Source organism: Caenorhabditis remanei, chromosome I (genome assembly GCF_010183535.1).
Source record: "Caenorhabditis remanei strain PX506 chromosome I, whole genome shotgun sequence".
NCBI lineage: Eukaryota > Metazoa > Nematoda > Chromadorea > Rhabditida > Rhabditidae > Caenorhabditis > Caenorhabditis remanei.
The window spans coordinates 16,169,516-16,413,343 of NC_071328.1; the positions used below are offsets into that span (position 1 = coordinate 16,169,516).

A 243,828-nucleotide genomic window follows, 5' to 3' on the forward strand; every position below is an offset into this window, starting at 1 on the left:
AAAACTTTTTTGTAGTTTGTAGTCTTCTCAGAAGATTGCGTGTTGTCTCTTTTAAACACTTCCGACTAGGGGTTTCGAGTAAACAAAAAACAACCAAAAAAAGAGAGAGAAACTCTCGAAAATTGAATTGTCAATTCTTCTCTTTTCGGGGTAAAAGGGGACACAGAACTTGTTCTTTTTCTCTTTTTTTCTTTTTTTTGTCATTTTTCGATCGAAATTAAAAGTGACAGGTTTGTGTCTCTCTCTCTCTTTGAATAGGTTCGTTTTCTGATGTCTTCAAAAGAAAAAAAAAGATTTTTGTTCCCCTTTTCATATAAGTTCACATTCACTTCTCAAAAATTATTTTCTTTTCTTTTTTTTTGAAGAAATTTTTTCTTCAAAAAAAATTCTGATCGTGTCAGGAAAAATGATGCAAAAAAGGTGGGTGTGGATTAGTTTTTTTTTTGGATTATTTTTTGCAAGAAAACGTCAGTTGTATGGTGTTTTGGACTACAGGAAATTTTTAGGAGCCTGACCCAATTTTTTTCTACAGAAACCGTCTTAGAATAAAAATTCATAAAATTTCCCGGTTTTTGAGCTTAAAATCACAAAAATCCGTCAAAAACCGACCAAATTAGAGCGTTTTGAAATTTTGCTGAGGCTAACTCGTTTTTGTAGTTTGTAGTCAGTTAGCCTCAGCAAAAATTTGAAAAGGTGTATTTCTACGGGTTTTTGACATTTTCTGTAATTTTTTTAGAGATAGTAGAGAATTTCTCAAGCTCTCTGAAAATATCTTTTAAAAAATAAATATTTGATACTATTCGGTTCAGGTTAATGTCTTCTACGACCCCCTAAAACTGGGCATCTGGATAGACAGATGTTAGTCGGAAATGCAGGAAAAAAATTAACATAAAATTGGATTGTTATCTTGGAAAGACATCAGGAAATTACATGGTTTTAGTTGGCAAAGTCCATCGACAGTAAGAGTAGTTTGCTGAGGCTAACGGCTACAAACTACAAATCTCAGTTAGCCTCAGTAAAACTTCAAATCACTGTAACTCAGTCAGTTTTTGACTGATTTAACATAAATGTTTTGATGAAAAAGTAGAATTTTAATAGTATTTTTAGATATTGCTTTATTCACATCTATTTAAAAAATAAAAGTATTGACTTTTTTTTGTTAAAATTGTCACAAATTTTTAAATTTTTTGAACGTTACTTATTCTCAAAGCCCTTCAAATTTTAAACATTTCTGTCTAAAAATTATCAAAATCCGACAAAAATTCACTGAGTTACAGTCATTTCAAGTTTTGTTGAGGCGAAGACTACAAACTACAAATCTCAGTTAGCCTCAGCAAAATTTAAAAATCGTTCTAATTCGGTCGATTTTCAATGGATTTTTCTCATTTTTTCATAGAATAGTAGGATTTTGTTTATATTTTTTATTTAGATTTAGTTTTTGGTGCGCAAGCACCAAAAACATGTTTGTTGCCCTTTTTTAGTCATGAAGCCCCTGAACCCATCCGGACGGCTTCTTCTTCTTCTGGTAGAAGGGGGATACTGGCAACACTTTGTGACAATGTTTCTCTCTTTCTCTAACCACTCTCCTCAATTCACACACTCTCTCTCACTCTCTGGTTCCAACAGAGAGAGAGAAGGGGGGACATATGCATTCTAATTGCATTCGTGTCCCCTCTCTCTCTCTCTAATTCTCTGCGTCCCTCTCTCTCTCTTCTCGAGAGAGCCCCGAGGCTTCACCCATTCTGCCATTCGGACCTCATTTTGTTGTGTATGTGCCGCCCCTCCCGACGGAGCCCCGCCGGAGCTCCACGGAGCTCTTGTTTGTTGCACTTTTTTGGATTCGAAGGAAGCTGTTTTGGGTTCTTTTGTAGTTTGTAGTTGTTAAGCCTCGGCATAATTTCGGGGAATAGTAGAATGAGTTATGGGAGCTAAACAGTTGGAAAATTTTCCGTTTTTGACAATTTTCCCCCTCTTTCCTCTTGATTCACTGTCTCTAGATCTGGTTTCCCCAATTTTTTTCATATTTTCTATTTTAATTTTACATGGAAAATTACATTTTCTGATAGCCCATTCAATTTTTTATATTCTCCAACAAAAAATTTAGAAAAATATCAAAAACTGACCGAATTAGAGAACTTTGAAATTTTGCTGAGGCTAACTCGTTTTTGTAGTTTGTAGTCAGTTAGCCTCAGCAAAATTTGAAATGGGTGTAACTCTGCAGGTTTTGGGTGGATTTTTGTGGTTTTTGGTGGGAAATGTGTGGAATCAGAAGATGTTTGTTATCAGTTCAAAAATTTAAAAAATTTATTGAAAATTCAAAAATGTTTTTTTTTAACCAAATAACAATAAACAATATTTTCATACGTTTTGTGCCTTATTCAATTCTCCTTTAAATTCCCAAAATTTCTGTACAAAAACCATCAAAATCCATCAAAAACCCGCTGAGTTACATCCATTTCAAGTTTTGCTGAGGCTAAGACTACAAACTACAAAAACGAGTTAGCCTCAGTAAAATTTCAAAATGCTCTAATTCTCTCATTTTTTGACGAATTTTTGTGATTTTTGCACCAAAATGTAGGATTTATATCGGAAAATCGTGTTTTTTTGTTTTCTGGACTCTATAGTTTTAGTGAAGTGAAGAAGAGGCTTTAGCCTCTTCAAAATCTTCCTCTTCTTCTCAAAAAAAAGACGGAGAAGAAGAAGTCGTTCAAACTAATCCCAGAATGAGAAGAAGAAGAAGGGGAAGAAGAGACTTAGTCCTCCCATCTTCCCTCCTCTTTTTGTCCATTTTATATTTTGGAGAAGGGCCAGCTTTGTCTTCCCCCCGATTGGGTTGTCGCCATCCCTTTACTGACCAATACCAAATTGAAGTAATTTAATTAATAGTGCATTGGGAGGGCCGGCGGCGGGGAAGAGGGGGAGGACACAAATGTACAACATATGTGTCACTCCCTGAGACTTATTATATGTAGATCAAAAACCTAGAAACTAGAGAGAAAAACGGGAAAAATCTTCTCTTTTACCGGAAAAATCAAAGAATTTGAGCAAAAAATAAGCGAATTACAAAGATTTCAAGTTTTGCTGAGGCTAACTGAGATTTGTAGTTTGTAGTCAGTTAGCCTCAGCAAAACTTGAAATGGGTGTAACTCAAGGATTTTTCGTCGGATTTTTGTGGTTTTTGAAGGGAAATGTTTAGAATGTGAGACTCTATCATATTACTGGTAAAAATTCTGAAAATTTTTTTCCATTTTTTGATTAAAATGATTATTTTATGTTTGTACTCAAAAATTCCTATTTCTCTGTACGAAAATCATCAAAATTGAGTGAAAACTGACCGAATTAGAGCATTTTAAAATTTTACTGAGGCTAACTGAGATTTGTAGTTTGTAGTCTTAGCCTCAGCAAAACTTGAAATGGGTGTAACTCGATGCGTTTTTGATGGATTTTAATGGTTTTTAGACAAAAATGTTCAGAATCTTACTAGCTTTCAGAAAATATAAAATAATTTTAGTTTTATTTTAAAAAATCTGTTCAAAATTTCCTAAATCTTAGCCTCATTTACTTACTCAATCCATCATTTTTGAAACATGCACTGTTTCCTCCTCTTCCCCTTCTCCCTAAAAGTGATCATTCATGTGTGCACAATGAGCACAAACAGAGAGCAAAGAGCACACCTGTCCCCTTTCTACAACAATTATCTATCCAAATCGGAAGTCATAAAAGGGGGAAAAGATTGAAAACCTGCACAAGGGACCTTTCTGAGAAGCAAAAATCGGTGGTTTTTGACTAAGACCCCGTCCCGTTTGACCAGATTTTTTTAAACTAAAATTTACACTAGTTTTGTAGATCAAAACTAGCACTACATTTTTGTAGTTGACAATTTTTCGATCTCTCGCTCCGTCCACTTTTGAGATATCCGTCTTCAAAACGAGAGGAGACGCAGAGAAACGAACCTCGCTTTAAAGCACTATATCTCAAAAGTGGGCGGAGCTATCAAAAAGTTGTCAACTAGAAAAATATAGAGCTGGATTTGATCTACAAAACCAATATAAGTTTTTTAAATTTTGAGCTGAATTAAAGTACATGGGAGGGTGTTAAGAAGACCAATTTTCAGTAAAAATGTTTTTTTCACAATTTTTTTTCTAGGTCATTCTTTTGTAGTTTATAGTCTATATATGGTCTTTTTGCCCCATTAAGCCTCTCTTTCTTTTAATTGACCTTTTTCTCTCCAATAAGCGCCCCCCTCATAAAAGGGACACCCCCAATTACCCCCTTTCTAAAACCATCTGCTTCTCCCCCCATTCCATTTTCTTTTCCATTCATTTTGTACACATTATGTGTCCAATAAACTGGTCACACTGAAGATGTTCACATTTAAACCGCTTTTATTCGGTTTTTAGGCTAAATTTTTGCGAAAAAAAGAGAAAATTCGGTGAATATTGATCATCTTTGACCCTTTGTATCTCTGCCCTTTTTTGCACAACTTTGAATTTTTTAAATGCTTCTTGTAGATCGAATCTTGCTCTATATTTTTGTAGTTGACAACTTTTTGATAGCTTTGCCCACTTTTGAGATAAGCGCCATTGAAGATGCAAAGCAGAGAGTGAGACGCGGAGAAGCTAGCGCGCTCTCATTATTCTGCGCCTCCTCTTGCTTTGAAGCGCTTTATCTCAAAAGTGGGCGGAGCTATCAAAAAGTTGTCAACTACAAAAATTTAGAGCAAGATTTGATCTACCAGAAAAATATAAATTTGAAAATTTTAGACTTATAGGGAAGTCGGGACGGGCCTTCAAAATACACAAATGTTTGAATTAAACTTTGTTCTTTATCAATTTTTTAGGGTTTTGGTCAATTTTTTTTAGGTTTGCGGTAGTAATTTAGTATATTATATAACGGAAAATTAATAATAAACCCGTTGAAACTCTCAAAAATTCCCAAAAAAGCCTAAAAAACTTCAAAAAACTTTTTTTTCAAATTTTCTCAATTCCCTCGCTCCAAATTCTTCATAATTTCATCTTCTATTCATTTCAGCCCAGACGCTCCAGTGAGTCGAGTGGTCGTCACATCGGAGACTGTTGTTCCAGAAGCTCCGTCCCCAATTCCACCGCCAGCACAGTTCGAAGAGGTCAGACGAGTCGCCGTTTCGCCTCCACTTCCTTCAAAGTGAGTGTGTCTGTCTGTCCGGATGTCTGTGTGTCCAGATGTCCATTCAAAAAATATATATTTGTCCAGATGTCCGAAACCCTTGAGAATAAGCTTTGACCGAAAAACTCTTCACTTTTCTTCTCTTCACTAAAACTACAAAGTGGAAATAAAACAAAAGTTTGAGCAAAAACTTGCTTAATACGATTTTCCGCTAAAAATCCTACATTTTGATGCAAAAATCACAAAAGTCCGTCAAAAACTGAGAGAATTAGAGCATTTTTAAATTTTTCTGAGGCTAAATCGTTTTTGTAGTTTGTATTCTTAGCCTCAGCAAAACTTGAAAGCGCTGTAACTCAGCGAATTTCAAACGGATTTGAATGGTTTTTAAACAGAAATGCTCAAAATTTAAAGGGCTTTCAGATTATGCAATAATATAAACAAATTATTTAAAAATTATTGTTACTTTCAAAGGAAAGGAAAAAGTCAAAATCTATACTAAACCAAAAAATATAGAAACATAACAAAAACGCTACATTTTGGTGCAAAAATCACAAAAATCCGTCAAAAAATGAGCGATTTAAAGCAGTTTGAAATTTTGCTGAGGCTAACTGAGAATTGTAGTTTGTAGTCAGTTAGCCTCAGCAAAATTTGAAATAGCTGTAACTCGATGAGTTTTTGATGAATTTTGATGGTTTTTGTATAGAATTTTTGGGAATTCAAAGAATAATTAAATACGACACAAAAAAAATAATTTAATATTTTGTTTTTCGGTTAAACAAGCTTAGGCTGGGACGCCTTGGACACGTTTTTATTAGAAAAAAATTGTCTGTCCGGATGTCTGTTAGTCCGGTTGTCTACTTCTTTTTAAAATCCTCTGTCTGTAGTTCTGTCTGTCTAGATGTCCTTAAAGGAGAAGTCGAGCGAATTTTTTTTTCAAAACCTTTTTTTTCTGATTGCTCGGTGAGACTTAGCACACTACAAACTACATTCTTCTAAGTCTCTATCTATCAATTTCAGACCAATGGATCTTCATTTCCGGTTTGTTTTCTCATTATCTCTTAGTGCTTCTCTTTTTTTGTGTGTGTAGTGTTGAAATCACTCGAGTGGGCGTGGCCTAAGTTGTGTCAGAGCAAAAAAAAATTATTTGTGAAGTTTTTCTTGGTTTAGGTCTTATTTTGATAAGAAAATTGTTTTTTTTTTGAAGAACAAAAAATTTTCCAATAAATTTTTTTTTCAGAAAAATGACTGACGCTGAAAATCCGTTCCGACCGGAGGAGATACTGTACCATGAGGTGGATCCGATTGTCGAGCAGTACCTCCATAAGCCATTCCCGCCAAGCAGACCCGGCTCTGCTCAGAATACGCCCACCAAACAGCAACACTTTTCACAGGCGTGAGTTTTTAGACTACAAAGACTACAAAGACTACAAAGACCACAAACTACAAATAACACATAATACAAGTCAATTAGCCAATCGAATTAACGCCCGATGATTTTCAGAAAATTATCGATTTTCACCTTAAAACCTCAAAAATCAAACAAAAAAAATTTGACTACAAACTACAATTTTTCTGAATTTTCCAGAAGCACTCCACCACCAACTACCAACGAGTCCCCATTGTACCTCCAAAACGGACTGAGCAAAGAACAGTTGGTACAGAACGAGAAAAACGAGGCGAACCATTCGGAGCCACTACTTGCCGAGCATAATCGGTTGGTTTTTGCAACAAAAAAAATTATTTAGAAAAAACTTAAAGGATAATATGAAAGTGCAAAAAATTCTGCGTTTTTCAATAAATAAATCATAAAAATCGGTTAAAAACTCGCTGAGTTACAAAGGTTTGAAGTTTTGCTGAGGCTAACTAGGAAGAGACTACAAACTACAAAACATAGTTAGCCTCAGCAAAAATTCAAATCGCTGTAACTCAGCGAGTTTTAATCGGATTTTTGAGATTTTTGGACTAAAATGTAGGATTTTTGCTGAATTTTTTGATTTTATGCAATTTTCGGAACGTTTTTGTTCATGTTTATAAAAATCAGGGTTCTCAAATGTGGGCAAGAGACGAAGTAAATGAAAAAGAGTACATAAATAGAAAAAATACACAATTTAGACATTTTTGTGCAAAAAACGAAGAAAATCCGTCAAAAACCGACCAAAATACAGCGTTTTAAAATTTTGCTGAGGCTAACTGAGAATTGTAGTTTGAAGTCAGTTAGCCTCAACAAAACTTGAAAAGACTGTAACTCATTGAATTTTTGTCGAATTTTGGTGGTTTTTTTGACAGAAATATGCAGAATTTAAAAGTCTTCTTTGTAGACTAAAAAATTTTCAGAGGAAATGTTTTTGAGAGTTGTAAAAAAAGTTTTTAAAAACAGATTTCTGAATTGTTGATAAAGAATGAAAATCTACGAAAAACTCTACATTTTTGTTTAAAAATCATAAAAATCGGTCCAAAACTCACTGAGTTACACCCATTCAAAGTTTTACTGAGGCTAACTGACTACAAACTACAAATCTCAGTTAGCCTCAGCAAAACTTCAAAGTGCTCTAAATCATTCAGTTTTTGACGGATTTTTGTGATTTTTACACCAAAATGGAGGATTTTTGGCGGAAAATCAGAATTATAGTTTGTAGTTTTTCGATAACTTATTTTTCTATTTCAGCACCGAAGAATACGTCGAAGAGTTGCCACCAGCAGGAAAAGTCGAGTTAATACACGTGAAGAAGAAGAAGTGCGGATGTTGCTCAGTACAGTAATCCCCTCCTACAGTACTCCACCCAATTATTTTTCGCCCCCCGCTAGCCCCGCCCCTTTCTCTCTTCTAGCCCCGCCCACTTTTGTGTTCCCGAGATGATCAAAGAAACCAACGAATTTAAAATCAATATTCTTCTTCCTTCTTTCCCCCATTTATACTTTCGTGACTCCGCCCCCTTCTCTAAGCCCCGCCCCCCTTCATATTTTTTTCATACTGTACCGGTGTCCCACTACAGTAATCCGACACTTTTTATCGCTTTTTGCTTCCGTTTTTTTTTGTAGTTTGTACCCACCAATTGACTCCGCCCCCCAACACTTTTCAACTGAGCTTTTTTCATTAATTAAAAAAAATACATTTGACCTACAAACATTTGAAATCTAAGTCCATGTTACCTAAGCCTCCCACCCCACCCCCCAAAAAAACTTTGTGTCGATTTTTTCTGTTTTTTTTTCTCTCTGAAAGTAACATTTTCAAAATATTGAGTACGGACTACAAACTACAAACTACAAACTACACACTGCAAAGGACAGATGTCATTGGTGTGTCACACTGTGAAGAAAAAATCTATAAGTTATTGATTTTTTTTTTGATTTTTGTATTTTATTTGGTTTTTCGTAGGTTTTTTAGGATTTTAAAAAGTTTAATTTATCAAAAACGATTTTATCAATTATTTCTATAGCAAAAATCTTGAAAATTCAGAAAAAAACTCTAAAAAATCAATTTAAAAAATTAAATTTTAGTCCAAAAAAAGTGAGTATGTTTGAGACCTCGTCATGGCTACGCTTCTTTTCAAAATTTTTTTAATTTATATTTTTCATGTAGATCAAATTTCGTACTTTACTTTTGTAGTTAAAAACTTTTTGATAGCTCCGCCCATTTTTGAGATATGCGTCTTTAAAGATACAGTGACCAAAGTACACTGACCAGAACATGTTACACTGACAAAAATGGTCAGTGTAATTTCAAAAGTCTTTCATGATACTTTGTACGGACCGGTTTTGCACAAATTGAAATAATATTGTAGATCAAAACTAGGGCTACATTTTTGTAGTTAATAACTTTTCGATAGCTCCGCCCACTTTTGAGATACAGCGCTTTTAAAGATGGGTAACTTTGCGTCTCCTTTTATCAGCTTTAAAGGCGCATATCTCAAAAGTGGGCGGAGCTATCAAAAAGGTGTTAACTACAAAAATGAAGATCTTCATTTGATCTACAAGTCAATACCAAAAAATTTGGAATTTGACCTACTCAACCTACATAGTGATCTATGGTATTACCGTTCGTCATCCATCTGCTCTTTTTTTTCGCAGAACTATAATTTTTCATATATTTTTCAGGAAAATGGAGCTCACGGTACAAATTAGAATCAGAAGGCATTCTGGAGATTCCTGGTAAGTAGGCGTTCGAAAAAAAGGAAAAATTTTTTTTTTTGAAAATTTTTTCGAAATTTTTTTTTTGCTGAAAATTTTTCCTTTTTTTTTGAAAATCGTCGCTTTAACTTAAGCCCCCCTCTGACGACGTGAGAATCGATCGGAAATCGCATTTCCGTCGAGTCGAGTAGTCGAGTAGAGGGACTCCTTTCGCACCTCCATTTATTACTACTCAATGCCATTTTTATTTTTGGAAAAAAAGAGATTTCGTGTTGTTGTTGAGGCTTGGCAGAGTGAAAGACTACAAACTACAAACTTTTAGTTGAACCTTTTTTCCTCGAGCAACCTACAAACTACAAAATACTCATATTTCGAAGTGAGGAAGGCCACTATAGGTGTCTGTCCTACCGTAGCAGCAATTGTGATATTGTAGTTTGTAGTTTAGAGACTACAAACTACAAAATGAGTTAGCCTCAGCAAAAATGGAAATTGTTGTAACTCTCACCGAACAGTTAGAAAAAAAAAGATTTTTGAACAAAATTTTTTTTTTGAATTTTTTTTTTGAAAAAGCTCGATTTCTGCTTGAAGGCTAATCTGGACATTTGGACAGACAGAACTACAAACAGATGTTTTCTTTTGAAAAAACGCGTCCAAGGCGCCCCAGCCTAAGCTTCTTTAACCAAAAAAACAAAATATTAAATAATTTTTTTTTGTGTCGTATTTAATTATCCTTTGAATTCCTAAAATTTCTATACAAAAACCATCGAAATCCATGAAAAACTCATAGAGTTACAGAAATTTCAAGTTTTGCTGAGGCTAAGACTACAAACTACAAAAAGGAGTTAGCCTCAGCAAAATTTCAAAATGCTCTAAATCAGACGGTTTTCGACGGATTTATGTGATTTTTGCACCGAAATCTATGATTTTTGGCGGAAAATCGTGTTAAGCAAGTTTTTCTCTAATTTTTGTTTTCCGACAGAACTGTGGTGCTAATACCAGTCGATAGCCTTTTCAATTTACAACATCCATTCTCAATAACCATACGATTCCGTGTGAAACTCACTGAGTTACACCCATTTCAAGTTTTGCTGAGGCTAACTGACTACAAACTACAATTCTCAGTTAACCTCAGCAAAATTTGAAATCCCACTTACGCGATGAGTTCTCAATGGATTTTTGTGATTTTTGGCTTAAAATTCAGGTTTTTTCGCTCTATTTTCCGATTAGAGACAATTTTCTATCGAGTGCCGTGAACAAGTCACCATTTATCTAATGATTCATCATAACATAGATACTGATGTTACGCTTAGAAAAGTATATAAAGTTTCCGTTTCACTAGTCAATTGAAAGAGATTTCTGGTGATGGAAATGTGTCTATTTGAGTGTATAAAGAATGCACGTCTGATTAGTGGTGTATTCAATGAGAAGTAGTGTAACCTCTTCAACTGATCAACTATATATTGTTAGTTAGATGGAGAAATGTCGGTGACTTGGAAACTCATAACTAACATCAGTGCCTTCGAACCGCTTTTATTCGGTTTTTAAGGAAAATTTTGCGAATATTGACCATATTTGACCCTACGTGGCTCCGCCTCGTTTTGCACAACGTCAAAGTTTTTTTTAATTTTTCTGGTAGATCAATTTGTGATCTCCATTTTTGTAGCTGACAACTTTTTGATAGCTCCGCCCACTTTTGACATGCAGGCGCTGGAAATGAAGAGACGCAGAGAAGCTCCGATTGCGCCTTTGATTTTAATTTGTTTTTCGCGGTGCCCTGAGTGAGGCGCTGCACTCGCATTGCGTATTTTTATAAAGAACAATCCGGCACACAAGTACTTGCACACCAGTGTTGTTGGGAATTCCGACTTCCGACTTCCGACTTCCGACTTCCAGATAAGAAATTTCACTTCCGACTTCCGTCATTCCATAACTGTGGAATTTTCGAAAAGTACATGGAAAAATGGTCTAAAAGGACAGAAAATAGGCTTTTCTTCAACCAAAAACTAATTTCCCACTGATTTTCCGCAATTTTATGAACTTTTTCTCTTGGAGTTTTTGAATCTTTGCGAAAAAATCTAATTCCGACTTCCGACTTCCGGATAAGGAAATTCACTTCCAACTTCCGACTTCCGACTTCCGGATAAGAAAATTTTCACTTCCCAACATCTCTGTTGCACACCAAGTCATAGCATCAGCGAGAGCCTGAAATTTCGATTTGACAAGGTGCTAGAAGCCTACCGTAATCCTATGACTTGTATTTAAAACATGTTAGTTCAAAGGCATTGGTTAATTTGCAGGATAGCGTTTGGTAGATATGCGCCTTCGAAGATACACTGTCTAAAGTTACACTGACCAAAAAATCTTACACTGACAAAAAATGGTCAGTGTAACAACTTTAGAAACCCCTCTCGAGATATTCTGTTTGAATTTTTGGCATTTTTGTTATATGGTCTCCACAATCTACTAAGGAATCCCATTTTTAGTCGTTTGAACTCACTTAGGAGCCTACTACACCACTTGGACATGTTACTAGGCTGTCCTTTCCCCCAATCTCTATGGTTTCAGTACTTGACATATCGGCCAAACTTTTTTGTGAGCTTCTCCCCAGCCACTTCAAAAATTTTTTTTCACTTTTTCACCTTCTAGATTCCCCAATCAATATGTAGTTTTACCACTGTTTTGAGAATACAGTAAGCGGCACCCTGATAAGCGCAATAAACGCGTCAGAGGCGCGCCAGTCTTGCTGACCAATCGAACACCGTCTAGACACCGCTGTCAGGTTTCCAGAGTTTCAAGGGATTTAATGTATGAAAAACGTTTTTAACTATTGAAATACTATATTCATATCAAATTTTTTTAATCCAAAAAACAGTATAAAATGGAACAAAAATAAATAAAAATTCAGACGAAAAATGACAATGTTTGAGACATCCCGCTTTGCCTTTGCTCCTCGCTAAAACTTGTTTAATTTATATTTTTCTTGTAGATCAAATTCTGCTCTTTACTTTTGTAGTTCAAAATTTTCCTCTAGCTCCTCCCACTTTTGAGATATGCGGGTTTAAAGATACACTAACCAAAGTACACTGACCAAACCATGTTACACTGACAAAAAAATGGTCACTGTAACTTCAAAAACCTGTCATGAAACTCTGTGCCCAAAACGCGCCGAAGGTGCGCCCGATTTCTTTTTTCCAATGTTTATGAAGTGTAGCTCATCAAGCACACTGCACTTTTTTTGTACTTGGATAAAGCCCGTTAAATGCGCGCCCTAAACGCGCCGACGGCACCCCAGACAGTGGATACTCATAGATCACTGATTGAGAACATGGATGTGTAATTGTGGTTGTTATCGTCATCAGGCGGTCCGCCCCAACCTTTTCTCGACCGGATAAACATGAAATGTACTAGAAATGATACTTAATTTCCGGTCACTTGCCCTCCTCCTCTTCCTCCTCCGCCATCCTTTATCCAGGCATTGTTAGTCATGGACGTTATACATTTTGAAATTCTTTTTGGATTTTTCACTTTTTATGAGACAGGTTTTCCAATTTTCAACACTTCTATTCAAGAACCATGCGAATTCGTCAAAAACGTGCTGAGTTACAGTCATTGGAAGTTTTGTTGAGGCTAACTGACTACAAACTACAATTTTGAGTTAGCCTCAGCAAAATTTCAAATACCTCTTACGCGATGAGTTTACAGAGCTGAAATTGAAATGCTAAGAGACTACAAACTACAAAAGTTGCTTAGCTTAGATACATTACAAACTGCACGTTTCCCCTAGCCTCACCAAACCTAAGTTGCAGCACCCGAAAACGTGAGAGTAGCTGACTTTGAGTAATCTGATCTGGTCTAGGAGAGACGACTACAAACTACAAATATTTTTAAATGAAAATGTAGATCAAGGAATTCTAAAGGTTTCAGCCAAAAAACCAACAAAATCCGTCAATCCGTTATATATTTTCCGATTATAACCAATTTTTGAGCGACAACACTTTCTTTCTAAAAACCATCAAAATCCGTCTGAATTCTACTGAATTACATCAATTTTAAGTTTTTCTGAGGCTAAGAGGCTACAAACTACAAATCTCAGTTAGCCTCAGTAAAAACTTCAAAGTGGCCTAAAATGGTCGGTTTTTGACCGAATTTCTTGATTTCTGCTTTCAAAAAAACAGTTTTTCTTTTCTAGTTTTCCGAACGGAAACTTTTTTAAATCTGTAGTTTGTAGTCTGGTAAGCTGCTTTGCGTGTAAATTGCAGGATGCTTAATTAATTACGGATTACAACTTCATACTGTAAAATTAATATTCCAAAATGATTGGTTTTTTGTAGTTTGTAGTTACTTACCTCTTCTTCCAAAGTGATGTACACCTAGTATGGGGGTATTTTCAAAAAAATGTATTTTTTGTCTTTTAGGTGTCAAATAACATTGAGAAAACACGGAAAACGTCTTCTAGTTGATACACCAATGATCATTTCCGTTTTCGTTATTTGATGGGTAGACTGGAAATTCAAGAAGTCGACCTTTTTTATCCGTTTCAGACATCTAATATAAAATTTGGACAGTTATTGACCGATTTTTTGATTTTTTTTTCAAAAAGACAAGAATTTTTATATCATTTGATAGCGTTTTGAATTTTCAACATTTCTATTCAAAAACCATGTGAATCCGTCAAAAACCCGTTGAGTTACACTCATTTCAAGTTTTACTGAGGCTAACTGACTACAAACTACAAATCTCAGTTAGCCTCAGCAAAATTTCAAAACCCTTTTACGATGTGAGTTCTTATCGGATTTTAGTGATTTTTGGCTGAAAATGTAGGATTTTTTCTGCACTTTTTGATTAGAGACAATTTTTAAATTATTTTCAAGAAAAAATCAATAATTTCTCCCAAAATTATTTATTATCAATTTTTATATCAATCGATAGCTTTTCCAATTTTGGTAATTTTTGTACAAAAACCATGCGAATCCGTCAAAAGCCCGCTAAGTTATCCCCGTTCTAAGTTTTGCTGAGGCTAACTGACTACACACTACAAAGATGAGTTAGCCTCAGCAAAACTTCAAAGTGCTCGAATTCGGTCATTTTTCGTCGAATTTTTGTGATTTTTTCATAAAAATGTAGGGTTTTTGACGGAAAATCGTATTTACCAATGTTTTTTCGCAAACTTTTGCTCTAGTTTTAAGAAAAAAAAACGTTATACATTTTGAAATTCTTTTTGGATTTTTCACTTTTTGACAATTTTTATACCAGTCGACAGCCTTTCTAATTCTCTACATTTTTTTCTCAAAAATCGTTCAAATCCGTCAAAAACCAACTGTGTTACACCCATTTCAAGTTTTGCTGAGGCTAACTGACTACAAACTACAAAAGTGAGTTAGCCTCAGCAAAAACTTCAAAGGGGTCTAAAATGATCGGTTTTTGACCAAATTTTTTGATTTCTGTTTTAAAAAGACTGATTTTTATCTAGTTTTTCTATAGCAAACACTAAAACTGCAAAAATCTCTGTAGACCATTGATCACTCCCGCCTAAATTAGCCGTGGAGCACACTTGCTAAATGTCAAAATAATATTTTTCTTCGTTTTTCGTCATCATTTGTTATTTTTGATAAGAATCTTCTCATTTTTTTTTGGAGCATCATCATCCCCCTCCTCTTCTTCATTTTCATTCGCAAGAAGACTCATCAGGTTGAAAAAGCCAATTTCTCTCTTCTCATCAAGAGAGAGAGAGTCACACCTCTTTCTTATTTCACACTCTTTCCCTTTTTCCCTTAAAATTGGTTTAGTTAGGCAAACATTCTTGAAGAAGAAAAAGAAGAAGGGGGAGGAGAGAGATGTGCTCACTGAAGTCAGAAAAAAGAGTCATTTTCGAAAAGAAGAGAGACTCATCGATGTGTTAACAGATTCCTCTTGTTTCTGACTCTTTCGTTGTTTTTTCGAAACCAAAATCTCTTCTAAATTATTTGTATATCACTTGATAGCGCTTCAAGAGCCTAACTGAGATTTGTAGTTTGTAGCCAGTTAGCCTCAGCAAAAACTTGAAATGGGTGTAACTCGGTGAGTTTCAGGCGGATTTGAATGGTTTTTTAACCAAGTTATGTTTTTTTTCAAATTTAAAAAATCTTTGGGCTTTTTCTTTGCTCTGATTTTTTGATTTTATACTATTTGATGTTTCCAATTCATAGAAAAGCAACCTCCATCAAACTATCATATACAGTACCGCTCAAAAATATATTAAGTTTTGCATTTTTCAGTTGAAATTGGTCAACTTTGAGAGTGTTTCATGGTAATACTGATTGTTCCATCAAGCAGATTTTTAATGGATCATACAAATCAAAGGTAGAACTCCATTTGCGTAGTTGACAACTTTTTTGTACGGACACTCCCTAGAGAGTTTTGGTCATTTTAAGGGGACAGCTCAAAAATCGCACTATTTCGCACTAAAAAGAGTCGATTTGAGGGAGAAAATACTTTGTCGATATGTATTTTTTTAGGGAGTGTCCGTACAAAAAAGTTGTCAACTACGCAAATGGAGTTCTACCTTTGATTTGTATGATCCATTAAAAATCTGCTTGATGGAACAATCAGTATTACCATGAAACACTCTCAAAGTTGACCAATTTCAACTGAAAAAGGCAAAACTTAATATACTTTTGAGCGGTACTGTATTAGATTTTAAAACCGTTCTTGCGCTCTAGTTAACCATAGTAACTACACTAAAATCTTACTGCGAACCCCTTCCAGTACCATGTTTGCAAGATTCCAGTTTGTATTCCTTTCCGAATTTCTATTCTTCTTGCTCTCCAGAATACTAATTTTCATTGGTGTTGTTTGTCGGTCTTTCTCATTTTTTTCTCGTAACTTTTTGACTAGAAATCCATTCACTTCTTGATTGTATTCTGTTAAAGTCCAAGAGGTCAAAAGAACCTGCTGATGCATTCAATCAAACAATTATTTTACTTAGAAATTATGCACACATATTTTCAGCTGCACCTTTTCCCCCTTATTCCTCAAGATATAGTAGATCACACAAATTTCTTTTCCATCGAGTCAGAATTCATATTGTTTTTCACCTATTCTTTCCACTTTTTCGATTCAGGTCAGAAGTCAGAACAATATACTATAGACAAGTACGAAATATGATTGATTCTATACAATTTCACTTTTTTCTATATAAATCACAAAAAGAATTTTGAATATCCGACAAAAAATGAGCGATTTAGAGCACTTTGAATTTTTGCTGAGGCTACCTCAAAATTGTAGTTTGTAGTCAGTTAGCCTCAGCAAACCTTGAAATCGCTGTAACTCAGCGGGTTTTTGACGGATTTTTATACTTTTTTGACAGAAATGTAGAAAATCTAGAGGACTATCGACTAGTATAAAAATTGCGAATAAACAATGTTGAAAGATTTTTTTTGGTTTTTAAGAAAAAGTTTAAAATTGCTTATAATCAAAAAATATAGCAAAAATCCTACTATGTGGTACAAAAATTTTCAAAATCTGCCGAAAAATGAGTGATTTAGAACATTTTCATTGTTTGCTGAGGCTAACTCATTTTTGTAGTTTGTAGTCTTAGCCTCAGCAAAAACTTGAATTCGCCGTAACTCAGTGAATTTTTGACGGATTTTGTTGGTTTTTTGACTCAAGGTTTCAGAATTCACAGATCTATTTGTCTATCAAAAATATTTGTAGTTTGTAGTCTTAAAAAAACATTTTTTTTGGGTTTTCCCATCTTTTTTTCCTACTTTTTCGTTTTTATTTTGTCACTCCGGACCTCCCAACCTAATCCGTAATCTCATTTTAAGTCAGTTTTTCCAACAAAAAAGAAGGAAATTCCTGAAAAAAAGTTACTCGTGTTCTCTTTTTCCTGCTTACTTCTGTCCCAAAAAAAGAAAAAAAAAAGAAATTTTTTTGCCCGATAATCCAATGTTTTCGTCGCCTCATTTTAAAATCTTCCGTCGGCGGGGGGACACCCGAAAATAGGTGGGCGGAGCTTAGAGAAGGCTCCTTTAGGCTCCGCCCACTTTTTGGCGCCTCGGATATTTCTCTGCTCCGGAGAGCAGCATTTCCGGTTTCAGTTTTTTCTTGTTTTTTAGGTTACAACTTTTTGTAGTTTGTAGTCGCGCCGACTGCGCGCCAGTCTTGATTTTTTGGAGTTCTGGACATCCGGACACACAGACATACCTTTTGACTAGAAAACGCGTCAAAGGTGCGCCAGACTGGATTTTTCTGATTTTGGACATCTGGACGCACAGAGCTTGAAAAAAAAAACGCGCCCAAGGCGCACCAGTTTTATGTTTTTGGACATCCGGAGAAACAGATAACCTTTTCGAACTAGAAAAGCGCCAAAGGCGCGCCAGATTCTCGATTTCCTTCAATTTTTTCCCCAAAAAATCAATTTTTTTCAAATTTTTTTTTCAGGAATGCAACATTGAGGACACACAAACACATCAACTAAACAATGTCCTCCGACAATTCGTCCTCCTTATCTTTGGCTCCGCCCACTTCAATGACGTCATCTTCTGGAGAGGTGATTGATGAGTACGATACGAGTGATATAATTGGATTACAAGTGAAAACTCACGAAGAGTACGAGGATATCATTGCTATCGCCTTGTGGCCGAATGCTGTTGAGCAGGGGTAAGCAGACTGGCGTGACGTTCGGCGCGTTTTTTGTCGAATAAAAATTTGGAGAGAAACGGATGAAATTGAGCGATTTTATGCGGTTTTTGAGAAAGCTGGCGTTCCTTTGACGCGTTTCGATGGTAGTTTGTAGTTTGTAGTCTACAAAGTCTTTGTCTCAAAGTTTTGATGAGACAGGCTGGGGTGGCGCTGACGCGTTTCTGAAAAAATAGAACAATCTGAAATTTTTGAGACTTTTCCTGTATTAATGGACAACCGGACACACAGATGGACATCTGGATGCACAGATACACAGATGGACATTTGAGAATTTTTATTTTTTGTTTTGTAGATCAAAAATAGTTTTTGTAGATCAAAATTTTTCGATCTCCGATCCTAGGGTGCCCTACAGTACCCCCTAAGAACAATTTTCCGGCTCAAAAAATGCCGAAAAATCTGATTTTCCACATGAAAACTCTTCTAGAATCCTTGAATTTTCAAAAAACCGACAATTTTCTCGTTTGCGTCGCGAAATTAGATGGTGTGGGTGTGTGACATGTGTCAAGTGACGAAAAGTTTTTTTTTGCGAGAAAAATTTTCCTTCGGGGGATCCAGGATCCAAGGGGGTACTGTAGTTCCTGTTTGATCTACAACATTTGATTCCAGATTCGTGCTCGTTCTTGGCGCAATGATGGTGATCGGAGTGGTGGGAAACACGTTGGTCGTCGTTGTGGTGGCGACGAACAAGTCGATGGTAGGTGGAGAGGTTCGTAGATGCTTACAGAGACTACAAACTACAATTTGGAAAAAGAGATTTGAAAAAATCATGGAAAATGAGAGAGTTAGAGCGTTTTGAAATTTTGCTGAGGCTAACTCACTTTTGTAGTTTGTAGTCTTAGCCTCAGCAAAACTTGAAAGAGGTGTAACTCAGCGGGTTTTCAACCAATTTTGATGCTTTTTTTAAAGAAATGTAGGGAATCCAAAGGGCTATCGTATGGTATAAAAATTGCATTTAAAAAATTTTGAACGATTTTTTTTCGGTTTTTCGGGAAAATGCTTCTAAAAATTGCTTATATTCAAAAAATATAGTAAAAATCCGAGTATCTGGTACAAAAATATTCAAAATCTGTCGAAAAATGAGTGATTTAGAGTACTTTGAATTTTTGCTGAGGCTAACTGAGATTTGTAGTTTGTAGTCAGTTAGCCTCAGCAAAACTTTGAATGACCGGAACTCAGTGAGTTTTTTACCAATTTTAATGGTGTTTTGTCTCAACCCTCTAGAATTCCTCGATCTACATTTCCATCCAGAAATATTTGTAGTTTGTAGTCGGCTAGCCTCTCCTCTAGACCAGATCAGATTACCCTTCTACCAAAAAGTCACCGTTTTTCTTAAGAAGAAGGATTAAGAGGAGATATTAGGCTTAGGATTAATTTCCAGAAATAGAAAAGTTGTTTCTCTAAACTTCTATTAGCCTTTCCATGTCATGTGATGACGTGGCACCAGACACATCAACTCGCTCTCTTTTTAGGCTGAAAATGAGATGCTAAGGGACTACAAACTACAAAAATTGCTTAGCTCCGATACATTACAAACTGCACGTTTCCCCTAGCCTCACCAAACCTAAGTTGCATCACCCGAAAACGTGAGAGTAGCTGACTTTGAGTAATCTGATCTGGTCTAGGAGAGACGACTTCAAACTACAAATATTTTTAAATGAAAATGTAGATCAAGGAATTTTAAACGTTTCAACCAAAAAACCAACAAAATCCGTCAAAAACTCACCGAGTTACACTCATTTCAAGTTTTGCTGAGGCTAAGAGGCTACAAACTACAATTCTCAGTTAGCCTCAGCAAAATTTATAAAGGCTCTAACTCGGTCAAATTTCCACCGATTTTGAATATTTTTGGACCAGATTGTTGGATTTTTTGCTATATTTTCAGATTAGAAGCAATTTTTTAAAACATATTCCCTAAAACCAAAAAAACAATTTTTCAACATTTTTATACGCAATTTTATACCATTCGATAGCTCATTAGATTTTCTACATTTATCTCAAAAAACTTTCAAAATTGGTAGAAAACCCGCTGAGTTAGATTAATTTCATGTTTTGCTGAGGCTAACTGACTACAAACTACAAAACGGAGTTAGCCTCAGCAAAAACTTGAATCCGCTCTAAATTGGTTAGTTTTTGACGGATTTTCTCGGTTTTTGGCTCAAAACGTATATAATTTTTGTAGTTTTCAGTCTGCCTCTCCTAGTCTTGTTATCATTTAAAAAACTGTGCGCCCCCTTTTGCAAAAAGTGGGCGGAGCCTCTTGGCTGTAAGCTCATCCGTTCGATATGTTCTCTGAAATTGTGTGCTCAATGAGGTGTCATGTTCAATGCTCAAAGCTCTTATCTCCTCTCTCCGATTTTTTCATTTAAGGAAGAGGGGAGAAATGTAAACTTTTTTCATTAGACACCCCGCCTAACTTTTTCCCCTGAATAAACGGGCGGGACGATTGGTGTGACGCGCCGAAAACATTCAGAGAGACGGGGGACACGAGTGTTTTCATTAAAAATGTTTATCTCCCTCTCTTTTTTTGACGAGAATTGGGTGATGACGAGGGATATATGTGCGGAGCACATATGGGGGACCGGGGAACATTTAGGGAACACTACAAACTACAAAAAATTGGGAAAATCGATGTTACTCAAAAAAGTAGAATTTTGAAAATTTAAGCAACTTTGAGAGTCCGAAAATGTTTTGTCTTATAATCATATTGTAGATCAAATCGTGATCTTCATTTTTGTAGTAGACAACTTTTTAATAGCTCCGCCCACTTTTGAGATATCCGTCTTGAAAGTTACACTAACCAGTTTTGTCAGTGTAAAATTTTTTGTCAGTGTAACTTTAAAGGCGCATATCTCAAAAGTGGGCGGAGCTATCAAAAAGTTGTCAACTACAAAAATGTAGCACAAGTTTTGATCTACACAATTATGTTAATTCAAAAAATATCGGCAAATATCTCAAGAGGGTTTTTCAAGTTACACTGACCAGTTTTGTCAGTGTATCATTGTTTGGTCAGTGTATTTGGTCAGTGTATCTTTAAAGGCGCAAAGTGGGCGGAGCTATCAAAAAGTTGCCAACTGCAAAAATGTAGCACGATTTTTGATCTACAAAAGCAATTAAAAATGTTGAAAATTGGACGAAAACTTGATTTCGAGACAGGTTCTTGAATCAAAAACTTATTTTTTTCCATTTTTCGCAAAAAGTCTAAGATCTTTTACCAAAAACCACTACTTTAGAAAATCTTGACTTATTTATTGAGTCAGTCAGGAGAATAAGCCGATTTGAAATAAAAAACGACGCTCAGCCGAAGGATTTTAGGATAAGAGTTCAAATTTGTCTTTTGAGATGGAAAGAGTCAAAAATCAACTATAGTAGAGACCAAGAGGAGACTAGAAACTACAAATATTATTGGATGAGAGTGTAGATCAAAGAATTTCAAAGGATTGATCCAAAAAAACAGTAAAATCCGTCCAAAACTCACTGAGTTACACCCATTTCAAGTTTTGTTGAGGCTAACTGACTACAAACTACAATTCACAGTTAGCCTGAGCAAAATTTCGAAGTGCTCTAATTCGGCCGATTTACGTCGGATTTTGAATATTTTTGTACCAGATAGTGGGATTTTCGCTATATTTTCCGATTATGAGCAATTTTTGAACGTTTTCCCAAAAACCTGAAAAAATTTTTCAATATTTTTATACGCAATTTTTATACCATTCGATAGCCCTTTTGATTTCCTACATTTCTATTCAAAAACCGTGCAACTCCGTTGAAAACTCGCTGAGTTACACCTGTTGCAAGTTTTGTTGAGGCAAAGACTACAAACTACAAAAATGAGTTAGCCTCAGCAAAATTTCAAAACGCTGTAATTCGGTCGGTTTTTGACGGATTTTTTGTGATTTTTGCCCGGGAGTCTTCAGAATCAGCTTTTTCCTCTCCAAAAATAATATATATTTTTTTGCAAAAAAACTCTTGATGACGCAATTCCTCATATGAATACGTCCCTGATTAGCCCAACCTTCTGAGAGAAAAAAAATCTAAAAGAAGAAGAAATTTTTGATGATCATTACTAGATGATAGATCATTCTAGAAAGAAGCAGAAAAAATAGAAATTCTTGATAGAAAATGAGTTAATTATTGATGAAATGCAAGAAAAACAAGAATGTGTTGAGATTTTGGAAATAAGGGGGGAAATGACGAATTTGAATTTGAATTCAAAAAAGTTGTTTACTATAAAATTAATCTACATAAAATTTTACACATTTTTGTAGTTAGTAACTTTTTGGTAGCTTCGCCCACTTTTAAGATATGCGCCTTTAAAGATACACTGACCAAATAATGTTACACTGACAAAAATTGTCAGTGTAACTTGAAAAGCCCGTCGTAATGTTCTGTCAGAGCCAATTTTGTTCAAATTCAAATGATTTTATAGAACAAAAATAGGGCTCCATTTTTGTAGTTGACAACTTTTCGATAGCTCCGCCCACTTTTGAGCTATACGCCTTTAAAGATGATAGCTTTATAGTCACTGTATTTGGTCAGTGTATCTTTAAAGGCGCATATCTCAAAAGTGGGTGGAGCTATCAAAAAGTTGTCAACTACAAAAATGAAGAACTGGTTTTGATCTACAAGATAATTTTAATTTCAAAAATTTTGCTCTCCAAATTGGACTACAATTTCCCACTAAAAATTCCAAATTCGAGAACATTCTATATCAAGTCCTAAAAGTGCATAATATTCGTCTCTTGTTGTCTTCTCTTCCTAATTTATGTCCACTATTTTAAGAGAGGGGAGTCAACATCATCATTAGTCTATTTTACTATTCCTCCACACATCATTAACATGTTTAGGCGGCTCGCGGAGCCCCCGGGAGCAACAATTTTAAGGAATAGTGCAAAATTTCTTGGCAGGGGGACCAAAATGTTATGGAAAAGGATTAAAATCGGCAGAAAATTAAAAAAAAATATCGTTTTTAAAACGTGTTACCGGCGCACCAGTCTTTTCCAGACATTTTAAACTAAAAACCATAAAAATCGGTAAAAAACTAACTGAGTTACGCCCATTTCAAGTTTTGTTGAGGCTAACTGACTACAAACTACAAATTTCAGTTAGCCTCAGCAAAAACTTGAAACCGCTCTTAATTGGGTAGTTTTTGACGGATTTTATTGATGTTTGCACCAAATCGTAGGATTTTTGCTATATTTTTTGATTATAATAAATTTTTTAACATTTTCCCAGAAAAGGCAAAAGAATAGTTTCAATATTTTCCACACGCAATTTTAATACCATTCGATAGCCCTTCTGATTTCTACATTTCTCTCTAAAAACCGTAAAAATTGGTCGAAAACCCGCTGAGTTATACCCTCTCGAAGTTTTGCTGAGGCTAAGACTACAAACTACAATTCTCAGTTAGCCTCAGCCAAAATTTCAAGTTGCTCTAAATCACTCGTTTTTTGACGGTTTTTGAATATTTTTGTACCAGACAATCTTATTTTTGCTATATTTCTGATTATAAGCAATTTTAAATTTTTTCATAAAAACCAAAAAAAAATCTTTCAACATTTTTTAATGCAATTTTTATACCGTTCGATAGCCCTCCTGATTTTCTACATTTTTCTTGAGAAATGAAGAAAATCCGTCAGAAACTCGCTGAGTTACACCCATTTGTATTTTTACTGAGGCTAACTGACTACAAACTACAATTCTCAGTTAGCCTCAGCAAAATTTCAAATTGCTCTAAATCGCTCATTTTTTGACGGATTTTCTCGGGTTTTGGCTCAAAACGTATATAATTTTTGTAGTTTGTAGTCTGTCTTCATTTCAATATATTTCCAGCGTAACGCCCTCAACCTTGTCCTAATGAATCTTGCCATCGCTGATCTCCTAATTCTTCTCTTCTGTCTTCCACTTACCGTAGTCAATGACGTCACGAAGACGTTCTGGTTCTCTGCGGTTTTCTGTAAAAGTGTCAATTTTATTAATGTGAGTTTAGAGAGATTAAAAGTATAAATATATAAATTTGATCTACAGAACACGTCCGTCTACGTCAGTATCATGTCACTGGTATTCATCACTTGTGAGAGGTGGAGAGCTATCACTTATCCACTGAAAAGTCCCTTTGTCAGGACGAGAAGTGTTATTGCTGGTGAGTGACTACAAACTACAATACTTTTCCTTGATAGTTTATTAAATTCTGAATTTTTTGAAACTAAAATCGACAAAATTGGTCGAAATCTAAAAAAGTTATAGATTTTCGAAAATTTTCGAAAAATTGGAAATTTTCAAATTGGCCTAACTTTGTCAAATTTGGTCCAAATTATAAAATTGTTCTATTTTCGAAATCAGCGTGAAAATATGGTTTGAATGAGTATAATCTTGACATGTTTTGAATTTTTCAAAAAAAAATTTTTTTTTTTTAATTTTGGAATTTATCGATTTTTCAAGTTACCGTAACTTTGTTAGTTTTGCTCCAAACTCAAAAATTAGTACAGTTTTTCAATCAGCGTGAAAAGACGGTTTGAATGAGTATAATCTTGGCATCTTTCAAAATTTTTAGAAAAATTGATTTTTTTTTAAATTTAAATTTTTTTTCAAATTTTTTCGAAATTTCAAAAATTAAAAAAGAATCATATTTTCCAGGAATCTGGCTACTTGCAATGTTCCTTTCCTCTCCGGAGCCAGTCACTCTTCATCTCCAAGGCGCTCCATTCGTTCGCCCGAATTTCACCACTCAGGTAGGTCAAACCCCTATTTTTTAAATGTTTAAAATTGTAACAATACAGTAACCCCAATTTCGATACATGCTGAAAATTTCAGATCATTAGAATCAAAAACCGCCGAGTTACATCGCTTTAAACTTTTTTGATGCTACGCGTCGCGGTCGCGTAGCGTGTGCAAACTTTGAAGCGTTGTAACTCGGCGTCCAGGTGTCTTAGCGATCTGAAATTTTGTAGGAAGATCAAACTAAAAATTCTCTATCCGGTGACACCAAGAATTATTTAAAAATATTAAAAAATTTAAAATTGCAGTGGGGAACCCGTTGCAAGGAGTCATGGTCTGAGGAGTTTCAAATGAATTATCAGTTGGTTCAAACTATTTTTTCATTTGTTTTACCCCTTCTCGTCATTTCTGTACTATGTCTGCATATGGTACGGACACTACATTTTTCGTCGACTAACCTTACGTAAGTTTTTTTTTTTTTGAAAAAAAAATTGTCAGTGGAGCAAAGTTACACTGACCAAAATTGTCAGTGTAACTTTACAATGACAATTTTGTAAATTATCAATGGAGCACACTTACATCATATTTTCAGCGTGGCCAGCCGTCAAATCAGTATACGTAAAAAGGCGGTCCGTATGCTCTGTGCCGTCGTATTTCTATTCGCCATTTCCAATCTACCGGTTCATTTGTATAACATTGCATTGTAAGTTTCCCGCCAAAAAATTTTTTTTGATCCACAATTAGTTTATTTCAGAAACTACGGGTTACTATCCACCGACGTTAGCACGAATACGATAGCGGTGCGGAAGTTGTTGCCACGTGTCTTCTCCTATTCATCGTCATGTTTGAATCCGATTTTGTATAGTTTTTTAAGCGGTAGGTCAAATTTGAGGGACTAATTTTTGCACTGGCGGCCTAGAATTCTATGAGACGAGTTATCTGACAAAATTTTAGGTTTCTAGGACTAATAGCCTATGTTTTGTTGGTTTTTTGGGAAAACGTTCAAAAATTTATTATAATCAGAAAATATAGCAAAAATCCGACTATTTGGCACAAAAATTATCAAAAACGGCCAAAAACTGATTGAATTACAGAGTTTTGAAATTTTGCTGAGGCTAACAGAAAATTGTAGTTTGTAGTCAGTTAGCTTCAGTAAAACTTGAAACGTGTGTAACTCAGCGGGTTTTCGACCAATTTTAATGGTTTTTTGATAGAAATGCAGAAAATCTAAAGGGCTATCGAATGGTGTCAAAATTTAGTATAAAAATGTTGAAAGAATTTTTTTCGGTTTTTTGGGAAAATGCTAAAAAAAAATTGATTATAATCAAAAAATATAGCAAAAATCCTACATATTGATACAAAAATCACAAACATTCGTCAAAAATTGATCGAATTAGAGAAATTTTAAATTTTGCTGAGGCTAACTGAGATTTGTAGTTTGTAGTCTCTTTCCAGTTAGCCTCAGCAAAACTTTGAAGGGCTGCCACTCGACGCCCAAATGGTTTCAGGATTTGAAATTTTGTAATCATATTCGGTGTGATTTTGGCTATCTATTGAAATCACTTTCACCCGTGCTCCGCGGTCGCGTAGCGGCTTGTAGATCAAAACTTTGAAGCTTCATAACTCAGTCCTCTGGTGTCCTATAATCCTGAAATTTTACACACTAACTAAACTTTTTATGATCTACACAACTGTACAACTTCCAGGTCGCTTCCGTGAAGAATTCGGACGTGTCGTGTGCTGTCTTCGAGACGAAAAGTCATCCCGTGAGTTCCGACGGAAGCAAGCTTCACTGTACGCCTCGAGTCAACGTGTCCGAACGAATAGTTGCTCGACGATGCTTCTCGAAAGGGAAATGAGATCTTCATTGATTATTCGACGACCCCAGGCTCCGCCCACTTCTGAACAGTCCCCGCCCCTTCCGGTATTCTCGTTAGAAGATGTCAGAGAGGAGGCGACGGATTCTGAAGCATTTGTACTTCAGGATTGCTGATCATTTCGATTAGAAATAATATATTTATTTGGGTTTTTGGGTTTCTTCTTTTTTGAAATTGTGATACTTTTTTGATCTCAATAAATTATTAATTAGAGTTTTTTGGAGCGGACCTTGAAAATTTGTGTTTTTGAAACGCGCTACAGGCGCATCAGCCTCTTCCAAACATTTTAAACCAAAAACCATAAAAATCGGTTGAAAACTCACTGAGTTACACGCATTTAAATTTTTGCTGAGGCTAAGACTACAAACTACAATTCTCAGTTAGCCTCAGCAAAATTTCCAAGTGCTCTAATTCGGTTGATTTCGGATGAATTTTGAAAATTTTTGTACCAGATGGTAGGATTTTCGCTATATTTTTTAATTATAACTCATTTTTGAAAGTTTTCCCAAAAACCGAAAAAATTATTTCAACATTTTTTATACACAATTTTATACCATTTGATAGCCCTTTAGATTTCCTGCATTTCTCTCAAAAAAGCATTCAAAACCGTCTGAAACTCACTGAGTTACACCCATTTAAATTTTTGCTGAGGCTAACTGACTACAAACTACAAAATGCAGTTAGCCTCAGCAAAATCTTGAAACCGCTCTAAATTGGTTAGTTTTTGACGGATTTTGACTATTTTTGTATAAGATAGTCTGATTTTCTCTATATTTTCTGATTATGCACCGCCTTTTCAAAAGTCCGCATTCTAACGTGACGGTGTTTGCGGACAGTACACCAGACCTGACGACTTCCACCACCTTCTTTCCCAATGGGTAGTAGGTATGGCTGGGCCAAAAAAAGTGGGCGGGGCTTAAAAATGTGTCCAAAAAATTTTTTCTGCTTTGGCCAGTGTAACTTTGTTCAAACTTTATATTTTTCAATAATTTTTTTAAAGCTTTTTCGCTAATAACTTTTTCTTGCTTTTTGCCAAATTCCATTTTCCTGGAGTCGAAAAGAGCAGAGTTGTGCTCAAAATTCGGCGAAAAAAACGAAAAAAAATGTCTCAATTTTGTCCCCCCTTTTGAAGCATTCATAACTTTTCCGATTCTCGATGAAATTTTGATTTTATTTTTTTAATCGATAGAAATTTTCAGGGCAATTTTTTTATTAAGAACCCCCTTTTTGAGATTCCATACTTCTAAACGAGTTATAATCGATTGAATGAAGGCTACTTTTTATTTTGAGAAAATTTTCTGTTTTTTCATTTTTCGGTTTTTTTGCTTCACCTCGATTATCTCGAGTTCTACCCGATATTTTTAAATATAAATTGGTAACTAGACGTAAAATTAGACGAGAAATCACTTTTTTACGTCAAATTTTTAATTTGAAGCACCCCCCGCCCGGTACGGCCGGTGGACTGCAGAAAAACAGAAAAAAACGCCTTGCTGTTGTCGGCCTCCACCGGACTATTTTTGCTGTCCTGAAAAATTTTTGTACTAAAGTTGTTCTGATTTTTTGATATGTTGGTCAAATCGGAATTATCTAATGGAATATATAAGTTTCAGCCAAAACGGTCCAGTGGGAACTGAGCTGTGGAGAAAACGGGTTTTTCGCTTATATCGCTTAGCTCTGGAGTGTCATCTGTCCAGCTAATATGGATTTTTGATATGTGTTAGCCAAGAAAATTATCTAGAGGGAGAAAAAAACAGATTTAAAAAATATTGATTTTGACTCGAGTTATTGGGTCCCAAACTTTGAAGAACATTTTTGAAAGGAGACAACTGGTCGAGTCGAAGCAAGCGTGCCTCTTCCCACCACTTAAACGCCATCTGGGTGGCTACACACCGGCGAATGTGTGGCTCAGTGGCAGTGTTGTGGTGTGTCGCGCGGGTTTTTGGTTCGAGTTTCTGGCTGGTCTAATTTTTTTGTTTTTTTCTAACTTGGCTCGAAATTGTCGTAGAACCTTCATCTTACTACCATTCGAAAGCTAATGAAATTCTGTTTGCTTGGGTCACATAAATTAGAAAAATGCTCATAACTTGCTTCAAAATGGTCGTAGGACAAAAATTCAAAGCTTGCTGAGCACTGCGCAAGGGGCGAAGCCCCTTCTAGCGGAGCCCGCCGGGAGGCGGGGGACGCTAGTCTCACAGTCAATTCAATTTTATTTCACAGGAATCGAGAAGGATGTTGTGCGCGGGACGAGAGAGAGGGAGAGATGTGTCTTTTGTAGGTCAAAAAAAGTGAAAAGGGATAAATGAAACAAGAAATCCTAAGATCAATAGAGGGGAAGGGAAAAATCAATAAATAAATAAATTATTTTTCAAAAAAAAAACTAAAACTCAATAAATAAAGTCATCTGAAGTGAAATATCCCGTATTTTTCAAATAATTTTTAAATTTCTTAAATCAACATTTTTCGCGGCTAAAAATCTACATAGATCAAAAAGGAAAACAGGCAAAAAAAGGAAATTAAATTCCGCTAACAGAGAGAGGATCGTGATTGAGTGATTTCGATCGGAGGCGGAAATATTTGCGTGTTTCGTTGAATATGAACACGGACGACGTGATTGTTGTCAGGAAGATGAGATCTGAAAAAAATCAATTTTAAAATTTAAAAAAAAACTTACAAACTACAAATCTCAGTTAGCCTCAGTAAACACCGAAAAATTGCTAAGATTTATCGATTTTTTGCGATTTCTGTTGCAAAATGTAAAATTTTTCTTATTTTTAACTATGAAAACCATCGAAAACGGATAAAAATGCCCAGTTTTTCTGAGACTACAAACTACAAATCTCAATTAGCCTCAGCAAAAGTTGAAACCTCTTTAGTTCGGTCAATTTTCGTCGTTTTTCACGATTTTCAAGTCGAAATAATCACGAAAAACCAATTTTTATGAAATTTTAGACGAAAAACTGGTAATTTTCCAAGAAAACGCATAAAAATTACATTCCAGACGAACTCTCAAAATTTCAGAGTTTCAGCATGAAATTTTTTTATCTACATATAACTTTTGCTTCAATTTGCCACATATTGAGCGAAAAATCACAAAAATTCGTCAGAAACTGCCAAAGTTACGCTCATTTCAATTTTTGCTGAGGCTAACTGACTACAAACTACAAATCTCAATTAGCCTCAGCAAAAAGTTCAAATTGCTTTATTTCTGACTGAAAATATTGCGTTTTAGTTCGAAAATTAATGAAACGTTCCGAAAAATGAAATATTGCAACTACAAACTACAATTCTCAGTTAGCCTCAGCAAAAAATCGGGTTTCTCTAAAAATTCTCTAGAAATGTCATTTTCCACTCATTTTCTATCATTTTTGGGTAGAAAATCGGTAATTTCTCTCTATTTTCATAATATATTGGTCGAAAAACCCCGGATTTTCTGAGTTCTTACCAAAAAGAGAGAGTGCCTCCGTCTGAAAGATGTGTTGAAGTGGTGACCAGTAGATGACGAGTAGTTGACAGATCAGAGAGGCGGAGACAGCGAGAGAGAACATTCGATTCCGTCGCAAACCGATTTGCCATATCATCTTTCGAGACGATCGACACGAGAGAGCATTCCACATATCGAAGAGAACGAAGCATGTGAATGTCATTGTTGTGTCACGGGGTGTCACTTTGTTGTCAGCCGACATCTGAAAGAAATGAGAAAATCAGTTAAAAATTGCTCATAATCAAAAAAATATAGCGAAAATCCAACTATCTGGTACAAAAATATTCAAAATCCGTCAAAAACTGGGTGATTTAGAGCACTTTGAAATTTTGCTGAGGCTAACTCCTTTTTGTAGTTTGTAGTCAGTTAGCCTCAGCAAAACTTTGAATCGGTGTAACTTAGTCAGTTTTTGACGGATTTTGTTGGTTTTTGGACTCTTGGTTTCAGAATTCAGAGATCTATTTGTCTATCAAAAATTTTGGATAGGTAGACAGCGAAGCCGCGCCAGACAATCTAAGTTAGCCCATTTGAAGCTTTCTAATGCCACCTGGAGCATCTGAAACCTCTTCAGACGACTACAAACTACAAATATTTCTGATTGGAAATGTAGATCAAGGAATTCTAAAGGTTTCAGCCAAAAAGCCATTAACATCCGTCCGGCACACACAAAATTACGATCATTTCAAGTTTTGCTGAGGCTAACTGACTACAAACTACAATTCTCAGTTAGCCTCAGCAAAATTTCAAAGTGCTCTAAATCATTCATTTTTCGTCGCTTTTCCCGATTTCCAAGTCGAACTAATCACGAAAACCTAGTTTTTTAAATGAAATTTTAGACAAAAAATGATATTTTCCATAGAAAACGCATAAGATTACCTTCAAGACGAATGAAAAAATTCGGCTTATCGAATTTTCGAAATTTCAGATTTTCAGCTTGAAATATTTCTTCTAGATATAACTCTGAGTATCCTCTCTCAATTCGCCACATATTGAACCAAAAATTACAAAAATCCGTCAAAATTTGTCAAAGTTACACTCATTCCATTGTTTGTTGAGGCTAACTGACTACAAACTACAATTCTCAGTTAGCCTCAGCAAAATTTCAAATTGTTCTAAATCACTCATTTTTTGACGGATTTTGAATATTTTTGTACCAGATCAACGGATTTTTGTCTATTTCTTCAGCCTTACCTCCTTATAAAAGACACTCAACGTGCCGACGACAATAATCGCCGCCGACGCAAGGATATCCATGATGAGTTTCCCAGTGAGCATCGGCTGTTTCGTATTTCTCGGTCTCTGTCGAATAATATCATCGTCGACTGGTTCGACACCCAAAGATTGGGCCGGTGGACCGTCCATTATGATATTTATCCAAAGAATTTGCATCGCATTCAGTGGATTGTCGAATTTGAACATTGTCGATGCGGCGATCAGCGAGAGAGCCGCCACTGATCTGAAAATGGAAAAATGAATGATTTTATTCGATTTTAGAAGAGAGACTACAAACTACACATCGGACTATATTTTGGGTATTTTGAGCGAACTGGAAGTAGCGGACTACAAACTACAGAAGTTGCTCAGTCCATTTTCAAACCACGCCCACTTTTCGTATAAACTTTTCTCGGAATTGAGGCTAAGCAACTACAAACTACAAATCTCAGTTAGCCTCAGTAAAAATCGGAAAAATCCTGCAGAAAATGGCTTTTTCAGCCAATTTTTTAGCAATTTTTGACTGTTTTTTCTCCAAAAACCTAAAAAGTGGCGTTTTTTTTTCGGTTTTTTAGGAAAAAATTGGAGAAAAACATCTTAAAAATTGGCTAAAATTGCAATTTTCTGCATAATCTCTCTGATTTTTACTGAGGCTAAGCTCATTTTTGTAGTTTGTAGTCGCTTAGCCTCAGTAAAAATTTGAAAAATTTTGTAGAAAATTGCATTTTCAGCGAATTTTTAGCATTTTCTGGCTGTTTTTTTTTCAGATTTTCTCCAAAAAGCCTAATTTTCACGAGTTTTGGTCAAAAGTCTTCAAATTTTCGTCAGCAAACTCACGTTGACAACTGGAATCTGACGAAATTGGTGATATTATGATAGATTGCTTTTCCCTCTTCAATGGCGGCAGTCATTGTTGAGAAGTCATCATCACAGAGTATCATATCGGCCGCCTCTTTACACACATCCGTTCCACACACTCCCATCGCCACTCCGATATCCGCTTTCTTCAGGGCGACAGCGTCATTCACACCGTCTCCAGTCATTGCGACGACCTCTCCGAGTGCCTGTAACGCCTTCACGATTTTCAGTTTGTGACGTGGCGAGGCTCGATAGAAGACGGTGACTTGACGAATGACTAGTTCCAGATCTTGATCCGACATTTGATCTACTTGTTGACCAGAGAGACACGAATCCGTTGAGGAGAGGATACCCAGGGAGGCGCCTGCAACGAGAAATGTTGAAGTTGAGAGGAAAAGAACTGGAAATTTCAGCCAAAAGTTTTAGCATTTGATTAGGATCGGTTTAAGAATGGTTAAAATTGTTAAAGATCGCTTAAAATTGCTCAAATTTGATCAAAATCTATCAAAATCTATCAAAAATGGTCGAAAATCGCCATAGATCGCTGAAAATCGTGCTTCAAAATTGTTCAAAACTGCTTGAAGTCGTAATCTGGCGCGCTTTAGACGCGTTCTATGTCGCTTGAATTGGTAAGGGATACAAATGATCGGAGTTCGGGTTCCAATCGCACCGAAATCGATCAAATTTTCAGTAAAATACCTCAGAATCTCTCTATTCATCTGAAATCGCTGAGGATCAATTTCAGTCAAAAGTTGTGCGTCAAAATCGACTTCCTAATGGTTACAATTGTTGAAGGTCGCTTAAAATCGCTCAAAATCTACACAAATTCTATCAAAAACTCTCAAACACAGGTCAAGATTGCCTGGATTCACTTCAAAATTATTCAAAACTGCTTGAAGTTGTAATCTAGCGCGCTTTAGACGCGTTCTATGTCGCTTGAAATTGCTCAAATTTGCTCTGGGGCGCCTTCAGCGCATTTTTACAAACCTACGTTGGCTGGCGCGCCTTTGGCGCGTTTTCAGCTCGGCAGATTCAAAATAAGGAGTATTTGGAACTCACTCTAAGAGTTTGAAAGTTGAAGAGCTAGAAAACGGAATCTGGCGCGCCTTATACGCGTATTGTTGTTATAGACGATTTCAGACCGATTTTGGCCAAATTTGGGGCGGTTTTCGCCAATTCTGAGCAATTTCGGAACGATTTCAGCATATTTCAAGCAATTTCGAGTAGTTCATGTCTATTTCGAGCAATTTCTAGTGGAAATAAAATACGAGTCTGCGGCGCGCCAGATTAAGACTTCAAGCAAGCTTTGAATCAAATTCGAACGATTTTCAGCGATCTAAAGCAATTTCAGTCAATCTCGACCATTTTTGATAGATTTTGACCCATTTTGAGCGCATTTTAAGCGATTTTAAGGTGGATTCATATTTTTCAGCTAGCATAAAGTGTTTAGTCGTAATAGTAAGAGTTTTGGTATGGTAGGAAATAGTTTGTTGGACTAAAAACTAGGAAAAGTTATTCGATAAGAAGTTTATTAAAAGGAATTATTGATAGGTAAACACAGGAATAGAACATAAAGAAGAAACCGATGAGGATAAGTCAAGACACAAGTTGAAATGTTGAAACTGCGAATCCTGATTGATTACTGTGGAGACTTATTGACGGGCATAGTTGGGCATGTAGAATGGATTCGGGACCAGACGAAAGGTCCGAAGAAGAAGTCGATTTAGAGACATAATCTGGATCGTAGAACGGATTGGCAATCAACTTGACTGGAATTCCAGATCCTGACGACTCTGCTGGTGTAGAAGTGGCCATGGATGAATTGGAGCGTCCGTATGATGGATCGTAGAACGGATTGGCGATCAGCTTAACTGCACGAGGAGATTCTGACGCCGAAGTAGACAAAGTTGTGACCTTGGATCTGTATGACGGATCATAGAAAGGGTTGACCACCAATGGAACTCCAGAGGTAGATAGCGGTGTTGACCTAGATGAAGTTGAAGATCCATCAGATGACACAGGTCTATGTGGAGAGGTAGATGACCTAGACGACGTCGTTGTTCCAGATGATCCAGATCCAGATGACACAGATCTTGACACTGCACGATTCACCATAAAAGGAGGGATTATGGATGGCGAGGAGGATTCAGAAGAACCCCTTCTAAGAGCATGAAACTCCTCTTGCGTCGAGATCATAATCCGAGCCATTTGGCGGGAGTGATCGTCAAGACAACGCTTCTCAAGTGGAGTGAGACGACGATTTTTTGGGTAGAAGAAGAACGAAGAAGAAGACATTCTTTTAGAATGGAATAAGAGACAGAGAACTGAATGAGTGAATGAATGAGTGAGAGTGGTCTGTTGGGTCCTATTGGGTAAGACAAGAGACCACGCCCCCATTTTCCCAGGAGCACTTTCTCAGTCGATTGTAAACGGATGTTCCAACCTTGGGGTCATCTGATATGCACATTGTAAGAGAGACTATATGTGAAGATGGATGGCAGTCAATAAATCATTATAATTGAAGGAAATAGTGTGATTTTGTGTGTTATAGAAATAATACAGTTACATACAGAATGAAATACATCGAATATTGAAAAAAAAAAACAAAAAAAGAGAGTGAATACTGAAAATAGACGAAAATAGATCCTATTTCCGGCTATTTCTAACGATTTTCAGACAATTTCTGAGCGATTCATCAATTCGATTCCATTCGGTATTGATTCGAAAAAGATATTGAGAAATCGAGAGGAAAATTTCAGTTTTTCAGTCTATGTCAGCTTTGACAGACTCTCTGAAATCGACTGGCGCGCCTACGGCACATTTTTACAACCCTCTATCGGCTGGGGTGACTTAGGCGCGTTTTTAGCTCTGCAGATTTAAAACAAGGAGTGTTTGGAAGTGAATCAATGAGTTTGCTAGTTGAAGCGCTCGAATTGAGGAAAACTGAATCTGGCGCGCCTTATACGCGTTTTGTTATTATGGACACTTTCAGTTTTGAGCTATTTTAATGAAAATTGATTGATTTTCGCCAATTTCAGCAAATTTCAGTAATATTTGGCAGTTTCAGACGATGAGAGAGTTTAAATAACGACAGGAGCGATCAATTTCAAGACGCGTCTAAGGCGCGCCAGATCGAGATTTCAAGCTTTTAAAAACCATTTTGAAGCAAATCTAACCGATTTTCGACCATTTTTAATCGATTTTGAGCAATTCTAGCCGATTTTGAAGCAAATTCGAGCGATTCTAAGCTATCTTATGCAATTTTGAGTGATTTTTCGAGCCATTTTACGCTATTTTAAAGCAAATATAACCGATTTTCAGCGATCTAAACCGATTTTTGACCATTTTTGAGCAATTTTGATCCAATTTGTGCGGATTTTAAGCGATCTTGAAAGATCTCGAATCATGTTAACCAATCTTAAGCCGATCCGAATCAAATGTGTCCGATTTTGGAGCGAGAGATTTTAAACAATTTTAATCAATCTTTCGCAATTTTGAACGATTTCAAACAAATTTTGAAATTTCAAGCCATTTTGAGCTATTTTGATGCAGTTTTGATCGATTTTAATTGATCGACGCCAATTTCGAATCCGAGGGATTTTCAGCGATCTAAAGCGATTTTCGACTATTTTCGATGGATTTTGGACCAATTTGTGCAGATTTTAAGCGATTTCAAGCGTTTTTCCTTACCAATACTCTGCGCCGTTTCCATGGCGTCTCCAGTAATCAATTTCACATCGACTCCACTCGCTTTCACAATACTAATCGCATCGGCAGCTCCTGGTCGTGGTGGATCCATCATTCCAATCATTCCCAGGAACATCAATGATTGCATACTCTCTCCCCGTGCCAGACCGAGTACTCGCAATCCTTTTTGTCCCAATTCTTTGCCTATTTCCAGGATATGTTGACGAGAATATTGATCACATTGTTTCCTCTGATTATCCGCCGAATAATACGTTCCACATTGGTCGAGCACACGGTCCAGGGCTCCTGAAATGAAAATGTAGTTTTTGTAGTTTTTGTAGTCATCTCCCAATTTTTTTTAAGCTTCTCTCTTTTCAAGCTCGTGAAATGAAGAAAGATTGTAGTTTGTAGTTTTTGGAGTCTTTGTAGTCTCATGTAAATGTGACCAAGGGAAGTTGAAACAGACTCCGCCCACTTTTAAGCCACGCCTCTTTCTGGGTACTTTCACGGTGAATATTCCATACTTTTTGGTTTAATTTTGTCAGAAATGTAGAGTTTTTTCTCCAAACAGGCTCCGCCCATTTTCTGGTTCAACAGGAAAGTGGGCGAAGCCTAAACACAAAATTTCCGAAATTTAGTCGAATATGTGCTGTCCGTAGCCTTCCTAAGCTCCCCCCCCTTTTCGTCCTATTATTTTGTTTTAAGCTCCGCCCCTTTTTTCATCTATCCTAATCTTCCAAGGCTCCGCCCCTTTTTTCATCCCCAAATCTTTCTAAGCTCCGCCCCTTTTCGTTCTATCCCCTTCTGTTAAGCTCAGCCCACATGTCTCTTGTTCCTAATTTTTCTAAGCTCCGCCCCTTTTCATCCTATCTCGTTGCTTTTAAGCTCCGCCCCGTTTTTTCATCTTTTCTAACATTCATAAGTTCCGCCCTTTTCTTAATCTCCTAATATTCTTAAGCTCCGCCCCTTTTCATCCTATCCCGTTGCTTTTAAGCTCCGCCTTTTTTCCATACTACACCGTTTCGAGGCTCCCCCTTCCTTTCAAGCTCCGCCTCATTAAGCTCCACCCCCTGAAGCTCCGCCCTCTCTCTCTCTCTCAATACCTTTAATAAAATAGACATTCTGTCCCTGAGCATCAGCACACTGTACCCCCATCCATTTGGTATCCGAAGTGAATGGCATCTCTCTCAATCGTTTATACTGTGCCCTGATTCCTTCCAACTGTGCCTTCTTCGCCAGTACAACTATTGCGCCCTCAGTGGGTTGTCCGATGAGTTTATCCGCTTCAATCGACGCATTATTACACACAATTCCAGCTTCGATAATCCGTGCGAATTCGGGATGACTCCATTGTTGGACGAGTTCTCCTTGATACTGTACGACACCTCCATCCGCAGAATATCCGATTCCAGTGATCTCGGCGAGTTTTCCCTCAGGCGTCGCTATGGATTGAGCTGTCATTTCGTTTTTCGTAAGGGTACCCGTTTTATCTGAACAGATTACTGTAACACATCCAAGTGTCTCCACTGCAGGCATCTTCTTCACAACTGCTCGCCGTTTCGCCATTCTCATCACTCCGATTGCCAATGTGACTGCCACAACGATGGGAAGTCCTTCTGGAATCGCTGCAACTGCTAGGGAGACACCGATTGTGAACATATCCACAACGTTTCGACCCTGCAAATATTAAATTGTTGAAAAAAAATTGATGGATTCTAAAAAGGGGCGGGGCTAACACCACGAAACTCTGAAAAATTGGACTGAAATCGGGTCGAAATTCACTAATTTACACAGATTTTCAATTTTTGCTGAGGCTAACTGAGGTTTGTAGTTTGTAGTCAGTTAGCCTCAGCAAAACTTTAAAAACACTTTTTCCGTTGGTTTTTGATCGGATTTTGGATATTTCGGGTTCAAAATTTTAATTTTCACTCGAATTTTGTGAATTTTGAACCAAAAATGATGACAATCCGTCAAAAATCACAAAAAAGGTTTTGCTGAGGCTAACTGACTACAAACTAAAATTTTCAGTTAGCCTCAGTAAAATTTCAAAATGCTCTGAATCAATAAACATTTGACCAATTTTTGTGATCTTTATACCAAATTGTTTCGCTTAGGCTAATTAAGTGGGCGTGGCCTAGAACTGAAAATTTCGAAATTCGAAGAAATTAGGCTCCGCCCCTTTTGGAATCCATTTCCCCGAGTATTCTGGAAAAGTGGGTGTGGCCTAAAAACAGAAATTTTAGAAAATTAGGCTCCGCCCACTTTCCCAGGTCTTCTAGTCTGGCGCACCTTCAGCGCGTTCTAGAGACTCAAAAAATGCATATTTTCCGATCACTCAGAGACCAGCTGGCGCTCCTTGCACGCGTTTTTGCTTTTAGAGTTTGTGGGCTCTAACTGGTGCGCCTACGGCGCGTTTTCCGCAAATTCAAAGCTCAACAATTTGTAGTTTGTAGTCTCTCTCTCTCCAATCACCTGAAACATTCCAATCAAGAAAATGACAGCAATGACTGCAAACGAGTAGATTGAAAGTTGCTTTCCCAAATCGTCCATCGACTTCTGGAGGGGCGTTTTCGGCGATTCCTCGCCCATCATCATCTTCACCACTTCTCCGAATTGCGAGTTGGCGGCCGTCGAAATGACGATTCCTCGGCCACGGCCAGCACACACCAGGGTTCCCATGAAGGCAATACAAGTGAGGTGTTCGACGTCGGCGCCGGTGCCGATGGTGGCTTGGGGAACGGCACGGGTTTCCTGGAATTCTAGTTTGTAGTCTTTGTAGTTTGTGTTCAAAAATCACATTTTCACTCGAATTCTGTCAAAAAATTTGCTAAAATCCGTCAGAAACTGCCAAAGTTACACCCATTCTATTGTTTGCTGAGGCTAACTGACTACAAACTACAAAAATGAGTTAGCCTCAGCAAAATTTCAAATAGCTTTAATTGCCGATGGTGGCTTGCGGTACTGCACGGGTTTCTTGGAACAGATTGTAGTTTGTAGTCTGTAGTTTTTGTAGTTTGTAGTCGTTGTAGTATTTGCAGTTTGTAGTTTTTGCAGTCTTTGTAGTCTTTGTAGTTTGTGTTGATTTTTGTGTTCAAAAATCATATTTTCACTTGAATTCTGTGAATTTTGAATCAAAAACAATGAGAATCCGTCAAAATCCAACATTTGTTGAGGCTAACTGGCTACAAACTACAATTTTCAGTTAGCCTCAGTAAAAATTCAAATTGCTTTAATTGCCTTGGGGAACGGCGCGGGTTTCCTGGACCAGATTGTAGTCTGTAGTCTTTGTAGTATGCATTCTTTATAGTTTGTAGTATTTATAGTTTGTAGTCTTTGCAGTTTGTAGTTTGTAGTCTTTGTAGTCTTTGTAGCCTGTCACTTACCTTATGCTTCGGTTCGGTCTCTCCGGTCAGTGAACTCTCATCAATCTGAAGTGAGAAACTCTCGGCAATCCGGAGATCCGACGGTATTCTGTCTCCCGTATTGAGCATTACAATATCTCCAGGGACTAATTCTCTTGCCAACATCATTGATTCCTTTCCATCTCTCAACACGTGACACGTGGGAGGGACTAGTTTCGTCAGCTGTTCCAGTGTCTTCTCCGACCGGTATTCCTGCAAAATTATTGGTGAAAATGGGCAGAGTGTAATAGTGAATTTAGGATATTTTGGGTTCAAAAATCTAATTTTCACCCGAATTCTGTGAAGTTTGAGCCAAAATGGATGAAAATTCGTCAAAAATCACAGAAAAAAAAGTTTTGCTGAGGCTATTAGGTTGGCAAGAAAGTTTTTGACCATGATTTGTTTTGAATGCTGTCAGACAAATGACGAGAATCAAAACCAATTATGCATGGTCTATGTTAGATAAACTCTATGGAATTCTGATAGTATACAGCATTTCCCTCCGACGCTTCCCTTCTGGGAGAGCCCTGCCTATTTTCATTCTTGACCAACAATTCTTAAAGCAATATTTTCGATTTCCCTTTACATGTTATACTAAAGTTACTATAATTGCTCAACCGATAGGAGAACTTAGCAAGGGTGAAATCTTCTATCGACACACTAAAAGTAATTTAGTTCACAACTTTGACAAATGCCATTTTTTAATGATCAAAGTATCACGTACTAAAAGACTATATGAACAGGATTTGTACATGCTGTGAGTTATAGAGGAAGAGTATCCATCCAAGTATTTTTGTGAATTATCAATGACAGTTCACACTGTTTACTACCACAGTTAAAAACTTTTTGAAACGTGTTGGCAAGAATAAAAATTGAGACATGTGTTCGACATCTTTTAGTCGATTTTAACTTTTAGCGAAGGGTAGTCCTACGACTTCAATTCCTCTCTTCTCCTCCAAATTTCAATTGATTGAACCGTTTCTTAGTTTTAACAGGGCGGTGGTCTTGGACAGTAATTATTACAGAAAAGTCAAGTGACTTGGCGTTGATAGAACGCCAGCAGACATCGTCGAACGAGAACGATTCCAAATGAAAGTCATGCCCTCCCTACACAACGTATATAACTGGAATCTTCTAGACAAGTGCAAAACCATAATCTTACACTACTGCTCTTTCACTGTGCAAAAAATTAAAGCTCTACGCAAGTCCTCAGTTTCACGCGGTCAGAAACTCCACCGCCTCCATGATGTTGCGCATCCGCATGTTACATAATCGACGACGTACATTCTCACCTACTTTTGCAAAATACGTTTTGCTTACACAAATTACAGCTGTAACCTTCCTCTAACAAAATATCATATATTCGGGGTAATACAGCGTGCTACAGCTGGACAGGAATTCGAAACTTGAAGTCAAGTCGAGAAATGGGTCCAAGTTTGTTTTAGCATAAAACAACCGGAGTTTTGGCAGGAGGATATCCGGAACGTACCCAATAAACAGCAGACTGTCGTGTACCAATATAGTCACTACGTATGCTATCGGGCATGTTTTCTGTCCGAGTAGGAATGACTTGAGTTATGGTCAAAAACTTTCTTGCCAACCTAATAATTACAAACAAACTGAGCCCAACTACAAACTACAATTTTCAGTTAGCCTCAGTAAAACTTAAAATTGCTCTATTTCGCTCATTTTTTGACGGGTTTTTATAATTTTAGCACCGAAATGTTGCGTTTTAGTCTCAAAATTTGATGAAATGTTCAAAAATGAAATAAAAACATCAATTTTTCACATTTTTCATTCCAAAACCGTCGCTATCTGCGCTAAAACAGACTATAACCCCAATTAGAGATTTCTATTCAAATTAACCCAATTTCAGCCATTTTAAGGGGATTTTCAATGAAAAAAACAGCACTTTTTTCCTATTTTTCACTACTATTGCCCACGAACCTGCACAAATCCGACAGTAACCACAATAACGACAGCTACGGTAATCGAAATTGCATCATCATATTGTTTCATAATAATCGAAACGAATGCAGATGCCAATAACAATAAGATCAAAGGATTCTGGAATTGTTCTAGATATTTCTTATATATTGGCTCCTCCTCTCCGACGTCGAATTCATTGTATCCGTGATATTGACGTCTTCTCGTAGCTTCTGCCGTCGTCAATCCCTCATCGAGATTCGTTCGAAGTTGATGAGTGCATGGGACGACTTCATGTGATGCCGCCTGCTCTGAACTCAGTGTTTCTATCATTATATCGTCTTTTCCAAGAGATTTCCTCTTTTCTCGTGATATGTGATTCGTCGAGACCTCTGATTTCACCAGTGGTGTCGTCGATTGCTGAAATTGTTGATAGATATTTGAAATTATATTTAAACATCACTTTTTCCATCGATTTTGGGATCGAAAATCTCATTTTTCGCTCGAATTCTGTGAATTTTGAGTCAAAAACCAATAAAATCCGTCGGAAACCGATCGAATTGAAATTTTTGCTGAGGCTAACTGAGAATTGTAGTTTGTAGTCAGTTAGCCTCAGCAAAACTTGAAACGCGTGTAACTCAGCGGGTTTTTGACGGATTTTTATAATTTTTAGTGCAAAATTCACAGCATTCAAGCGAAAATGAGACTTTCGAACCCAAAATATTCAAAATCCGATCAAAATCCAACAGGAAAAGTGAATTTAAAGATTTGCTGAGGCTAACTGACTACAAACTACAAAAGTGAGTTAGCCTCCGCAAAACTTTATTCATTTCAATTTTTTGATATATTTTGTAGTTTGTAGTCATTGTTTTCCTCCTAAAACTCACATGTTTCTGAGCAACAGTACTACTATTAGCACTGCTTGTTGTTACCGTATTCCCCTGAACACGGAATATTGCAGCTGTCGCTTGTGGTGCCTCTTTATCGTGCTGCAAATATGGGGAATTATGATTTTAAAAAAAGACATTTTTGGGTAGACTACAAACTACAATTGACTAGCCTCAGTCAAAAATCTGAACAATTCTGCAGAAAATTGCAATTTCAACCAATTTTTAGCATTTTTTAGTCTGTTTTTCTTCAATTTTCTATCAAAAAATCACTAATTTACACAATTTTTTTTACCTTCCCCGAGCCATTCGCAGCTGCTGCCGTCGCTGCTGATCCATTCATTTTATCTTCTTCCAGATTCTTCCAGACGACTTATATGGCTTATATACCTACAGATTTAAAGTTTTTTGAAAAAAGAGCTTATTCATATTTATTTTTGAACGGGTGAGAGAGAGATGAAGAGAAATAGAGAAAGAGAGAAAACAAAAAAAGGAAACCAACGCACCGCCGATTGTATATTGCCACATAAAAATGAAACAAAAAGGGGGAAGCAAACAGGAAAAAGTTCATAAACTCGGAGGGGTCGGGAGGGGGGTCAGATTTTCAGTAGAATTTTTACATTTTTGAACATTTCATCACTTTTTGGAACTAAAACGCAATATTTTGGTCCAGAAACGATTGAAAAATAACAAAAACTGACCAAAATAGAGCAATTTGAAATTTTGAAATTTGTAGTTTGTAGTCAGTTAGCCTCAGCATAAACTTTTTCTGTGAGTTTTGACGAATTTTCATTATTTTTAGCTAAAAATTCACTGAATTCGAGCGTAAATAAGACTTTCGAACCCAAAATCAACCTTTTTGTTCTGTTTTTACGGGGTTTTATCATTTCTGGTTCAAAATTCTCAGAATTCGAGCGAAAATGAGAATTTTGAACATAAAATATCCTTAATTCAGCCCAAAATCAATTGAAAAAGTGATTTTCAACAACATTTTGGTTCAGAAACGATTGAAAAATACCAACAAATGATCGAAATATAGCATTTTGAAATTTCGCTGAGGCTAACTCACTTTTGTAGTTTGTAGTCAGTTAGCCTCAGCCAAACTGAAAACGAGTGTAACTCAGTTGGTGTTTGACGGATTTTCGTAATTTTTGGTGATTTCTCTACACGTAGACTATTGTATCTGCAGCTGTGTTCACAAAAGTGATAATGACACCAGATATCAATGAGATTCTGTTGAGAACAATGAGAAGATGATATCGAGATTATCTAGATGGAGATAACTTAGCCTACGCTTATAGGCTGAAAAAGAGATCTGAGATGATCCCGATCATCCAACTGAACTATTTCAGAATGCACTTCTAGCATGGTTAGTTAGGAAGTTGGAATATTCAGAATCTGTTTTCAGAAGACAAATTGACATTGAATCATGTCAGAATGTAGATTTTGAGCGATTTTTATACTCAAAAAGGGCTGAAAACCTTCTGACTCGTTAATCGAAAAGAACGACGACTAACTGAAGATGGACACTAAGGAATCACGAGAATCCCGTCGGCAAGATCGTTTTCAGAGATTAGATGAGTGTAGATAATTAAGGAAAACATGATGAAACGAGAAATGTAAACTTTGAAGAGGAGGAGGAGTAAATGGTACTTTGATCAGTGAGAACAGCCATTTAGTGAAATCGCAAAAAAAACTCGCCGAAGGCGCGCCAGATGGAGTCCACAAACCCTAAAAGAGACCAAAAACGCGTCGAAACCACGCCAGCCATAGTCCCGAAACGCGTACAAGGAGCGCCAGCTGCGGGATAGGAACTGCGGAAACGACCACTTTATGAGTATTTAGAAAACGCTGAAGGTGCGCCAGACTAGAAATTGATTCATCGATTAGATCACGGACGTGGTCTGGAAAAGTGGCGGAGCCTACTTCAGAAATTGGAGAATCACGATAAGTCTTCAGAATTCCAGAAAATCCCGACTAGATCATAGAATTTCGAAAAATTGAGCTCAGATGTAACTTCACAAACTCTAGAATCTATTCCTCATGTCATCTGACATTTAATCAGAGTGCGTCTAGAATATTCAGAATAGAATGTAGAATCTGATCAAATACGTTCAGAATCACGGAAAGGGTTGTCTGAACTCCCCAAATCGGTATCCAGAAGTCACGAAATCTGTTCTAGATGCCGTGAAGTTCAGAATTCAAAAAAAACTGTTTTCAGATGATACATTCGTCGAAAATGATCAGAATTGGCATAGATTCTTCCAAAAGTCAAATTTGACGGGGAATCCTTCCCTCACAATCTCTGTTTTGAGATGATATATGGGCTATCAGAATGTCAAAAAGAGATTCTGATCTAGATCTGGAACCTTCTCAGAGATTCTAATCTAGATTTTAGAATCTTGGAAGGAAATTTAACTGGAAACATCTAGGAGATTCTTCTCAGAAGTTCCATCTGGAGAATCAGAATTTCAGATTCCCAAAATCTTCTAGTTTAGATTCAGAATCTCTGATGACGTGGCAGTCGTCAGAATCTTCCAATTTTTCACATCGATTCCAGAGAAGCCAAAGTCTGTTTCAGATCATCTGAATCAGATGACGTGGTGGCTGTGTCTCCAGAGAAAGAGAGAGAGAAAAGCGGAACTAAGCAATATAAAGAAGCACGTCAGTGTGTCTCTAGGAGTAAAAAAAAAGAGAGAAATGGGCAGCAATTTGTAACACTTGCTCTTTTCCTCTCTCTCCATGCAGAGCCAATCTCTCTCAAAATATATCGAGGTGCTAATCTATTCAAATTACATTCGGATGTCGTCAACGTGTCTTCTTCTTCTAAACGCACGTCTTCTTTGAAATGAGAAGCAGCTTTGGAAAAGAGGAGGCAATTGATATAGCCGAGAGACGGACGGATTAGCTCTCTCTCTCTTTTTCTGACTGAAAATGGAGAGAGAGAGAGAGACGCAGAGAATGTCGAACGGAAATTGGAAAGATAAAAGTGGTGTCTATATGGAGATGGCTGAAAATATCAAGTTATATCATATAACTTTTTTGCGCCAAAACAAGATTAATAGGTCTGGAGAACGTTCAGATGGCGTCAGCGAGCTTCAGAATCTGTTTGGAGAGATCTCGTCAAATTCAGAAGATTCTGAAGATTCTGAAGACGTCAAGCTTCTGGAGCCATTGAAAACCGTCAAAATTTCCAGAACAGGTCTGGAAGAACGTTCAGATGGATGGAGTCAGGGAGCGTCAGAATCTGTTTGGAAAGACTTCTGCTTCAGAATCTTCAGAAGACTCGAAATCGAGATCTTTCGGATTCAGAAGATTCTGAAGACGTCGAGCTTCAGGAGCCACTGAAAACCGTCAAAATTTCCAGAATCTTTAGAATCTTTAAGAAGACGTCTGACATATTTTCTGACTGGAATTCCAGAATTTCAGATGGAATTTGTATTTGAGATCAGAAAGATACATATATCAAATTGCACCTGTTTTGCAACAGGAAACAACTGAGTCATTCATTATCCATTCGACTAGAAACTGATCAAACTGGATTCAATATTCTCTTGAAATGACTCGTCTCAAGAAGTTCTTAGTTTCAGACATCTTTTGAGAAACATTCCAGCACGGCACACTTCTTACAACCGCGCTCTATCGAAACCAAAGAAAATCGTGAGCGAGATTGAGAGACTCAGAGAAAACGAGAGGGGGTTTTGGTGGAGCGAAGTTGTAAGAGCTACGCCGAGCCAATAGTCCTCCGTCGGATGCTCCAGACGTCCGGATGTCCAGAAAACCATTCTGAGATCGGAAAGACGAGTTCAGATTCATCTGAATCTTCAGAATCTTGCTGAGAAGCCTTCAAAGTGGCTTCTGTACGTCCAGATTTCCATATTTCTCAAGATCTATCTAAAGAATCTGGATAATCTACATAGGAAGCCATTTTCTGGGAGTTCGGGTCTAAAATCGTGCTAAAACTACAACTTTTCACCCTAAAACCTGAAAATTTCAGCTTAAAACTTATCAACTTGCTCCATTACCTCTAGCCACCAATTTTCAGTTCACTATTTCAAATTGTCGTGAAACTTGGTGTACTGTTTGTGTACAATACATCAAAATTCCTGAATTTCAACATAAAATCAATGATTCTACGACTCATCCGTCTGGAATCGTCATAGCTCTTGAAACTTTCAGATCAGTAACAGTCTGAGTGTCCTGAAGTCCATCTTGAGCTCTAAGCCTCAGGAGTCTCCGGATCAAAAACAGCAAGTGTCCGGATGTCCGTTTTCTCAGCTATTTCAGCCACCAAAACAGCTCTTTCTAGCCTAATCCAATCTTCCATATCCACCTGCTTCATTCAATAATGACGTCACCAGGGGCGGCTCCAGGAGCCAAAGAAAAAAGTGGACAAAAAAGGACATCATAATCCACACATAGGAGGGTAATTTTGATGAATTTCAAATGTCTCTCGATCTCTTCATCTCTCCATCTCTATATGTATAGAAAAAGGAGGAGAAGGATGTTGCCTTTTTCAAGGAGAGCAAAATGAGAGAGAGAGCACAATTATAATCAGAAGGCGTCGAGCAGCTTCTACTAGTAGCCGTAGGCAATATATTCAGAATCCGAAAGTAGTTTTCTTATTGTTCACATCTCTGCATGCTGACAAGAAAAACATAAGAGAGCATTTTTCCGGTTGGATGACACTGAAACACAGGGGAGCGGCTAAAAGCCTTTTCCGGTGCCATAAAGTGGTTTGCATCGGAAGAGGGGGACTAGTTTTCCGGGGGGGGGTTCTAGGCCACCATGGAAAAAATGAAAATTCGGGCATAGCTTCCGCGTTAAAGTGGCAAGTGCGCTCTATTGATAATCTGGTGAAAGAGGAACACCGGATTAGCAAAAGAGCGCACTTGTCAAGCCACCAATAGTTCTGCTTTGGAGCTCCTAGACTTGTAGTTTGTAGTCTAGCGGAGAAGACGTTTTTGGATCCGTTTCGACGGAATCTTGAGTCCTATCTTCTGGATTTCCGAACGCCCATGTCGATTTACGGTGGAGATTTACGATCTTACTGTAGCCATAAGTCTGTGACTCACTTTCCGACTTAAACCTATCAAACTTGTAGTTTGTAGCCTCTAAGCCTCAGCAAAACCTTTTTTTGTGATTTTTGACGGATTTTCATCATTTTTAGTTCAAAATTCACAGAATTCGCGGGAAAAATGACATTTTCAAACTCAAAATTTGAAATTTTCGTCAATTTCAAGCAGAAAAGTCGACAGAGCAAATCCTTCTAGTTTACACAGCCGTCCATTGCAAGTGCGCTCCACATTTCTGAGCTCAAATTGGTGCAATTCGAGTGTAACATCTCATTTCAGACAACATTGTGGATTATCTTGAAAATTTCTAGTACTAATCCGTCTGACATTATCTAACTCCCCCCACGTCTTCACATATTCTGACACCTAAACGTCTTGAAGGAGGAAGACATGTTGACACATAAGGAAGTGGATCATTTAGTACACTAGGAAGTCAAGAAGTGCAATGAAGTCAAATAGTTGATTGAGCAAATACGCTCTATAGATAGCTTTACTCATCTTGAAGCTATTAGCACGGTATGCTTCTTACAACTGCGCCCTAACGCAAACGAGAGAGTATCGGCAAGAGAGACGCAGAGTTTTTATCGCATTTTTTTAAAGTATTTTTTGTAAATTGTTATGAAAAAAGGCGAGAATATGTCAAAAACTGAAGAAATCTGTGTTGGCTCGAGAAAAAAAAACTCTGCGTCTCTCTCGCCGATACTCTCTCGTTTAAGCATTATTATATGTGGTGCAGGTGCAAAATCGAATAAAAGAACAGACACGGCTAATCACTTTTTTTCTGGATAATAAATCGAGGAAACTGCAAAAAAAAAGAGAGGGCGGACACAACTACAACAATAAATGAATTTGAATTCATGAAATACACTACTTCCAGACGACTAATTTCAGAATGAGCTGAACGATCCCATTGTTGAGAAATTTGAGTCTGGCAATGATGAGGAAATGAATTTCAGATGCCCTCGACAGTTAACGAAGACCAAAATGACAAGATGAAACAAAAAAATATCGAAAAAGTCGCACATTTTCATCTCAAAAAGAAACAGAGAAATGAGTTTAGGTGCACTTTCCACATGAGTTCACCAGTCGTCTCAATGTCAATGACCTCATGAAAAAAGAAAAAAAAGGTGGGGGTCTGGAGAGATCAGATGGAGACGTCAGTCTCAAAATAATTCACAAATCGTCGAAAATCGTTGAAAACGTTCTGAGGACCCGGAAAACATAAAGCTCAGATCATGGAGCTTAAAAACGCCAAAAATTTCGATTTTCAGCCCAAAAAATCCTCAAAAAGTCAAAAAAGCTGCTCAGAAGACGCAGAATTCAGAAAGCCGGCTCCAGAAGTATCGTTGACGAAGGAAAGCCGAGTCGGGATTCAAATGAATCAGAAGACGTCAGGATTCAAATGCTAGTGCCTACAAAACTTTGAAAATCAAGAATTCTTTCTCGACAAGGTCAGAACTTCGTGTTCACAATCAGACTCAGAAGAAGATGAAAATCTGAGGAATCTGAATTCTAGAAAACCCCTAAAAAAGCTATTTTCAGGTTAAAAAACGCTCAAAAACACCCAAATTTTCAATTTTCACGCCAAAAACCCCTCAGAAAATGCCCTTTCCACATGAAATGACTTCTCCATTGGTCTGAAAAGGTGTGTGCTCAATGAGCAACTACATATAAAAAAGAAAAAGTCAAAAAAGGGAGGAGAAAAAAGAGAAATTCGAAATGCAAAACCCAATACCTTTTGTGTCTGTTGCTACCTACGTCTTCTTGTGTTTCGGAGGCGGGATTTCATATAAAAAGGCGGAAATTGTTGAGTCAAAAAGAGTCACACAAAGAGGTTGGAAGAGAGCACTTTTCTATTCAAAAAATGAGTGAATTTGGTGTCTCAAATGGGGGAAAAATGTAAAGATTTTCGAGATTCTGGAGGTCCGGATGTCCAATTTTTTCAAGAAATCCTTGGTTTTTAATGTCAATGAGCTCCCTGAGATTGTCAGTTTATCCGGATGTCCAGAATGCCTAGAATAGAAAAATCGTGGAAATCTGTGGAAAATTGGGGAAAAATAAGAGATTAGGAGCAAGATAAAAACAATGAGATTTTTCGGGATTTTTGAGTGAAATTTGGCTGAAAATTTTAGATTTTCAGGCTAAAATTAAAGAAAATTGGCATGAAATCACTGAAAATCACAAAGGTAACAGAAAAATGAGGATATGTTGACTAAAAACCACTGAAAACCCCGCAAAAATCATGGAAAATTATGGAAAAGTGATGATTTTTGGGCTGAAATTGCTAAAAACTCATAGAGAAGCAGTTAGTCCAGACACACAGACAGACACCAGAGTTCTGTTAAACTGCAGTTTCAATTTCTCTATATTCAAATAACTTCCTGTTTATCCGAGAAGCCATTCGTCTGGATTCTGGAGGAACACAGACTTGCAAAATATCGGCCCGGCCCGGCTCGGCCCGGCCGGGAGCCAAAAAATGGGCACTATTTTTTCCCAAAATTTTTCGAAATTTTTTAAATTTTAATAAAAAATGGTCAAAAATCCTATATAAGCTTGTGTTTTATCGATATGTAAAAACACAGTCGAAAAATCAACTTTTTTGCAGGAAAATCGAAAAAAAATTTCAAAAAATTCAAATTTTTGTACTGTGATCCGGGCCAGTGAAAGTTGCAAGTCTGGAGGTCCAGAAGACACGAATTCAGAAGAAATCTAGCAAAATGTTCTTGGAGCGCAGTGCACAAAATGACAGAGGGGTGTCCTATGTCCCTCTCTCTTTTCACACCTGCGTCTGTGTTCAATTAATCAAAAAGGGTCCCCCCCAAAAGAACTGAAAAGGAGAGAAATTCGAGAGGAGGCGGGCGGAAACTAGAGAAGTCTTCATTTTTTAGAGTCAAAAACTAGTGAAAAATAGATTTTAAAATGAATTTTTGGGGCATTTACACACGAAACACTTAAGAAAACAAGTTTGAATGATTTTCATGACTCGGAGAGAGGTTTTTTTCAAAATAAGCTTCTAAAATTGAGTAAAACTACCTATAATGTCATTCTTTCATGACTTTGGATGGTTGGCATACTCAAAAAATCCGATTTCTACATAGTTTTAGTGACTTTCTTCAAGCATTTCACTTAGAAAACCTTATTTATGTGTTTTTCGGATCTAAACCAGTGAGAAATGTACTAAAAAATAGTGGAAAATGGGGAAAACTCTCTGAAAACTATCGGATTTTACACGGATTTTTCAAATTTTCCACAGAAATTTGCCAATTTTGTTAAAATTATAAGATTTTTTTTTTTAAAGTGCACGTACTCTTGTCGGTTTTCAGCTAGTTTCTGTCCGTTTTCCATTGAAATTCATCATTTTTGGAGGGTTTTTTCCTGTTTTTGGCAAGAAAACATTAATTTTCTCCCTTTTTTTCGAAGTTTAAAGTCGATTACTACCGTTTTTGGAATGCAAAATGACAGATTTCCACCTTTTTCGAGAATTAAAAAAAAAACATTTCTGCTTTTTGTAGTTTGTAGTCTTTTTGCCTCTAAACACTGAAATAAAACTGGCTTATCGAATACAAACTCCAATTTTTCTAATTTTTGTTGAGGCTAACCACTTGTTTTGTAGTTTGTAGTTGTAACCGTAAACTTTGAAATATGCATTATTCTTTTTAACATTTCCTTAGTTTTTTAGTCCAAAAACGATTGAAAAATACCAGAAACTAATTGAATTTAAGAAAGTTGAAATTTTGCTGAGGCTAACTGAGAATTGTAGTTTGTAGTCTCTTCCCAGTTAGCCTCAGCAAAACTTTGAAATGGGTGTAACTCAGCGAGTTTTCGGCGGATTTTCTTCACTTTTGGCTCAAATTCATTCCATTTTTGTTGAGGCTAACCAATTTTTGTAGTTTGTAGTTTGTAGTTTGTAGTCTCTCCTCACTCTGACACTCACCACCAATAGAATGCAATTTGATAGTAGTTGAAGAAGAACCCGTTTTCTTGTTGATTTTTGTTCCCTATTTTCTGGAAATTTCAAATTTAATTAATCAATAAATGTGTAGTTTGTAGTGTGACTGTGACTACAAACTACAAAAAGAGTCAAAAGGAGGGATAAATTGGATGAAAACCACAAGAAAAACAAAAACGGAATTTACCTCGAAAGAAATAAGTGATTAATCGAGAAATAAGTTAATTTATTTTTTTGGGGGAAAATGTTTCAGAGAAATCGTGGAAATTCGTGGAAAATTGGGGGGAGATCAGAAAACAAGATAAAAACAATCAGAAATGAGGATTTTTGAGTGAAAATCGACTGAAAATTGACTGAAAATCACAAAAAATAACAGGAAAATAAGGATTTTCAAGATAAAATTGAGGAAAATTGGCATAAAACCATTGAAAAATCACAAAAGTAACAGAAAAATCGCTAAAAATCCGCTGAAAATCATGGAAAAATGATGATTTTTGGGCTAAAAACGTGCTGAAAATCAGAAAAATAGAAAGAAATCATTCAAAATCGCTTAAAAAACTGTAATTTTAGAGAAAAATTATGCTGAAAATCTCAAACAATTGTGATTTTTGACCAAAAGTGCAAATAATTATTGAAAAAATACTCGAAATTTTGGTGAAATTTACTAATAAGCGGGAAAACTGGTTTTTTTTTCAAATTTTATGCAGTTCCAGCCGATTTTAAGTTCAAAATTTCAGCAAAATCACCGATTTTAAGTTCAAAATTTCAGCAAAATCACAAAAAAAAACTACAGAAAAATGATGATTTTCGAGTTAAAAACCCCGAAAAAGACTGCATTAAAATGAAATTTTTTAGTGGAAAATTACGTTTTTCAGCCCTTCTTTGGGTTTTTGCTCTTAAAATTGCAAGAAAAAATCATAAATAATTGGAATAAATTGAATTAAAAATGCGATTAATCAGTCCATAATTTCAAATGTCCATCCTCTGCGTAGGTGGCAATTAGATTTTGATGTGGATGGTGGATGAGTCCGATTGGAAGACGTTCGGTGACCTGAAAATAAAGAAAATTCATATAGAAAATATTGAAAAGAGAGAAAATGGAGGACTTTAGGCTGAAAATTGTTCAATTTTTAAACAGAATTATGATAAATTATCTGGGAGTGAAAAAATCCCAGGAAAGCACGGGCAGACCTGGTTTCAAGATACGGAAAATATTAAAAACTGGAAAATAATGGATTTCTAACTTCAAATTAACAGAAAAATCAGGATTTTCAGGCTAAAATTGAGGAAAATTGACATAAAATCACTGAAAATCACAAAAAGTAACAGAGAAAAAAGGTTTTTTTAACTGAAAATCCGCTGAAAATCATGGAAAATTATAGAGAAGTGGTAATATTTGGGCTGAAATTTCTGAAAATAGCATAGAATTGGCTAAACAACATGATGAAAATCCGAAAAAGTAGAAAGGAATCAATGAGAATTGCTTGAAAAATGGTAATTTTAGTGAGAAATAGATCGAGATCCGCTGAAAATCTTGAAAAATCATATAAAAATGGTAATTTTTGGACCGAAATTTCAGATAATTTTTGGACAAATGATCAAAATTCAGTGAAAATCACTAATAAGCGGGAAATAAATGGTTTTTTTTTTTCAAATTTCATGCATATCCAGCCGATTTTCAGTCCGAAATTCTAGAGAATTCTCAGAAAACTACAGAAAACTATGATTTTCAAGTCGAAATTACCAGAAAATTAGCTCAAAACAGCAAGTTATATTAGAAAATTACGATTTTCAGTTTTTTTTGGGTAATTGAAAAAAAAATATGTTGGAAAATTCATTCAGTTTCTCTGAAAATTGGAATTCAGAAAAATATTTTTTGATCGAAAGATTCAGTTCAAATCTCTCGTAAATTTCAGTTTTGGAACATTCTATAAGTCTAAACGCGTCGAAATCTAGCTGAGAGATTCGCCTGCAAACTAAAAATCTGAAGGGAATCTCGCTAATTTCACCGAAAACTCTCCAAAAATTCACAAAAATCCACCAATTTTCCATATTCTAAGCCTTAAAATGACTCTCAGGTTGCCATAGAACTTCCGAAGAAGAAGATGAGGAGCAGTGAAAAAGAAGAAGAAAGTGGTGGACATGCGATTCCATTTAGTATTCTTTCTTCTGTTTTCCGTGTTTTTTCGTGAAAAAAGGATGAAGAACGAAGAGAGAGAGATGAAGAGACAGAAATGTATACATTTGAAGAGCAGAGAGAGAGAGAGGTCAGGGGGTGATGAGGGGGGAAAAGAACAGACTTGCAACATTCCGGGCCGGCCCGCCGGCCCGGCCCGGTCGGCCCGGATTTGAATTTTTGAACTTTTTTCACTACAATTTTTTGTCCAAAAATTTATTTTTTGAACATTTTCCATATTTTTCCTCAATTATTATCGGAATAAAAAAGTTCCGACATTTTTTAGCGACGCGCAAGAGTCGCGGCACTGGTAGATCAGAAACGCCCACTCATCATAAACATTTCTTCTGCAAGATCAGGGCACGGTTTCATTGAATTCGCGGGTGAAGTTTTGTTTAAAAATACCACATTTTAAATAAAATTTGACCTATTTCCTTTAAAATTTGATCTTTTTTCCTCAAATTTCATGGTGGAAATGAAATTTTAAAGGAAATAGGTCAAATTTTATTTAAAAAGTGGTATTTTTAAACAAAACTTCACCCGCGAATTCAATGAAACCGTGCCCTGATCTTGCAGAAGAAATGTTTATGATGAGTGGGCGTTTCTGATCTACCAGTGCCGCGATTCTTGCGCGTCGCTAAAAAATGTCGGAACTTTTTTATTCCGATAATATATTCCTCAAAAACATTCGAAACATGCAAAAAAATTATTTTAATTAGTTTTTTGTTAGTTGTTTTGTGTTTTTTATTCGCTTTATTTGTTCCTATCAATAAAATTTTTATTTTTTATTTTCAAATATATGTTCCGGGCAGACCGGGCCGGGCCCTAGAAATTTTAATTCCGGCCCGGCCCGTTGCAAGTCTGGAAAAGAATGATGAGCCGCCAATCTAGTGGGGTAGATCAAATCAGGAATTGATGATTTTCAGCTTAAAAACTGGAATTTTTGGCTTACAAAGTGACTGATATAGCAAAATCTCGGTTTATTTAAAAAAAAAGGTTGTTCCCGGAAAATCTGAATTTTGATCTTACTTTCAGTTTTTAGACTTAAACTGCTTTCACAATGTTTAACCGATTTTCAGCACCCTAGTTTTCGGTCTAAAAATTGAAAAATTCGAAACGCCATTCCGTGATCTACGTCCTTCTCAAAAAGTGTAAGGAAACAAGAAAAAACGGAGGAAGAAGAACACGTCACACACACACAAATACGTACGTGTGTCCGTAAAGGAGGAGTGAAAGAATGGACGAACTGTTATCTATTTGTGAAGATCTGTCTGTTTCTGGGGAGATGTATTAGGAGGAGGCAATGAAACGTTCCAGAGATCGATTCATTTAGATTACAGTAATTGTTAGGTGGAAATCATGAGAGCTACTTTCAGCTTTTGGGGGATTTACAGACGAAGGAACGCGTCCAAGACGCCCTTGACTTGGAAATTGCATGAAAATCGGCTAAAAATTGCAGAAAACGCGCCAAAGACACCCCAGACTTTCCCTAGAGTCTACTTCTGTCTCTTGAACGCGTCAAAGGTACGCCCGACTCGTTAAAGTTAAATTAAGAATTGAAGTCGTCTGGCGTGCCTTTGACACCTTTTTTAGAAAAATATGAGAAGATGATTGCAAACTAACCAAATCAAAGCACTTTAAAGTTTTGCTGAGGCTAAGTGAGATTTGTAGTTTGTAGTCAGTTAGCCTCAGCAAAACTTTGAATCGGTGTTGTTTTCGATAGATTTTTTTTTGTAGAAAACTTAGATTTGAATGCAAAGTTGTAAATGTGAGATTTTCACTTTGAATTCATGGAAAACATCCAAAAATAATGAATAATGATGACTACAAACTACAAACTGCTGAATATAGATTCATGGATTCAGAATTTCAGAATCCCCACGTCGTCTACTTTTCAGAAATACGGAAACCAAGTGAAATGTGATGACTAATGTAACGAAACGTGTAAAACGCCCCTCTCTCTCACCGTCTAATTCTCTCCATCTCTTGTCTTCTCACACCTCATAAACCCATCATCGCTTTTTTTTATCAGTTTCTCGTTAAAACAGACAAAAATGCCCTTTTCTATCGAAAAATTTTCGTATTTTTTGTTAAAAAATGTAGAAAACCGTGGTTTTGTTTTGTTTTAAACCAAATTTTACTCCGATTTTCGATAAAAAATGCGTTTCGATTGCAATTTTCAGAGGAAACTGATATTTTTCCTTCGAATTTTGCTATTTTCAGGTCGTAATCCTAATTTTTACTATAAATTTTCAACAATTTCTGAAATCCTGCTGAAATCCTTCAAAAACTCACGGGAAGAGTTGTCTCAAGTGTGGCCGATAGCACCATGAAACAATACATGACACCGTCTTCAGCAATAGCATATGCCCATTCTCCTTTCGGTGACAGAATACAACTGATGAAGTCTCCTTTCTCACGTTTTCCAGACGTCATCGTACGGACGACCTGAAAATGACTATTACTTGATGATATTGAACTGATGCTTAGAAACTACTTCAAAAAGCGTCCAACGGCACCCCTGTCAGATCTTTTGATCTGATACCCTCTGCAAACCTTGTTCTTTGGTGTCCCCCAATAAAACCCCTTCTCTGCAAAACCCCCGCTTTTCCCGATAAACCCGCATGATCCATAACCTTTTATGGATCATGAAAACTTGTGATTGTATTGTAACCGTATATAAGCTCGCTTTGCGGTATAATAAAGGCTCTTAAAACGATATTCGTTATTTCTTCTATTCTGACTGTTTCTGTTATTTCTACTGTTCTGGAATACTGATATTCCGCAACAATTGGTGACCCAGTGGTTATCGTAACCTGCCATGAGTGGAACTTTCCGTTCTCAAATTGGTTTGTGTCGATCACGACTGGCTGCAATCGTTGAGGAAGCTAACAATGTGGATGCCGATGTGACGAGTAGTTCTGCCGAGGAGGTTTTCGCGGACTTGTTGGCGGTTGTCGATATCTCAGATCGACTTCGCACGGAAACAACAAGATTGGAAAGCTACATCAAGCAATGGGATACGCTCATCTCTACGGATCCGACCGAAAAAGCTACTCAAGACGATTTCAAGACGAGAACTGGAGATTATACGAAGGATCTAACTCTTGCTAAGGCCGCTCTTATCACCATGGAGAAGTGTTATAGTGAGTTCATTGTTGTTCACAAAAAGAAGTGTTTGAAGCCGACCGTCTACCCTCCGTTTGTCTCGGTTCATACCACTCCATCTCCTGCACCACCTGTGACTCAACAACCTCCGATATTCCACACTCCACCGATCACGATTCATGTTCCTCACACATCGTCGGGAACTCCAACTGTCATTGATGCCAATCTGTCCATTCCATCGATTCCTCAACAACAGTCCGTCACCCACCCGTCTGCTGTCACACCTTCGGTGACCAGCATACCGTCAACGATTTCCGAATCACCAGGACCGTCTATTCCACCGATGTCGCTGGTCCCGTCAAATGTTCAGCAACTTCCTGTGCAACCGATGTCGTCGATTTTCCCAGTATCGGCACAATTGCAACCCGTTTCGTCCCACTCTCAACCTGTTCCGCAAGGATATGCCTTGCCCGTACCGACTCAAGTGCAACCCGTTTCGTCCAACTCGCAGCCTGTTCCGCAAGGATATGCCTTGCCCGTACCAACCGTTCAATCTTCTCAACCGTTTTCAATTCAACTACCTTCAATCAACCTTCCCAAGTTCACTGGAGATGCAATTTCTTATCGACCGTTCATCGAATTATTTTCTTCCTTGGTTGACACTCACAACGTCAACGACATCTGCAGATTCCACTATTTGCAATCATCGCTACAAGGAGATGCCCAACGACTCATTCAACATCTTCCATTGAGTGCATCGAGTTATTCTGCCGCTAGAAGAATCCTCAATGACTGCTATGGCGATGATACGCGTGTGAAACATCTTCTCGTTCGCAATCTTCAAAACTTGCCGTCAGTTGCTCACTCCACGGATCCTTCCCGAATTCTCGATTTCTGGTCTGATGCTTGCTCCCTTTTCTACCGTCTCCAAAGCATTGACGCATCCTGTGACAACGCCGTGACTGCTGATATCATCATGCAGCAACTTCCTAAGTCATACATCTGTTCTATGTATACTGGTTCGAACAAACATCGAGTGTACATCGCTTCTGAATTTCTGCACGTTCTCAATGGATTCATTCGTGAAAACTCTCTTGTTGACACGATCTACAATGACAACCATTCCACTGAAAAACGAGTAACGACAATGAGTGTTCAACAAACCCAAAGAGGAGCTTCTCCCCATCGATCTGCTCGCAACAATGACACCCGTGCTTCTTCCCGCTCCAACACTTTCGTTCCAAACACGCCCTGTGCATTCTGCTCGGACACCTCCAACTTTCATCGTCATTCGGAGTGCCCCGTCTACAAAACAGTTGCGGGACGGAAGAAAATCGCTCAAAACAAGCAACTCTGCTTTCAATGCCTCAAGACCGGACATCGCAGTAACCAGTGTAAACGTGCTCGAGCATGTTATCTTTGCCGTGGTCCTCATCACCAAGCTTTGTGCAGTTTGAGGGACAAGGACTCTCTCCCTGCTTCGCCGTCATCCCACAACCATCATCGTTACTCCAATTCGCGTTCACCAACTCCGAGAAGACAACCAGATTCGAGGTCTGCATCGAACCGCGCTCCTTCCCCAAGAGGAGATAATTCAAGAGATCAACCTCGCCGTGTTCAATTCGCCAACACCAACTCTGTCACCAGTGCTGAAGGATACCAGACGACTGACCATTCTGCTGTATCTTTCACGACATTCTCCCAACCATTGCCTACACCTTTGCCACCTTTGGATTCCAGCACTCTTCCTTCTGATGTTGATGTTGTTGCTGTTTTTCCAAAAATTGAAGGAACTCGTCGTCCGATTGCAATGATGACGTCTCAAATGTGGGTTGACAACAAAGATGGAGTACCAATCCAAGTCAATGTCTTCTTCGACGGAGGCAGTGATCGTTCTTGGATTTGCAATTCCGTTTGTGAGCAACTACTTGGTCTGGAAGCTTTGGATGAACAACAACTTCTGGTTCAGTCTTTTGGAGGCTCAGCTGCAACAGCCGTTGATTCCAAGATCTACGAAGTTGTTTTCAACGTCAAGGAGGAGAAGGTTCCTATCGTTCTCAGTTCTATCAACGAAATTGCCACTTCTCTCACATCTGGTCGCCTGGATGAACCAACCATTCGAAGACTTCTTCATGATGCTCATGCTGTTCTGCCTCGTTCAACTGATAAACCTGGAATTCTCATTGGTTTGGACTATATGAGTATTCTTCTTGGAGACACTTCTTCGAAACGACTACCCAATGGTACCACTCTTCATTGGACCGATTGTGGGATTATGGTCACTGGAACTGAAAAGGAATTCCCAACTGCAGAACAAACGCTCGTTTCATCATCTTCATTTGCCCAAGAACCGTACTATTCTTCGACTGTTCAGACAACTCCATCACCTGCTGGAATTCTTGACTTCGACCCGGAAGCGGAACATTCGGCTTTGCGTGAAGTCATTCAAAAGTTCTGGAATTTGGATTCCGTTGGAATATTCGATCATCCGAAGACGACAGATGAAGAGCTTGCTGCTAAGTTTTTCGCTCAAACTACAACCCGAGATGCTGACGGCCGATATGTTTGTCGCTGGCCATACAAAGATCCTTTTCTTTTGAACATCCCGGACAATCGTGCACTTGCTTATCATCGGCTCCAATCTACTCTTCGCCGACTCAGAAAGGATCCGACGCTGTATGCTCAATATGGAGAGATCATTCGTGATCAACTCAGAAGAGGATTTATCGAGGTCGTTCCGGATGAGCATCAATCGGATGGCCGCGTGCACTACCTTTCCCATCACCCTGTCGTCAAACAATCGTCACAGACAACCAAAGTTCGAATTGTCTACGATGCTTCTGCACGAAGCCACCGAGGAGGGCAATCGTTGAACGACCTACTTCACACTGGTGAATCACTTCTGCCCCAACTTCATGGAATTCTTATGAGATGTCGTTTACCACAAATTCTCATCAGTGGTGATATTGAAAAAGCTTTCCTGATGCTTGGACTTCACAAATTGGATCGAGATGTCACCCGATTCTTGTGGCAACCTCCTGATGAGCATGAATCGATTTGCTACCGGTTTTGTCGTGTTCCGTTCGGAATCAAAACCAGTCCCTACTTGCTCAATGCTGCTATCCACCTTCACCTTACCAGCATTGGACAACCGCTTTCTCAATCAATACTCAAAAACACTTATGTCGATAATGTGTTTTATGGAGTAGACAACGTGGAAGAAGGACTGCATTTCTATCACATGGCCAAAGAGTTCTTCTCCAGTGCTCAGATGAATTTGACTCAATTCTTCTCCAATTCATCGACTCTCGACAAGCAGCTTGCTGTCTTAGAACAGAAACCGTTCGCCGACATTCATCGTCAGAAGCTTCTGGGAGTTCTCTGGAATACCAACACCGATCAATTGGCTGTGCCTATTCCACCACGTCTTCGTCAACCGCCTACCAAAAGGAAGATTCTTCAACATGTTGCTTCGACTTACGATCCCGTTGGTTTCGTTGCTCCTGTCGTTCTGAAGGGTAAATTGTTTTTCCAAAAGCTTTGGACTCATTCAACGGATTGGGATGCTTCACTGACCGACGATGAAAACGAAGAATGGAACTTGATTGAAAATGCTATTTGTGGAGATCCAATCACTGTTCACCGAAAGTATTTCTCTACACCGACAACCTTGGAACACAAGTTCGAACTGCATGTTTTTGGAGATGCAAGTGACTTGGCATATGGAGCTGTTGCCTATCTTCGTCGCGTTGGACCTTCAACTGTGGACGTTGCTTTTCTGTCAGCCAAAGTTCGAGTTTCGCCGTTGCGGAAGGCTCTCACCATTCCACAAGCCGAACTTCTGGCTCTTGAAAGATGTGCTCAACTTTCCAAGACTCTTCATCAAGAATTGAATCTGCCTATTCAGTCCATCGTCATTTGGAGTGATTCAATGTGTTCCCTCGACCAGATTGCCGCAAATCGTGCACCTACTGTTTATGGACGAAATCGACTTCGCACCATCAATCAACTGGCGCCTCATGCTATCTTTTCTCATGTTCCTGGAAAGCAAAATCCAGCTGATGTTCTTAGTCGAGGATGTTCATTGGAAGAACTACGACATCATCCACTCTGGTGGACTGGACCTTCCTTCTTGAAATCCCGAGATGTACCGATCAGAACATCTAGTGTTGTACCAACCGTCACGTCTATGGCTGTCACCGCAGTCATCGAACCATTGAATTTGGACTCTCGACGATTCAGCACGTTTGGACGCATGTTCAATGTGGTCTGTCTCCTTGTCTCCCTCTTCAGCAAGGACAACGGAGCAGCTGTTGTCAAATCGAAAGCAACTGCAGCTATCATCAAACTCGCTCAATCGCTAAATCCACCTGATGAATCAACTATCCAGAATCTCAAGCTCGTTTCTGACAATGGGATATGGTTCTATCAAGGACGAATTCCGGAACGTCGTGTGTACTTCCTACCACCTCATCACATCGCTACTTTGTTTGTACAACACATCCATCGATTGCACAAACATAGCAGCATTTTGTACACTCTGGCAAAAGTTCGGAATGAGGTCTGGATTCCTAAAGGACATTCGTTTGTGAAGAAAGCTGTCAAAGACTGCCACTTCTGCAAGGTTCTTCATGCTCGACCAACGTATCAACCAGATTTTCCAATCCTTCCTTCTTCTCGAACTCAATGGTATCCACCATTCACTTACTGTGGAATGGACTATGGAGGCCCGATCTACGCCAAAAACAAGGAGGAAACTCGGAAGTACTGGTTCATTCTGTTCACTTGTCTGACAACTCGGTACACTGTGGTGGAATTGGTCGTTTCACTCTCTGCGGATGCACTTCTTGGAGTTTTGCGTCGATTCTGCAGTCAGTTTGGATGCCCGAAAGAGATTCGGACGGATAATGCTGCCCAAATCACCATGCTGTCTGCAGTAATGAAGGAAGCCAAACATCAATCATCCACTCAACATGCTCTACCTTCCTTTCGTTTCATTCCTGCTCTCTCCCCGTGGAGCGGGGGCATGTACGAAAGAATGGTAGGACTCGTGAAGCGATGTCTTGTCCGCTCAGGATCGACAAGGACTCTCCTCTCCGAAGAAGATCTCCGGACTCTGTTGAAAGAGGCCGAGGGTGTCATCAATGCTCGACCGCTCACTTATGTCAACAATTCCGATATCAATCCGCTTCGACCAGTGGATCTCGTGTTCCCCAACAAACGACATCCAACCGTACTGGCAATTGAGGAAACTCTCGACTCGTCTCCACTTTCCTCGTCTCATCAAGCTCTTCTGGAAAATTGGATGAAAACGAGTTCTCTCATTGAACACTTCATTCAGCGTTGGAATGAGGAATATGTTCAAGTGCTTCAGTCTCGGACTCAAACGGAACATCGTCAAGACAAGCTTGCGAATACGACCCCACTCGCTGTTGGATCTGTCGTCATGGTGGAAAGTGATGGCAACAAAAGTAACTGGCCACTGGCACGGATCGAATCACTCGGACCACGAGCTGCGAAATTGTTTGTTCCTCGCACAGGGAAAGTCATCGAACGTCCGTTCAAAAAGATCTATCAACTGGAAGGAGACGTTGTTCCTGAACCCTCAACTCATTCGGATGCACCCCACACATCTTCAGGACCAATCACACGAAGCCGTTCGCTTTCACTGTCAACGGTCTTTCCTTCCAACACGTTGCTCACGCTGATGGTAATGTCTTTGTTGCTACCAGCAACAATGGCTATGGATGCTACAGTTTCTTCCACCGGACCAACACCTTCTCTCGTCTCTCTCATTACGATGTTCAGTGAAGTTGTAGTCATCGGAAGCATCATTGCACTTCTCACCACCGGAATTCATCTTCTTCTCACAATTCTCAAGTGCAGTCGTCAATTGTTCTATTGTGTTCGGTTCATGCTCAGTCTCTTCGAAAGTTTATTTCGATGCATTTGCTCTTCTTCGTGTCTGAAGAAGAGAATGAACCAACCAAGGATCTTGATACTCTCAATGTTCTTGTTGCTGCCCTGTCGCACCTTGTCATGCAACGATGTCGCACACATTGCAGCACAGGAACGAGCGTGTTACGACCACATCAATGTCACCCGATGCCATGTGAACTCTGTATCTCTTGTCAACGTTCGAGCAAACGGATCAACATCTTGCTTGGAAATACAACATGAGAACAATGCTCCGCTGGCCACTCTGAAGATCACTGCTGAGGCTCTTGTGAGTTACTGTGAAAAACGGAATCTTTTCTATTCACGCGATTTTCGTCTCCAACATGAATACGTGAAAAGATGCGATTCCGCTGGATCGTGTTCCATCGACATGTGTTCCAACATCAAACCCGATGAAGATTTGCCCGAATTGTCTCCTGCTGCTAAACGTCGACCTGGGTTTACGAACTGTGCACCGGGATGTGGAGGATGGCACTGCAGTTGTTGGTACTACGACCCCGCTTGTCTGTTCTACAGATACTTCGCCGAACCAACTTCCAATGACATCTACGAACTCTTTCATTGCCCCATTTGGTCAACTCGACTACGATTGAAAGTTGAATTAGGCGCTCTGAAGCTGACGCTGGATGTTGCACCTGGTATCAAGTACTCGATTGTGGACTCCAACATATCAATTACTGCCGTGGGTATTCACACACCTCCATTGCAAGCACACTCCGCAACGTTCATTTCCGCCTATGGACTTGGTGCAAAGACCGCCCGCTGGACTTCCTTCACATTCACTCCTACTTCCTCTCCCGGAGCGCCAGCAAAGGGATTTGCTGGAGAACTACAATGCAAGGACAAACAATCTGCTGAAGACTTCAACTGCGTGTTTGATCCAACACTATGCAAATGTGTGGGATTCGCTACGAAGGTCAACTGCCGATGTTTCCATGAAAAAATGACTGAGTATAGGAAAAAACACAAACTCCCTACCCGAGGCATTAATCATCAAGTTCTAATGATTAACAACCGGGTGACAACGCTCACCGTCCAGGAAACAATGGTATCGCTGCAAGTGGAGATTGAGAATGCAACCCTCAGTCGATGGACGACGTTCCAAACATGTAATGCCACACAAGAAGGAAAAATTGAAGGCTGTTTCTCGTGTCTAGAAGGAGGGAGAGTGCCCATCAGTTGCATTTCCACAAAGATCGTCAAAGCACAGATGAGGTGCGGAGTGATTGAAGTCGCCATCGAATGTGGACCCTATGGCCAATCAAATCTGGTAGTGCTCGGATTCAATACGAAAGAAGTGAGTTTGAATTGCACTATCGAGTGCGGACACTCCTCATATCTCTTCATACAAGGAGAGCTCCAAGCTCTTCAAGCTTTCACCAGCAACACAACGTTTTATGCCTCCCCCTACCAAAGGATGACTGAGAACTCGATAGCGATCGGAAGATTTCTTCAAGACGTGGCTACCGTGGTTATCGAAGCGATGATACCCTCGATGTGGTTCTTCATTATTGTGGCTTTCATGTGTTTTTCACCATTCGTCGTGCGAAGGATGCTATCAAGGAGAATGGCTAATCAAACGAGGATCCGAAGACAAAAATACATGCAATGAACACATGCAACACATGCAACGACGCCTATCTATTCTTTCTTTCCCTCTTTTCCTTGTTCTTTTTTTCCTGGGAGTGTCAGATCTTTTGATCTGATACCCTCTGCAAACCTTGTTCTTTGGTGTCCCCCAATAAAACCCCTTCTCTGCAAAACCCCCGCTTTTCCCGATAAACCCGCATGATCCATAACCTTTTATGGATCATGAAAACTTGTGATTGTATTGTAACCGTATATAAGCTCGCTTTGCGGTATAATAAAGGCTCTTAAAACGATATTCGTTATTTCTTCTATTCTGACTGTTTCTGTTATTTCTACTGTTCTGGAATACTGATATTCCGCAACAACCCCAGCGATCACATTTTTCAAATTTAAACGCGCTTTAGGCACGCCAGACACTTATTATACTGGGAAACAGCCAAAAATCGGCAGAAAACTATGAAAAATAGGGATTTTCCGCATAAAATAAGTTGAAAATTAGATTTTTATTGCAAAAGTTGAGAAAATTTGTCTGAAAACCGACTGAAGCTTTCAATAGTGAAAAAAGGTTCACTCGGAGAAAAAACGCGTCGAAGACGCCCCAGACTGGTGGAAATCTATCATAAACAATGAAAATGGATACTTCTAAGGATACGGAAATGCGTCAGAGGTGCCCCAGCCAGCTACTTTAACTCGAACCGTTATAGTCTCCAATTCAGAGATTTAAGGCGGAGTTTTTGCTGAAAATTTCAGAAAAATTGGTTTTAAGCGGAAAAGTTCAAAAAAATGTTAAAAATTGAGAGTTTTGAGCGAAAAATGTCATTTTAGCAAGAATTTGGTCGATTTATGTGTTAAATCTCCTCATTTTGTGTGATATCTAAATATTTTGAGACAGCGTTTTTTTGCCGAAAATCTCAGAAAAAAAATTCGATAGGGAAAAACTCGAAAAAATTTGCAATTCTTCAATTTTAACTGTGTCAAACGCGCCGCAAGTGCGCCAGATCCAACATAGTTTTCCAAGTTTCCTACAAAAGGCGTCCACGTCGCCCCAGCCTGTCTTTTACCTACGGTACTTTTGAGAATACCGAAAGCGTCAGAGGTGCCCCAGTCTGCTACTTTAATTGGAAAACGCGCCGTAAGTGCGCCATTAATCGCGCCTTCGTCGCCCCATCCCCTATCACGTACCTGTCCAGAAATATTGACGACATAAAGAGTATTTGATCGATTACAAACGACCATTTGAGGTGGATCACTCTTCGGAATTGGGAGAACATTCAGAATCGGATGATCATCGGAACCAACACGGAACGTCGACAGACACTCCCCGGATTTCGCATGCCACACACGGATTGAGCCGTCCGATGAGCATGAGATCTGGAAATTGAAGGGGAAATTGGGTATATGGAGCAAAAATACGGATTCAAAAGAATGTTTTGCATTAAAGTAATATAAGATATTGAAAATCATGAAAAGCGGCTGAAAACTCACAGAGTTACACTCATTTCAGGTTTTGTTGAGGCTAACAGACTACAAACTACAAAAATAAGTGGTTAAAATGGATTTTACATAAATCAGATTTATGTCAATATTTCTGTATTAGGAAGACCTCAATTCGATACTTTGAAGTTTTTCAGCATAATTGGACTATAAACTACATAAAAGCAAATATTTATGTGATTCATCGAGACCTAATAATAGAAGTATATTCGAAATTCTAGTTAGAAACACTCTATTGGTTTAAAAACCTGTTAAAAGTCACTTTTTTTCGTTGATTTTGAGTTCAACAATCTTATTTTCACGCGAATTCAGTGAGTTTTTAATCAAAAATGGTGAAAATCCGTCAAAAATCATGAAAAAAGAGTTTTGCTGAGGCTAACTGACTACAAACTACAAAAGTGAGTTAGCCTCAGTGAAAATCGAAATCGACGTAATTTGATCATTTTTTGGTATTTTTCAATCAATGCTTCTGGGCCAAAATGTTGCGTTTTTGTTCTAAAATTGATGAAAGTATACTGATGGCTACAAACTACAAAAATGAGTGTTTAAAATGGATTTTTGCAATTTTCTAACAAGAAACTACAGAAAAATCAATTCAAAACGTGGCTTTTCCTACTGTTTTGATACAAAACGGGAGCAAGAATCAATCGGAAAAGAGAAACAGAGGAGGAAAAGTGCACAGATTTGTGCAAACAATAAAGAGAACAGAGATGAGACATGCGTTTGCACTATCCATGCAGATACACAGGATAAGACACAAATGATTGAAAAATATCTGCAATTTCAGGGAAAAAAAATGGGAAAAATCAGTGAAAAATGAGTTTTGCTGAAGCTAACGACTACAAACTACACTTTTCAGTTAGCCTCAGCAAAAGTTTACTGAGGCTAACTGAGATTTGTAGTTTGTAGTCAGTTAGCCTCAGCTAAACTTAAAATGTGTGTAACTTTGTCGATTTCTGGTGTTTTTGAGTAGTTTTTGAACTAAAATATTTCATTTTTGAATATTAAATTTTTTTAAAAACTCACAATATGATTTCCCTCGTCAGAATATCGGACATCTGTGACGTAGCTGGTGTGTCCACGCATCTCTTTCAGACATTTTCCACTCTTCATTCCGTGGACTCTGAAAAAATTCTCAAATCTGGCGTGCCGCTGACGCTTTTTCAACATTTTCAGTATCCTGGCGCACTTTTGACACACTTTCCAATCGAAAATCAAATTTTTTTCAAAAATAACCGAAAAATTGAATCATTCGAAAATTCTCGGAGTCTGGAGCACCTTTGGCGCATTTCCTATGAATGAGAAGGGCTGGGGCACTTCAGACGCGTTTTTGGCCTTCACAACAGTAGTTTTTTTAATCTTTGCGAGTCTGGCGTGCCGCTGACGCGTTTTTAACTGAAGAATCTTTGGTTTTGCCTTGTTTTTATCGGTCAGGCGTGCCTCTGACGCGTTCCTAACTTCCGAATCCTTGCTGCATTTTCAGTATCCTGATGAGCAATTCGTTATAAAGCAATCTGGCGCACCTTGGACGCGCTTTCCGATCGAAAATCTAAATTTTATTTCGAAATAACGGGATTTTTCAAAATTTCAAGAAATTGAAGCAAAAAATCGAGGTCTGGGGCACCTTTGGCGCTTGTTTTTAGAAATGAGAAGATCTGGGGCACTTCAGACGCGTTTTTGGCCTTCTCAGCAGGTTTTTTTTAATCTTTGCGAGTCTGGCGTGCCGCTGACGCGTTTTTAACTGAAGAATCTTTGATTTTGCCTTGTTTTTTTCGGTCAGGCGTGCCTCTGACGCGCTTTCCAATCGCAAAATATAAATTTAACCGGATTTTTTGAAATTTCAAGTATCCATCAGGACAAAAATTGAATCGCTTCAAAAATTTTCTCGGGTCTGGGGCACCTTTGACGCGCTTTTCAATTTGAAACCGGCATTTTTCCAATATTTACAAGTCTGGCGTGCCTTTGACGCGTTTCTAAGTGGAGAATCTTTGATTTTGCTGTTTTTTCATCAATCTCGGACGCTTTCCTAGGCCATTTCTTCCGGATTTTCACAAATTTCCAGCCCTCTCTCACCTCACAATATGATCATTTCCACCTGAGAGAACATGTGAGTTATCTTTTGAGAATCTCACAGCACACACTCCATTCGTATGAGCTCTATCGAATCGTCGAAGACAGTCACCCGTCTCAATCTTCCAAACTTTGATTTTTCCGTCGACGGATCCGGTGGCGAGCATCTCAGAATCACGACTGAATGACATACAACGGACTGCGGCGTCCATCATCATTAGGTTGTCTTGAGCCTGGAATTATAGACTATAAACTACAAACTACAATTCTCTGATACCTGATACTTCAAATCCTTTCTCAATTTTCCATTCATATAATTCCAGACCTCAATGAAACCGTCTTTCGATCCGGATACCAGATAATTGGCATCTGGTGAAAAAGCGGCCGATTCTGGGTAGGATTCTGGAAAAAGAGTTAAAGTTTTTAATTTTCAACTGAAAATTTGGTATTTTGACTCGAAAATCATCGAAATAGCACAATTTCCTCTCACTTTTACCTCGAAAATCAAGAATTATGATGCTAAAACTCAAAAAATTCGGTAATATGGAAGGATTCCACTTGAAATAACCCAATTATCAATTTTTTTAGTTTTAGCATCAGAATTCTGGATTTTCAAGGGGGGGGAAATCGAGTTATTTCAATAAGTCGGAAAATGTACTGAAAAGTTGAATTTTCGGCTCAAAAATCCACGATTTTCAGATGTTTTCAGTCATTTCTAGCTGAAAATCACTCAAAACCACTCAAAAATGAACAAATTACAACGATTTTGAATTTTCGCTGAGGCTAACTGAGTTTTGTAGTTTGTAGTCTGTTAGCTTCAGCAAAACTAAAACTGAGCAATTTTCTGGGTTTTTCCCCGTCAAAATTCGCCGTTTTGGCGATTTCAAAAGCGCGTTTGCCTCTTCCGATAGTTGTCCGCTTTACTGCGGCTAACGACTACAAACTACACTTTTCAGTTAGCCTCAGCAAAAGTTTACTGAGGCTAACGGAGATTTGTAGTTTGTAGTATAACCTTGTTTGTTTTTGGCGGTTTTGAGTGGTTTTTGAACTAAAATATAGCGTTTTTCACGATATTCATAATATAGCCACGAAAAACAGAAAAAATCACGAGAATCATCTGAACAACTAAAAATAATTGACCATTTGGAGCTATTTTCCAGGTTTTTCCGTCGTTTTCCTACAGAATTCGCTGATTTTTGTCTTTTTCCACAGAAAAACTATTGAAAGTTTCCGGCTCAAAAATCGGCAATTTTTGAGATGTTTTTCTCTAGTTTTTAAAATATTTTGAGTTTTTGACTGTTTTTAATGTAAATTTTCTGTTTTTCCGTGGTTTTTGCCAAGAAATCTCTCTAAAGCTACACGTACTAGTGGAGAATTTGATGGTTCTTGCCATCATCGTCGGATATCTCTCCTCAATTTGTTCTTTCTGTGCCGCTTTCCCCCTAAATAGATCAATAGCTGTTCCAGGTGGAAGTAGTCCCTGATGCAATTGCCATTTCAACGATTGTCCCAAAAGTGATAGAAGACGTGACGGTGCGACGACGTGAACTTCAGAAGACAATGTCTGTGAGATGACATTTCTTCTCTTCTCTCTACTTATATCTCCATAAACTTCTTGACTATCAAAATACGGGCGGTTGATTAGGGATTCGAGACGGGCATATCTATCTGGATCCACTTGTTTCAATAAGATCATTGGATCCGTTTGACGGGCGACGAGACGGGCGGTCGCTAGTTCACGCATCTCTACTAACTCGATGATTACCTGTAAATTATTGAATAAAATTGAGTTTTTTGAGCGGAAATTTTTCATTTTTCGCATTTAAAAAATGTATTTTCGGTTTGGATAACCTCGATATTGAAGTTTTACTGAGGCTAACTTGCATTTTGTAGTTTGTAGTCAGTTAGCCTCAGCAAAATTTGAAATGGCATTACCTTTATCAGGTTTTGGTGTTTTTGAGTGGTTTTTGAACTGAAATATTGAATTTTTTCCCAATTTTTTGATAATGTCAAGATAAATAGAAAAAATTAGAAGAATCACTTGAATTTTTCTTAAAATTAAAGAATTCTCAAAATATTCAGATCTTTTCAGTCATTTCTAGCTAAAAACCACACAAAAATGAATGAATTACAACGATTTTGAATTTTTGCTGAGGCTAACTGAGATTTGTATTTTGTAGTCAGTTAGCCTCAACAAAACTTGAAATGAGTCTAACTCTGTGAGTTTTCAGCCGATTTTCATGATTTTTAAGTGGAATTGTTCGAAATTCAATAATGCACCAATGTATTTTCAGAGCGAAAAACTTCAAACCTCTTAATTTTGGCATTATTTTGAGCGTTTTGGATAAATTTTGACAGGTTTAATGACTGAAAATCGAATTTTTTGAGACTTTTGAGGCGATTTCTATTGTCTGGCGCGCCTGTGGCGCGTTCGGGCACGATTTTGAATGTTTTCATTCAGAAAACGGAATTTTTAACGCCAGAAATCGCTAATTTCAAGAAATTTTAAAGGTTTTCTAACTATAAGGAAAAACGTGGGAATTCAATAGTTTTTTGCTGGAATTTTTCTGTTTCTGGAAAATTGATCACTTTTTAAAGCTGAAAAGAGCTTTTTCAATAAAAATTTAAGTTGTTCAGAAGAAAAAAAGCTCAAAATTCTCAATTTTTTGCCCAAAAATGCATTTTGCGCCAGAAACCTCTATTTTGAAGTTTTTACGAGTTCTAGTGCAAAAAATCAGATTTTTGGCGATTTTTGGGAATTTTCAGGCAAGTTTTAGTCCTGAACTTTGTTATTTTCCATTTTCCGACCCAAATTTCTCACTTTTTCAGTCTTTTTGCAAAACTTACATGCTCATACAAATCAATCAACTTCTTCGCCGGCAACTTCAACGATTGCACAATTTTGAGCACATTATCCCAATTTCCAGACGTAATTTCATTACAGAACGCGTCAATTGAGTCGACTGTGTTCAATGAGACATTCGTTTCTTCCTTAAAATGTGGTTTTATTTATTTTTAGGCCAAAAATTTGGTTTTTTCATCAAAAACTACCTGTAAAACGGCCAAAGTTCTGTGTAAATTGGATTCTTTCAGGAATTGTTCGATAAGTCGGATTACACTGAAAAAGTGATTTTTAGGCGGTTTTTAGGGAATTTTTTAGTGATTTCATGCGTTTTTCATGAAGAAAAAGACATTTTTCAACTTACTCTGAAGATTCGATTTCGATAGATGCCATTTTCAGCTGAAATTCAGCGTCTGAAAACGAAGAAAATTCGAATTTCCTCGGGCACCGAAAGCGCGCCAGCAAATTTGGCAGTGATCGGCGAACGCGTCAGTAAGATGGCTGGCGTGTTTGAGGTTTTTAGCGGGAAGTTCAAATAAAGATTTTTGTCTTAATTTTCGGTTTTAAGTCGAAAAATCATGAAAATAAGTGGTTTTTATGCGATTTTTTGGTAAAAACGCTGAAAATATCAAAGAGAAAAAACAGGACGACAAGATTTATTTTCTCTCACACGCACACCGGTACTTGTGTTTGCATATTTAAAATTAAACGGAAAATTTGAGGGCGAAAATGCATTAAAATAGTGTGGGGGACGTCGTCGAAACATGGCGTTCGTTGGGAGAATTGAATGAGGCTACCTGAAATAAAAAATCAATAATTTGGCATCAATAGATCAAAAAATTTTACCTCAAAAAAATGGAAAAATATGTGCTTGATTTATTGTTGTCGATGAAGGTTTTCGGAGAAGGAATTTCACAATTTGAAGTCGTCGAAGCCGGATGTACTCTGAAAATACAGAAAAAATGAGAAAAATCAGTGAAAAATGAGTTTTGCTGAGGGTAACTGGCTACAAACTACACTTTTCAGTTAGCCTCAGCAAAAGTTTACTGAGGCTAACTGAGATTTGTAGTTTGTAGTCAGTTAGCCTCAGCAAAACTTAAAATGGTTCTAACTTTGTCAATTTTTTGTGTTTTTGAGTGGTTTTTGAACTGAAATATTACATTTTTCCCGATTTTTTTTTTGGCAAAGTCAAGAAATATAGAAAAAAATCACGAGAATCCTTAGAAAAAATGATCGAACTTGTAATTTTTCTTAAAGTTCAGTTATTTTCAAAATATTCAGATCTTTTCAGTCATTTCCAGCTAAAAATCACTAAAAACCACACAAAAATGAATAAATTACAATGATTTTGAATTTTTGCTGAGGCTAACTGAGATTTGTAGTTTGTAGTCTTAGCCTCAGCAAAAGCTGAAAGTACTGTATCTCAATGAGTTTTCAACCGATTTTCATGATTTTTAAGTGGAATTGCTTGAAATTCAACGCACTTTGTTTTTGAGCAAAAAATCTGATCAAAAACTAAATTCTACCAATTTTTGTTGAAGCTAACTCCGTCTCCTATTCCTCACCACAGTATCAAATGCTCGTTTCTCGAATGCTCCGAATCCTTGTCCTGCCAACGAGTCGAATGCTCTCTTATCGAATCCACTGAATCCACTTCCAGCCAATGAGTCGAATGCTCGTTTGTTGAATGCTCCGAATCCAGAACCGGCCTGAAATTTAGTAAATTTATTTTAGAAAACATGAAAAACTGGTTTATTTGCAGATTTTGGTAGTCGGTAGTCAGTTTTTTCAAGTTTTCTTACAAAAACTTTTTTTTCAAAAAGAAAAAACATTTTCCCAACTTTGAGATCCCGTCACGCCCCCAACAGAATTAGGATTATTTTGAATTTAGGCTAGTTTTATAGATCAAAACTAGATCTCTATTTTTGTAGTTGACAACTTTTTGATAGCTCCGCCCACTTTTGAGATATGCGTCTTTAAAGATGACTGCCAAAATTGAAGGGTGAACGAGGCAGCTTTATTTACAGGCGTTTATCTCAAGAGTGGGCGGAGTTAGCAAAAAATTGTCAACTAGAAAAATGTAGAGCTAGGATTGATCTACAAAACTATGTCAATTTAAACAATATCGGCTCAGACAGAAAATCTCGATGAGCTTTCTAAAGTTACACTAACCATTTTTGTCAGTGTAGCATTATTTGGTCAGTGTATCTTTAAAGGCGCGTATCTCAAAAGTGGGCGGAGCTACCAAAAAGTTACTAATTGCACAAACGAAGCCCAAAAGCAAGGCTACATTTTTGTAGTTGACAAAATTTTGATAGCTCCGCCCACTTTTGAGATTTAAACGTTTAAAGATAACAGCTTCAAATTAAGGATTAAGGAGCGTTATCTTTAAAGACGCGTATCTCAAAAGTGGGCGGAGCTATCAAAAAGTTGTCAACTACAAAAATGTAGCCCTGTTTTTGATCTACACAACCATATAAATTTCACTCACCAAACTATCGAATGCCCTCTTGTTGAATGCACCAAAACCGCTTCCAGCCAACGAGTCGAACGCCCGCTTATCGAATCCACTGAATCCGTGACCGCCCATCGTGTCGAATGCTCTTTTGTTGAATGCTCCGAATCCCGAGCCGGCTAACGAATCGAATGCTCTCTTCTCATTCGGACGGCTCAGAAAGAATAGGGAACCGACTGGTCGCAGACGGACTGCCGCACTTTCTGTCCGCGTTGACATCTGAAATTGAATCAATTTATTTATTTATAGAATTGGAAGAGCTGGGGTGTCTTTGACGCGTTTTTGCATCAAAAATTCGAAAAATTGGTCAATTTTTGACTAAGTCACATCCATTTTAATTTTTACTGAGGCTAACTGAAAATTGTAGTTTGTAGTCAGTTAGCCTCAGTAAAACTTAAAACCACTGTAACTCAACGAGTTTCGGGAATTTTTGAGTTATTTTTGGATAGAAATGTAGACAATTTTTGTGGCTAAGATTCATACCAGTTTTTGAGATTTCGAATTTTTAGACAAATTTTTCGTCTATACCTAACTATGCTGAAACTCGGAAAATGTGTCTATAAAGAAATTCAGAGATTCAAAGCATTTCTAGCCAAACATCTCAAAATTTGCTCAAAAACCTGCAGAGTGACACCCATTTCAAATTTTGCTGAGGCTAACTGACTACAAACTACAATTCTCAGTTAGCCTCAGCAAAATTTCAGACCTTTGTAACTTTGCGTTTTTACAGTTCAATATAATGATTTTCGGTATCGAAAGGATTTCGGAGGCTGGGGCACCTCTGGCGCGTTTTCACTGTTCAAATTGATGTGTTCTGAGAGACTTGGGCGCATTTCAGTTAGTTTTTTTTAATTTGGACATGGCTGGAGTGTCGTCGGCGCGCTTTTAGATATATTTGGTTTTGAAGACTGGCGCACTTTTGGCGCATTCTGACAGGTCAAATGAGTTATTGAAAAACTTTGACAAAAAATGTAGATCTGGCGCGCTTTTGGCGCGTTTCTCAGTTCAAAATAACGCGGATTTTGAATCTGGGGCGCCTTTGACGCGTTTCATAAATTGCAGGGTTTTTGGAAGAATCTGGCGTATCGTTGACGCGTTTTTCTCTTTTGATGATGCTTAGTTAAACCCGTTGCCTCAACAAAAAACCCGACTGGCGCGCCTTCGGCGCGTTTTGTGGTACTAATTCCCTCCGTCAATCACTCTTAACTTTTTGACTATTTTTCTCTATATAATCCCTCCAAAAAAAAACAAAAATTTCTTGGGTTTAGGGACCCTCTCTCTCTTTTTTCCGCGTGTTTGAATCCGATGACGCCGTCGAAAAAAGAGAAGAAGAAGAAGTGCGTCAAACGAAATTTTCCAATTACAAAGTGCCAACAAACTCTCTCTGTGATGACAAGATGCGTGTGCAACACTTTTATTTTACTTTTTTTGGCGGGAATTTGAAAAAAAAAACTATAAAAATTTTAGAGTGCGTCAGAGTCTCTCTCAGAGAGAAAACGCGTCAACGGTGCGCCAGATATTCAAGATGTGATCTGGCGTGCCTTGAGCGCGTTTTTGGAAGCTATCAGCTCGAGGTGTGTGCCTGTGGACACCTTCCTCCTGTTTTGGAAACGTCTGGGGCACCTTAGGCGCGTTTCCAATACGGTATCAGTTAGTGATAGCTGAATATCCTGAGGCTCTGTGAGGCATGCTTAGAGAGGATTTGTAGTTTGTAGTCTCTTATTTTATCTCGTGTCATAACTATGACACATTCCCCTATTTATGTTCTTCCTTTGCAAAATCAGTGTCTAGCATTTTGCAACGAGAGAAATGTCATCTATAGTTAGAATAGTCACACATAGCTCCGTGGCTAATGGTGTGTTTTCTTTTCTGCTTCCGTGTTTACTTTTTTTTCGAAAAAAGTGTTCTCTTGGCTGATAACATATTTGGGAGAAAACTGAGGAAGATGAAATATTATGTCTAACTATAAGTTAGGAAGAAAAAAAACATTAATATGTATGAGACAGATCAAGGAAAATCGACAATGTCTATAGTTTTGTTGTAAATTTTTTAAGTTATCGTAAAACCTGGTGTACAGTACTGGCCATAAAGAATGCGGCACTTGTAGCAGTTTTTAGTTGAAAATGGTCAACTTTGTGAGTGTCATACAGGTTCCCTGATAATCTCACAATATTAATTCTTAATGGACTATACAGATCACGAGTAGAGCTTCATTTTTGTAATTGACAACTTTTTTGTACGGGCACTCCCTAGCATATTACAGGCAGTCAATGTAAAAAACTCATAAATCTCTCCTTTTAGCATTGAAACAGGGCAATAATTGCAAGGAAATACTTTGCGGATTGATAACTTCTTAGGATGTGTGTGTGCAAAAAAGTTGGCAACCACCAAAAATGAAGCTCTATATGTGATCTATTCACTCCATAAACAATCAATATTGGGAGACTATCAGGGAGGCCGTGTCACACTCACTAAGTTGACCATTTTCAACTAAAAACTGCTACAAGTGTTGCATTCTTTATAGCCAGTACTGTATCTCGGTTTCTAAAGGAAATATCAACTCACAAAATGTAGTTTAATAATTCTGGTATACTTCTTCAGTTGAAAAAATTTTCAAGTATTTAAAGACAGCCGAAATAGAACGCTACAAACTCTTGCTAGCGGGTAGGCCTCTGGATTTACGGTATTTGATTTGTTCATCTATCAGTTCAATTAATGTAGATCATTATTATTATTATTATTACCCCTTATGTATAACACAACACATATAACGATATGTGAGAACCAGATAAATATTCTAGTAAATTAACGATGAACCCCCGCTTAAATAGAAGAAGTGGGATGAGTTGAAGAGTTGGCGGTATAGCTATTCTTTGAAACGGCAGCAAAAAGTGTTCATAGATAAAATAGCCGCATAAATTTGTCTATCGATTCGAAAAAAACGGGTCCTAAATATATCAAAAACTAAAAGATTTGCAGTCCTTTAAGCTACGTATTTTACCAAATGGTCTCAGGACTATTCTACTAATGCACTGGTCCTTACGCATCCAAATGACCCAAGGCATTGCTGACGCTTTAGCAGTGCAAATTCTTACTGTAGGCGCATAGCAAAAAAGTTTTACAAAAGTTACAAAAATGACTAAATCAGCCGTTTTCTACCGAATTCAGTGAAGTTTTGGTGTTTTATAGCAATAAAATTACGAAAATTCCCCTAAACTTATTTTTAATCTCCGAAAAGTTGGTTTTTTCCGATGAAAACATTTTCAAAACATTTTTATCGCGTTATGCGCACAGTAGACTTCTGGCGCTTTTCCCGTTTCGCTGACGCATTAAAAGTAGATTTTGGAGTGATAGGGTGCTGTGTAATGTAACGATTTCTCACGACAACTCTACTGCTCATCTCTGCTCTAGGCTGTTTCAAGTTTAAGAATAAATATAATTTTTTATAACATTGCAGACGAAACACATCTAATATGCTGAAAATATGTAATGTGCTGAAAAACTATAGTACCCTACAAAACTAAATTGTCGAAAATAACAGTAATATTATTGTGTATCTTGTTGTACCTTTGGAGTATGTCCCCCCTTCTCTCAATTCTAGAAATTTGTCTCTCTCTGAAATTCCAACGTATCCCCCTATCTGTGACTACTACTACTACTCATTAATAATTTATTTAAATTCGTTCGTTTTTCCCCTGCTCTTTTTCAAAAAAAGACTAATGGGTTTCGGTGTTTGTGATTAACATTTCAAAAGAAACCGAGCAAAAAATTGTTTTTTTTTCGAAAGTATTCATTTTATGAGTGACTAATGAATATGAGTAGGCGGAGGAGAATAGAAAAAATTGTAGTTTGTAGTCTAGATAAAAATTTTCTAGTTGACAACTTTTTGATAGCTCCGCCCACATTTGAGATATGAGGATTTAAATATGACAGTCTCAATTGAAGGGTGAACGAGGCAACTAAATTTACAGGCGCTTATCTCAAAAGTGGGCGGAGCTATCGGGAAATTGTCAACTGGAAAAATGTAGCCCTATTTTTGATCTACACAACCATATTAGTTTCAAACGTGTTTGACTACAAAAAAGTACCGTAGTACCCTGACAAAGTTGAGCAATTTATTTTCGAGAAAAAAAGGTTTTGCAAAAAAATTTTTTGGCTTCTATACCCTCAGGCGGTGTCCTCTTTTATTGTAATAGTTTTTTCTTGTCTATCCATCTAAGTATAGAAAAAAAAGTGGAGAGATACCCATAAATCTAATAAATGCCCTCCTCAATAAGTATACGTATTTCCTGATTCCAGGAATAGCGATTTAAAGGAGAAACGCGTCAGAGGCGCGCCAAACTCTGCCTAAATACTTATTGGGATGTTATTCCAATGTCTCCAAACGCGTCGATGGCGCGCCAGATTTTTCATTTAGGGGTCTCATAGGAAGGATCACTACTTCCTCGTTACCCAGATAACGAAAAACGCGCCAAAAGCGCGCCAGCGGTGTTCTGAAGTGTTCTGAAGCCAAAAAACGCACGCATCCAAGGTGCGCCATATTGAAAGAATTTTGAAAATCGGACAAAAACTAACGGAGTTACATCGATTTCAAATTTTGCTGAGGCTAACTGAGAATTGTAGTTTGTAGTCTTAGCCTCAGCAAAACTTAAAACCACTGTAACTCAACGAGTTCTGAACATTTTTGAATAATTTTTGAACTAAAATGCTTGAAATTCAGAAGGCTTTCTTTCCATTTAACCTGTTTCGTGATTTTGAATTTTAATTTTTCAGCCAAATTTTTTGTCTATACCTAATTTTTTATAGTTTTCATCCATCTTGTAGATTTCGATATTCTGAGGATTTCTAAACAAAACCCACAAAAATTGGTTCAAAACCCGCAGAGTGACAGGCATTTCAAGTTTTGCTGAGGCTAAGACTACAAAAATCAGTTAACTACAAAAAACTACAAAAATCAGTTAGCCTCAGCAAAATTTCAAAGTGCTGTAATTTGGTTAGTTTTCAACCAAATTTTCTGATTTTTTTGTAGAAATATAGAGGATTTCATGAGTTTTTTACTTTTTGAGTTAAATTTTGAGCCTCAGCACGTATTCTTGTTGTTCCCTCGTCTCTGTTTCTAATCCTTCGTGAGGAAGACTAATGATGTGGTGTCTGTGTGGGTGACTATACTAGAACAACTGACTTAATGAGAAGAAGACGACACCTCTTCTGAACCCTCTCCATCCGCCGAAATCTGATTCCGAGCTCAAAGAAAACCGGCGGAGAAACAAAAAATCATTTGTCATATCCCTAATTCTATATTTATTGTTAAAACCGCCCGTTTTTTAGAGTGACGTATATCCTTGGGACCCCCTAGATATGAAGAAAACGTGACCACGGTGGCCACACAAAAACAGAGAAAAATCAAATTAGGAGAGAATGACGAGAGGAACATCATTCTCTATCTTTATTTCCTGTAGGGGAACTTTTACAAAGAAATATGGAGATCCGAAATCCGTTCTCAAAGTCTGCTTACGAGACATCTGACATATTAAAACTTTAGGTAAAAGGCCGAAATCCTCAAAATTTTGGTTCAAAGAGTGAAATTCCGACACAAGTTCGTGAACCGATAATATCAAGAGCTTGCTATATGTCTAAATCAATTTTAAAACAGTTAGAAACCGCTGGTGCGCCTTCGGCGCGTGTACACAACTAGCTGTCAAAGGGGATTCCCAGAAGAAGACACCAACCAACAAAAAACAACTTTTTTTTCTTTGTCTCTGTGTGCCACTAATTTCTTAACAACCCATTAGAACTCTTCCTCCTAATTAATTTTCTGTTCTGTTTCCTACAAAGTGATTAGCACGTCTACTCTGTTGGGAAACAGAAAACCTTTTTTCTAGCAAGACAAGCTTTTAGAAAGTTTTAGAGGATTCGAGCGCCTCTACCGTAGAGATCAAAAGTGCTTATTAGCTCAGTACAGTTCTTACAAGTGCGCTCCACCGAAACCACTCTCTCCGTTCTCAAAGAAACATCTGACATAATAAAATTTCAGTAGACAGTAAATTTTCGATTGTTTTTAAAAACGTTCAAATGTTTTCCGCTTCGAGACCATTTTGAACAAGTTAGATACGCCTTAAGCTGCATTTCAGCTTTTGTTACTTTTGTAGTTTGTAGTCTTTCCCTCTCAGACAAAAAAACAGAAAAAGATGACCTCATAAGGGAAAAAATCTAATAAAAATCTTTGCATTCCCCCCCTAAAAATATATATTTGGAGACGGGCGGTCTGAGGGGAAAATAAGAAAAAAAACAAGGAAGTTTCCCTTGCTTTTTGGTGGTTGATGAGAAAAACGAAGGCAAAAACAAAGAAAGTGGTTTTTGTGAAATGGCTGGCGTGTCGGTGGCGCGTTTTTTTTGCATAGGGACATCTGAAAATGGGTTCGAGACTAGAAAATGAGAAAACATTCAAAAAATTTGGTCAAAATTTGACTGAATTGCACCACTTTGAAGTTTTTACTGAGGCTAACAGAAATTTGTAGTTTGTAGTCGTTAGCCTCAGCAAAACTTTGAATGACTGTAGCTCAACGGGTTTTTGAAATTTTTGAATCATTTTTGGATAGAAATGTAGAACATTTTTGTGGCTAACAAGATTGTAAAATATAGAACAGATTTTTAGATTTTGTTAATCATTTCAAGCCAAAAACCATCAAAATAGGTCAAAAGCTAACTGAGATACACGCATTTCAATTTTTTTTGCTGAGGCGAAGACTACAAACTACAAATCTCAGTTAGCCTCAGCAAAATTTCAAATCGCTGTAACTTTGTCATTCTTGAGTGTTTTTGAGTGGTTTTTGGACCATCACGTATGGAAAAGACTGATGCGTCGTCGGCGCGTTATAGAAAATGTCAGGAAATAAAAATTTTGCCTGACTAGACAGATTTTCTAGCTGGAATTTCAACTTTTGAGAGACTGGTATACCATTTCCGTGTTTCTTTTGAAATCTTTAGTTGTTGGCCTCTAGTTTCTTGTTTATCTAGACTTTGAATCTTTCATTCTTCTCTCTTTTTGATCTACACCCATGGGAATTCATTCAATAGAAAAAAGGTTAGAAGAGAGTACAATATTAATTGTTTTTTTTCTTCTTTCACTTGTTGTTGCGCTTTTCTTCTCTCTCATTGTTTATTGACCCACTATATATCTGATTTTTGGAATTTTCTTTGAACAAAGAATGACGTGAAGCGGAAAAAATTAAACGCGGCGAGAAAATAGGGACCTAAATAACAAAATAAGGCTTTTTCACACCAATTGGTCAAAAAATTATCGAAAAAAACAGTTTAAAAAAACCATCAAAATAGAGCACTTTGAAATTTTGCTGAGGCTAACTGAGAGTTGTAGTTTGTAGTCAGTTAGCCTCAGCAAAAACTTGAAATGGGTGTAACTCTGCAGGGTTTGAAACAATTTTTGTGGTTTTTGTTTAGACATGCTCAGAATATCGAAATCTGCAAGATGGATGTAATGTTAAAATTTCAGAAAATTTCAGAAAAGTTAGGTATAGACAAACAATTTTGGCTGAAAACTCAAAACTATAATAGAAAGGAAGTCTTTTGAATTTTAAGCATTTTGGTTCAAGAATTATTCAAAAATGTTCAGAACTCGCTGAGTTACAGTGATTGTAAGTTTTGTTGAGGCTAAGACTACAAACTACAATTTTCACTTAGCCTCAGCAACACTTGAAATTGCTGTAACTTTGTTAGTTTTTGTCCGATTTCAAAAATTTTTAGGTCAAAATGTTCAGGATCATTAGAACCATCTAATGAGTATGCTTTCAGAGTTTCAGCCAAGTTAGGTATAGACGAAAAATTGGCTGAAAATCTGAAATCGAAAAAGAAAATTTCTTTTCAATATTTTTGAAAATTCATGGTATAGAAGCCTAAGCCAGTAAAAGTTTCTTTTCTTCTCAATTTTCTTAAAAGTTTATGGTATAGAAGCCATCTCATCAATAACCGCATAATACATATTTCCCCGATATACTCACCATGACGATGACAACGAAGAACATGAGAATAAGCGGAGTCGTTGACGAAGACATCTCTCTCGGGGGGAATGGGGTGTCCTCCGGTGTCTGAAGGAAAAGAAAATGAAAGGGAAGAGAAGAAGACGGGCGGCTCACGGAGCACAGGCTCCGCCCACTTTTGGAGGAGCAGAAGGAGAAGGGGGCGGGGCTTAGAGAGAGGGGGGATGGAAATGGAGGAGGAGAGGGAGTAATTGGGATAGTTACGAGAAGAATCAGAAGAACTGAATGAATCCATTGATGACGTTGAAATGGGAGAGAAGATTCTAGCAGATATTATTCAAAAGTTTCGAAATTATATTATTTTTTCCAATATTTTTATTCTTGTTTTTTAAAATGTGAAGCTTTTTCAATTTTATTCACTTTTCTCGCAAAAATCAACAAAATACATTAAAAACTAACCGAATTAGAGCACTTTGAACTTTTGCTGAGGCTAACTGAGAATTGTAGTTTGTAGTCAGTTAGACTCAGCAAAATTTGAAATGGGTGTAACTTGGTGAGGTTTTGGTGTTTTTGAATGGTTTTTTGACACAAAAACTTGGATTTGAGTTATCAAGTTGTTATGGTTAAAAAAATTTCAGAGAGGATTTTTCAGACAATTTTTTCTATATAAAAAAGTCTGAAAATCTTGAAAACTGTGCCCATCATATAGATTTTGTGATAGTCTACATTTCTAAAGAAAAACCTTTTAAAAATACTTTAAACTAGCCAAGTTACACCCCTTTCGAGTTTTGTTGAGGCTAAGACTACAAACTACAAAAATCAGTTAGCCTCAGCAAAATTTGAAGTGACTGCAATTCCGTCAATTTTTGTAGTTTTCGATGGATTTTTTGTCATCAAAATGTAGTAAAATTCAAGGACTGTAAGTGTGACTGCAGTTATCAAATTTCCAGACTGAATATATAGATAAAAAGTCGGGCTGAAATTTTTTGTCCCAAGAAAATTTTTCAACATGTGGCAAATGATAAGGGTATGTGGTCTAGACCACGTTTTGAATATTTATTTATTTGCTACCTCTCAAAATGTGATAAATTTGTTGCCTTCGAGTTGTGAACTTTTCAAAAATTCTGAAATTTCAGTAATTTTTTTGGAATTAGTTTCCGATGATGGGTTCGAGGAGAAAAATGGATTCTGACGGAACAAACAAATTCTGATGCATGATTTTTGAAGTCTACTTATGGAAAGTGTGGGTTCTTGAGTTCCATTCGGGGGGAAGGCATGTGGTATGATTTATGACCCACTTTCGAACTTTGAGACTTTTTTGACGAATAGCCAAATTTTCCGTTCAAATCTAAGTTTTCTACAAAAAAAATCCATCGAAAACTACAAAAATTGACGGAATTACAGTCATTTCAAATTTTGCTGAGGCTAACTGAGATTTGTAGTTTGTAGTCTTAGCCTCAACAAAAACTTGAAATGGGTGAAACTTGATGAGTTTTCGTTCAAATTATGTGATTTTTAGCTTAAACGGTGAGAGATGAAATGATCTATATCGTGGGAGCAAGTTTTGAAATTTTCAGATTTTCAGACAAAAAAATTTTGTCTAGATATAACTATTGGGAAAATTTATGTCACAAACATAGCCTTTTTGGTTCTGAACATTTCTGTTTAAAAATTATCAGAATTCGTCGAAAACTCACTGAGTTACAGCCATTTCAAGTTTTTGCTGAGGCTAACTGACTACAAACTACAAAACTCAGTTAGCCTCAGCAAAATTTCAAATTGCTCTATTTTGGTTAGTTTTTCATCAAATTTTTTGAATTTTTTGTAGAAATATGGAGGATTTTATGAATTCTTCATTTTAACTTAAGCATTAATCATAAAAACAATTCCTAATCAAAATTTCCAGAATTTTGGAATTCTGATTAAAACAACTTAGTTTCTCAGTATCCGAATAGCCAGACTTCTCTTTTTCCCCTAATTTGATTTTCCTGAGAAACTTGTCTATGGTGTCTGTTCCAGAACCTAAAAAGAAAAGAATCCTTGGAATTTCTTTAATTTCTAAATCCCTCTCAGATAACATGTATATAGTAGCACAAATAACAGAAAATGAAGTTAATGTGATCTCAGGCAGACAGAATACTCAGAAAAGAAGGAAAAGGGAGAAAAAGAACACACAACCAACAAATATATATTTCTCCGGTGGGTGGGGGGAGGAGGTACAAAAATTATAAGATCAGCTGATTTCTTAAAGGGTGGATACGTTTTTTGTTGAGGATTAGAGGACTACAAACTACAAAATTTAGAGCTTATTCTTTTTGAAACTTCCGAAAACATGAAAATTGACCAAAAATCGACAATATTTCTACAAAAATCAAAAAATTTGGTTGAAAACTAACCAAATTAGAGCACTTTGAAATTTTGCTGAGGCTAACTCATTTTTGTAGTTTGTAGTCTTAGCCTCAACAAAACTTGAAATGCCTGTAACTCTGCGGGTTTTATTTATTTATTTATTCAGGTTAGAAAATTATCAAAATACACGGCAAGAGGCTAAGAATAAGTCCCTCACGAGACCATTCCAAGGGAGGGTGGGTTGAGGTGAATAATGCGGGAAATAATAAGAAAGACCGGTAAGAGGGGAATGGCACAGTAAAAAAAATAGGTATACTAACATAGAGGACATTTAAATCAAAAAGGAAAGAATGCCAGGAAGGGCGGTTTTAGAAATAAAAGGTAAGCTCTAATAGCGGGTAATACTAGACATGATTAGGATACGGAATTCAGCAGGGGGGAGAAAATAAGAGGTTTGGGCGGTTATGGCGTTCCAGAAGGGAACGGTGTGGGAAAAAAAGTCAGAACAATTAGGTTTAATACAAACTAAATTCATGGGGCGACGGGTGGAAGAAGAGAACCGGACGTACGAATCGAAAAAAGTTTGGGTAGTATGAGGTACCGCTTAGAAATTTATACAGGAGAAGGAGTTGGGCTTTGAGTCTGCGATGACGGATAGAGAAGAGATTAAGTTGGGCTAGGCGATCGGAATAGGAGGAATAAGTTAGATTGCAGCGTTGGAAGATTTTCCTGGTGAAGAAACGGAGAGGAGTTTCTAGCGATAACGATAATTTAGAAGCAGGAGGGGGTGAGTATACTACAGAGCAATATTCAATAATGGGTAAAACATAGCAATTGAAAAGGAAAATGTAGAACTGTGGAGAGGTTGATTTGAAGGATTTCAGAAGTTGTTTAGTACGTAGGAGGGCGGAAGCGATAGTCTTGTTGATGTGGGATTTAAATTTCAAGGCTGAATCTGTGATGAGACCGAGATCCCGAACAGATTTGGAAGTTTCGATAGGTTGACCAGCAATGAAATAGGGGAACGAAATGTTTTTTGAACCGAGTCGCAGGAGAGATGTTTTAGTGTGGGCAAGAGGAAGAGAGTTAGACGATGCCCAGTTTACAATAAGATCTATACCATTTTGGATCGCAACAGGATTCGACGAGAAAATTTTTATGTCGTCAGCAAATGCGGAGACATGGAGGGAAGGGATGCGTGCGAGATCAAGAAGTAAATCATTTATAAATATGAGGAAAAGGAGAGGGCCAGAGACTGAGCCCTGAGGGACGGTTTTGAACCAATTTTTGGGGTTTTTGGGTAGAAATGCTCAGAATAACGAAATCTACAAAATGGATGTAATGTTAAAATTTCAGAAAATTTCAGAAAAGTTAGGTATCGACAAAACATTTGGCGAAAACTCAGAATCATAGTAGAAAGGAAGCCGGTTGAATTTTAAGCATTTTGGTTCAAAAATAATTAAAAAATGTTCAGAACTCGTTGAGTTACAGTGGTTTCAAGTTTTGCTGATGCTAACGACTACAAACTACAATTCTCAGTTAGCCTCAGTAAAAACTTGCAATGTTTGTAACTTGGCGGGTTTTTGATGGATTTTTGTGATTTTTTGATAGAAATGATGAGAATTCGCAGAGCTTTTACGCTTTTACAAGATATTATAAGCATTTCAAAAAAATTAATTCTGTGCTTCTATCGATCCGGATGTCCTCCTTTTGATGGAGTCTAGACCCATTTTTGGGGCACCAAATGCACTTTTTTTATTTCGTTGATCACGGGTGCCCTTTTCCCCAAAAGTAGAAGATAATAAAACTTTCTCTTTTTTTCAATTCGTTTTTCTCACAAACAGAGTGAAAGTGGGTGTAAAAATAGTGGTCCCATGGGAGGACAGGACGGGGATTATTCCCCCCGTCCGAAGAAGAGAAGACACTTCTTCTGAATTCGTTTCTCCAACTGACACGTCATCTGAAGAGTAGGCGTCAGTAGAAAAAGAAGACGTGGAGAGAAACATCACAAAGAGGTTTCTAGTGATTTTTTGTGTTTAGGAATGAGTTATGGGTCACCGAGATGGCAAATTCCTTGCAAACACTTATATGGTAAGTTTTCTAAGGCTAACTGACTACAAACTACAAAATTGAGTTAGCCTCAACAAAAATTCAACATTCTACAAAAATTATGATTTATAAGCCACTTTTGAGTTTAGGATAGCTCCTAGCCGTATTGTCCGTTCAAATATAAGTTTTCTACAAGAAAAATCCGTCGAAAATAACAAAAATCGACGGAATTACAGTCATTTCAATTTTTGCTGAGGCTAACTCATTTTTGTAGTTTGTAGTCAGTTAGCCTCAGCAAAACTTCAAATGAGTGTAACTCAATGAGTTGTGGACGGATTTTTGTGCTTTTTAGTTTAGAAGGTGAGGGATGGAATGATCTATATCGTGGGAGCAAGTTTTGAAATTTTCAGATTTTCAGACAAAAAATTTCGTCTGGATATAACTCTTGCGAAACGTTATGTCGAAACATAGCTTTGTTGATTCAGAACATCTCTATATAAAAATCACTAGAATTCGTCAAAAACCCACTGAGTTACACCCATTTCATTTTTTGCTGAGGATTCCATGAATTTTACATTTTGAGTTGAACAATAATCATTAAACATTTTTTTATCACAATTTCTAGTAGCTCAAGTATTTCTAGACTTTCCAAGAGGGTGACATCCGGATAGAAAGACACACAGATAGATAGACTGGGGTGTCTGAGACGTGTTGTTAAACTGAAAAACGATCTGGCGCACCTTCGCCGCCTCTCCAAAAATTAATCGCTTGTGAAGAATGCCAACCGCGCTCTACCGAAACTAACAACAATTTTTAGCGGGAAATGTTTTTAAGATGACGTAGATCACAATTCTGCAAAATCAATATATTTGCAAAAAAGAAAAAACAACAAAAATCTCGTTTCCCATGCCATTTTCATATCCAAAACGAAAATTGCTATTCCGAAGAAAAAAGAGAAAAAGGAACATTTAATTGGCTCCCACAAATCAAAAAATGGATATTCGTTTCGTTTCGAAAAAAGAAAATTTCGGCTTTTCGTCTTTCCACGTCATCCAGGGACAAAAAACTGAAGAAAGCAGAGGGAACTAACATACAAATCACATCAAGATACAGTAATCCAAGCCTACAGTAACCTGTCAGAAAGCTACAGTACCCTAGAAGACGTATTCTTAATAGTAATAATGAGAAGATTTTGGAGCAAATTTCTTATCCGGAAGTCGAAAATCGGAAGCAGTTACACTGAGCACTTACATCACTACAGTATCCTGCTCTGTGTATCTAATGGCTTTGCAGTATATTAAATGCTACAGTACCCTTGGATCCTACAGGTACAGTATCCTGATCCTAAAATACAATATCCCTCCAACGAATAGTGAGCCGTCGGAACAAATGTATTCAATGCAACGGGTACAGTAACACAATCTTACCACTACAGTACTTCTCTGAAACTACAGTAGGACAGTGTACCTTTTATCCTATTACCCATCCGCCGGTGGCTGACCACTCGCTCAAAGTTCGGCCCGGGGTCGCGGAGTGGGCCTCGTCGCGACTACCGTAGTATAGAACTTTTTCATGGCGAAACTACGGTCAAGACCCGCCGTAAATCGAAATTCCGCAACGAGACCCACTCCGCGTCCCCGGGCCGAACTTTGAGCGAGTGGTCAGCTACCGGCGGTTGGGAAAAAGATCCAACAAGTACAGTGTCTCTAAATGACTACAGTATCCATTCGGACATACGGACAGATCGATTGAATATGGAGTAGAGCACATCCATTCGAAGATAGTTAGGTAGACGGGCGCACCTTTGGCGTTTCTGAAAACCTTTAAACACTGTGTATCCCTTGAGAATGAACTAGGAGGTCATCCGGATGGAAAGACGCACAGATAGATAGGTTGGGGTGTCTGGGACCCGCGTTTTGTTCTAAAAACTACAGTACCCCTGTCTGTTTGTCTGAAAATGTGAACTTTTCTCCCACTCAAAACTACAAACGGATTATAAATGTTACCCTTTTCCAGATATTTCTCTGACTATAAATTTTTTATTACGAAATACCACCGAGGGGAGATAAATATCACATTTTGTATTCTTAAAGACTACAAACTACAAAATGAAGAAAATGCGAGTGCGCAAACCGCCTACTCTCTTTCTAATGAAATCGTGTGAAATGGCAAGAGAAGGGGAAAATCGGTCAAAACTGGCAAAGTTACGACCATTTTAAGTATTTGCTGAGGCTAAGTGACTACAAACTACAAAAATGAGTTAGCCTCAGCAAATTTTCAAAACGCTATAGAAATGCCTAAATTTCTGTATGAAAACCGTTCGAAATCAAAAAAACTGATCGGTTTTGGGTTACTGTACCTACAGTAATCCCGATCCTTGGCGAAAAGATCTAGGATTCTGCTTGTAGACTACAAACTACAACTTTTTTCATCTAACAAGTGTTCCTGCTTGTAACTACGCTAATTACTATATATTTCTTCTATTATTGTTGTTCACTTGTTTTCAAAATGAACGGAGAGGCTTAAACTACAAACTACAAAATTTGATTTAAATTCAAAATTCAAAAATCATAAATATAAGTTTCAACACGTCACATACATACGTATGCCTCAATTAATTATCCTCAAGAGGCGCCGCCAAAAACTAAAAATATATCCTCTAGATCTTATGGTAGATCAAATTTCAGAGAAAAATAGAAATATATGCTTTTTTTCACGTCATTTTTAGAAAGAAGGGTACTTGAAAAAAGCGTAGATCAAAAAATATTCCTTTTAGCTAGGATCAGGATTACTGTAGGTACAGTAACCCAACTTTGATTTCGGAAGGTTTTCCTACTCCTGAACTGTAGATATCGAGAAAAATAAGGCATTACTAAAGCATTTTGAGCTTTTGCTGAGGTTAACTCAATTTTGTAGTTTGTAGTCTTAGCTTCAGGAAAAATTAAAATGAGTGTAACTTAGCCAGTTTTCGACCGATTTTTGTGATTTTTAGTTTAGAAGGTAAAGGATGGAAATACCTATATCGTGGAAGCAAATGTTGAAATTTTCCAGATTTTCAGACAAAATGTTTCGTCTAGATATAACTCTTGCGAAAAGTTATTGAAAAACATAGCCTGTTTGATTCTGAACATTTCTGTCTAAAAATTATCGAAATCCATCAAAAACTCACTAAGTTACAGCCATTTCAATTTTTGCAAAGGCTAACTGACTACAAACTACAAAAACGAGTTAGCCTCAACAAAATTTAAAAGTGCTCTAATTTGGTTAGTTTTCAACCAAATTTTGTGATTCAAAAACTGAAATGCTAGTTTTCGACCGATTTCTGGGATTTTTGGAAACAAAAAACTTCGAATTCACAGCAGCTAAACCAGTGTAATGTCATTTCGTCCGGGATTCAGAAGTTCCAAGAACTCCATACACGGGATCAGTGGACAAAATGCCATTACACTGATTAAGCTGGGAATTCTGAACATTTCTAGCCAAAAATCACAAAAATCGGTCAAAAACTGGCCAAGTTACGATCAATTTTACTTTTGCTGAGGCTAAGACTACAAACTACAAGTTTCAGTTAGCCTCAGCAAAATTTCAAACTGCTCTAACTTGGTCAGTTTTCAATATTTTTTCATGATTTTTTTGTCAAAATGTAGAGAAATTCAGGGACTGTGAGTGTGATATCAAATTTCCAGACTAAATATATATAGACAATCTGAAAATCGGGTTTGAGATTGAGTTAGCCTCAGTACTCACTCCCAGAGATGTTTCTCAACATATGCTCCGTTAGACCCCCAGTTTCAGACCTAAGTGAATAAGTAGCGGTGCCACGTCATCATCCTAGGATTCAGGATTCAGAAGAGACCATCTGAATCACCGTGCTTCTAGAAATGACGTCTTCTCTCTCTTTTCCAAACACAAAAAGATACAAATTTGGCTCCTTCTTCTTTTTTTCCAAAGTAAGCTAAAGGGTTCTTGAGAAAGAAAACACGTTTTTCTCTCCCTCTTATCCAAATGAAACCAATTTTCTCCCTGAGAAGATCCCCCTAGAGAAACAGGGGGGAGCTCCGTAAAATGAAGGTATTTTGGCGGGAAGATGATCAAAAAACTTGGGAGGGAGGATGCGTCATTCCATTAGTAGGTAACATTTGGAGAAGAGACACAATTTAGTTGAGTGGGGAGAGGGGGAAATTATGGGGGGTCGTTAGGAAGGTTGTTGTTTTTGGTGGGAAACTTTACAAAACTAAAAACAAAATAACTGATTTCCCTGATTTTAGGCTTAAAAAGGGACAGAAACTTTCAAAAACCAAATAAAAATCTTGAAAATCCACTAAAACCCTTGGAAAATTGAGATAATAATGTAAAATGGGCGAAAATTCTAATTTTGGAAAAACACACTTAACACGTGATTTTCAGCCCAAGAAAGGAAAGTACTGAGAAATCTGTCTTCACTCTGAAAATGTTGCCGTTGTCATTCTGAACATTTCTAGCCAAAAATCACAAAAATCGGTCAGAAACTAACCAGATTACGATCATTTTAAGTTTTGCTGAGGCTTATTGACTACAAACTACAAAATTGAGTTAGCCTCAGCAAAATCAAAATTTTTAGTTTTTGAGCGGTTTTTTTTCCAATTTTTCATAATTTCTACATTTTCAGATGTCTACAGAAAAGACTTCCAAATTCTATTCACTGAGTTACACCAGTCCATGTTTTGTTGAGGCTAACGACTACAAACTACAATTCTCAATTAGCCTCAGCAAAATTTCAAAACGCTCTAATTCTATTAGTTTTTGACGGAATTTTTTGGGTTTCACGCTGAAATTATAAGAAATACCCTGAAAATAGGCTGAAATCAGTGGTGAACCTATTCTAGAGCACTACTAGAGTTACACTGACCAAAAATGGTGAACATCTTGATGAGAGCCCGTCTATCCCAAAAAAGGAAAATTTTGAATTATTGAGCTCAAAACTCCTAGATTATGCTCAAAATTTAGAGGAAAACGCTAGACGTCGTGGAAATGGAATTAATAATGTGAAAACTGCGAAAATCCAAGTTTTAGGGAAATACCCTGACCCAACACAAAAAAACTACCAACTCTGACATCGCATCATGGTGTTATCTCTCGCTACACTATCCCAAATCTAGCCTCACTGTATAGATCAAATCCTGATCTACATTTTTGTAGTTAACAACTTTCTGCTAGCTCCGCCCACTTTTAAAATGCGAGCCTTTAAAGATGGTAGCCTATAGAACTGGTCTAAATAGAAAAAAGAAACTGACCCTGAAAATCAGAAAAAATCGATCGAGAAAAAAAAGCGACTAAAAATTCGCGCGGACTATTGTAGGTCAACAACACAGCGACACTTAGAAGTAGGTCTAGAAACTCATGTAACACAGGATTTTTTTGCTGAGGCTAACTCGCTTATTATGTAGTTTGTAGTCAGTTAGCCCCAACAAACATCACATCTAATTTCTGCAAGGCGCGTTCCGCCAGTATGAATTCAATTAAAGTGCGTCTGGGGGGAAGAAAGAGAAACATGGAAAAGTGCAATCTAATATTATCAGTTTTTCTTTTCGAAAAAGGCAACAGAAAAATAGAAGAAAAATGAGGAAAACTGGGGGAAAATACAATGAAAATCCTAAAGCCTCAAAAATTGAAAATAAAATTTATTGAGACGATCGCCAATTATCGGACAAGAAGTTCTTCCAACTCTTCACTTCGATATTGTACCCTTGATCGGTCACTTCGTATGAAACGATCTGCAAAAAAATCAAATTTTAACAAAAAAATCGGGCACAAATGGAAAAAAATCAAATTTTTTCATTTTTATTGAGGCTAACTCATATTTGTAGTTTGTAGTCTTAGCCTCAGCAAAACTTGAAATGCCTGTAACTCTGCGGGTTTGGAACCAATTTTTGTGGTTATTGGTTAGAAATGCTCAAAATATCAAAATCCAAAAGATGGATGTAATGTTAAAAAGTCAGCAAAATTAAATATAGACTAAAAATTTGGCTGAAAATTTAAAATTTAGAAACATGTCAAATAGAAAGGAAGCTTTTTGAATTTCAAGCATTTTGGTTCAAGAATAATTCAAAAATGTTCAGAACTCACTGAGTTACAGTGGTTTTGAGTTTTGCTGAGGCTAACTGACTACAAACTACAATTCTCAGTTAGCCTCACTAGGGAATGGTCTAAACTGACCGTGGAGTTCAGAAACGAGACCTAGCACAATCGATAGACAATCAAATTTTAATGGGAAATCAGTTTTCAAAAATTGCTGAATGGCCTCCAGAATCCAGATATTCTAGTCTGAAAATGCAAACTTAATACATGTGATTTACTCGATTTTTCACCCAAATTTAGCTGTGTTTCGCCCCAAATATCACGACACCTGAACATCCCTCTTGGCCAGCGATCCGTGGTCGAGTGGTGAGTGCGTCTGTCTATGAAGCAAGCTATGCAGGTTCGACCCCCGCTTTTTCAAACTTTTTTTTGTTTTTCCTATTCTTCCTTATTTTTTACTTTTTGAGCCGTTTTTCTATTACATCTAACCAGAACTGCGCCGTGAGTATTTTATATCCGTCTTGTCGTAGATAATATCGTTGACGGTACTTCTGATTCGCTTAACTTTCAAATTACTTCATGTGATTCAGAACCGTTCGCAGTTTTGGTTAGATGTAATAGAAAAACGGCTCAAAAAGTAAAAAATAAGGAAGAATAGGAAAAACAAAAAAAGTTTGAAAAAGCGGGAGTCGAACCTGCATAGCGTGCTTCATAGACAGACGCACTCACCACTCGACCACGGATCGCTGGCCAAGAGGGATGTTCAGGTGTCGTGATATTTGGGGCGAAACACAGCTAAATTTGGGTGAAAAATCAAGCAAATCACATGTATTAAGTTTGGATTTTCAGACTAGAATATCTGGATTCTGGAGGCCATTCAGCAATTTTTGAAAACTGATTTCCCATTAAAATTTGATTGTCTATCGATTGTGCTTGGTCTCTTTTCTGAACTCCACGGTCAGTTTAGACCATTCCCTAGTCAGCAAAAATTGATATGAGCGTAGCTTGGTCAGTTTTTCTCGATTTTTCAGAGTTTTTGCATAGAAATGTCACATTTTTGTCCGATTTTTGCATTTATTTTCATTAAAAACAATGAAAATTCGCCCAAAACTCGTTGCAACGCGTTTCTTTGCTGAGGCTAACGACTACAAACTACAAATATCATTTAGCCTCAGCAAAAATTGAAACTGGTGTAATTTGGACAGTTTTAATCGGTTTTTCAGAGTGTTTGCATAGAAATGTCACACGTTTGTGCAATATTTGCATTTTGGAGCGGCTTACGACATTTTTCATAAAAAATGATAAAAAGTTCGCTGAAATACGTTTCTTTGCTGAGGCTAACGACTACAAACTACGAACCTCCGTTCTCTCGACATTCGCCAACGAGTTATTATCTGCAAATGGTGATTTCCACACCTCGATGACGTCATCTTGGCAAATCTGTGAAAAAAATTAATTATCGTTTTTTCCCAAAAAATTTCAGACTCACGTTATACGCTTTTTTCGTGTAGACCTCCTCGTTGACACGTACTTTTCCTTGCATAATCAGTTTGACGACTTCACTGAAACACATTGTAGTTTGTAGTTTGTAGTCTTCGCCCTCCTAAGCCTCACCTACTGCTCTGTCCGGTCGCCCGATTGACAAACGTGTCTAATCGACGACTTCCGGCACGTAACGTCTTCAGTTTGTAGTCTTTTGGAAGACCGTCGTCACCGAATTCCACGTTGGCTGTTGACGTGGATTTCTTCTCTTTCAGAAGTGCTGACGTCATCGATAGAGTACGGGCGGTGCATTGGGAGAGGCGGGGGATGGCGAGCATTTTGGAGGTTTCTAAAATAGTGGGCGTGGCTTAGAAGGGGGAGGAGCCAAAATTTACAGAAATTTTTAAAACTCAAAATAGTGACAATATTGGGAAAAAGAAACCAATTTTCAAAAAAAAAATCGAAAAAAACGAAAAAAATTATTTTATTCAACAATTTGTACAGTATCATCTGGAATATAACTGACAAGTCGATTATCACTATGATATTTCTTCATAAAAAGTAAAATTTCCTCTTTTTCCTTCACGATTCCATCGATATTCTCTCGGAAAACGACACGGAATTTTCCAGATTTTCCGAAAGCGCCTTCGATGGTTCCACGTGGACCCGATGAGGTGAGAATCTGGAAAAATGATGTAGTTTTTAGTCTATTTATGCGAAAAAAACTCGAAAAATCTGTCAAAATTCGGCTTTTGCTGAGGCTAACTGACTACAAACTACAATCGTCAGTTAGCCTTAACAAAACATCAAAACCCTCTCTTTTGGCCATTTTTCAAAATTTTTGTTTAACTTTTTGTCTTAAATATCACATTTTCTGGCTTTTTCACATGATTTACTAAAAAAAAATAAAAAAATAAACAGTTTCAAATCAAATTACAGCACTTTAAAATATTGCTGAGGCTAACTGAGATTTGTAGTTTGTAGTCTTAGCCTCAGTAAAATTGAAACGGGGCTAACTCAGCGGGTTTCGCACGGTTTTAAACGATTTTTCGAAAGAAATGTATTAAGAATACGGTATAAAATGGAAAAGAAACAAAATCGGGTATTTCTAGACAAAAAATGTATTTAAAAAAAAGGAATTCTGAGCTTTTTGGAATTTTGCTGAGGCTAACTCAATTTTGTAGTTTGTAGTCTTAGCCTCAGTGAAATTCTCCAAAGACCAAATTTCGCGAATTTTCCTGTTAAACCAACCTGAAAATTCCGAAAAACATCGAAATTCGTCTCCGCCTTGAACATTCCTGTACAAATCGCCGATTGTCCGTCTTTCTCAATTCTCTCCACCACTCCTTTCCGACATTTTCTACTGAATATTTTCAGATTTTCCGTGTTATTACTCGTCTCCAACACCCCACTAAACGCAAATCGACACCCACTTCCCGGCTGCTGTTCCAGACGGGCGGCCATATAAGGCATTTCGAAATTTTCTGGTAGAAATATCGATTTTTCGAATTTCAGCAGCACCCGACACGGTGGTTGAAGACTCGAAAGCAATTCCATCTCCCCATTCTCTGCGTCTCTCAAAAATTGGCACTCTGCCATCACTGTCTCGAACGCTACCGCCACGTGGATTTTACTTTTCGAATTTATCGATTTCCGGAAGAATTGAATGGGTTCCACTGTTGCTAAAACAGTTTTCGTGGATTTCAGCGTGCCGGGCGGTCCAGAAATACATCGGGAAAATCGATTCTCGTCGAATGAAGGCGTCACTAAGAAGGCCGCCCGTTCTCCGGATGCCACGTGGGCGACACGTTGTTTCCATGATTCGAGAGTCTTCACACGACGACGTTCCGAGAGAGAGGAGAACTCGATTTCCGAGTTTAGTCTGAAAAATTACCGGATTTTCAGCGAAAATATCGAAAAAAAACGGTCAAAATTGAGTGATTTGAGGTTTAATTGAGGTTAACTCAAAATTGTAGTTTGTAGTCAGTTAGCCTCAGCAAAATCCCGAAAATTGTATTTTGACGGGTTTATGATAATTTTTACCGATTTTCGGGAGAAGAATCATGAAAGTTCTGGTCTTAATGCGTTTTTCTATTTCTATGTATTTGACCCGAAAAAACTGGAAAAATTACTGAAATATCGAAAAAAAACTATAACTTTACTGAGGCTAATTCACAATTGTAGTTTGTAGTCAGTTAGCCTCAGTAAAAACTTTAAAATTGTATTTTTACTATTTTTAATGATTTTCTACTTATTTTCGAGAGTAAAATTATGAAAATTCGAGTTTTTCTGACATAAATGCGATTTACTATGTTTTTAACCCGAAAAAGATGGAAAAAAACTGAAATTTCGAAAAATATAACTTTACTGAGGCTAACTCACAATTGTAGTTTGTAGTCTAGTTACTAACCTCAACACTCCTCGAATAACCGTCCCCGTCAACACAGTTCCCTGTCCTTTGATAGCGAAACAGTGATCGATGGCGATGAGAAATCTGAAAGCAATTTTAAAACAATTATATTGAAAAATATAAAATTGCAAACGCGCTCCACCGGAACTTTGAACAAAATCGTTTAATTTTCACTAATTTTTTGGATTTTTTCATTTTTTGGTGAGTCTATTGGAGCGCAATTTCATCGCGACCACTTACGAGCCATCCGTATCTCGTCTCGGCTCAAAAATCCTCGATTCTATGGCATTTTTCAAATTTTCCAGCATTTCCTCTTTGAAAAATCCCTCCGCTAAACTCATCTCCACCACCGGTGAGCTCTCATCAACACCCATCGATTTCAGACCTTTTCTCACTTTTTTCGTCGTATCTTTTATCTGTAAATCGTAGACTACAACCTACAAACTACAAAATACAAAACCTTCGTCTGGTCTGCTAAATCACATTTATTCAGGACGATAATTACTCGATTGGGGCAGAATTTCGAGGCGAGGAGAAGGTGTTCGGCGGTTTGTGCTTGGATTCCAGACAAGGCATCGATCACCTGAAAATAGAGACTACAAACTACAATTGCGAGTTAGCCTCAGTGAAATTTACTCCACAAAAAGTTGGCGTGGTCTCTACCTTGAATTTGATTCAGGGAGGTGAGAAATAAGCTGAAAATTCATAAAAATCGCACCACGTGAAATTTTGTTGAGGCTAACTCAAACTTGTAGTTTGTAGTCAGTTAGCCTCAGAAAATCTTCGAAACGGTGTATTTCAGCAGGTTTTTTTGATGATTTTGAGCTAATTTGAGCTCGAAAATGTTAAAAAATCAAAAATTCAGCAATTTTTCTATATTTCGAGTCAAAATCGCTTGATTTGAACCAAAGTTGAGTTTTACTGAGGCTAACAACTACAAACTACAACTCAGAGTTAGCCTCAGTGAAATTTGCTCCGCAAAAAGTGGGCGTGGTCTCTAGCTGGAATTTGATTCAGGGAGGTGAGAAATGAGCTGAAATTTCGGGAAAATCGCACTGCAAATTACGTGAAATTTGACTGAGGCTAACTCAAACTTGTAGTTTGTAGTCAGTTAGCCTCAGCAAATCTTCGAAACGGTGTATTTCAGCAGGTTTTTTTGATGATTTTGAGCTAATTTGAGCTCGAAAATGTTTTAAAAAAAACGGAAAAATCAATTTTTATTTTTTATTTTTCGAGTCAAAATCGCTTGATTTGAGCCAAAGTTGAGTTTTACTGAGGCTAACAGACTACAAACTACAAAAATCAGTTAGCCTCGGTGAAAATTGTTTCTCAAATAGTGGGCGTGGTCTCTATGAAATAAGCTCCGCCTCCTCACCACAAGAGCCATATCAAAAACAGTGCTAGCCGCTAGCACCGCCCGTATTAATCCAGCGTGTCCTGGACAATCGATAAGTGCCAATCGGCGTCCAGATGATGACGTCATCGTTGAGAATCCCAAATCCAGCGTGTTTCTTCTCACTTCTGACGACGTGGTGGCTCCAGATGACGTGGCATGGGCGTCAAACGCTGACGTCGATCCCATCTCGGCGATTCTTCGTGTTAATGTTGTTTTTCCTGAATCCACATGGCCAAGGATTCCGATATTGAGGGCGGAACCTGAAGTGGAAGGTGCTGACGTCATCTGGTAAAAGCTACTATAAAAAGAGGAAGTGCGCTCCAATGCAAATATTTTGAAAATAGCGATTAACCTATGAAAATTTGAGAAAAATAGCGAAAAATAAGTCCCGAGCATAAAAAATTTACAGAAACAATTCGATGGTACATAGATAAATTGATACAGAACAAAAAGGGGCGTGGCCTAGAATTTCTATGTTACAGAATAAATGAGGGGAATGTATTATGTGGCATTAAATGGAATAAATAATTTTTTTTTAAAAATCAATCGATAAATAATAATTATGCTGAAAATCCTTGTGGATTCTTTGTCTGCCAATTCCAGAGATCCGCACACATCTCTTCGAGACCGTTCTCGGCACGCCAGCCGAGTTTTTCGTGGGCGAGTGATGGGTCACAGTAGACGGAGGCCACGTCACCAGGACGGGGGACACCGATCTGAAAATAATGGATTTCAGTTGTGAAGAAGATTGGGAGAGGCTGAGTGACTACAAACTACAAAAAATGTTTGAAAATTTGGTGCTTTTGTCCAGAATTGGTTTTTACTGAGGCTAACTGATATTTGTAGTTTGTAGTCAGTTAGCCTCAGTAAAACATGAAAGTGGTGTGTTTTGAACCGTTTTTTTGGATTTAGAGCAATTTTTCATGCGAATTTTGACTTTCCGGTGAAAAATGTGGTCTTTTTTAGGTTTCGCTTCAAAAAATCTGTGAAAACCATTCAAAATTGTCCGAAATACTCGATTTTCCTGCATTTGCTGAGGCTAACTGAGATTTGTAGTTTGTAGTAAGTTAGCCTCAAAATTTTCCGATTTTCTAAATTTTCGAGCCTAAATTAGCTCAAAATCTCCAAAATACCTGCTGAAATACAACGTCTCAAAGATTCGCTGAGGATAGCTCACTACAAACTACAATTTTGAGTTAGCCTCAGTAAAAGTTAACTGAGGCTAACTTAAAATCGTAGTTTGTAGTCAGTTAGTCTCAGTAAAACGGAAAAGTCTAATTTTTCTTGATTTTTTCAAATTTTCTAGTTTCCCAATGCACACCTTGACCGGAATATCTCTTCCGCTGACTTTTTTGAGAGCATCGACCATTTGTCTGACAGAATATCCAACTCCAGTTCCCAAGTTGTAGATCTCGGTTCCAACGTTTCCGACGGTCTAGAATACTCAAATTTTTCAATTTTTCTTTCATTTTGCCTACCTTAATACGATCGAAAGCCTTAACATGTCCCTTGGCGAGGTCTACGACATGAATATAATCCCGTACACCAGTTCCATCGATAGTATCAAATTTATCTCCATAGATAGTCAATACCGGTAGTTTCCCAATAGCCACCTGACTGACATATGGCATTAAATTATTCGGAACACCCTTTGGATCCTCTCCAATTAATCCTGACTTGTGGGCTCCCACTGGATTAAAATAACGGAGAAGAACTACATTCCAGTCTGGATTCGCTTTTCCGACGTCAATCAATATCTGCTCCATCATGTATTTCGTCTGTCCGTATGGGTTGGTGATTCCTTGTCCTGTTTGAGACTTCTCAGTGATTGGAAGCTCTGATGGTGGACCATAGACTGTGGCCGAGGAGGAGAACACAAAGTTCTTCACGTTGTATTTTAGGCACATCTGGAAATGTGGAAATTGAGAAAAATCGGAAAAAAATTGGAAAAAATCGCTCAAAAACTAAAAATTTTGATTTTGCTGAGGCTAACTCAATTTTGTAGTTTGTAGTTGTTAGCCTCAGTAAAACTCAACTTTGGTTCAAATCAAGCGAATTTTGGCTCGAATAATAGAAAAAAAAAAGTTCTTCGATTTTTCAACGTTTTTCAGCTTTAAAAATGTAGAAATTATGAAAAATCGATTGAAATCGCACAAAACTAAAAATTTTGATTTTGCTGAGGCTAACTGATTTTTGTAGTTTGTAGTCTTAGCCCCCGGAAAAGTGTCTTCCAGCTCAAAATTTGGCGATTTTTCAGAATTTTCAGCTCATTTCTCACCTACCTGAATCAAATTCAAGCTAGCAACTAAATTATTGGAATAATATTGAAGTGGCTTGGCCACAGACTCTCCGACAGCCTTCAGAGCTGCCAAATGGATGACTCCGTCGAATTTATTCTCGGCGAAGATCTTCTCCAACGCTTTCTCATCACACACGTCAACATTCTGGAATGGAACTTCCTTTCCAGTAATCTCGGCGACTCTCTTCAATGAAATCGCGTTTCCGTGTTCGTCTGTAACTGCACAATTTCAGGAGGCGGGGCTTAGCACAAAAGTGGGCGGAGCGTGGGGGTTTTTGAAGCGGAAGCAAGGGATCATACCGGAAATCGCGTTGGCGAAATTATCGATGCATAGAACGGTGTAGCCGGAATTCAGAAGTTCCAAGACGGTGTGACTGCCGATAAATCCGGCGGCACCGGTGACGAGAAGATGCATTTCGGGATGGGGAGGGTGAGAAGGGGCGGAGTCTGGAAAAGGGAATTTGGGAACAGAAGTTCATTGAAAAGAGAGGAATTCTGAAGTTGGAGACGCAGAGATTTTTTTCTGATTTTTAAATTTTTAAACAATTTTTATCAATTGTCAACATCAGAACAAGAAAACGCTGCTAATTATACACATTTTGAGCTCAAAATCACTGAAAAACCACAAATAATAACCAAAAAACGATAATTTTGGGATTTGCTGAGGCTAACTCGGTATTGTAGTTTGTAGTCAGTTAGCCTCAGCAAAATCAAATTTTTGTGAATTTTCCTTTTTTTTTGCCGTTTTGAGCGATTTTTACCATGAATAACTTGAAATTCTTTGAAAATTTTAAGATTTTGAGCTAAAAATGTTCAAAACAATCAAAAATTGACTGATCAAGACTAATTTTGTGACTTTTGCTGAGGCTAACTGAGGTAAGTGGCTACAAACTACAAAAGTTAGTTAGCCTCAGCAGCAGTTTGAAAAACCGTAACTTTCCCATTTTTGGGTGATTTTTTAGCTTAAAATTTTTTTGAAAATTTTCAGACCTTGAGCAGAAAATGTTAAAATCGACTGATCGAGATCGATTTCTTGACTTTTGCTGAGGCTAACTGAGATAAGTGGCTACAGACTACAAAAGTTAGTTAGCCTCCGCAAAGGTGTGATTTCGTCGTTTTTGACATTTTCGAGCAATTTTGAGCGTAAAAAATTGAAATTTCTCGGAAAATCCTGATGTTTTAGTCGGAAACTCTTTGAAAAATTCAAACAATTCCAGAAAATTCGAAAACAAAATCATTGCCAACAAAAAGTGACAAAACATTACTATGACCACTAACGCCACGCGTTTTTATATCGTTCCTCTTTCCCGTATCAACGCCCTTTTCTCTCTTTATCTATTGGTATTCGTCATTTAATTTCTACACAATACTAGCAGAAGTAGACATCAACGAACCCAATGAACTTTTGATTCTGATTAATTCTGGGACGTTGTGTCTGATATCAATTAGTAGAGATGATATCGACAGAGAACAGAAAGACTTTGCAAAGTGAGATCAAAAGTTTGGGTTCAAAGTAACAGGGGAAAGGCTAGCCAACTACGAAAAATAAATTGTTGAAGGGCGGAGCTTAAAGAAGAGAACAAAAATTGTGTCTGATCTTTCTGGAGACCAATAAAATCGGGGTAAGATAGTGGATATGATCACTTTTTACAAAAAAATTGCTCGAAAATGTCAAAAACGACGAAATCACAGATTTGCTGAGGCTAACTAACTTTTGTAGTTTGTAGCCACTTACCTCAGTTAGCCTCAGCAAAAGTCACAAATTGATCTCGATCAGTCAATTTTTGATTGTTTTGAACATTTTTAGCTCAAAATCTTAAAATTTTCAAAGAATTTCAAGTTATTCATGGTAAAAATCGCTCAAAACGGCAAAAAAAAGGAAAATTCACAAAAATTTGATTTTGCTGAGGCTAACTGACTACAAACTACAATACCGAGTTAGCCTCAGCAAATCCCAAAATTATCGTTTTTTGGTTATTATTTGTGGTTTTTCAGTGATTTTGAGCTCAAAATGTGTGTAATTGGAAGCTGGAAGTCAACCTGACATCACTATTATACCTACACATTATCAGAAAAAGATAAAGGAACAAAGAAAAACGAAGAGAAAGTATATCGTCTTTCTGCACCCACAATCCATCTTTTATATAGGCCACACGGCAGGAGAGAATAGAGAAAAGAGACGCAGACACGTGTATTGTTGCCACGTTCTGTTGACTTCTCTGCTTCTCTGTGCTCTCTTATCTCTGTCTTTTTACTGTTTTTTGTTTTATTTTTCAGACTAAAAGCCTACGCCTTCTCCCACTCAAATGATCCTGATCACCACCATCAGAATCATCCATTAGACGCATTTTTTTAATAGAATTGATAAGAACAATGATTTATTTAATTGATAACAAAGTGAGAAGACCCGGAGATGACAATGAAACGGAAAAAATTGGAAAAAAAAACTTTTTTCAAAAAAGTGGAGAGACAAAGAACAAAAAAAGTTTCTAAGACAGAAGGAAATGGCTTCAAAGCTACCGTACTTTGAAATACATAAAGAAGGAAAATGCAATAGAATTGGAGTTTCTGAAATTAAGCCACGCCCATTTTTAGCAGATTTGCCGCGTAGAGAAATTTTGACTTCATTGAAGTCAGTTAGGACAGCTATATAGTATCTGATGACTAGAGGTGTTTAAGCTCCGCCCACTTTTTGCAAAGTTGCCGCGTGGTTAATTGTTTTCCGATCAGAAATTCAGTTTTTTCAAATTTTGGATGAAAATCTAGAATTTCCGGTGGATTCGAAAACTTTGCAAAACTCTATATTGACTCAACTGAGATCTAGTTTCATTTTTTTTTTTGCAAAAAAGGGTATATTTTTGAAAAAAAACTAGAGGGATGTAGTAAATGCGCTCTACTGGGACTCAATCTCATAAAATTGTAGTGATTTCGGTAGAGTGTAGATGCCAGAGCGCGCTTACTGAAGTCTACAGACTACAAACTACATTCTCCAATCAGAGTTGAGCGGAATTCCGCCTTCCGCCACTTTTTTCTTTCCGCCTTCCGCTTTCCGCTTTCCGCCGAAATTTTTTTTATTCCGCCTTCCGCCTTCCGCTTTCCGCCAAAAATTTTCCTATTTCCGCTTTCCGCCTTCCGCCTTCCGCTATTTTATGATTTTTTCCGCCTCCCGCCTAGAGAATATCAGATTGAAAAATATTTTTGCCTACTCCAATTTACTGATATTTTTTACGTTTTTTCGCAGCAAGACTATCAGTTTTTACCGAAAAAAACAAAATTTAACCATTTCAAGTGCTTTTTACAACAAAATAAGGCCAAAATAGTCTTCTTAAAAACGAAATTGTATTCCGCCTTCCGCCATTTGGCCTTTTTTTCATTCCGCTTTCCGCCTTCCGCCTTCCGCCAAAAAATTTTCGCTTCCGCTTTCCGCCGAATTTTTTTAGAATTCCGTCTTCCGCTTTCCGCCTTCCGCCCAAAAATTTCTTATTCCGCTTTCCGCCTTCCGCCTTCCGCAATTTCAAAAATCGCATTCCGCTCAACTCTGTCTCCAATTCTATCACTTTTCCTTAATTACCAACTAATTACCATAACTTATAAAATCCAATAATGGAAGCCAACAGTGAGAACGTGGCACTCTGCCGCATTGACAGCTTTCCAGCCCACAATATTTTATGGGGAAGACTATTCAATCCACTGATAAAATCAGATGACAATCCGACCAATGTCAGAATATCCTCCTGACTCTTCTCGATTCCTTTCCGATAAATTATTCGAAGTTGTCGAATGATTCCATTAATCAGAGCGGATAGCCAAAGATATAGACACCATTTGTAGAGTCTTGCCGAGTCGAATGAGAGCAGTTTGGCATCGGAAAGCCACGCCAACAACTCGACAACACCGTATACCGTGTAGATTCCAGTGACTGCGGCGCCCGTGAAGAATTCCATTGGGTCTCCGATTCTTCCTGAATTGAAGGCTTGAAGGATTTGACGACAGGATTTCAGCATTGAGGCATGATTGAATTGACGGGAGACGAGACGGGCGGCACTTAGTTGCTTCGCCAACGCCAGAATTTCTTTTGAGGAATCTGGAGACGTTGTGCTTCGTAATTGGAGATAGAAGGCCAGAGAACGGATGGCTTTGTCTCTTCCGGCATATGAAGAGAGTACTGTGGAGAGGTGGTCCATATTCGTGTTGAGATGCGCCAGGGTGGTGGAATTGACCATTTTGCAGAGCGTAACTGGAGAAAATCAATCAAAATTGATTAAAATCGGCGAAAAATCTAGAAGTAACGAGAAAAATTGAGTAAAAACGAGAATTTTCGAGATTACTGAGGCTAACTCAACTTTGTAGTTTGTAGCCAGTTAGCCTCAGTAAAATTTGCTGAGGCTAAGACTACGAACTACATAATCGAGTTAGCCTCAGCAAACTTCGAAAAGTGGGAATTTAATGGATTTCTGGGCAAAAAAGCTCGAAAATCTTAATTTTCAACGAACTTTCAGTTATTCTGAGAAATTATCACAAGAAAAATGGGAAAGAATGAAGAAATTTGAGCTTTTTTGGTTTTGCTGAGGCTAAGACTACAAACTATAAATTCTAGTTAGCCTCAGCAAACTTCAAAAAGTGCAAAACTAGCTTGTTTTACTTAAAAATACTGCCATTTTCTAACTTTTTAAGCGAGAAAAAGGTCAAAAAAGCAATGAAAAAGAGAATAAAAACCAGAAAAAATGTTGAAACGGAATTAAAATCGAAACGAAAAAAACCCTCCTCTCAATGGGGGTGTAAAGGGTGTTAGTGATAAAAGAATCGTGCGCCTTATCACTAGATTGTAGCCGTCTTCTCTTTTAGAAGACAATTTGATCATAAGGGCGGTTTCTCTCTGCGTCTCCAACTGTCTCCTCGACTACAGTGGACCTGAATCGTAGCTTTACCTGATTTAGTGGAGGGAGGCGGCTGAAAATCGAGTAATTCGGTGGATATTTATGTATTTTTAGAGCGAAAAATAGGTAGAAAAGAGGTTTTGACATCCTTATTAGCTATAGAATAGGAATTTTCGGGGGGTTTTTCATTGAAAAAAGAGAGGAAACAAGAACAGAGACAACAACAAAATAGAGGGAAACAGAGTAGATCAAGAAAAGTTCGGGCGGTAAAAAGTGAGGAATCGATCGGAAAAAATTAGAGCATACTCTCGATGAGAGTGTCTCTGAGTTGATTGCTGATGCTGGTCGGTGCTCCTTGCTCGCCGAGCTTGAAAATCGATTCGACAACCGACAGCTCTGTGGAAGTCGAGTCCAGACCACAGAACGCGACCCAATCGTTGACGACCATACCGGCTCCGATGAGCTCTGAACCTCTGTTGACTGTACCGGCGACGACTGGAATCTGAAGAAGAGCGGCGAGCTCTCTCTGGGTCTCTGGTGGAGTACGAGCAGCTACGAGGCATCCGTTAGAGCTGAGAGCACAATAGCTGCCGACGAGAGAGTTCTGAGCGAGAGACACACGGAATACCTCCACTTTCAGCACTTCTACGAGAGCCTGAAACAAGGAAAATCAGTAAAAATTGGGGATTTTCAGGTGAAATTACCTGCTCGGTCTCTGCGCTGATCTCTGCATGAACAATTGCGACGTGATCATTACACGCGATGACGTTTCCCAAAGCGGAGAGACGCTCGTCGACTCGACGAATGGCGACCTCGTCTGGAAGCGAATTTCGGAGATGTTGGAGCTCCTGATCGGTGGTGGCGTTTGGCACGAGAAGTCCGTGACGATTTCCTGGAAAAATTAGATATAAAACAGGGGTTTTGGTTAACTTTAGGGTGAAAAACTGAAAAGAAACCGGTTTTTCGCACAAACTCACCAACTGTAAGTCTTCCAACAATTCTTGTCGAGTTAATCGATGTGTGAACAACTGGAATCAGATCGCTAAGCTCCGCCTCCAAAATACTGTAGAAATTCTGTGTGCCACCGACGCCGACGAGACAATAGCTGTTGGTGAGTGTGCAGAACACACCGACGTCGTTGGATCCTTCGTAATCGACGCGAAGAGCCATGATTTAGCAGGAAACTGAAAGAAATTAGGATGAAAGTGAGGAAAATCGATAGAAATTGAGGAAAACGGGGAGAAAATCGATAGAAATTGAAGAAAACGGGAAGAAAATCGATAGAAATTGAGGAAAACGGGAAGAAAATCGTCAGAAATAAGAGTAGAACTCAATTTAAAAACACTATCTTTACTTGGAGAGGGAAAAGAAATAGAGACCATACTTCGAAATGTTGTGCAATATTGAACAACCAAGATATACCATATTTTGGCCTGTTTTTCACTCTAAAGACTCAAAAATTGATGAAAAAATCAATATTCTTAACGAAAACCCTTGAGAATGGATGAGAATCTACGAAAACTGACTTTTAGGCAGACTGAATATTGAGTGTGTCTAAAAATGTGTGGAAATGCAAACGCGCTCCATTGCACCCACTGAAAACGCGGAATTTCGGAGTGTCGTTGCAGATGACTTTGAATACATTTTGTCAGCATTTCTCGCATTTTCTTCGGATTTCCTTGATTTTCACCGTTTTTCTTTAATTTTTTCTTAAAATTATGATTGAAAATCACATTTTTATCAATTTTCACTATAGAATGGCTGCCACCGATGTCAAAAACACCGTCCCACACATGGATATGGACCGCGGAGGCGCGTTCGACTTCTCCAACTGTATTCGCAATCAAGCGATGTGTAAAATGGGCGCCAAGGCTCCACGATTGACGAGTACTGGTACCACTATTGTTGCCGCAGCTTATAAAGTAGGTTTTCCGAAAAAAAAACGAGAAAATTCAAGTTTTTCGTGGTTTTTAGGGAGGACTTGTGATGGGAGCCGATTCTCGTGCCACCGCCGGAAACATTATTGCCGATAAGCATTGTGAGAAGGTGCACAAGCTCACCGAGTCAATTTACGCTTGTGGAGCCGGAACAGCCGCCGATCTCGATCAAGTCACCAAAATGCTGTCCGGAAACTTGAGATTGATGGAGCTGAACACTGGAAGAAAGGCTCGTGTGATCACAGCTCTCCGTCAGGCTAAACAGCATCTTTTCAACTATCAAGGATACATCGGAGCGTACTTGTTGATCGGAGGAGTCGACCCAACCGGACCACATCTCTACATGTGCTCCGCCAACGGAACCACCATGGCTTTCCCGTTCACAGCTCAAGGATCTGGATCATACGCTGCTATTACCATTTTGGAGCGTGATTTCAAGCCAGATATGACGGTAATTTGTTGAAATTTTGAACTGTTTTGACTAAAATGAGTTTTTTTAAGAAAGAAGAAGCCGAGAGCCTCGTACAGCGCGCTCTCCAAGCCGGTATGCACGGAGACAATGCCTCTGGAAACAGCTTGAATCTGGTGATCATCGAGCCAAACGAGACTGTGTTCAAGGGACCTATTGTGCCAGACTTCTGCAAACGGCCAGAGCCAAACGATCTCACTTACAAGTTCCAGGCGGGCGCCACAAAGGTGTTGAAGCATAAGACCTACAAGTATGATGTCGTCGAGTCGATGGATGTTAGCCACTAATTCTTTCGATATCTTTTTGTGTGTATTTCTTCTCCCCATATTTATTTATTTTCATTTTTTTTCCCTGTCGTCGGTGATTACTATTTTCGGTCGTGTTTACGCATCCCCACCGCGCTTCATCCACTTGTTTTATAATTTTCAAATATAAAATATCGATTCTTCAATCAATTTTGTAAAGGCAGCAGATTTTCGTTACATTTCAGACTTAGAATTCGTAGAAATCGCGGAAAACGCGAAAAAAAACTATAAATTTGAATTCCCGCGCAGGGTTTGATGTGCAGGACACATAGCAAATAAGCTCCGCCCACTCTCCGCTGGCGGGAACATACAATTTTTAGCGCGTATTTCGCCGGTTTTGATGACTCAAATTTCAGCAAACAAACATTCTTATCACAACGGAATTCCAAAATTTCAGTTCTCTTATCAAATTTGCCATCATTTTCGCTGGAATTAGCCCTTTTTTGACGTGTTCCAATCAATTTTTGCAGTTTTTTACCCCAGTTTATTGTAGAAACCGGTTTTTTAATCATTCAAACTTTTCCAAGCGAAAATTTGCTTTTTCTGCCCTCAAACTATTTAGTAAGTTGCACCCTGGGCTCTCCCATGAACATGTCAGTTGCACCCATCAATCAGAACCGAAAATTGCGAAATACCACTTATATCTCTGGGTCTCTGTCTCTGTTCCACATCGGTGGCTTCCTCCTCTTGGGCCACAATAGCTTCTGCATTCATTTCAATCCTCACATACTCTCCCCCTGGCGCAGCGCTATTTCATCACTTTTTTCCGACCCTTTGCAATCGATGAGTTGGCCGCCGTCGCCGCTTGCTGGGGCGCTGACCGCTGTTGTCCTTCCATTCCACTCTCTACTCCTCGCCGTCGCCTCGTACATACATACACCACACAGCCCATTTTTTCTGTCCTTTTCCTCCTCAATTGCGTCGCGTTCCGCTCTTCTCTTGGTATTACTTCTCTCTTTTCTTGCTAAGCCCTTTTAGGCGCATTCTTCTCCTCCCTTCTTCTCTCTTTGCATCAATTTCTCGCCTCAATTCGCCTATTTTTTCCAATTTCCCTGTTTTCAGTGAGTAGAATGCGTGAGGTTATCTCCATCCACGTCGGACAAGCCGGAGTCCAAATCGGAAACGCGTGCTGGGAGCTCTACTGCCTCGAGCACGGAATCCAGCCCGATGGAACCATGCCAACACAGTCCACCAACGAGGGCGAGTCCTTCACCACCTTCTTCTCCGACACCGGATCCGGCCGTTACGTGCCAAGATCGATCTTCGTCGATCTCGAGCCAACCGTCGTTGACGAGATCCGCACTGGAACCTACAAGAAGTTGTTCCATCCAGAGCAGATGATCACCGGAAAGGAAGATGCCGCCAACAACTACGCCCGTGGACACTACACCGTCGGAAAGGAGCTCATCGACACCGTTCTTGACAGAATCCGTCGTTTGGCTGATAACTGCAGTGGACTTCAAGGATTCTTCGTCTTCCACTCGTTCGGAGGAGGTACCGGATCCGGATTCACCTCTCTTCTTATGGAGCGTCTTTCCGTCGACTACGGAAAGAAGTCCAAGTTGGAGTTCTCCATCTACCCAGCTCCACAGGTCTCAACCGCCGTCGTTGAGCCATACAACTCTATTCTCACCACTCACACCACTTTGGAGCACTCTGACTGCGCTTTCATGGTTGATAACGAGGCTATTTATGATATCTGCCGCAGAAACTTGGATGTCGAGCGCCCAAGCTACACCAACCTCAACAGAATTATCTCCCAGGTTTGTATTTTGACTGAAATCCTATAATTTATATTTCTGTTCCAGGTTGTCTCTTCTATCACCGCCTCCTTGAGATTCGATGGAGCCCTCAACGTAGATCTCAACGAGTTCCAGACCAACTTGGTGCCATACCCAAGAATTCACTTCCCATTGGCTGCCTACACTCCACTTATCTCTGCTGAGAAGGCGTACCACGAGGCTCTTTCGGTCAGCGACATCACCAACAGCTGCTTCGAGCCAGCCAACCAGATGGTCAAGTGCGATCCAAGACACGGAAAGTACATGGCTGTTTGCCTCTTGTACCGTGGAGATGTTGTGCCAAAGGACGTCAACACCGCCATCGCCGCCATCAAGACCAAGCGTACGATCCAATTCGTCGACTGGTGCCCAACCGGATTCAAGGTCGGAATCAACTACCAGCCACCAACCGTTGTGCCAGGAGGAGATCTTGCCAAGGTGCCACGCGCCGTATGCATGCTCTCCAACACCACCGCCATCGCTGAGGCCTGGTCTCGTTTGGACTACAAGTTCGACTTGATGTACGCCAAGCGCGCCTTCGTTCACTGGTAAGTTGCTCATATACATGTTCTAGATTCTGAATTCTGAATAATTTCTTTCCAGGTACGTCGGAGAAGGAATGGAGGAGGGAGAGTTCACCGAGGCTCGTGAGGACTTGGCCGCTCTCGAGAAGGACTACGAGGAGGTCGGAGCCGACTCTAACGAGGGAGGCGAGGAGGAGGGAGAGGAGTACTAAGCGATTTCCTCAACGATCGACACAAGATCCCCAACCCCTACCACCACCATCACAAAAACCGTCCCGTATTTATTTTCGCAGTTTAATCACCATAAACTCTTGTAATATAAAGTTTTTGCGATCTTTATCATCTGTAAAATGAACGAAAGTCGAAACACTTTACACATGTATATCGAGTAACAGGTGCACTTTCTATCGAGAGCCGCTCGGTAAACAGTTTTGGCCAAGAAAAGAACAAATTTGAACAGCTATATGAGCGGTGGTTTTCGAGACGTTTAAACGATCGGAAAACGAGAAATGTTGTTTCTAGGTGTAATGGCTGGGCATATTATTAACGGAAATTCTGCGACGATTCCACGTGTCGGTGATGAGGAAGAAGGCGTCGGACAGTTGGTTTTGGATCTACAAGAGAAGGGAACGAACTTTGTGTTGTTGAAGAAGACACCACAGATATTGGAATTGCAGACGATTTTGAAGGATAGGTAAGGCTCTGGAAATAGGAAATATCGATTGAAATGATGGGAAATATCTGAAAAATTGAATAAAACACTGAAAATTCGCCTAAAATCGACAATTGCGATGTGAGAAGCAAAGTTGTCGGCCGAAAATCGATAATTCAGCTAGACAGGTGCTGAAAATTGAGTTTGTGACTGAAAAATAAAAGAAAAACGCTTGTTTCAATGTTTTTTTCAGGGCAAATTTAAATTTTCTGTTGAAAATCCGGAAAAAAACGAAGAAAATCATCATTTTAAGCCAAAAAATCATTAAAAACGGCCGATTAATCACTGTGTTGATTTTTACTGAGGCTAACTGACTACAAACTACAATTTTGAGTTAGCCTCAGCAAAACTGAAAAAAAGTCAATTATGACAGTTTTTGATGATTTTTCGGCGCTTTTCAACTCGAATTCAGTGTATTTTATACGAATTTCTAGCTGAAAATCGCATTTCCAGAACCACAAATCACTCTGATTTCGTGTTCAACGCCGACCGTCTAATGCGTCTCGTCATCGAGGAGGGACTGAATCATCTACCATTCACGGAGCACACGGTGACCACGCCCACCGGATTCAGATACGAAGGAATACAATTTAATCGTGGCAATTGTGGAGTCTCGTTGTGTCGAAGTGGAGAGGCGATGGAGGTCTCACTGCGACAATGTTGTCGGTGTATTCGTATTGGAAAGATTTTGATTGGTACGGGAATAAATTCAAGATTTTCATGAATTTTAAGCTGAAAATTGGATTTTTCTACTATTTTCCACTCAAATACATCCAAAAAATGAGCAAAATGAGCTAATTTCACATGCTGATTCAGTTTTGTTGTCTGTTAGCCGCAGGAAACGGAATTGCTGAGGCTAAGACTACAAACTACAAAGTTGAGTTAGCCTCAGCAAACTTCTAAAAGTAAGAATTTATTGGATTTCTGGGCAAAAAAAAGCTCGAAAATCTTAAATTTTAACGAATTTTTAGTTATTCTCAGAAATTATCAATAGAAAAATGAGAAAAAAAGATAAATTTGAGTTTTTTGGTTTACTGAGGCTAAGACTACAAACTACAAAGTTGAGTTAGCCTCAGCAAAAACAAAAATCCACATTTTCGTTGGAATTGCTTGATTTTTAATAATTTCCGCTCATAATTCAGCCTGTTTGCCCGATTTTTTTCGAATTAATAGCCGATTTTCTTTCAAAAAACTGCTATTTCCACGCAAAATCGATAAAAATTCCAATTTCCCCTCATTTCCAGGTGACGAGCAGAAGGTGTTGTACGCCAGACTTCTTCCAGACATCAATTCGAGACGTGTCCTGTTATTGTACCCGACGATAGGGTAAGACTACAAACTACAACCGGAGCATGAGAAGAAAACCATGAATTTTGAGCCAAAAATCGTTAAAAACGGCCGATTATGCACTATTTTGAGTTTTACTGAGGCTTGATGGTTTTTGATGATTTTTCGGCGGTTTTTCACACAAATGTAGTGTAATTTATCGATTTCAAGAGGAAAACTCACAATTTTCAGCTCGGGAACCACCGTATGCAAAGCGATCGAAGTGCTCAAAGAGGCTCGTGTGCCGGATGAGAACATCTACCTCGTCGCTCTCTTCATCTCACCGACCGGACTCAAAAATATAACCCGAAAGTATCCATATATCACTGTCGTCGCCTCCGACATCACCTCTCTCTACCCGAATCATTTCTCCACTTCCTATTTTGGAGCCGTCTAATTTCTCTTCTTCTGCTCGTTGAGGCTAACCTGGTTTTTGTAGTTTGTAGTCTGAAATTAATTTGTTGATTTTCTCTCTTTCTGTCAGTATTTTTATTCACTTTTTTCCCACTTCAGATCTTCTCCCTTCTCCCTTCACCTAGTTTCTTCCTGAATTTGGCATCATATTCAAATCCCGAAAAAATTGCATTTTTGTAGTTTGTAGTCTCTTCTTTTTTCATGTTTCTCTGTTGCTCTTGTTTTTCCTCATTTTTCTCGTATTCTGAAATAAAATCCCTGTCAAGTTTTCAGATTTTTCAGATTTATTAGAACGCCACGCCCCCACCGAATGGATATAGTTTAGACACCTTTTGAGACTAAATATTAATAATTTATGGACCACTTTGGTGCCAAAATGTTTTGAAACAAAAAATTTTGGTTCCTTTTTGAAATTTTAGAATTTGCTGAGGCTAAAAAGTTTATAGTTTGTAGTCAGTTAGCCTCAGCAAACCCTTCTCGACTGAAAAACATGTGTTTCCGGTTTTTTTAAACTTTAGAATTCAAAAAAATCCAAGAAAAAAGTATATAGAGGTTGACACCGGAAATTCTACGACAATTTTCTTCTTTTTTGAAAAAAAATTGTTGAGGCTAAGCGACTACAAACTACAATTATTACTTTTAGCCTCAGTAAAAATGAGTAATTTTTAATTGAATTATTATGAAACAAGGAATGTTTTATTACTAAACTAATTAGGAAATGGAGATTTTATTATAAGAATTTTTTGCAAAAAAACATTTTTTTCGTTGGAGCGCGCTATCTTTAGAGGAGTATATCTCAAAAGTGGGCGGAGCTAACAAAAAGTTGTCAACTACAAAAATGTAGAGCTTGTTTTGATCTACAAGATAAATATAAATTCGAAACAAAAAAGTGCTGACTGAAGTCGTTACGGGCTCTCAAAGTCTTAAGTCATCTCATATATTTATTATCAACAAAAAAAATTTCAGACAACTTTTTTTCCCCGTTCAATTTTTCAATTTTTTAAGTGTTTATTTGGTGTGATGTATTCAATAACCAAAAATACAACAGTATTTCTATACAAATAAATCCTTTTTTTCTCTATTGAAATGTAGATTTTTCGAAATGACGGGAAATATGACAATCGGAACAAGGGGGGAAGAGTCTATTTGATTCAAAAGTTGAATATTGGAATTTTGTTTTTTTTTCGTATTTTTTCTATTCAAATACTTGTATTTAGATACATAGCTGAGACTGTTAAATGGCACATTTTGTAAAAAAAAGTTTTTTTTAAAATTTCTCTACTTTGAAAACCTTTTACAATTTTCCGTAATATTGAATACTTTTCAATTTATGTTAGTTTTGTAGATCAAAACTAGGGCTACATTTTTGTAGTTGACAACTTTTTGTTAGCTCCACCCACCTTTGAGATACAGACGCTCAAACACATACAATACTCTCTCGTCTCAAATGCTACCATCTTTAAACGCTTGTATCTCAAAAGTGGGCGGAGCTAGAAAAAAGTTGTCAACTAGAAAAATAGAGAGCTAGTTTTGATCTACCAAACTATCTCAAATTCAAAGTTGTGGGACAAAATGAAATCCACTAACGAGCTTTCAAAGTTATCCAATTTCTCCCTGTTCCTCTACTAGCCATAACATCTACATCTACTTCACATAGCCCACGCTTGCGCCGAAGGCGCGCCAGTTTCAATTTATAGAACATTCTAGCGCCGAAGGCGCCCCAGCTATGTTCTTACAACAGTTTTTGGTCAGTGTAACTTGTGTTACAATGACCAAAATTTTGGTTAGTGTAAAAAATTTTTTGCATTTTTCGTGGATCAACCTATATTCAAATTTTATATATGATTATAAACAGGAATTAATAGTCCATTTTGATATATTTTGTCGACAAAGAATGAATGAGGAATTGAAATTATCTCTTCACTTTCGCTGCTTCACTATCATCAATGAGATATCTTGTAAGATGAGAAATCAATTGAACATAGTGAAAAGAAGGGGAAAAAGAGAAAGAAGAAGTCTCTTAGGGAATCCAAATTGATAAGAGATGGATCGGAATGGGCTGATGATCCAAGAAAAGGAAAGAAGGTGTTTCTTCCTTTTACACAAAAGATCATGTACTTTTTAAAGTCTATTATCCATTGATTCATTTGATTTACCTTCTATTTGTCTCAAAATTAAGATCGCTTGAGATAGCATTATTTGAGATCCCATCATGGAGTTTCTTGCCGACCAAGTTTTTTAAAATTTATATTAGTTTTGTAGATCAAAACGAGGGCTACATTTTTGTAGTTGACAACTTTTTGTTAGCTCCACCCACCTTTGAGATACAGCCGGTTGAAGTTACTGTAAAAATTTAGTCAGCGTAAATAAAATTGAGTGGGATTGAGAGCCTGTCCTGGCTCTATATTTTGCTCACTTTTTTTGAATTTATGTTAGTTATGTAGATCACATCTTGCTCTACATTTTTGTAGTTGACCACTTTTGCCTAGCTCCCCCCACTTTTGAGATATAAGCCTTTGAAGATGGTAGTTTTTGTTATGGAGCGAGCGCACTGAGGAAGGGAGAGAGAGAATGAGGAGAGACGCAGAGAAGCGAGGAAACGCTCGGTAGCTTAACTTCAAACGCTTATATCTCAAAAGTGGGCGGAGCTATCAAAAAGTTATAATTTACAAAAATGTAGAGCTAGTTTTGATCTACAAAACTAACATAAATGAAATATTTTTGAATAAAGAAAAATAGTGTAACGGACTTTCAAAGTTGGTCTATTTTAAACTGATCATCAAGCGGCGTATTATGACTAATGTCAAACAATTTTTAAATTTAATTATTTTTCTTTGTTGTTGCAAGCCGTTCAGTCACCACATTGTAAATTTTTTTTGTTTCCGTCTTCTTTTTCAAAAAAATTCCTTTTGAAAAACTAATAATTTTTGTCAGTGTACTGAGCCCCGACTGGGTCTGAGGTCCCTCCGCTACAGTTTTAACTATACAAATGTATACTCATTGTGTAGATCAAATCTCGCTCTACATTTTCTTAGTTGACAACTTTTTGATAGCTCCGCCCACTTTTGAGATATGCGCCTTTAAAGATAGCCGATGTTGAAGGCGCGCTCTCTACACTCTATTCTTTAAAGGCGAATATCTCAAAAGTGGGCGGAGCTATCAAAAAGTTGTCAACTACAAAAATGTAGGGTTGGTTTTGATCTACACAACTAACATAAATTCAGTAGACTTTGATGAATACGGGAAGTCGTGACGGGGTCTCAAAGTCAACCCCGATTTTTACAATGACTAAGTACACTGACAATTTTTGTCAGTGTAGACTCGAAAATTTCCAATTTTTTTTGAAAAACTGATTTTTCGCTCTATTCTACCCTAATTTAAGCGCATAAATTAAATTCTCTGGGGGAGGTGTGTGTATTCTGGAACACTATGAGCACATCCCCCCTGTAAACAACATCTCGATCACATTTTATTCAATTTTTTCCCTTTTTTTACTCCATTTATTCATAAAACATTCCATATATATTTATACTACATCATCTGTTTTTTCCAGCTAATCAAACAATTGCTCATCCGTCCCTCCCCCTCCCTCAGAGAGCTCCCAGTACCCCGTCCCAAAATTAACGGGCGGTGCACAATCCCCAATTGTCAATACTAATTCGGATACATTCTCTATTCTATATATTCTATATCTATATATTTATATATTCCTGAAATTTTCAAAAAAAACATTTTTCAAAAAAAAAATTTCTTCGAAAATTCTCAAACCCCAAGAAATGCGTGTCAATCATTATGTTATGGTATCGTGTTTGGTGTTTGGTGAGTTAAAGAAAATGCGCCGAAGGCGCGCCAGCTTCGAAATTGTGCGATGGCCTAGTTTTTCACTTTATTGGTTTCCTGGCTACCACTGGAATTGAATGAAAACGCGTCAAAGGCACGCCAGCCTAAATTTTTTGCTTTCTCTAGTTCACTGACACAAATTTTGAGAAAAACGCGTCAACAGCGCGCCAGATTGGTAAAATTTTAATAGCGGCCGAGTTTTCAAGAAATTTGGATTCCTAGGCCATCACTTCAAATTTTTAGGAAAACGCGTCAAAGGTGCGCCAGTACGTCCAACGTGTCCTTGTGGCCTAACTTTCCTGATTTCGGATTTTCAGGTAATCGCGCCCACGGCGCGCCAGACGGTTTTTAGTATGAAAAATGCGGCTAACGCGCGCCAGCTCCTTGAGGGCCTAACTTTCCAAATCTGTGAATTTCTAGGCCACCCTTTCTATTTCCAGGAATCCTGGTGAATATCTATGTGATAATCCGTCTGAATATCGGTGTCAACATTTTTGAATATTTACAAAAAATTCAAAATTTGAATCACGTGCCAAAATGTGAAATCGACATGGATAATCTGCTGAATTTTATCGATAATCGACACTTTTTGGAGTTGGAAGAGAAGGAGATGAGAAAAGAGACGGTGGTGCACGAGAAGACGATTCAAACTATGCTTTTCGCGTTCCCCGGAGCCGGATTAGGTGAGTATCCGGAAATGCGTCAAGGCACGGGAAGTGCGCAAACTAGTCAAAAGTGGGTCAGAAATCTCCAAAATCATCTTAGAACTGAAAAACCGCAAACGCGCCAATGCACCGAAAATGCGCCAACTCACCAAAACTGCGTCAACAACCAATTTTTGCAGGAAACAAGCTTTTCGAAGTGATTTCACTCCTTGGAATCGCTGAAACTCTTCAGAGAAGTCCTGTCATCAATGCGACCAATCCGGATTACGTTAGCACTTTGTCGAAAAATATTCAGCCGATTTTTCCGAAGCTAGTGGAGCAATTTCAGTTGAAAATCATACCGGTAAGTCTTAAAAAGTTAGAATCCGATAAAAAAAGCAAGATCGAAAAATGCGCTAACAAGTCTGACACTGACGCGTTTTCGGTGCAACTTGACGCGTTTCTCGATACTAAAATATTTTCAGTTCACCGCCATAGCTCATGAGCACACCAATTGGGGAGCATGTTGTAAATTTGACAATCCTGCGAAGTTCATAAATCGATCGGAGCAACACATGATGCTGGATGGACACTATTTTCAGGTATGACACGAGAAACGCGCCAGCAAAATGTTAGCTGACGCATTTTCAGAGCTACAAATATTTCCATCATATGCGACCGAAAATCCGGGAATGGTTGGCGCCAAGCAAGTTGACTGCTGTGAGAGCTGAAATTTTACTTCCAGCAAAGTTTAGAAATGATTTGATGTGAGTATCAAGAAATGCGTCAGCGGATCTTGCACGAGAAACGCGTCAGCACACCCATTGTTGACGCATTTCTCGATTCTTTCAGAATTTGCACCCACGTGCGTCGTGGCGACTTCCAATACGATGGAGTTCATCAGCCATCGGATGCCACCTTCACACGGGCGGCCACCGATTTTTTAGTGGAATTCTGTAAGTGGGCGGAGTTTCGAAGATTGTAGATCAATTTCTGATTGTAGATCAAAAATCAAGTCCGAAAGTAACTGTGGTAGTGTTGGGAAATGATATCGAATTCGCGCACACTGTATTCGAAGGTGGGTCGAGAAATGCGCCAACTAAATGTTTGCTAGCGCATTTCCGGATACTTTCCAGATCGCACAGACAACTACAAATTCCTTCAAGAAACAAATGGCACACGGTACAACTATACTCTTCCTACAGTATCCCCACTCTATACGGTATGTGTGCACGGGAAACGCGCCAGCACCTTCACTGACCCAATTTCAGGCAATCTTGACACCAACTTTAACGCCAGAGATTGATTTGGGATTTTCAAGATTATTTTGTGATGTCACGTTGATCACAGGTACAGTAATCCGGGGAAGAAAAATGTGTAGATAAAAAAAAACATTCCAGCACCGTCATCGACATTTGGCTGGTGGCTCTCATACCTGTCGAAGAGCAAGTCTACTACATATTATCGGGATATCACGGAGTCGAAAGATGGGGTAAGATCGAGAAATGCGTCAAGGAGGTGGCTGCTGGCGCATTTTTGGTGCAGATAGCATGTTGTTGCACGAAAAATGCGTCAGTGACCGTCACCTTGGCGTGGTTTTGGATCTCAATGATTTTCAGGTAATCGGAGAGATGCGAGAAGAAGATTTCTACCCACCGGAATGGGTAAAACTGAAAACAGACCAATTCGGAAGGATTAGCTCGTTTTGATATTTTGATCTACAATTTTTTTCCAAATGCTTCTACCAAACGTAACGGGTTAATAAATTATTTATTATTTTCTTTTTTTTTTGCAACGTGAAATTTTTTTTGTGAAATTTTCATTTTTTAAAATTCATTCCCAATTTTTTCTACACAAATCCAATGAGTTCGAATACGAAAAGTACGAAGGTAGTACAGGAGGAGAGCGCGTTCGAATCGGTAGGCACAGGAAATGCGTCAGTGAAGGTTGGGTTGGCGCGTTTTTGGATCTCACCGGATCTCACCGAAAACGCGTCAGCAAATGTTTTCTGGCGCCTTTTTCGATCTGATACCTCCAACTAACCTGTTTTCCGCACAGACATCCATCATCTTCTCCTCCGTAATGATATTTCTATCGTTGCTCATCATATTGCTCAACTGGCGTCTTTCCCGTCGAGTCCTCGCGAGAAAAAAGCATCCGACAGTCCGAAAACTTCGAAAAATGTTGATAAAAGGGCGGTCGGCGGTGAAGACGGGCATTCTGACACCCATTGAGACGGTTATTCTGGCACTGGAGGCGGGAATGACACTGGAAGATGTACGGTTGGAATATGTGAATGCGAATGGGACGAGAGAGGAGATTTTGGAGTGAGTTGGGAAACGCGTTAGCACGAAATATGCGCCAGGTCACTAAGAATGCGTCCACACCAAAAGAACGCTTCAAGAAAGGTTGAAAAGCTTCTAATAATATCAGCACAGAAAACGCGCCAACTCACCGAAAACACGTCAGTGAAGGCTGGGTTGGCGCATTTTGGGATCTCACCAAAAACGCGCCAGCACTCATCAGAAACACGTCAACACTCGTTTCAGAAGTGTGTTCGGGAAGCTGGCGGACAACAAATTCTTCGCCCGCCTCATCTCGAATAGTCGTTTCATGGAAACCGGCTACGCGAACGAGAAGATTTTTCTGGATTTGTGGAAGAGTGAGAGCTATCGGGAACTCGTACTGACGGTAGGTCAAAATACGGGCGGGTAGATCAAAACGTTTTTTGACCACAATTTGATTGCTGACGGGGACATAAGTGGGGTCATGTTTAAAGCCGCATATCTCAAAAGTGGGCGGAGCTAGAAGAAAGCTGTCAACTACAAAAATGTAGCCCTTGTTTTGATCTACAAAACCAAATAGATCAAAAACAGAAAAAATAAAAAATTCAAAAAAATTGACCCCAAGCGGGATCGAACCCGGGTACACCCATCTCATAGTGGTGTACCTTGACCAAAAGACCTTCGTGACCAAATTTTTGCTAAAAATGTGGTTTCCGTCATGGAAAATTGGGTTTTGGGTAGTTTTTAATGTTAGAAGTAAAATTTTCCGGTTATTTTGATGTAAAAATCACGTTTTGGCGTTATAATTGGGAATTATTCAATTTTTTCAAATAATTTCAAATAATTTCTCACTTTAAAGGCGCATATCTCAAAAGTGGGCGGAGCGAGGAAAAAATTTTCAACTACAAAAATGTAGCCTTTCTTTTGATCTACAAAACAATATAAAAATTGAAATTCTTTGGCAACACCTGAAATAGTGACGTGATCTCAAACAATTTCCAACTTACACTGACAATTTACACTGACAAAATTGTCACTGTAAGTTAGATTGCGTGTATCTCAAAAGTGGACGGAGCTATCAAAAAGTTGTCAACTACAAAAATGTAGATAATGATTTGATCTACAAGAGCCATATTATTTCAAAAAATATTTTCCAGACCCAACGCCCGGAATGCCCGACTCAAACTTTCCAGCCATCCGCCCTAGTGGATCCTCTGATCTCCCAAAGTAAAAACCCGCCAAGTACCACTGAAATCGACACCAAAGCAACCAACACCACTTCACAAGCCCCGCCCCCTCCCGCGGACCCAAAACCGAAAACTCAAAGAAAATCGATAATCGACAAGACTGCGGCGGCGTTGCTGCACGAGGGAAAACCACTGTTGTGTTCGGGCGGTGCAGATGATGCGATTTGATCTACCGCCGGTAGAGGTAGATCAAATTTACTTGTGTGTAGATCAAAACAAAGAATTTGAATTATTGATTGATTTTTATTGAATAAAACAAATAAAACATGCGATTTGTACACGTCAAATAGATGGGATATCATTTTTTGAGAGAGAGAAAGAGACCATTTTTTGGGGAGACAGGGGGATGGGGTGCCTAAAGTAGAATTGATAATAACCGGGCGTCACACACACAAAAAAACGAAAAAAATAAAAGAAAAATAATAAAAATGTCAAAACGGGTGTCAAAAATAAACATAAAACTTTAAGAACCCGTGAGACATGATGGTGGCCTAACTTTTTCAATTAGTGGCCTAGAATTTTTTCATGATTTTTTTGTTGGGAAATGTTAAGAAAGGTCTATTTGATATCTGTGCAAAATTTCAAGGGTCTACGACGACATTGCGCTAAGTTACGAGGCGAGAAAGTTTTGTAGATCAAAAGTTGTAGATCAAAACTTTGAAGGGATGTAACTCGGGGAATAAAGGTACCAGAAAGTTGAAAATTGGCGAGAAGACTAAATCTGACATGGGCTATCGAATGGATATACTTTTAGCTAAATACTCAGAATTTTGATTTTTTGAATTTTTTCAGATTTTGAAAATTTTAACGTCATTTGATAGCCCATGTCAACTTTAGTGTCCTTACAAGATTTCAGTTTTCCAGGATCACTTTTCATCGAGTTATACGAATTCAAAGTTTTGATCTACGTAGATCAAAACTTTGAAACGGTGTAACTTGGCGCCAATATGTCATATAAAGCTGAAATTTTGCACAGATACTAAATTTGACCTAGGAATTCCGAAAATGTAAAAGTTAGGCCATCATTTTATATTTTATGGAAGAAAACTAATCTAAGTCAATATATTTCCAAGTCTTTGATTACTCCTGTTTGATCTGCACCTCCTCATCCACTTCCATCTCTTCAACCTTCATCTGATGACGTGAAAGTGAAAGATTCAATGGTTCCTGTGGTCCCGAACTGATCCTCCGCGGTCTTTCCAGAAGAGAAGCAATCGATTGATGACGTTCGATGAATTCTGATTTCTGTGATGTGGCACTTGATGACGTGGCAGATGGGGGCGGAGACAGGAAGGCGGGTGGAAGGTAGACTGGTTGAGGGATTCCCAGGAGTTGGTTGGGTGAGAAATTCTGGAAAATGGGGACATATTTTTGTTCAGAATGTCAAGTTTGGTGTATGCGCCAAATTTCAGGTTCCTTGGATAAAATAGAGCTGAGTTATAGGACTTCAAAGTTTTTGACGGAGCCGCGACGCGACCGCAACGCATCGTCGAAACTTTGAAGCTTCATAACTCATCATTAGAGTGATCTAAAAAGTTAAAACTTGGTGAGAGATCTGAAACAGGAACGGGCTTCCTGATAAAACCAAAACCTGATAAAAAACTAGCTAAAATTCCAATTTTCAATTTTTGATCTACATCGAAAATTTGCGATATTGACTACGTGACCTATTTGGTTCGATTCAGTGTGTTTTATTTGGTATCTACACAAAATTTCAAAAAAAATTTTTTTTTTTTGGACCACATAAAGCTAAGTTACACCGCTTCAAAATTTCCAGCGACCGGTCGAAATTTTGAGTGGGTGTAACATAGTGATGTGATAACTTATGAAGTTGAAATTTTGCGAGGGTACTAAATATAAGAATCTCTAAAAGATAATATAAAAATGACCAACCTGTGAAACATGTCTGAGCCTGTCATTGTGCCACTGTCTCAACGATCGGACATCCTTGAATAGTGAGGGACCGACGAGTAGTGGTTGGACACCGCCGACCTTTCCAAGTACTGACCATAGCTGGTCGGATAGTAGGAGAGGTTGCTGACAGTCTGGCATAATATCCGCTTGACAGACAGCGATCGCCGTGAGAATCGGAATGGATTGAGGCGGGAGTTGACGGATTCTCTCGGATATCGATTGGATGATTTGTGGAATCATTGGGTTCGACGAGTTCTGATCGTAGGCTATACCTCCTGGTGGGAACGAGAGCGAAGAGGTCGACGAGGCGGCGGACGCCAGGAGCATCACGTCGAATACACTGTTCTGAAAATTAAGAAAATTTTGAAATAATTTTTAGTTGAGTAGACAGAGAAAGATATCACAAGTAATCTGTCGAAATTTCAAGCCGTTTGAACTAACCGCCGCTGAGTTATGACGCTTCAAAGTTTTGAGCGCGCGACGCGTGCTGCGTCGCGGCCGAGATCAAAACTTTGAACGCTTATAACTCAGTGGCTATTGGCCCTAGAGTCATGAAATTTTGTGAATAGACTAAATCTGATACGCTTTATCGAATGAATGTAAATTCATGTAGATCAAAACTCGGAAAATGCGATTTACCTGCAACAAATGCACCCGATGTGCTTGAGTGATTGATAAGAATGCTGGGATAGAGTTGGCAAAGTCGATGGCAGCTTTCAGTGGGATCACGATGAAGTTGGAGGAGATGGGACATCTGTCGGTGTAGATTGGTCCCGTGCACTTTTCGAGCTGTAAATAGTAGATCAAATTTAGGTTCGTTGGAATGGTAGTGTCTATATCAGGGTTCTTGCAAAATTTCAGGTCTTTTGAGCTATTCAGAGCTAAGTTACACCGCTTCAAAGTTTTGACAATGCGTCGCGTGCTGCGTCGCGGTCAATTGAAACTTGAAGTGGTGTAACTTTGCTCAACAAAGAGCTGGAAACTTGAAATTTTGGTAGCAAACTGTCTAAGACCTGCTCCACATCTTGGACCAAAAAATTCTGGAATTTTTTTGACCTACCGTATTCTGCAAGACTGCAAATGCGTGATTCATCTTATGCATGACTTCTGACAAGTTCTCATATTGAATGGCGATTTGATCTCTCTGTGATTGGACATTCGTCTTCTGCATCTCTTCGAACATACGTGCTTTCTCACGTTTTGGGACACGACCGAATCGGACGGCTGGAATAGTGAGTATGAAATTTTTGACACAAGAACAGGAGAAAAAGTCTTGTAACTGAAAATCCCAGAAATTACAAGGAATTTGAGCCAAAAATCAGAAAAATCCGTCAAAAACCGATCAAGTTACACTCATTCTAAAAATTTGCTGAGGCTAACTGGGAAGAGACTACAAACTACAATTTTCAGTTAGCCTCAGTAAAAACTGAAAGTCGTTGTAACTCAGTGAGTTTTCAAGATTTTTGAGTGGTTTTTTGTGTAGAATTCATAGAATTTTAAAATCTTCTATTTTGGCACAAATAATTGAAAAAGTTGATTTTTGCATTTTTTTTTGGAACTATTCCAGATTTTTGCATATTTTCTTAGACAATCAAGTAGTCCAACTCATTTCACACATTTTAAGACAAAAATCACAAAAATTCTCAAAAAACTGACCAAGTTACACCCGTTTTAAGTTTTGCTGAGGCTAAGACTACAAACTACAAATTTTAGTTAGCCTCAACAAAATTTCAAAGTGCTCTAAATCGGTCAGTTTTTGACGGATTTTGATAATTTTTGTACCAGATTGTCGGATTTTTGCTATATTTTCAGATTTGAAGCCATTTTTGTTTCCCAGAACCGTTTCCTAAAACCCAGTCTCTTATCTATCAAATAGGTATGTTCGTGTCAAAAATTGGAAATTTTTTATTTGTCTAATTTTTCCTAATTTTCAAGAAAATCTTATTCGAAATTGAAAAATTCAAGATTTTCAGTCCCTACACAGTCTCCTTCCCTTTGATATTTTTTCTTCCCCTTCGCTCCACCGAAATAAATCTTCATCTAAAAAAATGCCTTCCTCTCCGAATAAAAAATTCAAGAGAAGACAAAGAGAATTTTCATTGTAAAGACAAAGACCCATTAAAATCAATTCCCTTCGCTCTCAGCCACCTGGAGGCAGAATGTTGCACTTTTTCCCTGATGTTGACCTCTTCCGATTCCCTTACACACATGTCTCTTTTTCGCGCGCAAAACAGACATTTTTGAGTCATTTGCACTTTGTGAGAACAAGAAACAGATGTCGGAAGACATGGAGGGTAACATGTGTGTTGTTTTAATTCAAAAGAAGTTGAGAAATGCTTGAATTTAAAAGTTTTGACACAAAAAAACATGCGAAAAATGATGAAAACTAAAAATCCCAGAAATTACAAAGATTTTGAGTCAAAAATCAAAAAAATCCATCAAAAACTGACCCTTCAAAGTTTTTGCTGAGGCTAACTGGGTAGAGACTACAAACTACAATTCTCAGTTAGCCTCAGCAAAACCTGAAATGCCGTTTTTTGACTGTTTTAAGCGGTTTTTTTGTGGAAAATAATTGGTAAAACATGAAATTCAGAAATTCGCCAATATTTGAACTAAAAATCAGAAAAATCGTCGAATTACAGACACTTCTAGTTTTGCTGAGGCTAACTCATTTTTGTAGTTTGTAGTCAGTTAGCCTCAGCAAAACTTAACATTTTGCTGAGTTTTCTACCAATTTTTCTCGTTTTTAGTGCAAAATGAGCAGAATTTTTTGTTCTAGCATTTATAGCTACACCGCATCAATATTTTTTGACAGAATTGATTTCTGAACATCCCGAAAATCAAAAAACCATAAAATTTAAGCCATCACCAACATTTCTAGCCAAAAACTACTTGAAACGGTCTAGAACTCGCTGAATTACACCATTTTCAATTTTTACTAAGGCTAACTCATTTTTGTAGTTTGTAGTCGCTTAGCCTCAATAAAAACTAGAAACCATCGTATCTCACCGAGTTTTCAACCGATTTTCTCCGTTCTTGGCTCAAAATGCTCCAAATTCAATTCCCCATATTTCTACTCACCATCCCTAGACATTCCAACCGCCAAACACTTCTTCAGCCGACAGCATTGACATCTATTCCTGTTGTTTCTCAAGATAAGGCAGTCCTCGACTCGAGTGCATGCTCTGTATTGGATTTTTTGTTGAATGGAACGGCGGAAGAAGCCCTGCAAGATGATTTGATCTACCGGATGATTTATTTCCCGCGCCCGTTCCGTTTTTTCGTTTCGAATTCTCTCCCCCTCTCTCTGCACCTAATTACCCAATTTCCCCCCTGTCGGAATTCAATGCCATTCACATCAGACAAAAAACGGACGGTCTGAGAATTGATTGACAACTTCTTACCTTGCATCCCTCGCATGCGAAAACACCGTAATGAAAACCGCTGGCCTTGTCCGAACACACTTGACACAGAATTGTGCCTGCGGATGTGGAGGCGTTCTCGTCTTTTGTGATGGAGGTGGTGCCTGGAATAAAAAATTAAGATAGATTTTGTACAGTTGGAAAACGACTGAAATTCTGCGTATTTAGAGCCAAAAATCCAAAAAATCCATCAAAAATTGACCAAGTTACACTTATTCCAAGTTTTGCTGAGGCTAACTGGGTAGAGACTACAAACTACAATTTTCAGTTAGCCTCAGTAAAAACTGAAAATCGTTGTATCTTAGCGAGTTTTATAGATTTTTGAGTGGTTTTTTGTATAGAATGCATAGAATTTGAAAATGTTCTATTTTGGAACAAATAATTGAAAATGTTGACTTTTGCCTTTTCTTTTGGAACTATTCCAGATTTTTGCATATTTTCTTAGACAATCTAGTAGTACAACTCATTTAACACATTTTAAGACAAAAATCACAGAAATTCGTCAAAAACTCGCAAACTTACGCTCATTTAAAGTTTTGCAAAAAAAATGAAAAATTGATTTTTTTTTTGGAACTATTCCAGATTTTTTGCATATTTTTTTCAACAATCAAGTAGTCCAACTTATTTCACACATTTTAAGACAAAAATCACAGAAATTCGTCAAAAACTCGCAAACTTACGCTCATTTAAAGTTTTGCTGAGGCTAACTGACTACAAACTACAATTTTCAGTTAGCCTCAGTAAAAACTGAAAATCGTTGTATCTTAGCGAGTTTTATAGATTTTTGAGTGGTTTTTTGTATAGAATGCATAGAATTTGAAAATGTTCTATTTTGGAACAAATAATTGAAAATGTTGACTTTTGCCTTTTCTTTTGGAACTATTCCAGATTTTTGCATATTTTCTTAGACAATCTAGTAGTACAACTCATTTAACACATTTTAAGACAAAAATCACAGAAATTCGTCAAAAACTCGCAAACTTACGCTCATTTAAAGTTTTGCAAAAAAAATGAAAAATTGATTTTTTTTTTGGAACTATTCCAGATTTTTTGCATATTTTTTTCAACAATCAAGTAGTCCAACTTATTTCACACATTTTAAGACAAAAATCACAGAAATTCGTCAAAAACTCGCAAACTTACGCTCATTTAAAGTTTTGCTGAGGCTAACTGACTACAAACTACAATTTTCAGTTAGCCTCAGCAAAAACTGAAAATCGTTGTAACTCAGCAAGTTTTTGAGATTTTTGAGTGGTTTTTTGTGTAGAATTCATAGAATTTGAAAATCTTCTGTTTTGGTAAAAATAATTGAAAATGTTGACTTTTGCCTTTTCTTTTGGAACTATTCCAGATTTTTGCATATTTTCTTAGACAATCTAGTAGTACAACTCATTTAACACATTTTAAGACAAAAATCACAGAAATTCGTCAAAAACTCGCAAACTTACGCTCATTTAAAGTTTTGCTGAGACTAATGACTACAAACTACAAATCTCAGTTAGCTTCAGCAAAACTAAAACTTTGTGTAATTTGGCTTGTTTTTATCCAATTTTTCTGATTTTTGTCTCAAAATGTTTAGAATTTCATAGGCTTCTAGTCAAAATAGCATTTCCATAGTTTTTATTCCAGCAAGTTATCAGAAAGCCTCTGTGACTTTGGTCAGTGTATTTTGTCAGTGTATTGTTGGAATTTTTAGTTGCAGGAGTTCAGTAGGTCAAAACTGATCACTCTCTTTCTGTTTGAAGACAGAATTTGAAAGTTTTCTTTATCAAACTTTCATTTCATTCAGCCTTGAACTGAAAGATAGTCTCTAGAAGAAATTTCGAAAATTTTCCTTTTCAATTCTGCAAATTCCCACCTGCGGCCCCCCGCCAAAAAAGAAAATGAGATAAGGGAAGAATGGAGGTGGTGACCTTCATTTAGAGGAAAGAGAAATCGGAAAAAAGGAAAAAAAAGGACCAAAATGGGGCCATTTCGAGATATGCTGAGGCTAAGCGACTACAAACTACAAAAATGAGTTAGCCTCAGTAAAAATAGAAAGTGGTGTAACTCGGCTAGTTTTTGACGGATTTTTGTGATTTTTAGCTCAAAATGTGCAAAATTTCACTGGCTATTTAGTTATCAAAAAATTCTTAGAATTTTATTTTGGTCAGTGTATTTTGTCATTGTACTTTGTCATTGTAATTGTGTCAGTGTAACTCCACATATGGAATATTGGTGTCAAGGCTAGAACTACAAACTACAAAAACCCCTAAACGCTCTTCTAGATCTGACCTACTTTTGAACCCCTTCTTTTCCATTTTTTTGTTCTATTTCGAATAAAAAACCAGTCTGTGTCCTTTTCCAATCGGTTGGGTCGGGAGGGAGGGAGACCATCGGAATTGCGCAATTTCAAAATTCTGGCGCGCTTGCGTCGTCGAGTCGCGACCTCTAACCATGAATCACCTCAGCCTCCTGCCGACCGGACGAAAAATGGAGAACAAAAAACGACGGAAGAAGAAGAGGTCAGACAGTATAAGGGTGTCACATGAGTGTGTCAGATGACGTGGATTGGCAGATTGAGAGAGAGACGGAATTCGTGGAAATTCTGTTTTTTTTTGTTGGGAGAGGATCAATGATCAGAGGAATAAACAGTTTAACGTACTAACACATTTGAATTGGAAAATGTTTTTGGCGCGCTGAAGAATTTAAATTTGGTTGAGAGAAACTAGTTCAGTGTGCCAAGGACAGAGGCTATTTTGGGTTACAGTGACCAAGTTAGAACAGAGGTTATGACAACAAAATAAATTGAATATTAAAGAATGAAACAAAACTACACTGACAAATATACACTGACAAAACTACACTGACCAAATACACTGACCAAAGTCACAGAGGCTTTCAGATAACTTTTTGAATTAAAATTTATGGAAATGCTACTTTAACGAGAAGCCCTTGAAATTCTAAACATTTTGAGTTAAAAATCAGAAAAATCCGTCAAAATCTGACTGAATTACAGCAATTTCATTTTTTGCTGAGGCTAACTCATTTTTGTAGTTTGTAGTCTTAGCCTCAGCAAAAATGAAACCGACTGTATCTTGGCGAGTTTTATTCCTAATTTTGTGATTTTTGTTGTCAAATACGCGGATTTTTACGGGCTCTTAAATAGATGAAAAAAATTAAAGGATTTTTTTTGTTTTTGAAAAAAAATTTTGTCGCTTTTTGTGAAAGAATGATCATTCCTGAGTCATTCGAAAAACAAAACGGTCTATAACTCATTGTTACACCTTTTTACTATTTAAGCGGTGTTTAAGACAATTCCCAACATTTCTAGGAAGAAATTACTCAAATCAAACAAGAACTCGCCAAGCTACCCCATTTTCAATTTTTACTGAGGCTAAATCCTTTTGTAGTTTGTAGTCAGTTAGTCTCAACAAAACTTCCCCCATTCCTCATTTTCTCGTCTATTTTTTTATTATTTGGTTCAAAATCTCGCATGACGTGGCACTGATCATTTCAATCTATACACTGACCAAAAAGTAGGTCACAAAAACAGTGTGCGCAGCGCCCCCCGCGCCTCAATCGGTTATACTAGTAAACAGAAGAGAGAGAGGAATAGTGTGTGGGATGGAGAGACGCAGAGAAAGAGAGGATGACGTGAAGAAGAAGATGGCATAAAAAAACGAAGAAGAGATCGTCTTCTTTCTCAAATCGAGGTCATCTTTATTTTAGGTTGATGAGTGGAATAGGGGGACACGTGGAGAAAAAACGAGAGAGCTATGGGTGTACAGTAACCCTGATTGGAAATCGGAAAAAGAATTTTGAGCCAAAGAGAGGAAACCGGATAAAAAATACACTGACAAAAATACACTGACAAAATACACTGACAAAATTACACTGACCAAAGTCGCAGAGGCTTTCAGATAACGGTCTGTGTTAAAATCTATAGAAGTGTTAATTTAATGCAAAGCCCTCAAAATTCTGAACATTTTGAGACAAAAATCAGAAAAATCCGTCTAAAAATGACCGAATTACATCGTTTTGAAGTTTTACTGAGGCTAACTGAGATTTGTAGTTTGTAGTCTCTTCCCAGTTAGCCTCAGCAAAACTTGAAGTTGATGTATCTCAGTTGATTTTTGACGGATTTTTATGATTTTTGTCTTAAAATTTGTGAAATGAGATGGACTACTTGCTTGTTTAAGACAATGTTCAAAAAATCTGGAATATTTTTCCAAAATACCAAAAGTCAACTTTTTCAATCATTTGTGCCAGAAATAAAAGATTTCAAAAGTCTATACATTCTACACGAAAAACCGCTCAAAAATCTTTAAAACTCGCTGAATTACACCGGTTTTTAGTTTTGCTGAGGCTAACTGAGAATTGTAGTTTGTAGTCCCTTAGCCTCAGCAAAACTTGAAACCTTCGTAACTCCGCTAGTTTCCAAGATTTTTCAATAATTTTTTCTGGATTCTATACATAATTTTATCCTTTATAACATACCTTCCAGCGGTCCCAACTCGCTATACTGGTCATCACTGGTGGTGGAGACCACCAGCGACTGGATAGCCGTCATATAGAATGTGTCGATTGCAGGTGTCGGTATTTGGACTGTGGCACGTGGAATGACTGGACGGAAGGCAGAAGATGGAGATGGACTCAGAAGAGATGAGGCAGGTGGAGATGAGAATGAAGAAGATGAAGCAGTCGGAGAGGACTGGAGATTTGTGAGGAGTGAGAGAGGAAGATGGCATGGAAGATGACTTCCAGTTGATGAGAGGTCCATGGTGTTGGTTGTTCTGGAATTAATAATAGAGGTGTGGTAGATCACAAAAAAACTTTAAAATGGAAGAAAACGATGATTCTAGCGATTTCGAGTTGAGGCTAAGACACTACAAACTACAAAAATTCGTTAGCCTCAGTAAAATAGCTCTTTTTCGTTGATGGAGTTTAGATACGGTGAGGAAGGAATTTTTGGGTGGTTTTTGATGGAAAAACAAAACTCGAAAAGTTAGAAAGTTTAAAAAATGGTTTTAAAAAATCCGGAATATTCAAAAGTCCTGACTATCAAACCTTTGTCAAGAACACAAAAATTAATAAAACATAAAATAGTTTTAAGTTTTTTAAAAGCCCATGTTTTAAGCTTTATTTTGGTATAAAAATTACAAAAATTCATCAAGGAATTAAAAAGTTACAAAAGTTTGAAAATTGGTTAAAAAAAATTATTTTTGGGAAAACTGATTTTTTTCCGATTTTTCAAAACACCGTATTTATACCAGTTGTTTGATATTATTTAAAATTATAAAAAATATCATAAAGCTTAATTTTTGGGCTTTATTTTAATGTTAAAACCATTAGTATACCTAAAAAAACAAAAAAGTTACACAAGTTTGAAAATTTTCAAAATTAAAAAAATACTTTAAATTTTATCTATTTTCAAAACACTATAACTTAACTCAATCTCAACCAAATTGTAAAATTTAAATTGTTAATTAAAGCCCTAATTTTCAGCTTCATTTTGAACAATGATTCATTATTTTAACGTAAAAACTCACAAAGCTGTATACATTTGAAAAGTGGTAACTAAAAATTTTTCTCAGATTTTCAAAATTTCACAACACCCTAACTTTCTCAAATTCCACTCAATTTTTAAAATCTAAAAACCAAATTAAAGCTCTGTTTATTGACTTTATTAAAATAAACTCAAAATATAAAATATCCTATCCGAATACTACTGTACCCTCTAATCTCCACTTCCCCATCTCAACCTAGCCTACTTACTTGAATTCTCCCACAAAAAGATAGCCTACTCGAGATAAAATGAGTAAAGAGAGTAAAGAAAACGGAGAAAACAAATGTGGGCGAAGAAGAGAAGAAGACAAAAACGAAAAAAGGGGCGGAGCCTCGTGTCTCTGCCAAGGACACTGTGGTAGTAGGACGACCCACCGACCGAAAATTCTTTTCGGTCATTTCTCTATAAGGGGGGCGGAGTCAGAGAGAAAGTGACACCTATTGAAATGTGTGTGTCTGCACTCTCTCACTTCCCCATACTATTTCTCTTTTTCCAGAGAAGAGGGAAAACTTGAAACGGGGGCAGGTGGCAGTATCTTCTGAAAGGGAGAAAGTTTTGGGTAGATCAAAAAAGTTTTTGAACGTGAGGAGGGCGGAAAAACTTGTTGGGGGTAGGTCAAAAATGGGAAAAGTGGGGGTACAGATAGAGATGATAGAGCCTCAGGTAGATAGGATGCGCTCCCTTAATTTTAAGGAAAATCAAAAAATGTTGAGAGCCCGCCACGTTTTTCCCCTGGCACCACAAATTTTTGTAACAAAATTCACAACAGTTGTATAGATCAAAAGGAGAGCTACATTTTTGTAGTTGACAAATGTTTAGTAGGTACGCCCACTTTTGAGATATAAGCGTTCGCACCACAACTCGGCCGCTCTTCTTATCGCATTGCCTTCTTTAAAGGCGCATATCTCAAAGATGGGCGGAGCTAAGGAAAAGTGGTCAACTAGAAAAATGTAGAGCAAGGTGGGATCTACTTTGAAAATATAAAATAAAAGTGTTTTGGGACGCCCGTGACGGGATGTTAAGTCTAAAAAATTACGGTAGCAATTTATGCCGCTGAATTTTGTCAGTGTATTTTGTCAGTGTACTTTGTCAGTGTAAGGTGTCAGTGTAAATCTTGCTCTCCAGGCGCAAAATTTCGGGTTTCTGACCGTTAGGAGCCGAGATAAAAGGATAAAAGCTTCAGAAGCTTAGAGGAAGGCAGAAATCGAAATTCTTCAACTTTCAACCAAAAATTCAGAGAGATCGCACTAAGTGCTTATGCTAAACCTATTAAGACAGTCAAGACCTCTTGAATAATATCAATTTCTAACAAATCCACCCATTCTAAGGATAGTTACGGGATGTTGAAGTTCATAAAGAGTTGGCACTGTGCCAGAAGACATTTGTTGGGTACGGTATTTAATAAGTACTTAAAATTATAGAAAAAATTTGTTAAACTATTCAAAACCTACCAATTGATGCTAAAATCATGTTTTCCCAATTATCTAGAGTGTATTTATTGGACTATAATGCTTAAAATTAGTAGATTGGAAACTTTTTTTCGGTCAAAGGTGGAGACCCTGATTTAGAACATCGATTCTGGCATTTTATGTAGATATTTATATTAAAATGTTAAGCAATTCAAGACCTTTCAAATGGTACCAAAATGATGTCTCTCCGACTATCAGGGGCGGAGTTACAAGGGTTCAAAGTATAGAGAGTCAAGAGACACATTTGGGTACATCCCGAGTGCCACGTGTCTCCTCCCTCCCTGGTAGATCAAAACAGATCCGTTGTTTACATCCTTATTCAAGTAGGTCACTTTTCTAAACAATGCTCTCACGTGAAAGAATCGGCGCCCAGAAATCAAGGATCAATTTCAAAAAGATTTGTCATCATCCCGAAACTATTCTCTGATCGCCTAAATGCTTTTAGGTCAAAACGACAACACATGAGACTACAGTACTCCCTCCGTATAGGTAACCATATCGGATGACGTGGCAAATTGCCACGAACATATTCGGGAATCCGACGTCTTCGTCTTCTTGTCTGTTTTCGTTTTGTTCCAAATTTTTTGGCGCGTGGAGAGAGAGAGAGAGACGCAGAGAGGAATAGAAATAGGTAGGCGATGACCTAGATTACGTAATAGTCTGTCGCGTAAGAGATGAGGACTGGTTTCCGCTAGGAACACAACGAATAGCATAGCGATGGTGATGGTTATGAACGGGTGGGGGATTTGAAACTGCAAAAACTGCAAAAAACTAAAAATGTTGAGGCTAAAACTGACCAAACTACGCACAATTTTTTTTGGTCAGTGTAACTTTGTCAGTGTACTTACCTACACTGACAAAAATGTTCCGAATTTTTCAAAATATAAATGTTTATTTTAGTTAAAATCCCAACAATCCGTTAAGAACGGACCACATTATAATACCACACTACTAAGGTTTCCTCAGGTTAACTGACTTTTGTAGTTTGTAGTCGCTTGGCTTTATTAAAAAAAGCAAACCTTAAAATCCTAAACTTTCAAAAAATTGCGGCCAGAAACCGCTAAACAACGATGACTCACATTTTTGTAGTTTGTAGTGTGTAAGCCTCAGCAAAAACTAAACTTACACTGACCAATTTTTTGGTCAGTGTAACTTTGTCAGTGCACTTACCTACACTGACAAAAATTGATGTTCACCTTTTGAGTGCTGACGACCCAGAATAGGGATCCCATTGTAGGTACATTGGCTACTGTAGCCAACAATCTGGCTTTCCTTATCACCTCCCACTATCTATACATCTCTATATCCCATTACGTAATCATCATTCTTTGGCGCCGCGGCTAACGTTCTAACTGATCAAATCGACGACGAAAAAATCGTGAAAAATGAGAAAATTTGGGTCAAAATAACAAGTTAACGTGGAAAATAACAGAAAACCATTTTGCAAAATGGCAACAACAAGTTAGAGATAAGGCATATTGAGACACTTCAGTTCCGCCTAGAATATTGGGAACACGTCACTAAGATAACTCCGCCCACAATACAGTGTCAAAACATTTAGATCCCGTTGACACCGAATTTGTATGCAAATTGTAGATAAAAACTAGGCTACAATACTCCAGGCTCCAACAGCAATCCTGGACTAGGGTACCTCTCTTCATGACACCCCGACCTAAACTTACCGTAATTCTGTAGAGACCACAGTACTCCAGATCTGGACCCTTTAGATCCAAACATGTAAACAACAGTTACCCAAAACTACAGTAACCTGGGTCCTGAGCCCCGATCGTCTATAGAATTGAAAGAATCTCATCTACAGTACTATCCTTTGGTCGCCATAGCCTACAGTACCCCGGATCCTAAGCTCCCATCCTAGAGAGTACCGTAACCATGCTAAGCATACAGTACCCCGGATCCAGAGCTCCAATCCTAGAGAGTACCTCCAAGTCACAGTCTCTACAGTATGCCTTCTAAAACTACAGTAACCTGGATTCTTAGAGATACAGATCCCATCGAAAGTTTTACTAAATCCTAAAGTACACACCCTTCAAGTGGTGCCCTACAGTATGCCATTCTCTACAGTAGCCTTGGATAGCCTAAGGGTGTTCCCGCCGTCGTTTTCCTTGTCCCGAAAAGAAATAGGCCAATGCCACACAGCCACACAAACAAGGTAATGAAAACTATGCGAAGCGGAAGATGAATCCAATTGGCCACTAGCCAGGGAGAGAAAATGACCTTGCTTTCGCCAGAGGCGCCCGCTCCCCTAGTCCCCACACAGGTAGATCAAATCTTCCTTTGCCTCTTCAAACCGTTCTTACGTCTCCTCTTCACCCTTCTACACACACACACACTATCTATTCCGTCGCCCGATTTTCTTTTCGAAATTCCGATTGGAGGTCATTTGGGCATCCTCTCTCTCAATGCCACAAATTTTCCTTCAAAAAATGGAAGTTTTCGCGCGCGCGCAAGGAGGAGAAGAAGATTCAGATTCTATAGGGGGAAGGAGAAAGTTATATGGGATGGAATGGAATGGAACCGAGATGACTGTATAGAATACGAGGGAATGGCAAGAGATGGGAGGAATTCGGGATGAAAATGGGGAAAGACTATTGTGAATATGTACACTGACAAAGTTACAGCGACAAAAAATGCACTGACAAAAACTACATTTCAGGCCTGAAAAGTTGCTTAAAATAGTATTGTCCCCCGACTACCTTTGGACAGCTTCGTTTAAGATGTCGACAAACTCCGGCTAAAAATACGGGGATAACTATTGAGAACATCTACACTGACAAACAAGTTACAATGACAAAAAAATGAACTGATAAAAACTACATTTTCGGCCTAGAAAGCTGCTTACTAGAATGGTTAGAATGGTACTTTCTCCCGACCACCTAAGATTTGGCATAACTTATGTAGGTCAGCTTAATAGCTAGGCGGTCAGAACATTTCACACTGACCAAACTTTACACTGACCACCATAGCAAGAACTTTAAGAATTTTCGGTCAGTGTAGAAGATACAGTGACATTACACTTACCGTAAGCCGAGAATTTGTAGTCCGCATTCAAAAAAATCCTCGTTTGACAGATGCTAGAATCCTGTTGTACGTAAGCTGAAATATCTTTTAGATAAAAGCGTCAAAGGCACCCCAGCTTGCGTAGTACTTGTCATCCAGCAACTGTTCAGTTGTGTATTTACAGGATACTGGACTCAGTGGAATCTTGATAGCCATATGCGCTCCTTGCATATCTTGAGCCTCCGTTCGATACAAGAAAAATATTACGGTAATTGACCACCAGCGACACTGAATCGATTGATCATCCATGTACTGAACAACGAAGCACCAAGGGTCTCCATGACAGTACCACATACACTCATCCCATGACGATGCCTTAGCATACATATATTCTGAGCCTCTGTTTGATCCAGGAACCAGATTTGATATATTTGTCACCAGCGACATCCGACGGTTGGGTCGAAATAGATAGCAAAAAACCTCCTGTTTAATCACAAAAATATAGAGAAAGGTTTGATGTATTACCCAATTGAATTAAATCTTACAAGAATTGAGAAGAGAAACAAAGTTTATTCCATCAAAATCAAACACTCTTTTTAATATCAGTACCATTATAATATAGATATTGCCAAAATCCACGTTCCTTCTCCACGTATGTGAAATTTCGGCCTCCGTATCCATATTCGTCAGCAATCTTTTGGAACGGTGGAATTCCTTTTTTCGCTTGAGTTTCGTGTCCGCAAGCGAAGATATCGGCAACGTCGTCGCATCTGGAAAATTTCAGACTTACTGTGTAGATCACAACTTCATTTTTCTGGTTAAACAGTTTCCTCTGACTTTTCAAGTTTTCTTGGTCAGTTACACTGACAATTTTTGTCAGTGTACTTTTGTCAGTGTATTTAGTTTATCCCCTTACCTCGCTGTTTTCAGACTGTATCCTGGGTATGGAGATTGATATTTATAGTGCATATATCCGCAGTCTCTGTAAAACGAAAAAGTTTTTAAAGGATTTGCCAACCATGAATCGACTCACAGTCCACTAGCCATCTTTGGTTGACCAGGTCCCCATGTGAACTGTACTTTATTTATAGTTTCATTCACATAAGTGTTCCAGGGCATTCCCGAAGAGCACATTTTATAGGTCTGTCTATTAACTATCGACCACTCGGGTGCCTGCCATTTGAAAGATTGACTATATTTGGTCTTCTCCAATCCAAACCATATCTTGTAACCTTCTGGATTTTTGTAACCACTTAAGAACTTAGTTCCATAATCCGGATACATCAGTGTATTTAACATAATGCTCGAGAATGACCCTCCACAATTGCCTCCATCATTAATAAATCCTGCATGTCTTTCGGTCATCAGTTTTCCATCCATCTCATGACACAACTCGTTCGCAGCGACTTGTGTAATATTTGGAGCATTTACTAGACCAACACACATCAGTGTCTCTTCGTTAGTCACTGATGTCCCCGTTTGCTTATTATGGGTCTGGGTCGCTGATGCAAGTGTGCCGAACTCACATCCAGTAAAGGTGAATTTGTAATCGAACTTTTCATCCACTGCAAATTATAGTTGTCATGCGAATAGCACATTTCTACCCTCAAAATCTGAATCCCACGTCAGATCATTCCCTAGAAAGGGTTTCTGGTTACTGTAAACTTACCGTAAGCCGAGAATTTGTAGTATTTCGGTGTCGTCCTCATTCGGAAAAATCCTCGTTTGACAGATGCTAGAATCCTGTTGTACGGAAGCTGAAAACCTTTTTGATAAACGCGTCAACGGCACCCCAGCTTACATAGTACTTATCATCCAGCAACTGTTCAGTGGTGTATTTACAGGAGACTGGACTCAGGGGAATCTTGATAGCCATGTGGGCTCCTTGCATATTCTGAGCCTCTGTTCTATTAAAGAACCAGATTTTGTAGATATTCCACCAGCGACATCCCACGGTTGGGTTGAAATAGGTAGCAAAACACGCAAGATTCCCATGACAAGCGTACATGCAATCATTCCAGTTTTTGGCGTCTTGATTGTTGTATTCTGTTGACAGTGGTCCGGGTATCGCGTTGACTTGGACCATTGTAACGTCACATTCCGGATTGCAACCGTCTGGATAGGGACGATTGTCGGTGAAGTTTCCACAGGTGCCTGGAAAAGTTGAGTTGGTTACACTGACAAGAATACACTGACAAAGTTACAATGACCAAAACTGTCACTGTGTCCTTACCTAATTTTGAGAGTCCGTTGACAACTCCATTGACAATTCCAAACAAAAGAAGAAGATACTTCATCTCGACTCGAAATGAGTGGATTCAAGAGGAGGGTGACGAGTTTTATAGAAGGCAGATGGGTCACATTGGTTATTAGAGAGACATGGTTTATGAGTTGAGGGGAAGGATGACAATCAGAGTTCAGCTGAATGCGGTTTTTGAGATGGCAGATGGAGGAAAGCAAAATGCTGCTCAACCCTGATGACAATGAACTGAAGTGTGGTACTGAACAGAATGCACAACTTACAGTTCTAACACTCGCTTTGAGTTAAAGTAACTAATGAAATTGACAGTTTTTCAAATCTATTTTCTCAAACTAAACATGACCATCACAAAATTGACCCGGATTTACGCAACCGAATTTGTGGGTAGAAGATTACTGTTACCAACTTCTATTTTTGGTCATAAAGATAACAGCTTCCGAAGCTGGCTTGATGGAAAATACACCGCGGAAACTTCAAACTCTGCCCCTTCTTGGAAAATCAAAAATATTTTGAACAACCGTGAATGAAAAAAAACTCGAAATAAGAGAACGAACTCAAATAATAAAAATTTCAGCAGAGAAATTTGATAAGAGAGGTGCAATTTTTAGTCCCCCAAACCTTAGCCATGGGATCCTTATGCGATTCCGTATACCGTCCGCGTAAACTGCATCGCCGTATTCGTGGATATATGATGTTTACACCGTCAAGTGATTCATATGTCAACTATGGATTTCCACATTATATGGATGGGAACGAAATAAAGCTATGGATGGGAGCGGATAAGGATAACACGACGCAATCGTTCAAATGGCAGGCGCCAGAGTGGGCGGTGGGAAATGTAGATTATTCAATATGCGATGCTGTCAAACCAAAAGTGGAGAATCGAGTGTTCGTTAAAGGCCAGATCACTTGGGCAAACGGACAACCCGATATGACTCCTGGAAAGTGAGTTGACAATCTGGAGTACTGTAATAAAAATATCATTTCCAGGGACTGTACATACTTAACATACAAATATAAATTGGAGTTTCCTTCATATGGCTTTTACACCGCAAGGTAAGACTCTCTGTTAAGTCTTAATTTACAACTGTAAGCTAGTTTTGTGGGTCGCTTATTTTTAGGTACAGATCTGGCTAAAATCCCTCAAAATTTTACAGTGACAATAATGTTGGTTAGTGAATTTTGTCACTGTTAGTCAACAATTAACAACAATTTTGAATAATTAACCTTTTGTATAAGCTATTTTAAATTTCTGTGTTCCAGATGTGACAACGAAGTTGCTGATGGTTTCGCGTGTGGAAACCTGCAAACAAATTTAAGAGGAATTCCGTTATTCCAGAAAACTGCCGACGAGTATGGCATAAACCCTCCAGATAGACCTACGCGACAGGGTTTTCTAATGTAAAAATAAAGAAGTTTATGATTCGCTTTATCTCACAATTATTATTTGAGGAAATTTAACAGGATTCTTTATTTTGTAGTTGACAGCTTTTTTACACACATTTGAAAGGACTCCCCAATAAAGACTATGTTACTGTTACAACAGTGACAATCAAAAAAGCTGTGGGCCATTCTTGTATTGAATTTTGCAATCAAAGAAAGTTTTTGCTGTTTCATGCGGTTTCTTCGAGCGGGTGCACAAAAAACTTGTTGATTTTCCAAAATTGAGTTCATTTAGTTGAACCGCCGCTACCGTTTCGACTGCCATAATTTGTTTGAACCCTCGTGGAACAAGAAAAGAAAAATAACAAGGTAACCAAGTGAACATTTACAGTTACACTGACAAATTCAGTTTCAATGACAATTTGCTAGCCAAATTCAAGAACAGTGTCATGGGGAAAAGATCTAGACGACACGTTCCCCCATGTCGTTACTTCACACACAAAATACCCAACATCTCTATCTCCTCTCTATATCAGTTAGCTCCCGTCGACCCCCATCATACCGCCACAACACAATAAAGATTGACTCATGGATATTCACACTACAGAACATAGTGCTCTCGCTGACGAGGTTTAAGAGAACGTCTTAAGCCTTTTCGTTAGCAACTTAGTTTCCTATTTCCTATTATTTCTTGCTCGAGTGAGGCCCATTCCTTCCAACATCTCGTCACTGTCACACACGTTGCACCAGGGTCCAATTCCTTGCGTTGTTTGGAGAATGTATTAAATACACTGACAAAAATTGTCAGTTCATTCTGTCACTGTCGGACAGAATGGGTGTTTTCTACAAGAACTGCAAGTTTGACAGTGCCGCACTTCCGCCTAGCTCTTTCTCCCCACACTCAACAACTCATAAACCATGTCTCTCTAATAACCCATGTGACCCATGTGCCTCTCTATAAAACTCGTCCGCCTCCTCTTGAATTCATTCAGTTTGAATCGAGATGATTCTCTTGCTCTTTCTCTTTCTAACCACTCCTCTGACGTGTTTGGACTCTGAAAACAACCAGCCAATATATAAATTCGCAATAGTCTCTGGAGTTGTCGACGTGGCGAATGCAACGACTACTCTTCCGAGTGTTGAGAGTGAGGATGCGTGTGTCGACAAGTGTGAAACTGATGCCAATTGTGTACTGGCATTTGTATCCACCTCGTTGACCTGTTATCTCTTTGACTATGGATCTATCACTGCGGTCTCAAAAAATGGAACAAATGGAACTGGAGACGCTGGAACTGTTGCTTTCAAGGTAAGAAGATCGTTTCACGGTGACAAACATTATTGTCAGTGTATTTTCGGACAATAGTCAATATAAGCACTTTAAAGTTTTCTGGGGAGCCCCAAGCGCATTTTCAGGTTCTGTCAATTCAAGATTCACATTTCTCTGTCATTTTTCAGGTATATACCAACCAACCTGCTTGCGATCTGAATCTCCAATTCTTGCTCAATGGAAAAAATTATGTGAGCTCTAAATTCTAGTAATAAGAATCCTTCTTTATTATTTCAGCCACTGAATGCAAATGATACAACCAAGGACTTGTGGAAAATTGATACCGATGAAAATGGATGGATTATCAGTTACGGTAAGTGAAGTGAATTCTGGTCAGCTTAACCAACTCAGCTTTTCTAGGCACTCCGCCTCCTCTCATCTGTGGAAACTTCACCTACAACCGTCCCTACCCAGACGGTTGCAATCCGGAATGTGATGTCACAATGGTTCAAGTCAACGCAATACCCGGACCACTGTCAACAGAATACAACAATCAAGACGCCAATAACTGGAATGATTGCATGTACGCTTGTCATGGGAATCTTGCGTGTTTCGCTACCTATTTCGACTCAACCGTCGGATGTCGCTGGTGGAATATCTACAAAATCTGGTTCTTTAATAGAACAGAGGCTCAGGATATGCAAGGAGCCCATATGGCTATCAAGATTCCCCTGAGTCCAGTATCCTGTAAATACACAACTGAACAATTGTTGGATGACAAGTACTACGTAAGCTGGGGTGCCTTTGACGCGTTTATCTAAAAGGGGTTTCAGCTTCCATACAACAGGATTCTAGCATCTGTCAGACGAGGATTTTTCCGAATGAGGACGACACCGAAGTACTACAAATTCTCGGCTTACGGTAGGTGTAATGTCAGTGTATCTTCTACACTGACCAGCAACTTTTACTAGGGAATGGTCTGACTGGAGGGTTAAGGTTTCGGGTAGATATGGGTTCTCCTGTATGATATTTCACGCTGACTTCGAGTGTGTTATCAATTTTCTCAGCGGAGGTCTGTCAGAAAAGTTACTCCGTTTGTTGTGGCCAGACAAACTCTCATTTCTGCCCGTCTGCTCACAAAATGTGAATAAAGTTTTTCACACACTTCCTGTGTACAAACTGGTGACAGATTCGGAATCACCAAAAAATGTGATAAAAGAGGAGTTAGGTAAAACACGTGACAACCATTAATTTGCAGTGGATGAAAAGTTCGATTACAAATTCACCTTTACTGGATGTGAGTTCGGCACACGTGCATCAGCGACCCAGACCTATAACAAGCAATCAGGGACATTCACGACTAACGAAGAGACACTGATGTGTGTTGGTCTAGTAAATACTCCGAATATCACACAAGTCGCTGCGAACGAGTTGTGTCATGAGATGGATGGAAAACTGATGACCGAAAGACATGCAGCATTTATCAATGATGGAAATAATTGTCCAGGGTCATACTCGAGAATTGAGTTGTATACGCTGATGTATCCGGATTATGGGACAAAGGTCGGATTTAATTACCAAAATCAACAAGGTTTCAAGATATGGTTTGGATTGGAGAAGGAATCTAGTCAATCTTTCAAATGGCAAGCACCCGAGTGGTCAATCGTTAATGGAGAGACGTATAAAATGTGCTCTTCGGGATTGCCTTGGAACACTTATGTGAATGAAACTATAAATCAAGTACAGTTCACATGGGGACCTGGTGAACCAGCGGCGGGTGATGGACTGTGAGTAGATTCATGGTTGACAAATCCTTTAAAAACTTCTTCGTTTAACAGGGACTGCGGATATATGTACTACAAATATAACACTTCATACCCAGGATACAGTCTCAAAGCAGCGAGGTGAGGGGGTGTACACTGACAAAACTACACTGACCCAAAGTTGTCAGTGTAATTTTCCCTAAAGTTAAGATATCCTCACAGCAAGACTGAAATTTTCCAGATGCGACGACGTTGCCGATATCTTCGCTTGCGGACACGAAACCCAAGCAAAAAAAGGAATTCCACCGTTCCAACAGATTGCTGACGAATACGGTCGAAGTCTTAAAACTCATGAGAAAGACCCGGCATATTGGCAATATCAATATTATAATGAAAGCGCCACATCATAAAATAATGACTAATTATGCTGAAATAAAAGTTATTTCTTTTCTCTTTGATTTTCATATTTTCAAACAGGAAGTCTTGATAGCTCCGCCTATGTTTGAGATATGAGAGCTCCAACCTCAGATACCCGGATAAGATTCGCAGAGAGAAGATAGTTACTCTGTAGCGGGATGCCTTAACTTCAACCGCTTGTATCTTGAAAGGTAAAAGAGATAGAAAAAAAAACCTCTCAACTGAAAAAATGAAGATCTAGACTTGATCTACCAGAATATATAAAAATCATTTATAGAAAACTAAAACAGGGTGTGTGGTGTTCATTCAAACGAAACTTAAGCAGTTTTCAATCATTTTTTTGAATGAAATTTCCAGAAAACCTTTCTATCATTTCTCTACATCATTCGAAAGCTGAAAATCTGAAAATTTTCAACCTGGGTTTTCCAAAAACATAATAACTCGTGCCTCCCCCTCCATCATCTGTGGGAAGCTTTAAACTCAATAAATTCTAGGAAAAAAGTTTATTCGTGTGAAAAAAATAAGTTCGAAAGAAAGAAGAAACAATATCTTATGTACAACACGGGAAAACAACTTTGTTCAAGGGGTCTCAGGTGTCCCCCTAAAATAGTCGTATATCCTATGGCAGTTCATCAGGAGTAGTGGGAGGAAGACCAGGGCGTGGGTGGTACCTGGAAGAGGAATGGTGGCCTAGGGAACCAAATGGGTGGACTAGATTTCTAAAGTTGCACTAACAAAGATTAGGTCGATACCTAGAAGAAATATGGTGGCCTAGGAATCCGATTTGGTGATCGTGTAGATTAGAAGTTACAGTGACCAAATTTTTGAGGGATAAGTTTACCATAGTCTTTATCAGATCTCACTTATTTTACTCATTTACAACCTCGCTCCGTCGCAAACGTGGTGCATCCCGTCGTGTACTCCTCTCGGACAAACCAACATAACGTTTTTCCGGGTGATAAATAGTGAACTTTCTTTACTGTCAGTGAACAATAAACACAAATTCTAAACAAAAAACATAAAAAACATAAAAACAAATAAAACTGAAAAAGAACTGAAAAAAACTTGTGACTTGTCCGAGAGGAGTGCACACCTGTATGCTCACCAGTTGGTGCTGGGGCGTCAGTTGTAAAGATAACTAGGTGCAGTGCAGAGATTGAATTGGTCAGTGTAAGTTTGAAATAACATTGACCAAAAATTTGATGGCCTATGTCTCTGATAGGCTAACTGTTTCAAAATTTCAAAAAACTCATAACAATTATGTCGCTGTCTTAAAGTGTCTAAAATCATCCTAAAGGTTTCTTTCAGTGTCAAACGTAATTCGTAAACTGAAAAATGAACTAAAAAGTGCTTTGGATATGTCCGAGAGGAGTACACGCCTGGATGAACAATAAACTGGGGCTCAAGTTGTAAAAGTGATTAGGTAATAATGCGAGTGGTAAGGTGATAATACTAGGTAATAATGGTCTAACGCTTGGAGTGCCGAAATTGAGTTGGTCAGTGTAAGTGACAAAAAATTTTGATGGTCTATGTCTCTGATGGCCTAACTTTCCTACTAAAACTTACGAACCACTACTACTCAAATTCACTGTCTCAAACAGCCTAGAAATTCCAACTTTCACAATGTAAAAACTATTTTGGTCAGCAAAAGTCAGAAGTTACTTTGTTACACTGACCGAAATTTTGATGACCTACCTAGGTTTCTGATCGTCTAACTTTTCTGGCAAAGCTCACAGTACATTTAGATCAACTTAACTGTTTCCTAGGTCCCAACGGTGGCCTCACTTCTTTTTGCAGTGTCAAAATAGATTTGGCCAGAGTAAGTGACCTCCCAAAGACTCACCAAACAGTATAACCAACACGACTGTCCTAAAACACGTCTGCACCACATAACTATCCACCAGATACAACGACGACACGCCCAACAACACCGACACAGAAGCTTGTGTCACTGGCCATCCGACTGTGCCCAACGTGTGACAGAATCTGGAGAAAATTGGGGACGCTCCAGGCTTAGCCGGCTTGGATTCCGTCATGTAGGCATAGGACACATGGGCGGCGAAGTCTGTAAGTGCGTCTGTGTATCTGGTGTGTCCGGATGTCCCAACAACTTACCAACTGAAAATCCAACACTCATCGCTACGGTAATCATCGACGTGGCATCCAGAGAGACTCCCAAAAACGACATTGTGCCGATGACACCGAAAGCAATTGAGGCAATGTTGAGACCTGTAATTGTAGTTTGTAGTTTGTAGTTTGTAGTTTGTAGTCTACCCTTACCAATGATCACAGAGCATAGAGGTTGTGGGATGAAGAGAAGAGCGACTGGAATCATGACAGCTATAGAGATATAGATGTCTTGGATAGTTTGTGGCCACATGATATCATATTCGTCGGCGATATTCCAGAGAGGGGAATAGGTGGTTAGGTTGTATTTTGGGTGTAAGGAGGTGAGAGTTCTGGAACAAAAAATTGGAAAAATGAAAATTTTTAGTTCAAAATTAGTCAACTTTGACAGCCCGTCAGGCTCTTCATTTTTGTCCAATTTTAACAAAAATTATATATTCTTGTAGATCAAATCTAGCTCTACATTTTTGTAGTTGAAAGTTTTTTGGTAGCTCTCCCCACTTTCGAGATGCACGCCTTCTAAGATCGACTCCCCCACGCCACCGCGCCACCCCCAGATGAGAGACGCAGAGAAACGAGAGCGCTCTCGTTTCTCTGCGTCTCTCCTCTGGCTTGCAGAGCTTAGAACGCTTGTATCTCAAAAGTGGGCGGAGCTAGAGAAAAACTTCTAATTGCAAAAATGTAGCCCTGGTTTTGATCTACAAGACAAGTATAAATTTGGTGAGCTTGGTTCAGCGAGAATACTGTTACAGGATGTTAAAAATCACTAATTTTTCACCAATTTTTTGATTTTTTTCCGTTTTTTTCAGATTTTTTCAGATTTCCATACCTCATAGTCCGCGCACAATTTGATATTTGCTCATCATTATCCACATTCCTGAGCCTCGTGGACAGCCTAAATTCTTGCTCCGTGAGCACATCATACCCGAATTTTTCATGGGACATTAGGAATGTCTTCTTTGATTGGGATAGCTTCTGAAAATGAAAATTTGTAGTTTGTAGTATGAGGGATCACTTTAAAAAGTGGAAGCGCAGAGAAGTCAGAGCACTCTCGTTTCTCTGCGTCTCTCCTCTCATTCTCGTTTCGCGTTGGCTATCGTTAAAGACGCCTAACTCAAAAGTGGGCGGAGCTATCGAAAAACTGTCAACTACAAAAATGTAGCTCGTGTTTTGATCTACAAGCGTAATACAAAAACTTTGAAATTTGATCTACCCCAACGCCTCTTACCTTCTCACTATTCAACGTCCTATTCAAATCGCCACCAAATCCCAATTGACTCAAATATTTCTGCATTTCGAAAAACCAAAATTGCGTCGAGTTCCGTCCCTCCGAACACCACGTTGACTGAAATTTATTTATTTATTTTAAAGCCACGCCCACAATAGGCCACGCCCCTCTCACCTCAAATTCACTAAGCACCTCTAGAAACTCGAATCGCTCTTCGGAATTTGTAAAGTTGGGGGAATTCATGATGGCGATGTCCATGATCTGTAATTTGTAGTTTGTAGTTTGTAGTTTGTAGATTGTATTCTATACCTTTGTGTCCTCTGGGAATAGTTTCTGCCGGACTTCTAGGAACACTCTGGAGGCGGAGCTTTCTTGCACAATATTGATGAGCTGAATTTTAAAAAGTTTTTGTAGTTTGTAGTCTATCGAACTCACATCAAACCCAATTTTAAGATTTTGCATTCCGTAAAATGCCGCGGAGAGATATCCCAGGTAGATCAAAAAACTGAGAATCGAAATTTTCCAATTGGAAATAAATGGAGCGTATCGGTCCTCGAAAAACTTCTGATACCACATTCGAACATCTTTTTCAGAGTTTTCATTTAATTTTTCGTTATTATTATTATTGTTTTCCTCATCGGCTTTCACTGTGATTCGACTCCCCATTTTCACTAAAAGTTGTCGGGAGGTGGCAGATTCTGAAATTGGTGGAGTTGGTGTGTTCTCAGATAGTGTTTAGAAATGTTGAATTTACTATCAATATGTAGATCAAAACCAGGGCTACATTTTTGTAGTTGGCAATTTTTTGATAGCTCCGCCCACTTTTGAGATACAAGCGTTAGAAGTTGGCAAAGCAAGCACGGCCACCTGTTTAAAGGCGCATATCTCAAAAGTGGGCGGAGCTATCAAAAAACTGTCAACTACAAAAATGTAGCCCTGGTTTTGATCTACTTAACACTATAAACTTTAAACGCCCCAAACCTCACCAAAATCATCCAAATCCAGCGTCTTCCCTCCAGTCACCGAATGTCTCAACTCTTGTTCTCTCTTCCCTTGTAACGCCAAAACAGCCACAAACATTGTCAGACAATACAAAAATATAAATAAAATGGCGGCGGATGAGTAGTAGCAAAAGTACATGACTGCTGGTAGAGGTGCTATGGACCCGATGAGGAATGCCAACGCATCGGTGAGAGATGTGATGGAGATGGACACTGCCGCGTGGCGCATCGATTTTTCGATACGTTTCTGAAGAAAAATTGGGTTTGAATAATGCAAAATGTACTGTCGTTGCGTAGATCAAACCTAGAGCTACATTTTTGCAATTGGAATTTTTTCTCTAGCTCCACCCACTTTCGAGATACACGCGTTCTAAAGTCAGCTAGCCAGAGAAGAGACGCAGAGAAACGAGAGCGCTCTCGTTTCTCTGCGTCTCTCTCGCAAGTGTCGGATGAGAAAAAACGCTTGTATCTCGAGATTGGGCGGAGCTAGAGAAAAATTTCCAATTGCAAAAATGTAGCTCTGGATTTGATCTACACGATTATATAAATTTTGTGACAATTGACCGAAAATGGGGAAAGATAGAAGCTCTCAAAAATTACCAATTTTTCAAGAAAATTTTTTTTGTGAGAAAAACATTTCTTACCTCATAAGGAAGATTTCTATCAGTTTCGTGCCAAGCAGCCAACATAAGGAAGGTGTCATCGATACCGATAGCTGGATAAAATTTTTGTAGTTTGTAGTTTGTAGCCCATAAACTCACTCAACGACAGGAACGGCATAACAGTGCACATATCAACAAAAGTGACATTGAATAGCATCAACATTCCAGTGGAAGAAATAATTGCACAAAGAGTCACCAGTACTCCACATATTCCGAGTAGAGGCTTACTCAGAACCCAATCGATAACCGGATACTGTGAAGTGCCGTTTTCAGTTTTAAATGTGAGAAATTTGATGGTAAAAGTGGAGAGGATGGCGAAGACAATGAGAACGGAGAAGGTTATGGAGAATCTGGAAATTGTTAAAGTTTGAGATCCCGTTTGAGGTCTAAATTTTAAAATTGTTATATAGTTTTGTAGAACAAAACTAGATCTACATTTTTCTAGTTGACAACTTTTTGATAGCTCCGCCCAGTTTTGAGATACGTGGCTTCAAAGATAGTGGCGTCTTCACTTGGTGGCTGCGACTGCTTTCCCAACTTCAAACGCTTGTATCTCAAAAGTGGGCGGAGCTATCAAAAAGCTGTCAACTACAAAAATATAGAGCTGATTCAGATCTACAAAATTATTTAACAGTTTTCAAAGTTGGACCACAGATCAGGTCATATATAAGTTAGGAAAGTTACAATGACAAACTTACAATGACAGTTTTTGGTCAGTGTGACTTTTTTTCAAACTAAAAAAGGGCTCACTTTGGTGTCAATCTCCTGTTCTCTTTCTCCAACTCCTCATCAAAAGTAGCCGAATGGAAATAATACAAATTGAGGAGCTCCGACGGTGTCTCCCCTTTCTGAATCTTCTCCGCCAACCCATCCTCAAAATCTTTTGATAATTGTCCTTTCCCAGGACCAAAAGCCTTCAATTGATAGAGTATCATCCATGCAGATGCACTCATCACATTCCCATTCTCATCAGTTGTCACATTTCCCAATACTTTTGAAATATCGATTGGTTCGGTGGCATAAGTACTACGGTAGATGGGGTAGGTGATGTTGAACATTGAGTTCTGGTGGTTTTTCGAGTAGATATCGGCGAGCAGTTTTGCATGGGTATTGGAGAAACAGTCGTTCTGGAAATTGATGGGGTTAGGAGGTATTGGTTTGGTAACTCAGGGCTCTGACTGATATTGAGTAAATACAAAATGTTGTTTTATAGCAAATTTCACGCTGATTCTGAATCTGTAATCAGTTTCTGGAACAGAGGTCTGTGAGAAAAGTTACTTACGTTTTTGTGAAATGCCGGAACAAAAGTGAGTAAGAGCCTCAACATTGACTTTTCATACAGTGTATTCTGTTATGTTAGGGAATGTTAGGGAATAAAACAGATTTTGACAAAGTTTTTCAAAGAAAAAACTTTTTTAAGTCGTTGTCACTTTGCACTCGATCCTTAGAAAGGCGTAAATACTTTTTTACACAGATACTCGTTGCAAAAACTGAAGACAGATTCAAAAGCAGCGTAAAATTTCCACAGTACAGTAATTGTTTTTTGAACAGTGGTGGACAAAGTTGAAAACTTTGAAGCCAAAAAAAACCTTTGTCTCAAAAAGCATCATTCAAAAATTCTAGAAATAATTGTGGCCTAATATATTAGAAATAGGGTTTTCTATAATGCTGAAGTCCAATACTCTAACTAGGGAAAGTCATGGACTCGGTCTGGAGTTATAGGGCGTGACGTATATCATTTGAAAGCTGAGAAAACGCTGATTCCTAATATATATTCAGTTTTTTCCCTCGAGGCCTCGTATTTAAGAAAAACAAGGTCAAAGTTCGGAAAATGACAAATTATTGCCTTTTTAACGCGCAAAAATCGCTAGAAAGCTTCAAAACATTTTTCGCGTGCCAGAAAGGCAATAATTTGTCATTTTCCCAAACGTTGACCTTCTTTTTCTTGAATACCAGACCTCGAGGGCAAAAACTGAATATATATTAGGAATCAGCATTTTCTCAGCTTTCAAATGATATAGGTAACGACCCATAACTCCAGACCGAGTCCATGACCTTCCTTAGTAAGCATTATATGAATTTTACATGAACATTGGATCCTCCCTGGGCTAATACCCCATTGCCTGAACCCTTTCCCCTTCCACCAACCTGAAAATGCAGACAAACATCCTTATACGTGAATATCCTCCCTGCCGATGATATCAACTTGACACTACTTATCCATTCCAAAACCCCCAGAAAATCCTTGGCATGGTCTTGTCTCAAAATATCTCCTCCGTCCTTGGAATTCACTATCAGATAGATTCCTTGTCTTCGGAGAATGTCTTTTCCTGAAATCATAATAGATGTTTGAAGACTACAAACTACAAACTACAAACCTGGATAAAAATGCTCATCGTCCTTTGCCCAATTCTCTCCGAAAACCGCCTCTTCCGACTTCCACGTGGCATTTAAAGGCGCGTAGAGGTAGTTGACGCCTCGGACTATTTTGAAGTTGAGAATTATTCCCATTGAGAGACAAATTGTGAGGATGAAGGGGACTATGATGAATGGCCAGGGGTATCTGGAATACGTAGAGCTATATTTTTGTAGTTTGGAGTTTTTGGATAGCTCCGCCCATTTTTGAGAGCTGTCAGTGGCCAATATTCTCGTTGTAAAATTGTACAAACTTTGAAAGCCCGTCACAGTATGAGTTAGAATCCAATATTTTCAAATTTAATATAATCGTGCAGATCAAAACCAGGGCTATATTTTTGTAGTTGACAACTTTTTGATAGCTCCACCCATTTTTGAGATATACGCATGTAAAGATGGTAATGTTGTAGTGAGACAGTGATGAGGGGAAGAGACGCAGAGAAGCAAGAGTTGCATAACAACCTATTTAAAAACACCTATAGCACAAAAGTGGGCGGTGCTATCAAAAAATTGTCAACTACAAAAATGTAGCCCTATTTTTGATCTTCAAAACTAGCCTATTTTCAAAATCCGTAGAAAAAACTGGACTATGTGACGGGACCTCAAAGATGAGTAACTTTACACTGACAAAAATTGTTTACAGTGACAAAATTAGATGCTTTGTCAAGTTTACTCAAAATTTAAAAGTTTATCTAGACTACAAACTACACTTTTCTTACAAAAGCAACTCACTTTGCCACGAAGAGACAGTACTTTGCCACAATATTCGCCCATGGTTTTTCCAACGGAGCCGCCCGAAATTTCATCGAAATCTTTTTTTGACGTCTTCTGAATCCTTGTCCACAGAGACCACAATGAATCCTCCATTTTCTTACCTAATCCTTATTCCGTCGATGAGATAATTAGGCTTAGAAATGGGGGGGGGGGATTGAAAAAGGTGAAGCCGGTTTCTCGTCACGGATGGGAAAGGAGAGGGGGTGCTGGTCATCTGATGTGTTAATTGAGAAGAGTGACGCGATTTAATTGGAGGGGAAGGGGGGGAGGTCTGGAAGATTGAAAAAAAAGTTGGATTCGAATAAAAAATGAGATGAGATGAGGTACTAATGGGGATTTGTTGCGTGTTGGAAATTAGAAGAGGGGGGAGTAGAATGAAGGGGCTAAGAAACTACAAACTACAGTGTGTGTGCGCGCGGTGAGATCAATATATCCTATCTCGCTGTCCGAAACGGACATGTGCTATTCTCATCTCTATCGATTTCCCTCCCGACAGTATATTAGGTAGATCTCAGATGACACAAGGGTGCAAAACGCTAGGTCACGTAAACGCGCTCCGTCTCACAGCGGTTGGCACCGTGCCAAAAAAGAACTTGGCTAGGTGCCAAGCTCAAGTTTAGCGTGTGTTTGTCGTATCTTTCAATGAAACTCGGCCGGTAAATTCAAAACTTTTTGTTGCGGACCTTACACCTCGCACCCCTGTGAGTTGAATGGTTTTGTTCAAAACTACAAAAGTTGCAAATTTCTAAATAAGGACTTGCAGCTCTTCGAATACGAGCAAACCAATCTAATAATAATTGAAAAATTTAAAAAGCAGCTGCTCACTTAACTAGCAGAACTCGGTTATTTTTAGTTTTCTTGTGAATTACACAGAATGAAAGTATACGTAGAATTCATCAATAACCTTGGAATGGCTCAAGTGCATTTTGCCGACATCACAAAGATACAGTCATAAAAATCAGCAAGTACTGTAAAGAATACGAGCATTTTATTTCAGGTTCATTAGAAACAAGAGATTGTGAAATGTCAAAATAGTTATTTAAGAATCCGAAGCGAAGCTGGATGCAGGAATAAAGTTGTGTATCAATAGTCTATTGATATATGAGCCATTTGAAAATCTGAATCCTTCTTGATTTCAGTTCTTCGTCGCAACCATGATTGTACTGGACCAGAATAACTGATGTATGGAGTGATTATCCAGATAAATGGGATGTAATAAAAGTTAGTAATACATATATCCGCAGAGAATGGAATCTCTTGTTTATAATCATGTTTAATTTTGAGAATAGTGAGGAATTGGAAATACTGAAGTTACATATGATTCACTGTTTGACTAGAAAGACTAAACTCTACCAATGGAATTGCCAGTTGTAATATAACATTTATGAATATTGTCACTGTCTTTTGGGTCGCCTCTATTCTTTTAAAAATAATCAATGGAATAAACACAATAATTATATTAATTAGATAGATAATGACTCGTAAAACGTCAAATTTCTACAAATAGCATGATTATCATTCAAAAAACAGTCAAAAAATTAAATTTTTTGTGCTCTTGGTACTCACCAACTCATAACCGTCTCCTTCCAGAATCAAAAGTTCTAAAATATTCATTTCTTCATTTTTTGCGGATAGAATAGAACTCACTGTGGAAAAAAACCAATTTAAGAGCTCCAAACACTGCGATAAAAAGATAGAAATATATTTCAAGTCGACGATAAGAGAAGTAACGAAAGCATTAATAAGAATATAAGATATTTGGATAATACCAATTGTCATAGTTATATAATCACCAAAAGTTACTATAAATGTACCTGGGACGAAAATAAGGGATATTGGGATAAAAATGATTTTTAGGTGGTAGATCATAAATCCAAGAATGATAGAGAGTATTGCTATAGGCATCAGCCAATGGAACAGTTTCAAGTCAGAGAATTGATGACTCTGAAATTTGAAAAAAGTTAACCCAAAAAGATAAATTCTAAGAGAGGAAAAACTGATTCTTAGTGTCTCAGCTCTTTTTTTAAACCACTTTCTAATTGTAATAAAAACTGCATATTCCTTATGTGATTGCGATACTTCGGTCACATTCCACCGGTTCTCCCTTCACGTCACTGCTCTATCACCGATACCCTGTTCTCCCTTTCTCATCTCAACCCACAATGAGCCATGAGATTGATTCCTAAACCTGTGTTCTACTTTATTATTTTCTTACCTGCTTCTTGACTAGTTTCAGAACATAAAAACCGATCATCAATATTGAGAACAAAATATGAAATAAGGATTTTGAATAATAATCAATGAACGCGCCAATATCTTCCGATGCTTCAGGAGACATTGGTGAGGTTAAGTTAGTCTCCAAAGTTTTCAAATATAGTTTCATTTTTAGGGAGAATGAAAGAAAAACTTGATTTGAAGGGAAACAGAAAACTTAATGAAAGTATACTTCTGACAACAGGTGAAACCTTGGGCAACACTTTGAATACGTAGAAATCAATCTATTATTAATAGAAGATTTTTAGAAACATCTGTTCACTTGATTAGCAGAATTCAGTTAGTTTCAGTTTTCATGTGTTGGTGAAACCAAGAGGTCAAAGTACTGCAACCCTACAAAGAAGGAAAACATTTTATTTCAGGTTCATTAGAAACAAGAAATTGTGTAATGTCAAAATAGTTATTTAAGAATCCCAAGCGAAGCTGGATGGTAGGAATAAAGTTGTGTATCAAAAGTCAATTGATATATGAGCCATTTGAAAATCTGAATCCTTCTTGATTTCAGTTCTCCGTCGCAACCATGATTGTACTGGACCCGAATAACTGATATATGAAGTAAGTATCCAGATAAATGGGATATAATAAAAGTTAGTAATACATATATCCGCAGAGAATGGAATCTCTTGTTTATAATTATTTTTAATGTTGAGAGTAGTGAGAAATTGGAAATACTGAAGTATTGATTTGGTTGTTAGTTTAGAAAGACTACAAACTCTACCAATGGAATTGCCAATTGTAATATAACATTTATGAATATTGTCACTGACTTTTGGGTAGCCTCTATTCTTTTAAAAATAATTAATGGGAGGAACACAATAATTATATTAATTAGATAGATAATGACTCGTAACACATTGAGTTTCTACAAATAGCTCAATTATTATTCAATAAGTTAGATTTTTTTGTGCTCTGGGTACTCACCATCTCATAACCGTCTAATTCTAGAATCAGAAGTCCTAAAACATTTATTTCTTCATTTTGCGGTTAGTTTAACACACTCACTCAAGAAAAATAGCAATTTCAGAGCTCCAAACACTGCCACAAAAAAGAAAGAAATACATTTCAAGTCGACGATAAGAGAAGTAACGAAAGCATTAATAAGAATATAAGATATTTGGATAATACCAACTGTCATAGTTATATAATCACCAAAAGCTAATATAAATGTACCTGGAAGGGAAATAATGGATATTGGGATAAAAATGATTTTTAGGTGGTAGATCATATATCCAGAAATATTAGAGAGTATTGTTATGTACATCAGCCAGTGGACATCAGCCAATGTACATCAGCCAATGGAACAGTTTCAAGTCAGAGAATTGATGACTCTGAAATTCGAAAACAGTTATCCCAAAATGATAAATTCTAGGTGTGAAAAAACTGATTATTAGTGTCTCAGCTCTTTTTTTTTTAACAAAAAACGTCATGTTCTATTAGCGGCCCACCCCCTCTTACAACTGCGCCCCACCGCAAACGAGAGAGTATCGGTGAGAGACGCAGCATTTTTTCTCGCGCCAACAATTATTTTTACCATTTTTGACCTATTTTCGCTGTTTTTAAAAACAAATTGCATAAAAACTTTCGAAAAATAGTGAAAATAGGTCAAAAACTGTGAAAATAATTGTTGGCGCGAGAAAAAATCTGCGTCTCTCGCCGACACTCTCTCGTTTGCGGCGGGGCGCAGTTGTAACGAATTTGCTCGGCTAATAATTGTAAGAACAAATGCAGATTCCATATATGGTTGCAATACTTTGTCACATTCCACCGGTTCTCCGAAGTCTTGACGTCATAGCTCTATCAAGGTCTCCCCCTATTCTTCCAAACTCATCTCACGTATCTCAACACACTATTCTACTTTCATGTTTTCTTACCTGTTTCTTGACCAGTTTCAGAGCATACAAACCAATCATAACTATAGGGAACCAAGCATGACACACTGTTTTTCCATAATAATCAGTGAACGCGACAATATCTTCCGATGCTTCCGGAGAAATTGGGGAACTTAGGTTAGTCAAAGTTTTCAAATATAATTTCATTTTTAGAGAGAATGAAAGAAAAGACTTGATTTCAAAGGAAACAGAAAACTTGAATGAAAGCATATTTCTAACAACAGGTGAAAACCTGTGGGCGGAGTGTAAGTCCACAAAAACGAAGTGAAAGTGGAAGGAAGTCAAATGAAATTTGTATCCATAGTCCAATCCGATACCACTGAAATTCTCGTCATCTGAAATTCTCATCCCGTTTTCTCTTCTGTTCCATGAATATCTGGATAAGACGAGAGTGGGAGAAATAGAAAGAAATGACCCAGAAAAATGGAGTATAATACATACTTGTTATTGAGTTATCTGCGGCGTTCGGCACTTCCGATTCATGATTGTCAGGCATTGAAATGTCTGGAAATATGGGAAAAGTGTTGAGTGTCACCGGTAACTGGGATACCACAGAATATAAGGTTATCACTAGAGAATTGATAAGGATGCATAGAGACTTGTGATCTACAGATGGATTTCTGAATATCATATAGATGAATGATAGGATAAGATTAGTGAATTGAAAAACGGAGTCAGCAGTTTTAGTTTAGTTTTACTATTAGTTGCAGTTTTAGCGTTGTTTGTTTATTAGTCGTTATTACTTAACCATTAAATTACTTATTATAACAATAGTAAGACATTTGAAAAAAGTGCAAATAATTAATTAATTATCATTTTTGATGCAAACATTATTAGTCGTATTGTGATAAGAGAATTCAGAAGTCACTTAACCATGACGAAGAATTCTTTCCGGTGTTCAGCCGTTAGTTTATATTCCGGATCATGCACGAAGTTTATATCCATCTCTTGTCCATTCATGTTTTGACCTTCAATCAATCTCTGATAGTCTTTTATCATTTGTCGGGACAATGGTTCATCTTGATGTATCATATGGAATGTCATTCCAATGGTAGCAATTTTTCCATCGATTCTCGTAATATCCACTCCTCCATTCACTTTGAACATTTGTGTCTCGGGGGATCTCAAAAAACTGTGATCGTGATAACAAGAAATAATATATTAAGAAGCACGTTTTCCTCTGATAAACTCACGTATATTCCCTTCTAACAGTCCGAACATCTCTTATCTCTCCATCCAATCCTTCCAAAATGATCGACCAATCCAAGATCTCTTTCGCAGCAATAAAATAGAATTCCATTCGTTCATTAGTCTTCATTTCCTTCCAATTCTTCATAAATACATTCAAATCTCGATTAGTCAGAGACCCTCCTACATCCATATAGACGCAGTCCATTCTAATCATAAGGTCGAGATCTATGAGTTTCTCTCTTGAAAACAAAATCAGATTGTCCACTTTTCCATTGACTTTCAACAATCTCTTACTCTCCCTGACTTTCATGGAACGTTCAGTTTCATAGGAACCTCGGTGTAAATGCAAAACTCCAATATCCTTCTTGAGATTCTGCATATACCAGTTCAAACAGAATTGATCGCCTTCTTCCCCACTGTAAATTGATAAGTATGGAATCTTAGCTAATTTTTCATTGTCATTGATCCAATTCAAGAATACATTGAAATTACTCGATTTCATTACTGGATCGATAATTATACTCATCCCTCTAAATTCACATTTGAATATTTCCAGACAATGATCTATCAATTTTCCAATCGATTTCCCCGCATTCTTTGAGTATATATCCAAATATCTTTCATTTTTGTATCTCTCGTAATTACGGAGACCTGGATAGAGTCGGAAGTACCAGTGTTTACTTGCGCAGCACGCTGGGTTGCCCAGGCTTACTTTGTAACATTCGGATACTCTCAGATATAGTTCCAAATATGGTATTTTGACTAACTTCGAGATTTCTTTCGTTTTCCGAGAGACTCTTGAGAAAAGATATCTGAAAAAGTACAATTATAAAAGATTGTCACGGGGTTGACTTGGATTCACGTTTAGGATTCAATTCATTTTTGTTGAACAAGAATGGGGTTTCATTTTTGTAGTTGATAACCTTTCGGTAGCTCTGCCCATTTCGGAGATATACACGTTTTAAGGCGGAGATTCAGTAGAAGAGGTGCAGATCACACTCTCGTTTCTCTGCGTCTCTCATAATTGGTAGAGGCAATCGATGGCCTTATTATAACGGTAGTCTATTGGAAGCTGGAGGAGCTATTGAACAATTGATAACAGAAAAAATGTAGAACAATATTTAATCTACAAAATGCATGTGAATTCGACTCAGCTGAACAGCATAAAACACCACGTTGGTTTGTCAGAATTTGGGTTTTGGGGTTGGTTTTTCGACAGCACTTGTTTTTTAAAACATTTATGGGTTATTTGAAACTTACATCTCAATTGGATTCCAACACTTGATAACTTCAATCAAAGCGAGACGGGTCAAACGGAGAAGAGGGAATTTTCGAGGTGGTCGACGAGACATTGCTCAGCGAATGAATGCAAAGAGTAGACTGTAGATGTACAGTTGGATTAGGTGAGAATGTCGTGCGACCATCTGCTATATGACAGATGGCACTGGATAAAGACAGTCACTGCGACGCACCAAGACGTCTTGTACCTAATTACAAAGAAATAACTGGAGGGTGACAGTTATTAAAACGACGCCAACTACAAAAACGAAGATCTACTTTTGAGTTACAGGACAAAGTAGTAGTGGCAACAAGTTTGTGAAATTAGACACTAGTTAAAGGTGTCCAAGTTGATTGTTTTTGAACGGTAATAACTAAAAAAGTTTGAAAAGACGACACGAGTCTTGGAACCTGTAACCATAATACGACGAAAGGAAAAAAGTGCAAATAGTTTATCAAATATCATCTTTGATGCAAACATTATTAGTCGTATTTTTTGTGAAAATAGAACCCAGAAGTCACTTAACCATGACGAAGAATGCTTTCCGTAGTTCAGCAGTTAGTTTATATTCAGGATCATGCACGAAGTTCATATCCATCTCATCTTCATCCATGTTTTGACCTACAATTAATCTCTGATAGTCACGTATCATTTCACGAGACAATGGTTCATCTTGAAATATCATATGAAATGTCATTCCAATCGTAGCAACTTTTCCATCGATTCTCGTAATATCCACTCCTCCATTCACTTTTACTTTGTATGTCTTGTTCCAGGGGTACCTGAATTATCTATTATCAACGAACAGTGTTAGAAGATTCTACATTTTTCTCTACAAGGGGATTTAAACATTGTGAATATGTTAGATATTGTCAATCTTGAATAGAAAGAATATATACTTTTTGTGCAGATTTTTCCTGTGAAACTCACATATACTCCCTTCTAACAGTCCGAACATCTCTTATCTCTCCATCCAATCCTTCCAAAATAACTCTCCAATTCAACTTCTCTTTTGCACCAATTGAATAAAATTCCATTCGTTCATTAGTCTTCATTTCCTTCCAATTTTTCATGAATACATTCAAATCTCGATTAGTCAGAAATGTCTCTCCTCCACGCAAATAGACACAGTCCATTCTAATCAGGTGATCGAGATCCATGAATTTCTCACTTGACTGAAATCTCAGATCGTCCACTTTTCCATTGACTTTCAACATTATCTCATTCTCCCTGACTGTCATGGAGCGTTCAGTTTCATAGTAATTGTGTGGTAAATTCAAAACTCCAATATCCTTCTTCAAATTCTGCATAAACCAGTTCAAAAAAAATTCATTGCTTTCTTTCAAACAGAATGCTGATAAGTATGGAATCTTAGATAACTTCTCATTGTGATTGATCCAATTCATGAATAGATTGAGATTACTCGATTTCATTACTGGATCGATATATACACTCATTGTTCGAAATTCACAATCGAATATTTCCAGACAATGATCTATCAATTTTCCAATCGATTTTCCCGCATTCTTCGAGTAGATATCCAAATATCTTTCATTTTTGTATCTCTCGTAATTACGGAGACCCGGATACAGTCGGAAGTACCAGTGTTTACTTATGCAGGACATTGGGTAGCCAAGGCTTACTTCATAATATTTGTATAATGCCAGATGTAGTCTCAAATATGGCATTTTGACCAAATTTGAGATTTCTTTCGCTTTCCGAGAGACTCTTGAGAATAGATATCTGAAAGAGTACAATTATAAAATATTGTCTCGGTGTTGACTTGGATTCATGAGTTTTGAATTTTATTCACTTTGATAGAACAAGAGTAGGGATATATTTTTGTTGTTGGCAACCTTTCGGTAGCTAGCCATATTTTCGAGATATACCCGTTCTACCAACGTAGATAGAAACGACGGAGAGAATACAGCTCACTTTCGCTTCTCTGCGTCTCTCATGTTTGGTGGATGCAATCGATAGAGGAGCTATTGAGAAGCTAGAGGAGCTATTGAGAAGTTGTTAACAGTTAAAGTGTAGAACAATATTTAATCTAGAAAATGCATGTAAATTCGACTCAGCTGAACAGCATAAAACCCTACGTTGGTATGTCATTTTTTGGATTTAGGGTTGATGTTTTGCCAGACCTTTTTTCTACATTTATTGGTTAGTTGAAACTCACATTTCAATAGGATTCCAACACTTGACAACTTCAATCAAAGCGAGACGTGGCAATCGGAGAAGAGGGAATTTTCGAGGTGGTCGGCGAGACATTGCTCAGCGAATGAAGAATGAATAGACTGTAGATGTAGAGTTGGATTAGGTGAGAATGGCACACGACCATCTGCTATATGACAGATGCTACTGGATAAAGACAGTCACTGCGACGACATCAAGACGTCTGGTACAGTCACGGTCATAATCTTATTCCGCTAGGGTTTTTGAGCCCTAACTTCTTTCAAATAGGTCGGATTGTCCTGAAACTTTGAGGAAACATTTATTGTAAAGTTTTTGTCATATTTAACAAAAGTTCAGGATGAAAAATCATGTTTCACAAGTTTTATGTAAAATTTTCAAAAATCTCGAAAATTCGAGAAATCACATATTTTCATTTCCATGACCGGCGTATCGAAAATAGAGTATTTTATTAGTGTCTATGATAGTTTTTTAATGTAAACAGACTTGATGTTCATTTTTTGACCACTGGACCACTACTCTTGGCTTGCTATCCATGTCTCCCGGGCTGTCAAAGTTTGGTAGTACTAATATACGGAGTTTTACACTTCAAACACCTGTAAAACTTGTATTTTTGTACAAAACAGTATCAAAGTTTACCAATGTATTGGAAATAATGTGGAAAACATTCATGTAACATTTTTACCTCGATATAGACCCCTAAATAACAGTACTAGCCATGAAGAATGCGACACTTGCAGTTTTCAGTTGAAAATTGTCAACTTTGTGGGTGTGACACGGCCTCCCTGAAAGCCTCACAATATCGATTGTTTATGGACTTTACAGAACAATTATAGAGCTTCATTTTTGTAGTTGACAACTTTTCTGTACGGGCACATCCTAAGAAGTTATCAATTGTCAAAGAAATTTCTCGCAATTTTTGCATTTTTTCAACGCTAAAAAGGTGAAATTTTTAACTGTTTACATTAACTGCCTGTAACTTCTTAGGATGTGCCCGTACAGAAAAGTTGTCAACTGCAAAAATGAAACTCTATGATTGTTCTGTAAAGTCCGTAAACAATCGATATTGTGAGACTATCAGGGAGGCCGTGCCACACCACAAAGTTGACAATTTTCAACTGAAAACTGCAAGTGTCGCATTCTTCATGTGTCGCAAACTTTTACATAAAACTTGTGAAACATGATTTTTTACCTTGAACTTTCATTAAATATGACAAAAACTTTACAATAAATGTTTCCTCAAAATTTCAGGACAATCCGACCTATTTGAAAGAAGTTAGGGCTCAAAAACCCTTGCGGAATAAGATTATGGCCGTGACTGTACCTAATTACAAAAAATAACTGTAGACGTGACAGTTATTAACAAGTTGCCAGCTACAAAAATGAAGTTTTACTGGCGAGTTACAAAAAAAAACGTTGTAGTGAAAACTAGTGTGTGAAATGAGACACAAGTTAAAGGTCTCCAAGTTGACTGTTCTTATAACGGTAATAACTAAAAAAGTTTGAAAAGACGACACGAGTCTTGGAACCTGTAACCATAATACGACGTAAGGAAAAATAGTTTATTAAATATCATCTTTGATGCAAACATTATTAGTCGTAGTTTTTGTGATAATAGAAAGTAGAAGTCACTTAACCATGACGAAGAATGCTTTCCGTAGTTCAGCAGTTAGTTTATATTCCGGATCATGCACAAAATTCATATCCATCTCTTCTCTTTCCATGTTTTGAATCAATCTCTGATAGTCTCTTATCATTTCACGAGACAATGGTTCATCTTGATATATCATATGGAATGTCATTCCAATTGTGGCAACTTTTCCATCGGTTCTGGTGATATCCACTCCTCCATTCACTTTTAATTTGTATGTCTTGTTCCAGGGGTATCTCAAAATGGAAACTTTGGATATAATTTAGGCATTAGGCATCCGAAAAGTAGAAACAATCTTTTATAAAGGATGTCCTGCGAAACTCACGTATATTCCCGTCTAACAGTCCGAACATCTCTTATCTCTCCATCCAATCCTTCTAAAATGACTCTCCAATTCAACTTCTCTTTTGCAATAATTGAATAAAATTCCATTCGTTCATTAGTCTTCATTTCCTTCCAACTTTTCATGAATACATTCAAATCTCGATTCGTTAAAGTTGTCTCTCCTCCACGCATATAGACACAGTCCATTCTAATCAGGTAATCGAGATCCACAAATTTCTCTCTTGACTGAAATCTCAGATCGTCCACTTTTCCATTGACTCTCAACATTATCTCACTCCCTCTGACTTTCATGGAGCGTTCAGTTTCATAGTAATATTGGGGTAAATCCAAAACTCCAATATCCTTCTTTAAATTCTGCATAAACCAGTTCAAATAGAGTTGATTGCCTTCTTTCAAACAGAATGCTGATAAGTATGGAATCTTAGATAACTTCTCATTGTGATTGATCCAATTCATGAATACATTAAGATTACTCGATTTCATAATAGGGTAGATAAATGCCCTCATTGTTCGAAATTCACAACCGAATATTTCCAGACAATGATCTATCAATTTTCCAACCGATTTTCCCGCATTCTTTGAGTAGATATCCAAATATCTTTCATTTTTGTATCTCTCGTAATTACGGAGACCTGGATAAAGTCGGAAGTACCAGTTTTTACTCATGCAGGACGCTGGGTAGCCCAGGTTTACTTCGTAACAATTGTATACTGTAAGTCCTAGTTTCAAACATGGTATTTTGACCAGCTTCGAGATTTCCTTAGTTTTCCGAGAGACTCTTGAGAAGAGGTATCTGAAAGAGTACAAATGTTCAAAAGATTGTCACGAGGTTGGCTTTGATTCAAGAGACTTTAATTTAATTCCCTTTTATAGAACATAGTTTCATTTTTAGAGCCCCACTTTCGAGACATACACGTTCTAATGTGGGCTCTCAGTGAAAAAGACGGGGAGAGTACAGCACATTTTCCTTTCTCTGCGTCTCTCATACTTGGTAGAGGCAATCGATATTATAACGGTAGTATCTTGAGCTAGTGGAGCTATTGGAATGACAGCAAAAATAAAACTTACATTTCAATAGGATTCCAACACTTGACAACTTCAATCAAAGCGAGACGTGGCAAACGGAGAAGAGGGAATTTTCGAAGTGGTCGACGAGACATTGCTCAGCAAATGAAGAATGAATAGACTGTAGATGCACAGTTGGATTAGGTGAGAATGTCTCACGACCATCTGCTATAAGACAGATGCTACTGGATAAAGACAGTCACTGCGATTGACCGAGACGGTTTGTACATAATTACAAACAAATAACTGAAGGCGTGACAGTTATTAAAACGTTGCCAACGACAAAAATGAAGTTCTACTTTCGTGGTACAAGACAAAGTTATAATGAGAACTAGTCTGTGAATATAGGCACCAGAAAAAGGTTTCCAAGTTGACTGTTTTCAGACGGATAATAAAAATAAAAAGACATTTGGAAAAGAGTGCAAATAATTTATTAAATATCATCTTTATTGCAAACATTATTAGTCGTAGTTTTTGTGATAATAGAAACCAGAAGTCACTTAACCATGACGAAGAATGCTTTCCGTACTTCGGCCGTTAGTTTATATTCTTCGTCATGCACGAAGTTCATATCCATCTCTTGTCCATCAATGTTTTGACCAACAATCAATCTCTGATAGTCTCTTATCATTTCACGAGAAAATGGTTCATTTCCAAATATCATATGAAATGCCATTCCGATAGTGGCAACTTTTCCATCGGTTCTCGTGACATCCACTCCTCCATTCACTTTGAATATTTGTGTCTTGTTCCAGGGGGATCTGAATTTTCTATAATCGGGGGAACTAAACATTGTAAATTTGTTAGATATTGTCAATCTTGAATAGAAAGAATATATACTTTTTGTGCAGATTTTTTCTGTGATAAACTCACTTATACTCCCGTCTAACAGTCCGAACATCTCTTATCTCTGGATCCAATCCTTCCAAAATAACTCTCCAATCCAAGTTCTCTTTCGCATCAAATGAATAAAATTTCATTCGTTCGTTAGCCTTCATTTCCTTCCAACTTTTCATGAATACATTCAAATCTCGATTAGTCAGAAATGTCTCTCCTCCACGCAAATAGACACAGTCCATTCTAATCAGGTGATCGAGATCCATGAATTTCTCACTTGACTGAAATCTCAGATCGTCCACTTTTCCATTGACTCTCAACATTTTCTCATTCTCCCTGACTGTCATGGAGCGTTCAGTTTCATAGTAATTGTGTGGTAAATTCAAAACTCCAATATCCTTCTTCAAATTCTGCATAAACCAGTTCAAAAAAAATTCATTGCTTTCTTTCAAACAGAATGCTGATAAGTATGGAATCTTAGATAACTTCTCATTGTGATTGATCCAATTCATGAATACATTGAGATTACTCGATTTCATAATAGGATCGATATATACACGCATCCCTCGAAATTCACAATAGAATATTTCCAGACAATGATCTATCAATTTTCCTACCGATTTTCCCGCATTCTTTGAGTATATATCCAAATTTCTTTCATTTTTGTATTTCTCATAATTACGGAGTCCTGGATACAGTCGGAAGTACCAGTGTTTACTCATGCAGGACGCTGGGTAGCCCATGCTTACTTCGTAACAATTGTATACTGTAAGTTCTAGATTCAAATTTGGTATTTTGACCAACTTTGAGATTTCCTTAGTCTTCCGAGAGACTCTTGAGAAGAGGTATCTGAAAGAGTACAATTGTTCTAATGCACCTATTCACGAAGAAAAAGTGCGAATTGAAATGCCACATTTTGCATTTTAATGCTATTCACGAATGCACTTTAATGTGCATAAAAAACACTTTAATTCGAATTAATCTGTATTAAAAAGCGAATTAAAGCGCACATCGTGGCGAGATATCTTAATTAAAATGGTTGGCTTTGATTCAAGAGACTTTAATTTAATTCACTTTTGTAGAACATGGCTTCATTTTTGTAGTTGACAATATTTCGGCAGATCTGCCAACTTTCGAAAGGTACGCTTTCTAGGGTGTGACTTCAGTAGAAGAGACGGAGAGACGGAGAGAGTACAGCGCACTTGCATTTCTCTGCGTCTCTCATGTTTCGTAGACGCAATCGATATCCTTATTAGAACGGTAGTATAATGATAGCTAGAGGAACTATTGAACCGTTATTAACAGGAATCTTTTGAGCAATATTTGACCTACAAAACACATTCAAACTCAAATAGCACATAATACACTATGGGATGTGAAACTTTCTAGTTTTTGGGGGTGTAGTATAGCGAATATTAAGTTTACATATTTTCAAATATGCCGATAAAAAAAGTCTAGGTCCGGATTTTTCTATTCAGAAAGACTAAAACTCACATTTCAATAGGATTCCAACACTTGATGACTTCAATCAAAGCGAGACGTGGCAAACGGAGAAAAGGGAATTTTCGAGGTGGTCGACGAGACATTGCTCAGCGAAAGAAGAATGAATAGAGTGGAGGCAATGACTGTTTTGGATTAGGTGGGGGGGATCATCTGCTGTATGGCAGATGGTACGAGCGATGGCACTTCAAGAAGCCGTTACTCAATTAGTCTGCAGTGATGAAACAGTCGTCTTATATGTACAGTAAAATCGGTTAAAAATTTTTACACTAAACTTGATAGTTTTGTAGATTGATAAAGAACGGCTATTTACCGGCAAGTTACCGGAAATTTTGTCTTGTTCACGATAACGGACATTTTGCAACCGGATGATTTGAAACCAGGCGACTATTGTTTCCTTTTTTCCTTCAGAATTATGATCATCATTATACTTGTCAAGGGCCGGACCGGTCTCTTTTCTCAAAACTTCCAGCCCGGCCCGATAATGGCTAAACACGCTTACAAAGACAACATGAGTCTTGCAACCGTGTCATACTAAAACTGGCAAAGTATATAAGAAACGAAAAATACAGATAAATCAGACATTTCTCTAGAAACTTCCGGTAGAGCGAAATTGTATTTACCGTGCTATGTTCACTGTGAATCGCAGTCAATAAGCATACAGTAAATTACTCATTATAACAACAATAAGACATTTGGAAAAGGGTGCAAATAATTTATTAGATATCATATTTGATGCAAACATTACATGTTGTATTGTGATAATAGAAACCAGAAGTCACTTAACCATGACGAAGAATGCCTTCCGTTGTTCAGCAGTTAGTTTATATTCCGGATCATGCACGAAGTTCATATCCATCTCTTGTTCATCCATGTTTTGAATCAATCTCTGATAGTCACGTATCATTTCACGAGACAACGGTTCATCTTGAAATATCATATGAAATGTCATTCCAATTGTGGCAACTTTTCCATCGGTTCTCGTAATATCCACTCCTCCATTCACTTTGAATATTTGCGTGCCGTTCCAAGGGGACCTAAAAATGGAAACTTTGGATATAATTTAGGCATTAGGCATCCGAATAGTAGAAATAATATTTTATGAAGGATATTTCCTGTGAAACTCACGTATATTCCCGTCTAACTGTGCGAACATCTCTTATCTCTCCATCCAATCCTTCCAAAATGACTCTCCAATTCAACTTCTCCGCCGCATAAAAAAAATACAATCCCATTCGCTCGTTAGCCTTCATTTCCTTCCAATTCTTCATAAATACATTCAAATCTCGATTAGTCAGAAATGTCTCTCCTCCACTCATATAGACGCAGTCCATTCTAATCAGATGGTCGAGATCCATGAATTTCTCACTTGACTGAAATCTCAGATCGTCCACTTTTCCATTGACTTTCAACATTATCTCATTCTCCCTGACTGTCATGGAGCGTTCAGTTTCATAGTAATTGTGTGGTAAATTCAAAACTCCAATATCCTTCTTCAAATTCTGCATAAACCAGTTCAAAAAAAATTCATTGCTTTCTTTCAAACTGAATGCTTTTAAGAATGGAATCTTAGATAACTTCTCATTGTGATTGATCCAATTCATGAATACATTGAGATTACTCGATTTCATTACTGGATCGATATATACACTCATTGAACGAAATTCACAATCGAATATTTCCAGACAATGATCTATCAATTTTCCAATCGATTTCCCCGCATTCTTTGAGTAGATATCCAAATATCTTTCATTTTTGTATCTCTCGTAATTACGGAGACCCGGATACAGTTGGAAGAACCAGTGTTTACTCATGCATTACATTGGGTAGCCCAGGCTTACTTCATAATATTTGTATAATGCCAGATGTAGTCTCAAATTTGGTATTTTGATCAACTTCGAGATTTCCTTAGTCATCCGAGAGACTCTTGAGAAGAGGTATCTGAAAGAGTAATATTGTTTGAATGATAGTCACGGGGTTGACTCAGTTTCACGTTTAGGATTCAATTCACTTTTGCTGAACAAGAATGGGGTTTCTAGCCTTTATTGGAGTATCTTGATAGCAAGAGGATCAAACGTTGTTAACAGCAAAAATGTAGAACAATATTTAATCTACAAAATGCATGTAAATTCAACTCAACTAAACAGCATAAATAACTATTTTGGTATTTCATTTTTTGGATTTAGGGTTGATGTTTGGACAGCACTTTTTCTACATTTATGGGTGGAAACTCACATTTCAATAGGATTCCAACACTTGACAACTTCAATCAAAGCGAGACGTGGTAAACGGAAAAGAGGGAATTTTCGAGGTGGTCGACGAGACATTGCTCAAGGAATGAAGAATGAATAGACTGTAGATGTACAGTTGGATTAGGTGAGAATGTCACACGACCATCTGCTATATGACAGATGCTACTGGATAAAGACGGCCACTGCGACTGACGAAGACGTCGTGTAACTGCCAATTACAAAAAATAACTGAAGGCGTGACAGTTATTAAAACGTCGCCAACTACAAAAATGAAGATCTACTTTTGTGGTACAAGACAAAGTTATAATGAGAACTAGTCTGTGAATATAGGCACCAGAAAAGGTCTCGAAGTTGACTGTTTTTAGACTGATCATAAAAATAAAAAGACATTTGTTAAAAGGAGCTAATAATTTATTAAATATCATCTTTGATGCAATCATTATAAGTCGTAGTTTTTGTGATAATAGAAACCAGAAGTCACTTAACCATGACGAAGAATTCTTTCCGGTGTTCAGCAGTTAGTTTATATTCCGGATCATGCACAAAGTTCATATCCATCTCTTGTCCATCCATGTTTTGACCTTCAATCAATCTCTGATAGTCTCTTATCATTTCACGAGACAATGGTTCATCTTCAAATATCATATGAAATGTCATTCCAATCGTAGCAACTTTTCCATCGGTTCTCGTAATATCAACTCCCCCATTCACTTTGTATACTTGCTCCCAGGGGGATCTCAAAATAGAAACTTTGGAAATAATTTAGAAATTAGACATCCGAATAATAGAAGTAATCATTTTTGAAGGATGTTTTCCCTGATAAACTCACGTATATTCCCGTCTAACAGTCCGAACATCTCTTATCTCTCCATCCAATCCTTCTAAAATGATCGACCAATCCAAGTTATCTTTCACATGAATTAAATAAAATCCCATTCGTTCGTTAGCCTTCATTTCCTTCCAATTCTTCATGAATACATTTAAATCTCGATTTGTCAGAGACCCTCCTACATCCATATAGACACAGTCCATTCTAATCAGATGGTCGAGATCTATGAGTTTCTCTCTTGAATACAAAGTCAGATTGTCCACTTTTCTATTCACCTTCCACACATAGTGACATCGCCCTAAATCCAAAATTCCAATATCCTTCTTCAAATTCTTCATAAACCAGTTCAAATATAATTGATAGCCTTTTTCTTCGCTGCCTACGTATAGGTATGGAATCTTAGTTAATTTCTCGTGTTGATTGATCCAATTCATGAATACATTGAGATTACTCGATTTCATAATAGGATCGATACTCACACGCATCCCTCCAAATTCACATTTGAATATTTCCAGACAATGATCTATCAATTTTCCAATCGATTTTCCCGCATTCTTTGAGTATATATCCAAATTTCTTTCAGTTCTGTATCTCTCGTAATTACGGAGACCTGGATACAATAGGAAGTACCAATGTTTACTTGAGCTGCAAGATGCGCCAAGGTTCACTTGGTAGCATTCGAATACTCTCAGATATAGTTCCAAATATGGTATTTTAACCAACTTCGAGATTTCCTTAGTTTTTCGAGAGACTCTTGAAAAGAGGTATCTGAAAGAGTACAATTGTTCAAAAGATTGTCATAGGGTTGACTTGGATTCATGAGTTTTGAATTTTATTCACTTTTGTAGAACAATAATATGGTTTCATTTTTGAAGTTGACAATCTTTCGGTAGATCCGCCGACTTTCGAAAGGTACGCTGTGACTTCAGTAGAAGAGACGGAGAGACGGAGAGAATACAGCACACTTTTGTTTCTCTGCGTCTCTCAAGTTTGGTATTAAAACGGTAGTATAATGATAGCTAGAGGAACTATTGAACCGTTGTTAACAGGAATCTTTTGAGCCATATTTGAGCTACAAAACACATTCAAACTCAAGAAGCGCATAATACACTACGACAGGATGTGAAACTTTCTAGTTTTTGTTGTGTAGTATAGCGAATATTACGTTTACATATCTTCAAATATGCCGATAAAAAAGTCTAGGTCCGGATTTTTCTATTCAGAAAGACTAAAACTCACATTTCAATAGGATTCCAACACTTGACAACTTCAATCAAAGCGAGACGTGGCAATCGGAGAAGAGGGATTTTTCGAGGTGGTCGGCGAGACATTGCTCAATGAAAGAAGAATGAATAGACTGTAGATGTACAGTTGGATTAGGTGAGAATGTCACACGACCATCTGCTATATGACAGATGCTACTGGATAAAGACAGTCACTGCGATTGACCAAGACGTCTTGTTAATGAATTTACAGTAAATTAATCACCGTAACAATAATAAGACATCAGGGAAAAGTGCAAATAATTTATTAAATATCATTTTTGATGCAAACATTACATGTTGTATTTTTTGTGATAATAGAAACCAGAAGTCACTTAACCATGACGAAGAATGATTTTCGTAGTTCAGCAGTTAGTTTATATTCCGGATCATGCACAAAATTCATATCCATTTCTTGTTCATCCATGTTTTGAATCAATCTCTGATAGTCTCTTATCATTTCACGAGACAATGGTTCATCTTGAAATATCATATGAAATGTCATTCCAATCGTAGCAACTTTCCCATCGGTTCTGGTGATATCCACTCCTCCATTCACTTTGTATACTTGCTCCTCGTCCCAGGGAGATCTCAAAATGGAAACTTTGAAAATAATTTAGGTATTAGGCCTCCGAATAATAGAAGTAATCATTTTTGAAGGATGTTTTCCCTGATAAACTCACGTATATTCTCGTCTAACTGTCCGAACATCTCTTATCTCTCCATCCAATCCATCCAAAATGATCGACCAATCCAAGTTCTCTTTCACACGAATTAAATAAAATCCTATTCGTTCATTAGCCTTCATTTCCTTCCAATTCTTCATAAATACATTCAAATCTCTATTAGTCAAAGATGTCTCTCTTCCAGGCATATAGATACAGTCCATTCTAATCAGATGGTCGAGATCTAGCTTTTCTCTTGAATACAAACTCAGTTCGTCCACTTTTCCGTTCACCTTACAAACATAGTGACTTCGGCCTAAATACAGAACTCCAATATCCTTCTTGAAATTATTCATAAACCAATTCAAATAAAATTCATCGCTTTCTTTCTCACTATATGCTATTAAATATGGAATCTTAGTTAACTTCTCGTGTTTATTGATCCAATTCATGAATACATTGAGATTACTCGATTTCATTACTGGATCGATAATTATACTCATCCCTCCAAATTCACAATCGAATATTTCCTGACAATGATCTATCAATTTTCCAATCGACTTCCCCGCATTCTTTGAGTAGATATCCAAATATCTTTCAGTTCTGTATCTCTCGTAATTACGGAGACCTGGATACAGTTGGAAGAACCAGTGACTCCTTAAACCGCAACATGGGTCGCCCACGTTCACATAGTAACAGTTGGATACATTAAGCCATAGTTTCAAATATGGTATTTTTACCAACTTCGAGATTTTCTTAGTTTTCCGAGAGACTCTTGAGAAGAGGTATCTGAAAGAGTACAATTGTTCAAAAGATTGTCACGGTGTAGTCTTTGATTCAAGAGTTTTGAATTTAACTCCCTTTTGTAGAACAAGAGTAGCCATTTATTTTCATAGTTGATAACCTTTCGGTAGTTCTGCCCCCTTTCGAGATATACACGTTTTAACTAGGGAAGGCCTCCGAGTGACCGTGGAGTTATAGGGCGCGACCTATATCATTGGAAAGCTGAGAAAACGCTGATTCCAAATATATTTTCTGTTTTTGCCCTCGAGGCCTGGTATTCGAGAAAAACAAGGTCAAAGTTAGAAAAAATGACAAGTTATTGTCTTTTTAACACACGAAAAATGTTTTGAAATTTTTTTGCGATTTTCGCGTGTTAAAAAGGCAATAAATTGTCATTTTTTCTAACTTTGACCTTGTTTTTCCTGAATATCAGGCATCGAGGGCAAAAACTGAATATATATCTGGAATCAGCGTTTTCTCAGCTTTCTAAAGATATAGGTCACGTCCCATAACTCCAGACCGAGTCCATGACCTTCCCTAGTAAGATAGGGTCCCTGTAAAAGAGACAGAGAATACAGCACACTTTCGTTTCTCTGCGTCTCTCATGTTTAGTGGATGAAATCGATAGCCTTATTAGAACGGTCGTATCTTGATAGCTTTTCAAAACTAGCGAAGCTTTTGAAAACTGCCAATTACAAAATATAGGTCCAGATTTTTCTATTCAGAAACATCAAAACTTACATTTCAATAGGATTCCAACACTTGATGACTTCAATCAAAGCGAGACGTGGCAAACAGAGAAGAGGGAATTTCCGAGATGATCGACGAGACATTTATTAGTGAATGAATGCATAGAGTGGAGGCGATGGATTAAGTGAGGGAATCATCTGCCAAATGACAGATGGTACAAGTGTTGGTCATTCAACAAGAAGGCACTCAATTAGAAGAAATGAACAATGTATTAACAGAAAAATAAGTGAGATTTTAACAACTTTGGACGAAATGTCTTATAAAATGATATAAAAATATGGAAAAAAATAAGAAAAAAATGCAGAAATCGAATGTGCTGAGAGTGTTACAGTATTTACACTATTTATAGTGATTGTGTGTGCAAGCGAGCTCTACCAAGTTATTACTATTGCCGTAGAGCGCATTAACAAATCTACCAAACACGAATAGAGAATCGATACAAAGAGTATCCATATCCTCCTATTTCTTCTTCTTCTTCCTCTTCATTCTCTGCTATTTCACCACCTTTATCATTCCCTCTTCTGAATTCCAAACTTTCCAAATCCCTCTTATCTTCATTCCAACTTCTGAATGCTTCTTCGTATTCTTCGATTGAGTAATCACGAATTCTTCTACTACTGTGATTGTGATAACAAAGAATTTCAATTGTCGCAATCTTTCCGTCGATTCGCTCAATATCCACACCACCGTGAAGCGTCACTGTATCATTTTCGTTAATTCTGGAAGAGTTTTGATGAAATGTTGAAGGATAACCGTGAAAATGTTTTGGGGGTTTCAGACTCACTCATAACTTATTTTCCTCGTTTCCGGATGCCATATCGTCGCCTTCAATCCTCTCAACACCTGTCTCCAATCCATCTTCTTTTCGATCCCCAATTCATACCATTTCATGTTGAAATTTGATTTTCCAGTCATCCAATTTTCCAAGAATTTGTTGATATCTTGGTCCGTTAAATGACTGAATTCCACATAAATGCGTTCGGGACTCATCGTCAATAGGGTGTCAACGGTAAACCATTTCTGGCAGTCGGGAGCGTGGTCAGTGAAATATTTGGTGTTTTTGAAAGTTTGCGGGAATTTCAAAGAATTCATTGATGAGGTATCATCTAGAAACGGTCGAAAACAATCGATACTTGCTTGCAAACTATTCACAACCAAATCAAGACTATATCGATTTTTCAGTTCAACATAAAAAGTGGAAATCGGGTGGAGTGAGTCATTGGTATTCATCCAAGTGATAATTACCTTCAGGTCGTTTGAATTGAAGCGTTTTTCAAAAAAGATAAAAGAATGAAGATTGGAGTTGTATATTTCCTGAATATACTCAATCATCCCGAGACACATGGCAATCGGGTTATCAGACTTGATACCGAGATACTGCCACTCTGGCCGTTTATATAAAACTTCCTCAGACTCCGAAGTGCTTCCAAACCGCCATAAATCTGATCTACGAATATATTTTTGATTGTAATTACGGCCAGTACGATACTTGTGTTTGGTGAAAGAAATATCAAATTCCGGGAATGTATCAAACCAAATACTCATATAACACGGCTTCTTGTTAGGGAAGATCTTTGCAATTTTCTTGGATTTTTGGGAGACCATTGCGAAATTTAGGCTGGAATGAAGTTATATTGTAGATCAAAACTAGAAAAAAAGCACTTACACTTCATGAGGATTCAACATTCGAACAACGAGTTCCAGTGGAATAAAAGGTAGACGGAGCAGCGAAAACGGATGAATCGATGACATGAAAAATGGAGTGCGCGAAGACTTCACAGTAGGCAGAATGAAGATGAGTACAGTCTAATGAGGAGAGAGGTGTAGTCTCATACCACCTATTGATTACAGTAACTAGGAGGAAATCAATAATTAAGAAAACCAGATGCCCGGTTTGTTACAACTCCTCAAACACAGATAGCAACATTTTAACAGAATACTTCATAAGTCTCCATATGGTAGTGTGCTTGATTCGGAGTGAAGCATATTTCAAATTTTCCACAAAAAATAAAAATCTTAATATCAGAAAACGTAAAAAAACACATGAAAGTGAAGAGCTGTACTCACCAATACTCGCTACTATAAATTGGATTACCTGCTTGGCCAGAGAAGTTTTTTAACGTTTTTCCTTCTCCTTCAGTTGAATCAGATTCTCAATATCCCAAAGAAAATGATGTAAAAATAAATGAAAGATGATCCACTGAAAGACTTATTCATTTAGAATCTGGTTTTAAGGTCATGCAACTTTGAGCATGTGCCAAAATGCCACAGATTGTCACATATAATGTTGTTAATTACGTTTGTAGATCAGATGCAGCATTTTATTTTTGTAATGGTTGGTAACTTCTATCGTAATAGAGACTTTTTGTTCACCGTTGACGATAGATAACATTTTAAGGAAAATTTGAGCAATAAAGTTGTCAACTAAATACAAAAATAAAATCCTGCATAAGATTTACAGAAATAATGAACAATCGAGTTTATGGGGTAATCAGTGGCATTGTGAAAAGTCCTCAGAGTGTCTCTTTTTCCACTGATAATAAAAGTGCCGTATTCTTTCTGGAAAGTATTGTATCGTTGGAAATCTGGGACCACACATATCTAACTTCAACCTTAATTATTACTGCCAGTTTTTTTGTTTCGTTATTCGTTACAAGTATGTTCAAATTTTGTTCTATTTTGTTTTGTGTATAGGCGTTTTCTAAGTTTTCCAATGATACATAGAAAATAACAAAAAAATAATACATACCCAAACTGTAGAGAATATTCTCATAAAGTCGCCTTCAGTACAGAATACAAAGTAGGCTTTGAAAAAAACAAAGAACTCCCCCAGGATAGTCACCAACATGGGGTGAACAATTATATTGATGCAGATGGTGATTAGGAAGAACTGGAAACATAAATTATATCAATTATTGTGCTAGTCACGTTATCTTACAAAAAGCAGACATCCCTGGAGCCCGTAGATAAGATGCAAAGTGTCAAAAACGTAAATCATTGAGTAGCATCGCATGAAACTTCTGATATACGTGAGAGTACTTTGTGTTAATGGGAGTCCACTGAAATCATGGGACTTTAGATAATTAAATTTCGAATACTTCAATCATGCCTGACCGTATCAAAACTGTTTTCAACTAGAACTATTAAGAATCAGAACCATATGTTTTCTAAATCGTAAACATCAGTTCTGATATTTACGATTTACCAGACTTTAACAGACTAAATCTCATAAGCAGACACTACAACTGGCATTTTATTGATTGGTGGCTGCACGGTCTTCCCGCTCACCGACCTCCCTCTCACTCTTTATAGGGATCTCACCTAATCTCCCCTCAAATGTATTGTTCACATTACATCGTCTTGTATTCTTTGTGACTTCTAGTACCCACAGTTCTTATAATGAACCATATAAACCATTCCAATTACATTTCCATTCTAATCAACACTTTCACATATGTTCAAATGTTCATACGATGTTACTCCTTCGTCCATGTTTATGAAATCATCCGCATGTTATATGGGTTGCTTGGGATCGTAGTATTTGTAAGTTTTTCATTAAGAAATCGATTTACTAAAAATTTATCAAACTCTTCCGAATAACTGAGTACACAATCAAAAATTACAGTAGTGTGCAGAATGCTGGTCTGAAAAGAACTGCAAATCATGTTTCAAGATCATTTCGAATAAATTAGATGCGCCTTTACAGCTTTTTGCTCGCTACTCTAAAAATGTGTTTCTTATCTATCAATATTTCCAGTTCACTGCTTTAATTGTCTATATCAATATAGGCACACATCGCAATTGCATGAATATATTGGCTGAGATTTTTACTCTAACTCAATGTTACTGTCTGTACATAATTAATGGAAACGTGGATAGTTCTGTTAAAGTAAGTTCTGTTATGGTTCTCGTTAGTTTTTACATATATCTAGTTGCAGTGGTTCTTGCTAAACTTCATCATCCATCTTCTACTCATTTCATTCGAATATTTCGCCAAGAAACGAGAGGACGAAAAAAGAAATAAAAAGTAATAATGGATTTAATGGATAGTAATCATATTTCAATTATCTATTGATTTTCTCATTTCGTTCATTCTAAAAAATTTGTTATTTCAATAAAAAGATCTCCTGTCTTCTGGGTGAATGAATCTGAGGAAAAGCATCGTTATTTCCTAAAAAAAAATAGTACTTTCAACAAAAACCAATCATTTAGTCGTCCTTTGCTAGAAAATATAGTGGGAGGCGCTAAAATATGTCAACTATACAAAGACAGATTAACATTTAATCTACAAAACCCGCTACAAGGCACGAAGAAACGGGATACGGCGCTGAAAAGAATTCAAACGTTCATCGGGCACGGCCGGGATTTTACTACTCGTGGCCTAGAAAAATCAGTGACTTCGGCCACCGTGACCTTAAGCATTGCAAACTTCCGGAGCAAAAAAACGGTGTTTTTGGTCATTGTTTCGGAATTTTTTTGATGCTGAATTGTAAAAAATTGATGAAATATCACAGAAAACCGAAAAATTATGAAAATAATCACGGATTGCGCTATAGGTGACCAAAAACACGTATTGTGCAGATATTGCTCAATTTCAGGCTCAGAATAGTTGTTGGAAAAGCGAGAGTAACTCAGAAACGTCGCCAGTCACGTCCGATTCGTAAAAATATGCTAAAAATCTCGGATTTGATTTCTCACGTTTCGAGAAAACGGAAAATCCTTGAAAAACTCGAAAAAACACACTTCAAACTTAAATTTCTCGAAGATGCTCTCTTCAAAATTTTTAAAAATTTGCCAGAACGTGCACAACGACGTTCTCTACAATATTTCATGTTCAAAAATGGGGGTTCATGAACTCAATTTCGAGATATAAGACAAAAACATGCAAAAAATGGGCCAAAAACAGCTAAAAATGAGTTTGCTCGAAGATGCTCTCCTCGAATTTTGAAAAAATTTGCCAAAAGTTCCGCCTTTGCATTCTTCACGTTTTGACATGTTCAAAAGTAGGGGTTCATGACTTCGTTTTCGAGAAAAATTGAAAAATGTCAAAAATCGGCTCCAAATCCTTCATAATTTCGTCATTTTGTGACTAAAAAAATTCGGAGCAGGATAGAAAGATAAACCAGACGCAATTTGACGTTTTCTGTAAAAAATATAATATTCGCTAATGTTATTTTTCAAAGAAAATGAACGATTTTAAAACTTAGAGGAGTTTTTGCCCAGAATGTGATTTGAGTTGGTCAGACATCGAAATTTTGCATTTCCTCACGTCGATAAAGCCTTCTTCTATCTTCTGGTACATTTTTTCGCTTTTTAAAATACATTTAGTATTTTTCAGCGTCAAATTTCCGAAAAACTCGCCAGAAAATCTGAATTTTTCATGCGATTACGGTACGCAGTCTGCAAACACCGTGACGCAATCTTTGCAGACAAATTTCGCTGCTTACTGCGTAACTCGTCGCACTATTTTCTAGGCCACGAGTAGTAAAATCCCGGCCGTGCGGGGAGAACGTACTGAGATAGCAAACGCGCTCCCCGGAGAATGCTTGAAATTTTTCAGCGCTGAATCCGATTTCGAGGACGAGAGGAAACATTGCGACAACGAAAAAACCGACTACTTCGAGAGAGAGAGCTAGTTAAAGTGGCATTAATCCAGTGAGTTCCGATCTCTGCACAATTCTCAGTACAAATGAAGTGACATGAAATTCTAAAATATTTTTCAACAGTCATCGCAATTTTTATTAAAATGACAAACTCAGGACAACAAAACGACATGCTTTAAAATTCACAAGCTAGAACTTAGAAAGGGGGAGGGAAAGGGCAAATCACTATTATAGTGTGAGGAAAAGGGGCCTGGGAGACAAAGAACAAGGGGAATTTGGACGGGAGAGAGAGATGTGTGGATGCGCAATAATTATTACAAAATAACAGAAGGCCCGCATTGAATTGTACGAGATTTCCAAATAATTAACGGGTTGGGTTAACACGCCAATGGGTTGAGAGAGTGGGACAGGGATAATATAGTTGAAAGGCGGGGGTCGGATGGAATTTCACTTACATAATAAATTAACAAACGTCTAAGATGGGATGTGTTTGAATGGAAAGGAGAACAATGTTATGGTGGTACGAGGGGATTATTGTTCAACGACGGCGGAGCTGTTGTTCTGCTGGTCGCGTGGGACATAGCCACCACGACGGTATCCTCCGTTGTTTGGACGATATCCTCCATTGTTGTAACCACCACGGTTTTGATATCCATTGTTGTATCCTGAAAATACACAAATTGTTGGAAGAATTTATAAACTGAAGTGATTACCTTGATATCCACGGTTTCCACCGCGTCCACGTCCTCCGAATCCACGACGGTAGTTCAACGAACGGACTGCGTTGTGTCCGAACGTCTCCTGGTTCGTCTCCCGCTCCTTCTTCCAGTCCGGTCGTCCAGTCTTTCCTTCGGCCTTCTCCAAGGATTCGCAGCTGATGTTGTCGAAGAATGACGTCTTCTTGTCGTAGAAGGCGGCGTCCTTCTTCTCCTCAACCACTGGCTGCTCCTTCTCCTCGATCGTCAGCTTCTCGAGGGTGTCGGTGAGTGCCTCTTGGAACTTCTCGTTGGCCTTTTCGAAGTCGAAGTCCGACTCGAACTTCAGCTTCTCGCGGTGGTTGACTCTTGGGACTCCATAGTTGTTGTGTCCTCTTTGGTTGTTGTAGCCACCTCCGAATCCTCCGCGGTAGTTGTTGAACCCACGGTTGGCTTGGAAGTCTGGAAATTAAATACATAATTCCCAATCAGAATTATAATTCATGTTAAACTCACTTTGTTGGTATCCTCCACGTCCTGGCCGTTGTTGGTTCACGATGTGAGCCAATGGGCTGTTGCGGGATGGTGTTCCTGCTCTCGATGAGCCAGCGGACGCGGCTGGAGCTCCGTCGCTGTTCGATGCTGGAGCGGACCGGGAGGAGACAGAGATTATGGCTGGATCGTAAGGGAGTCCTCCACCAATGTTGGCCATCTTCGGGGTGTCGCAGACAATCAAATCCTTGATGTCGCTTGCCTTGAAGATGATGTATTCGTAGACATCATCACGAGCGGCGACTGGGTTGGCGGTCGGGCGCTTCTCGGTTCCGAACGAGCGAACCTTGGCCAAAGCGATCGTCGAGTCGTTGGTGTCGACGGTGTAGAGGATTCCCTCGTAGCGGATGTCCAACTTGGAGATCAGACTGATCTTGCTTCCGATGTACGGAGTTTGATTCGACATGATTACCTGCAAAAATAGAGAAGTTAGGCATGATATACACTAGGATTGCGAAATATTGAGAGAATATTGTCAATACAAGAGAAAAGAGGCGAAAAATGAGAAAAGAAAGCTGAAAAATCGATGAAAACCTCGGGTCGCTAACAAAGCATGCATAAATCCTATTAACACGCGAAAACCAAGCAAATTTCATTCAAAACGGCCAAATTCAGTTGGAAAAAGTTAAGAATTGATTATATTCGATGCTCCGACAAGAAAAAATCTATTTCGATCTATTAAAAATACTGAAAATCGAATGTATGTATCGTAAGAAAGCTAAAACTCATTCGAAAGGCGCCTGGCGCAACGCCGCAGTCATCATTATCGATTCTGCCCGGCGGGGCGCGCTTGCATTCCTTCTCTCATGTATGCCAGGATCACCACGGAGAGGGGACAAACAAATGGAGGCAACGGCCTTTTTTCATAAATTTTGCATCCATCGCCCTAATTTTCTCAATTCTAACTAAAACTCCTACTGATACTATAAAAACTAGGCTAATACGATAGATCTGAAACAAGAATAAGTTGATTTTTTCACCAAAAATAAATTTTAGATTTAAAAAAAATTCTCGAGCAAAAATAACACATTTCCGACAGATTCCACCTGACAACTAAGCGAAATAACCTGAATTATCGTCAAAAAACATGATTTTTATGCTGAAAACGCAAGAAAAACGAGAAAAATCGGCCTAAAATCGACAAAACGGCGAAAAAAACAACACGGAGGCCCAAAAAATAAACCCGGGCGCCGCGGATTTCAGCGTAATTAAAGGCGCATCCGGGTCTCGAAACGAACGCCTACGCCTTGGCAACGTGCCAGCTCCGTAAATCGACATGAATTTGAATTTTTCAAATTAATTTTTTTTTTCTCGGAAAAAAGTAAAGTTTCGGTGATTTCTCGAAGTTTTTCTTGGTAAAATATAACTTCAGAGCTAATTTTCTGTATTTTCAGCTCAAAATTTCTTAATAAAATATGAAAAACCAGTCAGAATCGGTGTGAATCGGCCGGGCAACATGTTTGGTTTGTTTTTCAGGCTAAAGCTCACTTCTGAAAGATTTTCAATGAGAATTAAGGTTATACGAAGCAATTTGATGCATTTTATTCCATTTTTAGTTCAAAGTTATCGAGTTTTTCTCCAAATAATCGTTATTTTCATCATCTCTCGATTTTTTCGGTAATTTTTCTCAAAAAGGGAATTTCAAGAAATTGCTGATGAGTTTTCTGTATTTCAGGACAGAATTATCAGCAGAATCAACGTATTTCGCACCGGCGCTGTGTTCTTTTTCCTTTTCTTGTAGTTTTAAGGGTTCTTTCTCTCTCTTTTCTCCGTCAACTGTCTGCGTCTCTTGCTGCCAGCAGTGCAAAAACAGCGTCTCTCGTTTCCCGCCTTCTTCTCGTTGTTTTCCCGCCGTACTTCATTTTTTCAGTGTTCTTCGTTAATTTCTGGCGCTATTTCATGTTTTTTTGATTGAAAATCACATTTTTGAAGTTATTTTGTCGGGTTTCTGCTAATTTTTAGCCCTTTCTCGCCTTGTTTTCGCTCAAAATTCAGTTTTCATACTTTTCTCTGCATTTTTCCATTATTTCCAGTAGTCGGGTGCTATATGTATTGGTCTTGATGATTTTCAACCTCGATTTTTCACGTTTCTCAACCCGATATATGATTTTCAGCACCCAGTTTTCAAGTTTCAGTCATTTTGGGCTATCTGACGGCTCTTTCTCATGTTTACACTCAAATACCCGGTTTTTCCACTGTTTCTTGTCGATTTTGAGTAATTCTCATCAATTTTCAGCCTCTAGAAGTACGAATTTCGTCTTGTTTTCGTCATTCCTCCTTGTTTTATTCAAATTTCAAATTTTCAGCCTCCTTTCTGTCATTTTTCATCGATTCCTAACTTTTTATACTTATTTTCTGCGATTTTCGTGTCACTTTCCTCCTTTTTTCGTCAATTTCTCCCATTTCATACCCGAATCTCAATATTTCAGCCTCCTCAAAACTCAGTTTTCAGACTTTTCTCTGCATTTTTCCATTATTTTCAGCAATTGTCTGTTATATTTTGGTGGAAACGGACACAAAACTCTTTTTTGACGATTTTCAATCTAAATTGTTCACGTTTTTCAACCAGATTTATGATTTTCAGCGTCCAAAAGCCATTTTTACCTATCTGACGGCACTTTTCCATGCTTTTTCATTGAATGGACTCAATTACCCGGTTTTCCGCTTCCTCTTATCGATTTTTAAGTCACTCTCATCAATTTTCAGCCGCCTTTATGTCCTTTTTCTCAATTCCCAGCTTTTAAAATCTAATTTCTCTTCATTTTCTACGATTTTCGTGTCACTTTCCTTATTTTTCCGTCAATTTCTTCATATTCCCACCCAAATCTCAATATTTCAGCCCCCACCTCCCCACAAAAATGGCCGGAATCACGGCTCACTCGCAATCTCAACAATTCGAGGATGACGAATTCAACGAGCTGAAAAAGACGGGAATCTCGTGTGATCGTCTCCGTCAAGCGCTCAAAAAGTGCATAAAGAATTCGCATTGTGTTCAAGTGGACGCCCGTTCCGCCAAAGAATGTATCGATGCACACGATGGAAGTGTTCCCGACAAATGTTTCGCCGTCTTGCAGAACTTCACCGATTGTAAACGCTCGTTGGTCGATATGCGATCAAGGTTTCGCGGAAGAAAAGGAGATTTATAATTTTATTGTGGTTTTTCTGAAATTTAGGCTGTTTTTTACTTGATTTTAATAGAGAAGTACGTGTATAAATTGTGTTTTTAATCGCCTCGATTTCAGATTTCACTGAAAAAGGGACGACGAGAAGACGATCGAGGTAAAAATCGCTCAAAAAGGAGGTATTTTCCTAACTAAAAAGGTGATTTTCAGACTATAATAAGAATTTCGCGACAGAAATCTTCTTTTTGAAACTAAAAGTATACATTTTCAGCCAAAAACCTTGTTTATCTGTCCGGAAGAGACGATTGCGAGTGTTCAGTGTTAAAGCCTTACCTAATTACCCAAAATTAGGAGAAGAACCGTGTGTTTATAATCATAAATATGAGAAGCGAATGGGGGAAAAGAGGTCTAATACATCAATAAAAACCACAAATAAAACGAAAAAAAACACTCGGAAATCAGCTGAAAAATAATCGAATTGCACCCAGGAGGCTAAAGGGAATAATTATAAATAAAACGGTTATAAATGGGGGAAAGAGAGGGGGCGGGGGCAAAAGAATCATCGTTTTGTATCACAGGCGGTGTGTGGGAGGAGGAAAGTGCGCTCTACCGAGAGCAATAAAAAGGGGGCGGAGATATGTACAAAACTGTGGGGGGACGTTTTAAAGCATTAAATATGTATATACTTATTTGAAAAATCGGGGGTGAAAAAAAGAAGAATAAAAGTGAATATTTCTAGAATTGCAAGTGCTCCGAGAAATCCACGTAGAGTGCCGATTCGAGACGGGCGACCGCATTCTTGTAGGTCAAACTTCCGGAGAGAGCATGCGCGTCGCGGAGAGTGTTCTGGAAGAAATTGGGATTAAGCCACGCCCACTTTCGTAATTTGAGAGCATTAATTTGATCCGAAAATACCAAAAATCTATCAAAACCTGATCATTTGCGTTTTTATTGCATAATGCAATAATTGCATTAAAGCACAGCGTTGCCGAGGCTAACTGACTACAAACTACAAAAATGAGTTAGCCTCAGTGAAGTTATTGTTTTTTTTCCCGAAATTTCAGTTTTTTTCCAAATTTTTAAGCTCAAAAACATAGAAAATCGCAATACGGTTAGAATTTTCATAATTTTAAATTCGAAAATTAGAAAAAGTCATCAAAAATTAGTCAAAGTACAATGTCGTGGGATTTTGCTGAGGCTAACTGAATACAAACTATAAAAATGAGTTAGCCTCAACAAACAAACAGTGTTTTTTAAAAATCTTTGTTGAGGCTAACTAATCCTTGTAGTTTGTAGCCAGTTAGTCTTAAAATAACTCAATTTTTACCGATTTTTCGGTTTATTCACTAAAAATCTCTTAAACAGCGCATTTCGGTGATTTTTGTTGAGGCTAAGCGATTTTTGTAGTTCGTATAGTCAGTTAGCCTCAGCAAAATCGGTTTTGAGCGATTTTGATGACAAAAAAGCTAAAAATTGACGATTTTTTCGCTAACAAAATTAACATTTCTGCAACTCACATTACTCTCTGGCACAGATTTATTCAAATTCGCGAGTGTATAGAAGAATGGGCGGAGCTCTTCGAAAGAAGTGAGTATCTTGACACCAGCCAACGAGGCGGTATGATTACTCATCGTTTCGGGCGTCAATTCCCCATATTTCTTGGCTAATAAATCATTGATTCTCTCGGCGAACGGCTTGAAAATCTCGGTTTTATCCGCCGACACCGACGAGACGAACGCCCAATGAAACATTTGAAAGTGAGAGAGATATCCGGCTGGGAGAGTGCAGAGAGTCTCGAGAAGTTTACACGCAGCCACGTACAGCTGCATCCATTGGTCGGATGAGGAGCCAGTGGCCTCTTGTTCCCCGCTTTGGAGTTGAGATTCGAGTTGAGAGAGGGCGTGAACAAGTTCTGTCACCATGATTGGCCAAACGCCGATTAGACTGTGGGGGCGGAGTCGGAGGAGAAGGACACGGACGCAGAGGAAGACGGCCGAACGGATGACAGGCGATTGGGAGACACGAAGGTTGTCGGAGAGGCGTTCTGGAAATGGGGAAATTAATGAAAATTCTTGGAAAAACTGATGATTTTGAGGTTTTTACTGAGTAGTCAGTTACCCTCAATAAACTTCACTGAGGCTAAGACTACAAACTACAATTATCAGTTAGCCTCAGCGAAAGTTGGTTTTCGCAGTTTCTGATGATTACATTCGGCTGAAAACAATAAAAAACACATTTTAAAGGCTAAAAATAGGAAAAGATTCATCAAAAACATCATTTTCGAGTGTGCTGAGGCTAACTCACTTTTGTAGTTTGTAGTCAGTTAGCCTCAACAAAAAATGGATTTCTCAAATTCTGATGATTTCTAACGGTCCTCAAGATGGGAATTCCGTTTTTTGAAGTAAAAACGTCATTTTTCTAACTAAAAATCGGAAAATCAAATTCTCCGCCCACTTTTTGAGCGATTTGACTAAGAATATCGAATTTTCAGTAAAAATCTAAAATTCTGGTGCTAAATTTACTATTTTCGACTGAAAAACAATTAAAAACGGCTAAAAATCGGCAAAAAACCATCAAAAATAGCATTTTCGAGTGTGCTGAGGCTAAGTGAGATTTGTAGTTTGTAGTCAGTTAGCCTCAACAAATGCGAGTTTTTGACGGTTTTTGGACCAAAATTTCGCCAATTTTCACCTTGAATATCATTCATCTGTCCATGATACTGATCCAGTTGACTTCCAAACACCACAAAAGTGAGTCGTTTGAGTGCCTGAGCACGCGCTTCGTATTCTTGCTCTTTTGACGTCATAATCGAGAACGAGGCGTTCGGTGAGTACGATATACTTTTCAGCAGGTCCTGGAATTTTGAGATTAGATTCAAACATTTTGCTCCGCCCATTCTCCCTCCAAGCCCCGCCCATTTCCCCCTCCAAGCCCCGCCCATTTCCCTCCAAACCCCGCCCACCCTCCGCCCTCTAAGCCCCGCCCCCTTACCTTAAAACTAGTCCTATCATGTGTCATCAAATGATCCGTCACCACCAACCACTGTCTCAACGCGGCGTGATCCATTTTAAAGAATCCAGAATCCAAAAGTAAATCTAAAGTGGTCTTCTTCCAAACAGGCCGCATATACGAGTACGATGACATTGATGCCAATAACTGCGAGCTTGCCAAAAAGAAACGAGCGTTCCGTGCATTTTTCGCCTTCAAATAGGGCACCACATTGGCCCAAACAGCTTGTAACGTCGGCAACACTTTATCCTTCTCATCCGATTTGCTCACCGAGTCAAGAAGATCCGTGAGCCTCTCAGCCAACAAGAACAACGCCTGCGTACTGTGGGCGGGGTCTCTTCGATTGTTATTCGTATCCTTGATAGATGCTCTCAAATTCGATGAGCTCTTCTTATCAGGCTTCCCCTCGTTGGTGGTGATACTCGACGCCGTCGAGCTGCCCGTCGGTTTGATAAGACTCAGAGTGGAATTCCGTGTCGAATCAATGCCCGACGCCAGATTCGTTGCCGATTCCACTACAGGACTCTGATCAACCGATCGGATGGATGATCCATGATGATCTTGCTTCACAACTAGCGTCCTCTTCAACCACGTCGTCGTCTCCAGTTGCCATCCGACAATCGCGTTGACAGCTTCGGCGAGCCGGGAGCAAACTTCTTGAACATTTCGATACATTGCCTTATCCTCAACTATATAGGCTCCGCCCACACACTTTACAAAGTCACTGAGAATAACGAAGAGAAGGAAGACGGCACGAGCGGATAAAGCGGATAGTGGAGCGTCGGAGAAGAGGGAAAGGAGGGAACTCCAACAGAGACGAAGTTGAGTTTGAAGAACGGCTGAGACACATGAGTGGACCAACTCAAGGAGGGGTTCTTCGGTGGGGAAATTGGCCTTGTCGATCGTCGTAATGCCCACTTTGTTGGCTTTGAATGATGCTTCGCGGAGGGTCGAGTTCACCGATGTGATTAGATCCTGGAAATTTGAAATTTTGGATCTAAAAAATGAGTTTTTCATTCCAAAACTCTTATTTGTAGTCTAGGACAATAGAAAAATCGGAAAAAAAAACGAGGTAAAACGGATTTTGTAGTTTGTAGTTAGCTAGCCTCAACAAACTTTACTGAGGCTAAGAGACTACAAACTACAAACTACAAAAACAGCTTAGCCTCAGTAAAACCAATTTTGTTAGTTTTTTGAGTATTTCGAGTAATTTCCGACTGTTTCTGGGTGAAAATATGGATTTTTAGGGCAAAATAGTGCTAAGAAAAAAGGTATTTTTGTAGTTTGTAGTTTGTTAGCCTCAACAAAATCGGTTTTGAGCTCAAAATCGTGCTGAACATCGATGTTTTTGATGATTTCACATGGCAAAACACTATTTTGAGCGATTTTGATAACGAAAAAAACCAAAAACAGACGATTTTTTTTATAATTTTCAACAAGTTTTACTGAGGCTAACTGACTACAAACTACAAAAACTGTTTAGCCTCAGCAAAAACTAATTTCGATAGTTTTTGAGCATTTTGAGTCATTTATGACTGTTTTTGGCTGAAAATATGGATTTTAAGAGCGAAATGTGTGATTTTCAACAATTTTCGTCTCAAAATCTTTCAAAAATGAGGAATCAAACCAGAAATCCTAGTTTCGCTGAGGCTAACTGATATTTGTAGTTTGTAGTCAGTTAACTTCAACAAACTTTACTGAGGCTAACGGACTACAAACTACAAAAACTGTTTAGCCTCAGCAAAAACCGATTTTGATGGTTTTTGAGTCATTTCTTCACAGAAATCCGGTTTTGGGATCGAAATGTGAGAATTTCTGTTTCAGAGTGAATTTCCGGCTCAAATTTTGAACCTCAAAAATTGAATGTTTAGTGTGATTTTTGAGACAAAAATGAGTTTCCGAGCCCAATTTCAGCTGACTGGCGTGTCGTTGACGCGTTTTTACCCTTTTTATCGTCGAACTGAAATTTCATATCTGGCGTAACTTTGGCGCGTTTTCTTGAAACTGTATGTCTGTCTGGGGTGCTTTTGGCGCGTTCCCTACCTCAAACGGGATAACTTGCAACGAGAGTAACAAATTGGTGATATCCAATTGAGCCGACGAGTAGTCAAACGTCGCCCGATCCGGATCCTGTTTCCTCAGTGTTACAGTAGGCTTCGCGGTGCTTCGTGTCAACCAGACCAGTGCCAGTGACGTCAGGAACGCGTGCTTATGGTGTTGAGCAATTGGAGAGAGTAGTTGGAGCACCAGCCGTCTCAACTGACTATTCGTACCGATGGGAACCAGGGGTGACTGTCCCCTCCGCACCACCGTCCAAACATTGCATACGGTAGCAAGAGAGTGTGGAAGTGACGTCAACATATCCGACTGCGCCTGTCTCCACCCATTTCCATGTTGTCTGCCTGAATCCATTTTCGAGATGACTCCTCCAGAATCTCCACTCATCGAGAACACTTTTCCCAGTTGCGAGAACAATTCCGTCGCCACTTTCGATCCCGGTATCACTGACATCGCGTGGCCAACCATCGATGTAGATGACGTCGGTGTCTGACCCTCTCCGACTGGTGCTCCAGGAGCTCCAGAAGACGTCGTCGTGGAGCCAGGAGCTCCAGGTGCTGTTGACGTCGTGGCCATCGGAACACTATCAATTACACAGAAATGGACTAAAGTCGTGAGAGATTCGAGTGTCATTGCTAGATAGTTGGCCGGATAGCTGTCCGGTTCGTCTCTTATCTCTCCGGGACTGTCGACGACGACGTCTGACGTCGGTGGATTCTCGTAGGCGACACTCATCGCGTTCTCCATATTTTTACATAGTTGTTCGACGACACGGCACACGATTGTCGCTAGAGATCTGGAAAAAGAAGGTTGTTTTCAATTTTTCTGGAGTTTTGGTGCTGAATTTACTATTTTCAGCTGAAAACCAACAAAAAACAGTTTTAAAAAGCTAAAAATCAGCAAAGATTCATCAAAAATTCATCAAAAATCGTAACTATGAGTTTACTGAGGCTAAGTGAGAATTGTAGTTTGTAGTCAGTTAGCCTCAGCAAAAATTGGATTTTGCAGTTTCTGATGATTTTTACGGGTTCCGAACATATTTCAGGAGAAAAATTCTGGTTTTTTAATTGAAAATGTCATTTTTCTAACGGAAAACCGGAAAATCAGATGCTCCGCCCACTTTTTGAGCGATTTGACTAAGAATTTCAAATTTTCAGTAAAACTTTTGGAAATTTGGTGTTAGATTTACTATTTTCGTTTGAAAAACCATTAAGAAAAGCTAGAAATCGGCAAAAATGCATAAAAACTGCATTTTCGAGCTTACTGAGGCTAACTAAGATTTGTAGTTTGTAGTCAGTTAGCCTCAGCAAAACTTTAAATGCCTGTAATTCGACGAATTTTTGACGGATTTCTCTGATTTTTAGTTCAAATGATGTAAAATTTCTAAATTTTTGTATTCCCAATCATTTTCCACAAAAAAAACCTCTGAAAATGATAAAAACTGATAAAGTTACGTCACTTCCGATTTTTGTTGAGGCTAACTGAGATTTGTAGTTTGTAGTCAGTTGGCCTCAGCAAAAGCGAGTTTTCGATAGATTTTGATGGTTTTTGGACGGATTTTCCTCTTTTTCAGTGATTTTCAGCTCAATTTTGTCAATTTCAGTCCATTCTTCATCATTTTTGACTCAAAATCCTTCTTACCTCTCCACCCATGGCAAAATCTGCACCACAAACTGTAGCCACATCTCGTGTCGATGCGGTTGTTTCTTCAACGCATTCAACAAAATCAATAAAAACGCTCGGAGCTCAACAGTCGACGCATGATTATCCAATCGACTGGATGTTCGACTATTAAATGATTGATTGATAACAGATTGTATGATAGAATATCTATGAGTGGACGATGCATCCGAGAAGCTCGTAAATCCCCGTTTGATATCACATTCCAGTCGGATGGCATGCGATGTGAACGTCAAAAGACTCCGATGATACGCAGCGAGAAGAGGTGACAGTCGTCGAGATTCTCCGAGTAGACCCTCATTGAATTTACTAATCGATACTGATAACGGACCGGTTCCACGGATTCCTGAATTCTCTGGATTGTGATCTACAGCCGTTAATAAGAGATGAAGAAGACATTTCTGGAGTTTCGATCGATTCAGAATCGTCTGAACGAACTGAACGAATTGTTTCGATTCGTGCTCGTTGAGCATTGCTGATAGCTCTCGGAATAGTTCACACAGGAATTCCAACGCAGAGATTTTACATTTCCAGAGGGAAGCCAGGTCGGATTCAGTGACTGGAGAGATGGGAGAGTTGAGGAAATAGGAACGGAGGAAGTGGAGGGAGATCTGAAAACGGATAGAGTTGTAGTTTGTAGTCTAGGGATGAATAGCAAGGTTTTAATGGAAAATTGGAAAAAAACGAGCTAAAACAAACGAAGATTGTTGAAAACCGTCAAAAATCACACCAATCCGTATTTTCAGCCAAAAACAGTCAGAAATGACACGAAATGCTCAAAAAATATCAAAACCGGTTGATATTGAGTTTTTCTGAGGCTAAGCGGATTTTGTAGTTTGTAGTCAGTTAGCCTCAACAAATTTTATTGAGGCTAACTGACTACAAACTACAAAAACTGTTTAGCCTCAGTAAAACCAATTTTGTTAGTTTTTTGAGTATTTCGAGTAATTTCCGACTGTTTCTGGCTGAAAATATGGATTTTTAGGCCAAAATAGTGCTAAGAAACTGATTTTTCGATGATTTTCAACAAGTTTCGTCTCAAAATCTCTCAAAAATTGGGTTTTAAACCAGAAAATCTTAGTAAACCAAATTTTTCGAGTTCCGGATCCGAATTTCTGATCGAAATCTGAACATTTCCTAGTTTCGCTGAGGCTAAACGGATTTTGTAGTTTGTAGTCAGTTAACCTCAACAAACTTAACTGAGGCTAACTGACTACAAACTACAAAAACTGTTTTGCCTCAGCAAAATCGGCTTTGATAGTTTTTGAACATTTCGAGGAGTCATTTTTGACTGTTTTTGGCTGAAAATATTGATTTTTAGGGAAAAATGTGAGATTTTTCGATGATTTTCAACAATTTTCGTCTCAAAATCTCGCAAAAATTGGGGTTTAAGCCAGAAAACGCTTGTTTTGCTGAGGCTAACTTAAAATTGTAGTTTGTAGTCAGTTAGCCTCAGTAAAAAATAGAAAATTAGAGTTTCTGAGCCGATTTAAGCGATTTTTGGCTTAAAATTTCAGAGTTTTTGAATGATTTTCAGCTAATTTTCCACACTAATTCTTACCGTAATCAACAATTCCAACAACGTGATATGCTTATGTTTCTCCTCATCCGACGCGGGTGCCGACCAAAAGTGTTGTCCAAGAATCGCTCTAACATGTCGTTGCATCAATTCCACCAACGAGTGCTCCGCCGTGGATTCCGATGACGTCGTCGCTCCAGAAGTCGTTCCAGACGATACAAGACAATTGAGGAGCATTCGATTCCCCGTGGCTCCACGTGGCGCCAAAAGTGCCGTGAGAATTCTGAAGGCAGTCTCCGCCCTCGCCAAATCGACCACTTTTCCACTCTCTCCATACAATAGCATGTGTGTGTGCATCTCTTCGAATAGTGAAGACGTTCCGGTGGTAGAAGACGTCGATGATGCAGATGAGACTGTTCCAGGCAAGATTGTATCTCTCGTTTCCTTTGAAGACGTTCCATTTGTGCCGCCACGTGTCGATTCAGTTGACGGACGGAAGATTTCAGAAGTGTCGAATGCGCAGAGGTCTTTTTCGGTCATGTTGAATATTGATTCTTGTAGAGAATCCTGTCGTCGGTGACCCTTTTTGACACGTTGAACGATCGAATCCGGACAGATTGGAGCCGGTTTTTCCGAGGATTCAGAGTCGTCGTTGGGGAGGCTGGAATTTCAGAAAATATGAGTTTGTAGTGAGAAAATGGGATTTTAGGACAGGCCCAAGCCACGCCCACTATCGTCTGAAATTTGAGCGAAAAACCAGTCAAAAATGTTCATTTTCGTCTTATTTCAAGTCGAAAAACACCAGAATCCGATCAAAATAGACCTTCAAACTTTACTGAGGCTAACTGACTACAAACTACACTTTCCAGTTAGCCTCAGCAAAAAAAAACTGGTGATTTTCAACCCAAAATTTCGAGATTTTTAGCGTTTTCGGTCTCAATTTCAACTATTTTTCAATCTTAAACTTTCGGATTTTCGGATTTTCTAGTGTTTCTGGCACAACTTCAGCCATTTTTAAGACCTTTAGCCTCATCGAAGAGGATAGAAAGTTTGCTGAGGCTAACTGACTACAAACTACACTTTCCAGTTAGCCTCAGCAAAATTCATCATTTCTGAACTGATTCTGGTAATTTTGGGCTCAAAATTCCGCAAATTTTCGGCCAATTCAGATGAAATTTGAATTCAAATCATTGAATTTTATGTCAAAAATGACAATTTCCTGTTAAAAACTAAAATTTGAGCAAAAAATCAGTCAAAATGTTCATTTTCATCTTATTTCAAGTCAAAAAACACCAGAATCCGATCAAAATAGACCTCCAAACTTTGCTGAGGCTAACTGACTACAAACTACAATTCTCAGTTAGCCTCAGCAAAATTCATCAATTCTGAGTTGATTCTGATGGTTTTGGGCTCGAAATTTCGAGATTTTTAGCGTTTTCGGACTCAATTTCAGCTATTTCAACCTTAAAGTTTCGGATTTTCGCCTTTTTCTAGTATTTCTGGCTCAATTTAGGCCATTTTTGAGACCTTTGGACTCATCTGAGAGATTATAAGTCGAAAAATCGATCAAAACGCTGAAAATTAACGAATGTTGGAGCGAAATTTGTTCAGAAACTCTAATTTTCGAATGTTTTGCTGAGGCTAACTGACTACAAACTACACTTTCTAGTTAGCCTCAGTGAAATTCATCAATTCTGAGTTGATTCTGGTGATTTTCGGCTCGAAATTTGGCGATTTCGACTCGATTTCGGCTACTTTAACTATAAAATACCGGTTTTTGGAGCAATTTCAGTCATTTTCAAAACCTTTTGACTCAAAATCCCGGGATTTTCAAGCATTTCCAGTGCTTACCTAAAACTGGCTCCCGCCGGTTCAACATCATTCATCATGAGTACCGCCCGGAGTCGTTCTCTCTCCAAATCCTCATCCTCATACTCTTGACACACCTCGTCAACGAGAATCGCCAGAATATCCTTGACAACGTCTTCCGGTGATTCATTTCCCATCGATAGGGTGTCCAACGAGTCAGTGTCATCATCGAATGCTGGGAGGACATCTGTATTCTCAGGTGACGGTGGTCGAATGATTCCCGACGCTCCTCCACCACCGGCGGCTCCAGAATCTCCAGATTCTTCGCCTGCTGAGGCTCGGAGAAGTCGATTGCGTACTTCGGTTATCCACGTGGATTCAGAGGAGGCGGAGTCTAGTGACGTGGAATTCGTGGAGAGGGCGGGTTGATTGGTGACGTGGTAGAGACGTTGTTTTCCGTCGATTGTCATCAGAGTCACCGCAGAGACGTTGGCTGGAATAAAAGAAGATAGATGTGATTGGTGTGTGTCTGGGGTGTCCAGATGTCCTAAAAGTTGTAGTTTGTAGTCTGTTAGCTTTTGAGATTCCTCGGTGTTCTAGTGACTACAAACTACACAGTTCAGATAGTTTTTCCTACTGAAAATACTCGAAAATTGCTCATTTTATTCAAATTGGCTTAACATGCTGAGGCTAAGAGACTACAAACTACAAGGACATCTTAGCCTCAGTAAAACTGCATATTGATTTTGTTGAGGCTAAGCGATTTTTGTAGTTTGTAGTCAGATAGCCTCAACAAACCTTACTGAGGCTAACTGACTACAAACTACAAAAACTGCTTAACCTCAGCAAAACTCTATATCAACCGATTTTTATAGTTTTCGGCTGGAAATATGGATTTTTTGAGCAAAACTGTAAGAAAATCTTGGTTTTGTGTGATTTTTCGACGATTTTCAGCAAATTTCGTCTCAAAATGTCTCAAAAATTGGGTTTTAAGCCAGAAAATCATCTCTCGGTAAGTTTTGCAGAGGCGAAGCGGATTTTGTAGTTTGTAGTCAGTTAGCCTCAAAACTCAAATTCATCGGATTTATGCTATTTTTGGGTTGTTTTTGACGATTTTTAACTCAAAATGCTCATTTTCAGCTATTTCTAAGCATTTTCATCTCTCAAATCCCCGTACCCGGAATCGCCGCACACTCCTCTTGTGTCATCTTCGTCTCCTGTCTAATATACTGAATCGATATTCTCGCAGTCACCGGATTCATCAACATCGTCGACAACATTTGTACAATTTTCGGTAGATCATGATGCTTCGAACAGTCTTGAAACCACGCAGACGCCGCCGCCTTCAGCTCCGTCCTCGTCTTCGACACACTCTCATCAGCCAACACTCCCAAAAGTATCATCACCGCCCGATTGAACGGTTTCCGATAGGCTCCGCCCCCTTCCTCCAGATTCCTTGTGAGAACCCAAACACGGTGGAATGTTCGGGCGGCTTCCGTACAAATCATATCATCTGTAGATGTTAGTGCCTGCACAACAATACTTTCAACGTCACTACTCGCTTCCTGGGGTCTCCGAGAGTGAAGTTCCACCAGAAGACGTGCGAGACGCTGCTGCTCACAACAGAATTTCCGAGAAGCAATACCAAGCCAGACGGCTTCTCCACAAGTCCCAAACACCTTTCCCTGTTCAATAAATTGAACATCTCGTTTGCCGAGCAATGGTTTCAACAGAACATGCGTCATCTCATCGTAGAAATCATCGTGTGGACGATGGGCGGCCTCTTCGTGTTGCTGGAGAACTGACACTGATTTCACATAGATTTTACAGAGTAATTCGAGCAGGGAGGCTCTCGCAGAGACATCCGAACATATCTCATTTCCAGATCTCATCTCTCGTAACCATCCAGGTCCGTCGATCACTTTCAACATGTTTTTCAGCCATGGTTGTACTTCTGAATGAGAAGACACGTCATCTGGATTATCGACAATATCGAATCCCAAATAGTAGATTGGAACTTCTAAGAAGGCGTTGAGAAGAGCGGTGGAGGCATCGATGAGGGGAATCAGTTGGGGATCACGACGTGTTGTGTAAATCTCGAAAATCGACGAGAGAGCGGATACACATTGAGTCAGGCATGCGTCCGTTTGGCTTCGTTCTGAAAGAAAAGATTGCGGGTTTGAAACTAAATATGTCATAATTTTCAGCAAATTACTAAGCTTTTAAGGGAATTTTTGGCTTCAAAATAGCAAAAATGAAGATTTTCAGTGGTCTGAAACAGGTTTTGTCCTCTAAACTCGTACTTTTTGCCATAAAAACTGAAAATTTTGACTTTTTTCAAAAAAAGAAAAGATAGGCTCCGCCCACTTTTCTGTCTAGTAATTTGGTGGAAAATATTAAAAGTTTTGAGTCAGAAAAATAGAAAAAATATAGATTTTGTTCCCTAAATTCGTATTTTTACCCACTAAAACTAAAAATTTCGACTTTTTACAAAAAAGATAAGATAGGCTCCGCCCACTTCTTTGTCTGGCCCTTTGGAGGAAAATATTGAGTTTTTGGCAATAATGAACAAAGTTTTAACTCAAAAACATTGATAAATGGATTAAAAACTGATTAATTTCACATTTTTGCATGAAAAACAACTTAGGCTCCGCCCACTTGCAGGCCACGCCCATTAGAAAAATAATTATTTTACCATTTTTACGGCTTAAAACGGAGCCCATTTCTGGAAGAAACTGAAAACCCCTGGTGTAAACTCCGCCCATTTTCTGAGGCTAACTCAATGTTTGTAGTTTGTAGTCTGTAAGAAACGTAAAACCGAACCATGCTCGATAGCGGTGACTTCCTGGCTCAGCGACAACGAGTCCTCGGCGATTTCGTCTACTAAAAGAATAAGAAGGGTTAGGAGAAACCAAAAAATATTGGTGAGGGTAAAAAAGTGTGTAGTCTGTAGTCTGTCGCATACCTTCAATCGGCGACTGTGGATGAGCGGTGCTGATTTCGAGAAGTTTCTGGCATACGGTATACAATTGGAGGAGATCATTCTGATCACACGACGAGAGAAGTGTCTTATTCGACAATCCATTGAGTACTGTCTCCAGAAGACGTGGCAAATGTTGCGTACGGATGGCTGAGTCACTGTCCACATTCGATATTTCCAGACAAATCGAGACGACCTGAAAATGAGGAATGTGAGAAAAAGTTGTAGTTTGTAATCCACTAGATAGGTTTTCAACTGAAAATAATCGAAAAATATTCTGAATTTTCGTCAAATTTAGCTTAAAATTGCTTATTTTATTCAAATTGGCTCTTCTTGCCGAGGCTAACTGACTACAAACTACAAAGAGAGCTTAGTCTCAGTAAAAACTCAAAATTGCCGTATTTATGATTTTTTTTTAATGATTCTCGTGATTTTTTCTATTTTCGTGATTATGTCATTAAAAATTCACTATTTTAGCCCAAAAACTCCTCAAAAACTGGCAAAATTACAGCAATTTTAAGTTTTGCTGAGGCTAACAGACTACAAACTACAAAAACAGCTTAGCCTCAGTAAAATATGCGTATTTCGTTAATTTTTGTTGAGGCTAAGCGATTTTTGTAGTTTGTAGTCAGTTAGCCTCAGTAAAAACTGAAAATCGTCGTATTTATGATACCAGTCGGTTCACGTCGCCTCACGGCGACTAAACCTCCTTCTCAACACCACCCTTCTAGGTTTTTACAGTGGATCGTAATTAATCCGGAAACGGACGACACGTTTCAAATCCTCTTTTTTCTATATCTGAATATAAGAAAAAATATTGTCCCAACAACGTCCCAACATTTGTTTGATCCATATGACTACAGTCAACGTTGCCTAACTTGACAGATCGGGCTCTTGAACGCACCGACCTTCGCCATTTGAAATTCGAACTTAGCTTTGAAGTATAGCCCCTCTCAATATGAGCAAATTTGATCCATCCTTCTGTTAAAGTGAGAGCTCCTTTCTTCTCTCCGTTACATCATCGGGCTTTTCTGATCGTATGGCAGCCTGGGAAGAGATCGTCGGACTGCTATATCAGTTGCCATGATTTTCAACCCCAATTTTTTGTCATCCTGACTCTCAGCTTTTCGTTTGACTACCATGCGATTTGAATCAGCAGCTTTATTTTTCTGAAGCCAGTAAAAATTGATCTCTCTCTTTCTCTCTAAAGCGAGGTTATGCGTTTTTATTATCTCGTTTCCACACTGACTCCTGTGTCATCATCTCTTCCTCAATCCCCGTCCATTTCGCTTCTTCAGGCGGCCTTGTAGCGGACCAAAAGATTAGTCGATATGCAAAAATTCAGCCCGACGCCTTCTTTTTGTCGTTTTTTTTCACCCACTCCTGTGTCATGAGTTGAATGTCCTGTATCCCATCAACTCCTTCGAGCTTCAATCTCCCTTCTGATTATGAGCGATGGAGCACGCCTTCACCGGAAACAGGAGAAACAGCACCATAATCATCCACTAAATTGTCAGCAGGAACAGTATTAGTTGTTGGGGATAGTGACGCCATGAAGGGAATAGGAAAATGATAGTTATCAGCAGTTCAGAAGAATGGGATTTACATGGCCCCATGTCTGGACTTCACGCAACTTCCGCTTTTCACTGTATTCTTACACGGTAAAGTAGGCGGAGCTAAAACCGTGGTATGAAGAAGAAGGTAAATGCTAGCCAGATTGGCTATTAATACTTTTAAACATGTGGACTCATATCCACAATCCCCTTTTAGCTGTCTCCAGAAAACTACCCGTATTTGTATGATTCACGTCGCTTAATGGCGACTAAACCTCCTTCTCAACACCACCCTACTGGGTGTTACAGTGAATTACCCGGAAACGGACGACACGTTTGGATTCCTCTAGTTTTTCTGAATCCGATGATAACAAAAAACCCTTCACGTTGTCATTTTTTAGAAAACGGTCCATAACTTTTTATGACGTGAATCAATCCGAAAACGGACGGCACTGGCCACAAAGAGAAAATGTTAAAGTTACATTTAACCGCTTTTCTTTGGAGTCTGGAGTCGAACCAACTAACTGTAGTCAACGTCGCTTAATTTGCCAGATCGGACGGTCGGCGCGTTCGCTTTTATCCATGCGCAACTGAAGAGGCGCCGCTCTGTGAAGAGGAAAGCGAGCAGCCGACGTTTCACGGCAGAGCTGTGCGGAATTCCTTCCTTCGACTTCCTTCTTCCTTCTTCCGGGCTTTTTTCACTTTTTTCTTCCTTCTTCCTTCTTCCCTTTTGGAAAAGTTATTTCCTTCTTCCTTTTTCCTTCTTCCTTTTTGAAAATTTCACTTCCTTCTTCCTTCTTCCTTCTTCCTTTTCAAAAAATTTTACTTCCGCACAGCTCTGTTTCACGGGTTTTGCCGACCGCCTCCCCCTTCTCTCTCTTCAAATATGGCTTGAAATTCAGTTTTTTTGATCCAGAAGACGTGATTTTGAGAATTAAAAAAAAAGAAAAAGACGGGCATCATTAAGAGAAAATTTCTGATCTTTTGGTCTAAATTCGAAGAAAATCGGTCCAGTAGGAAAGGCGGTAGGATCGGCGACAGACAAACATACAGCCGTTTGCTTTTGTTAATAGTAAAGATCTCGACTATAACAAAGTTATTTACAACCTCCGTATACTGGCTGTCTATGTTCTTATAAAAACAAAAAACAAAAAAACTTTTCCAACCTGACGGGAACGAACTCACTACCCCATGGGTGAGTGTCATCTGCGTAGACCGCTACACCAAATACGCGCGACCTGGGCGCTCTCGAGAACGCAGTCAAGAAACACCGAGTCAGTAGTTTTGAGTTTCTACCACCCTGTCGGGACACACCTTCTCTACACGCTTTCTACTGTTAAAATCGGCATCGTCTCCAGAAGACGTCAAATTTGATATTTTTGAAAAAAGAAAAGTTCGGGCATCATTAAGAGAAAATTTCTGATCTTTTGGTCTAAATTCGAAGAAAATCGGTCCAGTAGGAAAGGCGGTAGGATCGGCGACAGACAAACAAACATACAGCCGTTTGCGTTTGTTAATAGTAAAGATTTTTGGGTTATTTTCGACGATTTTCAACTCAAATTGCTCGTAAAATCGTGTTTTTCATAGATTTTACATGATTTTTGACAGAAAATCCCTAATTTTCCCTACCTGCGAAAAATCATGAATCTGTCTTCCGAACTCTTTATTCTCCACAATCTTCTGATACCATTCCCCTAGAAAAGTCCATAAGAAACCGGGTTCCAATGAGTTGAGAAGCATATTGAACGTCTTCGATAACTCATCGACACGTCTCGTCTGAATCACGTCTTCCTCATCTGGAATCACGACGGCTCCAGAATTCGAATTCGTGGAATTCTGAATTCCAGAAGACGTCGTGGAAGTGACGTCATCCTCTCGATTCGATGTGGAGCACACCGAGTTCAGATCCAGATACAGACCTTCTCGATCGCCGGGTTTTCTCAAATTCTTCACTTTTTCCTTTGATTTTCGTCGATTTTTCAACTTTTCAGCAGAATTTTGATGAAATTCAGCGGATTTTTTCAAAAAATCCGAGAAAACTGTCTCGAGAATCGTCCGACCAATGTCTGCCCGATCCTGTAGATATAGGAGAAGCCGACAGACTCGAACCTCGGCGAATTGTACTTGCTCCGCCTCTTTCCGATCTCCCCAAATCGATTGTTGATGATTTGCGAATGGAGTTTCAATCATATCCAATGAGAGATATTGTTCGAGTGCTCCATGGACGAGACCAAGTACTCGTTCCTTGAAAAATGATAACTCGATTCCGTCGTCTGGACCGCCAAGGGATAATCCTGGAATTTTTGAAATTTTTGGATGGAACTTTTCACACATTTTCGACTGAAAAATTAATTATTTCAGGTTAAAACTTTATTTTAATTTATTTACATAAAACTGCTACCTGGAAAAATTGCTCAAAAGTTGGAATTTTCAACAAAAATTTTGAAAAAACTGCAAAAATCGACTTCTGGAGTTTGCTGAGGCTAACTGAGTCAGTGACTACAAACTACAGAAGTCAGTTAGCCTCAGCAAAACTTGAAAAATGCTCGCATTTGGTCAGTTTTTGAAGGATTTTTAGAGATTTTTCACTTATTCAGCATGAAAAATGCTGAAAAATTCAAACATACCCGAAACGCCTCTCGTCTCTCCACTTCGATTAATAAGCCACGTGTATAATCGTCGATTCAGTGACATATCTCTTCTAAGAACGACAAAAAGGCATCGTCTGAGTAGTTGTACAAAGTCTTCGTCTGTTAGATTAGTACTGTCCAATGGGAATGCGGAAACCAAGAAATCGAGAAGATATCTCTGAACCAGTGGAGATCCCGTGTCATCGGCGACTGCACACAGAGCTGCCACCTGGAAAGAAATGGCTCAAAAATTGGTTAATTTTTAACAAAAATCTTGAGAAAAAACCGATTTTTTAATGATAAACTGCAAAAATCGACTTTTAGAGTTTGCTGAGGCTTACTGAGTCAGTGACTACAAACTACAGAAAAACTTGAAAATGCTCTAATTTTGTAGTTTTTTGACTGTTTAAGCGGGTTTCTTGTGGAAAATGATTAGAAAAACAAATTTTAACTGACGCTAACTCATTTTTGTAGTTTGTAGTCAGTTAGCCTCAGCAAAACTTGAAAATGCTCGAATTTGGTCAGTTTTTGACGAATTTTCGAGGAAAAACTCACCATATGATTAACATGATCTCCAACAAGATGTATCTGATCGTCAAAACTCTTCAATTTATCAAATTTCGCATTCACATAAATCATTGCGGGTAGTCGAACTGGCGGCGATCCGAGAATGGCTTGCCATAGACATGCGTAGAATGCTCTGGGACCAACTTTCTCACAGACTCGATCCAGGAGAATGACCGATCTGAAAATGGAGAAGAGATGATGTGGTTGGCGCGAATTTGGCGCGTTTGTGAACCTTTTTATTTGAAAAACGCGCCTGTTATCTAGGCGGATTTTCAGCGATTTTCAGCAATTTCAAGCTAAAAACGCGTCAACGGCACCCCGCCATCCTTTACAAACCTCTCATGAAACTCGGTTCCCTCCTCCAACGCCAACAATACACCGCCGAGGAAACCGGGAAGAGCGGGACGTAAATTGGCTCCGAGTGGTACCAAATAGTTTTCAAATATGGCGAATAACTCGGATTTCACTTTGATTCCGCAGTGATCCATTAGTGGAAATAGGCCGACGGCGAAGAGATAAAGACATTCGGGAAGTTTCGATGGACCCAGAATCTCGAAGATTATTCGATACGTTTCGAGAGCTTTCAGGTGGACACCTGGAATGAGGAAACGGGCGGTTTATTGAGGCTAACTGGGATTTGTAGTTTGTAGTTTTATCGCTATTTTCTATGGAAAATATATAAAAATTGGTTTGAAAACGGCAAAAATGACTGTGAAATCTACAAAAAACGCGATTTTCCGAACATTTTAAGATAAAAATCATCAAAAACGACCCAAAAACATCATAAATACAATGAATTTGAGTTCTTACTGAGGCTAAGCTGTTTTTGTAGTTCGTAGTCAGTTAGCCTCAGCAAAACTTAAAATTGCTGCAATTTTGTCCGTTTTTGACGTTTTTAAGCATTTTTTGGCTAAAATATTGCATTTTTAAAGACATAGTCACTAATAATAGAAAAATCACGAGAATCATTTCAGAAATATCATAAATACGACGATTTTGAGTTTTTACTGAGGCTAACTCATTCTTGTAGTTTGTAGTCGGTTATCCTCAGCAAACTGAGTTTCGAAAACGTTTTAAAACTGATTTTTGGGTATTTCATACCGAAAAAGACGGATTTTTGACAATTTCACAGCAAAACAACCATTATTCACCAGTTTTTTAAACGTTTTTTTCCTATTTCAGCCAGAAATTCGGATCCGGAACTCGAAAAATTCGGTTTATCATGATTTTCTGGCTTAAAACCCAATTTTTGAGAGATTTTGAGACAAAAAATGGAGCAAACCCTCAAAAATTCACACAAAATAACAAAATCGGTTGATTTTGAGTTTTTACTGAGGCTAACTCATTCTTGTAGTTTGTAGTCGCTTAGCCTCAGCACAATGCTCAGGCAACTCGATATTAATCTAATTCAAGTAAATTTAGAGACTAACGCGACCCAGTTAGATTGACCCACAGTCTAATTAGACTAGCATTTTGTCTAATCCAACTAACATACAATCTAAATAGACTTCCCAGTCTAATTAGACTTTCAAACTGTCTATTTAGACTTTAAAACTGTCTAATTAGACTTTAAAAACGAGCTAATCTAACTAGATTGTATTTAGATTGCTATTCTGTCTAATTAGACTTCGGTTGTCTAATTAGACTAACATCGAGTTGCCTGAGTGAGCAAAATGAGATTTTTGGGTATTTCACATCGAAAAATACGGATTTTTGATGATTTTACAGCCAAAAACACAATTTTCACCAATTTTTTGAGTTAAAAGTCACGATTTACCCGCTGGAAGTGCTGGATGAAGACATTGTGACAATCGTTTGGCGACAGTGACCCGATTTGGAATTGCGCCGAATTTTGCATTTGATTGAAAGACCTGGAAAATGGGATTTCGGTATTTCAAAGGAAAGACCGCCCATGTCGGAGGCCACGCCCCTTTTTGAGCGATTTTAGGCATTTTTGAGGTGAAATTTCTAGAAAATCTCAAACCTTGGCCAACTTCCCGAGTGCTGAAATTAAATCAGCCCACTCGTTCGGCGTCTCGAATGTTTTTAACGCTTGATCGATGGCTTTCGCGTATGCTCGATATTTACTATCCTTCTCCCGACCCGCTGGAACATCACCACCCGATGCTGATGACATTTTTATGTGGATTTCTACTGAAAGAATTAAGAATTTTAATGAAAAATTGTTTTAAAAACACGAGAGAAAGTGTGAGAAAAATGACGTGGAATGAGCGGAGCGCAACGTGGGAAAGTGGTTTTGTTGAGGCTAAGGGACTACAAACTACAGAAGTGAGTTAGCCTCAGTAAAACATGGGTAAATTGGTTATTTTTTAGGCGTTTTAAGCGATTTTTGGCTAAATATCAGCATAATCGCTGTTATTTTACCCTGAAAACCGTCGAAATATCATGAAACTCTGTGAAATTCGGTCAATTTCACGTTTTGTTGAGGCTAACGACTACAACCTACAAAATGAGTTAGCCTCAGCGAAACTGAAACTAATGTAAATTTCTCGAAAATCAAATAAAAATGCCAGATTTTTTTTAAAAACAAGGAGGAAATTCGAGTTTTAGGGCTGGTTCAATCGAGAAAATAAGAAAAAACAACAAGAAACGAAGAAAACGTGTATCTTCAGTTTTGCTGAGGCTAACTCAGTTTTGTAGTTTGTAGTCGTTAGCCTCAGCAATATGAGACGATTGATTTACGCCTGTTTCCAATTAAAAAAAGTTTTTGCCATTTTTCTTAATCAAAATCTCGAATTTTTGGAAGAAAATATAATAATTCTAGTATGGATATTATTTCTGGAGCTATAATATGACGCATTTTAAATCTGGAAAGGGGGATTTTTGTTGGATGGAGGATTAGCCGATCGCCTACGTATTTCGTAGTCTTACAGCTTTTATTCCGAAAAAAAATGGAGAAAAATCATCGGAAATACGTGGAAACTCGTGGAAAATTAGATTTTGCTGAGGCTAACCGATTTTGTAGTTTGTAGTCCCTTAGCCTCAGCAAAACAAAAAAAAACAAAAGAGCAGGTGGAAAAGAAGAGAATGTGATCTTGATGTTTGCTTGGGATCTATGGAATTTGCCGGAAAAAACTAAAAATTATAGAAAAATCTCGAAAATCGGTGGTTTGGTAGGTCAAAAATATAATTTCTTGAAAGCTATTTTCAGCTGAAATTCCCCTTTTTCCATGTTTCGGCCAATTTCGAGCCAAAAACATGACCAAATTTAGGTTAAAAACAGCAAAATTAACTTTTGCTGAGGCTAACGGACTACAAACTACAAAATGAGTTAGCCTCAGCAAAACTTAAAAATAGTGAATTTGGGCCAATTGTGAGATTTTTATTCCGATAAAAAGAAATATAATTACTTTAAAACGTTTTCAATCGGAAAATGGTAGAAAAAACTAGAAAATTCGTTCAAAAACCGCAAAAATCGTGATTTTCAGATTTTGCTGAGGCTAACAGACTACAAACTACACCTTTCAGTTAGCCTCAGTAAAACCTAAAATCCTTGAATTTGATCAGTTTTCATCCAAAATTTCAGATTTTTGGGTTTTTTTTTTGCTTCAAAAAAGTTAAAAAACAATAAAAAACGTGACTACAAACTACAAAAATATGTATTCCGTAAGAACGTTTCAAACATCAGGGTGGTTTCATAATTCAAAAGTTCATCGAAAAATTGATGACGTGGAAAGGTCATTGATGCGTGGAAAAGGAAAGGAAACGAATCGTGGCGAAGTCAGAATCAGAATACAAATCTTCCGATCTCTCTCTCACTCTGATTTATTTTGTATTTATTCAAAAAATATAAATATGGAAAAAATATGGGCACACAGACAAAAAAAGAAGAGAATAAATCGTCATACACACACACAAAATCGGTTGAATGTTGTCGGTTCGGCCATCCGAGGTGAAGAAATCGAGAGACGATAGAGTGTGTGGGGAGAAGAGACGCAGACACGGCGCGTGTCAAGTGATGAGAGAGTGTTGGCGAGTGTGGAGACGCAGAGGAATTGAACAGCAGGAGAAGTGCAGGTGGCGCGGAAGCGCGTTTTTTGCCCCGCCGTTCGTTTTGCGCGGGTTTTTTTTGGAAATAAAAAAATAATGTGGCGGAAAAAAAAAATCATTGAATGTGTCTTTTTTGTTTGATTTTTAAGAGAGAGCGGTGACAAATCATTGAATAAACATTTTATATGCGTCAGAGGTGCGCCAGAATAGGAATATGCTAGAAAACATCGAAAAATTATTGAAAAACCTGGAAAAAATCAACGAATAGTCCGATATAGAGTTTTTGCTGAGGCTAACAGACTACAAACTATAATTTTGAGTTAGCCTCAGCAAAACTTGAATATAGTGAATTCGGGTCAAATGATTTGACCCAAATCAGGGCCAATTGTGAGAGTTTTCATTGCGATAAAAATAAATATATTGATTTGAGAACGTTTTCAAAGGGAAAGTGCAAGAAAAAACTAGAAAATTCGTTCAAAAACCTCAAAAATCGTGATTTTCAGATTTCCTTGAGGCTAAGACTACAAACTACAATTTCGAGTTAGCCTCAGCAAAAGTCAGATTTGCGAATTTTTTTGTGATTTTTAGGTCTCGAAGCGTAGAAAAATGTGCACAAGTCATTTCCGACGTGCTGAATCTGAAAATAATAATTTCAGCTGTCAAAAACGTCGGGAAAATTAGCTATTTTTATTTCAAAGTACTGGAAAATAGAAGGCGTCCAGAAGAAAGAGATTCTGATGAGAAGAAATTGCTTTTTTGGATATCAAAATGCATGGATCGGTCTGTAACGCAACTAACAACGAAAAAATCCAGAAAACAACCACAAATTCCTGAAAAATGTGGCGAAAGTTCGATGCAGACTACAAACTACAAAACCTCCTTAGCCTCAGCAAAATCAGAGATGAGAGTCCTTATTTAACCAACTTTCTCCACTACTCCTTCTCCGACACAACAAACACTTCAGAAGTGGGCGGAGCCAAGTGGGCACGCATTCTTTTCACTTTCTATTTATACATTCTGCTCTTTTGAATCTCTGTGATGTCTTATTTATTCTTTTCCGATGTTTCGATATATTCAGATGCAGTGAACCGGGGGAAGAATCGGGGGAAAAACCCGAAAAAGCGATGAAAAATGGGAAAAAAACGTCATGAAGAACTGCTCGTAGGGTTTGACGCCTTGTACGCAAGCATCAGTTGTACGCAAACACCGAGGTGTGTACCGTACTCCTTGATTGGAAAAAAGATTTTTTAAAATTGAATTAATTGGATTTACTGAATTTTTGAGCGGTTTTTAACAAATTTTTCGTTTAAAAATGTTTTTAGAAGAAAGAAAAGCTTAAATTTAAGCACTACAAGTCAATAAAACCGCTCACAGAACAGACAAAAGAAGCTAACCTTGAAAATGAAAAAAAAGGTCAAAAAGAAGGCGAAAAAGACCGCGAAAAAGGGCAATAAAATGATCGGAAACGCATAAAAATCGTCGGAACGACCGATCGGGCCGAAGAGAATATGGGAATCTCTTTTTCTTTACTTTTTTTTTTTGAATTTGTCAGTTTTTTTACTTGAAAAATCAATATTTGCTCGAAATTGCTCCGGAAAAATGCGATTTTCGTGAATTAAAAGCTTTTCTTATCAATTTCAAGGTCTAAAATATCAAAAAAATGCTCGAAAAGATTGTTGTTTCATCCTTATTCTGAAAAACGCGTCAAAGGTGCGCCCGGCAATATTGAATATTACTGTAGGGATACTGAAGACTGAAACATTTGAAAATTTCAAAAATGCATGAGCTTGTAGATCAAATCAAGCAGATCATTTTTGTAGTTGACAACTTTTTCGTAGCTCCGCCCACTTTTGAGATATTCGCACAGTGTCAATTTTGTCAGTGTAAATTGTCAGTGTAAGTTTGAATCGATGTGTCTCAAAAGAGGGCGGAGCTATCAAAAAGTTGTTAACTACAAAAATGTAGAGCTTGATGAGATCTACAAAACTAGCGTGAATCCGAAAAATTTGGAGTCAGATGTGGCTCCGAGATTTGCTCCCAAACTTGGTTTTGACCAAAAATGTCATAATTTTCTGATTTTTTTTTCAGAAAATTCAAGTTCTATTTTCAGACATTTTATCTAAAAATCGGAAAATTTTTATTCTCGAACATAAAAATTATTATTTCTTCTGATTCCCGATTCCGTGAAGTATATTGTCATCATTTAGCAAAATTCTATTTTTTTTGGAAAAATTTTTTTTCTGTTTTTTTCCACACGAGACCCATTGTATTGCACTACTGTATTTATTCGACAAATACAATAAGTAAACGGAAATTCGACAAAAAAAGGTGTGACTTTATATACAGTGATAAGGAAAAAGATAGAGAGGAACAACATGTTTATAGTATGTACATATTGTCAGACACCCCCATAAAACTTATTTGTTTTTTCGCCTTTTTAGTTTGAATAGGAAAATATCATTTAATGTGAGTTTTATTAGAGTTTTTTGAACTGTTATATAGAACATCAGATTTGAAAAAAAAATTTCAAAAAAAAAATTGACCAATTTTGAGAACCCGTCACGACCTCAATTTTTGTCTCACATTTTTGAATTTAGGCTAGTTTTGTAGATCAAATCTCGCTCTCCATTTTCGTAGTTGACAATTTCTTGATAACTCCGCCCACTTTTGAGATACACCCAGTCTAACTTACAGTGACAATTTTGTCAGTGTAAATTGTCAGTGTAACTTGGAAATTATTTGAGATCCCGTCACGCTTTCAGATATTATCGCATAATTCAGATTTTTAATTAGTTATGTAGATTAAATCTCGCTCTACATTTTTCTAGTTGACAATTTTTTGATAGCTCCGCCCACTTTTGAGATATGCGCCTTTAAAAGTGGAAGCTTGGTGACCGGCGATGGGAGGAAAGGCGCATATCTCAAAAGTGGGCGGAGCTATCAAGAAATTGTCAATTGGAAAATTATAGAGCGAGATTTGATCTACAAAATTAATATTTGAAAGCTTTGAAATATTTTTCCACGATTTTATTATTTCTGGAAGATTTTTGGTTACATCAGATTTCAATTTCTTAAGGCTAAGAGTAGAAGCTGTGATGATGATGATGACTAGTAACAAGCAGAGGATATTGTTTTATTACAGTGACAAAACTAACTACTACTGATAAGGAAAACTTCTGTTCCAAAGTCATTTTCGGAATTTGGCAATCTTGTCATTACAGTGACGAAGTACACTGACCAAATTGTTAGGGTGACAAACATTCAGACGCCGTTTCGGAACTCCGCCTGGCTCAAAACTTTTTGAATCTGGGTTAGTCTTGTAGATCAAAACTAGGGGTACATTTTTGTAGTTGACAACTTTTTGATAGCTCCGCCCACTTTTGTGATACACCGGTTACAAACGTGACTACCGAGAGACGTCTCGTGAAGTGTATCTATCTCTCCATCCACCTGCGTTTAGTCAGTTATAGGTTAGTGTAAATTGGTCATTGTTATTGGTCAGTGCATCTTCACCATATTTTTGTTAGTCTATCCAAAACTTAAATTTTCAAATATTCTTTTTTTTTCTCGGAAACTAATGATCAAAATGTAAAATCCGTTCATGAGAAATGTGTACAAATCTCTGGCACATGTTTTGAGCTATCATTTGTTTGACTTTGTGCATAAATGAAAATCCGATAGATATTTAAGAAATCAAAAAGAAAAATTGCAATTTCGACTTGAAATAATATCTGAAATCAAGATTTTTTGCATTGAAAGGGTGTATAATGCTCTCTGAATAATTTCGAAACTGATAACCTTGCAGTTCTTTTTCAGAGACTGGGAGGTCGTGGAATGTTCAAATTGTTCGAAAATTTGCTTCTCCATCATATGTTTAGCAATCTTATATTTTTGGTCAGTGTAACTGTGATTACTGTAGTTAGGACAGTCTGTCTATCCTCAAGTCGAAATGTCTGAAATTTCTTTTTCATTTTCCGTTAATTTTGGTTCCGACTTCCGACTTCCTAGGAAAGTTACTTCCGACTCCGTCATTCCTGTGGAACAGAGTTGAGCGGAATTCCGCCTTCCGCCTTCCGCTTTCCGCCACTTTTTTTCCGCCTTCCGCTTTCCACCAAAAATGTTCCTATTTCCGCTTTCCGCCTTCCGCCTTCCGCTGTTTAAAGATTTTTTCCTCAGCTGGAAAAATTTGATCACCTATTCCAATTTACTGATATTTTTGTGGTTTTTTGCAGCAAAGCTATCAGTGTTTATCAAAAAAACAAAATTTAACTCAAATTTAACCATTTTAGTGTTTTTTACTACAAAATAAGGGCAAAATCGTATTTTTTAAAGCGACATTGTGTTCCGCCTTCCGCCTTTTGGCATTTTTTTTTCCATTCCGCTTTCCGCCTTCCGCCAAAAAAATTTCGCTTCCGCCTTCCGCTCTCCGCTTTCCGCCGATATTTTTTAAATTCCGCCTTCCGCCTTCCGCCATTTCAAAAACCGCATTCCGCTCAACTCTGCTGTGGAATCAAGAATAGTACATTTTGCAGAAATACTTGGGGAAAATGGTCAAAAAGGGGAGAAAACGGGCTTCTCTTCAGTCAAAAGCCAATTTTCCGCTGATTTTCTACTTCCGACTTCCGGATTTTTTTTACTTCCGGCTTCCGCATAAGAAATTTTCACTTCCCAACATCTTTGATCTGTAACCTAACAGCCAAACTATTCGACATAATAATTATCTCAATTTCAAATCTCTTCTCGATGACATACAACATATATTCATTTCATTTCCTGTCTCTCTAAGAAATCTCAACTTTCAATCTCTACTACACACACTTCTGAAAGTTGACATACAACCGGTTCTGAAATTGTCACCTAGTTTCACACCTCTTTCTCTGAAAACTATACTCTCCTATACATACTTTCAGTGCTGACAACACTACTTTAATACCAATAAAAACTGGTCATAAAATTTGAACTTGTTGCTCTCTCCTATATGTCATGCAAATTCCTTACTCCCCTACTTTTTTTTTTTGGAAAAAATAAAATATTTTCGAAAAAAGAATGTCGTTATCAACTGATTAATAAGACTTCCTGTTATCAAGTTTTTATCATTAGGGGGAGCAGGACGGAGGTAAATAAGGGTTGGTGTGTTGTGAAATTTAGGGTGTGCACTTTTTTTTTGAGCAAATTGGGCTGACACTGACCATTTGGTGTTGAGATCCCTTCATGACTTCTTCTTTGACTTAGACTTTCTCAAATTAGGATATTAACGAAACTGAGGAGAATAGTGTGGAAAATTAAGAGACCCAGAGAAAAATAAGCAAAAGGATTTCGGTAGAGCGCAGTTGTGAGGATTGTGCTGAGCTAATAATTACACTGACCAAGTGCACCTAAAAATTTGCTACATTCGGGATCCCGTCATGGTTTTCCGTCGGAATTCACATTTTTGAATTAAGACTAGTTTTGCAGATTACGTATAGGGCTCCATTTTAGTAGTTGACATTTTTTTTGATAGCTCCGCCCACTTTTGAGATACAACGATTTCAACTTACACTGACAATTTACACTGACAAAATTGTCACTGCGAATATCTCAAAAGTGGGCGGAGCTACGAAAAAGTTGTCAATTATAAAAATGCAGGCATACCATGAGATGTCTAGAAAGACCAAAGTAAAATTATTTTCGACTGACGGCAATAAGACAAAGTTAATTAGTTGTATTGACGGTGTTACTACCCTTCGAGCATTACAAATCCCACTTATCTGGTACCAGTGGACCTGAAAAAACAGATGAATATAACGGAGACTTTTTCAGGTCCACAGGCTCGAAGGGTAATTATATGTAACTGCAATAAAACTAATAAACTTTGTCGTATTGATGTCAGGTACACACTTTCAAAAGTGATTCTTCCGCGCAACTCTGGTATGTCTATGTATGACCTTCAATATGTCAAACCTTTCTAATGAGTATATCTGAGTTTCACCATTAATGCGACAATTTTCCCATTTTCAGTCAAAAATGACCAGTGGGTGTTGTGGTATGACTGATTCGGACACTCCCTAACAAGTTACATATCGGCAAAGTAATTTCTCCCTTACAAGGGAAGTACATGATGATGCGAGTTGAACTTTTTTCTATCAATTTGGCCGTATGTACTTTTGACCCTGAGGATTTCAAATCTGCAACAAAAATCTGCAAAATGTTCCCCTGGACCGAGTTATGAGCCGTCAAACTTTTCATAGGGGTTCATACCACAGGTTGTGGTAGGCACTTCGGCATATCGTGTGTCTCGCGTAAAAAGCTTGATCATATGAAAAGTTTGACGGCTCATAACTCGGTCCAGGGAAACACTTTGCAGGTTTGTATTGCAGATTTGAAATCCTCAGGGACAAAAGTACCTATGGCCTCATCATGTACTTCCCTTGTCAGTGCAAAATAGAGAGATTTTTGAGCTGTACTCTTAAAACGACCATACCTCTCTAGGGAGTGTCCGTACAAAAAAGTTGTTAACTACAAAAATGAAGGTCTACTCTTGGTCTGTATGGTTTATACCTAATTCACTTTGTGGGACAATTTTTGATACCGTAACGCCCACAATTTCAACTGGAAATGGTCAAATTGTATATCTTACTGCACGGTATTGTACTACGGGCCGGATCTATATTAATCACATTTGTTTGCTCAGTCCACCTTGATTTTTGCTCTCCTACCTGTTCAGGTTACCTTTGCACATTTCATTTCAAAATATTGTCAGCTTTTTCATTCCGTCGTCCTTCTATCAAGACACCAAATAAACACCCCTCCTTCTTCCTTCTTAAAAAGTAACTTTCTCTTATCATACTCTCTTATTTTCTTACTGAAATGTACATAAATACCTTGCCAAATAAATGTCTCATGATCATTATTCACCTAACTACCAAATAACTGTCAAGTACTAACACTCATGACCATTTCTTCCGGTATGAGTCTAATATATACAACAATATTTCTGACTGAAACATTTTTGTCTGAAAAAAAAATTCTGACAAAATGTTTTTCTTGACAAAGGAATTATTTGTTCCTCCCGTTCTTCATATATATTCTTTTATTATGTTTCCTTTTTTTTGCATTTTTTTTCTTCCGTTTTGTTATGGGGGGAATACTGATGTATAAAAAGGGCATATGTATAAAAAAGGGACAGTTTTTGTTGTTTTTGTTCGGCGATTTTATTTTGGGGCGGAGCTCAGAGGGATAGAGGTTTGTAGTTTGTATTCTGGTAAGGCTTAGTGGGATACAGAATACATGTTGTAGTTTGTAGTCTAGAAATAGAATGGATGAGGTTTAGTTTGTTTGAAAGTTGACTCTTGGGATCCGCAAGGTTGGGGCTTAAAGTGACTACAAACTACAAAGATTTTTTTGGGGTATTACGTTTTGTGTGCCTATCTGTATGTCTATCTAAATGTCCGGATGTCCACAATTTATTTCTTCTTCAATTTCTATTACAGTACTCACTTAACTCTTGTAATCCAGAAGAAAAACTGGAGCGACTTTGAGATCGCGTCACGGCATCCCTTTTCATCCCAATATTTTGAATTTGATATGGTTTGTAGATCTACCCAAGTGCTACATTTTCGTAGTTGACAACTTTTTGATAGCTCCGCCCACTTTTGAGATACATGCGGTTGAAGTTAAGATGCGCGCGTCTCTCCTCCTCTCTTGCCACGTGGCGCTCTACCTTGACAGGAGGCCTTAGAAGCCGTGTATCTTGGCACCTAGAGGTATTGGTAAAAAGTTGTTAACAACAAAAATGTAGATCACGATTTGATCTACAAAACTAGTATAAATTCGATAAACTGGGTTTAGAAAGAAAGTCGTGACGGTGTCTCAAAGTTGAGCGGTTTTTAGGGACTAATAAGTGCTATAACTCAAAAGTGGGCGGAGCTATCAAAAAGTTGTCAACTAGGAAAATGTAAAGCGAAGTGTGATCTACAAAACTAATATTCAAAAAATAGTATTTATGATTTTCAAGCGATTTTTTCCGTTTTTCTTGAAAAAATTGTTATAAATCGCTTGAAAACCTAAAATATTACTGTAGCTCTTGTTTCAGCTGTGTCTAATGATGTTCTGGTGCAGTACCACGTTGGCCGAGTTGTCGGATCCTAGGCCATGCACTTATGTACCGTTTTCTAGAATATGGGAATTTCGGTCGTAATGTGGTTAGTGTAAGATGGTCAGCGTGGTGGCCGAGTTGTCGGATTCTAGGCCAGGGGACTCTCTTTTGTTCAGATTGCTATAATACCGTAGTATGATTCCCCCACTTTCAGTTTTTTCATCATTCTTTTTTGACCTACAACACACCACACCTCAAATACAGTTCAGTTCACAAAACTCTTTTTTTCTTCCCATGGGAAAATTTTTGCATAAATTCTCTTTTCTCTCTTCCCCCCTCCTCCACACCTCACCACTAACCATTCTGCTGCTGGAAAAACGACCATCCATTCCTCTCTCTTCCCATTTTTATGTCTTTTTCGGAAGGTCGTTTTGCTTTTTCTCCATTGTTTTACCCTTGAAATGGATGGACGCCCACTCATTTCAACGATCCGTATCTTTATCCCATTTTGAAGGTTACTGGTGGTTTTTTTGTAGTTTGTAGTCTTTTTGAGTCTCTGGACGAGTTTGAGTTAAGTTACAGTGACCAACTTTTGCAAATGTTATATTTTCGGTAATTTGTAGTTTGTACAGTATCAAAAATGATTGTAATCACTTTTTAGCTACACAAAAACATTCAGAATTTGTAGTTTTCTTCCGCTTAGGTGAAAAAACTGTAGGTGAAAAAAAAGAGTCAACTTTAAAAGCCCGTCACACACCAATTTTTGTGTACACTTTAGAAAAATTTATATAAATGTTGTAGATCAAATCCAGCTCTACATTTTTGTAGTTGACAACTTTTTGATAGCTCCGCCCACTTTTGAGATATGCGCCTTTAAAGAGGCGCACGCTCTCGTTTCTCTGCGTCCCTCTCCCCTCTCGCTCTGTCTTCGATGGCGCATATCTCAAAAGTGGGCGGAGCTAACAAAAAGTTGTCAATTACAAAAATGTAGAGCTTGTTTTGATCTACACAATGAATACAAATTGTGGGATATTACAATTGAAAGACTGTAATGTGCTCTCAAAGTTGAGCCTAAGTACACTGACCTATTCATCATTGTTGTAGTTTGTTTCAGTTATCATTTGACTATTTTTAACCTTTTCCACTCATTATCATTTTTCTATTTCTAGCTTCTCTTCCTGACCAGAATCAACACATCATTTCTGATACTTCTCCTTCTCCTCCTTATCATTAAAACAACTAACATTGCATTGGTTGACCAAAAATAACTAATATATGCACCTAGAGTGGACCAAGTACGCTCTAAAGGACAATTTGAAATTCAAGAAGTTCCCAACATGAAAAATTCGGTTTTAAATAGATTTTAACGTGAGAAATGAAGTTTTCCGGTTATTTCGATTTAAAAATCTCATTTTGGCTTTGAAAATGACTAATTTAGGCAATTTTCAACTTCAAAGGCGAATTTCTCAAAAGTGGGCGGAGCTATCAAAAAGGTGTCAACTAGAAAAATGTAGATCATGGTTTGATCTACAAGACTAGCCAAAATTCAATAAATTTTGATCCAGACGGGGTTCCGAGACGGGCTCTGAAAGTGTATGACAAAATTAGACTCCGCCCCTTTTTTGTTTCTTGTCATCATTATTTCACATGATACCTTTAAGTAAGTCACTGGAGTCTTATCAGAATTAGAAAAAAGTACAAAATGATGCACCCAAAAGCAAATATTATTTAGTTACCCACAGAAATAAAATGAGAGAAAGTAAATAAATAGATTAATTTCATTTTCTCTTTGCTGACATTCGATCTCTGATAGACACTATCATCACTTGTCATTAATCAAGCGACGAAACAGAGAGAACCCATTAATTTACTTTTTTCTTGGAATCTTTGACGAAGATGAAATGATAGAGAGTGATAGAGAGAAAGTGATGAAAGTGAAGATACGGTGTGCAAAAATTGGTTTCTGTTTCATAGAAAATTTAGGTACAGCACTGGCCATAAAGAATGCGAAACTTGTAGGTTTTAGTTGAAAATGGTCAACATAGTGAGTGTGACAAGGCCTGTCCTGATAGTCTCACAATGTTGATTGTTTATGGACTATACAGATCACAAGTAGAGCTTCATTTTTGTAGTTGACAACTTTTTTGTACGGACACATCCTTAGAAGTTATCAATCGTCAATGTTAATTGCTCGAAAATCTCCTCTTTTAGCACTGAAAACGTGCAACAATAGCAAGGAAATAATTTGCGGATTGATAACTTCTTAGGATGTGCCCGTACAAAAAAGTTGCCAACTACAAAAATGAAGCTCTACTTGTGATCTATACACTCCATAAATAATCGATGCTGTGAAACTATCAGGGAACCTGTATCACACTCACAAAGTTGGCCATTTTCAACTAAAAACTGCTACAAGTGCCGCATTCTTTATGACCAGTACTGTATGAGCAGTTTATTTCATTATTTTGAGTGATGTGCCTACAAATCCTGCCTGACCTATTCAGCTTTTGGATCTTTTCTACTTTAATTTGTCACAAAATGCTAAACATGAAAAATCATTTCTTTTTTTGTTGATCTATCAAGCGCAACATCTTCATCAATAGTTGGTAATACTAGTTTCCATTGAGATAGCAAAAATCCGCTTATCTCAAAAAACATGGGTTATCAAATAATGTACCAAATCGATATGGCACCGTAAGCCATTGGAAAAGTAGGCTGCCCAGACAGAAAGAGAGCCATGTTTAAGAATACCGAAAATATAAATACGGGCTTTCAAAGACTACTTGATTTATACTGAAGTTTGGTCACTCTATTTTTGTCTATCTGAGTGTCTGATTCTCTAGTTTTGCTCTAACTGCTTTGAAACAGATAACTATGACCACAAACCGTCACCATCATCCAACTAGTTATCGGTTTCTAGGTAGACAGTACCCCGACCACGCCCCCTTCCTTCTTCTTCCAAATCACATGATATGTATCAAAACCGCTCATAAAATTACATAACCACAGTAACTTTACACAATGAAAAAGAGAAATTTTTGTTCGATTTTTAGGTGATTTAGTTGGGTGATTTATAGCCTTCTCTAGACACTCGAATCGACTGACGAACCCATTAATGGTGTTCTCTTATCAATTGGGGGAGAGACGTTGTTCTCTCTTTTTTTGAGACTTTATAAAGATTTGATATCTCAAAAGAATATGGGGTGATTCCTTTTTCGGTCACTGTAACTTTTGCTGAAAAATTTGAAAAAAAGTTTTTTCAAAAAACTGACATTTTTTCTAGTATTTAATCAAAAATTTAGGGGTTTTCTTTTAATATTATATTTTTGTACAATTTACTATTTTTAGTATAATTTTTGACAAAAAATTAATCAACTTTGAAGCTCCATCCCCACTTTCCTTTTAGTCCCACTTTCCAAAATTTAATTTCATCTTGTAGATCAAACCTCGCTCTACATTTTTCTAGTTGACACCTTTTTGATAGCTCCGCCCACTTTTGAGATATAGCGCTTTGAAGATTGCAACCTGGAGGCTAGAGGGCAGGAGAGACGCAGAGAAACGAGAGCGCTCTCGTTTCTTTGCGTCTCTCTGCTTGGCGGCGCCCTGGTAACAGCGCCTGTATCTCAAAAGTGGGTGGAGCTATCAAAAAATTGTCAATTGCACAAATGTAGACCGAGATTTGATCTACACACCCATATAAAATGTGAAGAGTAGGGACATAAGAGAAACTAGGGGCGGAGCCTCAAACTTGACCAATTTTTAACACTTTTCTGTTGTTTTTTCACATATTTTCTTTATTTTTTCTCGATTTTTAAAACTTTTAATTGGTTAATTACGCCAATTATAAAATTTTTATTTCAGCCTACCAAAAAAAAGAAGAAGATGGGCTCCAAAAGAGTGTACACGGTGAACTCCTCCGACGGGAGTCTACCGAAGAAGGTGTCGGATAACTCGATGGCGTCGACGGACTCGTCGAGTACGGTAAGTACAGTAAGACTACGAACTACACTTTAAAAGTGTAGTTTGTAGTCTGTTACCAACTTATGTTTCAGTACCACAACTCTCATGGAATCTCGTGGGCAATGGCTGCCGTATTCATTGTCGGTGACATGATGGGTGCTGGAATGATCTCACTCCCGTTGTCACTTGGAAGAGCTGGATTAATTGCTGGATGTGTTTTGATCCTTCTCGCTAGTCTTTTCTCTGGATACACCGGATGTCAGTTGGGAGAGAATTGGGAAATGATGCAGGTGAGTTGGAGAGGGTCTAGTGTTGTCCAGGCTGTTTGAATTTAATATGGGTTTGTAGATCAAAACAAGGGCTATATTTTTGTAGTTGACAACTTTTTGATAGCTCCGCCCACTTTTGAGATACACCCACTCTAACTTACACTGACAATTTTGTCAGTGTAAATTGTCAGTGTAAGTTGAGAAAGTAATGTTTGAGATCCCGTCACGGTTTCAGGTGTTGACAGTTGGTTTTGAAGTTTAATTCGTTTTGTAGATCAAATTTTGCTCTACATTTTTGTAGTTGACAAATTTTTGATAGCTCCACCCATTTTTGAAAGAGTAACACCAATTTTAGTCTGTAGGACCAATGAAGTTTAAAGATATCCGTGCTAAAACCGTTGTAACTCGGACGGTTTCGAATTTAGACGGAATTTGAAAGTTGAATTGAAATCCTTATCTCATCAGTTTTTCAGGCATACCAAACAAAGTGATACTGACAACTTTACACTGACCACTTACACTGACCAAAACTTTCGTCACTGTAGAAGAACATTTCAGGCTTAAAACCGTCTTAATTCGGTCCGTCGCGAGACTTGACGGAATTCAAAACAGATTCAGAATCCTTACGTCATCAGCTTCCCATTTATATCAAAAATTGTTAGTTTTAGCCTGTAGGGCAACAGATATCATCAAAATAGTTCTAATTTTACACTGACAACTTTACAATCACCAAAATTTTTGTCATGGGCTTAAAACCATCGTAACTCTGTTCATAATCACCCTAGAAAAACTTTAAGAGTAGATTCAGAATCCTCACATCCCACGTTTTTCAGTCATATCAAAAATGTTCAAGACACCCGTGCAAAAACCGTTGTAATACGGTCGACAACTTTAAAATGACCAAATATTTGGCTTATACCCGTCGTAACACTGTGCATTGCCTCCTTAGAAAAAATTTAAAAGCAGATTCAGAATCCTCAACTTCCCCCTTTTCCAGAACCGCTGGCCAAAATACCGTACCCACTGCCGTCGTCCCTACCCGGAAATGGCCTACCGAGCCCTAGGGAACTGGGCTCGACAAGCCGTCGCCGTGTGTCTCGTGGTCTCTCAATTCCTGATTGCATGTGTTCTCTTACTGATCTCTGCGGAGAACTTCACCAATCTCCTCAACACTTTCTTCAATCTCCACCTCGATTTCTGTATCTTCATAGTGGCAATCGCCCTGATCCTCTGGCCATTCTCCATGCTCCAATCCCCAATGGACTTCTGGCAACTCGCTGTGATCTCAGCCGCGTCGAGTACTGTAGCCGCTGGATTGATTGTATTCGGAGCGTCGTGGGACATGTCTGCGTGTGTTCCATACCGACAGATGCCGTCTCTCGAGACAAAACAATTCACTCTGGCGTATGGAACTATTGTGTTCGCGTTTGGAGGACATGGAGCGTTCCCGACGATTCAACATGATATGGCCAACCCGGGACAGTTTAATAAATCTGTTATTTCTAGTTATATTTGTGAGTTTTATGTAGAAAAAAGGAGAAAAATTGGATTAAAATCGGCTAAAATCGTCTAAAATCGGCTAACTTTAACATCCCGTCACGGCTTCCCCTCTTATCCCACTTTTTCAAATTTATATTCACCTTGTAGATCAAATCTTGCTCTAAATTTTTGCAGTTGACAATTTTTTGATAGCTCTACCCACTTTTGAGATATAGCGTTTTGAAGATTGCAACCTGGAAGCGAGAGGCGAGGAGAGACGCAGATAAACGAGAGCGCTCTCGTTTCTCTGCGTCTCTCTGCATGGCGGCGCCGCTTGTTACCTATCTTTGAGCGCCTGTATCTCAAAACTGGGCAGAGCTATCAAAAAATGACAAACTGCAAAAATGTAGCCTTGGCTTTGATCTATAAGACAAACATAAATTCGGCTAGGTGAAAAACAAGAGAAGCTCGTGACGGGACGTTAAAGTTAGTCAATTTTTCAAAATTTACTCAATTTTTTTAGTGATCACCATCGTCTACCTCGCCGTCTCCATCACCGGTCTTATGGCCTACGGTGACAGTATGGTTGATACAGTAATCCCATCGATACAACTCACGTGGGTCGCCCAGACTATTAATGTACTGATCACTGCTCACATCATGCCTACTATCATCATTGTATTGTCTCCGTTGTCTCAACAAGTCGAGGAGTGGATTAAGATTCCGAATCGTGAGTTTTTGTGTAAATGGTTGTGTAGATGAAAAGTAGGGCTACATTTTTCTTGTTGATAGTTTTTTGATAGTCCTGCCCACTTTTGAGATACAAGCGTTCTTAGCGGCGCCGCCATGCAGTAAGATATGAGAAGCGAGAGCGCTTTAAAAAACGCGTGTATCTCAAAAGTGGGCGGAGCTATCAAAAAGTTGTCAACTACAAAAATGTAACTCTTGATTAGATCTACAAAACCAAATAGATCAAAAACAGAACAAATAAAAAATTCAAAAAAAATCCCCAAGCGGGATCGAACCCTGGTACCCATTCTCCTAGTGGTTCACCTTAACCAAGGTCTTCGCCAAATTCGGTTTTTGCTAAAAACGTGGTTCCCGACATGGAAAATTAGGTTTTGATCAGTTTTTAACGTAAGATATGAAATTTTTCGGTTATTTTGATGTAAAAATCACATTTTGGCGGTAAAAATACAATTTTGCCAAATTTCCAACTTTAAAGGCGCATATCTCAAAAGTGGGCGGAGCTATCAAAAAGTGATAAACTACAAAAATGTAGCGCTGCTTTTGATCTACAAGTCAATACAAAAAAATTCAAAATTATCGGACAACACCTGAAAGTGTGACGGGATCTCAAACAATTTCCCAGTTACACTGACAATTAACACTGACAAAATTGTCACTGTAAGTTAGGCTGCGTGTATCTCAAAAGTGGGCGGAGCTATCAAAAAGTTGTCAACTACGAAAATGTAGTCCTATTTATGATCTACAGAACCATATCAGTTTTAATAAAATTAAAGAATAGGGAATGTAGGAACGGGATCTGAAAGTTAGGCGATTTTAACTTTTTACACTGACAATTTTTTGTCATCGTCCTCAAAATGTTCAAATTAAAGAAAACTTTTCCAGAATTCGGTGCCCGCCGTGCGCTCGTCCGTACCCTCATCCTGTTCTGTGTCTGTTTCACAGCCCTCTCGGTCCTGAAACTCGGACTGTTCCTGGATTTGGTCGGTGCCACGACAATCACCCTGATGACTATGCTGTTGCCAAGTATCTTCTGGTTATTCATGCAAGCGTCTGCCAAGAAAAGAGAAGATTTGATCAAGATGGGACAGGTACAACCAAATAGTCCAGATGTGGAGACCGCGAGTTTGGCTGAGTGAGTTTTCAAAAAAAAAAAAAATTTGAATAGTTTTTTTTGCAGTGTCTGGTACTACACACCGAAGATGTTGCTGGCATTCAATTGTATTTCATTGAGTAAGTGTAGGAAGACATCCGGACGTACAGATAGACAGACAGACATACAGTCACCAACTTACACTGACCAGAGCTTAAAACTATGCTTTGAAATTGCTTAAAATCGGTCAACTTTGAGATACCGTCCCGGCTTTCCTCTTTATTTTTTTTTGTAAAAATTATATTCATTAGGTAGATCAAAGTTCGTTCTACATTTTTTTAGTTGACAACTTTTTGATAGCTCCGCCCACTTTTGAGATACAGGCGCTCAAAGATAGGTACCCAAGCGGCGGGAGGAGAAGACGAGAGAGCGTGCGAAAAGAGGAGGGTGTCTCGCTTCTCCGCGTCTCCCTCTCTCGCCTCCATAGGTACCTATCTTTGAGCGCCTGTATCTCAAAAGTGGGCTGAGCTATCAAAAAGTTGTCAACTAAAAAAATGTAGCCCTATTTTTGATCTACAAGAAAAATATAAATTTGAGCGATTTGGAATAATGGGAAAGCCGTGACGGGATTTCAAACTTGACCGATTTTAACCGATTTCAGTAGTTTTTTCTTCAATTTTTCTTGAAGTTTGGCGATACTTAGCAGATTCAAACCAAAAACATATTTCAAATATAAATTCTTAGCATTCGGCCTAGTCGGTGGCCTAACATCCGCATGGTCGGCCATCGAAGCGCTCATCTTCTCCGAACAAGTCGCTCCGTGCTATGTCAACTGGTTCCGAAACGGATTCAACGCTCAAATCGCGGGCGGATCATTGAATTGTTGTGGTGCATTCAAGAATATCACTCATTATGGGAATCCTGATCAGTGTGCTGCATTTCATCATTAAATTGTAAAGATATTCATGTTTCTCACCTACTAGTCTTGTCTTATTCTTCACTTTTATATTGCAAGTTTTCCTTTTTCCAGTGAAAAATGAATAAAGCACGGGTGTCCCCTTCGAACAGGTGGAATTTGGTGGTTTCACTGAGAATACCATACTTGCAAACCGGGCCGGCTCGTAACTCGCTTCAAACTCAATATTATGGTCTGAAAAATATATCAAAATGTAGATCTCGACGAGTTCTATGTCCGTGACCTACTACGGGCCAGATGGCGATTTGTTAATGTGCCGCGGGCCGGGCTAGAATGAAATGATCTTGAACGGTTGGATTACATACCCCCAGAGTGTCATCTCATTCGATTGCTTCTCCTCTTACCCGAAACCGACAAGGAAATCAAGTTGGTAGATTACACAAGGGTGTGAACTGGGGATCATGTACACATAATAATCATGAGACTTGTCAAAAATCGGGCCGGGCCGAGATTTTTCTTGAGTTCGGCCCGGGCGGGCCGGGCCAAAATTTTTCCTGATTTCAAAAAATGGGAACCCGTTTTTACCAAATTTTATTTGAAATTTTTCGAAAAAATAGAGTAAAAATGATTAAATTATCATACATATTCACATTTTTCCTAAAATTTCAAAAAAGTTCCAAAAAAAAATCAAAAACTCAAAATGTTTCAAAAGAGCCGAGCCGGGCCGGGCCGGGCCGGGCCGGGCCAAAATTTTTCCTGATTTCGGCCCGGCCCGGCCCGGCCCGTGACATGTATGATAATTATGGATTTGAAAAAGACGGTCCCTGTGTTCTTATTGTTGTACAGAGTCTAGGGGTGAGTACTGAAATCGTTCGCGCTCCACTAGACATTGGCGGCAAATTCAAATTAAATTTTTTTCAATTAAGCGTGACAGTTCGATACGCAGCTTAATCGGCCGCTTTTTGAGCCGATTTATGTCCGTTTTCCCGCATTTTTGGCCAGTTTTTTTGGCCAGTGACTGTCTCGCATATTTTCAAGATCAATTCTATTAAAAAAGTTTTTTTGAATTTCGCGCTAAAATTTTAGCTGATTTCAGCGGAGCGCGTTCAATTTCAGTACTCATCCCAAGACCACGTGTTGTTGTTCTCTGCCACAACCACTCAGACCTGTTACTTATCTTCCTGGGAAATCAAGTATCGATCGAGTAAAAAAACAAATATGACAGGTGTGAACGAGGGTTCTTTGCTTATCTTCCTGGGAAATCTAATAGATGATGGCACAAAGACACGCCTCCAGACAGGATGGGCGGTACACATCCATTTGTGATTTTCCCTCCCAGTTGCAAGCAGTTCTCTCTTTTTTTTTGGATCTTTCTGTATATTAGCTCTGCACAGTTCTCACAACTGCGCTCCACCGAAATCCCCTTGAAAAATGTCTCTTTTTCTCTGATCCTCTCCATTGCTCTCACAATTTTCTTCAGTTTCGGTAGAGCGCGGTTGTAAGAAGCGCGTCTTGCTAATAGAATTGTATTCCAGTTTTACTTTCTACCTTAACTAGTGAAGGATCCCGAGATGGAGTTACATGTCGAGATATATATCACTAGAACGGAAATTTTGCGCTGATTTCTGATTTCAAATCTGTATTCCAATTTTGCAAAACGATTCTCTGAAAAAAGTGTTTTGGTTTTTTGTCAAAAATCAATCATCTCAGTGCAAAAATGAGCATTTTCGAGACTCCCAAAAATAACTTTTTCTCATGTTTTTCAAAATTTTTTTTTTTAGAAAAATACATTTTTGGGAGTCTTGAAAATGTTCATTTTTGCACTGAGAAGCCACAAAAAGGCAAATAACTTTTTACACAGAACCATTTTGCAAAATTGGAATACAGATTTGAAATCAGCGCAAAATTTCCGTTCTAGTGATATATCTCGACCTGTAACTCCATCCCTCTCTAGTGAGATACGAGTTTTTCCAAAAATTTCCTTTCTTGAATTGAGAGCATCAAAAATCACATTTCGGATATCTCATTTCTCGAGCAAATATCAAAGTATCACGTTTAAAAAATGTAAATTTTGCAATTAGGCCTGCCTTATATTCAAGCCACACTCCCATTTTCTACAAATCTTTCTCCTCTTTTCCCTATTTTTTCTTCCCTGGGACTTGTCCCCTTGTTATTGATTCTCCCCACTACGGTAGTAAACACGTCAACGAATTCACACATTGTCATCCGATTTCCCAGAATGATAAATGACGGCCTGTGTTATTTCTTCTCTGCCACAAACACTCACACCTGTCACTTATCTTACTGGGAAATCTAATGGATGATGACAAATAGGCCACGCCCCCAGACTAGATGGTGAGTGAAAAACAGTCAGTTGTCCCTTTCACTTCCATATCTCTTCTCGTACAGGGCTCTCTTTCTGTTTTTCATTGCATTTGACTCGTTTTTAACTTTATATATTTCTTGATTCTTTAGATTTCTCATTTAAAAATAGATAAATCTTCAGTCACCACCAACCACCACAACGATCCACGGTCACAATGATGAACAAAAGGGATGGAGACGAAAATAAGGTGAGTAACGGGGGACTATGACTTCAAAATTATAAAAATTCTGAAAATTTATTAACTAAATTAGGTAAAGAAGTAGGAAGAACAAAATTATACAAAATTAAATTAAAATTAAAAGAATAAAATTAATAAAATTATAAAAATTACTTGAGTTGATTAGGCACAGGGGTTGGAGTATCATGAGACGGACTGCATTCGCGGTCATCATCATGCCTTCTCCTTAAAATTATTAAAATTACTTGAGTTGATTAGGCACAGGGGTTGGAGTATCATGAGACGGACTGCATTCGCGGTCATCATCATGCCTTCTCCTTAAAATTATTAAAATTACTTGAGTTCATTAGGCACAGGAGTTGGAGTATCATGAGACGGACTGCATTCGCGGTCATCATCATGCCTTCTCCTTAAAATTATTAAAATTACTTGAGTTCATTAGGCACAGGAGTTGGAGTATCATGAGACGGACTGCATTCGCGGTCATCATCATGCCTTCTCCTTAAAATTATTAAAATTACTTGAGTTCATTAGGCACAGGAGTTGGAGTACCATGAGACGGACTGCATTCGCGGTCATCATCATGCCTTCTCCTTAAAATTATTAAAATTACTTGAGTTCATTAGGCACAGGAGTTGGAGTATCGTGAGACGGACTGCATTCGCGGTCATCATCATGCCTTCTCCTTAAAATTATTAAAATTACTTGAGTTCATTAGGCACAGGAGTTGGAGTATCATGAGACGGACTGCATTCGCGGTCATCATCATGCCTTCTCCTTAAAATTATTAAAATTACTTGAGTTCATTAGGCACAGGAGTTGGAGTACCATGAGACGGACTGCATTCGCGGTCATCATCATGCCTTCTCCTTAAAACTATTAAAATTACTTGAGTTCATTAGGCACAGGAGTTGGAGTATCATGAGACAGACTGCATTCGCGGTCATCATCATGCCTTCTCCTTAAAACTATTAAAATTACTTGAGTTCATTAGGCACAGGAGTTGGAGTACCATGAGACGGACTGCATTCGCGGTCATCATCATGCCTTCTCCTTAAAATTATTAAAATTACTTGAGTTCATTAGGCACAGGAGTTGGAGTACCATGAGACGGACTGCATTCGCGGTCATCATCATGCCTTCTCCTTAAAACTATTAAAATTACTTGAGTTCATTAGGCACAGGAGTTGGAGTATCATGAGACAGACTGCATTCGCGGTCATCATCATGCCTTCTCCTTAAAACTATTAAAATTACTTGAGTTCATTAGGCACAGGAGTTGGAGTATCATGAGACGGACTGCATTCGCGGTCATCATCATGCCTTCTCCTTAAAATTATTAAAATTACTTGAGTTCATTAGGCACAGGAGTTGGAGTACCATGAGACGGACTGCATTCGCGGTCATCATCATGCCTTCTCCTTAAAACTATTAAAATTACTTGAGTTCATTAGGCACAGGAGTTGGAGTATCATGAGACGGACTGCATTCGCGGTCATCATCATGCCTTCTCCTTAAAATTATTAAAATTACTTGAGTTCATTAGGCACAGGAGTTGGAGTACCATGAGACGGACTGCATTCGCGGTCATCATCATGCCTTCTCCTTAAAATTATTAAAATTACTTGAGTTCATTAGGCACAGGAGTTGGAGTATCGTGAGACGGACTGCATTCGCGGTCATCATCATGCCTTCTCCTTAAAATTATTAAAATTACTTGAGTTCATTAGGCACAGGAGTTGGAGTATCATGAGACGGACTGCATTCGCGGTCATCATCATGCCTTCTCCTTAAAATTATTAAAATTACTTGAGTTCATTAGGCACAGGAGTTGGAGTACCATGAGACGGACTGCATTCGCGGTCATCATCATGCCTTCTCCTTAAAACTATTAAAATTACTTGAGTTCATTAGGCACAGGAGTTGGAGTATCATGAGACAGACTGCATTCGCGGTCATCATCATGCCTTCTCCTTAAAATTATTAAAATTACTTGAGTTCATTAGGCACAGGAGTTGGAGTACCATGAGACGGACTGCATTCGCGGTCATCATCATGCCTTCTCCTTGAAATTATTAAAATTACTTGAGTTCATTAGGCACAGGAGTTGGAGTATCATGAGACGGACTGCATTCGCGGTCATCATCATGCCTTCTCCTTAAAATTATTAAAATTACTTGAGTTCATTAGGCACAGGAGTTGGAGTACCATGAGACGGACTGCATTCGCGGTCATCATCATGCCTTCTTCTTAAAATTATTAAAATTACTTGAGTTCATTAGGCACAGGAGTTGGAGTACCATGAGACGGACTGCATTCGCGGTCATCATCATGCCTTCTCCTTAAAATTATCAAAATTACTTGAGTTCATTAGGCACAGGAGTTGGAGTACCATGAGACGGACTGCATTCGCGGTCATCATCATGCCTTCTCCTTAAAATTATTAAAATTACTTGAGTTCATTAGGCACAGGAGTTGGAGTACCATGAGACGGACTGCATTCGCGGTCATCATCATGCCTTCTCCTTAAAATTATTAAAATTATTAAAATTACTTGAGTTCATTAGGCACAGGAGTTGGAGTATCATGAGACGGACTGCATTCGCGGTCATCATCATGCCTTCTCCTTAAAATTATTAAAATTACTTGAGTTCATTAGGCACAGGAGTTGGAGTACCATGAGACGGACTGCATTCGCGGTCATCATCATGCCTTCTCCTTAAAACAATTAAAATTATTAAAATTACTTGAGTTCATTAGGCACAGGAGTTGGAGTACCATGAGACGGACTGCATTCGCGGTCATCATCATGCCTTCTCCTTAAAATTATTAAAATTATTAAAATTACTTGAGTTCATTAGGCACAGGAGTTGGAGTACCATGAGACGGACTGCATTCGCGGTCATCATCATGCCTTCTCCTTAAAATTATTAAAATTACTTGAGTTCATTAGGCACAGGAGTTGGAGTACCATGAGACGGACTGCATTCGCGGTCATCATCATGCCTTCTCCTTAAAACAATTAAAATTATTAAAATTACTTGAGTTCATTAGGCACAGGAGTTGGAGTATCATGAGACGGACTGCATTCGCGGTCATCATCATGCCTTCTCCTTAAAACAATTAAAATTATTAAAATTACTTGAGTTCATTAGGCACAGGAGTTGGAGTACCATGAGACGGACTGCATTCGCGGTCATCATCATGCCTTCTCCTTAAAACAATTAAAATTATTAAAATTACTTGAGTTCATTAGGCACAGGAGTTGGAGTATCATGAGACGGACTGCATTCGCGGTCATCATCATGCCTTCTCCTTAAAACAATTAAAATTATTAAAATTACTTGAGTTCATTAGGCACAGGAGTTGGAGTACCATGAGACGGACTGCATTCGCGGTCATCATCATGCCTTCTCCTTAAAATTCTAAAAATTCTATAAATTAAATTAAGTTTATTAGGCACAGGAGTTGGAGTACCGTGAGACGGACTGCATTCGCGGTCATCATCATGCCTTCTCCTTAAAATTATTAAAATTACTTGAGTTCATTAGGCACAGGAGTTGAAGTATCATGAGACGGACTGCATTCGCGGTCATCATCATGCCTTCTCCTTAAAATTCTAAAAATTCTATAAATTAAATTAAGTTTATTAGGCACAGGAGTTGGAGTACCATGAGACGGACTGCATTCGCGGTCATCATCATGCCTTCTCCTTAAAATTCTAAAAATTCTATAAATTAAATTAAGTTTATTAGGCACAGGAGTTGGAGTACCGTGAGACGGACTGCATTCGCGGTCATCATCATGCCTTCTCCTTAAAATTATTAAAATTACTTGAGTTCATTAGGCACAGGAGTTGAAGTATCATGAGACGGACTGCATTCGCGGTCATCATCATGCCTTCTCCTTAAAATTCTAAAAATTCTATAAATTAAATTAAGTTTATTAGGCACAGGAGTTGGAGTACCGTGAGACGGACTGCATTCGCGGTCATCATCATGCCTTCTCCTTAAAATTATTAAAATTACTTGAGTTCATTAGGCACAGGAGTTGGAGTACCATGAGACGGACTGCATTCGCGGTCATCATCATGCCTTCTCCTTAAAATTCTAAAAATTCTATAAATTAAATTAAGTTTATTAGGCACAGGAGTTGGAGTACCGTGAGACGGACTGCATTCGCGGTCATCATCATGCCTTCTCCTTAAAATTATTAAAATTACTTGAGTTCATTAGGCACAGGAGTTGAAGTATCATGAGACGGACTGCATTCGCGGTCATCATCATGCCTTCTCCTTAAAATTCTAAAAATTCTATAAATTAAATTAAGTTTATTAGGCACAGGAGTTGGAGTACCGTGAGACGGACTGCATTCGCGGTCATCATCATGCCTTCTCCTTAAAATTATTAAAATTACTTGAGTTCATTAGGCACAGGAGTTGGAGTACCATGAGACGGACTGCATTCGCGGTCATCATCATGCCTTCTCCTTAAAATTCTAAAAATTCTATAAATTAAATTAAGTTTATTAGGCACAGGAGTTGGAGTACCGTGAGACGGACTGCATTCGCGGTCATCATCATGCCTTCTCCTTAAAATTATTAAAATTACTTGAGTTCATTAGGCACAGGAGTTGAAGTATCATGAGACGGACTGCATTCGCGGTCATCATCATGCCTTCTCCTTAAAATTCTAAAAATTCTATAAATTAAATTAAGTTTATTAGGCACAGGAGTTGGAGTACCATGAGACGGACTGCATTCGCGGTCATCATCATGCCTTCTCCTTAAAATTATCAAAATTACTTGAGTTCATTAGGCACAGGAGTTGGAGTACCGTGAGACGGACTGCATTCGCGGTCATCATCATGCCTTCTCCTTAAAATTCTAAAAATTCTATAAATTAAATTAAGTTTATTAGACACAGGAGTTGGAGTACCGTGAGACGGACTGCATTCGCGGTCATCATCATGCCTTCTCCTTAAAATTATTAAAATTACTTGAGTTCATTAGGCACAGGAGTTGAAGTATCATGAGACGGACTGCATTCGCGGTCATCATCATGCCTTCTCCTTAAAATTCTAAAAATTCTATAAATTAAATTAAGTTTATTAGGCACAGGAGTTGGAGTACCGTGAGACGGACTGCATTCGCGGTCATCATCATGCCTTCTCCTTAAAATTATTAAAATTACTTGAGTTCATTAGGCACAGGAGTTGGAGTACCATGAGACGGACTGCATTCGCGGTCATCATCATGCCTTCTCCTTAAAATTATCAAAATTACTTGAGTTCATTAGGCACAGGAGTTGGAGTACCGTGAGACGGACTGCATTCGCGGTCATCATCATGCCTTCTCCTTAAAATTATTAAAATTCTATAAATTAAATTAAGTTTATTAGGCACAGGAGTTGGAGTACCATGAGACGGACTGCATTCGCGGTCATCATCATGCCTTCTCCTTAAAATTATTAAAATTACTTGAGTTCATTAGGCACAGGAGTTGGAGTATCATGAGACGGACTGCATTCGCGGTCATCATCATGCCTTCTCCTTAAAATTATTAAAATTACTTGAGTTCATTAGGCACAGGAGTTGGAGTACCATGAGACGGACTGCATTCGCGGTCATCATCATGCCTTCTCCTTAAAATTATCAAAATTACTTGAGTTCATTAGGCACAGGAGTTGGAGTACCGTGAGACGGACTGCATTCGCGGTCATCATCATGCCTTCTCCTTAAAATTATTAAAATTCTATAAATTAAATTAAGTTTATTAGGCACAGGAGTTGGAGTACCATGAGACGGACTGCATTCGCGGTCATCATCATGCCTTCTCCTTAAAATTATTAAAATTACTTGAGTTCATTAGGCACAGGAGTTGGAGTACCATGAGACGGACTGCATTCGCGGTCATCATCATGCCTTCTCCTTAAAATTATTAAAATTACTTGAGTTTATTAGGCACAGGAGTTGGAGTACCATGAGACGGACTGCATTCGCGGTCATCATCATGCCTTCTCCTTAAAATTATTAAAATTACTTGAGTTCATTAGGCACAGGAGTTGGAGTACCATGAGACGGACTGCATTCGCGGTCATCATCATGCCTTCTCCTTAAAATTATTAAAATTACTTGAGTTCATTAGGCACAGGAGTTGGAGTACCATGAGACGGACTGCATTCGCGGTCATCATCATGCCTTCTCCTTAAAATTATTAAAATTACTTGAGTTTATTAGGCACAGGAGTTGGAGTACCATGAGACGGACTGCATTCGCGGTCATCATCATGCCTTCTCCTTAAAATTATTAAAATTACTTGAGTTCATTAGGCACAGGAGTTGGAGTATCATGAGACGGACTGCATTCGCGGTCATCATCATGCCTTCTCCTTAAAATTATTAAAATTACTTGAGTTCATTAGGCACAGGAGTTGGAGTACCATGAGACGGACTGCATTCGCGGTCATCATCATGCCTTCTCCTTAAAATTATTAAAATTACTTGAGTTCATTAGGCACAGGAGTTGGAGTACCTTGAGACGGACTGCATTCGCGGTCATCATCATGCCTTCTCCTTAAAATTATTAAAATTACTTGAGTTTATTAGGCACAGGAGTTGGAGTACCATGAGACGGACTGCATTCGCGGTCATCATCATGCCTTCTCCTTAAAATTATTAAAATTACTTGAGTTCATTAGGCACAGGAGTTGGAGTATCATGAGACGGACTGCATTCGCGGTCATCATCATGCCTTCTCCTTAAAATTATTAAAATTACTTGAGTTCATTAGGCACAGGAGTTGGAGTATCATGAGACGGACTGCATTCGCGGTCATCATCATGCCTTCTCCTTAAAATTATTAAAATTACTTGAGTTCATTAGGCACAGGAGTTGGAGTACCTTGAGACGGACTGCATTCGCGGTCATCATCATGCCTTCTCCTTAAAATTATTAAAATTACTTGAGTTCATTAGGCACAGGAGTTGGAGTACCTTGAGACGGACTGCATTCGCGGTCATCATCATGCCTTCTCCTTAAAATTATTAAAATTACTTGAGTTCATTAGGCACAGGAGTTGGAGTACCGTGAGACGGACTGCATTCGCGGTCATCATCATGCCTTCTCCTTAAAATTATTAAAATTACTTGAGTTCATTAGGCACAGGAGTTGGAGTACCTTGAGACGGACTGCATTCGCGGTCATCATCATGCCTTCTCCTTAAAATTATTAAAATTACTTGAGTTCATTAGGCACAGGAGTTGGAGTACCTTGAGACGGACTGCATTCGCGGTCATCATCATGCCTTCTCCTTAAAATTATTAAAATTACTTGAGTTTATTAGGCACAGGAGTTGGAGTACCATGAGACGGACTGCATTCGCGGTCATCATCATGCCTTCTCCTTAAAATTATTAAAATTACTTGAGTTCATTAGGCACAGGAGTTGGAGTATCATGAGACGGACTGCATTCGCGGTCATCATCATGCCTTCTCCTTAAAATTATTAAAATTACTTGAGTTCATTAGGCACAGGAGTTGGAGTACCATGAGACGGACTGCATTCGCGGTCATCATCATGCCTTCTCCTTAAAATTATTAAAATTACTTGAGTTCATTAGGCACAGGAGTTGGAGTACCATGAGACGGACTGCATTCGCGGTCATCATCATGCCTTCTCCTTAAAATTATTAAAATTACTTGAGTTTATTAGGCACAGGAGTTGGAGTACCATGAGACGGACTGCATTCGCGGTCATCATCATGCCTTCTCCTTAAAATTATTAAAATTACTTGAGTTCATTAGGCACAGGAGTTGGAGTATCATGAGACGGACTGCATTCGCGGTCATCATCATGCCTTCTCCTTAAAATTATTAAAATTACTTGAGTTCATTAGGCACAGGAGTTGGAGTACCATGAGACGGACTGCATTCGCGGTCATCATCATGCCTTCTCCTTAAAATTATTAAAATTACTTGAGTTCATTAGGCACAGGAGTTGGAGTACCTTGAGACGGACTGCATTCGCGGTCATCATCATGCCTTCTCCTTAAAATTATTAAAATTACTTGAGTTTATTAGGCACAGGAGTTGGAGTACCATGAGACGGACTGCATTCGCGGTCATCATCATGCCTTCTCCTTAAAATTATTAAAATTACTTGAGTTCATTAGGCACAGGAGTTGGAGTATCATGAGACGGACTGCATTCGCGGTCATCATCATGCCTTCTCCTTAAAATTATTAAAATTACTTGAGTTCATTAGGCACAGGAGTTGGAGTATCATGAGACGGACTGCATTCGCGGTCATCATCATGCCTTCTCCTTAAAATTATTAAAATTACTTGAGTTCATTAGGCACAGGAGTTGGAGTACCTTGAGACGGACTGCATTCGCGGTCATCATCATGCCTTCTCCTTAAAATTATTAAAATTACTTGAGTTCATTAGGCACAGGAGTTGGAGTACCTTGAGACGGACTGCATTCGCGGTCATCATCATGCCTTCTCCTTAAAATTATTAAAATTACTTGAGTTCATTAGGCACAGGAGTTGGAGTACCGTGAGACGGACTGCATTCGCGGTCATCATCATGCCTTCTCCTTAAAATTATTAAAATTACTTGAGTTCATTAGGCACAGGAGTTGGAGTACCTTGAGACGGACTGCATTCGCGGTCATCATCATGCCTTCTCCTTAAAATTATTAAAATTACTTGAGTTCATTAGGCACAGGAGTTGGAGTACCATGAGACGGACTGCATTCGCGGTCATCATCATGCCTTCTCCTTAAAATTATTAAAATTACTTGAGTTTATTAGGCACAGGAGTTGGAGTACCATGAGACGGACTGCATTCGCGGTCATCATCATGCCTTCTCCTTAAAATTATTAAAATTACTTGAGTTCATTAGGCACAGGAGTTGGAGTATCATGAGACGGACTGCATTCGCGGTCATCATCATGCCTTCTCCTTAAAATTATTAAAATTACTTGAGTTCATTAGGCACAGGAGTTGGAGTACCATGAGACGGACTGCATTCGCGGTCATCATCATGCCTTCTCCTTAAAATTATTAAAATTACTTGAGTTCATTAGGCACAGGAGTTGGAGTACCTTGAGACGGACTGCATTCGCGGTCATCATCATGCCTTCTCCTTAAAATTATTAAAATTACTTGAGTTTATTAGGCACAGGAGTTGGAGTACCATGAGACGGACTGCATTCGCGGTCATCATCATGCCTTCTCCTTAAAATTATTAAAATTACTTGAGTTCATTAGGCACAGGAGTTGGAGTATCATGAGACGGACTGCATTCGCGGTCATCATCATGCCTTCTCCTTAAAATTATTAAAATTACTTGAGTTCATTAGGCACAGGAGTTGGAGTACCATGAGACGGACTGCATTCGCGGTCATCATCATGCCTTCTCCTTAAAATTATCAAAATTACTTGAGTTCATTAGGCACAGGAGTTGGAGTACCTTGAGACGGACTGCATTCGCGGTCATCATCATGCCTTCTCCTTAAAATTATCAAAATTACTTGAGTTCATTAGGCACAGGAGTTGGAGTACCTTGAGACGGACTGCATTCGCGGTCATCATCATGCCTTCTCCTTAAAATTATCAAAATTACTTGAGTTCATTAGGCACAGGAGTTGGAGTACCTTGAGACGGACTGCATTCGCGGTCATCATCATGCCTTCTCCTTAAAATTATCAAAATTACTTGAGTTCATTAGGCACAGGAGTTGGAGTACCTTGAGACGGACTGCATTCGCGGTCATCATCATGCCTTCTCCTTAAAATTATCAAAATTACTTGAGTTCATTAGGCACAGGAGTTGGAGTACCTTGAGACGGACTGCATTCGCGGTCATCATCATGCCTTCTCCTTAAAATTATCAAAATTACTTGAGTTCATTAGGCACAGGAGTTGGAGTACCTTGAGACGGACTGCATTCGCGGTCATCATCATGCCTTCTCCTTAAAATTATCAAAATTACTTGAGTTTATTAGGCACAGGAGTTGGAGTACCATGAGACGGACTGCATTCGCGGTCATCATCATGCCTTCTCCTTAAAATTATTAAAATTACTTGAGTTCATTAGGCACAGGAGTTGGAGTATCATGAGACGGACTGCATTCGCGGTCATCATCATGCCTTCTCCTTAAAATTATTAAAATTACTTGAGTTCATTAGGCACAGGAGTTGGAGTACCATGAGACGGACTGCATTCGCGGTCATCATCATGCCTTCTCCTTAAAATTATCAAAATTACTTGAGTTCATTAGGCACAGGAGTTGGAGTACCTTGAGACGGACTGCATTCGCGGTCATCATCATGCCTTCTCCTTAAAATTATCAAAATTACTTGAGTTCATTAGGCACAGGAGTTGGAGTACCTTGAGACGGACTGCATTCGCGGTCATCATCATGCCTTCTCCTTAAAATTATTAAAATTACTTGAGTTTATTAGGCACAGGAGTTGGAGTACCATGAGACGGACTGCATTCGCGGTCATCATCATGCCTTCTCCTTAAAATTATTAAAATTACTTGAGTTCATTAGGCACAGGAGTTGGAGTATCATGAGACGGACTGCATTCGCGGTCATCATCATGCCTTCTCCTTAAAATTATTAAAATTACTTGAGTTCATTAGGCACAGGAGTTGGAGTACCATGAGACGGACTGCATTCGCGGTCATCATCATGCCTTCTCCTTAAAATTATCAAAATTACTTGAGTTCATTAGGCACAGGAGTTGGAGTACCTTGAGACGGACTGCATTCGCGGTCATCATCATGCCTTCTCCTTAAAATTATCAAAATTACTTGAGTTCATTAGGCACAGGAGTTGGAGTACCTTGAGACGGACTGCATTCGCGGTCATCATCATGCCTTCTCCTTAAAATTATCAAAATTACTTGAGTTTATTAGGCACAGGAGTTGGAGTACCATGAGACGGACTGCATTCGCGGTCATCATCATGCCTTCTCCTTAAAATTATCAAAATTACTTGAGTTCATTAGGCACAGGAGTTGGAGTACCATGAGACGGACTGCATTCGCGGTCATCATCATGCCTTCTCCTTAAAATTATCAAAATTACTTGAGTTTATTAGGCACAGGAGTTGGAGTACCATGAGACGGACTGCATTCGCGGTCATCATCATGCCTTCTCCTTAAAATTATCAAAATTACTTGAGTTCATTAGGCACAGGAGTTGGAGTACCTTGAGACGGACTGCATTCGCGGTCATCATCATGCCTTCTCCTTAAAATTATCAAAATTACTTGAGTTCATTAGGCACAGGAGTTGGAGTACCATGAGACGGACTGCATTCGCGGTCATCATCATGCCTTCTCCTTAAAATTATCAAAATTACTTGAGTTCATTAGGCACAGGAGTTGGAGTACCATGAGACGGACTGCATTCGCGGTCATCATCATGCCTTCTCCTTAAAATTATCAAAATTACTTGAGTTTATTAGGCACAGGAGTTGGAGTACCATGAGACGGACTGCATTCGCGGTCATCATCATGCCTTCTCCTTAAAATTATTAAAATTACTTGAGTTCATTAGGCACAGGAGTTGGAGTATCATGAGACGGACTGCATTCGCGGTCATCATCATGCCTTCTCCTTAAAATTATTAAAATTACTTGAGTTCATTAGGCACAGGAGTTGGAGTACCTTGAGACGGACTGCATTCGCGGTCATCATCATGCCTTCTCCTTGAAATTATTAAAATTACTTGAGTTCATTAGGCACAGGAGTTGGAGTATCATGAGACGGACTGCATTCGCGGTCATCATCATGCCTTCTCCTTAAAATTATTAAAATTACTTGAGTTCATTAGGCACAGGAGTTGGAGTACCATGAGACGGACTGCATTCGCGGTCATCATCATGCCTTCTCCTTAAAATTATTAAAATTACTTGAGTTCATTAGGCACAGGAGTTGGAGTACCTTGAGACGGACTGCATTCGCGGTCATCATCATGCCTTCTCCTTAAAATTATTAAAATTACTTGAGTTCATTAGGCACAGGAGTTGGAGTACCGTGAGACGGACTGCATTCGCGGTCATCATCATGCCTTCTCCTTAAAATTATTAAAATTACTTGAGTTTATTAGGCACAGGAGTTGGAGTACCATGAGACGGACTGCATTCGCGGTCATCATCATGCCTTCTCCTTAAAATTATTAAAATTACTTGAGTTCATTAGGCACAGGAGTTGGAGTATCATGAGACGGACTGCATTCGCGGTCATCATCATGCCTTCTCCTTAAAATTATTAAAATTACTTGAGTTCATTAGGCACAGGAGTTGGAGTACCATGAGACGGACTGCATTCGCGGTCATCATCATGCCTTCTCCTTAAAATTATCAAAATTACTTGAGTTCATTAGGCACAGGAGTTGGAGTACCTTGAGACGGACTGCATTCGCGGTCATCATCATGCCTTCTCCTTAAAATTATCAAAATTACTTGAGTTCATTAGGCACAGGAGTTGGAGTACCTTGAGACGGACTGCATTCGCGGTCATCATCATGCCTTCTCCTTAAAATTATCAAAATTACTTGAGTTCATTAGGCACAGGAGTTGGAGTACCTTGAGACGGACTGCATTCGCGGTCATCATCATGCCTTCTCCTTAAAATTATCAAAATTACTTGAGTTCATTAGGCACAGGAGTTGGAGTACCTTGAGACGGACTGCATTCGCGGTCATCATCATGCCTTCTCCTTAAAATTATTAAAATTACTTGAGTTCATTAGGCACAGGAGTTGGAGTACCTTGAGACGGACTGCATTCGCGGTCATCATCATGCCTTCTCCTTAAAATTATTAAAATTACTTGAGTTCATTAGGCACAGGAGTTGGAGTACCTTGAGACGGACTGCATTCGCGGTCATCATCATGCCTTCTCCTTAAAATTATTAAAATTACTTGAGTTCATTAGGCACAGGAGTTGGAGTACCTTGAGACGGACTGCATTCGCGGTCATCATCATGCCTTCTCCTTAAAATTATTAAAATTACTTGAGTTCATTAGGCACAGGAGTTGGAGTACCTTGAGACGGACTGCATTCGCGGTCATCATCATGCCTTCTCCTTAAAATTATTAAAATTACTTGAGTTCATTAGGCACAGGAGTTGGAGTACCATGAGACGGACTGCATTCGCGGTCATCATCATGCCTTCTCCTTAAAATTATCAAAATTACTTGAGTTCATTAGGCACAGGAGTTGGAGTACCTTGAGACGGACTGCATTCGCGGTCATCATCATGCCTTCTCCTTGAAATTATTAAAATTACTTGAGTTCATTAGGCACAGGAGTTGGAGTACCATGAGACGGACTGCATTCGCGGTCATCATCATGCCTTCTCCTTAAAATTATTAAAATTACTTGAGTTCATTAGGCACAGGAGTTGGAGTACCTTGAGACGGACTGCATTCGCGGTCATCATCATGCCTTCTCCTTAAAATTATTAAAATTACTTGAGTTCATTAGGCACAGGAGTTGGAGTACCGTGAGACGGACTGCATTCGCGGTCATCATCATGCCTTCTCCTTAAAATTATTAAAATTACTTGAGTTCATTAGGCACAGGAGTTGGAGTACCGTGAGGCGGACTGCATTCGCGGTCATCATCATGCCTTCTCCTTAAAATTATTAAAATTACTTGAGTTCATTAGGCACAGGAGTTGGAGTACCGTGAGACGGACTGCATTCGCGGTCATCATCATGCCTTCTCCTTAAAATTATTAAAATTACTTGAGTTCATTAGGCACAGGAGTTGGAGTACCTTGATACGGACTGCATTCGCGGTCATCATCATGCCTTCTCCTTAAAATTATTAAAATTACTTGAGTTCATTAGGCACAGGAGTTGGAGTACCATGAGACGGACTGCATTCGCGGTCATCATCATGCCTTCTCCTTAAAATTATTAAAATTACTTGAGTTCATTAGGCACAGGAGTTGGAGTACCATGAGACGGACTGCATTCGCGGTCATCATCATGCCTTCTCCTTAAAATTATTAAAATTACTTGAGTTCATTAGGCACAGGAGTTGGAGTACCTTGAGACGGACTGCATTCGCGGTCATCATCATGCCTTCTCCTTAAAATTATTAAAATTACTTGAGTTCATTAGGCACAGGAGTTGGAGTACCATGAGACGGACTGCATTCGCGGTCATCATCATGCCTTCTCCTTAAAATTATTAAAATTCTATAAATTAAATTAAGTTTATTAGGGACAGGAGTTGGAGTACCGTGAGACGGACTGCATTCGCGGTCATCATCATGCCTTCTCCTTAAAATTATTAAAATTACTTGAGTTCATTAGGCACAGGAGTTGGAGTACCGTGAGACGGACTGCATTCGCGGTCATCATCATGCCTTCTCCTTAAAATTATTAAAATTACTTGAGTTCATTAGGCACAGGAGTTGGAGTACCTTGATACGGACTGCATTCGCGGTCATCATCATGCCTTCTCCTTAAAATTATTAAAATTACTTGAGTTCATTAGGCACAGGAGTTGGAGTACCGTGAGACGGACTGCATTCGCGGTCATCATCATGCCTTCTCCTTAAAATTATTAAAATTACTTGAGTTCATTAGGCACAGGAGTTGGAGTATCATGAGACGGACTGCATTCGCGGTCATCATCATGCCTTCTCCTTAAAATTATTAAAATTACTTGAGTTCATTAGGCACAGGAGTTGGAGTACCATGAGACGGACTGCATTCGCGGTCATCATCATGCCTTCTCCTTAAAATTATTAAAATTACTTGAGTTCATTAGGCACAGGAGTTGGAGTACCGTGAGACGGACTGCATTCGCGGTCATCATCATGCCTTCTCCTTAAAATTATTAAAATTCTATAAATTAAATTAAGTTTATTAGGGACAGGAGTTGGAGTACCGTGAGACGGACTGCATTCGCGGTCATCATCATGCCTTCTCCTTAAAACTATTAAAATTATTAAAATTACTTGATTTCATTAGGCACAGGAGTTGGAGTATCATGAGACGGACTGCATTCGCGGTCATCATCATGCCTTCTCCTTAAAATTATTAAAATTACTTGAGTTCATTAGGCACAGGAGTTGGAGTACCATGAGACGGACTGCATTCGCGGTCATCATCATGCCTTCTCCTTAAAATTATCAAAATTACTTGAGTTCATTAGGCACAGGAGTTGGAGTACCATGAGACGGACTGCATTCGCGGTCATCATCATGCCTTCTCCTTAAAATTATTAAAATTACTTGAGTTCATTAGGCACAGGAGTTGGAGTACCATGAGACGGACTGCATTCGCGGTCATCATCATGCCTTCTCCTTAAAATTATTAAAATTACTTGAGTTCATTAGGCACAGGAGTTGGAGTATCATGAGACGGACTGCATTCGCGGTCATCATCATGCCTTCTCCTTAAAATTATTAAAATTACTTGAGTTCATTAGGCACAGGAGTTGGAGTACCATGAGACGGACTGCATTCGCGGTCATCATCATGCCTTCTCCTTAAAATTATTAAAATTACTTGAGTTCATTAGGCACAGGAGTTGGAGTACCGTGAGACGGACTGCATTCGCGGTCATCATCATGCCTTCTCCTTAAAATTATTAAAATTACTTGAGTTCATTAGGCACAGGAGTTGGAGTACCGTGAGACGGACTGCATTCGCGGTCATCATCATGCCTTCTCCTTAAAATTATTAAAATTACTTGAGTTCATTAGGCACAGGAGTTGGAGTATCATGAGACGGACTGCATTCGCGGTCATCATCATGCCTTCTCCTTAAAATTATTAAAATTACTTGAGTTCATTAGGCACAGGAGTTGGAGTATCATGAGACGGACTGCATTCGCGGTCATCATCATGCCTTCTCCTTAAAATTATTAAAATTACTTGAGTTCATTAGGCACAGGAGTTGGAGTACCTTGAGACGGACTGCATTCGCGGTCATCATCATGCCTTCTCCTTAAAATTATTAAAATTACTTGAGTTCATTAGGCACAGGAGTTGGAGTACTCGTGAGACGGACTGCATTCGCGGTCATCATCATGCCTTCTCCTTAAAATTATTAAAATTACTTGAGTTCATTAGGCACAGGAGTTGGAGTACCGTGAGACGGACTGCATTCGCGGTCATCATCATGCCTTCTCCTTAAAATTATTAAAATTACTTGAGTTCATTAGGCACAGGAGTTGGAGTACCGTGAGACGGACTGCATTCGCGGTCATCATCATGCCTTCTCCTTAAAATTATTAAAATTACTTGAGTTCATTAGGCACAGGAGTTGGAGTATCATGAGACGGACTGCATTCGCGGTCATCATCATGCCTTCTCCTTAAAATTATTAAAATTACTTGAGTTCATTAGGCACAGGAGTTGGAGTATCATGAGACGGACTGCATTCGCGGTCATCATCATGCCTTCTCCTTAAAATTATTAAAATTACTTGAGTTCATTAGGCACAGGAGTTGGAGTACCTTGAGACGGACTGCATTCGCGGTCATCATCATGCCTTCTCCTTAAAATTATTAAAATTACTTGAGTTCATTAGGCACAGGAGTTGGAGTATCATGAGACGGACTGCATTCGCGGTCATCATCATGCCTTCTCCTTAAAATTATTAAAATTACTTGAGTTCATTAGGCACAGGAGTTGGAGTATCATGAGACGGACTGCATTCGCGGTCATCATCATGCCTTCTCCTTAAAATTATTAAAATTACTTGAGTTCATTAGGCACAGGAGTTGGAGTACCATGAGACGGACTGCATTCGCGGTCCTCATCATGCCTTCTCCTTAAAATTATTAAAATTACTTGAGTTCATTAGGCACAGGAGTTGGAGTACCATGAGACGGACTGCATTTGCGGTCATCATCATGCCTTCTCCTTAAAATTATTAAAATTACTTGAGTTCATTAGGCACAGGAGTTGGAGTATCATGAGACGGACTGCATTCGCGGTCATCATCATGCCTTCTCCTTAAAATTATTAAAATTACTTGAGTTCATTAGGCACAGGAGTTGGAGTACCATGAGACGGACTGCATTTGCGGTCATCATCATGCCTTCTCCTTAAAATTATCAAAATTACTTGAGTTCATTAGGCACAGGAGTTGGAGTACCATGAGACGGACTGCATTTGCGGTCATCATCATGCCTTCTCCTTAAAATTATCAAAATTACTTGAGTTCATTAGGCACAGGAGTTGGAGTACCGTGAGACGGACTGCATTCGCGGTCATCATCATGCCTTCTCCTTAAAATTATTAAAATTCTATAAATTAAATTAAGTTTATTAGGGACAGGAGTTGGAGTACCGTGAGACGGACTGCATTCGCGGTCATCATCATGCCTTCTCCTTAAAATTATTAAAATTACTTGAGTTCATTAGGCACAGGAGTTGGAGTACCATGAGACGGACTGCATTCGCGGTCATCATCATGCCTTCTCCTTAAAATTATTAAAATTCTATAAATTAAATTAAGTTTATTAGGGACAGGAGTTGGAGTACCGTGAGACGGACTGCATTCGCGGTCATCATCATGCCTTCTCCTTAAAATTATTAAAATTCTATAAATTAAATTAAGTTTATTAGGGACAGGAGTTGGAGTACCGTGAGACGGACTGCATTCGCGGTCATCATCATGCCTTCTCCTTAAAATTATTAAAATTACTTGAGTTCATTAGGCACAGGAGTTGGAGTACCATGAGACGGACTGCATTCGCGGTCATCATCATGCCTTCTCCTTAAAATTATTAAAATTCTATAAATTAAATTAAGTTTATTAGGGACAGGAGTTGGAGTACCGTGAGACGGACTGCATTCGCGGTCATCATCATGCCTTCTCCTTAAAATTCTGAAAACTACATAAATTCTATAGCTAAATTAGGTAAAGGAGTTGGATTACCATGTGACAGATTGCACTCGCAGTCTTCTATTCATGCCAACTCCTTAAAATTCTAAAAATTCTATAAATTCTATAACTTACTCGCGGGGAATTAGAATTGTCTGGAGAAACATGTAGTGGAGATCAAAATTTGAAAAGACATTGAAATCGCACATCGCATTGACATTAGAGGGTAATTGACATATCCGTCTGGAACAGAAAATGATTCCTAAAAAAACATTGAAATTGCTTAAGATCGATTAAAACGCCCCTACGGCGCCTTACAATGAGATTGCGAGTACACTGACAAAATACAATGACCAAAATTTTTGTCGCTGTAAATCTTGGAGACTGTCGCGCCGGCGGCGCATTGAAAGACATTAAAATCAACTTTACTTCTATAAAATCTTTATTAAGTTCAATAATTTTAAATTTCATTAACATATCAATTAATTTCCATAAACTTTCATCAAAAACAATTGCTCTGTGAAGAATACGGTAGCCTTGACTCCATCGCTTCTCTGGATACTGTAACAGTTATCATCCATTCGAACAGCCTCCTCGATTCCCTCCATAATCTTCCAATTGGTATCCAATCGATGTAGATCAAAACGCAGTTCCATCTCTTCCAATCGATAATCGGGTTGTCTCATCCATCTTCTGATGACTCTATTCAACTTGTCACCTTCTATGAAGACCCTCGACACCTCAACTCTCCGACAATGCATCATACTCATCAGAGTGCTCAACCTCACCCCAGCACCCTCCCTAACTCGAATCCATTGGAGGGGAGAAGTGGAGAAGTTATGGACAAGAAGGCTACGGGATTGTGGGGAGTACAACTGGAGAGTCGCCTCCCGAGTACACTTCGATAGGAAATAGGCGACACTGAATGGAAGTTCTCGAGCTCTGATCAATAGTCCCCCTAATTGAAGACCCCTAAGCACCGCCTCTTTCATCATTCCCATAACTCGGAAGTCGGATGAGTCGTCAATATGGAAAAAGATTGATTTGATGTGGAAGCGATCGGTGACCAGATTCAAAAAATGTCTGTATCCACCGGATGGGTCTGTGTAGTCTGGTGTTGGGACACTCAAATCAATGGCTTCCGGTTTGAGTCCGTTGGGGAAGAAACAGAAGAGTTTCTTGGTTGGTGTGAAGTAGACACGGAGATCCAATGGGTTTCTTCTGGTGATACGACGGACTGTTCGACGGAGATATGACTTATTGATCATGGAGATGCAGAGTCTGGAAGAAGGGAGTTCAAAAATTTCAGACTCTTTAAGTACTTCTCAACACGCTGATTCCGAATTTATAATTGAATTTTGTAAAATGTTTCATTGGACCAATACACAGCAGTGCGAAGGTCGCGCTCCATCGCACAATGGTTGTCTTGGAGCCAAAAAGACTTGGTAAACCGCGACGCGCACGCAACGCGACTTGGGAAAACTCAAATTTTTCGTTGCGGACCTTACCCCTGTGCCGCGGTGTATATCTATATCTATATATGGGCCAGAGGTGTCGGGAAGTGAAAATTATCTTATCAGGAAGTCGGAAGTCGGAAATTGGAAGTCGGAATTCCTGACAACACTGATATGGGCACCAAATGTGTTATATTTTTCGAAAGACACGGAAAAAATCAACGTTAAAACCGATTTTTTCAAATTTTGAGTAATACGTGTAAAAAAGGATAGAAACAACACACTAGCAACATTTTCTGATATAAAAAATTAAATCAAAACTGTCTAACTGTCAAAAATTATCGATTTTCTCATATTTTCGGATATCCGGACATCCGGACGAACATGTGGACTGGAAGAATGAGGTTCTATCTTAAAATTCTGTCAAAAACCGATTTTGCAGACATTTTTGGTTGAAAATTACAATTTTTAGTCAAAAGTCAAGTTTTGAGATTTCCAGACACACAATTGGGCATGAAACTGTTAATTTTCGATAGAAAAATTCAAATTTGACATGTTTTGTTGAACTGGATAACATAATCAGAATCAGCGTGTTAAGAAATACAATATTCAGAAGTTTCTAAACCGCGCTCTACCGAAACCGAAGAAAATTGAGTGCGAAATTTCGATAGAGCGTAGTTGTGAGAACTTTGCCGTAATACGTATGGAACATTCTCTAGTCAGCAAGTTTACCATATTCAGAAACTCTTATAAACACACTGATTCCATATAAAAAGAGTAGAAAAAAAAAGTAACTTACAATTCGATAGGTGTCAGATGCCTGAGCACCTCCTCCATTGCCAGACACGGCAGAGAGAACAGTGGGAAGAATTGAGATAAGGAGGAGGACATACTTGAGAGAAGACTGAATGGAAATGAATGAGAATATCAGGTTCTCTTTATGACTGTGATTGGGTCCCGCAACGATTGAGACGCGGGAAATGGGAATGAGAAGATGGTATTATTGAGTGTCTGTTGGGGGTCACTGGGGGGCGGGGTATACAGTATTGATTGAGGGGAGTGGGAAGATTATATGACACTGTTAACCTACTAACCCAAGAATTATTGACTCTCACTAATCTAGTTTTTCATAATTCTCCAGGACAGGGACAATTCAAGATTTTTCACAGACACGTGAGTTTTTTTTTGGCAAAAAGGGGAAATTTGGGTCTCGCCACGAAATCCCTTAAGCTACCGTAACTCACTCAGTTTTTCACCGACTGCTTCGAAATTTATGTTTTTACAATCAGCGTGACAAGAGCTTTCACAAAAGTATAATCATGGCATACTTTTGGAAATTTCGGGAAAAATTGGGTCTCGCCACGAACTCACACAACCTACCGTAACTCGGTCAGATTTTGACCGATTGCGTCAAAACTTATATATTTAGAACCAGCGTAGCAAAAGCTTCTAGAAAAATGTAATCATGTCCCACTTGTGAAAAATTTGAAAATTCCGCAAAATTGGGTCTCGCCACGAACTCACTTTATGGCTGTCTGGGGGTCACTGGGGGGCGGGGTATACGGTATAGGTATTGATTGAGGGTAGTGGGAAGATTATATGACACTGTTAACCTACTAACCCAAGAATTATTGACTCTCACTAATCTAGTTTTTCATAATTCTCCAGCTACCGGCCGGAAAGGGCCAATTTAAAGGTGCACTAAGGTCAAATCTGATATTTTCATAGAATAATGTATGAATACCTGTGAGTTCATTTCCCTATCGAAAGAATTTTTTTAATTCGGTATGAAACCCGCTGAAAACGATCGAAGATGAGGATTTGGGGATTTCGCTGGCCGGTGAAAAATGGTCCAGAAATTTGACTTCGGCAGTATGTTCGTTTGTTCGTTTCCGTGAGTTCATTCTCATTTAAATTCGGTTCAATCCCCCGCTGAGAACGAGCGGCAAAACAGTTTGGGCATTTCAGTGGCCGTGGAACATTCTAAAAATTTCAATTCGAAAATAAATAAAAAAGTAAAGATGCGCGGAATTCCGACTTCCGGGCATTTTTTCCATTCCGACTTCCGGATGAGAAGTTTCACTTCCGACTTCCGTCATTCCAACACTGTGAAATTTGGGAGGAATACATTTCGCAGAAATACATGAAAAATGGTCAAATAGGACAGAAAATAGGCTTCTCGACAGCCAAAAACCAATTTTCCAAGGATGTTAGCAAGTTTTATGATCTTTTCTCTTGGAATTTGGAATATGTGCGAAAACAATCTACTTCCGACTTCCGTGTAGATTTGCCTCCGTAATTCGCGTGTTCGATGCAATTTCGCTCTGGCGCACTTTTCCCGAGCTTTTAACCTTAAGTGAGGAGGGAATATCGTACTTGAAACGGGCCGGGCCGGGCCGATTAGAGAATTTTCACCGGCCCAGCCCGCCCCGGACCGGGTCACAGTACAAAAATTTGAAAATTTGAATTTTTTTGAAAATTGTTTGATTTTTTCGCAAAAAAGTCGAATTTTCGACTATGTTTTTACAAATCGATAAAACTCAAGTGTACATAGGATTTTTGACTATTTTTGATGAAAATTTCAAAAATTTTCGAAAAATTTTGTGAAAAATTGTGCTCATTTTTTGACTCCGGGCCGACCGGGCCGGCAACTTTCTCTACCGGCCCGGCCGATATTTTGCAAGTATGGGGAATATCATGAGCTGGGGGAAAGTAGTTTTTACTCGTTCTCTCAAGTTTTAATGTGATTTTATCACCATTTCTTATGTTTTACCAATCGATTCCAAATTTTCAACAATTTTATTGATTCTCTTTTCAATTAATCAGGCTCTTTTTCCACAAGTATAAGCTCTGAAATTGTTCTGACAATGCTGATCATCCATCGATCCATGCGGGTATCCAAATCTTGCCACCGCCGAGTTTCCACTCACAAGTTGCACCAGACAGTTCTGTTGTCCCCAATTGTTAAACCATATTGCATTCGGTTCATTTGCTGGCCACCAGAATC

The 243,828-nt window shown here is 38.3% G+C and overlaps 37 protein-coding genes across 37 annotated transcripts; 12 read left to right on the forward strand and 25 right to left on the reverse strand.

The window, feature by feature from the left end:
• Window positions 1-4,589: 4,589 nt before the first annotated feature.
• On the forward strand, window positions 4,590-7,904 carry GCK72_003419 (uncharacterized protein; the record flags this gene model as incomplete). The annotated part of the gene is made up of 5 exons (XM_053724046.1): window positions 4,590-4,603; window positions 5,032-5,163; window positions 6,383-6,538; window positions 6,731-6,859; window positions 7,811-7,904. 5 exons carry the CDS (start codon window positions 4,590-4,592, stop codon window positions 7,902-7,904), a joined length of 525 nt encoding a protein of 174 aa, XP_053592691.1.
• A 9,830-nt stretch (window positions 7,905-17,734) lies between these two features.
• Window positions 17,735-26,662, forward strand: GCK72_003420 (uncharacterized protein; the record flags this gene model as incomplete). Its single annotated transcript, XM_003097297.2, has 9 exons — window positions 17,735-17,913; window positions 18,562-18,649; window positions 23,785-23,931; window positions 23,980-24,094; window positions 24,589-24,683; window positions 24,978-25,132; window positions 25,262-25,372; window positions 25,424-25,545; window positions 26,376-26,662. 9 exons carry the CDS (start codon window positions 17,735-17,737, stop codon window positions 26,660-26,662), a joined length of 1,299 nt encoding a protein of 432 aa, XP_003097345.2.
• Window positions 26,663-29,059: 2,397 nt separating this feature from the next.
• GCK72_003421 (uncharacterized protein) lies at window positions 29,060-42,341 on the reverse strand (the record flags this gene model as incomplete). Its single annotated transcript, XM_053724047.1, has 12 exons — window positions 29,060-29,178; window positions 29,989-30,229; window positions 31,219-31,483; window positions 32,077-32,461; window positions 33,741-34,421; window positions 35,788-36,090; window positions 36,888-37,461; window positions 38,257-38,535; window positions 39,168-39,398; window positions 41,133-41,531; window positions 41,999-42,100; window positions 42,294-42,341. 12 exons carry the CDS (start codon window positions 42,339-42,341, stop codon window positions 29,060-29,062), a joined length of 3,627 nt encoding a protein of 1,208 aa, XP_053592692.1.
• Window positions 42,342-51,974: 9,633 nt separating this feature from the next.
• GCK72_003422 (uncharacterized protein) lies at window positions 51,975-55,634 on the reverse strand (the record flags this gene model as incomplete). Its single annotated transcript, XM_053724048.1, has 2 exons — window positions 51,975-52,073; window positions 55,494-55,634. The coding sequence occupies 2 exons, from the start codon at window positions 55,632-55,634 to the stop codon at window positions 51,975-51,977; spliced, it is 240 nt and encodes a 79-aa protein (XP_053592693.1).
• Window positions 55,635-64,552: 8,918 nt separating this feature from the next.
• Window positions 64,553-70,653, reverse strand: GCK72_003423 (uncharacterized protein; the record flags this gene model as incomplete). Its single annotated transcript, XM_053724049.1, has 9 exons — window positions 64,553-64,591; window positions 65,037-65,225; window positions 66,375-66,471; window positions 67,422-67,651; window positions 67,696-67,820; window positions 68,784-69,183; window positions 70,266-70,409; window positions 70,470-70,536; window positions 70,625-70,653. The coding sequence occupies 9 exons, from the start codon at window positions 70,651-70,653 to the stop codon at window positions 64,553-64,555; spliced, it is 1,320 nt and encodes a 439-aa protein (XP_053592694.1).
• A 519-nt stretch (window positions 70,654-71,172) lies between these two features.
• GCK72_003424 (uncharacterized protein) lies at window positions 71,173-72,994 on the reverse strand (the record flags this gene model as incomplete). The annotated part of the gene is made up of 3 exons (XM_003097265.2): window positions 71,173-71,205; window positions 71,826-71,969; window positions 72,752-72,994. 3 exons carry the CDS (start codon window positions 72,992-72,994, stop codon window positions 71,173-71,175), a joined length of 420 nt encoding a protein of 139 aa, XP_003097313.2.
• A 17,833-nt stretch (window positions 72,995-90,827) lies between these two features.
• On the reverse strand, window positions 90,828-93,044 carry GCK72_003425 (uncharacterized protein; the record flags this gene model as incomplete). Its single annotated transcript, XM_003097305.2, has 4 exons — window positions 90,828-90,920; window positions 92,584-92,664; window positions 92,714-92,786; window positions 92,839-93,044. 4 exons carry the CDS (start codon window positions 93,042-93,044, stop codon window positions 90,828-90,830), a joined length of 453 nt encoding a protein of 150 aa, XP_003097353.2.
• A 146-nt stretch (window positions 93,045-93,190) lies between these two features.
• Window positions 93,191-96,797, reverse strand: GCK72_003426 (uncharacterized protein; the record flags this gene model as incomplete). Its single annotated transcript, XM_003097284.2, has 6 exons — window positions 93,191-93,388; window positions 93,958-94,588; window positions 95,117-95,200; window positions 95,357-95,532; window positions 95,577-95,699; window positions 96,492-96,797. 6 exons carry the CDS (start codon window positions 96,795-96,797, stop codon window positions 93,191-93,193), a joined length of 1,518 nt encoding a protein of 505 aa, XP_003097332.2.
• GCK72_003427 (uncharacterized protein) lies at window positions 93,357-96,804 on the forward strand (the record flags this gene model as incomplete). Its single annotated transcript, XM_053724050.1, has 3 exons — window positions 93,357-93,380; window positions 95,610-95,799; window positions 96,548-96,804. The coding sequence occupies 3 exons, from the start codon at window positions 93,357-93,359 to the stop codon at window positions 96,802-96,804; spliced, it is 471 nt and encodes a 156-aa protein (XP_053592695.1).
• A 268-nt stretch (window positions 96,805-97,072) lies between these two features.
• Window positions 97,073-99,226, reverse strand: GCK72_003428 (uncharacterized protein; the record flags this gene model as incomplete). Its single annotated transcript, XM_053724051.1, has 5 exons — window positions 97,073-97,228; window positions 97,834-97,947; window positions 97,991-98,419; window positions 98,795-99,024; window positions 99,112-99,226. 5 exons carry the CDS (start codon window positions 99,224-99,226, stop codon window positions 97,073-97,075), a joined length of 1,044 nt encoding a protein of 347 aa, XP_053592696.1.
• Window positions 99,227-102,389: 3,163 nt separating this feature from the next.
• GCK72_003429 (uncharacterized protein) lies at window positions 102,390-103,034 on the reverse strand (the record flags this gene model as incomplete). Its single annotated transcript, XM_003097285.2, has 1 exon — window positions 102,390-103,034. One exon carries the CDS (start codon window positions 103,032-103,034, stop codon window positions 102,390-102,392), a length of 645 nt encoding a protein of 214 aa, XP_003097333.2.
• Window positions 103,035-103,983: 949 nt separating this feature from the next.
• GCK72_003430 (uncharacterized protein) lies at window positions 103,984-104,858 on the reverse strand (the record flags this gene model as incomplete). The annotated part of the gene is made up of 3 exons (XM_003097281.2): window positions 103,984-104,343; window positions 104,393-104,580; window positions 104,666-104,858. The coding sequence occupies 3 exons, from the start codon at window positions 104,856-104,858 to the stop codon at window positions 103,984-103,986; spliced, it is 741 nt and encodes a 246-aa protein (XP_003097329.1).
• A 587-nt stretch (window positions 104,859-105,445) lies between these two features.
• On the forward strand, window positions 105,446-106,381 carry GCK72_003431 (uncharacterized protein; the record flags this gene model as incomplete). Its single annotated transcript, XM_003097266.2, has 3 exons — window positions 105,446-105,610; window positions 105,663-106,076; window positions 106,127-106,381. The coding sequence occupies 3 exons, from the start codon at window positions 105,446-105,448 to the stop codon at window positions 106,379-106,381; spliced, it is 834 nt and encodes a 277-aa protein (XP_003097314.2).
• Window positions 106,382-107,457: 1,076 nt separating this feature from the next.
• GCK72_003432 (uncharacterized protein) lies at window positions 107,458-108,741 on the reverse strand (the record flags this gene model as incomplete). The annotated part of the gene is made up of 2 exons (XM_053724052.1): window positions 107,458-107,993; window positions 108,225-108,741. 2 exons carry the CDS (start codon window positions 108,739-108,741, stop codon window positions 107,458-107,460), a joined length of 1,053 nt encoding a protein of 350 aa, XP_053592697.1.
• On the forward strand, window positions 107,470-108,916 carry GCK72_003433 (uncharacterized protein; the record flags this gene model as incomplete). The annotated part of the gene is made up of 3 exons (XM_003097296.2): window positions 107,470-108,162; window positions 108,208-108,728; window positions 108,784-108,916. The coding sequence occupies 3 exons, from the start codon at window positions 107,470-107,472 to the stop codon at window positions 108,914-108,916; spliced, it is 1,347 nt and encodes a 448-aa protein (XP_003097344.2).
• A 315-nt stretch (window positions 108,917-109,231) lies between these two features.
• On the forward strand, window positions 109,232-111,139 carry GCK72_003434 (uncharacterized protein; the record flags this gene model as incomplete). Its single annotated transcript, XM_003097280.2, has 4 exons — window positions 109,232-109,398; window positions 109,870-110,111; window positions 110,661-110,742; window positions 110,935-111,139. 4 exons carry the CDS (start codon window positions 109,232-109,234, stop codon window positions 111,137-111,139), a joined length of 696 nt encoding a protein of 231 aa, XP_003097328.2.
• Window positions 111,140-115,546: 4,407 nt separating this feature from the next.
• Window positions 115,547-119,340, forward strand: GCK72_003435 (uncharacterized protein; the record flags this gene model as incomplete). Its single annotated transcript, XM_053724053.1, has 12 exons — window positions 115,547-115,679; window positions 115,841-116,004; window positions 116,126-116,242; window positions 116,292-116,407; window positions 116,493-116,596; window positions 116,644-116,718; window positions 116,777-116,862; window positions 116,912-116,990; window positions 117,041-117,132; window positions 117,699-117,967; window positions 118,190-118,331; window positions 119,083-119,340. 12 exons carry the CDS (start codon window positions 115,547-115,549, stop codon window positions 119,338-119,340), a joined length of 1,635 nt encoding a protein of 544 aa, XP_053592698.1.
• A 912-nt stretch (window positions 119,341-120,252) lies between these two features.
• GCK72_003436 (uncharacterized protein) lies at window positions 120,253-129,270 on the reverse strand (the record flags this gene model as incomplete). The annotated part of the gene is made up of 7 exons (XM_003097272.2): window positions 120,253-120,522; window positions 121,066-121,431; window positions 121,726-121,875; window positions 122,147-122,310; window positions 124,168-124,312; window positions 124,491-124,612; window positions 128,988-129,270. The coding sequence occupies 7 exons, from the start codon at window positions 129,268-129,270 to the stop codon at window positions 120,253-120,255; spliced, it is 1,500 nt and encodes a 499-aa protein (XP_003097320.2).
• A 5,381-nt stretch (window positions 129,271-134,651) lies between these two features.
• On the reverse strand, window positions 134,652-134,990 carry GCK72_003437 (uncharacterized protein; the record flags this gene model as incomplete). Its single annotated transcript, XM_053724054.1, has 1 exon — window positions 134,652-134,990. The coding sequence occupies one exon, from the start codon at window positions 134,988-134,990 to the stop codon at window positions 134,652-134,654; it is 339 nt and encodes a 112-aa protein (XP_053592699.1).
• A 136-nt stretch (window positions 134,991-135,126) lies between these two features.
• GCK72_003438 (uncharacterized protein) lies at window positions 135,127-136,840 on the reverse strand (the record flags this gene model as incomplete). The annotated part of the gene is made up of 6 exons (XM_053724055.1): window positions 135,127-135,313; window positions 135,460-135,525; window positions 135,577-136,108; window positions 136,213-136,300; window positions 136,345-136,697; window positions 136,777-136,840. The coding sequence occupies 6 exons, from the start codon at window positions 136,838-136,840 to the stop codon at window positions 135,127-135,129; spliced, it is 1,290 nt and encodes a 429-aa protein (XP_053592700.1).
• A 588-nt stretch (window positions 136,841-137,428) lies between these two features.
• GCK72_003439 (uncharacterized protein) lies at window positions 137,429-138,208 on the forward strand (the record flags this gene model as incomplete). The annotated part of the gene is made up of 3 exons (XM_053724056.1): window positions 137,429-137,748; window positions 137,794-137,859; window positions 138,067-138,208. 3 exons carry the CDS (start codon window positions 137,429-137,431, stop codon window positions 138,206-138,208), a joined length of 528 nt encoding a protein of 175 aa, XP_053592701.1.
• A 981-nt stretch (window positions 138,209-139,189) lies between these two features.
• Window positions 139,190-141,626, forward strand: GCK72_003440 (uncharacterized protein; the record flags this gene model as incomplete). Its single annotated transcript, XM_053724057.1, has 8 exons — window positions 139,190-139,492; window positions 139,642-139,704; window positions 139,751-139,826; window positions 139,874-140,241; window positions 140,287-140,374; window positions 140,712-141,240; window positions 141,292-141,357; window positions 141,458-141,626. 8 exons carry the CDS (start codon window positions 139,190-139,192, stop codon window positions 141,624-141,626), a joined length of 1,662 nt encoding a protein of 553 aa, XP_053592702.1.
• Window positions 141,627-143,432: 1,806 nt separating this feature from the next.
• On the reverse strand, window positions 143,433-149,872 carry GCK72_003441 (uncharacterized protein; the record flags this gene model as incomplete). Its single annotated transcript, XM_003097286.2, has 15 exons — window positions 143,433-143,698; window positions 143,749-143,862; window positions 143,914-144,092; window positions 144,590-144,735; window positions 144,989-145,105; window positions 145,163-145,249; window positions 145,298-145,378; window positions 145,424-145,686; window positions 145,975-146,236; window positions 146,634-146,704; window positions 146,751-147,001; window positions 147,402-147,778; window positions 148,800-148,981; window positions 149,030-149,214; window positions 149,799-149,872. The coding sequence occupies 15 exons, from the start codon at window positions 149,870-149,872 to the stop codon at window positions 143,433-143,435; spliced, it is 2,655 nt and encodes an 884-aa protein (XP_003097334.2).
• A 4,995-nt stretch (window positions 149,873-154,867) lies between these two features.
• On the reverse strand, window positions 154,868-156,546 carry GCK72_003442 (uncharacterized protein; the record flags this gene model as incomplete). Its single annotated transcript, XM_003097269.2, has 3 exons — window positions 154,868-155,126; window positions 155,197-156,006; window positions 156,455-156,546. The coding sequence occupies 3 exons, from the start codon at window positions 156,544-156,546 to the stop codon at window positions 154,868-154,870; spliced, it is 1,161 nt and encodes a 386-aa protein (XP_003097317.2).
• A 444-nt stretch (window positions 156,547-156,990) lies between these two features.
• GCK72_003443 (uncharacterized protein) lies at window positions 156,991-158,744 on the reverse strand (the record flags this gene model as incomplete). Its single annotated transcript, XM_053724058.1, has 3 exons — window positions 156,991-157,255; window positions 157,404-158,216; window positions 158,653-158,744. The coding sequence occupies 3 exons, from the start codon at window positions 158,742-158,744 to the stop codon at window positions 156,991-156,993; spliced, it is 1,170 nt and encodes a 389-aa protein (XP_053592703.1).
• Window positions 158,745-160,294: 1,550 nt separating this feature from the next.
• GCK72_003444 (uncharacterized protein) lies at window positions 160,295-161,822 on the reverse strand (the record flags this gene model as incomplete). The annotated part of the gene is made up of 3 exons (XM_053724059.1): window positions 160,295-160,553; window positions 160,643-161,455; window positions 161,731-161,822. The coding sequence occupies 3 exons, from the start codon at window positions 161,820-161,822 to the stop codon at window positions 160,295-160,297; spliced, it is 1,164 nt and encodes a 387-aa protein (XP_053592704.1).
• A 401-nt stretch (window positions 161,823-162,223) lies between these two features.
• GCK72_003445 (uncharacterized protein) lies at window positions 162,224-164,150 on the reverse strand (the record flags this gene model as incomplete). The annotated part of the gene is made up of 4 exons (XM_053724060.1): window positions 162,224-162,488; window positions 162,601-162,974; window positions 163,182-163,413; window positions 164,059-164,150. 4 exons carry the CDS (start codon window positions 164,148-164,150, stop codon window positions 162,224-162,226), a joined length of 963 nt encoding a protein of 320 aa, XP_053592705.1.
• Window positions 164,151-164,842: 692 nt separating this feature from the next.
• Window positions 164,843-166,391, reverse strand: GCK72_003446 (uncharacterized protein; the record flags this gene model as incomplete). The annotated part of the gene is made up of 4 exons (XM_053724061.1): window positions 164,843-165,101; window positions 165,193-165,566; window positions 165,906-166,005; window positions 166,300-166,391. 4 exons carry the CDS (start codon window positions 166,389-166,391, stop codon window positions 164,843-164,845), a joined length of 825 nt encoding a protein of 274 aa, XP_053592706.1.
• A 402-nt stretch (window positions 166,392-166,793) lies between these two features.
• GCK72_003447 (uncharacterized protein) lies at window positions 166,794-168,476 on the reverse strand (the record flags this gene model as incomplete). The annotated part of the gene is made up of 3 exons (XM_053724062.1): window positions 166,794-167,052; window positions 167,146-167,913; window positions 168,385-168,476. The coding sequence occupies 3 exons, from the start codon at window positions 168,474-168,476 to the stop codon at window positions 166,794-166,796; spliced, it is 1,119 nt and encodes a 372-aa protein (XP_053592707.1).
• Window positions 168,477-168,738: 262 nt separating this feature from the next.
• GCK72_003448 (uncharacterized protein) lies at window positions 168,739-170,688 on the reverse strand (the record flags this gene model as incomplete). Its single annotated transcript, XM_003097271.2, has 3 exons — window positions 168,739-168,997; window positions 169,091-169,861; window positions 170,597-170,688. 3 exons carry the CDS (start codon window positions 170,686-170,688, stop codon window positions 168,739-168,741), a joined length of 1,122 nt encoding a protein of 373 aa, XP_003097319.2.
• A 329-nt stretch (window positions 170,689-171,017) lies between these two features.
• Window positions 171,018-172,357, reverse strand: GCK72_003449 (uncharacterized protein; the record flags this gene model as incomplete). Its single annotated transcript, XM_053724063.1, has 3 exons — window positions 171,018-171,324; window positions 171,390-172,223; window positions 172,272-172,357. The coding sequence occupies 3 exons, from the start codon at window positions 172,355-172,357 to the stop codon at window positions 171,018-171,020; spliced, it is 1,227 nt and encodes a 408-aa protein (XP_053592708.1).
• Window positions 172,358-176,739: 4,382 nt separating this feature from the next.
• On the reverse strand, window positions 176,740-177,861 carry GCK72_003450 (uncharacterized protein; the record flags this gene model as incomplete). Its single annotated transcript, XM_053724064.1, has 3 exons — window positions 176,740-176,873; window positions 176,922-177,365; window positions 177,420-177,861. 3 exons carry the CDS (start codon window positions 177,859-177,861, stop codon window positions 176,740-176,742), a joined length of 1,020 nt encoding a protein of 339 aa, XP_053592709.1.
• On the forward strand, window positions 177,486-177,879 carry GCK72_003451 (uncharacterized protein; the record flags this gene model as incomplete). The annotated part of the gene is made up of 2 exons (XM_053724065.1): window positions 177,486-177,585; window positions 177,632-177,879. The coding sequence occupies 2 exons, from the start codon at window positions 177,486-177,488 to the stop codon at window positions 177,877-177,879; spliced, it is 348 nt and encodes a 115-aa protein (XP_053592710.1).
• Window positions 177,880-180,313: 2,434 nt separating this feature from the next.
• On the forward strand, window positions 180,314-180,601 carry GCK72_003452 (uncharacterized protein; the record flags this gene model as incomplete). The annotated part of the gene is made up of 1 exon (XM_003088486.2): window positions 180,314-180,601. One exon carries the CDS (start codon window positions 180,314-180,316, stop codon window positions 180,599-180,601), a length of 288 nt encoding a protein of 95 aa, XP_003088534.1.
• Window positions 180,602-181,312: 711 nt separating this feature from the next.
• GCK72_003453 (uncharacterized protein) lies at window positions 181,313-200,519 on the reverse strand (the record flags this gene model as incomplete). Its single annotated transcript, XM_053724066.1, has 17 exons — window positions 181,313-181,423; window positions 182,095-182,621; window positions 183,269-183,431; window positions 183,569-184,561; window positions 185,630-186,440; window positions 187,286-187,935; window positions 188,886-189,504; window positions 190,695-191,145; window positions 191,830-192,810; window positions 193,476-193,535; window positions 193,618-193,828; window positions 196,815-197,479; window positions 197,813-198,044; window positions 198,371-198,560; window positions 198,719-198,977; window positions 200,160-200,253; window positions 200,367-200,519. 17 exons carry the CDS (start codon window positions 200,517-200,519, stop codon window positions 181,313-181,315), a joined length of 7,170 nt encoding a protein of 2,389 aa, XP_053592711.1.
• A 13,830-nt stretch (window positions 200,520-214,349) lies between these two features.
• Window positions 214,350-218,965, forward strand: GCK72_003454 (uncharacterized protein; the record flags this gene model as incomplete). Its single annotated transcript, XM_003107383.2, has 7 exons — window positions 214,350-214,448; window positions 214,520-214,717; window positions 215,694-216,210; window positions 216,699-216,905; window positions 217,808-218,057; window positions 218,103-218,155; window positions 218,760-218,965. The coding sequence occupies 7 exons, from the start codon at window positions 214,350-214,352 to the stop codon at window positions 218,963-218,965; spliced, it is 1,530 nt and encodes a 509-aa protein (XP_003107431.2).
• A 20,884-nt stretch (window positions 218,966-239,849) lies between these two features.
• Window positions 239,850-240,635, reverse strand: GCK72_003455 (uncharacterized protein; the record flags this gene model as incomplete). Its single annotated transcript, XM_003107352.2, has 1 exon — window positions 239,850-240,635. One exon carries the CDS (start codon window positions 240,633-240,635, stop codon window positions 239,850-239,852), a length of 786 nt encoding a protein of 261 aa, XP_003107400.2.
• Between the last annotated feature and the right edge of the window lie 3,193 nt (window positions 240,636-243,828).